Source organism: Sander vitreus, chromosome 21 (assembly GCF_031162955.1).
Source record: "Sander vitreus isolate 19-12246 chromosome 21, sanVit1, whole genome shotgun sequence".
Lineage (NCBI taxonomy): Eukaryota > Metazoa > Chordata > Actinopteri > Perciformes > Percidae > Sander > Sander vitreus.
In genome coordinates this window covers 16,431,160-16,646,159 of record NC_135875.1, presented here as the reverse complement: position 1 = coordinate 16,646,159, position 215,000 = coordinate 16,431,160, and the positions used below count along the sequence as shown (strand labels likewise).

The window sequence follows — 215,000 nt, the reverse complement described above, 5'->3', positions numbered from 1 at the left end:
AAATATAACAACTTCATGTGAAACATTACATGTTCCATTGACAGCATTTTTATTTATTTATATATATATAAAAAACTGAATTTAAATTTGATATGGAACTAATTCATTTAGAGTATTGCAACTTTTCTGGATTTTTTCCCTTTATTTAAAAGCAGTTTAAAACACGCGGTTGTGCGTTATGGCTTAAAAAAAAGAGACAATAAATAAAACCTAGAAATGTATTATTGGCGGGGTGGGCGAGCCACATTCGCCATGTTGAGATCCTTTGTGTGTGTGTGTGTGTGTGTGTGTGTGTGTGTGTGTGTGTGTGTGTGTGTGTGTGTGTGTGTGTGTGTGTGTGTGTGTATGTATGTATGTGTGTGTGTGTGTGTTTTTCAGAGATCCTATTACCCTGACCTTTTTATTTTTTACCCAAAATAAAAAATAAAATACATTCTAATGACATTTAGAGTTTTTAAATGTAAAAACATATTAATATAAATTAAATGACCCTGCCTTTAATGGCAAGAAATAAAACAGGGTCATACAAAAAGCCGTAGAGAATTTGACACCAGTGTCAGTGTGAGAACAGTTTCTTACACATTTTTTGCGTGATTTCATCCGATTTCCCCCCCCCCCCCCGCTGAAAGATTTAGATTTAGGGAATTCTCCTCGTGTTTCTTGTCGTCTGGTTCGATGTTGGATCTTCTTTTAAAGTCTACAGGCTTCAGAACAATGCCAGATTCTAGGCTGGCTGCAGGAGCAGGCCATACTTTACATAATTACATACGGAGGACTAGTCTGCTCACTTTGAAGAACACGCTTTTAGTTCTACACATCATCAGAGCACGCACAACAGCGGCTCATTAAAATGCGAACATATTATCCTTATTATTTTATTCGCACTTTTGCTAATTCACTTTGAACATTTTTGACAAATGGCAACATTGTGTTTTCTTCTGTCCGTTCATTTGTTTCCCCGTCAGACACACTCGATTACTTTTTGTTTTGTTGAATAATCTCTCAGAATGGAAAACAGCTGCAAAGCTAGTGTTTGTATTTAGTTGTGTTTGGCTCAACGTCAGTGACTTCACACTGTAACCTGCGCGCGCGCGCGTGTGTGGGTGTGTGTGTGTGTGTTTGTGGGTGTGGGTGTGTGTGTGTTTGTGTGTGTTTGTGTGTGGAGTTAATGTGTTAGTGAAGTTTATTCAAAGTGACTGCAGCAAGACGGGCAGCCTGTCTGTGGCAGCATGGTGAGCCGATAACAGCAATAATAATAATAATAATAATAATAATAATAATAATAATAACAATAATAACAATAATAACAATAAGAAGACGCAGACTCACGGACACGGGAATATTAACGTTAGAGCAGGCAGAGACTGAACGGGGATTTCTTTATTCATGTGTGTTTGAGAGGCTGCTTAAAGCTGCACTGAGCCTCAAGGTGCTTCAGCGTTTAACATGCAGGAATACACGAATAATAATATTATTAATAATAATAATAAGACGGTTCTAAATAAATTAAGAATGAATACAATTGACCATTTATTATATAGTTATTTTCAATACGTCAATTATTAGAATTAGAAATGTGTCATCAATGCATATGAATTAATACTCTTTTGATGATGATGATGATAATAATAATAATAATAATAAAAATCCTTTTGAAAAAATAAAACTGTGCCGGAATTGTTGGGTCTTTGTAAATTACAGCGTGTGGTCTAGACCTACTCTATCTGTAAAGTGTCTCGAGATAAGTCTCGTTATGATTTGATACTATAAATAACATTGAATTGAATTGAATAGATACTCCAAACAAGTAAAAACCAATCAACGAAAATAAATAAGTACATTTAAACATACATAAATCTGGGGATAAATAATTGTATTGTTTTATTTATTTACTTTTACTTTTTATTCACGCAGTGTTTATTTGTTTAGTGTTTGTGTGTGTGTGTGTGTGTGTGTGTGTGTGTGTGTGTGTGTGTGTGTGTGTGTTTTAAACTAGGCTACATATTAACTGAAATATGAACTTAATCCGTACAGAGATTTGACAGATGTGTGTGTGTATATATATATATATATATATATATATATAGTTGTATACTTTTTTTGTCCTTTCATATTTGTGTAGCAAACGTTTAAAATAAAATGTTCATAAAAACAGTCTGATACAGTTTGTATCCTAGTCTTTTGACCGCATGGAATACACACTGTGTTAAGAGTTTTTGATCATGTTTGTGTGTGTCTGTGTCACAATGATTATTTATTAAATTTAGTGAAACTCATTTTAGATTTTCAGTTGCAGCTCATTTGCCTATAAAACGATCCTTGTGCGTGCGTGTTTGTCCGTCGTGCATGTGTAATTGTTGTAGGTCTACCTGAATTATTTAAAAATGTACAAGACAAACGAGCTGTGTGTGTGTGTGTGTGTGTGTGTGTGTGTGTGTGTGTGTGTGTGTGTGTGTGAGTGATCTATGCAAACCTGCGTGTGTGATCTATGCAAACCTGAAGGAAGGCTGCTGATAACTTAAAACTGAATATCGCCTAAAGCGCAAATAGATTTCATTTAAAAAAAAAAAAACGCACTCAGACTATGTGATGGCATACAGCAGCAGCGGAGCATGCTGGGATATGGCCGTACTGAGCTGCGTGGCGCTCGTGATTTTAGTCGCCAGTCGAGGCCACAAACAGTCGCTTCAAACCGAGGAGTCGAATAGTTGATTTCGCGGCCGTACAGGTCCTCCTGCAGCACCGATGGGCGCCATGCACACAGTCCAAATCTCCGGAATTGCATCGCAGACGATTAAGAAGCAAATCAACAAAGTATTAGACCCATGAAGTCAGATCTGTTCAGCCCGTACAATGTGTCCGCGATCATTCAAACAGCGATCAGGTTGGCAATATTACAACCAAAAGTTCTGCTTAGATAACTCCCTCACAATACGTGAAGGTAAACCTGGTTTCTTATTCTATCTTATTATTTAATTTATTTGAACTCATCAGGCCGATTAAATAAGGAAACGGCACAAGTCGATACTTTTCTGCAGATATAACGAAGTTCCAGCCAGGTGTAGAATGAGGGTCTCTATTGTTTACCTACTTGTTTGTTTACTCATCACTATCATTTAAAACGGACCAGTAAATGTTTTTTTGTTTTTTTTTACATACAAATGTAACCACTTAGCTATTTAAAGAATACAATATGAGAATCTGCAGCCTGTTGTTGCTTCACTTTACATTAAAGATGCCTATTTTCGCTACCAGTTGATTGTTTGGAAAGACAGAGGCGGAGCTGAGAGGAGGAGGAGGAGGAGGAGGAGGAGGAGGGGGTCCCCCCTCTCCTCTCCACTCCTCACCCCCTCCACTCCACCTCCCCCTCTCAGCCCCCGCTGTAGTGGGATGGCCTGAGAGAGACTCCCCCACCCTATAGTGAGAAGGCACCCAGCTACGAAATACAATACAAACTCAATTAAATGCAGTCTCCGCTGCGATTTACCGCAATGAATGATAAATTGGTCGTCGTTCTCACACTGTAGGATCTCTGAAATTGCAATAATAGGCAGAATCGTTATGTAAAATATGCATAGGCCCACATTTACTAAATTTAGTCCAGGAGGGGCAACTGTCTGCCTGTGCCTTTTGTTAGGACATTCCTGCTCAAATAACCAGGTTTGTCTCTAAAAGCGTGTGTTTAAGGTCAAACTGCTACATGGGCTAAATTGGCACATTGTTACCCGTGAGAGAGGACGGGCCGCTGCAAAATAAAAAAATGTATACGACTTTCACATATTGAGAGAATGCAGAATAATTTTGTGGCTCTCTAGCGTGAAATTAGTACATGGCAAAAAGATGGTTTAGCAGTAAACAGTGTAAACAATAATTACAAACAGAGAGAGAGGAGGGAGCAAGGGAGCAAGGGAGGGTCTTTACCTGCAGTCTCTGGAGCAGGGAGAACAAAAGTACACATGTAAAATATTGTTTTAAACCTTTAAAACATCACACAACATCACAACACACAATCATTTATTTGCTTTAAACCAGAGAGTTATGTGGTGAGATTGCAAATAAATGAACGTTAAGGCATCAAACCAAGACCTTTTTTATCCCACTTTCATTCAAATGGTTGCATGATAACTTAAAGATTAGATTAAAAAAGACAGACTTTAAAACCTTTACTCAAATTTAAATTATATTAGGGTTGATCTTGTTTAACTGCTTCATGAGCCAGTTTGTTTCCAAACCTGGGGAGTGTTCATTAGTGGAGTAAAGCTAGACTCATTTTAAAGGCTTAAATGACAAGGACATGAGTGACTTTTGTCAAATTGTTTAGTAAAGCAAAAATACCTTTTTGTTATAAATAATAATAAATTTAAAAAACTACCGCCCCATTGTGGGTCAATATAAGCACAAATGCAATAATGGGTTAACTTTACCCAATCCCAATGATCCAGTTACCCAACAGTTATATAAAAATATAACCCTAACACTGCAGAACAACCCATTGCTACTGTTGTATCTGTACTATCTGTGCTATTGACCCTTACTGGCTCTATTTTCAACCCACTGATTTAAACAGACGTGACTAAATCTATTAGATTTATACAGAATACAGTACTTCTATTCATATTTGTCATTTGTTATGTGCGGAACAATTATGTACTTCAACAGAAATATTAATACAATTACTAGATTTTCTGTAAATCTAATAACAACACAGTCATTTAATCGATGGATTTCACTTTCACTCTACTCGCTCGTTTTGATCATCAGATAAAAGCTCATGTTACAATTCCACTGCTCATTTGCAGCCTAAATGTCCTTTAGAACAAAACCTTTCAGAGGGTTTCATATGAAAATGAAGACAAAAAAAAACAATTAATTTATCATGATAAAAAAAATATGAATAATGGTAGGTTATACACATGACTCGACACCACTGCTTATAAAGTTTCTACATTCGTTTAAAATGATAGATTTTCAACCACCTGGTGAGTGTGTAAATACGCTTAGAGTCTAAACCGCTGAAACTCTTTATGATTCACATTCACGGCAAATATCACAGTAAGGGTATCATACTGATGCCAGGTGTATGAGCTGGTAAGGAGAAGTGAAAACCGCAATGGTGATTTATTTTTGGTTTAAATAAACAGCATTTTTCTATCCATTCTTGAAAACTTGTAAACCGAAGGGTGAGCTCCCCCTCCCATCAGGCTCTATTTCCCTTTGAGACATTCAACGCATAGTTCAATTCTCTCCTTACTGAGGGCATAAAACAACAAGCCTATTCATTACTTTCATTTGTGAACGTATCTGCACATTCCTTTTTTTTCCTCCTTCTCTCTCTACACACTGAAATGTTCTCATACAAGCCTTTCCCAATTGCCCCACCGTGCTGAAACACACTAATTTAACAGAACAGAAAAATCAATGCAGTAGCCTATATTATGCTCCTTGGGCTTCTTTAAAAAGAAATTAACAAAAAACACCAGCATGTTGATGGGAACGTGTTGGAACTGGGTGCAGAATATTATCTGCAGAGCGAGGAATGACACTAACACTTTGCAGGAAGTGTGTAGAAAAGCCGTTTGGTTTTTATTATAAAAATGGAAAACCTCAGGAACAGATTCATAAACAAATCAAATACTACAATTTCAAACAGACGTGACTAATTAACGTAGAAGAGAGATTGCGAGCCAAGACAGCTAATATTTAGGTTTTGATGGGGATGTCTGTACGTATATGGCCAACAACGAGAGCTGTGTATCATGACAAAATATTGATTTTGCAGTGGCCTGAGAAAGACAGACAGAAACTCACTCACTCTTTCTCCCCCTTTCCCTCCTCTCTATCCTCTTTATTCCATTAATCTCTCGAAGCAGTGTAAGATACTGGAGGGTTAGTGTAACATCGTGCAGCTCTAATATATTCCAGCCCTCACTCTGCCTGTGGCATCCATATGTTTAATTCCACTACAAATGTTTTGACAGCAAATGAAACTCGTTTTTTTCTCCTTTTTTCCAACATTCTTGAAAAAATTGTTTTTTTCTTTCTTTTTTTGCAGTCACTCTCTCTGCATCTAGAGGGCTTCTCTCTTTCTCTCTCTCTCTCGAGTGTGTGTGTGTGTGTGTGTGTGTGTGTGTGTGTGTGTGTTTCAAATAGAAGCACATGCAGTGATGCTTTATTTAATTGGTTGTGGACCACCTGGAGTTTCAACATTTCCCCTGGCTGATTTCAGACTCCCTCAGGTCAACTATACATGTGATGTCTATAGCTCCTATAGAGGAGACAGGTGAAATATGTCATTTGCAATACTAAACTAGTATAATGTTGCATGGATTATTGCATGGATTTAGTTTCAAATGGTGTGTTGTTTATATGTGTTGTATAAAAAAAAAAACTATGCTTAAAATTTCTAATAAAGAGTTGAGAAAGGGAGATCTTTGAATTTGTGGCTTTTATTTGTGGGACACATAAGCCTTACGCCTCCACCTTAACACACACATAAACACGACCATACAGTGTACTCAAAGGCATCTATGCTCACAAAGCACACAATAAACACGAGTGCAGGACCTGCAGGTGTGTGCGACAAAGGACACCATCAACAAGACACTACACTCTCTGTATTAGTCACACACACACATGCACACACACACACACACACACACACACACACACACACGCATACCAGGATCTGTGTGTGTAGGGAGGGCAGATGTGTCAACCAGGAAGGAAGGAGGCTTATGAGGTCACCAGGAGGGAAAGAGGAGGAGAGGGGATAGTGGACTAGTGAGGGTGAGAGAAAGCAGTGTGTGTGTGTGTGTGTGTGTGTGTGTGTGTGTGTGTGTGTGTGTGTGTGTGTGTGTGTGTGTGTGTGAAGCAGGCCGGGGTGGCAGGGGATTTCTAACGTGTGCTTCCGGTGCAGGATAGCCCATTCATCATCCTCACATGGTGGGTTAACTTTGCCAGTGATAGAGAAAGGGGTGAGGAGCAGCACTACGGGGGAGAATTAATGTGTGTGTGTGTGTGTGTGTGTGTGTGTGTGTGTGTTGGAGGAGGAGGGGCACGTCAGTTGAGAATAAGACCGATGGCCAAACCAGATGTGAAGGTGTGCTGCATTTGCCCGTGTGTGTGTGTGTGTGTGTGTGTGTGTGTGTGTGTGTGTGTTTATGTGTCGGGGTGTGTCACAGGGTCAGATTTACTCCCCTTTCTCGGAGCTGACATACCTGTCACATGCCACCTTTCCCTCCCCTGTTGCTCCACCATCCTCACCTACTTAAAATCAGGCAAAAAACATACACACACAAACACACACACACACACACACACACACACACACACAACATTATAGCAGAAGATGAAGCTTCACTTTAAGTTAAAGGTGTCTTGTTTGAGTTGGCATCACACTACAATTGTGTGCACGTGGGTTCAGTATAAGGTCAGGTGACATAACAGATGATCCCGTCATGGTCTCAAACAAATAGCTGCTGCCATGACAACAACTAAATATGCAACAGGCCATCCTGAGAAAGAGAAGAGAAGGTGGAGGTTAAAGGGTTTGCTGGGAGGAAGAGGACAGATGAGGAGTCACATCCTCCGTCAGGGTAAGCTTCAACCACGGTATAGTGACTTCACACCTCCTCTCCGCCTTTCTGCAGCTTTTTGTCTGTAAAATCCTGAATTAGCTCAACTGGAACGCCCAGTGCTTTTCCAAGGCCCTCTGCTGACCTCTGACCAGCAGGATCAGCTGGTTTTGTCTTATGGGAAGCGACAACAAGGAGTTCTCAAAGGATGAGCCACAGCCTCCCCTACTGGCCACATACCAAACTACACTCGGATGACAAAAAAGGGGGAACTTGAGGTCTGATCCTGAATCATCTGATTCTGATTAACTGAACCAATTAAAGGATCCGTATGATTAAAAGTCAGCAGAGGAGGTGAGATTTAATGGAGTGTTTTTTTTTATTCTATAAGGGGAAATGGTGAAGGGTGAGAGAGGGGACATTGAGGCGAGGTCGTCGCGGTAACTGGGAATTGGGAACACCTGTGGGATTCTGGGATTCGTCATATCATAGACATGCATGGATAATACACTGATACAGTGTAAACGTGCACGCGGGGTCTCTTTCTCACTTTTTCCTGCACACACACACACACACACACACACACACACACGTAAAAGCATACACACTCTGACCTTGTTTTGGGTCGTACTGAGGGGGACTGAAATGAGTTTCAAATGTTCACATTATTTATTATTGGGTATCATCTCACTGTACAAATCCCTTACAGATGTTAGCCCCTGGTGTGTGTGTGTGTGTGTGTGTGTGTGTGTGTGTGTGTGTGTGTGCGCGTGTGTTGCTTGTTGTGTGGTGTGTGCACAGTTAGGACATGCTACGTAGAGAGAGCACATCAAAGTTTTTATAAGGAGGTTGTTAGTGATTGGGGAGGTATGGAGGTCATGTGTATGTTAAGTGATGGCTCATCCTTGTGTGTGTGTGTGTGTGTGTGTGTGTGTGTGTGTGTGTGTGTGTGTGTGTGTGTGTGTGTGTGTGTGTGTGTGTGTGTCTCAGTAGGAGGTGAGGCTCTGAGTGACTGGAGAAGAAATGAGGGATGATCTTTATGTGGCAGCTTATTTGTTTTTAAATGCAGGAGGCTCAGAGGCCCCCATAACTAAAAGGCACCAAGCACAGGGCAAGAGGGGGCGTCCGTCACCGTACTGTCAGCAGACACACAAGCTGCTCCGTCTCGTGATCATCAGCCCCTTGTGAGTTTCATTTGAGAGAAAACAGCTTCTCTCTCTTCTTTTGCAAAGAGAAAAGAAGCACGGTGCAGGAGCAGGATGATCAGTCACACAAGATGCTGTTTCATAAGGTAAAGAGTCTGAGGAGTCTGTGAGAAGTGAGAAACTACACAGCGATGATGTGATCTAAGATCACAAAAGTTAAAGAAACTTCAATATTACACAGATTACCACAGTAAAATGTTTGTCTGTTTTCTGTCAAAATCTCCTGATCAATAGAGTTTGTTCTGTGCACAGTAAGGGTTAAGAATAAGAATATACCAGGGTACCTACATTGTATGAGCTATCTCTATGAGCACTTTAAACATTTTTGCAAATAAAATTAAGAAGGAAGTAAACAGTAGCATCTAAATGTAATATAGTGTCCAGATGCATTGAGGCTGAGATAATGTAATTGCTGAGAATTTGGAAGTTCTTGTGACCATGCTAAAACTTACACATGATGGCTATTTTATAAACTAATTTCAGCAATAAAAAATAATTATAAAATATAACTTTTTATATATATATATATATATATATATATATATATATATATATATATATATATATATAAATAATTATTTAAATTCGACTACATTTGGCCATAAATAAATAAATATGTCTGAACTTCGTCACCTGGATTTTATTACATGTGCACATTCAAACTATTTTCAGATTTAATTTTCATAAAATAAAATTGAACCAAATAAAATAAATAAAAATAAAAAAAAGAATAAATATATATATATATATATATATATATATATATATATATATATATATATATATATATATATATATATATATATATATATAAACTAAATACATAGAAAACTATGCAGGCTTTGTTTTGGTGTCTGGTTGCATTGGGGGAATTTACTCTCATGGCTTTACTATTTAAAAGATCCTGGCTACAGTCCTGATAACATCACTACACAGTGAAAATCATGTGGTTCAAAATTTGAAGTTTCCAGGGCTGAGAAAAGTTTCTTTTTTCTTTGGCCATGCAATAAAACCCACAAAATCCTTTAGATTTTCTCAAAAGGCATAATCACAAATCCAGGCTGTTTTTCTTCAGTTGGTTACACAGTACATATGTCTCAAAGGACAGTGACATAAAACCTTAAACCTGGATGCAAAATAAATACCTAGAATTTTTACCAATTTAGAATTGAAAAAAAAAAAGTGTATTTTTTTTTCTAAGGATTAGTTGGCTGTAAGGAAATCAATGAGAAAGCTCCACATTTACAAATAAGAGTACATTTGATAATTCTAGGAAATAGTCAGATTTACAAACAGCAGAAGAAGCGAGTCCATAAAGACGGCCCGATTTTCCTGATGAGCTGCAGTTTGTTTGAGGTCTGGTAGCAATGAAACTCTCTGTAAAGGTCAGCGGTGAACTCAGAGGAGAGGAGGAGCGGCGCTGGTCGCCAGGCTCGCCTCAGGACAGAGGGTCAGCTCCGTCACAGCCTGGATAGGACTGCTGACCTTTCTGATGTCAGAGTAGGGCTCTGTGTGTGTGTGTGTGTGTGTGTGTGTGTGTGTGTGTGTGTGTGTGTGTGTGTGTGTGTGTGTGTGTGAGTGTAAGTGTGAGTGTGAGAGAGAGAGAGAGAGAGAGAGAGAGAGAGTGTGCCCTGGCCTGGGGGAGGATTGAAGACAGGTCATATATAAATGTGCCCACATGTTGAGAAGGGGATACATATCTCTGCCTCTGCATTTGGATTTGTGTTTTGTGGGTTGTTTGAAGTTGGATATCAAAGTAGTAAATAAAGAACGCATGCACATATAGAGGGGGAGGAGGGGACCTTGGTACTTTGTAAAACACCTCGGGTTTCTGTTTTTGGCCCACACACTAGAGAGTCCTTGGCAGAAGCTAAATGGACGAAAGTAAATAAAAGTGGCCATTATGTGTGGGCTCCAGTAAATAGCTGCTCTCTTGTCTCTCTGTGCTTCAAAAGGAGGGACGGAAGATGCGATCACGAGGAAAGCCCGTGTCTTTTCTTCTTCAGCCACTATAGAGGGGGTCTGGCTCTCCTCCTCTCTGCCTCCCCCCTTCTTCTTCTTCTTCTTCTTCTTCTTCTTCTTCACCCCCTTTTTCTCCTCTCTCTCCTCTTCAGCTTTCTCTCTCTGCTTCCTGTTTCTCTCTCCATGTTCACTTTCTGTCATTCCTCTACTCTTCGTCCTTCTCCTCTCGCTGCCTGGCTTTGCCCGCCCAGTGTTTCTCAAACATGCAGGAAGGGAGAGAGATCAATGGTGTCCTCGGAGAGGGAATTACACAGCTGAATTTCGATGAGAACAGAAGAAAAGGAGGAGGAAGGGGAGAACAAGTAGAGGCGGGGAAGGCATGTGAAAAGGGAGAGAGGGAAGAAGGATAATATATCCTTCAAGAAAAAGAAAAAAAAAGGAAATGGGAGGAATGTGGAAAAGTATGTAGAAGACTGGATGAGTGTGTGAGCCTCTCAAGACTTCTAATCTAAGTCATTTAAGGTGTGTGTTTGTTTATTATGTGTGTTGCTGGACCGAGATAACATCCATAACTGTGAGCATGCGGGCCGTAATTTGTGCTGACAAGTGAATGCCTGTGTCTGTGTCTTATTTGCTGGGATTGAAGAGATCTTTACTCTTTATAAGGAGGAATCTGCTGTGTTTGCATCAACACACACACACAAGGGTAAGAGGAATGAGAACCGGGGGGGAAAGAAAAACGGCAGCTGTACATTGAGATTTATATCATCAGTCAACTTTTTGTCTATCCTGGTGTGATGTTATGAGGTGAGATGTTAACATGTATTCAGAGTTGTGGACTTAAATGTGACCTTTGACCTTTGCTAAGAGTTTTTTTTCCTTCATCTTTTTGGCTGAACATCCCAAATAAAAAAAAAAACACACAACTAATTCCTCCTTTACCTCTAACGGTATACCCAGGTTTGTAAGTATCTGTATCTGTGAATGGGATTTTGTTTGTGTTGCTCACAGCTTTGAAAATATACATTGATTGAATCATGTTTAAAAGCAGTTTGTCTTTCAAGAAAAAATGTCCTGGTTATCCACAGACCTCACCTGTTTTTGGTAAAAAGTAGTTTATGTAGTTTTCTTTTTTTAACTATTTTGCTAAAAATGTGTAATTTTGTTTTATTTGAGCTCCATATGTGAAATTCCATTATCCTCCAATATATTGGGATATCAGCAGAAGGCCAAAGAAACAAACTAATGAAAAGACACAACAGCATGGCTAAATACCACTGTGATTTTTGTGTAGTGACCCTTTCAAAAAAGTTGCATCAAACTTAATGAAAAAAACAAACATGCGTGGCTTCTTGCATGGCACCGATAGATGAGAAAAATGAGACAAACTTCAGTTCAGTTTCTTTGTTAAAATCAACTTTGAACATCTCAGAAACCTCCATTTTTTCTTCCTCTGCTGACCCTACAGCATTCTGCAAGATTCACAAAAGAAGACTTATAAAAGACTGTGAGAAAAGTTTAGTTTCATTTACAGGAAACTCTTTTGCAGGATTTGGTAATGGTCAACAGAGTTGAAAGCAAATGTGGCAAACTGTCCGTCCCAGACCTCCGGACTCTTTCACCTAGCTACTTTAATGTCAAACCGCGTCTGTTTCTTGTCATGTCTCCTCTATGTAATCCTTTTGCGGTTGGGAAAATTCTGTGCACAGAGCCATTTAAGTGCATTTCAAGAAACAAAACTTAATAAAAGTCTTTCAGTCTGTATCATACAGGGCCATTTACTGGGTTTGTTGAGGGGCGTTCAGGCTGCTGTCTATTCTGTCTCTGTCTTTAATAAATCAGCAAAGCAATAAAATAAAAAATAAAAAAAAAATAAAAAAACAGGAATAATCTGAATATTACTTGGGTAAGGACCTGGCTGTTCATGTGGTAAGTGCCGCTCCTAAAATCCTAATGATGCTTCTGGCACCAGGGATCCATATAAAGCAGCGTTTCAAATGAAAGGCCTGTTTTCTGGCCGAGCAGCCGCAGACGGCCACAGAGAAAGGAGCAGTGGAGGAGCCTGAGGAGAACCTGGGATAACACCGTCCCTCCTGGCTCTGAACTCTGCACAGGGCTTGAACATTGTCAATTACTGGGAGATATACGGGCCCGGCCCGTTTCCACCACTTTACTGAGTCCCCTTCAGTTGCAGCCCGCTCCGACTGTAAATTATCACTCCCCTGTCCAAGGTTTGCAGCAGTTTGGAGTCACCAGTGAGACCCTGCTCTGTCTCGTTCCCAATCTGAAGGAATTCCCTCCCTCTGTGTGCCAAACCCCAAACCTTTGCAAAACGAAGCTGTGGAGCATGCAGCTGCACGCCCATGTGGACACGCTCACTCGCAAACATTGATTTAAACACACACAAATGCACACAAATGTTCGTATATGGGTATATAAAATCCCCTGGAGCTATGGATCATTGGGAACAGGTAGAGTTTAGCGCACGCACACACACACACATACACATACACATACACATACACATACACACACATACACACACATACACACACACACACACACACACACACACACACACACACACACACACACACACACACACACACACACACACACACACACACACACACACACACACACACACACACACACACACACACACAGGCTGTAGATCATTGAGGTGGGCAGGGACGTCAGCACTCCCATACACAGTGAGCCTTATTGCAGAGTTTAATAGAGGAAAGCCAGCATGAATCCCCACAGTCATTCTGTTCCAGTCAAACACACCATTCACTTTCCTCTGGCCCTGTGTGTGTGCGTGTGTTAATACACACATGCAAGTACATACTGTACATCATGTGCTTCAGTGTGCAATGTATGTGTGTGTGGGTAGATATGTATACAATATGCATTTATGAATGTGATTGAGTGTTTTCGTGCAAATGTAATGCACGATGTGTGTGTGTGTGTGTGTGTGTGTGTGTGTGTGTGTTTCTTTGTGTGTGTTTCTTTGTGTGTTAGTAAAAAAAAGACTATTTCCTAAACACAGACCCTAATTAGAAAATGATTCTTGTTTGCTTTCAAAAGAGGAAATAAACACATAAACAGTGTGATGAGAGGGTGATTAGCACGGCGTTACTCTCACCCTACAGTGCGTTATACTGTGAAAGATAAGTAATGAGATTTTTATTATTACTTTCAGTTATGTCAGATAATGGGAAACTTGACAATCTCAGTAATAATAGCAAATACAGCAAAAAAGGGAATCAACAATATCCATAATGCTTTGGGAGTGTGCATTTGCAAGCATTAATAAAGTAAAAGCACTAAAATATTTCCATGCTGCAGTAACATGTTTAGTTTGTGGTGGAAACTATCCGAGTTGTGATGTTTATACGCTTTGACCCAAAACCAGTTGATCTGAGCAAGGAACTAAATTCTTCCTGCATCTAAACACAGTGATTAATGTCGACATTAACACTTACATACACATTGCACATGCATGCATACAGAGCTGAGCGGTGCAGATGGCGCCTTGGCATCTCTCTCTCTCTCTCCCCACGTCATCTTAAAAAAAACAAAAACCCGCTCTGCTTCCAAATTGATTTCACAGAGAAAGAAACCCCCCCCTGGAGATTAACAAAGTAAATTCCACTTCTTCTCTCCAAAAGAAGCACCCACCATTTTTTTTGCTTAAACCTCAGATAAACAGAACGGACAGGATTTCCTTGAGACTATACGTCCTTTATCTGTGATTCTAGGTGCTATGTAATTGTGGATGGAGTCTAATGTGTGGTCCATTTGCTTCATTAATGGGGCAGACGCAAGCCGTTCAGCCAAGAAATCGCCTATTGTTTCCTTTACCTTTCCGTTTTTAATGTGTGGCATTAGTCCAGCAGTTGTTAGTGCTAGACCATAGTGCTTTGCTGATGGTCAAATGACAAAGTCATAATAGAATATAGTGGGACGGGCAGGACAAAGGTGAGCAATGTTCAGTTGGATGCAGCCAATTTCTGTGTGAGAGGCCTGCCTAAAAACCCTATTCATAGGCCGTCTAATGCTGGTACGTAATTAAATGTGATTACTGGAGCAGAGGGCTCCTCTCTCCCTCTCTGAGGGCCACACACAGGACTGGAGGCAACGTGCATGCGCTCATTAAGGAGGTGCTAACAGATGTACACAAGCAACGACCACAGGCATACCTAAAAATCTAAGCCATATCTCTCTCCCTGATACACAAACACAAGTACGAAATCATGCATCTCCAAAATGTCAACTTTTCAGGCGCAGAGAAAAGCAGGATTGGATTTGAAAGGGAATAAGCCCAAGGGTGGCTGGATTTTTTTTTAAGCGAAGAGTATGTAACCCTTCAACTGTTTAAACATGATTTGCAGATGCAAGGTTTTTACCTGACAGTTTGTAGCCCACCCAAACAAACACATACCAAGTAACGCAGCAGTAAATAAAAATCAGGCTAAACTATGACCTCCAGTCAGTGATAATCATAAAGCAAACAAGCAGAAACATAAACAAAAATCAATTATGGTTTCCATCCACATGCGCACACACACACACACACACACACACACACACACACACACCTTGTCTGGCCCTCTCTCCGGTCCAGTTTCCTGGGCAGACACGGTCCCCTGGTGCTCATGGGAAATAGTGAGCATGCCAGGCCCCACAAAGGCGTCCTTTCAGCCGCCCGCATGCTTGACCTGTGTGGGGTCAGCGCTCTGCTTTGTGGCCCGCAACCCCTGACTGACCCGGGGTCACGGTAAGGGCCCGAGGTCAAATCCAGATGCCTGCGTCTAATTTCGCCCCAACTGGGTTATCCGTCCAAATCTGGCCTAACATTTGCCCCCCCCCCCCCCACCCTAAAACCTACTACTACCTCCACACATGACTGAGTCTCATAGAAACACATAGGTACTCTGCAGCCTAATTGGACTACTGTGGAGTAATGCTCACACTAAAGCTCTCTCTTATATACCATCTTTCTTACAACTCTCTCTCTCTCTCACTCACACACTCACTAACACACACACATGATGGCCTGACCCCCTGTAACTGCACTAATACCCCATCCCATGGCCTTTGGTCCATCTTGAGGGATTAGGTGCAGAAAGACACACATACAAGCACATATATATATATATATACACACACACACACACACACACACACACACACACACACACACACACACACATTTACAAACGCAGCAGGCCTGGCTGAGGGTCTACCTTGAGGGATTAGGTGCAGAGAGACAGGACCCTCTAACCAATCGACCGGTCTGTCACATTGATTTTGAGGGGTCACTGGTGCACAATGGCCAGGGTTTTCCTGTCTTAACCTCTCTGATCACACACATATGCACACACACACACTCATACGTATGCACACGTAATGACAATACACGTTAATTATATAATTTACGTAAAAAGGCAGGGCTGGAAAAGTGGTGGGTTAAAATGCTGAATAAATGTGTAAAAAATAAAACCTATGAATTGGAATGCAAAGAATAGAAACTATACAATTGAGATTAAAAATGATTACATATTCAATTATAAAAGTGTGTTTTCAGAGTTAAAGATGAAGATATTGAAATAATGTACAAATGCTGCAGACAGGACTTTCTGCAATCTTGCCACAAAGGTGCGCACACGCGCGCGCGCACACACACACACACACACACACACACACACACACACACACACACACACACACACACACAATTCCCCCCTGCTTCTGAAAATCCTCTGTCCCCGGGGGCAAGCACAACCGGCTGGGGGAAAGCTCCCAGGTCAACCCCCCCCTTCCAACCTCTCTCTCCTGCTTCTCTTTCCTGGTCAGACAACACAATAGACATCTATCAGAGAGGGCACCGGGCCGGCGCTTGACTGAAATAAACCCAGCTACAACATTTCAGGTGTTTGGGCTGAGTATTTTGTCTGACGTCATCCACAATTTGCCTGTTCTGTTTTAGTCGTTTTTTTTTGTCCCCCCTCACACCTCGCATCCCTCTGTTGCCTGCTTCCCTTTCCTGAAGGGAATCTATGTGGCATCTGGAAAAACAGGATTCATGCATGTCTGTTGGTATTGTTATGATTACAGTGCTCGTCAGTGGTGGAAGAACTGGTCTGGATCCTTAGTTAAGTAAATAAAGCAACACAATAATGTTACTCAGTAAAAACCCTTCATTCAAAAATCCTACTTAAGCAAAGAAAAATGACCCATGTGAATAAAAGATTATTATATATGACATTATTAGATTTTCACTGATGCATTAAGGTGTCAATAACATTTGCTGTTGTAGCTGGTTGTGGTTTATATAGTTCATATAAAGTCTATTAGGTTCATATAAAGTTATATAAACTCATATAAATATATATGCTAAGTGCTTAGGAGTCACAAGACAAATCTAGGGGGTTATGAGATGATAATGATCCAGATAGATGTAGGACAAAAGAAAAAACATAAAAATGCTACATACATTTCTTTTTTTAGTCTCTAATCTTTGTTTTTTTTTGTGTGAAATATTTGGTAATTTTACCACTTTGGGCGTTGAGCAGTTGTATTTAAAGGAAACCATCTGAAAAGAGTAGAGGTGAAATCACTCTTTGGTAGGACTGACAGCTCACACACATCTGAAACGTGACAAAGGGCCCTAAGTAGACACTGTTGTTGTAAGAGGTCAAAAGCCAAATGCTTGAGAGCCACTAGTTTCATCTTTAACAATTACTTGTATTTTATAAGATTATCACATTCTTTTGAATGTAAAATCTTAGTCTGAAAAGTATAGGTCTAGCTATCATATGAATGTAGTGTAGTAAAAGTACTATAATAGTAGGCTATTTGCCTCTGAAATGTAGTGGAGTACAAATTAAGTAAGGCTTATGCAAAGTACACGGTAACAGAAAGTTCGTAAAAAAAATGATAAAACCATGAATACGCTGCTGAAGCTAGAAGGGCATTATTGTAAGAGGAAAGGAATGGAGGGATTTAACCATTCAAGTATGTTCATGAGCGTGATGTGACCACTAGTGGGCGCCCAAGTATTTCAATAGTAATGAAACCAGCAGGCTGTGTTCTCTTCTCTCGCCTCCTCGACTATAATCTCTACTTCCTGGATACGCCGTTCAGAAAAATAATCAGGTTGGCTTTTCTGTTATATCGTAAATCGAGTTTCCTTCAACCTGTTGCATTTACACACACGAAGACGCAATTTTTTTTAACGAGAAATGCCCATTTAATGTCAGGAAATTAATGATGATGACGTAATATGGGACCGCGACGCGGTAGTCGCAGAGAAAGGTGACTAACGTTAACTAACTAACGTAATGAAGCTAGGCTACTAACACTTAACGGTATGTTCTGACATGTTGGTGTTCATTTTAATACGTGTTTTTACATATATTTATGTTAGTGTGTATTTTACAAAACGACAAAAAGTTCAAGTGTCTCAAATGTTAAACTCCGCTGTTTCTGTGTTTTCTCCTAGAGCGCCACGTCATTGATCGGCGGAGGAGTCAGAAAAACACACCCGCAATTTAGTTCGAGTTCCCGCTTTGGACCAGATAATAGACAGTTGTACTTCACCGTTTGCCTTCACTTTGCTTGACATTTTCTTACCAAAGGAGGACCAGTCAATAGGCGGTTCAAAATGACGGCGTCTAACTGGGGTCTCATCATGAACGTGGTGAACAGCATCGTCGGAGTCAGTGTACTCACCATGCCCTTCTGCTTCAAACAGGTGGGACATAGACATAGACACACATACACATATATATATATATATATATATATATATATATATATATATATATATATATATATATATATATATATATATATATATATATATCAACAATACATCAACTAAATATCGCGGGGAAGAAGTATTTAGTTTATTTACTTAAGTAAAGGAAACAGTATAAGTCCTGTAAAAAGTAATACATGTATGTATGTATGTATTATCAAACAAGTAAAAGTACATATTATGTAAAATGACTAATGTCAGTGTTATATTTTGGGCATTATTATTGCTGCATTAACATGTAAGCAGTACCTTAATGTTGCAGTTTGTCAGGGTGGAGCTCATTTTAACTGCATTATTGGATAGTTTAATCTTTAATAATGCATCATATTTGATCAAATGGAAACATAGGAAACACGCAGGCAGCTATATATACCCTTTAAAACCTGATACATTATACTGTACAGCAGCATCGCTAGAACCTAAAAACAGCTCATGTCAAGTTGTCACACATCAAGTGCAAATTAACAAGCTTCAGTTTGCCGAAATAATGGTATTTGCAGTCAGTTGTAGTTTGGAGTGGTGTTGAATTTTTACAGCCTTTTAGTATAACAACATTCATTCAACAGCATCACATGACCCCCCTAAACCGCCACCCAATTGTGAAATCAAACTGAACATTGTAACCTTCAGCTTGATACTGATGAGAGTGTGCTTCATTTTGGCCTCTGTGTGTTTTGTTTTGTCATTGTACGAGGACATCCGCATGAAGGGACGTTTACAGTTTTTTTTCGACGACACTGGGCACAACTGAAGTCACATGTGCAAAACTCAAACTACAGTCTGCACTACCAACAGTCACCTGAACTAAACAGTTCACCTCTCCTGCAAAACTCATTACAAGCAACACAACTCTTAACACACGTCTCAAAACAGGCTCAGTGCAGCCAAGCACTATGAACAGTCCTCACTGAGCTAACACACACACTGTCACTCAGAACACACGGAGTAAAAACACTAGCGTCAAACACCAATACAGAAATTACAAACTTTCTCATCTTTACAGTTTGAACAATTTGAAGTGACTTCACACTACTCAATAGTTTCTTTAAAGAAAAGATGTGGATTTCATGTAATATACCAATTGTTATGTAAGGTAAACAAGAAGGAATGAAAATCAGCAGTTTTCTTCAATATAGTATTTTGTCTCTAGTAATTTATGGAATTATTGGAAAAAAAAAACTAAAAGTGCATAACAGTAACAAAGAATAGTGTGACTAATCCTGCCTCCTCCATGTGGCAAGTTTTCTTCATCTCACTGGGTTTCTGCATCATCTCTAAATACTAATGAATGTAGTGTTTCCATTGCTTTCACCTCCATTACTTTCTGAAAAACAGTAAGAACACAGTTTTACTATAGTAAAGATATAGTGTTTTTCACATTTTTGTTTTATAGCTGTGTATGTAACCTCAGACATCTTACCTAGACATGGTAACTTGGTATCTTTGCTCTTATACCTCTTTCTCTCAAACGGTACAGTGTATAATTGTTTCATTCTTCTTTGGTGTTTGTATATACAAAATAAGGCTTTCTGAGCTTTCTCTATATAAATACCGTATATGTTCACTGACTAGTCTAAAACAAGACACCTGCTTAGGCTTTCAGCTGAAATTGCAATCAGCAGTGTTTGATAGGCACCCGACTGAAATCTATTCTGTTTTGAATGTGTGGTTAACAGTTTTGACAGCAGTGTGTTAGCATTTGAACAAAGTGCTGTAAATCCACAGTGTTGTGCACGTTGTGGTTAAAGTGATGGGATAAGTGTGTAGAGTTTTGAAAACTGTGTTCAACCAATGGAAAAAACGAACTAGAGTTTGGTCCACATGAACTGCTGCTGTGCAGACTGTAGTTAGAGTTTTGCACATGTGGCTTCAGTTGTCGTTTAGCAATCGAAAAAAAACTGTAATGAATGACGGGGTTGCTTTTTATAGCCGAGCAACTTCCTCATCAGATCAATGGACGCTTGTTTGAACATAAACAGCATCTCAACTGCAGCAGGAGTCTTTTCACTCTCCCCGTTAAATCATTTAAACACCCTTTGTCTTACAGGTTTTGGCACAAATGCCAAACTTGGTTCAGCCCCTCTTTGTTTGCAAAAGCTTTGCTGAAGTACCTTTTGGCAAGATACTGTAGAGCAGCAGGGCCTTACCCTCCAATATCCCTGTGAAAAACAGGGTAAAGCCAGGAATTCATAGCGTATCATTGTAGTCACCAAAGGAAATTAGGATATATCATTGTCATCACAGTATGAACTCAGGAAACTATTTGCTTTGGAGCATTTCATCCTGCTTCCTACTTCACTGCGTCTCTGTTTATTAGTGTACACAGGTACTAAGCAAGTTCAACATTTGTGCAGTATTTGTAGGTCTTTCAGCACGGAAGGAACTAAACAAGATACGAGGTGGGGGTGGCACTTCTTTAAAATGCTTAATGTTCCCCTGCATAACATAATATTTTATTGGACCCTTGAACTCCCTTTCAATTATAAAAACAAATACACCTCTCAGACAAAAGGCAATCAAAAGTAGCCCTCTTAAACGTAGCATACAGTTGTTTTATCGCACACTCTCTGGAAGCTAGTTGTTGTGTTCCAGTCATAGATTGTATAAATGTGTGGATCAAATTAGTGTCATTGCTCAATATTTTATATTGTGGATATCCTGTACACGGATAAGCTATCCGTTCTTTTGTTATCTTGAAGTGTGTGTGTATAATTCTTCCATAGAACTTTGTTTTGAGTCTACTGAATATAAAACTGGACAATGTGTTTCTTCCTTGGACTGGTGTTGTAATGCATTTTAAGGACTAAATGTAATCAAGATAGTTTAGTACCAGTTTGAATCCTAGCCAGGGCATCAAGACTCAATCATGTAATTTTTGGACGTTGATGCTTGTATGATATGATAGACATGATGAAGCATTTAGTATTTCAGTAATATGCTGAGATGTGTGTATTTCCACTGACTGTGGAACGTCTGCGTCCCAGCTCCGGCGGTCCGCAGAGCTTCTATTTTTGCCGGACGCCGGAGAGCTCCGCAGCAATTCAGCACACGGCAGATAGTGCGGGACAGGATGTCGAGCACAGAAACAAAATAAAAATCTGGTTAATTTTCAAAGTAAAATGCACAACACCTTGAAAACACAGCACAGAGTTGTTTCCCCTCTACTCTCCTGGATGGAAACAAACTGTTGTTGGTTTTGTGGTTCTATTCTACGTGAATTTGCGAGATATTGTGGGTCCTCGTGACTACAGCTGTCAGTCATGGCCGCAGCCGTGCCACAACGAATCCGGACCTAGTGGGTATTGACGGACGGCGGAGCACGCAGCCGTTCCGCAGCGGAGCCGGTCCGCAGACGTTCCGCATCCAGTGGAAATCCACAGTAAGTGTCCCTCTGTCCTCTTACAGTGTGGGATAGTGCTGGGAACTCTCCTGCTGTTCTTCTGTTCGTGGATGACCCACAAGTCTTGCATGTTCCTGGTCAACACAGCGAGCAGCACCAAAAGAAGGACTTATGCAGGATTGGGTGAGTTTAAACCGTAATGAGTGACATTGTTGTATTTATCGCTGACAGTTCGCAGTAGCAACAATAGCCATCGTGACTGAAGTAGACAGATAAAAAGGTGTCAGCAACGGAAGCTACCAAACATCACTACCCACAATGTTTTTTTTCCCGACACTGCCATCTGTTTGTCCACATGTTGTTCGCACACTGACGTCACTCCCTTCTCTGCAGCCTTCCATGCTTACGGGAAACCAGGAAAAACAGTGGTGGAGATGAGGCGAGTCTTATTAGTAATTCACTACGCACATTATGCTGTATTCAAAGTGTATATTATGACTTGATTCCCCCCCCCCCCCATATAATTATCATAGACGTATACAAATAAAGTGTATTTATTTCCAAAACCATAGACGCTAATAATAATTCCGATTTCCCCCTGTCCCATCTCTCTCTTTCCCTGCAGTATGATCGGTTTGATGTTGGGGACCTGTATTGCCTTCTACGTCGTGATAGCTGATCTGGGCTCAAGTTTCTTCGCTCAGATGTTAGGTTTACAGGTTTGAGATCATTATTTGCTTTATAAATTCATCGCTCGATCTTTGAGCATGTGTTTCATATCCAGAGCTCCCCTCTGCGTTCCCCGTAACTTTACTCTTAAGCAACCAAACCAGCTAATCACTGTAGTAAATGTTGGAATAATGAGAGGTAAAAGGACAAACTAACAATTGGTAGAATCAAGTCTGTAAATAAGTTCTGAAGAAACAATGTTGTATTCTCATGTCCCACTCCCCTAAAGGTGACTGGCAGTTTCCGCGTGCTGCTGCTGATCGCCGTGTCTCTGTTCATCGTCCTTCCTCTGAGTCTGCAGAGGAACATGATGTCCTCCATCCAGTCCTTCTCTGCTATGGCGCTCATGTTCTACACCCTCTTCATGTTCACGGTGAGCCCAGCAACACACAGACACAATGCCATTACAGTGTCACTGTAATGGCATTGCTTATGGAGGACAGTAACAGCCTTTTGAATATTGCTTTTGTTTAGATTTTGTTGGTGGGTTTTTATGTTCCAGTGCCAGAGTTGATTTTGAAACCAACGTGCTCTTTATTGTAGTCTTCTTCCCCACAGACATAGTACATATAAATACTAAAGATGCATTTATAACTTGCAGCACAGTGTCACACCTTGCTGTCTGTTCTAACTTACCTGGTTTTCAGAATAATTTTCAGATGAATGTTTGTTTCGTTTGAATTTCGCTGTGTTCCATGTTAATTCCTCCTTTTTTGCTCCATTGTACAGAACTATGTCCTTCTTACCAACACAATATTGTCTTGCTCCTCTTTTTGAAAGAGCAAATTCACACTAAATCACATCCGGCAGAAAACAATTGCTGCACTGCTCTTTGCAGGCTGAAACAAAGGCTCTCCCCTGGGAAGGAGACACCACTTGGAAATGGCCACTAGAGACATTTTAAGCACTGTAAGTGCAAAGTAAATGGAGGTCACATAGTCAACTCCACTAAATCACAAACATTTGTTGCCAGATATAAATATGTTTTATGTTTATTTTGATATATTTCGGACTTATTTTTATTGGAAAGACTTTTATTTTCAGTACAACATTGCTATTTGTAAATACCTTTCTGCCCCATTCAATCAGCATTGAGTTAAAACCACTATGGCTGCTGTAATATTTCAAATGTTAATACTAACCTTTATGGTTATTTGGAAATAATTCCTTCAGCAAACTGGAAAAATGAGAATGTTCAAGGTTGAGGACTCACATACTGTAAGTCACATTGTTAGCCATGTAGCCTTAACTCAACCTTTTGATGGTGTTACACTTCTGGCTACACTCCAATCAGTGATGTCCTAGCAGGGGACTGTTTAAAACAGTTGTGTACCCCTTTACAACATGTGTTTCCTTTTTTCCGATTGTGCAGGTTGTTTTGTAGTAGCATTTCAGATTTGTTTGCAAGGTGAAAACAATACATCTACTGTACAGTGTAAACTAGGGCTGCAACTAACAATATCTTTTCATGATCAATTAACTTTAACTTAATCGATTATCTTGGATTTCTTTTAATTAATTGAACGAACTCTAGGCTGATTACTCTAAAGTCTATTAAATGTTAGAAAATGGGGGGGAAATGTTGATCACAATTTCCTAGATACCTCGGTGACGTCTTCAAATAGCTATTTTTTAAAGCTATTACACTGCTCCCAGTTAATGGACTAGTCGTTTCAGTACTAGTGAAAACTCAGCAGAGAATTGCACATGTTTTCATGTGAACAGTCCAGTCCAATCAGCCATCAGTACAGCATGAAGCACAGTTTGGGCCCCATTAACATATATTAAAATACTTGCTGTCAATGTTGCTGAATGAGGACGCACAGCACTGCACTCCTATGCCACTAAAGTAGCAACTGGTACAACTTCCCATTAGGACGTTCAGTGCTCCGCTGTTTGCATTTAACGCTAAGCAACACTGACCGCACAGCTCTGATGGAGTGTTGCGTCATAGGTTGGAGTGTGTTCAGAGGTGCAACATACTAAAAAGTTTGACTCCAGTGACGGTTCAGCAGAACTTTCCTGCCTGGTGTGACTCAGCTCATTTTACTTTTTAAATGCACACAAGCGTTTGTGTGTGGTTCTGTTTTCCTGACCCATGTCGCTGCTTCCACAGACACTGCTGTTTACAGTCTCCTTTGTGTGATGTGACGTGTAGTTCCGTAGCATGGCGATAACCTGGAGCTGTGGTGTGTGTGTGTCTGGCTTTAGATCCAGGCCCGGCCCAGTCCAGACCCCTAACCCTCTAACAGTGATGTATCTCCTTTCCTTCCCTCCTTTCATCCTACCCTTCGTTTCTCCTCTCTGCTCATTTGCACCCCTTTACTTCTTTTGTCCTCCTCTTTTCCCACGTGTTCTTCTGCTATCCCTCACTCTCCTCGACTACCTCCTCTCCTCCTCTGCACTGCCTTTGTTTGCTCCCCTCTCTCCCACCGCTGTTTCTGCTGCTGTTGCTGTAGATAGTGTTGTCGTCTCTGCGCTATGGCATAATCTCTGGCTCCTGGGTGGAGCGGGTTCACCTGTGGCGCTTCAAGGGCGTCATTCAGTGCCTGCCTATTATCGCCACAACCTTCTGCTGTCACCCGTAAGTAAACCACGGAAACCACCCCTGATATAACACCACCGTAAGGGCAGTCGTGTGGGGGGGGGATGATGGAAGCCAGATGTTTTCCCCTGCATCTTTAAACCCCCCTCCAACCTACCTGAGTCTTCCACCCACTCCTCTCAGTCATCCCCATTTTTCACCTTTAACTTGGGTTTGGTCTGAGCTATTTCAGCTCTGTGAGTGTGCCTATGTGCGTGTGTGTGTGTGTGTTTGTTTGGTGGCAGTAGTAGTAAGGCAGAGAAGTGTAACATACTGATGTGAAAGTTTCATCTTTGCTGCCCTTCCGCTACCGCCCCACACCCAGGATGAGCAGCCTGGGTGTGGATGTGGGAGGCTGAAGGGTTATGGAGGGTTCTGCTGTCCTTTGGGACTTCATCAGGTAATAAAATGAGCAAGACTAAAGAGACACATGCTGATCGAAAACCTGTGGGGCCATTTTTGTCTAGATTACCCTTTCATGAGCCTTTTATTTTGATCAAATTTATGATTTCACTTTCATTCATTATAGATCGCCTTCATTACTCCATTTTCTTCAGCTACGACAGGTTTTTTTGTTCAGTATGGGGTTTCTTGTCGTGTCTCTTTGTTGTGTCCCTTTCTTCGTTTTCTCTGGTTTTCTCTCCACATTGATTACTTTCATTATCTGTCTGTGAGCCGTCAGCATGGGTGCAGCCCCCCTCCTCTTCTTTGTGCTCTTCCGCCACTTGTCTTCATTTGGTTCGGGCCGTAACCCCCTGCCCCCCCTCCCCCTCCTTCCCCTCAGATGGTGCTGTCCTCGTTCAAACACGGGCTGCTCAGCGACTGGTGGCTAGGGCAGGTCAATGTGGTGCGCTGGGAGGGTGTGTTTCGCTGTCTCCCCATCTGTGGGATGGCCTTCGCCTGTCAGTCGTAAGTACTTTTGCCGCCCCTCCGCCCGCAAAGGACCATGTAATGACACTAACGTCAAACAAGACTCTAAACAAGCTTCAGAAATATGGAAAATCTGACGGAAGTCCTAAAATGTGGTGGCTAGATGGCTCAACCGTGTGCTTTTCCACTGTCTAACTCCTGCAGTGGCACAGTGAATTGAATCTTTCATTGCTGCATGTAGAAATTGAGCAAACATCATAATTACTGCATGTGCGCTTGCATCATTCCTTTAAGCCAGAGAGATGCACACATTTGTGGTGGAGATGAGGTGGTTGTTGAGGGATTTGTAGTTGCAGAGCAAGCCTACCCATTTTTGCTAATGTGCTTTTCACAGTGAGCTCGTCCAAATCTGCTCCACCATCAGGCCTGCCCTCTCTAGAGTTAACCTGAGGCTTTAGTTGATTCTGATTGTGATTCTAAAAAATACGAGTGAATTTTGGCGGAATTTGTTACGGAAAGCAACCATTTGTTGCAAAACAGTGTCATTGGGTTGTGTAGTGACTTTTAAATGTCACGACAACAAAAAGTTTGCCAGACAGTGAGAGGGTTTTCACGGCAATCTTCGCATTGCATTAAATTTCCCTGCAGTGACTGCAGAGATCAAACCACTACATTTCACGTCTTACACTTTAATCAGAGCTTCTCTGACTCACCGTATACATTAATTTCTCCATCTCTCCCCCCCCCCCCCATCTGCATGTTCTGTCACTGCCTCTCTTGTCCTGTCCACTACGCTTTAGCGCTTGCTCTGGGTTTGCAGTGAGTTGAGCGGGCGATGGGTAACGTCCGAAGGTCTAGTGGGACCTGGATGTACGAAGTCTTATCTGTAATTTGAATGCAGCGCTGGGGAAGGATGTAGAAAGTGTTATGGTGAGGTCACTAGGGGCCAGATGTTTGGGTGGTGCTGCTACATGGGTTTGTTTGTGTGAGAGAGAGAGAGTGAGGTAAGTGGCAGGAGTGGGTGACCGTCGCCTTGAGACTGGAACGAGACTTTAATTAATGTAATTGCACAAAGCCAACATAACATTATGGTACGGCGGGCGTGTTTATTAGCGAGCGAGGTGTGCGCACGTTAGAAGAAGAAGAAAGTGTGCACTTATGTGTGTTTATGCATGTGTGTTTTGTGCGTCGTTTCCCACTAGCAGCGCTGAGTGATATTTGGCAGGGTGATTTCTTGGCCTGTGGTCAGGCCGAGCGAGGCAGGCGCTCCGTTCGGCGGCAGGCAGCTAAAGCCAAACCACTAATCAACACATTGGACTGTCGCCATCTTACAGACACACACTGATGTATTCACAGGCTGATTAAACAGCTCTCAGCACATTGGATTTTTATTACATTCATGAAATGTGTTTACTTTCAGCTAAAACAATACTTAACATCACCATTATGACGGGATGGGAGCTGGCCCCGTTGTTTTTTGGCTGCGCATTTGAATAGCGAGGAGCCGTTAGCTCACAGTAAAGGGACATAAGAAAAATATGTGCGGCGAAAAATGTCCCTCTGTGATGTTACTGCCAGCATGCATTCAACTCCAAGTTAATGATATTATCTGCAGCACACACTCAAGCCCTCCCAACACACACACACACACACACACTTCCCCACATTGGCTTTGAAGACCTTCTCCCTCATATTTCCTACATTTAAGAGCAGCGTTAATGCAAAAATACATTAGCCTCTGAGTAAGGACTATTGAGTGACCATTAGGTGCTTTAGCTCCCCACTTACAATATGCCGTTTTCTTTAACCTTGGCTATGAGATTTACTGGTTTGCGGATTAAACAAGCGTCAAGAAAAAGCGCCACGGGACAGTGCTTGCTCATAAAACCGGAGTGTGTGAAAGAAAGGAAAAAGTTATGGGCTCTCTCTCTCTCTCTCTCTCTCTCTCTTTTTTCCTTTCATATATATATATATATATATATATATATATATATATATATATATATATAATATAAAGAGAGGAGGCGAGCACAAAGAATCTGCCAGAAAAGTTTATAATGCTCTAAAACCTGCCAGGCAATCTCTGTTATATATAAAGACTGTAAATTCACGGGTTAATGTCCCGACGGCTCCCTCCAAGCAGCCACGCTCTCTTATAGCACAGAACAGAGCATGACAGAGGGAGACAGATACCTGGGTTTACAGACAGACAGACAGACAGACTCAGGTGCAGCTTCAACCAGCCTTGACTACTGTCGCCCATTCTGTGTGTGTCACGCACACACACACACACACATGCACGCACTCGTACACTTCCTACATGCTTCACCCCCACTGCCATGACGTTACTTCCATCTACTGCAATTAAAACATTTGGAAACACAAATTATTAGTAAATTAATATTTGCATTAAATTCATAATATGTAAAAAAAATTCCACATGCTGAGAAACTTGTTGCATTCATGTGCATGTCAGATGTTCTTGCTTGTGCTTTACGTCCAGACTTACATGCGCCTTAATTCCGTCTGGCGGTATGGGTTTGTAAGAATCGACTAATCAATTGATAAATCAAGGGACAAATCATCACTTAATTATTCAGTCAATGTACTTGGTTAAACAATTGCTGGATGCTTGGGCAAAAAGGGTGCGCGGTCACGAAAGGGCTTGTATCATGTGGACGCGCCAACAGCGTTGTTGTCATTACTTAGAATTCCTCATGGGGGCGGCAGAAACTACGCACTATAGCTTTAAGCCACTATGATGTCTTATTATCTCAAAACAAAATATTTAAGCAAGCTGTAATTAGTTTTATTTGCTTGTTTTGACTTGTAAAGAGATTATTTTAGGTCAAGTTGGTAGTGAACTACATTCATTAACAAACAATGCAGATAATCTGCAAAGTTACATCTGGGAAACCAGAAATCTGTTAACACTCAAATGGACTAAACAAGCAATAAGCAATCACAAGAAAATGAGAAAAGACATGCATCATTTGGTTATTGAGTGGCACAAATGGGCCTCCATATGGCTGCTCATTAAAGAAATCTACAGAGCAGTTTCCACTATCAAATTATTGAAGTTGTAGATGTCTTGACTGTCATATGTTGCATGTTGTCAGCTGTTTGAGAATAAAAGAAAAGAAGCTGATTCATGTAACATTCACGGGTCTACTTTCCCCTGACTCTCACTGCCAGACTTAGGAGCGCCACATCCAATAGCTAAAAGTTGTGTATGTGATAATCCGGACAGCACATGAATGCACGAGAGCAGTACCAGTGTGGTCTTGTGTCACGCAGCATGCAGAGTTTGTTGTTGTCGGGCTGCTTGTCTCTCACAGACAGGTGCTGCCGACCTACGACAGCCTGGACGAGCCGTCCGTCAAACGCATGAGCACCATCTTCACCTCTTCCCTCAACGTAGTCACCATCTTCTACATCACTGTGAGTGGAAACGCACAAGCCACCGCCATTTACACTGGCTACATTTGCCACGGTCACTGCTGTTAACATGGAAACCTCCCTCTTTCTGCTTTCCTGTGTATTTGGTTCACTCCGCCTCTCTCTGAACCAGGTGGGTTTCTTTGGCTACGTCAGTTTCACTGATAACATCGCAGGCAACGTGCTGATGAACTTCCCGTCCAACCTTGTGACTGAGATGATTCGCGTGGGCTTTATGATGTCTGTGGCCGTCGGATTCCCCATGATGATCCTGCCCTGCCGCCAGGCGATCAACACCATGCTTTTTGAGCAGCAGGTTAACCTAAAAAGCTTTCACCATACCTACCTATGTGGCCTGAAGTTGATACTTGTGCGTTTGTGTGTGCGTCGATCTCTTTAAGAGAGTGTGTGTGTGTGTGTGTGTGTGTGTGTGGTACAGCGAGAGAGAGAGTGATGGTGATTTGCTTCAGAGCAAGGACTCTAGAAAGGCATAGTGGGAGACTGTGCTTTCTGACCACGGTCAGAAATCTGCAGCAGGAAAAGTTAACCCCCTCCTTGATTTCATGTAGTTTATGGAAAAGGAGAACCAGGAAATGAGTAGGGGGGAATGCAACACTACCACTAGCCACGGCAGAGAGACGTGCGTCGCTGCGACTTATAGTTAAATTTTTTTTTAAAGGGTGCACATCAGCCTACAACGTAGCGTAAAGCTGCAGACACACAGACCAGACGGCCGACCCTCGGCAGAAAAGGCAGTTGGACTGATCAGTGTCCCCAAGTTGGTCAAAAAAGTGCCACGGAACACACCGAAGAGACGAGACGTAATACGTCTCCATAGCAGCAGGCGGCGCTAATCTGTAATGTAATCTGTAATAAATGAAAACCGGCAGCTGATTGGACGAATGCGTCACGTGGGTCTGGTTTCTCCTACGTCAAAGACAGACTGTCATGGCGGCTTGTTCAGAATACGATCTCATATTGTACTAAAATAGTTCACCGAAACGTGTTTCTGAAAACATTTTAAGCAAGAAATAGGCCATGCAGTTGCTGAATCTGTCTTCAGGTCAGTTTAAAAGATTTTCGTCAGATTTTGAGAGACTCTAGTCACGCTCATTCCGCTCCCCGTTTCCTGGTTAGCATTCTACCAATCAGATTGGTCATTTGAGTCCGACTGCCGGCAGTGCCCGCCCTGCCGATTATACATGGCAAATTGGCAAAAATGAAGGCCGACAGCACGGAACACACCGAACAGACTCGAGTCACTGACCTCGCCAGACTGTCCAACGGCCGATTATCGGCTCTGTGTGTCTGGACCTTAAGGTCGGTATCTCCACGTACCTAAGTACGTAGCCACGGCGTCGATTTAACGCAGAAGCGTAAAACATCCCCCCTTCTGGTATGTGTTGGCTGGAGACTTTACTTTAAAGTAGATTAATCATAAGATAATACACAGTGTAACTTGCTGCCTTATTATTGTGGAAGTGGCACTCCCATGCTCTATGTAATGAGGTTTGACAATAAATAAAAACAGAAACATGTTGCTCCATGTTAACAGAGCCCACTGGAAACTAGGGCTGCACAATATGAGGAAAATGTCTAAGTGCGATTATTTGGACTGATATTGCGATATGATTCACGATATTGGAGGGAATGATCATTTGTGTATCATTATTCTCATTTTCATTGAAAAATATTAAAATTTTAAAATTGAAATGATTATAGTGTGATTTATGCGAGGATCTGTACCAAACAAAGATGTTTTATTTAGTCTGTAGGATAGGATGTGTAGGATACGACATCTCTGCAGCACCACATTACTTCATTAAGAACGGTTTGACACATATTTTGCCTTTAACAAATATTGCACCTCCCCTGCGATTTGGATATTGCACTAGTCCATTTTGGGATTTCGATTAAAAAATGCGATTAATTGTGCAGCCCTACTGGAAACACCTTCTGAGGAACTCAACTGTGACGTTAATTGAAATCGTATCTAGACATTACAGGCACATAAACACATCTGACTTGTAAAATTCCTGTGACACACAATTCTTTTTGTGGTTTAGAAAGCATATACAATATTGAATACAATATTGAAGATTTGTTTGTTGGCTCTGCCAGGGAAAGAGAAAGCCCTGTTTGTTTGTTTTTTTGGTGAAAACCAGACCAGTAGTACTGGCAATATGATGATGAGTGAATGGAAAAGAAAAAAAAAGGCAATATTGGTGTGTCCCCAACACTTGACTAATTGTAGCGGGAATGCTAACAAGCTACCCAAGGAACAAAAAATCAAATCGTACCCTCAAAAAAAGAAAATGTAATTGTACTAATTTGAGATTTGTGAGATTTTATTTATTTATTTTGTCTTTTTGTCTGTCCCTCTCATCTCACTCTCTGTTTTACATCTTACAGCAGAAGGATGGGACGTTTGCTGCTGGGGGATACATGCCTCCTCTGCGCTTCAAGATGATCACCCTCTGCATTGTGTTTGGCACCATGCTGGGAGGCATTCTCATCCCCAACGGTACATCCTGTGTGTATGTGAACAATCAGGCATGAATTGAATGGATTGAATGTGTGTGTGTGTGTGTGTGTGTGTCTGTGTGCGTGCGCGCGCATGTGTACAGATCGCTGACTGGAGGTCTTTAGGTGCATGTGTTCCTTTATGTGGGCGGAGTAGCCGGGGAGCTTTACGACAAGTGTGAATGTGACTTTACGAGTCAGTGACTGTCACACTCTAACACAGTCCTTAAATCAGGGCTCTAACTTTTATCTCCTTTTTAGACAGGCAGACAGGAAGATAGGGCTATTATTCTCTCAGACTCTCTCTCTCTCACTCACTCACTCTCACACACACACACACACACACACACACACACACACACACACACAATTACATGTACACACCAGTATTGTCTCTCTGTCCGGTTCTTTGAGTCTTTCCGTCCCACTCACAAACGGCTTCAAAATGGTGGGGATGTAAAGGTTAGAATGAGTTTGTTTTATTCATAATTTTATATGGTGGCTGTTTGTTAAACTTTTGATTGGAGACACACACACACACACACACACACACACACACACACACACACACACACACACAGAGCGGGTTTGGCTGGCTCTTTGTGTATCTAATCAGACTAATAGACTGAGGAGAAGGGAGGTAAGGACCCTGGGGAGAATGGACACTAAATCTGAGGCAGACAATATGGTGTCCGTCCTCTGGAAGAACGATGGGTTTCTAGGCCCGACGCCCAGCCGGCCCCAGTCTACAGAGACAGGGGTGGGGCCAGGGCTCGCTGCTGCCAGGAGCAGGGTGCCATGGATGGGAGCCTGGGGCTGGGCGGGTGCCGGTTATGAATGGCAGAGGCAGGTATGAATGGAGCTAGTGATAAATGGCGTAAATATGGGGAATTGCTTTTGGGAGATATGGAACAGTGAGCTCAGCAGGACGCAAACCCCTCAACCTTGGTAATTTTGGTGCCATGTTTGGCCCAGTGAGCTCTACAGCAGTGGGTCCCAACCTTTTCTGTCTAACATAGCTAATTATATAATTAATTTTTTATTTTATTTTGTATTAATAATTAATTTTTACGTTTAACCTAATTATTTCAACCATTTATCTTACAAGTACCCTTGGTTGGGAGTTACAGGAACACAAGATAATCCCTGTGTTTTTCTCTCTTTAGTGGAAACCATTCTGGGTCTGACTGGAGCCACTATGGGCAGCCTCATCTGCTTCATATGCCCTGCTCTCATCTACAGAAAGATCCAGAAGAATGGCTTCATTTCTCAGGTTACATAGTCAGAATTGGCACTTTCGTAATCAATTGCTCAGTGTAAATATGTTGTATTCACTGACCTGCATTGCTTCTCCTCTTTCTCTCTGTCCTGTAGCTGGTGCTTTGCGTGGGTCTGGGCATCCTACTGGTCAGCACCTTCACCACCCTCTCAATTTCATCTAGAAGCCCCGGCACCAAGGTCCAAGCTCCTCCTCCTCCAGCACCTGTCAAGCACAACCTGCCGCTACCGGACTTCCCCGAACTGCACGGTAAGATCGTGACATGGGCTTATGGCTGGCAATCACTTATCTGCTTGATGGACGATAGAAGGAAGTGGTTTACTAATGAGCCATGGAAACATTTACCTCAATGGGCCGGAGCCAGGGTTGTCTGCAGCGTCTGAGATCAGACAGCAGTGCTGCATGTAATTATTTCATGCAAAAGGCACCGGCGGCACGTGAGGCATGTTTATTTCTTGTTTTATTTTCAAAGTCGTGGACTACAGCGCCCTGAAACGGCAACGTAAAGAGAATGTGAACCAGTGGCAAAGGGCCAGCGAGACTAAAACAAAAGCACAAAGCCACAGCAAAAGAAAGGGGTTCTTTCATCTCTGTGAGAAGAAAAGATGGAGACAGACAGAGTGACAGACAGACAGGCTGGGTGAGGAGATAACCTCTTGATAATATCTGAGAGCAGCGCTGAGTGCTTGACATTGATGGAGCGAGAGTGATGCCCTTCAAACTCCAGTAATTTCTCTCCACCCATCTACCTCTGTTCTTTTCTCCTGCTGCCCCCTCCCCCCAAAATACATTGTCTACCCACCCCGTCTCCCCCCAGATCTCCTGTGGCAGCTATAAAATGCCTGCAAGCTCTGGCTGTATAAAGGAAGAGGGTGATATGGGTTTGGGGAGGGTAGAGGGGTGCAGACGAAACAAATGGAGATTAGACGGAGGGGAGCCTTTTTCGAGTTAATATTCTCAGTTTTAGGGTGAAAAAGGATGGCGCTTTTAGTTTCACTACTTCTCCTTACCCCATTGTTCCTCAGTGGCATCTTTTTCTAACCTGTTCACTGACACCAGCAAAGTATTTTTGCCTTTGTCTTTGGATTCTTTCCGTTACTCTGATTAACGGTTGATTTGAATTGTTTTTGACTCCAGGTGACACCCATGTGATCCAACCTTTACACCTGTTTATCACTTTCAATTTCTCTTCTCTTCTCTTCGTTGCTCAATTACTCTGCCCCACCAATTGTGTCCGTTTTGCCATTGTCAGTGTTTGCCGCCACCTAGTGGATCTACTCATCAGAAATAGTCGACTTGAAATCCATTACAGCTGAGAGCATCAGTACGCACAGTTCATGTGAGATATGCAGGGGTGTTAATTTATTTTAATGCCAGCAGTTAATGTGTGTAATAAACACAACTGTAAAATAAAGAGTACATGTCAGGGCCAGTGTTAAATAGTAATGCACCAGAATACAGTCATTTGACCTTTCTCAGACAAGAGAAAATAGTGGAATAAATTGGGTGTCAAATTTATTGCTTCTTAATTTAGTCACAGTAATGTGTCTGATAATTTTCAGACTGACTGTATATATTGGCTTTAAATGCAAATTAAAAAGCTCACCAGCAGCAGTACTAAACAGCTAAAAAATATGCAACTTTTTATGGTTGTATAAATCTAATTACTAAATGATTTACATTTGCCTTAACAGGGAACACAGTTTGGCTAAATGATCTTGGGAATATGTTGTATCTCCAGTAGCACTGGTCTGTGTTTTAATAGATTGTGTCTTGTGTGTCTGCATGCAGACAATCCACCAAACAAGAAGCCAGCGGAGATCGAGAAAGCGGAGCTTCCAGCTGTGCAGGTGGTGCAGCCTGTAGAGAGGGGCCCAGCTGAGCCCCCCCAGATTAAAGGACCAGTGGAACTACCTGACAGGAAGAAGGATGAAGAGGTGCAGTTGGACCGCCCTGATGCTGGTAAGGAAACTGAACCAAAGCTGGAATCTTGATCTGGAGTTTGAACTGCGTAGACTTAGTGTTGCCTGGTCTGTTTTGCCAGGTGTCGCGGTGCCAGAGGGCGAGGCCCATCGCCACGAACCCCCCATCCCCCATGACGAGGTCCAGGTGGACACAAGAAATGAAGAGCCAGGTTTAGGGCACGCTGTGCAGGTAGCGGACAAAAAAGACGACAAAGTTGAAGAGAAACCGAAGCCTGCCGAGGCTGTTGTGGGGAAAGAGGAAGTGGATTTGGGTGGTGGTGAAGTCCAGTCCAATGAAGTGGTGGAGAAGCCGGTTGCAAAGGCAGACAAAAAGCAGGACGTCCCCCCGCCAAAGGAAGTGGAGAAGCTCGAGCCTGTGAAAGATCCTCTTGCAGGGAATCAGGCTGCGGTGGCACAAGTCGATAAAGCGGGCAAAGCTCCAGATACTGCTGGGAAACGTGAGGGTTAGTCTCTGTTTTTGTATCACTGTAGTTTAAGGCAGCTGGGTTTGAAAAACAGTTCTCGGTAAACGCAACATTGACCCGGTGATATTTGGTGATCCTTCAGCTCCACTTCCTGAAGGAGAGCATCGTCCTGCTGCAGACGAGGCTCCAGGTATAGACAGCAAAGATACGGCAGACGAGAAGATGGACGGTGAGTGGAGTAGAAAACCTTCAGGGGTCCAGGGCCATAGACACGATAGGTCACTTACTTAGCAGCTGTTTAAAACAAGTCGCACTGCAAATGTATCATTTGGTAATGTATTATTTTTTTTTTATTCATACAATGGACTGGCTGTAATCTAAAATATAGCTGCATAAACATGTTTTTGTCCTGCTAACTTAAGGTTGGTACACATTTTGCACTAACATTCAACAATCATACAGAAAGAATTACATGTAGTAGAGGTGGGGGATACCAGTCTCTCCAACAACACCAGTAGCCTCCATTGACCAGAATGCAATGCAGCCACAGCTTTATGTGGCTAGTGTGTCATAGCCTGTGAAACACAGACCCAGCACATGACACATGAGAAAGAGAACACAGCAAATTCAACAATAAAAAAAAAAATCCCAAAATAACTTCATCACAGATTGAAAATCATTAATTAAGGTGTTTTTTTTCTTCTTGAATTAGCTACATTGTAACAAACTGTAAATCATGTGCTGCATGCTGTTAATGCCCCTGCCTCTCCTTTCCTTATTTCGCTTGTTTTATCTTATGTAATCTAGTCTCTGTGATCTGGTCTTGCTTATTGGGCCTATTTGTGACGGTTCAAATGGTTTAAAACACAGCAGAGATATTCAAATCCATTTCTTTCTCCTACTTCTTGACCTGGCTTGATACACCACCGACGCAGTCTTTTGTTGGCTTTTGTTAACTTTCTTGTTCTGTTTACTTTTGCCCTCTCTCTCTCTCCTTCTCTATCTTTACCCCCTTTTTGTCTTTCTCTCTCTGCCGGACTCCTATCACAGTGATAAAAAAGCTGGTTGCAGGTATGAATTCCCTCTTGCCTTTTTCTCTTTGTCTCGGTCTGTCGCTCAAATTTTCAGCTCAGTGGGCCAAGTTAATAGATATTTACATATACACACAGTACATATATGAATTAACATTTTATCATAATAACTGCCCGTGTAGAATCCACCCACTCACCTTTCCCCCTGACATAGTTTGTGTGTGTGTGTCTACAGCTGCCCATTCCAGTTGTTTAAGGCTACAATCTAGAGATGTGTGTTTGAATGGATCAATGAGATGGTACTTCCCTTCCCCTCTCATGTAGAGACTGGCCCTGCATCAGTCTAACTAAGCTCCTTAACTAATGCAATGTTCTGAGGAGCAGATTGTGACTTATTTTGAATTCCACGTTTCTGTCCTGTAGAGGGCCAGCTGGACCACGCCGTGCTACTGCAGGTGATCAAGGAGCAGCAAGAGCAACAGAAGAGACTTCTTGACCAGCAGGAAAAACTCTTGGCTGTCATAGAAGAGCAACACAAGGAAATCCACCAGAAACAACCAGCTGGTGGGTATACAGATAATGCTTTTGCAGGCATGACACTTGACAGAGATCACAGGTATCATAGGTGGTAGTGGTCAATTTAAGAAATAAATGTTACAAAAGTGTTTTTAACTTAAAGGGGCTGCTGATGGTGAGGCAGAGAAAGGCATCCAGGAGGGGGTGGAAGATGGAGCAGCAAAGCCCAAAGAGCCTGGCCTGGACTCAGACCTGAAGCAGCCCAAGGAGGAAGCTGGAGCCGGAGCTGCCGAGCCTCATCCCGCGGCCCAGAATCAAGTACAGGCTGGGGATAAGGGTGCCGAGGTCGTAGCTGTTCAGGCGCCTTACAAGGAGGATGGCCATGTTGCACTCGGAGGAGAATCCCATAAGCAGAGTGAGCTTGGGGCAAGGGGAGTGCCACTGGGAAAGAAAAGACCCGAGGACCGTCAGCCTGTACAGGCAGCTCAACTTAAAGATGAAGAAAGAAGCCTAGATAAGGAAAAAGAAAAAACTGAAAATCTTCAAAAAGAACAGATAGAGAAAGAAGTTCAGGCAAGACTGGAAAAAGAACGGCTTGAGAGGGAGAAAAAGGAAAAGATGGCCGAAGAGCAGGAGTTAGAAAAGGAGAGGATAGAGAAAGAAGTGCAGGCAAGATTGGAAAAAGAACGGCTGGAAAGAGAGATGAAGGAAAAGATGGCCAAGGAGCAGGAGTTAGAAAAGGAAAGGATAGAGAAAGAAGTGCAGGCAAGATTAGAAAAAGAACGGCTGGAAAGAGAGAGAAAAGAAATGCTGGCCAAAGAGCAGGAGTTGGAGAGAGTTGAGAAAGAAAAGATAGAGAAAGAAGTGCAGGCCAGGGTGGAAAAAGAACGACTAGAAAGGGAGAGAAGAGAGAAGCTGGCCAGAGAACAAGAGCTGGAGAAAGAGAGACAGGAGAAAGCTGCAGAAGAGAGACTGCATCAGGAGATGCAGAAAGCACACAATGAAATACTTGAGCGAGCAAAGAAAGAGAAACAGGCGGAGGAGGCTCGGGAGAGGCTGGCCCAGCTGGAGCGAGTCGTAGAAGAAAGAAAGGCTGCACAGGGGGCTGAGAGGGAAGACAGTGAAACTTTGAAGAAAGGAGGACGAGACCTCAAAGAGGAAGTTGCTGCTCAGGCGGACTCAAGAGATGGTGTGGAAGACGGAGCCGTCAAAGCCGGGGCTCAGCCCCAGGGCTCCCACGAGAAATTCAGGGACCAGGGAGAGATGGATCTAAGGCGGAGGCGCAGGGCACTGGGACCCGGAGAAGCTGGAGGGCCCCCGGAGGAGCCCGGGGTGCCCAGGGGGATGCCGAGACTGGAGCCCCTGCTGGAGCTGGGGGGCTCCGACCTGCACGCGGCCCTGGAGGAGCAGCTACTGGCTGGGGCAATGGTGCACACGCGGCAGATTAAACAGGCCTCAGAGGACGAGGGAACGAAATAAAGCATCAGACGCACACAGATTCTCACTCAATGATCGGGCAGCAAGTTCAACATATACTGTACAGCTGCAGGAAACTTCTAATACTGTGGACCGTGATATTGTTGCCTTACTTTCTTTCTCTCCTTCAGAAATGTTGTTGACAAAGAGGAACAGTTTCTCTTTCTTGATACTGTCTACTGTGGAAATAACAGTCTATTAAAGAGCAAAGTGCATGTACATATTAACTTATTTTTGTCTTTAGGGAGGACAATTTTGAAGAGGTCACTGTTGAAATGTATATAAGTCTATGCAAATACCATTCCATAGAGTGATTAGACAGGGAGGATGTATTAATGTTTGTATTTGAGTCACCCAAGTTCCTTTTTTATTCACCAGCTTTGTGGAGTTTGGCTCTCTGAAGGATCTGTTGTGCTCTCTCCTGTGCTGATTTTCTGTTAAAAGTTCAGTTTGTGTGTATCTGTTACTTTGAGATGTAAATATTGTAATATCTGTTATGGTTTAAGGTTTCTTTGAACCTACATGTACCGCGTATTGGATGTAATGTGGGTTCAGGTGCCTTAGAGTAAGACTTGTTTCACTATATTTTCAAATGAAAGAAACTGAATTCAACCTCATGCTGGAGCTACGAGGTATGTAGTGTAGCCTTAGGGTTTGATAAACTGGACAATGAAGCAGCTAGATCCAGATCATACGTTACCAGTCATTCCATCTTAAATATCTGTTCCTTGTTGATTTATCAGTGCCTTCCAATGTATATGCTGCTGTTTTATCAAAACAAATGTGGCAGTTTTTCCTCAATGTGTGTTCTTTTTGCTTCCACTCTTAATGCAAAGAGTACAGCAATCATGAGAAAATAACACTGACGACAGTGGAAGGAGTTTGTAGTGTTTCTTAGTAATCCAATCTTTCTCAAAATTTCTGTTGGACCTTTGCTTTGTACAAGAGGCTATTTTTCTATGTGCATTGTATTTCTGTACATTTTGCTAATAATGAATAAAAACATCTCTATTACATCCATGGCTGTTGGTCTGAGTTCAGACAATAGAGACAGATGATATGAATGTTTTATTCACCCGTATATATTTTATTCAGTCTGGCATGTTAAAGAATGTAGCAGTATTTCATGGTTTTGCTCAATTGCAACATGTAGTCTCAATTTCAACTGTAGAGTCTTAATTTTTCAACACATACATATTCAGTCCATTAACAGTGCCAAGTAGAGGAAATGTTGTCATCAAGATGAAACGATATGCTGCTGTCACAAAGTCGAACAACACTGAGAACTTCTTCCCTTTTCACCTTTTGAGGTCGGTCCACTGAATTGTCCGCTCTAACAAAGCCACAGTTGGCTTTTCATTTGGCTTTTCTCTTGGCCTGTAATAAAAAAAGAAAAACTTTTGAATTCCAACCATCTATAGCCACAGCATGAGACCAGCAGGATGATGATGGTCTTTGTCACTTACTGCATTTGTGAAGCAGGTCTTCAGTGCTTCAAATTCCTTGGCACACATGTCCTTCCTTAGCTCCTGTCTGCCTGTTGTGGTAGCAGCCACACACTTCCCATACGTCGCTGCCTAAATCACACGTTGACAAAGGAAAATAAATGTATCTTTGTCACTGTGTGTCCAGGATAGTGGGTGACTTAGTGATTTACAAGAACAATTCACATATAAAATAATTCTCTTCTGTTATGCTACTATCTGCTGAACTCTTGTTTGTTTCAGCACATCGTTAGCTATTCTCACTACATAGTTTCTTTGCCCTTCGACTTTAGTGAGGACATATTGTACATTATGTGTATACTGCATGTGTAACGTACTGTAAGTGCTCTTCATTATTGCTATTACTCTTTCATATTTTATTTTATTTTACAAATGCTTATCCTATGCAAATTGATTACTTCATATTTTTGTAGCATAGAGTGGTAACGTTAAAGGTGCTCTAAGTGATGTAACGCGTTTTTTAGGCTACAACATTTCCCGTCACATACAGCAAACATCTCCTCACGATCCGCTAGCCGCCTGTCCCCTGAACACACTGTAAAAAAAACGCGGTCTCTGAAGACAGCTCAGGCTCCACAAACGGCAACAAAAACAAACTGCGCCAACCTGCCCCACGAACCATAACAAACAGTGTTCCAGCCAATAACCGACAAGAAGGAGCTGGTTGAGCCATCACTGCAGCAGCGTTAGCACGTAGGCTACTTCCACAATGCTTATTCATGACTCAACCAACTCCTTCTTGTCTGTTGTTATTGGCTGGAACACTGTTATGGTTCGTTGTCCAGTAGAGTCCTGATCGGCCGAACATTTCTGTCCGAGCCCGGCCGCGTCCGACAGAGTTCGGTCGACGACAGGCATTAAGAAATTTGTGTCCGAGCCGACACAGTTAAAATCTAATTTTTTTCTCATAGCCTACTAATGACACATATAGGCTACGTTTTTGTGTGGAAAGCCCGCTTTTATTAAACAACTGTAGGAAGGCATTCGGAAATGTCAACAGATGAGCGCATCAGCGCACACGGGGCAACAAGCGCACGTTAATAAGCTGTTAAAATGTTCAATGTGCTAACCTTTCCTGCTTGCTTCGTTTCCGACCGTGGTCAGAAAACCAGGGGAGACTCGTTACCTCCAGGGCCGACGTCGGGATTAAAATCCCGTTTCTGGTGAGCAAATGAATGAATTTGGCTTTCAGTCTGGGGATTATTTTGGACACCGCACACACTGTGTACAAAACTTATTCCATCAACTCTGCTCCAGTTGCATACAACACGTCTGCTTCCTCTTTCTCTATCTCTCTTCTGCCCACTTACCCCCCCCCCCCCACACACACACACACACACACACACACACACACACACACACACACACACACACTGAGCTCTCTTAAAGGAGCCGCAGCACCATTTTACAACAAATGCCATATCGCGCTGATGTGACTGAGCCTGACCCGAACCCGACCATAATTTCTAAATATCTATCCGAACCCGGCCCGGCCCGTCGGGTACCGTCGGGACCCGTCAGGACCCGTCGGGCTCGGGTCGGGTATCCATGCCTTATTGTGCAGGTTGGCCCGGTTTGTTTTTGTTGGCGTTTGTGGAGCCTGGGCTGTCTACAGAGACTGCGTTTTTTTACAGTGTGTTCAGGGGACAGTCAGCTAGCGGATAGTGAGGAGATGTTTGCTGTATGTGACAAAAAATGCTGTAGCCTAAAAAACGTGTCTCATCACTTAGAGCACCTTTAAGTGCATTTCATTTTGCAGTCCTGTATTGAGTAACGAGAAACTGTGTTCTGTGGTAGCATTGGCAGCTAGCTTCACTTAATGTGAACTATGTCTACGTTCAACACGTTCACAGAATTGCAGAGCACAACTCCCCTTGCTAAGCCATGGCAACAGTGCTTACCTCTCCTGCGCACTGTGCAAAAAGTTCGGGGAAAAGTCTCATTCTCTCTCGACTGCGAGTCCAGGCATTTGACCCAGACATGGTTGCTGTTCGGGCGTTAACAGAGGTCCTTTTACGTTTTTAAGTTAACTGACGAGCAAGATAGAAGTGAACCGATGCTGATTCAGAAATGTACTAGCAAACGTTTAAAGCATTTCAATAAATAAAACTACACATAAAGCAGCAGATGAAGCATTTCTGTAATACCATGGACAGCGCCATATTGTTGACCCTGTCATCAAGGAAACGTCCGGCAGGATATTTGGTAATGCGATTGGCGTTTGTCACCGTCAATCAAAGTGTCAGCACTAGCTTTCCTGAAGTTGATTCGCTGTTTTTCGACCTTTAGGCGTAACCACCACGCCAATAGACTTTAGGATAGCTACCTGCGGTTTCATTATTGGCTAGCTGTCACCTCGAGCTCCGCCTTCCCCTCGTACCCCTCAGAGGAAGATGAGTAACCCGCAGCCTGGATTGCTAAATCATGGCAACATTTTTGGAACGATTAGCTTTTCTTCAGAAAGTAAGTGCTGTTTACGGTCATTAACGTTACTTAAAACCAGTAGCAGCTAAACGGAGCATGACGAGCATGACGTACGTTAACGTGTCCAATTGAAACTGTTAGCCAAGTGCCACCACTAGCTTGCTATTAGCCAGCTAACTTAGCTAACAGCAAGAAGAAACACATTTGGCAATTGCACTCGTCTCCATGTAATTTCTCAGTTGACATGTCAGCTTGTTTCGTTGAAGTTTTAAAGCAGCAAACAGGCTGTATGTACTGTTATAACTGCCTGTTTGGCCAATGCTGACCTGGAACTCAGATCCTGGTGTTATGCCAAGTTTGTGTGTGTTTGTGTGTGTGTGTGTGTGTGTGTGTGTGTGTGTGTTTTTCACCGTTAATCAAACTGTAAAGTACACCGGTTAGATTGCAATCACATGTTTTTGTTTGTGGACTGTGCAATGCTCGTGGGATACGTGTCAGCTTTGCACATGTATCACATTTGTTTTACCATCATCTTTTCCACCAACTGAAGGTCCCGACTCTGATGAAGGCTACAGCAGATGATGAAAACCCCTGTCCTGGCTACCTTTTCCAAGAGATTGGAAGTATCCTTTGTCAGCTTCTGTTGTGGCTCAGCCAGCAGCTGCAACCTCTGACAATAATATACGATATATATGTTTTATGTCAAATGGAAAATGACAGTTTAAGTCAGATGTTTGTTGTTATTAGAAAACCTAACAACAACTCTTCATTGAGAATATATGGATGTGAATCCATGGTTTAAATTTGAATCCAAAATCAGGACAGGATTTAAAGTTTATTGCATAGATTGTATAAAATAGGTTTATTGCCCTTAGTAGGAGTTGGTAATTAAAACAAAAAAGGGCACATCTTACATTTCCACACACAAATAGACACACCAGCAGGAAAGTTTTCTTCACAGTTATGCTGTTATCTTCTGGTATTCTAACCAGGGAAGAATCACTTTGACCAAATCAAACATATTGAGTCTATTACGCTATGGTATGAATATCCTTAACCATCATCACACTGTAGAAATCTCCCACGAGTCTTCAGGTTGCAGTCAGTGTTTGTTGGAGTACCTTCTAGAGAGGCTGCAGGTGGAGTCCTGTCATGTGAAACTTAAGGTGAGAACAGTGTTATTATTCAAGTTTCTGTCTGTAATATGAAACTGTGAAGTGGAGCCATAATGTATTAAGTTTCAAATGTAGGTTATTCTCCTCCCTTTCCTGTCTGTGAGTAACTCACTATTCATGCTGCTGGTGTTTCAGGTGCTGAAGATCTTTGTCCATCTTTGCGGTCATGGCTCAAACCATTTCCTAACAGAACTTCGTAGGAACTCCACCTTCCTCCAGCAAGCATCAGGTCAGACATTGGTCACTTGTGGTTTTAGCTCTGATTTGTCTTCAACACGTTCACGGAATTGCAGAGGACAACTCCCCTTGCTAAGCCATGGCAACAGTGCGCATCTCTCCTGCGCACTGTGTAAAAAGTTCAGGGAAAAGTCTCATTCTCTCTCGACTGCGAGTCCAGGCATTTGACCCAGACATGGTTGCTGTTCGGGCGTTAACAGAGGTCCTTTTACATTCTTAAAGTGCTCATATTATGATTTTTGGCTTTTTCCCTTTCCTTTATTGTGTTATATATCTTTTTGTGCATGTTATAGGTTTACAAAGTGAAAAAATCCACCCCAAAGGGACTTACCATCTTCCAGAGAAAACACTGTTCACAAACTGCTCCAAACAGCTCTATTGTAGTCCAGCATTTACTTCCGTGACGAACGTACGTCACTTTGTAACACACGTTGTAATGCTCGCCTAGCTGCTAGCGTGGCACTTCCTCAGGCCGGCTACACACTGGATGCGTCGCGTGAGCGTGTCGGCTGCGTGGCGTGTCCGTTTTTATTTCGGCTCCCATGTTAACAGGTTAGCGCTTACACACTGCCTGCGTGATACGCACGTCTCAGGCGCGGCTCGAGCCGCGTCGAAAATGCGTGCATGCTAGAAATAGAACCGCCGCCTATTTTTCACACGCAAGTGTGTTGGAAGCGTTTCCAGGCAAAATAGAATGGGAAAAGATGTTTATATGTCATTTTGACACTAATACATATTAATAAATTACATGTTGATGTTTGAAAGTAAATAGGTTTTTATATAAATGCAGATATAAACGTAATTATCAATTTTCTAATATTGCACCTGTCAATACAGAACGAAATATTCTGTAGCCTATTTTGCCGTCAATACTGCCGACGTTGTCTTTGCTGTAATCAAATCAGTATATATTTATGTATAACATGGTGTTTCATTTTATCAATGGGCAACATACATGTGTACAGACAAGGCTAGCAGCAGCAGCGTCGCGTCAGACACGTTTCCGGTGTGTAAAGACAGAAAAATCCACGCAGCCGCCATGCAGCTGACACGCAACAGAAACGCCACGCAGGCAGTGTGTAGCCGGCCTCATGCTCTGCAACTGACAAGCTAGCAGTACTTACTGCGCATGTGCAACTACCAACAAAGGACAACGAAGTGTGATGTCTCACTCTGTAGCTAAAACGAGAGCTCAACACACAGGGTGAAAAGAGGAGCTGCAGCAATGTGCAGTACAACAAAAAGATGGTGGTTTCTGAAAATTAAACCACATAAACCTATTCTGGTACAACCTCTAAATACAATTATGAATGAAAATGAGCATAATATGAGCACTTTAAGTCAACTGACGAGTAAGATAAAAGTGACCCAATGCTGATTCACTCTTTGTTAAATGTACTAGCAAACTTAAACGTAAAGCATTTAAATAAAAAATAAAAACATAAACCAGCAGATGAAGCATTTCTGTAAACCATGGACAGTGCCACAGTGTTGACCCTGTCATCAAGGAAACGTCCAACATCACCTGAACACTCACTCGCTGTCTGGTGTTTTGGCTTTTTAAGTTTACAGCGGCCCTCCTGATCCTATCCACGGCACAGCGTTGTACCAGAAAGTGAGAAATACAGCACAGGTAAGACGCAAGCTTTATTTTATCATCATGTCAGTCATATATCTGTGGCATCTAGGCAATTTGTACCTCTATTTGCAGGAAGTGGCCAGGTTGCTTTTCACAGATACAATTTCGGCCAAAGGTGGCATCTCCCCGCTCAACCTAGCCCCCCCAACAGTGGGTGAGTAATAACAAACACCTAATTTAATAATAAGGACCGTACATCCTACAATTATTTACTAAATATTTTTTTAGGTTTACTCTATTTTACAAAACCTGTAAATAGTGCATGACTTGGTCTGGCTAATCAAACTAACTAAACAGCTACAGTCCAAAGAACAGGGTTAATTAGGCAAATAAGATTTTTTTTGGGGGGCATTTTTAGGCCTTTATTTTCACAGGACAGATGAAGACATGAAAGGGAAGAGAGGGGGGGAATGACATGCAGCAAAGGGCCGCAGGTCGGAGTCGAACCGCTGCGTCGAGGAGTAAACCTCCTATATATGTGCGCCTGCTCTACCAACTGAGCCAACCTGGCCACCAGAACCCATTTTTTTTACTGTCATATGTAATAATACTGTCAATCATCTGAAATATTAGAGAGAGCAGAGTGTCTGTAAGCAGCTGGAATGATTTAAATCAGGTACATAAGGTTCTTTGTATTTTGTAAACTGAAAGCCTTGAGTACAATAGGTCTCCTGTGTCTTTCTGTCCAGGTATGGGCTCAGCAACTTCCCACAGGTCAGGAATGCAGGGCTTTGGATACAGTCCAGGGAAGCAGGGGGCAGGTGAGTGATAGACCACCACGCATACGCCGACACAAATCCAGTCAAACTTATCTTCTGTGTACATTTCTGGACCTTTTATGTCTGTACCTGGGCCTCCCAGCAGGCAGTGACTCACTCCTGGATAAGATCCAGAAAGCTGCAGAGGTAATGGCCAGTGCTGTCCTTCCCCCAACTGAACACCAGGGCATCCGTCTGCATGACAACCATTACCGAGCCGTAGTTGTGCCGTCCGCTCCCATAGAGGTGGCGGTGCCTGCGTGTGCCTATAACCTGCCTGCTCGAACACCAGAAGGTGAGACATTGTTGGTGTGATGGAAACCTGGGCTTCCTGTTTCTAAATAGTAGGCTTGAATCTCAAATATATTGCCGGTGTATGTATCATTGATCTGCTCACTATGTAGCAGTGTGGCAAGGCTTATTTGCGTATGATTTAAAAATGTTCATTTTGACACCTAACTACCGTGTGTCTTAACCACACAGCATTGACCCAGCGGTGCCCAGGGCAGGTAGGAGGCGGCTGGGAAGAGAGCGACAGCTGCAACAGCTCCTCTCACAACTCTTCTCAGGACACCACAACTAACAGCAGGGCCTCTGTGGGCAGCAAGTCAGCTGGTACCGGGAGTCATTCGGGGGCCAGTAGAGAGAGCAGTGGGGACCTATCGGAACGGTGAGTGTCTAAAATCACACTGTAGTCCCATTTGAGAGCTGGTGGATTAGTCTTTGAATGTCCAGTGTTAGCATAAGATAACACACATATTCTCACTTTCTCCACATCATTGTCATTTCTGCCTCACACACTGGCCTGGTATCCAGGGTGGAAGCTTTGCAGTTGGGGGACTGTGGCCAGGAGATGGCGCTAATCAGCAGGCTGACTGAAGGGTCCAGAGTTTTCCTGTCCAGAGAGGAGAGCCAGCACTTCATTAAAGAGTCAGTGTGTCTCAAATCAGACTGAGAATACTGCTTATTCTCCTTTTTTCAAATAAACTGTATTATTTGTCTATTTTCTTTCTAAATGGCCTGATTTCTTGTCTTCTGTCAGGTGCTCCATTCTCAACTGCGAGGTCGTGGTGGAGTTGCTCTCAAGCAAGCTTCAGGATCCCTCAAACACTGTTAAGATGGTAGCAATGGTTAAGAGTCACCAAAGATCTAGGTTTTCTTTATTATAGCGTGCAACCCTAATATACATATCTTGTTTGTCCTCCCAATCCTGCAGCGGGCACTATGTGCTGAGTCATGCCTCCTGACCTCTGACCTCCTCTCTCTGGAACAAATGTTTGGAGCTACACATCGAAGGCTCCGCCAGCTGAGCGACGGGGCTCCAGGACCTGTGGCCAACAAAGCCACTAAGGTAAGAGAGAGAAATAAAGAGAAAGCTACACACATGGTGAAGACTGATAGAACAGAACTAGATAATACTCAAAATGAGGGTGTATTTTTTATTTTTATTTGTATCACCTCTTACCAGATCCTGCGACAGTTTAAAGCTCTGATGGGTGGGTCTGTTCACGCTCCGAGGCAGGATACAGCCAACAGCAGCCATCAGGCAACAACTAATCAGCTTCCCACATCGGCATACTCAGACCCTTTACTACCAACCTACTCTGCTGACAACGCCAACCACAACCATTATCAGCCGGACATCCCACCAAATTGCCCATCTTCCCCCTGTGGTCTGGCCTTGGCCCAAAGAGACTCCTCAGGGGAGCTGATGAATGACGGCCATGAGGAGAAACGTTCTCCTAATCTGCGTGAGTTACTGCAAAACCAGGTGGAGCCAGTCAAGACTGCCGAGTTTAAATTTGTTGCTGAAGAATCCGAGCCTAACGCAGATGGGAGCTCTTCCCCTCCAGCTGAGCCCCAGGGTGAGCAGCCGTGTCCCGGCAGACTGTCCCTGTTTAGCGGCATGGAGCTGGTGACTAAGGGGAAGCCCCTGTGTAAAAGAGAGACGTCCCAGAAAGAGATGGACACGATGGGCTACAGCTTAAGGGAGAATCCAGCTGTGCATAACAGTATCGGCATCAGTGAAACCAGCGACGACGCTCCTTTAATTTGCAATTCAGTTGCATGTGATAGCAGCCAACCCGTATCTGCCTTCTCATTTCTCAACTTTTAAACACTGACTGACCAACATTTTACAGTTGGGACTGTCACAGTTAAACCAATGATGTCTTCATGTATATCCTTCTAAGAAATCTATTTAATTTTTTAAACCAAGTTCAGATCTCTAAGGTTATAACTATACAGTATATAAACAGCAGGTTCACAGTTAGGTTTGGATTTTTTGTTCTTATTTGTATGGTGCCTCTTTGGAAATTGTATTTAAGCAGCAGATTGGGCTAAGGGACAGAAATTTAGGACACGTAACCGTAGTCCTATTAGAGTTACTGCAATCCACAGTTGGCATGAGAAACCCCCTCAACTGTCACACGGGAGGACTATGAGGTAAACGATGTTGCTGTTTGTTTGCTGAGGTCTAATTTCTCAAACATATTTAACAAGAGTGGTTGACTTGCATTACAGATTATTGACAGTTGCTTTATCTCAGGATTCCTTTAAGCTAACCGAAACTGTTACGCCTCTGCAGAACCTCTGAGGGAGAATCCCTTGATTTGTAATTTGCACTACAATTGCTTTTGTTATGGACTCGTAAAACCTACAAATGAGAGTTGTCTTCCATATTTTTTGGTACTAAACTATTATGTCAGTGTAAATGTTATGAGTGTTAGTTTACAAATTATTTATTATGTTCACCCCTGTATTGATTAAAACATACCAGTGAGGATGGTTGTAGAGTGCATGTATATGATTAAAGACTAGTTTGGAGAACTGACGGAGGAATTCATTATTGACATGTTCTGTGTGCATAACCAATGTGCGGAACATCTGCCATCAGCAAAATGCTAAAAAATATCAACAACTTCATGAACGGTTGCTTGTGTAACCAAATAAAAGGCAGATTACTTTCATTATCTCAACAACGTTGTTTCAGTTACATACTGTACTGTGGCGTTGAGGACTGTGGAATGTGGTACACACACTACATGCCAAAATGGTAAGCCAACCTACCGATACATACAATGAACGCTACTGATGTATTTTGTATCAGTGAACACGAGCTATGCTGTAGCACATGCTGAACAATAAAACCTGCTGTATTTTTGTTACAGCACTAACTACTACATAAATGAGTCTTGTACTACTGTATTTAAATGGTATGAGTGACGTGCAGACATAACTTTCAGCAACAATTTATTTCAATGCCAAATGAATTGGAAAATGATGAATCACTTTCACCACTCTCATCACTTTATTTGCAACACAGTGTTTCTGGTCATATTGAACCATACAGAAACAAGTATGGCTGGCAGGCATATGACACATACACACACACACACACACGTGTAAAATGTTATAGAAATAAGCACATGGTTACAAACGTATTGAGAGAGCTTTTCCTTGAGGCTGTTTTTGTTGGACGCACTGTGCTGAGCATTACACTGCCTGAGCCGCAGACTCCAGTGCCTGCTCTCGCAGCTCTATAATTAGCCAGGGTCTAATCTGAGGTTGGATTTTGAGGCTCATGAAGAATCTCTGTTCCATTACCTTAAACCCACTGACCTGCCACGCCAAAACATTTTGGATTCATTCAGATAGTGAAAGTAACTGCAATACACTATAATTTAACGTTGTCACTTTGGTTGGAGAAAACAAAGAAGGCCTATAATGTTATTTTACTGAATTGTTTTAATAATGCTCCTTGGGAGTGAATCCATTAGCCTTCATGAACTTCCTTTGTGAATAGGATCACAACAACTCCCCCTTCACAGACACAAACATGCGGCTGACTTCCTCAGTCGACAGTAAACAGAATGAGGAGTTATTGAGTAAAGTGCTTAGCTTTATATCATTTTGCAAGCACTTTGGTTCATCACACCTTTCTTGTGATTAGCACCAATGAAAATGTCCACGCATCAACGCACGCATGTAAAGAGAGCGATACCTCTTTATAAAGTGCACAGGGTGCGTGCACACACACATACACACACAAACACACTTACACATCAACACTGCACAAAAAAACCACAGTGGTTGGGCCATGGAAAGGCGGATGTGCTTATGGTCTTAACAAATGGTACAAGGTGAGGTGGGGATGAGCCTTTGTGCCCAAAATCTGTAAACCTCCACACATCATCCCCTTCCCCCTGACCCGAGGGTGTCGCTTGAGGCTTTCAAGGAGGAGCCGCAGTGCCAGTAGTGTCAGCACTGATGGGCGAGGGACAAGAGGCCAGGAGAGGGGTCAGGTCACGGTCATGTTGAGCCTGGACGCCCTCTGGTCTGCAGACTACTGAAGTGCGCCTCCCTCAGGACTCTGTTGATGTAGTCGTAGGAGACACTGCTGCCGTCGCCATGGAAACCATGCTGCAAGGAGCTCCCAGAGTCTTCAGGCTTTGGGCTGAGGGAGTACTGGGTGGTGCAGTTGTTCTGGCTGTGTATGCATGGCCTGGCGCTGACCACTATTGCTCTCTCTGGACTACTGATCCCATTACTGCTGTCGCTGCAGGAAGACTGCAAAACCAGGACAGAGATCTGAATTGTAGTTTTGTGGATGGATGCAGAAGCATTGCATGTAGAGTCATAAGTATGTATACACATGATGCCAGGCTGCTTGCTCCATCTATACAGTAAATGTCAATGGGCTTTACGTTAGATAGAGCATAAATGACCTTGGCGGATTTATCCGTTCCCCAAAGAGGATTTCCATCACACTATCAAATGAAATCTGGGTACACCTACATCTGTGTGATGGTCTAAAGATTAATATAAAGATCAATTCAGTCTCACCTCTGAATCCAAATCTGACACAAGCAGGCTGGTACCCCCTCCTGATCTCTTGGCCTGAGGACTCAGCTGTTGGTCCTCCTCACTGTCACAGCTACGGTGACGTTTCCTGTACAAAACAGAAATGGAAGGAAGGAACAGAGTGTTGTGAGTGCAGAGGACAGTAGAGTAAACTTAAAAGTGAAGGAGACAGTGTGACAGAAACTATGTAGGCATGCGGAAAGAGATTGGGCGGAGAAAGGAAGAGTATAAGAAAGAGAGAACATGAAGAGGAACCAAAAATAGCAACACACACTCATATCAGGCAGTTACATGATCAGACATGTGGCGCTCCCATTATGAAAACACATTGATTAATATAGCTACATTCACTGGGGAACACACAGTGTGGATATTACATATATACTGCTTTATCAGCCTAAATTGTCTAGTTCTTGGCTTTTGATTACTGTAATACGTGATTTTGTTACAATGTTGCATTACATGTGATACAATTATTAAATGTAATATTGTGTGCAATGATGAGGCTGTAATAATGACGTCGAAGATGTGTAAAAATAGTTACTCCCGTTACCTGCTGTCAGTCAGCATTTCTGCAGTCTTGACGTATGTTTTTGGCCCAAAAAAAAAGGTTGACACTCCTTGTGAGCCCGGAATGCGTTATCTTATTTTAAAGCTTTGGCTTAGCTACTGCTCCACGACCATTTCGTAGAAACTCAGTATGGCAAGATCCCTCTTATCTCATCAGAAAGTCATGTGAGTGACCAATCTCCGGCTGAAGCACAGGTCGATGTAGGAAAGCACAAACCTCAGCTATGGGCTAGTTCGGACCTGTCACTGTTCCAAGTCCAGTCCGCCCTGCCTACGCCTCGGTTGTGGAACAAACTGCTGCTGGGCGTCCGAAAGCTAACCAGCTAACGTTAACTAAAGGTATTCTCGTTTACGCAGTGAAATCTCGAGTAACTACTCCAGTCATGAAAGCATAGGGAGCAAGCTAGCCTGCTAGCTGCTACAGTGCAATGTTGTATGAGCTAACTACTTTTAGCTAACTGAAAGTTCTTCCGCTTTCGTATTCCGTCAACTTGCCGTTAGTCGTGGTTAAGGTTAACCGTTACCTTGACAGCACTCCGACGCAAGAAACTAGCTAGATAAGTGCAGTTTAAATACATTCAATTTTAATGTTGTCTGAAGTAGGATAACCTATATTCCGAGGTCGTTAGCTAGCTAGGTGTGTAGCAGGCAGCGAGCTTTTCTTCTTTGGTCGTCAACGTTTCCCGAAGTGAAGAGCTCCACCCCTCTGTTTACCTGACGTCACTACAAAGCGGAAACGGCTTCCAGTGTCAATGGCGTCAACCTCAACCATGGATGTATTAAGAGAACCTTAACATGGTGAGCATATTGTGTCTTTTCCCCCCACTAATAAGTTAATTAAGGGGGGTTTTGATTTGTCGAGGACCGTCTTTTGTGTTGTTGAACGGGAGTACATGTAAGGGTTAATGCCACGCGAGGTGTCTATTAGGTAGCCTACGTAAGTTAACGTCGACGACGTGTGAATTGTTTAATGGGTCGTTTATTATTGTGGATTAATCGACAGTGTTTTCCAAAGTTCCATATTGACATGCACCTTAGCTACATAGGCCGACTGATAGGCCTATCTATGTGAGTCATGCTGATATATTTAATTTAATATTTTTTCCTCGTCTTTGCTAACCCGTCCCTCCCTGCCCTCTAACGTGATTTCTGTTTTAATTTAATTTAATTTAAAACAGAAATTTAATATAGTTTAATATGGCTTTTCAATTAACCGCTTTTGTTCACCTGTCTACTATATCTATATATATATATATATATATATATATATATATATATATATATATATATGTGTGTGTATATATATATATAGCTTACACAATAAGATGGCCATTTTTGCCAGTACTTTCTTTTTATTTTTTTAATTTTATATTAATTTATTGAGAGCATTTGCAGTTACAAACAACACGTACACATACACACAACTACAAAATAAATACATAAGCAATTCATATCCCAGGGAGTCTGTAAAGTCCATCAAGGCTAATCAACAAGCAGTCCAATTCATAGCATCCCATTTTTGCCAGTACAATACTGCATATTCTATGTCCATGACGTTCCACTTCCGGGATTGCTCCAGTGCCACCGGAAATTCCGCCGTATGTCACGCTTTTCGGCCAGTTGTCCGTTACCTTTTGCTTTCCTTGTGTTGTAATTTTAAACTCTGGTGGATTTCTGAGGACTATGGTTAACTGCTCCTCAGATCTCTGCAGGGTAAATCCAGACAGCTAGCTAGACTAGAGTTTAGCTAGACCCTCAGACCCTCCTCAGCAGTGCTATGGAGGAAGGTCTGGCAATGCGAGACTAAATACTGCATAACACACTTAAAATAAACGTGTGACCATAGCTTATGTCACTGAATGACCAAAAAATGACAAGACATGCAATAAACTACATTCAAACTACATTGTGGGCTATACAGATGGAAGAGGCATGCACAGTATGTTGCACAGCAGTTTTTTTGAACTCCCAAATGCAGCATGTTACATAGTTGGCTGTTCTTGTAGGTTCCTTTGGGGGAGGCGGGGGCCCAGACAGACCAGTATCTGGAGGGGCTCAGAGAATACTGCCAGGCCTTCTTCTATGGGCTTCCTGTCAAGTTTCTGCCAGCGGTTACTGTGGCTAAAACAAGATGTTCGTTCAGGGTTACAGCAATTCACACAACCTTTAGATCTTCACTGATAAGTTGGGGAGTCGCAAAGAAACTCCTGCACACTGCCTAACTTGCAAAGTCAAATTTAATGGCAATATTTCAATACTACAGTAGACCTTTATCAGGCAAATGGTATGATGGCACTTTTTTCTATACTACCCTAGGTTCATCCACAAAAAATGTAGCCTGCTATTTATGTGATTTGTTTGACTGCAGACCTGTAGACTCTTTGTAAAGGGACCTAATTAGTTAATTAAATGTCTGCAGACGTGAGAGATCAATTTGACTTTTGTTGTTAACACATAAAGTGATGAAGTGTTTACCCATTTCATTTTGTGAGTTTTTTTGTCATGTAGAAATGCAGGAGGATGAGAGGTAAATGCAGTGATCTCCAACCAGGCTGTGCATGATTTTGCTTTGTTATTGTTTTCTTGTGAAATGTGTGTGACCTGCTACGCTTCCTGTTGAATAGGAAACCAAAAGATGCTTTTTATATCATTGGAATCACAATGATTGACCTCTACCCCAATGACTCGTGGAACTTTGTCTTTGGAAAGGCTTCTCTTATTGAGGGTGAGATTTTACCACTAAGCCTTTACTAAGAAAATGTAACTTTCTGTGATTATTAAAGATAGAGGCTACCACACTTGATAATGCGCCAATGCATCTCAAAATACTGTGAATCTGCTGGCAAAATACCGTAATACATTGCTTCATAGTTGAGGAGTATTTTGTCAAAGTAAATCATAAACCATTCATTATTATCAATAGACTCTGATGATGTAATGGGGTTGAACTGCCACTAGATGGTGCTAAATATAAACGTATACAATCCAGGAGAGCTTTTACTACCTGTATCCTCACTGTTGTTTCTCAAACGTGCTTGCAGGAATGGGTGTTTTCAGCTTTCCCCCGGTATGATGACACCTTCCACAGCAGCAGCTATGCTGGGAGGTTGAAGAAAAGGCTTCAGCCAAAGCAGGGGGACTACTCTGTGTTTGACAGATATTACACTCGCCCCATCACCAGCACCCAGCTGTTGCTTTGATCCTGCAAGGTTTCTAAGAGACACGCTCCAGCACTCACTCAGTATTGGTACTATGAACCTTTGAGTAGTCTTTCCAACGGTCCTCCATACCTTTGCTTTTATCAATACTGCTGATAAAAACACTTAACACTGTTGGGGTTATTTTTTGTCCCCTAATGTTTACCATAATGTTACATATTTATATTTATTTTATTTTTTTCATTAGACAATGACCCATGAGATTGGCCATATGTTTGGAATAAAGCATTGCCAGTGGTTGAGCTGTGTCATGCAGGGCTCCAACCACCTGGAGGAGTCTGATCATAGGCCGCTGGATTTCTGTCCCATCTGCCTTCGCAAGCTACAGGTCGCTATCGGCTCCAACATAGCTGATAGATACAAGGTAAAAAAAAAAAAACACTTAATAGAAAACAGATTGTGATGATAAACCCAATTCCATTATTTTTAATTTCTTTTTACAGTAGACATACAGTACAGTGCTGCTCTGGTGTTAAAATGAGAACAGCATAATTACGTCCTGATTAAGACAGGACCATCATGACATTCATTCACAATGACAAGATGAATTTGAACCATAATTAAGTATATTTCAATTCCAGTATGTTTTTCTCATCTATTCTGTTTTGAACATTACCAGTACCTATTACTATGGCAACTTCATTACACTGAAGTAATTTGTTGCAACATTTACAAGGAAGCTTTTTTTTTCTGAATCATAATAGGTTAGTCAAATCTAAAGCCAATCATGTAAGAATCATCGGCACAAATTGGAAATACTTAAAGGTAGATTACACTTATTAGAAGGAGCTGCTCTTCAATATAACAAAGAGAGACTTAAAAATTTGGAGCAATTTTTGCGTTTTTCACCCATGAGTAAGGCTTAGTAAAAGATCTGATTACAGATTAATGCACAGACACGATCAGATATTGTACATTTATGTTCTTTTTTGTGCTCTGTGGTCAACAGACCTCACTGCACTGGATGGAGGGGGATCAGAGTCAAACACCCAGACCAGAGGAGGCCTCTGCCTGTCAGTATGTGCTCCACTTTCCAAAACCCACTGAAGCCTTTCAGACATCCAGACTGTGGCTCCACAGGTGTCTGGACATACTGGGGGGAAAAGATTAACTATAGTACCTGTCCATAAATCAGGATACGATCAGGAAAGAAACCAAACAGCTCTGACCTATTTAAGATACCATTTAAAAAGATGTGCTTAACATTTCTGCTGCTGTTTGATTACAAGACAAGGCAGAATGAAATGCTGAGTTCAGGTAAGTATGTTATAAATCTAAATTAAAGATGCAATATGTACATAAAATATTTTTATGTGAAAGTGTATAAAGAAAAATGTTGCCATAATTATGTGACAAATACAAAAGTAGTTGAATAAGTTGCTTTAAGGTTGGAGTTTATAGAAATAAAACCCTTAATCATGATTGAGTGGTTCAAATCACTATGTTGCTATATTGTGATTGAACACATTTTCATTACAAAAATAGATTTGAGTGTGGTATCTCATATCACATAACAGTGCAATAGTCAGCTTGGTGACAGTTTGATTAAAAAAGAAACACTTAATCACATCTCCTGAGCTTCATGTATTTTCTATAACACGTGTTACAGAATCTGTGCAAATTATTGTTCTTGCAGCTAAATTTGCATCACAGTTTTTCTGGTACATTCATTACGGTACATTGATTGGCAGCAGGTGATTAGTTCATCAAGTATCAGTGTTCTAATAAGTCCTGTTTCTGAAATATTTAAAACTGCGGCACCTCCATTAATGCTGCATCACTTGTGGTCCATTTTCAACACATCCATACTTTCCAGACATATGTCACACTATTTTCCATTAAGGCAAGACTACATCAAAAGCTTCACTCACTTAAAGCTAATTTCATAGTATACCCTTTGAGTCTAGAAAAATACATTAGGTATGTGAGGCACAATTGCTACATAAATACTGTGATGTAAAAGTTCTAAAGATTGGTCTCAGAGGCCAGATCTACAATGGCAGATCATAAACACTTTTGGTCTTTCTCTTTATTGCATTCATGTCACTTCGGCTTCTCTGTATTCCTCGTCAGCTGTAGTCTTCAGCATTTTACCCTCATATGGCTTAACACTTTTATTACCCTTATCCTATCTCATCAGCTCAAGCAAAACGTATAACCTCCTCCACATCTCGTGTGGCCTCCGCCTGGTCGTCTACTTCAGAGCAGTCCAGAGAACGGTCAGTTCTTTCGTCCGGTTTATGCACTGCAATCTGTTCCTCGGAGTCCCCTTCTCTTTCATGTATGCCTTCAGGGAGTTTATAGTTTTTAGTTCCTCTTCCTGCACAGTAATCCTTTCTTAGCAGGTTTTACCATACCCAAGAACAATGCACTAACTCCCATGCCGACTGCACAGGAGTAGAAGGCTGATCCATAGTTCTCAGTCACATCCACCAGCACACCTGGGGATAGAGGAGTGTCATGAGTATAATTCAGCATGTGGAAAAAGTTGTATAATGTCTTCTGAGGCTGAGAAAATGGACCCGATGGTGCCAATGTGATCAGGGTTATCTACAAAGCTGTAGTAAACAGAAACCATAGCCAGTATTTAGAATAAATGTATCGCCACAAGATAACCCTTACCTCCAAGTGGGGGTCCAGCCAGCCCAGCAAAGCTCTGTATGAACACATAGACACCAGCAGCTGAAGACATCCTCTCTATGCCCACCACATCATCCTCAGCCAGCATGGGGATGTGGGTGCATGCTAGGGTTCCCATGAAGAACCCATACAAAGCACAGCACACAGCCAGGCCGTAGAACTCCGTAACCAAAGTAAATCCAAACAGATCAGCAGTCATTGCAATTACACATGTCAGAAGCACCAGCAGCTTCTTCTTCCTGAACTGCTCCCGGTTCAGCATCCACCCAATGGAGAATCGGCCAAGGATTTCAGCCACAGCCATGGTGGAGAGCATGTAGGTGGCGCGGTCCCGCTCCACACCTCGACTCACACTCAGCTCAATGATGTAGAGTTGAGGGGCGAAGAAACCGAGCGTGGCAAACAGTCCGAACAGAGAATAGAGAATGAAGCTGCACTCTCTGAGGACAGAAAAGTCTAGAAGTTTTGAGTTCTTTGCAGATGGCTTTTCATCGCCTAATTTAATTTCCTCCTCATCTTTCATCGCTTGTTTCTCTGCATTTTCATTCTTTTTCTCCCTGGTTTCAATTTCTATAACCTCTGCTATACTGTTTTCCACAGATTTCCCTGCTTCTTTGTGCAGTAAAGTCTTCTCCTCTGGGCTGCTGTCGTCTGTGTCCTTTAGAGAATGGACACCAGAGTCTCCTGTGCTCACAGAGCCTCTGGTTAGCTCATTGTCCAGACTGTGGGAGGTATTTTGTGCATATGAGGTATTGTTTATTATAGAGTCTTCTGGATGTGTGCCCTCTACATTCTCAGGTGTACTGAGAGCTTCCAGTTTCTTTGGGGACGATCCGTCAGTCTTTGTCTCAGGGGTCGCTCTGGGTTTGATAATGATTGGTCGAAGCAGAGCACCACAGATGATGATGGTGCTTTGCAAAGCTCCTATCACTGCCATGGTATGTCGCCAGCCAATATGGTCCCTCAATGCAGAAAAGGCTGAATGACAAGAGGAGGTATTTGGTCAGTATTCATCATTTAAAGTGCTCATATTATGCTCATTTTCAGGTTCATAATTGTATTTAGAGGTTATATCAGAATAGGTTTACATGGTTTAATTTTCAGAAACACCATATTTTTGTTGTGCTGCATATTGCTGCAGCTCCTCTTTTCACCCTGTGTGTTGAACTCTCTGTTTTAGCTATAGAGTGAGACATCTCACTTCTGTTGCATCTTTGTTGGGAGTTGCACATGTGCAGTAGCTAGGTAAGCACTGCTAGCTAGTCAGTTGCAGAGTATGAAGGCGTGCCACGCTAGCAGCTAGGTGAGCATTATAACGTGTATTATAACGTGTGTTACAAAGTGACGCACGTTCGTCAGGGAAGTAAAGGCTAGACTACAATAGAGTAGTCTGGAGCAGTTTGTGAACAGTGTTTTCTGTTGGTAAGTCCCTTTGGGGTGGACTTTGTGCTTTTTCACTTTGTAAACCTATTACATGCACAAAAAAGATATATAACACAATAAAGGAAAGGCAAAAAGCATAATATGAGCACTTTAAACTACATATAGTAAGTATGGTGTGTATGTGGCATTGACTTGAAATAAACTCCAGTGCACATTTTCATGTTAAGGAAGAAACGTGTTTTTAATAGTTTTTGGAGAACTGCACTGGCCATATTTATTCGTAGGATCAGTTGATTGTTGGTTTTAGTCTTTTCTTGGTAAATGTTAACAATAATAAAACATATACTGTATAATATTAGACTTATTCTTTAGGATAGTCTCTGAATCTTCCAATGGAAATTGTTTTTTTACACATTTTATTTAGTACTCTTTCATAGAGTTTTTATGTCACTAAATTACAAGTCACCCTGTCTTAAAGAGTTGCAACCTCCATAGACAAATAAAAACACATTAATCACATGGTTTTCCTAAACCCTTTACAAATGCTTGTCTTCTCCAATGTGCGTAACACATCAGTGGAAGCTCATGCACTCACCTGGTGCTAGGGCAAACATGGACAGGGACTCTCCAATGGAAGCCACAGCTGTGACCAGAGATCGGCGGCGAGAAAAGTACTGGGAAAGGATGGTCACAGTGGGCAGGAAGGTCAGACAGTATCCCAGACCTGCACAGTTCAAAAGATGCACGTTTATAAACTGTATTTCACCTAGACAAGCTGCTGGGGAAAAAAGTTCAAAGAATAATAGCAGTATGTGATGTTCAAATAGGGAGACAAGGGAAGAAGAAAGCAAGTCAGTACCTGCAACTAATCCATAGGTGATGTACATTTGATTGATTGAGTTGGTAAAGCTGGTTGCAATGGTCCCAGCGGCAATAAGTAATCCTCCAATCATAACAACCAGTTGGAACCCAAAGCGGTTAGTCATCAAAGCGGATAGAGGACCTGAGGACCCATGGAGACCAACTTACAACTTTGTGGTCATTTCAATAGTCTGTACTTTGCTTTTGCAGGGTAGCACCCACATAACCTTATCAGCTGTACTCACCATTGAAGGTCATGACAAACACGCAGATGGAAACGATCCAGGAGACCCGACTGTTGGTCTCTCCAAACTCCTCCATTAGGTCCTGCAGAAAGATACCAAATATCTTGATGGTACCATAAGTGAAAACCTCCACCAAGAAGAAGGCCACAGCCACCACCCATCCCCAGCCTCCATCAGGGGCTTCTGGGTACACATTGGGCCCCAAGAAACGTGTACCCTTGACTCCACATAGTGCCATGACCTGTAGAGAGAAATGACAATTTCTAGTGACTGACATAGTGGGTCAGCAGCTGCAATAAATAGAATTCGAAAAATTGCTATAATTTGAAATAGAGTGAGACCTCTTCCTGCAGCTCCCCCTCTCCCATCTTTGTCGCACGGGCAATGCATGCGCAGAACAGCCAATAGGAACGAATAGAAGTCTAGTTTTCTCTCAGACTACTTGAATTACAATATGATGAAATATTATGATGGAAGTATTGCTCAGCGACGCCACAAATGAAGTACCTACCACAGCTTTTTTTTTTTTTTTTTAAAGAAACAAAGTAAGTAACATTAGCTGTGAATCTGTTAAGTCAATGCAGTGAGTGTGCATGTATTGCAGAGGTGACCAATAAAACGTAAACGCGCACTGCACGCGAGACTGCCAGTGTAGCTAAGTTTTAAACAAAGTAGTTTTGTTTACCCTGAAGAACCAACAAAAAAAACATATTTTACACAGACATACGGGGGTATTTATAACCTAATAGGCAACAGTTCTGCGGTAAAAGAACTCGAGTTTAACGTTAGCTAACAACAATAACAAACAACTATCAAAAGTAAACAGCTATGCGCGCCTCCGTCCTGTGTTTCAAATATTTACTTACTCTGCAGTATTTTAAGATGCTCCTCGGGAATTAGGTCAAACCTGCTCATAGTCTTCTGTTACAAAAAAATTAACTGATTTTGAAAGCAGTACAAACACTGCTGTAACCAAAGATGGTAATGAAAAGCCACCATTAGTTAAAGTTCAGCATCTCTTTGCAAGACATGGGTCTAATCAATGATTAATGCAAAATCATATAGTCAATAATCTACAACACTTTAAATGGCCTTTTGACCCTGATTCTAGGCAAAGCATTAGGGTGGGTTATGTTAAGTCATATGGGAGCAAAATGTTGCACAACTTTATTTGTCTCTTTCAGCCCTTTTGCTTGAAGAGTCTTTACGGTAAGCAGGGCAACACAAACTGTCTACTTCACTTTTACTTTTTCGGCACACCTGAATACCTAAACATAGCATTGTCGTCATGTTTTTTTGTTTTTAAAGAATGGACAAAAGAATGATATACAAGCAACTCAGTCCCGTATAGAAGTTGTTCTCAAGTTATAAAATCAAACCTTTTTGACAGCTTGACATAATATAAAATAAATCCTCATCCACTTCAATCAAGGCACAGATCATGGCACCTTTAATATCATGAAACCAGGTGACATAAAATGACATTTTCTTTAAACTAGTTTGCACTCTTTACCATGTGCAATACTGTTTGGGGCAATAAATCATCACTTCTAAACCTAAATACATGAAACATGTTTTATTCTGCTTAGTCTTTCTCATGTGTCTCAACCTACCTATGTATGGTATTATAAGTGAGTCATTAGTGTACCATCACATTTTGAACACACACACATACACACCAACATCGACCTTATAGTGTATATATTTGCTTAGTAGTTGGCAGCTGAAAGTTCTGAAAAAGTTAGTGGACCTTGAGTTTAGATTTTTATGTACTAACTATATATCTAAGGTCAAGAATGAACGCTTAACTGAAAACGTGTTAATGTAGACATATTTTTTTTTTAACAAACTCAATCCAGTTTGAATCCATGAACACTTTTTTTCTACCTTTGTAATAGGATTATTCCATTACTCACAACAGTTGACTTTCCTTTAAAAAACCTCAGAGTCAGTGGGTCAATTCACTTTCTGAAGTTACTCGTGTATAATCAAATGCGTCAACAAAGGAACAGTGGTCACAAGCTGAAACTATAACAACAGCTATGAATAATATGGACATTAGGGTTTACATAATATATAGTTCAAGGCGTGGATGAATACTGCTATGGCAAAAAGTATACAATTTGGATTTACTTAAAAGTTCTTGCTTTGTTTCTAATTGCTATACCTTTTTCACCTTCTTTTTTTGTGTGTATCCAAAAAACACACTTTTTAAAAGTAGTTCCACTAAGACCAAATATTTTCAAAATGATTATTAAATTCAATTATATAGGCTACATATCAATTTCCTGAAACTAAATGGCAGAAAAAAAAAACCTTATAACTCCCCTTATAGGCTACTGGTTTTGTTGTTTGGGTAGATGTTCAACGTTATTGCTTATCAGTGCCTGTCCTGTTACAGGATCCAACCACACAAATTATTATTAAATTATTAAACACACACACACAATCATGTTTTGCACACATAGTAAATCGTTGTTTTCAACAGGACAATTTATGATTATCTTTATTTTTTTATTTAAGAGTGGTGGGAGGGGGTGTTGATATTGCATAGCCATAGTCACAGATGGTCCGTAACGTGCATGCGGCTGACGCAATAAGTCCGGCTGCGGCTCATGTGACTTTAGTAGCCGCTAACAAACACTTTGAAAGTGCTTGTATATGTCGCCTTTTTTAGCTATATATTTAATTCAAGACGAGCTGAATCTATGTCGTTTCAATTTTTTTTTTGTTACCAAAGCAAATATATTATAGGCCTACATAATAAAATAACTTATTTAGTCGGTCTCACCTGTATGTTGCTTCAGACGGAAGTACGGTATTCCTTCGCTTGACCGGCTTTACTATCCCTGCTGTAATCAAAACCCGCTGCTGTCGCGCGCAGACTTCATTGAACTACAGCACTTTCCTACACACTTGCGTGCATGTGTCCACAAACATGCTCTGTCTGATACAAGCTCGCATTCATGAACACCCCGTCCCTGTTACAAGCAGGGAAGGGGTTAAAGAAATCTGGTTCGAGCCAGTTCTGCGTCTGCACATTACCCCAGCCCCCTTCAACTGTGCGGGGCAGAGTTGTTTAGGAAAGGTCTGAGTTCATGGCTGGTGTGTGAGAGAGTCGGCCACTGTCCAAATCAGAAATCAATTCAATTCAAAGGGTCGTATTGGCATGGGAAACAGACTCTTACATTGTCATGTCAAGTGTTAAATTGAAAGAAAAATGTACATACAATAAGTAAAGCAAAGTTCTACTAGAATAAAATGTAAACAGACTTCTGTAACATTGCAACATTGTAGCCAAAATATATACATACAATTACTGTAGGTCAAGTTTAACTAATATATAGGCATATAAGTAAAGATAACTTAAGATAAAAATAGAAAAGTTTGGACATCGTTGAAAATATATAAATACAAATAAGTGAGAACTGTAAACACTGTCTGCAACATGTTCGAGGGTCTGTATCGGGTGTACAGTGTGTCTATGTACAGAGATCTATCTGGTCAGTGCAGGACTACACAGATGATTGACGGTCTTCATGGTGGTTTGATTCCATTTGACGTCCTTGTCACAACAGCTCACAAATGTTGCTGCTGTTTGCACATTGCTAGATTGGCATTAATCGACTAGTTGTCAACTATTAAATTAATTGCTAACTATTTTGACTTCAATTAATCGGTTTGAGTAATTTTTTATTTAAAAATTCTTTGATTCCAGCTTGTTTAATGTGAATGTTTTTCTAGTTTCTTCACTTCTCTATGACAGTAAAATGAATATCTTTGAGTTGTGGACAGAACAATGCATTTTAAGAACGTCATCTTGGGCTTTGGTAAATACTGATCAACATTTTTCACAGTTTTCTGACATTTAATAGACTAATCGATTAATCGAGAACATAATCAAGAGAATAATCGATAATGAAAATAATTGGTAGTTGCACCTCCGCAGTGCTGTGGAGATAGGTCTGGCAATGTGAGACTAGTTGCAGCCCTACACATATGTGCTGTATTTCACCCAGCAGGTATGGATGTTTTTTTGTTATTAGTCATGTTTTCAAAGCCTTTTTGGGTGTTTGTAATGTGTGGGAAGTATATGTCTCTGATGTCTTGGTACAGTTGGCCGGTGGTTAAAAAGTGCAGCTCCGTTTCCACCTTGTGTTGTGTGCAGTGGGTGGTGCACAGTCTGTCCTCATTAAGAAGCCAGGTCTGCCTGTGGCGGCCTTTCTCAATAGCCTTTGCTCAGCCACTGTGAAATCACCAACTCCACCACTGTCTGACTGGTGAAATTACAGCAATCTCTGAGTGACCATCTCCTCTATAAACTCTCTGATTGCGCCTGTTAAATATAGACATTTTCTGCAGACACAGTTTTTGTTTCTCAACCATAAATGCTGATATTATCTCTATATTAAGACTTGAAGACATTTGGTAGATGCAAACTTTGGGCCAAATGTGAGTCCTCATCAGAGACATGTACCACCCATTGATTTTATCATCTGTGGCAAGCTATTTTAGTTAATAGAGTTGTTTTCAAGTATAGAGTTTGTATACTTAAATTCTACAGAAATATGTTTTGTGAGGACGATTTCACTGCAGGTCCAAAAATATACTCATCATTTTCTGTATGGTATAAACAGAACTAGCAGAAGGGAATAATGTAGTCGTTTAGCTAAAGAACAGTGTTTCATATCTCGTGAACTGATTTACTGATTTAGTGTTTCCAAACACCACTGCCTCACTGACTGTCATACATACATTTATCATGCAACTTTAATTTAATTAAGTTTACGTTTGCATTGTGTCCTGCATGTGTTGTATACAGTCACGTCCACGGGCTGGTACGCTATGCCGCTCATAGTTTAAATAACAGTGCATGCCAGCTAAGGTTTAAGTGAAACCTATGTAACCCTTTGCAGATTTTGACCCAATATGGCGGAGGGTTTCACCCTGTTTCTTCTGTCTGGGATGCTGACGTGTGGACTGCTGCTCCACGCGGTGTCACAGCATGGAGCCAATGTTGATAAGCCCAGTAAGAAGCCCAATTTCATCATCATACTGGCAGATGATATAGGCTGGGGTGACCTGGATGCTAACCAGCCTGAAGAGAAGGCAAACAACACACCTTACCTCAACCTGTTGGCCGAGCAAGGACAAAGGTGGATAATTTATGAGTGTATACCTCTTCTGTTATGTAACACTGAACTCCCTGTCATATCGTCAAAGTCTAAAGTTAATCCAATTACCTAACCTTTTTATATCATAGATAGTCTCTAGGGCTTGTACTGCACAGGAAAGGATATGTGTTATATATCCCTTGAGTATGAATGACTGGATATTTTCTGTACTCTTTCCCTCTGTGAAATTCAATTTCAATTGCCAACAAGTGTAAAGTGTCATTTCCCCTAAAAATGTCCTTACTTTTCCCAGATTGACAGACTTCCATTCTCCTGCCTCAACCTGCTCCCCATCCCGTGCTGCCATCCTGACCGGCCGTTATGGCCTGAGAAATGGGGTGACTCATAACTTTGCTGTAGGCTCTGTGGCCGGTCTGCCTCTGTCTGAAGTCACCTTGCCCCAGCTCCTACAGAAGGCGGGATATTACACCGCCATGATCGGGAAATGGCATCTCGGCCACAATGGACCATACGCTCCAACTAACAGAGGTAAGTGGGAGCTTGGCATTTATACCCCAAGACCCCTGGGGACCCAACTAAACACAGTAGGCACAGATCAGACCGGAAGTGGCGTGTGAATTCTGGTTAAACTAGTCACTCATATTTTCAGCCTGAAGCACTAAAGGAGCCTAAAGTTTGCTCTTGTAAAACACCCCACTTGGCCTAAATTGAAATTCAATAGTGATTGATTTTGGGTATGAAGATTTCTTTACCTACAGGAATGGACAAAACAAAATTTCAGAGCAATATTAACACAAATTTATAGCAATTAATCAGAATCTGAAATAGCTTTAATGGACAAGTAAGTGTGAACACATACAAGGCATTTGACTCCAGCTTTTTGTTGCTCTCAAAGTACACAGAAATAGACATACGGCTAAAAACAAGGACAACAAAGGTAAACGTAAACATTTTACTACTATGTTCAGATATAAGTTTGTATATGAAAAAGTAAATATACAGGTGCTGGTCATATAATTAGAATATCATGAAAAAGTTGATTTATGTCTGTAATTCCATTCAAAAAGTGAAATTTGTATATTATATTCATTCATCACACACAGAGTGATATATTTCAAATGTTCATTGCTTTTAATTGTGATGATTATAACTGACAACTAATGAAAATCCCAAATTCAGTATCTCTGAAAATTAGAATATTACTTAAGACCAATACAAAAAAGGATTTTTAGAAATGTTGGCCAACTGAAAAGTATGAACATGAAAAGTATGAGCATGTACAGCACTCAATACTTAGTTGGGGCTCCTTTTGCCTGAATTACTGCAGCGTGGCATGGAGTTGATCAGTCTGTGGCACTGCTCAGGTGTTATGAGAGCCCAGGTTGCTCTGATAGTGGCCTTCAGCTCTTCTGCATTGTTGGTCTGGCGCATCGCATCTTCCTCTTCACAATACCCCATAGATTTTCTATAGGGTTAAGGTCAGGCGAGTTTCCTGGCCAATTAAGAACAGGGATACCATGGTCCTTAAACCAGGTACTGGTAGCTTTGGCACTGTGTGCAGGTGCCAAGTCCTGTTGGAAAATGAAATCTGCATCTCCATAAAGTTGGTCAGCAGCAGGAAGCATGAAGTGCTCTAAAACTTCCTGGTAGATGGATGCGTTGACCTTGGACCTCAGAAAACACAGTGGACCAACACCAGCAGATGACATGGCACCCCAAACCATCACTGACTGTGGAAACTTTACACTGGACTTCAAGCAACGTGGATTCTGTGCCTCTCCTCTCTTCCTCCAGACTCTGGGACCTTGATTTCCAAAGGAAATGCAAAATGTACTTTCATCAGAGAACATAACTTTGGACCACTCAGCAGCAGTCCAGTCCTTTTTGTCTTTAGCCCAGGCGAGATGCTTCTGACGCTGTGTCTTGTTCAGGAGTGGCTTGACACAAGGAATGCGACAGCTGAAACCCATGTCTTGCATACGTCTGTGCGTGGTGGTTCTTGAAGCACTGACTCCAGCTGCAGTCCACTTTTTGTGACTCTCCCCCACATTTTTGATTGGGTTTTGTTTCACAATCCTCTCCATGGTGTGGTTATCCCTATTGCTTGTACACTTTTTTCTACCACATCTTTTCCTTCCCTTCGCCTCTCTATTAATGTGCTTGGACACAGAGCTCTGTGAACAGCCAGCTTTAGCAATGACCTTTTGTGTCTTGCCCTCCTTGTGCAAGGTGTCAATGGTCGTCTTTGGGACAGCTGTCAAGTCAGCAGTCTTCCCAATGATTGTGTAGCCTCCAGAACTAGACTGAGAGACCATTTAAAGGCCTTTGCAGGTGTTTTGAGATAATTATCTGATTAGAGTGTGGCACCAGGGGTCTTCAATATTGAACCTTGTCACAATATTCTAATTTTCTGAGATACTGAATTTGGGGTTTTCATTAGTTGTCAGTTCTAATCATCAAAAGTAAAAGAAATAAACACTTGAAATATATCAGTATGTGTGGAATGAATGTATACATTATACAAGTTTCACTTTTTGAATGGAACTACTGAAATAAATCAACTTTTTCATGATATTCTAATTATATGACCAGCACCTGTATATATATATATGTCTAGGCTATGTAGATACATACAGACATTTAAATTAACGAAACCATGTCATATGCATATAGAAACTAACCCTTGTATCATAAACGGACATAATCCTTGCCAAAGAAATCCATTCCTTTGTCAAATACATAGATGGGAAATTTGCCATGTTGTGAGTAAGCTAGCTCGCAAGTTAACTAATGGGGAAAGGTACTTTGAAGATTTGAGCCAACGTGTGGGCTGTGTGCAAACGTAGGGTTTAAAGTAAACTACTAATTTATAAAAGAAATGTTTTGCAATAGTAAATGACGAATGAGGAAGGTGGCACGCTACAGCCACAAACAAAAATAGGATAATTCATAGATTCATTCAAGAGTCAGACATAATAAAGAACAGAGAGTATAAGGTTACGATGAAGACAAAATTGTTAGGTTCCGGGAAGTTGAGGACCCAAAGGCAGAGAGAGAGAGCAGGCAGGCAGGCAGGCAGGAGAAAGTTGAAGACGAGGATTTATTGATAAAACACAAAAATAAACCAAGGAAGTCCTGAGCACAGCAGCAGGCAAAAACCAATACCAAAAATGAAGACAAAGAGAATGCAGAAAACCAAGGGTACAAAAAAACTGGAATAAACAAGAAGCACAGAAACTGACGGGAGCTGACACTGGGAGATACGACGGGAACGAGCAAACACAAAAACACACAATGATCTGACACAGGACAAGGGGAACACAAAGACTAAATACAGAGGGTAACAAGAGGCAGGTGACACAAGGGCTGGGAAACAGGTAGAGAACATCAGGCAGTCACAAGAGTGGGAAAACACAAGACATGAAGTAAAACCAGACAAGACAAGACAGAAAACCAGACTATCAAAATAAAACAGGAAACAGAACATAAAACAAGACAATACGACAGGACAAAACACCAAAACCATAACAAAAATATAAATCTTTTATTTTTTGGGGGGGGGGGGGCTTTTCCGCCTTAAATGTTTTGACAGGACAGCTGGGTGAGGGAACATATGCAGGAAATCATCACAGGTCAGATTTGAACTCTGGACCTCTGCGTCAAGGCGTAACCTCTCAGTACATGTGCGCCTGCTATACCCACTGAACCAACTCGGCCACGACAAAATATAAATCTACTCAAAGGTTATAGTCCAGCCTTTGAAGATGTGCAAAATAGCGTCAGTACTATCCGTAACAGAAGAGTTGCTGAGATGCAAATTCAGTGTAACATACACACATTTATTTAACAGTTGAAGGATTTCATTATAAAAGTGCAAAAATATTTAGATATGCCATGTAAAACATTGAGATATGAGCTAACACACACTGTTCCTGTTGCACTGTACTGTATCTCTCCAGTTCAGTGTTATTATAGACCATTCCAGCCACATCGAGTGTGTAAGCGAATCCCTCGGCCTCGCTGCAGGGAACACAGGACACAACTCCCTGCAGCTGTGTCTTGCGAGGCGACACACTTGCTCTTGACTATTCGCCTACAGCCGGCTCAACAACAGCCCCCTTTACCACTTACCCCTTAGCCACCCCTCCTCCATGTCACCTCAAACACCCTCGGCATGTGAATCACATTATATCTGTAAGCTTGTGCAACAGGTGATCCACACTTTAGCAACTTTAAGCTATCGGAGCACCCATCAACAAGATTTTCTCTAATATGTAATAACAATGTGTTTGTGTATTAGTTCACCAGTAATTACAGCTGCATTTATAAATATTTGCACCATGTTTATTGTCTCTTGGACAGGTTTTGACTACTATCTAGGTATTCCTTACAGTAATGACATGGGCTGTACTGACTTACCTGGATATGATTTGCCACAGTGCCCTGCCTGTGACTCATCTGGACCTCAAGTGATCAGGTGTGGCTCTGTGCTCCTACTTACAAATATGTCACTTTCGGTCCATAATGACAAGTCTTCAACTGACAAGTGTTCTATCAGACGTTCAAATGCATATGTGTTCCTACAAAGCACCACAGAAACTGTAGACATCTCTTAACTAATGTAAGAATGATTTTTGTAGACTGCATTGTTATCCGGGGACTTGCAAAACTTTGCTCATGACTTACAGAACACAAACAGCCTCTGCTACCCAACCTACTTAGCAAGCCCTAGAGCTGTACAGTACATACAGTACGGTAAATAGTGCTGACCAGGCCAAAGAAACTGTACAGCCTCATTCGCTCACAAATAAACACGCACATACCATTAATCATGTTGTTATGCTCCCATGGTCTAGATTGAAGAGGAGTGTACATGGAGGCTGTTATTCCAAAGTGGGCCTTCCTCTGATTGAAAACAGCAGTATTGTGGAGCAGCCGCTCGACCTGTGGACACTAACAGAGCAATACAAATCCACTGCAACCAGGATTATACGCAATGCAAGGTACAATACAGCTGCATGATAGTGCTTACGTAAATCATAAGGTTGCGCTGCTTCAGTTTCTTCATATGATATTAAAAAACAGCATGCTAGATGTAGCTGTTAATCATAATAACAGAACCTGAGTGTTTCTGTTTGAGTTCCCTGTAAATATTTGCTGTGAATGAATGAAAGGGAGTGTAAGATCAGCTTTTATCGAACCTTCTTATGCAGCCTGTGTGCTTGAGTCAAACAGGCCCTCCTTCCATAGAGAGTAAGCTTCTACTTTTGTTGTCAGTACATCTTTCACTGACTCAGCAGCCGGTGTCTGTCAAGTGTGTATTAGTGTGAAAGATGTGGAGATCGAGAAGATACTGAGGAAGTAAAATGTGTTTGTCAGTAGGGGAACGAAACAGCCACCCAAACACACTCCGGTACTTTTAAAAAAAAGGCCACTGCACTGTTGTATCCCGTGTCCCGTGAGAATTGGTAACCCCGATCATGATAGGACCAAAACAATTCCACTTTTATTTTTTTGGAGGCTATGATAACGTAAACCCTGCTGTTTGCAGCTGTCTGTGAAAGGCAACATGCCTTCGGGTGTAGTGCGGGGTCATGTGAACTAGTGCAGCAGTTATCAGTCACCCAACAATGTACAGGCTTTCATGAAGTTGGAAAGTTCACATTCCTATCAAGAAAAATTAAATGGCAACACAGACTTAAAGGAAACATGCTTCAGCGTGCACATTCACATCCTATCAGCACCCCGCAGAATAGTTTCCAGCATTATTTATTTTTTTATAGATTATTTTTTGGGCATTTCAGCCTTTAATTGATAGGACAGTTGTAGACAGGAAAGGAGGCAGAGAGAGGGGGAAGACATGCAGCAAAGGGCCGCAGGTCGGATTTCGAACCCTGGACCGCTGCAGTAAGGACTGAGCCTTGGTATATGGGGCTCACGCTCTACCAGGTCTGCTACCAGGGCGTCCCGTTTCCAGCATTATCAATTCAACAAAATATACTTGAGTTAAAAAATGAATAAGGAGTTAAACAGAATTGTAAATGTTATGTTATAGAGGAGACACACCAGCCCGATAATCGGCCGTCGGACTGTCTGGCGAGGTCGGTGACTCAAGTCTGTTCGGTGTGTCCCGTGCCGTCGTCAGTCCGAGGAGCCGTTGGCCGTCATTTTGGCCGACCCGACATGTTCAGTCTGGAGACGGGACAGTCAGGACTCACCCGGAAATGGGGAGCGGATCAAAATCTGACGAAAATCTTTTAAACTGACCTTTGTTGATCTGAAATGAAGACATATTCAGAAACTGCATGGCCTATTTCTCGCTTAAAATATTTTCAGAAACACGTTTCGTTGAACTATTTTAGTACAATATGAGATCGTATTCTGAACAAGCCGCCATGACAGTCTGGCTGTGAATTTCCGGAGAAAAAAGAACCACGTGATGCATTCGTCCAATCAGCTGCCAGTTTTCATTTTCTGGGAAATAATCAGACTGTTAATGGAAACAATAGCCTGCTGCTATGGAGACGTATTAGGTTTCGCGCACGCGCAGAGCGTACGCTCAAGTCGGCGTCGCCTCAGTGTGTTCTGAGGCACTTTTTGGACCTCAGGGACCCGACTGATCAGTCCGACTGCCTTTTCTGCCGACGGTCGGCCGTCTGGTTGGTGTGTCAGGGCCTTTAGAGTTGGCAGTATTGTATGCTAGCAAGCCACTGAACATGAGCTAATACGTGAGATATGGTTATTATTTGTGTCACCTTATTAATTGTCCCTGCAGGGAGCGAGGACAGCCCTATCTCCTCTACATAGCGTTGGCTCACATGCATGTTCCCTTGGCCCCTCCGCTCCCCCCAGAAGTCTCTGCCGCCGGCCGTCGCCCAGATGACAGCAAAGTGTACACTGCCAGTCTGCAAGAGATGGACAGCCTGGTGGGGGCGGTAAAGAGCGCCTCTGATGACACAGACAAAGACAATACTCTCATCTGGTTCACCGGTTTGTCAGCTGTATGAATTATGTCTGCTCTTCCACATTACCAGTGTGATTTAGAATGTTTTTTCTGTTACATGTTTGTGTTGGGAAGCAACAGATATGTAGCACTATGCCCAAGACAAATTTCCCCTTGGGGACAATAAAGTGTTTTTTTCTGTTCTTTTCTATTGTATTCTATTGTTATCTTTAAAAAAGCCTTGATCACAGTCTTATGTGTGTGTTTAGGTGACAACGGCCCTTGGGAACAGAAGTGCCAGTTTGCAGGAAGTGTAGGACCTTTCATGGGAAAGTGGCAGACCAGCAGAGGTATAAAAAATAAACTTACTGAGAAATTGGAAACAACTTCCATGCATGCTTTATGAGGGGAATTGATACTGTACAATTTATTGCTGTGAATTCTCATATTCCTAAAGTCACTTTTTGCCTGTGTGTTAGGTGGAGGCTCAGCTAAGCAGACCACCTGGGAGGGAGGGCACAGGGTGCCAACTGTGGCTTATTGGCCCGGGAGGATCCCTGCAAACACCAGCAGCTCATCCCTGCTCAGGTACTTCCATTTTGCCAATAAGCAGAGATATTTTAAATCCCTCAAATACTGGAGGATGAATCCGAATGGCTTTAGTGATTCTGTGGCTTTTCATCTAGCGCCCCCAACAGGTCAAATATTTAAAATGTTAACAGTCCTCTCCTCTTGCAGTGGTATGGACATCTTTCCAACCCTTCTGTCCCTGGCAGGGGTAACTCCCCCCTCAGACCGACGTTACGATGGCATTGATGCCACAAATATCCTCCTGCATGGTGAACAGACTGGTCATGAGGTACTCACTAGTAGTAGTCAATCTTACTTTGGTTATTGTCAGTGGAGGTGGTGCATTAGGGTCTTGTTGCCGACATTAATTCTTCTCTTTTTTTCTTGAAGTTTCTGTTCCACCCCAACAGTGGTGCTGCGGGGACGTTTGGTGACCTGCAGACAGTTCGAACAGGGAAACACAAAGCTTTCTACATCACAGGTACGGGGCATATACAGGCTATGTGTGTCCAAAACCAGTCACACTACATTACAGTCAGTGTTCATTGACGTATGTCCACCATGATGGATCGATGGTATGCACAACTATGTCAAGTCTAGTGGCCTGTCTGTATTCTCAGAGCATAACTCAAAGAGGCTGCATTTTAGCAGCTTCCTTCTCATAGTGCATCATGCGGCATTTAGGTACTGTCATTTGGCCGTTTTTTATAAACCATGCATAACCTCAGGCTCCGTCATTTAGTACACAAAGGATAACAACTCACCAAAAAGAAAATGTACACATCCTACTGGAATATTACATGTTTTGGTGTGTGGAGTGTTATATTTTGTCTAGAAAAATAAAGTGTAACCATTTTGTCTAGAAAAATAAAGTGTAACCATTTTAGTGTGTGATGACCTCCTTAAATTCAGTGTTAATACTGAGGCTATTGTGAAAAAGGGGCAACAGAGAAACTTTTTGTCAGATTCTCTGTTGTTTTTATCGATCTTTAATCGAAACCCTCATGACTTTTTCTTTTATTTGCTGGTTTCACAGTCTCACAGTGAAATTCAGAAACAGCCTGAACAGTATAGACAAAACCTTCTCTAAAATTATTGGTGGGAAACAGAGAGATTTGAATTCTCTTTGTAATCAACAAATCTTGCTTTTTGTCTTCTTCAGACCATGTTCTTCAGAGGGAATTTTCTCTGTTGCCATCAAGACGTCATTATATTTGACCTGCTAATTGCCACTCTCTCGTTTATTCCTTCTGCAATTCGACTATTAAACGGATAACTACGCTCTAGGGTGTAGGCCTATATGTAGGCTTGTGTGCTGTATGTAATTGCCCCTTGTAGGATTAATAAAAGGTGATGAATTGGGCAAGGCATTAAAGTGCAATAAGAAATACACATATGCTTTGTTTTGCAGGTGCAGCTGAGGCGTGTGGTGGTGCAACAGGAAGGCAGCAGCTCCACGACCCGCCGTTGGTATTTGATCTGGAGCGCGACGAGGCTGAGGAAACACCCCTGGAAGTGGAGACACCTGAATACCAGACAGTAGTGGAGAAGATCACCCGCAGGAGGGAGACATTGTTGTGGGACATTGCCACCGACAAGTCAGTGTCCACAGCAGACTACAGCACAGACGCATCAGCAGCGCCCTGCTGTGACCCCCGGCAGGCTGTTTGCCGCTGCCACACGCAGCGCTGAGGGGTGGCGAGATCACACACACATAAACACACACACACGATAGGCTGAAAGAGAGCACACAGATGTAAGCAAATGGATATGGAGACAAATACCTACTTTGGATGTGTTCAGCTGTTATGTGAATATGTTTTTTTGGGAGGTCCAATATCCAGATATAGCAGGAGACGTGCAAACAACTTTGACCAGTATTGGGAGGTCAATAATTTGGGGAAAACAACATCTATCAGACAGTAAAGACAAAGCTACAATTTATGAATTTGTTGCAGTTTAGTTTCTTAGTTAATGTTTGTTGATGTCCAAAACCTAGCTTTATTATTAGTATTATTGTGTTGGATATTTGATGAGATTTGATACAGGAACATTAGCAACAAAAATTCAGTTTTTTTTGTTGTTTTGTTATTAAAACTACAACACAGAAGTTGAATTACTTCTCAGCTTTAATGAGTCTCTGGTTGAACAGCTCAATGCAGCGTGTGGGTGTCCTAACAGCGCCACCTTTTGGCAAATGAAATGGTATTACCATGTTACTTATTACAACAGTCCTATATATAAATGTTATATATACATTATACACACACAGTAAAAATCCTCAATATAATCTATATATGTACGCATGGTAAGTGTATGCGTTGATGTGTAATACTTAAAACATTTTTGCAAAAAGAATATTTAATACATCAAAGTAGAAATGTTAATGTACTGAATTCAGCATCATGTAGTAAATAGGAAACATCTTCAAGATATCATTGAGATTGAAGGACTCTGTTGCGTACAGCTTCACCATCAAGCTTTTTCACAGTTAGCTGTCGACCGATCCTCCTACAGAGCATACTCCTCCACCTACATTATCAGGTTACATTTAGGCTCATCTATCGCTACCAGAATTAGTATGACAGTTGCATCTGCAAGTCATATAATACTTACTGCATGTAACATGATTTAAATAGTGTATCACACTTTAATCCTTTTTCCTTCTTGAGTAAATGACTGCTCCTCGTTACTGAGGTGTGACACATTTAATGCCCATTGATAAGCTCCCAGATTCCAGAGGCCTGATTGACAAAAGAAATGCCTATATGATAGATTTTCAGATGCTACTTGTAAGTGGCAGAAAACAAGATATGATCTGGAGAGAGTTGACTCATTTTATATTTTATTTATATTATTGTCTGATTGCACTTAGCTTGTTTAGAAGCTGCATTTGTGTGAACTGGCCCCTGGTTACTCTACATCAGCTGCAGTCTCCTCTACTACCTTATTCAGTCTGCTCACTAATACTAGACAGATCAATCACGTTCATCTGATTGCTACCATGATAATATTGCGCAACAATAATGTCACTGTTTTGTCAGGATGTCATTACTTTAAAAAAACACTGTCGTTAATGGTGGGACTCTTAGTCTGTCTTTGAAGCTTTCTAACATGTGAATGTGTTTTAATTATGAGTGAACCTTCCACTCTGTCTTTTTTTTTTTAATTCCTTACAAAAAAGTAAGGAACGTAGAACACAAACACCAGGAAGTAAAATTCTGGCATTTGACCCTAGGCCAGCAGGGGTACAGGGGTGCATGATATGGAAAGGTACGGGTGCCACAATGTCTCAACACAGGGATATTTATTGTCCACCTTTCCCTGCTTGTAACAGTCTGATTGTTATGCAGGGAATGCTTCATGAGAGGGGGTTTGGTCAGTTACTCTGGTTGCCAAATGGAGGGAACTCATTCTCGTCATCCAGACAGACAGGGCCCTCGGCGAACTCGTGCTCTGGGAAAACCTCACCCTTCTGGGCTCCACCATCCTCAGAGTAACCTGACGAGAGAAGGGAGGAGGCAAAGGCCATGAGCGGTTTAAGAGGTTTAACAAACCATTTCTGAGATAAAAGCTAATTTTAAAGGTCCAATATTATTGCTCATTTTCAGGTTCATACTTGTATTTTGGGTTTCTACTAGAACACGTTAACTTGCTTTAATGTTCAAAAAACACTTTATATTTCGTACCATCTGTCTGAATATGCCTGTATTCACCCTCTGTCTAAAACACACCTGTGTCTTTAAGACCCCCTCCTAAAAAAAGCCCAGTCTGCTCTGATTGGTCAGCATTTTCGGATCTTCCGCATCTGCGCTCCCGCCGTCTCTGCACTACCATAGCAGCCGGAGAATGACTGTAACTACACTGTAGCGGCACTTTCTAACTATATATAGTTGCGACATCACAACTAGAGTGCGGATCGGGCCGCATTTTTCTGTCCGAGCTCGGCCCGCGTCCGACAGGGCAGTAACCAAACCCGACCCAAGCACAACAGGCATTAAGGTATTTATGTCCGAGCCCAACCTGTTTAATTTAAAATGCCCAATGTGGTAACCTTCCCTGATTGCTTCGTTTCAGACCGTGGGGAAAACCAGGGGAGACTCGTTACCTCCAGGGCCGACGTTATAAAATGAATAACGTCGGGGTTAAAATCCCGTTTCTGGGAAATGAATGAACTTCAGTCTGGGGTTTATTTCGGACACCGCACACACTGTGTACAAAACTTTAACTTATTCCACCAACTCTGCTCCAGTCACATCTACACGTCTGCTTCCTCTTTCTCTATTTCTCTTCTGCCCACTTTCCACGCACACACACACACACGCACTGAGCTCTCTTAAAGGACCCGCGGCACCATTTTACAACAAATGCCTTATCGCGCTGATGTGACCGAGCCCGACCCGAACCCGAACATCATTTCTAAATATCTGTCCGAACCCGGCCCGGCCCGGCCCGTCAGGTACTGTCGGGTCCCATTGGGTCCAGTCGGGCTCCAGTCAGGTATCCATCCTCTAATCATAACTGTACGGAAGTCCTGACAGCTCGTTTAAAGGCACCATTTCTGAGTACAGTGCATTTCTCTGGATATAGTGTTTTAATATTTTTTCACAGTATTTATATAGCACCTCGACCTGCTTCATATTAACATATTTCTGACATTATTTGCATATGAGTTGCTTTAACTTTAAGCAAAACAGCAGCATATTTTAAACAGATTTGAGGAGTTGCATAACAACAGTGGAAGCCTTAGTTAAAACAAACCACTTAGTATAAGAGCTAGAATAATGTTCACTGTAGAGTTTAATGATAACTGTACGGTATTCGGTTAAGAATCTTGGAAAGGTTTTCCATCAGTTTATGATTAGCAATACTGTACCCATAAGAGTGGTGGAGGAGGGTGGGGTTGAAGGGAGAGCCACAGTGGCAGCATATGATTGGCTGGCTTGTTGTTGAGCAACATCCTCTGGCTTCTCCTCTTCCTTCTGTTCTACCTGCTCCTCGCTGGTGTCAAACAACCTGCCAGACAGAGCAGACAAAGATTTAACAATATCATTTACAGATAAAAGAAGTAGAAACCAATGCCACATTTTAAACCTGCAATCTGCAAGATTTTTTATGTAAAACAAAGTTATAGCATATTGTTAACATGCAGACATGTATGCATGGTGCAGCACACTTAGACATACACACCTGTGTTTTTGGACTAAGACGCACTCTCCTCCATCCTGTGGATCCACATTATAAATGTAGAGACACCCGTCTGAGGACGCCACCAGCAGGCGAGGGAGCTTCTGAATCCTGACATACAAAACGCACACAAGATGTGATACACATAAATACACACCTTGTGAAAAAACATCCCTCTCTCGTCTTGCTCTGCCTTACGTGGCCAGGGCGCAGATGTTCTTCAGGCCGAACATGTTGAGTCGCACTGTGGCGAAGGCTCTGTCCTGATGCATCATGTCGGACACCTGGGTGGGCAAGTAGGTGCTGGCTGCTGTGAACATTTTGCCCACATACGCTGACCATGTGGGAGACTCCTCATCTTGACTGGTCGGAAACAACATGAGTCATTCGTTTTAACATTAATAAATCATTACTGGAGACATTCTGATTTTTCTTTTGTAAAACTAGATTTTACATAGTAAGCCACTTGGTTGATTTTCATAGGGACAGTACTGGATTGCTTTACATCAGAAATACAGCAGAGGGTGCTGGTCATTCCATGCTATGTCCTTTTCTGAACCAGGCAAGGTTCATAGGAAGAAGACTTCTAATACAGAGAAATGAGCTTTGGAAAAAACATGCACAATTAATGTAAAGAGGAAAGCATCTTACCAAAGATTAAAACAAACAGCAAATAACAGGGTTTATTTTGATCTGAATAAAAGCAATACTTCATCAGTTTATCGGCACATTGGGTCTAAGATTGTTAGTCAAGTAAGTAATTAGCTGATCTACAGAAAACTAGAAATATTAAACAAGCAGAAACTAATTGTGTGTGTGCTTACCTTGGGCTGTGCTGCTCCAGTTTAAAGATATGGACTGTCTCAGTGTTGCTGGAGGCACACAGGAACTGGGCGTCCGCACTGAAGGACAACGAACTGATGCTAACATATCTGACACACACACACACACACACACACACACACAGAGAAAAGGAAAAAAAATGATGATTAAATGTACATTTTTATTTACAAGGATGCATTACTCAAACACATACACATGATAGAAATTTCAAAATTGTGTGTGTGTGTGTGTGTGTATGTGTGGGGCCACTACAGTGTCTTGTAGTCTAATGTTTCCACCAATCAGCTACTCACATTTCTGTAGTCTTAATCACTGATACTGGGTCATTGACACAGCGCATCCACAACCAACTACCAAACTACCATTGGCTACTGAGCAGCAGGAGATGTCTTACTCACCTTGACAGTAACTGTTGAGTAATGGGAGGGTCATTTAAACTGCTGACCTTCCTTTCACGAGCCCTTTGTTTAATCTCTGGCTTGCAACCACCATGAATCATCTTGTCCACAGATTGCTTGTTAATGCTTTCTGATTGAACAATAGAAAAAAGCGCTAACCTTTTCATCCCTCGGCGGAATTCAAACAGTCTCTGTCCTTCAGGAACGCTGAAGACTCTGATAACGGTGCCCTGCAGAGGAGAAAGAGGTTAGACAGGCTGGTGGACGATTAAAAACTGAAGGAGGGATGAACAAAAGGAATCCTCACTTTCTCTGAAGCGCTGGCCAGTTTGGTGCCAGAGGCATTGAAGGTGAGGGCCGCCAGGGGACTGTCGTGGGCTTGGATCAGCGTCAGAGTGCTCTAAAGGGGCAAATAGGTTTCTAATGACATTGGCACCAACACTTGTTACCGTGGGGATTTCAAGAGATGTGACAACAGCTGCAATTATTTTCCATTGTTCCGAGTTTAATGTGGCCTCACCAGGTTGTTGGCATCGTAGACAGTAATCTCTCCGATGGTTGCGCTGCCAGGATACGCCAGGTAAGAGTTACTGTGGTTGACGGAGAGAGCGCAAAGACCTACAAGGGAGTACAGAGGATGGTTTAGGCCTTCCTTCCTTTCTTCTTTTTCTCCCTTGTTTTTCTTTTACTGTCTTTATTCTTCAACACACCTATTAGACCAATATTTGTCAGTTGCTTTACAATGGCGCTTATCTGTCTGGGTCTATTATTTGTTTAGTATAGTCCAGAAAACTCCCAAATCCAGCAGGATATGCATATCAACACCATGCATGGTTTGAGTACTTTTTTATTTTGAGTATCTATTTTATATTACAAGACTATTGGTACTGTACACCGTGGAAAGTAGCTTGAAAGCAACCCCATGTGTGTTCTGAAAGAAGAAATAACACATTCATTATTCTATACAGCCTTACTTGGTATGACCAGTAGCTTCTGGTGGCTAATGTTAGCAAACTTGTTCTACAGCTGGCATTAATGAGTCAGTTTGCTTTATGACTCCTCTGTGCCTGTGCTACTTTTACACTATGTGTGATAGCATTTCTTGTAAATGTTTTGTGGCAATAGTTGCCTCTATTCAGCAAAAGTTACATATCACTTTAACAAGATTCAGTCATTAACAAGATTTTGGTCAAAGTCAATAGGAATCAATGTACAGATTTTTGATATGGTCTACATATAGATAGAGTGTACCCGTGGGGTTGATGGGTGTGTTGAGCAGGGTTTTGAGTAGTTTCATGTCTTTGATATTGTGGATGTAGACCGACTCCTCCAGGCACACCACCAGCCGCTGAGGTAACAGTGACAGACGGAGACAGATCACCATAATAGAATATATATGATTGCACAAAGCAGAAGCAACAACTTTAAAAGGTACAGATGATCTATTTCCTGTCTCACCTGTCTGTTGAGCCTGACGGAGAGGATGTTGTTGGAGTAGCTGTAGTTACAAATCTCTGTACCTTTCTTAAAGTGGTAGACGTTCATTCGCCGTGGCATGGACAGACTGACCACCACCACCAAGCTGCTGGAGAACAGTCGCTCCACTATGTACACGTCCGGACACTCTACTGGGAGAGGGACGAGAGAAAGATTTTGAATAATTTTACTCAGAGAAGCAATGCTAGCTCATATCACCAGTGCGGAGAAAGCAAATGCGATATCTTTTGTTGTCAATTCCTATACAATTAATTACAAATGAAACACTTTAATTTACTGCTATCATGCTGAGCTACCAACCTGTGCTTGTTAAACATAAAGGCAAGACACTACAGGTGAATAAGGTAAACATGTTAATAGTAATAGATATCACCTTGAAACTTCCCCAGTTGATTACTTACATATATACAAAGACAATAATTGTTTTTGTATTACAAGTTTTCTGAAATATTGTGTTTAATTATGCAAATGAGGCATTATCTAATTAAATATGTGCTAATTTGCATTCCAAAACAGAAATCTGAACATTGGTTAAAGCCAGGTTTAAAACTCTTGTTTTTGTTTATTTTGTTGAAGGTTTTTAAAGAGGGAACTTTGAATATCTCTTTTCATCACTCCATGAATCATGAAATACTGTCAGACATTAAAAAAAAGAACTCTACCTTCGTCATGTTTTAGGAATAAAATGTTATATGAGTCAGGTTATACATGATATATGAACAAACCCCTTTGTAAAAACCTTCAGAATGTAGATATAATTGAAACTGGAAGGTGCGGTGTATTGTATGTAGTGGAGTATAATAGTTCTGTCGTGTTCTGTATTTTTTTTTTATAATGTTACTGAAGTGGAGATTTCTGCTTCAGAGTAAAAGAAAATGACTTATATCCTATAAGCAAGTGTAGAATAATCTCAAAATTGACCAGTGCATGAAATATAAAATGTGTTGTTGCCCGTAGTGTCTTGCCTTAAGAGTCAGTCATCAGACAAACTTCCTTAAACTGACTCCAAACCTCTTTTGTTGTTGCTATTGAGGATAAGAAAATGAAACGTTCCTTTGTTTGCATATGCAGAAGACTTCTGACGTCTGCGGTAGTGTCACCTTAGGAGGGGATGCTGCTCCCTGCACAATGTACTTATTGTATATGCAGTACATTTGCTGCAGGGGAGCTGTTATGTGACATGACATTACATACTTCCTGTCATTTTAACTCTTTAACTTCTGCAGAGAGAAAAGTACAGTGTCGATCATACCTCCCTCGTGGATGCAGTCCAGTTTGTCCACAGCAGTGACTGAGAAGAGCTGGTAGCCGGTCTTGGTGCCCACTGACAGAGAACTACAATAAAACACAAACCATCTTACCAGCCACATCCACAATTGTTATAAGGTGAAAAACACCTTAACAACACTGTAATTACATGTTTCAATTCAAAAATACATTTTACACATTACAATTCCATATAAAATCTGATGTTTTGCTGTCACACAGATAGTACACACAATAACATTTGTTGTCAACATTTTCATACACAAAGTCTACTATTGTCAAAGTCAAATAATCCCAGAAAACCTTGTTTTATTTGTTTGGTATTACTAGCACTACACTAACAGATTATAGAACAAAGTGGTTTAAATGAATAGCTTGCTTTTGAAAAGAATAGGATTATCAATGCACACGCACATGTGCAATCTCTAGTGTAGGACTGCATAACATGTAATGGCTGCTATGACTGTTAGTTTCCATCAAGGAAATAGTGCAGGATCAGTATGATCATCATATATTCATATTAAACTGAGAGGACTTCTTTACATGACATGATTTCTACCAGACTATCTTATCTTGTTTAGACAACACAGCCGTAACGCAGCTTCCATTGAAATATGTTAATTTCCTCCAAGTAAGCTTGCCTTATCTTATCATGGCTGAAGTTGAAAAATAAAACATGATGACAAAGCGATAAGAAGGCCAGGTTGACGGTTAGGCCATCTTGTTAGTTTTACAACCAGAGCCACAGGCCACACAGAGACACACCGTTCAGCTGGACTTGTTTGTTATGGTTAGTAATCCCTAAACAGGGGACAGTGGACAGCTACAGCACAGGTGTGAGTGGTCAAAAGTATTGGGCGGTCACAGTAAATGACACAGGAACCTCTGATTGCAAAGTTACTTTAAAATAATATTGCTATAACACAAATTTCACATTTGCTCTCAGTTAAATGTTAATTGTTAGAATCTAACATGTTGTTTTAACTGGTGTTGTGAATCAAGGAGGCAGTAAGATGGAAACTTGCACGAGACGCTATAGAATAGGCCTATGTTGAATCAATTGTCAATAAAACAAAAGTTTGGTTACTAAGGGTCTAGTTTAATATGCAGCGGGCCTTGAAGATTAACACAGTGGCCTACTTCACTTTCAGCTGCTAAGGACTAATCTAGAAGTTTTAATGAGGCATACAGAAGCTTGCAGATTCCTTTTGGACGCACACACACAACTGCCTGATTGTTGGCGCTCTTATAGTGACAGAAAATAAACCAGAGTATGTACATGAGACAGTAAATAATTATGCAACAGTCAGGTGCATCAAGGAGATTGAGTTCATGCTGAGTGGGCCCAGCCCGCAGGTCGCTTACGTGGTGTCCTGGTTAAACGAGGCACAGATGAAGGCTCGGTCCACTCCGGGACCGTCCGGTGCGTCCTGGGACTCCTGGGACTCCATCGGAGCCGCCAAATACCCTCTCCTCTCTCTGGCCGAGGTCGGAGGCCTTGGGCTCGGGTCGATCCACGCCGGAACCCGCTTCCCCTCCTCTGCCCCCGTCTCCAAGCGCCACGCTCACACTCTTCAGGGAGAGCGGAATGTCCGGGCAGTTTGGCTCAGATGCAACACATCACGCAACGAGTAAACTATCCCGAATCTGAACAGGATGAAAGAGGAAGGGTAACACCTCCCTAGTGAGCCGTTGCACTTGAGCCAGTCGATCACTGTTGTTATTATGTTATTAACTTAACAATATTCACACAGCAAAACAAAAACAGCTGATGGGTGGATGCGTCACCCTAAGGTACATCACGATTGGCTGGCGGCAACCTGTCAAACCCTCCTTTCCGGCGTTTCCATTGGTCGAGCTGTTTAAGGCCTCAATTTGATTGAACAACACAGCTGCCAATCGACCAAGAGCCGCCTATTTCCAGGGGAAATGGTTGATTGGCCAATTATACTTTCAGTCTTTTTTACTAAGAATTGTTTTGATGATTTCATTGGATAAAAGACGTATCATTTTTACTGCCCGTCCATGCAGCGACACACGGCGAAACATCATCGACCCCTGGGAGAGATGTGCAACTGCTAAACAAAGCTATTTTTTTTGTCTTATTTGACCTTTTAGATTATGTTTATGTTTGTTTGAGCTTATATTTACGTAGATTTACTTATATTTACATTTTTTATTTAATGTAAAAAAACAAACAAATGTAGGTGTTGAATATTGAAACATTCCCTAAATTGTAATATAGCCTATTTATTAGGCTACAGACAATAAATATGCTTGGGACAACTTGTATGATATGGTCACTAGTGGAAGTACATTTACTGTGCTTAAGTTCATTTTGTGAGGTAGCCTACTGTATGTACTTACTCTAGTATTTCCATATTATGTACTTATACCTGTACACCCCTACATTTCATAGACATATTATACGTTTTACTCCATTACATTTATCTGACAGCTTTAGTTACTTTTTACTCTCCTAATGCAGATTTTACATACATAACATAAGATGCTTTATTATAGATTAAACTAGCCAGCAGTATATAAATCAATTAAAACATTTGCATTTCAACCAAAAGAATAAAATACTGCTTGCATATTAATACATCAGTAATAATATTATATATAATAATGTAATTCCGATAGGGGCTATATTTTTGCTTAATAAGTAGGCTTCTTTTACATTTAAATGTAAGTGTTTTGCAGATAATACCCTCTTAAGATCTGTCCCATAAAATACCCTCATGTTGAAAATCAAAAGAAATCCATGCACACTGCAGTGAGGTCTAAATAAAGACAACATTGAGAGATTCCTGGTATTTTCAGGCTAATTTTTAATCAGATATCAATCGATTTTCTTTCTTCTTTTTTTCAATTCTAAACTATTTCCTTGACGTCACGGTTTCCGTGCAGTCTCCTTTAAGGTTGCCAGGGGTTACGGGCTCACATGTCAGAACGAGGAGAATTGACGTCAGTGACGGCTGTTGATTGGTTCTCAGCCTTATCCGGTGGGGCAGCGGTCCAGGGCTCGGGAAAAAATCGAAGCGAGGAGGATCTGGTAACGGTACGCTTTAAGAAATATCATCCATCCCGAGTCGCTATCGAAGGGCTCGGCAGGAATTTACAGTTTCTTGTGAGTATTAGCGTTTTTTCAGTAAATGGACCATATGACCTCTGGATAGGTGAAATTTGTTTCCTCCGTCTATCGTTTGTTTATGATAGAACTCAAGATGGCGTCATTGGAAGAGAGCTTTGCCTTTGCACGGAGCTAACGTTAGCCAGCTAACGTTAGGCGTTAAACTAGACACACTCTCTAACATAACCTCGGCCAAAGATAGTTAGGCAAACGTATAGAACATTTATTATTCACATATTTTGTGTTTACTGGTTATTATAATTTAACGTAGGTAGCTGTTAAGCATTAGTCTGCTTGCTGTAAGTTACTTGGCTGCAGCCGTCAACCTCCTCATATGAAGCCTTCCTGACCTAGACGGTGTTACAGACAGGGCATTTTGCTTCACACCGTCTTAAAGGCGATAACATTTACTCAATTTGTAAACCATTAGATTCGTTATTATCATCCATCGCCCAGCATACCCCGTTGTCACTAGTTCAGCAAGGTCATTTGTGCATCGCAGTGTTTTCTCTAATTTAATTGACAGCCCGCTTCTTAGCAGACAGCAGAGGTGATGCTGCAGCTCAGTAACTAAATTAGAAAATTAACTTGTTAATTATATAACCTGCTTTTACTGTCTCAAACAATTCAAACTAAATACGATTTACTAATAGGCAGAATAGCCCTGTTGTTGGGTCTCTAGTCTAGCTTTTGAATTATCCCACCTGGTCCGAAAACCGTATCATTTGTTGCTTAGTTATTCCTGTGGTAGGTTTAGATTAAAGCAAGCCTGCCAAGTTTCCAACATGAGTGTAGTTAGTTACATAAAAGCTGTGCCAGCCTCATCTTTGATAACATGGCTAGTAATCTCCCCTGGGCCTAGTCAGATTAGAAATTATCCGAATCCTATTCTACTGATGCACATGTATGATACACTTGAAGGGACAGGATGGAATCGGTTGGTTTGTTCACTCATTTACTCCTCTGAAATGCACATGTTGGTTACATGAGGCCTTCCTGTTTTAGACTACACAGCTAGATCAAGATCAGCTATCTGAAGAAGCACTGTGGCTGATCACATGATGTTGGATCTGTCAGGCTATTTTGCTCAGCAGCAGTATCATGGCCTGAAATGTTGAAACCCCAAGCAAGTGCACTTGTTTTTATGGTTTGGTCTGTTTCACAGCAGGTTTTTTTTATCATTGGCCTTCATTTCATCATTTGTCTAAAATTAGGCCTTGTGTATAATATTGCCTCTATGATAGAATACTTTTTTTCAGGCTGGTAAAAAAGTGAGATTGTTTTGAGTAAATAAACCTAGGACAGTGTGCCTGTCCTAGTTTGTTGTTTGTGATCAGATATGTGTGGTCACATCATATGACCAGTTTTCACTCCTGACACTAAGAAGCACTCAGGCTCCTTAATGCCAAAACAACACCCAATCTCTCAGTGCCTTCTCACTCTGGTTCTATTTTTCTCACATTCTCACGTTTTCTCTTTGTCCAATTCTCATCATCACGACACACAGTCAGCCCTACTCTGGGTTGCTCTCTGGTAATCCAGTAAATTCACGTTGTACAATGATGATCTGTAACCATGCTCCTTTTTCCCGTTACTGTCCACTCTCTCCAGTACAAAGGTTAAAGGTCACAGAGCAGGGTTGTGGTTGTCGTCATGGCATCTGGAAGTACGAGCAGCGAGGAGGAGCGGAGCCTGAGGGAGTGTGAGCAGTACGTGCAGAAACACAACATTCAACAGCTGCTGAAGGACTGCATTGTCCAGCTGTGCACCTCCAGGCCGGAGAGGCCCATGGCCTTCCTCAGAGAGTACTTCGAGAGGCTGGAGAAGGTGTGTGTGTGTGTGTGTGTGTGTGTGTGTGTGTGGATGGAAAACAAAACCTTATTCAGTGAAAAATGAGCATTACAGTTTTCCCATACATAGGTTCTACTTGGGCGGCCCGACCAGGTAGATAAAATCCGAAATTACTTTTTTTTTTTTTTTCCCAAACAACGATGAATTTTGTAAGTCACACAGACTAGCGGCCTCCCTCTCCTCTCCTGAAGTTGCGCATGCGTGGCACAGGGCCAATGATTCACTGACCTATAACAAACAAAATAAACAAGAGTTAACTTTGGATAGCATTAGTCTAATATGATTTACCAGGAGTTAGGAGGAGACATGCAGTTTTGAGATTCATAATAACATGTAACTTTCTGTTTGGATTAGGGTTGGGCGGTAATACGGTATACCGCTGGGTCTAAAAATAGCAACGGTATCAATACCGTCATTAAAAAAAAATGCAATGCACTTATATAGGAGACAAGGATTAAATATTAAATTGTGGTGACCCACAAGTAAGACTGAAAGAGACATTCACCAAGGTACTGTACCTTTAAGGGAGAGGTGTTACGATATACGAGTTCCGTGTTAACGGCTGAATTATGTCAAATAACGACGGTGGTGAAAATGCTGTTGCTGTGGCGGCACCGGCCACTGCTGCCGGCGCGGCTAATGTCGGTGCTATCTACGCGGCCACCGTCAAGTTACCGGACTTTTGGCAGCACAACCCACGGCCGTGGTTTCAGCACATCGAGGCCCAGTTCCGGCTGAGAGGAATAACACAGGACGTTACAAAGTATTTCCACGTGGTATCGGCCTTAGATGCCTAAACAACAGCCAGGGCTGTGGCGCTGTTAGAGGCTCCTCCGGCTAACGGCAAGTATGACGCACTCAAAACATTCCTGTTGGAACTCTTTGAACTGTCGGAGCTGGAGAAAGCAGACCGCCTGCTGTCCCTGAAGGGCCTTGGCGACAGCAAGCCGTCCGAGTTAGTGGAGAGGATGCTGGCTGTGCTGGGCGCGGCGGGTCCCTCATTCCTCTTCGCCCACATTTTCCTGCGGCAGCTTCCAGCACCCGTGCGCACCGCACTGGCCTGCTCCCCCCTCTCTTCCTCCAGAGACTATCGGGCGCTGGCTGTGGAGGCAGACAGGATTTTCCTCGCCAACCGGCAGCAGTTTGTCCACGTGCTGCTGCCCCCCCAGCACACGTCTGCCCCGCTTGCACTCCACAAAATATAATTTATGTAATTATGTGTGGTTGTCATCACGTGACAGTGTGGAGGAGAAAGTAGTTTTTTGTACGTTGTTGTTATGTTATTATTGTTTAAGTATTAGTGTTTGGTATTCAGTTTCTGAACGGTGCACAAGCCAACAGTTTGGTGACGCCGTCTGAGCCTTACGTCATCATTTTTAATTAGTCACGGTAATACCGTATACCGCGGTAAAATAGGGAGGAGGTTTGACGGTATCAAAATTTAGATACCGCCCAACCCTAGTTTGGATCATAGTATGATTTTAAGGTTAGTGTTAATACATATAACATTTGGGCTCCAGGTATTCAGGTATTTCATCTGCTGAACCAACCAGATTTAATTGACAAATTCACAAAAGAAACACTCCACCTGTATCATCTTCTAGTCTAGTTTGTTTAATATGTAAATAGTTATTTCTCTCTAAAATATTTGTTAATGTTATGTAGTCAATGTTTTCTATAAATAGTTAATAAACCATTGTTTGACTAGTTTATTACTGAACCCAGCCATCACACGCCGTGCCATCACATCCTGCGCCACCCACCCCCACAAATAAATTCCCTATATATATACTCTTATAATACAGCAGGTGCTTACTGTCTTGTACGCCAGCTAATATTTGCAATTTATTTTTCTGTGATTGTTTTCAATAACTTAGCGAATCATGTTTTTAGTTAAAGCTTCTATAATCTTTTTACATTTTAATTTTTCAACCATCGTGTCCAAGAACAGCTGCCAGTTTGGCTAAGAAACACGTAACGATAGCAAAAATACTTCTGCTCCTTTTTATATGCGTAACATTTTAGCATTTTCTGTTTTCAGTTGTGTCTAGGCAAAGTTGCTTGATTCAAACAATTCATAAATTAAATTAAAACACACAACTGCACATTGGAATTCCACATTACCACTACCATGAATTGTTTGCAAAAGTGTTTCTGAAACTACTGCTTGTCTGCTATTTAAAGCTAGAACGATGCACTCCTAGCTAGCTAATCTTAATAATTAGATTTGTTTCAGATGTTCACTTGACAGTAACCTTTAAATCGTCCTGTAGCATATTATTAGATATACCAAAACATGGACCCGAGAAACTTGCCTGGAAATAGTTTTCCTGTATATATGGACACTGGATCATTTAAGGAGGGGCTTCAAACATTAGATTTAGTTGAGCTATTATTTAAACCTATATATTGGGTTTCTTCTATTGTAAGCTGTGTTTTATATGAGCCTGTGTATGTTACTTTGTGTGGCACTTTATTGCACAAAAAGTGCTTTTATAAACGACCCCTGACTTAACTGAGATGAACTGCAGCGGCTATAAACCTAGTTGGCTGACTCTATCTACCCCACCCACCCACCCCACCACCCCACCACCACCACCACCTCCCCCTCCCCTACCAGGAGGAGACCAAGCAGATTCAGAACCAGCAGAAGGCCAGCAGTTCCCGTTCAGACTCGCGCGATGAGGAGGTGTCTCCACCCATGAACCCTGTGGTAAAGGGCCGCCGGCGGAGAGGAGCCTTCAGCGCAGAGGTGTACACAGAGGAGGATGCAGCCTCATATGTCAGAAAGGTTAGCCATTCATGTGTGCAAGCAGCTGCGAGAGTGTGGCAACACTTAAATCCACGTCAACAATCTGATACGATCAGTGTTATGAAAAGTTGTGTGACATCGCTGTGTTGTTTTTCCTTAGGTCATTCCAAAAGACTACAAGACGATGGCAGCCTTGGCCAAAGCTATTGAAAAGAACGTTCTCTTCTCACACCTGGACGACAATGAGAGGAGGTACCTGTCTTAAACAGTGTTTTTTTTTATTTTTTATTTTATTTATTTTTATAAATAAAGTTTTTGATAACTGTGTTCCGCTGATCAACTCACAAATCTGCTCCTTTCCAGTGACATATTTGATGCAATGTTTCCAGTCACCTACATCGCCGGGGAAACGGTTATTCTGCAGGGTAGGATGACATCTTTTCAGTGATTAGTTGAACAAACCAAATCATAGCATGTCTTTGTGTGATTCTAACGCTATTGTTGTGCGCACCCAGGCGACGAAGGTGACAATTTCTATGTCATCGACCAAGGGGAGATGGATGTAAGTATCGGTTCCTCGTCGTAATGTACACAGAAAATGTTTCTTTTCTTTTGTCACCATTGCATTGTAATGCTTTTTTTGTTTCTACCCCGCTAATCTGCCAGGTGTATGTGAACAATGAATGGGTGACAAGCATCGGGGAGGGAGGCAGCTTTGGAGAGCTGGCCCTGATATATGGCACCCCGAGGGCGGCCACAGTCAGAGCCAAGACCAATGTCAAGCTGTGGGGCATCGACAGAGACAGCTACAGGAGAATACTTATGGTAAGGAGATGTGGGTCTGTAATGCAGAGAAAGACCACTGTTCGTAAAGCTTGTGAATGTGTGTCATTTAATGACATATAATGTACTGCCTTGTAGGTGTGGCCTCGCTCTTATTTTCAAACTTCTAGTCAAGTTCTTCAATCACGCTAACTAACTTAATATCTCTCTCTTCAGGGAAGCACTTTGAGAAAGAGGAAGATGTACGAGGAATTCCTCAGGAAAGTGTCCATTCTAGGTGGGTTCATTTTCCAAATCCTCCTCATCTTCCCAAAATTTAAAAATAGATGAAAGGAGGCATGTTACTTGTGTTTGGTGCTGAGATTAAAATAACCCGAAAGAGCATATAAAAATATCTCACCTGAAATCAAAACCAATAACGGGTTCAACCTTTCTAGTGAGTGGTGTTTTTTTTTTATTTATTTATTTATTTATTTTTTTTTTTATTATATAAACAGGGCTGTCTGTCATTTTAGCTGACTCCTTTTCTTCTGTGTTCTCAGAGTCTCTTGACAAATGGGAGCGCCTGACAGTCGCTGATGCCTTGGAGCCCGTCCAGTTTGAGGACGGACAAAAGATCGTTGTGCAGGGAGAGCCTGGAGATGAATTCTTCATCATCTTAGAGGTATACACTTCATCACTGACTTTCTCTCACATACGTACACATGCTTGCATATACATTTGTCACACTACCAGAATTCTACCTTTTGAATCACTTCTTTAATTGACTGTTGGCCTGGTTACATCAAACAGTGGATCCACTCAATGCTGTTTCATATTTTCAGCTCTTTAAACTATTACAACCTGGATTCTTTTTACCCGCACATACATGCCCTCTTGTGGTGACGTGAAACTCTTGCCTCACCCTAAACATGTATCTGATCTTTGATCTTTGAGATAAACAAGCTAAAATGTGACAAATACTGCTTCCAGCTTCTCAAATATGATTTTTGTTGCGCTTACATTTCTGTCAATCAGGATTAGGATGGAGAATTATGATGGGCAGTTGTTTTCTACTGATTTTGATGATGCTTTTTAAAATTACATATTCAAGAATATAGATTTATAGATAAATTAGTTGCATTCCCAGTTTGATCACAGTATTAAAAATTCATCAAACCAAATGTATTGTCGCTTAATGGTACCAAACTGATTCAGTTGTGACACAGCTTACAGCATTAGATTTTCCTAAATTACTTCTAATGTCTGTAGTTCTACTTTCGTTTAGATACCTGTTCAGTGTTCTTTTTATGTCTTCATTTGCTTTATCGATTGATTGAACCTAAAATGAATTGGTAGCGCTCTGTCATAATGGTAAAGACCACATGCTTCAGTCATGTGTAACCTGAAGAGATTAAGTTAATGAATGCAGGATGTATCATGTATTCCTGTAGCTCACCGTTAAGAAATGAAACGAGTTTATGTGATTAGTTGATGCTTAATGGACCAGTAATTGACTTTGAACTCGCATTCATTATAAAGTGTTACCAATTATTTCAAAACCCATTTGCTACCATTAGATGCATGCAGTCATTTAGCTCCTTTTAAACATGCAACCTTTATGGTGATGATATGGTTTCTTCTGATACAGGCGCTCGTGTAACTATAGTCAAGAGACGAACAAAATAAAGCTGCGTGTGTGTGTGTTTTTGTGTGTCTCAGGGTTCTGCAGCCGTGTTGCAGCGTCGCTCAGAGAACGAGGAGTTTGTGGAAGTGGGGCGGTTAGGACCCTCTGACTACTTTGGTAAGAACTAAAGCATCATCACAGGTTCAGGTTACTTTATTGGTACCCGTAGGTAAACTATGTTTACGGTCTAAGAGGCAGGACATCCTTACAACTTTGTAGACCACCACATAACATGCAACACACAACACATTAAAACCTATAAAACAGACAGCAGAACATGATAAAAAAACAGTACATGACCACATTGACTTGTACAGTTACATGCAGAAATTCTACAGCTAGTACATGACCAAGGTGCTTGTGCGTTATGTGTAAGTAAAGATGTGCAAAAAAGTTTGTTTAACAGAGTGACGCTGGGACAAAACGGTTTTTAAATCTTGTAGTTCTACAACCAGGGACTAGAGGGGAGATACTGGAATTCCCTATTCAAAGGGTGTAGGCTATCTTCTAAGATGGCCGTAGCTATCCACTGTAGTTGTTTAGCATACAGGGATGTGGGGTGCAGCTGGGACTCACCAGTCAGCTTACTTGACCATCTTACAATTTGATTTAGGTGATTCTTGTGCTTAACTGAAACACACCCAAACCATGACACTAAGGGACTGTTTGTTTTTTATTTAAGGGGCTACCGGAGGAGTTTTGGGATCTTTAGTCAAAAAAAGAAATGACCCTCCTTTTGCCAGCACTATAATTTTCTATGACCCTCCAAAATGATTGGGACAAGATGCATGACCCTCCCCAACAACTTATTGATGTTTTCTGTACTGGTTTGCGCTTGGTAAAGATGTACAGTTAGCCTTTGTTTTTTTACAACCATGACATACATGACTTAACCTCTGCTTTCTCATCTTACACATCACACTCCACTATTATGGTGGCCATTTCAGTAGATTTACTCACTAACATTGCTGTGGAAACACACATAAGCATGGAAACTAAATGCACACTTCCTGTATTATTGCATTACTTCAATTCAAGTTACTCCTCTAGTAAACTAGTATCCACATGAAATTAAACAATAAAACATTGAGACCATTCAACGAAGCACACTGGGTAATAACAACTTCTGTCAATGTGGACGGGCCTGGGCCCGAAGTTGTTATTACCCAGTGTGCTTCGACAGCTGGCCCGCCCAATCAGAAATTCAAAGTTAAGTGCGTTGGTGTGCAGAGCGCGGCAACTGTTATGGCCAACAACTGGAAACTTGATAAATTGTTTGTCTGTTATTTCATTACTAAATTCACTTCTGAGACTTTTTTTATGCGAGAAATCAACTATGTAGAGCTCACACATGGGCCGTTTTACGAAAATTGATGGCTAATTGCAAATTTGGTACGACTATTGGCCGGGGTCGCTGGCTTTCCGCCCGGCCTGTCCACCTTCACAGACCCCGCTGTGAGCTGGAGCTCTATCAGGAGACTCGCGGACAAGAGGCGTTTATTTCCCCGATCGTTTGTTTAAATAACTCGACACGCATATCCATTATAAGATTAACTGGAACCTGTGGTTTTTCGAAGTTATAAAGGTCCACAAGAGATTGCGGGTGCAAGCTCGCTGACCGGACTGTCACTCACACACGTGGCCACGGAGCAGGCAGAGGAGAGGGAGAGCAGCGTCTGACGGGGCAGAAAGATACCCGTCTGCCTTTGACAGTCTTGTAAATAAATTATAACAACATGTATATTACATGTCAGTCTTCCTCTATCATAGGCGCCGATTTATGTTTTCCTCTGTGGGTGCACGACCTTTTAAAAATAGTAGACTAGTCAAAAAATGTTTGCATTTCAGAACCTTAGGAAATGGACAGCGGCCAACACGAACACACACGTCTATTAACTCGATAGTAAAGCCGTAAAGTAGGCTATGTTTCAACTCAGGACAGCGCCACTTCTCACAAATACAGATAGGATTGGAGATGAAAAGTTTAACTGACACGTAACCGTGATCAGCGCTCACACGCTCCACTTAGCACCAACTGCAATGTTTAATTTTAAATGAACAAGCCACTTTGAAATTTTGCAGTTTTCAGGAATACGAAAGTTGGGTGACCCTCTTTCCCCCCCCACCCCCCAAGACTAAAAACCGTTGGGTGACCCTCCCCTCAACAAAGAATAAAAAGACATGACCCTCCCCTATTTTCCTCCGGTGGTCCATTCCATAAATACTGAACGGTCCCTAAGGAGAAAGATATGATGCAGGCTTATTTCATTATTTTCTATTGTTTTGTGGTGCTGTTGTAAGGTAAAATGATCTAGTGGTACTAAACACGTGACAAAAATGGCATTCTGTGTCTGTTATTAAAGGATTTATGTTGAGTTTTCTTTAGATTTTAATGTGTGTGTGTGTGTGTTTTCTAGGTGAGATTGCTCTGCTGATGAACCGTCCCCGCGCTGCCACCGTGGTCGCCCGCGGCCCCCTGAAGTGTGTCAAGCTGGACCGGCCTCGCTTCGAGCGCGTCTTGGGTCCCTGTTCAGACATTCTCAAACGTAACATCCAACAGTACAACAGCTTTGTCTCGCTGTCTGTCTGAAGGGGCGTCTCTCCCTACCCCCCCCCACCCCCCACCCCCACCCCGCCACCCTTTCCCTCTTTTCTCCTTTTTGACCCAGGGTCCACCAATGCAATTTGCTTTCTTTGTCACTTTCTTCTTCTTCTTCTTCTGTTTCGCTTTTCTCCCTTATTTTTGTTTTTGTTCACACACGGAGATCGTTTTGTTGTTACCACCCCCGTCACGCTGAGGTGTGACTTTCAGCCATTCACCAGCGCTCGTACCAGCTGCTGTACGCTACCTTGTAGGCACAGTTCCATCACACCTTACCTATGTTCTATATGTATTCGCTTGTTACGCTTTCGTTTTAGACTTAAACACAAAGCAGGATTGTTAGGAGATCTGAAAGACGTTAGGGTCTCAGACTGATGAGACAGGACAATCAAACTTTACGTGGCGCTTTTGGTGAATTTGTTACAGATTTATGTCGTAGCTTGAAGTAAAGAGAGGACTACTTCTTCCCTGTTAAAGAGTTTCCTTTTAGACGTCAGTAAGCCTGAGTAGATATACAGCGTAGAGCAGAAGCTAGAAACTGTAGAAGGCAGGAAGAATATGATCGCATCTACGTTTAAAAAAAACGTGTAGTTTCAGCTACACAATGGTTGTGCTCCATTTGTTGTTATTGGTTACCTTTTTCATTGGCAAGATGAGACAACGACGAGTCCGTTTTGTTAAGTTTGAGAGAGCTTGTAAAACTTAAGGTTTTTATGTTATTGTGCAGCTACCAGGCTGGTGCCAAATGTTGATTCTTGTCACACCGCAAAGATGCACAGCCGTGGAAACGCAGTGCGTGTTCTGTTCCCTGACTATTTGGAGCTCCGAACAGGAAGTAGTTATTACCCTTATCGTCCTCTTAATCGGTAGAACGACCATACAAGAACTGCCTTGACTACTCTGAGGAAAAAAATCTATTTAAAAAAAGGAAAAAAAAAAAAAAAGAGTATTAAGTGTATTTCAGTATTCAATTTTATTTAATTTAATTTTTTTTTTTAGTATATACCAAATAACTTGGTCACTCTTCTGCTATGGTTTGTAATCAAAATGTTATCATACATAGTATAGTTAAAACGATCATAGTTATATTATTATCATTGACTAAATGATAAATTTATGGTTTGGAGTGATGGTGATCTTAAACAAAAAAAAAAAAACAATATATGTTTAACTGTCTTTTGTAAACACTTATTTTTCCATAAATTCTATTTTAGGTGTCCAGTGCCACAAAATAAATAAATGCTTCTTCTTGTCAACGGACAAAAACAGTATGTAATCGTATCGTGTAAAACGTCATGGGTTAAAAGTTTTTTGTTTTTTTTAAATAGATCAAATGGGTAATTCCAGGTTTATTGAAGTGAAGTCTTGAAAAAAATAACAAAAACAAGCTGGTTTATGGATTTCAGGACATCTAAAGTATTTACGTATCGAAGCATCACAGGCGAGCTGACGGGCAGAGTGAGCAGATATTTATTTAAAACTAGTGTCATTGCTTATTGCCTGTTGAAAAGGTGGCTGTCTTTTCATCAGAGTAGCTTGTGATCTGTTCTCTATGCTTACTTGGCATGATGTTTTAGGCATCCCGTGATCCGGTATGAATGGAAGCGTGTATAAAAAAAAAAAAAAATAATAAATTAAAAAAAACAACCTGCAGCTGCGTGCAGAAGCAGGAACTTTGTCAAATTTTTGGTTTGTTACTCCCTAGCTTAACTGCTTCATGACTATTTAGATGGCATAACATGTTTAAGTCTCTGTTTTTTTTTGTTTGTTTTTTTTTTAATATTTTTTTTTTAAAGATCTTTACCAAAACACACAATGTTGACTTCTGGATTATAGGCTTAACTCTTAATTCCTGCCTCACTTGTCTGTTACCAGAAAGGACATAGAACCAGTCATATGTTTCTGTTTTGTCTCATTCACTCATGTTTGTACGTCCAAAAAAGATGTGATTTTGGTGCCGAGTGCTGCAGGGTAGTCAGGTTAGTGAGAAGAGTTTTTGTGTTAATGGACATGAGTACTATGTATTTTTCTTTACAGTTAAATTGATCATCTTCATCTGATCCGTATCCTGATCCCCAGGGAATGACACCCGTTAGGGGCGTGGGGTTGGACTCACCTTTTATCGAAATATTGTTTTCGTGTAAATAGCAGCGTCATCGGTTTTAGTCCAAAACAGTTTTTAGCCACACTGCAATTGTCCCGGTTTGCCTTAGCTTACCTAACCTGGGCTTACAGTAGTAGTCAGTCACTCCTGCTAGCCCGACCTTCAGTGAGTTTGTTAGGCCTGCAGCGCAGAGAGAGCTGCAGGCGATCAGAGGACCATTCTTTTTCTATTCTACCCTGTATTCAGTTTGACCTCCCTTTATGTGCAAAGATGTTTATCCTTTTGGTATAGATTGTTCCAGATGGCAGTTTAAGCAATAAAAAAGTAAAAATAATTCAGCTTTGTCTCAGGTTTCTTCCTTTTTAATGTTGCACCTTTGACTGTGTTACTGTACTTACCACGTAATGGTGGTTGCAGTTCAGGATGCGTCTCATAGGCGCATCCTGTTAAAGGGACCCAAATTACCCAATTTACCCAAAAATACACATTTTTCTAGCCTAGAAATCTAGACGCACCCTAGCGGCAGCAGATGTAATTTGCAGCCAGGGTCAGTCTAGCAACTCTCCGTTGGCTTGCGAGCTGGAAAAACCAACCTCTGGCCGGGCCAATCACATCGTGTATAGAGTCAGTGGGCGGGCTTATGGCTGCTGCTGGCGAACAGCGGCCTTTCGAATCGGCTTTGGCCGCCCGCAACTCTGGAAGACTTGGAGTTTAGCTTTTCTTTGAGAAAAGAACAGGCAAAAGTTCAATCTATCAACTAGCTTCGCTACCTTCTTCGTTGCTCTGCTTGGTTGTAGGGCTATCCTGTTGCGTGCAGAAGGAATTTGACAGACAACCATTTATCTCCCCCTTGGATTGAGCCCTGCCAATGGTGAGTTCCCAGACCCAACATCTTGATGTACGTCTGGCTTGTCAGGCTAACATTTTTCCTCACTCTAGATTGTTTTGGTGTGAGTGGGAGAGATGTCTGCCTTCTGACTTTATAATATATATAATATAACTAGATGGCACTCGGCTTGTGGTGCTCAAAGCGCACACACAGAACTGTTTATTTTTTTTTGCGCTTTGAGCACCACAAGCCGAGTGCCATCTAGTTTAATTATATTGTTAGAAGCCAATACCTCCAACACAAGGCAACTCCCACCAAAACAAGGGATAGCACTACAGATAAGAGGGAAAATATGTATTTCTCATTTTGGGGTGGACTGTCACTTTAAGTCATTCCCCCCTATTACTGTAACTGGGCTTTTGATAAAATTAGTTAAATGTATTTTAGAGACTATCCCACTAATATTAGTTATTAAAAGTGGCTCTGGAAACAGATGTAACATGACATCCATCCACCAGGGGGAGACATATCACTGCCCAATCCAGTAAAACCTTATAATTGGTATTCAATTCTTTACCAAAACCTATATAAAAAGTATATTTTAATTTCTACCCACATTTCAATGTTAACCTCCATTCCCCTTTTGTGAACTCATTATATTCAAACCTGCTTTGTTAATAATCACTCAGTTTTTCCTCCTAAGAGGACTTTTATGACTTTAGGCCATTTTTCCATGCTGTGATATTCTCAAATAATGTAGTATAAAAGGTTTTACACTTTAATTATTGACAATCTTACTTGGCTCTGGGGAAGCTACCAACATTTGCTGCTTTAAAATTGATGCTATTAGTGATTTGGAGTTCAGTCTGTTCTTTCGTTTCCTAATCGTTCGTTCATTTTCGACAGAGGTTTAAAATGTTTCTTCCTGCTGTTGCCGGGTTTTTAGTAAAGATAAACTGTGATATGAAGGTAGAGAGCACATTTCATGAGCTCGCTGCTTATAAGCCTCCCTGCCTGCTTTGTCACGCTGATGTCTGACATCATTTGGCATTATTCCCCAAATCTTAAGAGCTCCTAAAAAAAATAAAAATAGCTGTGGTTATTCATCTTACTTTACATCACACAGAGACCTGGAACGTTTCAAGAACAAATAGAATAACCAAGGCCAAAGCTGAAACATGTTCACAGAGGAAAACACATTCACATATATATAATATCAAGTTGGCTTACTTCAGAATTATTATTACGGTTGGATAAGATAACCCATATTTCTCTGTTGCTTTAGGTTAGCTATTACTCTGTCTCCGCCTGGTTTAATTGACGGCGACGTGGTAAAGCTGTTTCAACACTCTGATGAGACAGAAGGATTACGAGTCTGGAAAACAGGGTGGAGGAAACTAAATGGCTGTTTTAATAGGTAGCACTTTTCTCACACACATGAATCTACACACACACACACACACACACTTAAACATCTGTTCCTTGCAGGTGATCATTTCTCCTCAAAATAACTTCATTTTATAATTATAACATCACATGGACATACAAATCCTCCTTGCCATAATCACCATAATCACAATATTCCCCAGCATTAATTTGGTAAACAACTGATCCAGTGCACAGCTCTCTCTCTTATGAATATTAACTCCATTGCTGATGTTCATGTGTATGACCGTGAGAGAGCACCTATAGCTTCATGTAACTAACCCATCTTGATACTTTTACTGCTGTTTGATGTTTAAACTTGGTCTTTAACTGTTCCTTTAAAAGGTCTTCATTTAAATGTATCAATTTCAAATCTACCTCATGGTGTATGTGGACATGAAAAGTGAAATCCCTGTTATAAAATGCACCCTTGGTGGAATGTATGACACATTTTTTGCCCTCCACAATGAGATTCCTTTCTTTCTGACACACTCTGAAGATTTCACAGCGCCTTCCATTCATGGCTTGTTCCTGAAAACCATCTGAGCCTGGTTTGCTCACTGCACTTTATCTTTAAGTCTTCCGGGGTGCAAAGAGCAGCTACGAAGAGTATCGACAACCCCCTTTCGCCCTGCGCTACCTGACCCTTTTCATCTCTGTGGCGGTCTGAGGTCTCGCTGTGGATTTGACAAAGTCCTTGGTGATCACCTCGTCCTCGCCCAGCCTGCGGATGCAGCGATGGACCGCCCGCAGGACCTTCTGTAACCTGCGGTCCAGTGCTAAGAGGTGGGGCTCCGACAGGACGGGCTGTAAAGGGTCTCCCTCCAGGGACTCCCTCATCACATCGCTGAGCCTGAACTCCGGCCGGGCCAGGAGCTGGAGTCGCAACAGTGTGGAGCGCTTTATCCTGACGAAGGAGAGAAGAGGAATTCATTTTCTTTGCAAAACTTTGAGACACTAGACCTCCCTTATTTACTTTTGATGTGAACATTTTATAGATAAACTGCTCGTATTTATGAATTATAATTTGGAATCCACAAACCATCTGTTTCCACCAACAGTACACTTACATGCAGCACTGACAGAGTGGAGCCAGGATGGACATCTCATCCTGAGAGTGCTTCCCAAACCTGAGCACAAGATGTGATGAGGAAATGAAACCACAACGGGTAATTTCACACTCATGTAATGCTCTGGGACATTTTTGTCTCACCCTCTGGCATTGTCCAAATGAAGAAGGAACCCTTCGTCCCCAAATGTAGTAAAAATCTCGTAGTGGTGCCTGTCCATGTTGCCTGTAACATAGGGACAAACACTTTGTAGAAAGATTGTTTTCTGATGGTAAAAGCCGTAGTGCTTATGTGAAGAGAAGATGATGAAGTGGTCTAATATACTTGTAAGGAAGTCGAAGATGGACATGTCTATGATGTTGAGGAGCCTGTTGCCTGAGTTATAGGGATACAGCTGCTTTATGTTGTCACAGTAGAAGGGATTCACTTCCCACCTTTAAAAAAAAACAAAAAAAAAACAGACAGACATAAATGACACCAGTTTTGATCCACTAACTGTTTACTGCATTTGGATGTGATGTGACCAGACTATGGAACAAATTTGAGAAAACAGTTTCTAAAATTACCCCTCGGTTATTTAAGCGTTTGAGACATTATTATAATGATATAATAATGAAACCCGCTGAGCACGTTTATGGAACAAAACAGGAAGAGGCTGCCGTTTGTCTGGTGCAAACTGACTTCATAGGTTACGAAAATAGTGGATGGTGTAACAAAGAAAAGACAGGGTGAAATTAAACAAAGCACTCCATTCCACATCTTTTACCCCTAATTAGAAAAGCCTTTGACCATAGAGATAAACATCTGATATAATTCGGCATCAACAGGATTTACGAGAAATCTGGCCTTTTATTTTATTCTAAAAATACTAGAATTTACAATCTGACTGGAGGCCTCCAACTGTCTCAACCGCAGTAGTCAGTAAAAGACAGTAAATGTTACCTTTAACCAAATCATTTGGCGAAGATGTTTTCAACAACATCCTTCCTACACAGTGTATTTCATATCATAGGAGGTCAAATGCAATTGTTCCTCTTGAGTGTACGGAGGTTGAGGTCTTACTCTTCTCGTCCAGTGAAGGTGTAGGAGCGTATCCAGGGGTTGGGGATGGAGATGCGGGGAGCGATGCTGAGGCTGGGCAGGTAGGCCGACAGGGAGCCCTCCAGCAGGTCGGGGCCCCCGCACGCCGCGTATTCAGTTTTACACACGTACAGACACTTGGCAAAGAAACACGTGTTGTTCGCTGATGGGAAGCAGAGCGAAATGATGGAATACAAAAAAAACATTTTAATGTTCACATGCTGTTTGATCAGCTCTGCCTTTCCCTCCAACTGAAGAACCAGAACCACAATAACTCACAGATAGGCTTCAGTTTATACTGACACTGATACGATGTGTTTGCAAAGATTTAGCGACACACTGTAGATATTCTATATACTGTTGCTTTAAATCAGATATCGATATCGATATCTTGATACAGTTTCACCCGTCCCAGGAATATAAACAGCATTTATAATTGTTTGGCATAAAAATGTTAAATGAAACCAGGGAAAGAAAATTAAAAAGTGGCACAAAATATACTGGCTCTGTCTGAAGGTTAAAAATCTGCCTACCAGCACCTCTTAAAGCTATAGTGCGTAGTTTCTGTCGCCCCCATGAGGAATTCTTAGTAATGACAACAACACTGTCGGCGCAGCCACATGATACAAGCCTTCTGTGACCGCACACTGCCCCCCCCCCCCGCGAAATTACAAATCTGGCCACACCAAGACACGCCCTACGAAGCAGCTCGATTGGTTGGGGTCAGGCATTTGACCTTGAGTGGTTAAGGTCAGGGTAGCTGATTGGTCAGGGGATAGGACCTGAACAAATGGGGTTAAGTTACCTTGCGTAAGCATGGACGCCTGGCCAATAAATGCTATTGAAGGGCGGGTCTTGGCGGTGGCCATAGTGGGATTCGTAATACCCCCCCCCCCCCCCACCCCTCCCTCCATGCAGTTGCTAGTAGCCAAGGAGGACACGGAGGATTAAAAAAACTTGATGGACTCTTCAGAGGAGGTAATTATCTTCAGAGTTTCTGCACGGGAAAGTCACCAGACGCCACAATCTTCTGAACATAGCAATACTGAGAGATACAGAGAGAGTTGTGTGGAGCTGATAGTCTTAATTAGCTTTATAGCAACTCATTTGGCAACGCCTTGAATGTAACAAACGTTCATTAATTTCAAAAAGTTACGCACTAAAGCTTTAAGCTCACTTATTAAGATATATTTTGTGTGTTTAATCCATGCAAAAAACAAAATGTCAAAAAGGCCAGTTATATATTTCAATCCCCAGACCACAACTTGTCGGGTTTCCCTCGCTTCCAATCTTTATGCTAAGCTAAGCCAACTGCAAGCTAGCTGGCTGTACCTGTTACATGACTGTGCTATCTTTTCTTCTCATCTTACTCTTGGCAAAAATGTCAAACTAGTCCTCTAAAAGAGATCTGCTGGTTCTTTACCTGGTGAGGTGAAGAAGACAGCTCGTAGGTCTTCGTTGTGCGTGACTTGGAGGACTTCTCCTGTGATGTTCACCAGCCTGCCGGCCACAGGCGGGACCCTCCGGAAGTCCAGGATCCTAAAAAAAATAAGTTGATGAGATTCAATGATGTTTACGAGAAAACTCCAATAGAAACTGTTTCTTGTGTGAGGAAAAGTTTACAGTTCACGCAGTTCATGCTTATATCATTTTGGTGTAAATGTAATGAGAACCCTGTTAAGATGATGGTATCCTTATCACTGTCTCCTCCGGTACCGATACTAATTCCATGAATGATTCTTATCAATGAATGAACCCTTCAGACAGTCTTAATGCTGTTTAATTTAGCTGGCTGTGTTCATACACACTATCAAGAGCTTATAATACCTCCCCAGAGGGGTCATATTTCAGTCATGTCTCGCACAACACAAAGCTGAATGGCTGAATGTCTGAATGGCTTGCATTCTCAGATCGTCCATATTCCCCAACTGCTGACTGCTCGCGATGATGATAAGGGCTTGCCTGGCAGCCAACGCAGACACAACAGAGAGAGAGAGAGAGAGAGAGAGAGAGAGAGAGAGAGAGAGAGAGAGAGAGCACACTGCCACGGAATAAAAACACACCGGCATAAATAGGAGAGAGCAGAGAAATGATCTGTCGGTTTGTGTTTGATGACAGAAACAGTTCATGATTCTTACATTTGAAAGACTAATAGACACTTTAAATATGAGCAGATATACAGTTAAATAATAATTGTAGTGATAGTTGTTGACGTGGCACTCCTGTTTTCTGTCTTGTGTGGTGAAGCGATGACTTATCATTGTGTGGCTTCTTAATAATACTGTCTAGCTCAGATGACTGTGTGTCAGAGTGAATAACCTCACCTCAGCTAATGTGCAATTACACAAATATGTTTGTGTGTGTGTATGTATGGTCTGTGGTTTATACTGATCAGCTAGTTTGGAAATCCTGGGCAAACATGTGGCAATCTTTGCTTAGGGTGGATAGTTCATTTGTCGGCACCAGGAGATGTAGTTTTAATTTATACAACTACTTGTTAGAAACCATTTAGGATTTTTAAATTATTGCATTCTGTTTCTATTATGCTACTACAAGAATGTTTCCTCTGCTTCTTTAAGATGACAATCTAATTTCATCAGTGCTCCTCTAAGACAAAATAATGCTAGCGTCAGCATGCTAACATGCGCGCAATGACAACATGCTGATGCAAAGCAGGTATAGAGTTTACCATGTTCTAACATTTGCTTATTAGCCCTGAACACAAAAGTAAAGCTGAGGCTGATGGGAATATCAGTAGCTTTGCAGATATTTGGCCACGGAACAAATTAAACAAATTCTGACCTAATGATGGCGCTAGACCAAAAGTCAGTGGATCACCAAAGTCTGTAGGACTTGTCCTCTGGGAACCATAAATATCTGTACAAAATGTCATGGCAATCCATCCAATAACGGTTGAGATATTTCAGTCAACATTGACATCCCTACAGCCATGCTGCTAGGGTGACATCAAAATGTTGATGATAAATGATGACAAAGCAGTTATGTGTTTCTCAACTGGTCATAATTTAAAATATAGACATTTTACACTGCTGTTCACAGCACTGGAAGCCATTAATAACCTATTTTTACTTGCTTTACTTTACTTCCTGTTTTTAGTTTTACACTTGTGTCACGTATTGTGCATTTAAAATAAAAAGCCCAAAGAAAAAACATTTGTTGCACTTCAGAATGCACAAGAGCCATAACTGGGGCCAATAAAATGACAGATGTGCAACAAAAACTAAAATTACCCCCGAGCACCACTGTGGCATACATTCGTAGTGTAACAGAGATGGTAGTAAAACAGGAAAAACAATTAAGTGATAATGAGCATTATGGGTGGAGAAGAGGGTTTGCACCTGTCCAGATGAAAGGCAGCAATCTCTGCGTTGTGTCTCTGGAAATCAACAAAGTAGAAGAAGTCTTCTGGAGTCTCCTCGTCCCTCTGCTGCCTGACACACACACACACACACACACACACACACACACACATATTACTAATTAATGTTATTTCCTGTCATCCACTTTAGCTTCATCCGCCAGCCCAGCAGAGAATGACCATGAGCAACCTCAGCAACCCATGGTAACCTACAAACACAAACAATCAGCAGCTGATGAGTGTAAACACTTGTTATTCTCATCTCATTTGTTTTCTTTCTTTCCTTGACTCGGTGCATGCTTATCCTTCTGTCCAACCATCGTGTGTGTGTGTGTGTGTGTGTGTGTGTGTGTGTGTGTGTGTGTGTGTGTGTGTGTGTGTGTGTGTGTGTGTGTGTGTGTGTGTGTGTGTGTGTGTGTGTGTGTGTGTGTGTGTGTGTGTGTGTCAGTCAGTATCTGTGTGAGGACTTTTGACAGACAGTAGCTTTATGTTACAAGAGGAGACATCCGTTTGATGACATCCACCACAGCAATCACTGTTGATTGGCTGTTTTCTCCCCATCAGACTCTGGTCCTGCAGGTGACTTTCACACTGATTCTTGGATCCTTTCCCTTCTCTCCTCCTCCTGCTGCTGGCTTGATAAATACCTAATATTTAAGTTCTGTTGGCCCAGTGACTGCAATAACAGATGGTTCATCACACACACCCAGTCGAGACGTACCAAGTGATCAAGCTGTCAGTTAGTATGTAATCAACATGACACATACTAGATACAAGATAATTTAGCCTGACGTAAATTAACATTGGACATAATGTGAGATAATGCACTGTAATATAATGTATATATGTTACAAAGGGATTGCAGAACCACAGTGTTATACTATCTATTGGACATTGAAATAAAACCATTGATGGTGCTTGATATAGACAAGGGGGACTCAATCTAATGTGGATTCAGTCCTCACCTCATTGGTTTGAACATGGCTTTAGCGAAGTTTTGCATCTTCAGAGCCAGTTTCAGGTGATGTCCGCTGGGCTTCACAACTAGAGCAGAGACACCGAAAGAGAAAGAAATATTGCCTTTACATTATGCAGAAACCTGAATGTTAGCTTGACGAAAGTAAACACTGAGCATCAGGTAACTGAGTCAGTATTTGGTTTTAAGCTTAATGCCCCAGAGGCCTAGACTGGGTAAACCCAGCCCGATCTGCCGGCAATTTGATTTCGCCCTGCAGCTCAGGCTGGAAACCTGTACATTTTTCTATCCTGCTTCCGTTACAAATCTGCGGGGACCAATCACAAACTGGCTTATCCACCTGGCACGCTATTGGCAGGGTTTAACACGATGACAATAGAGAAGCGACGGCAAGCAGCTTTTTTTTTACATTCAACATGGCGGCCACCGAAGCGCAGAAACCGTTCTCTTAATACATCCATCGCAGCAACCCGTTGATGCCGCTGTCGCTTCCGTTTTAAAAGATTTCGCTCTGCAAAGTACATCACCCGGATCGTTGGTCTGATTGGTTGAAGGACTATCCAATTGCGTACAGAGTCATTTGAACTATGCCCGTTGATCACACCTCTTGTGCAGTAGAGGATACAGAGCAGACTCCTCAGACTAATGTTCAATCTTAAAATATTGAGCTTGGTCTGGTGATAGCCAGACTACCAGAGGCCAGTTCAAACTGGAATACGCTGTAGATCTGCCAGTTCCCTGTGATAAAGTAATTGGGGATTGGTCACACAGCTTGGGCTCTGCTCTCTCAGCGACTTGCGCTCGCTTCTCTCTGTCTGGCTGCATATTATATATCACAGCAGTAGGCCAGACTAACCACATACATGCCTTCCCCCTGCTGCGCTCTGTGAAACTATTAATAGTTTCATACAAGGTTTACAATCACTACTTTTTTCTGGAAACAAATCAAATAGGAACAAACTGGCGTAAACAGCCTTCCTGTTCCTGGCCAATGAAAACTGTCGCTCTTTGGTTACTAAAACAATGAGAAAGTCTTTTGAGGGTAAATTTAAATGGAGGGGACAAATTGTTTTGAAGCATTTCTTCTTGGCAGTAAATGCTGTTTGTGTGGTCAGCCACTTCACTGTGCTGGTGAGGCACAGACAGGACAAAAGGCAGTATATTATATATATACATATAAAATAAGCAAATGTGTAAGACTGAAAATGCTGAAAAATTACAGCTCTTTCGGCAATCCAAATTTACTTTAAAGGTCCCATACTGTAAAAAGTGGGATTTCCACGTACTTTTTGATTATAAAGCAGGTCGAGGTGCTATAAAAATGTAAAAGTATCAAAACGCTCAAACCACAAAGAAATGCACACAGCCCGCATTCAACCTTACGGTTGTGATGTCACAACTATACTATATAAAAGATAGAAAGTGGCACTACAGAGACAGGCACTAAAACGGAGCGTTTCAGACAGAGGGTGAATACAGGTAGGCTACAGTATGTTCAGATAGACAGAATGAGAAAAAAATTTGTTTTTTTTAAACTTAAGAGCATGTAAACCTAAAACCTAAAATACAAACATGAACCTGAAAATTTGTATAATATGGAACCTTTAATGTTCATATTTTAAATGAAAAAGCATACTACATCCTTCACACATGCATTTGTACCCAAACGGCTAGCTGCATCACTACTTCATCCAACATATATGTTCATTTTTTTGCTACAATAGCATCTATTTAAAGCTATTTAAGCTTTGCCGATAACTTTTTACATTAATTATCCATCCAAATGTTAGAGTGCTGCCTAGAGGTATGGTAGTAGGAGATGACAGCGTAGGTGGCGGCTGGTGTGTAGGTTGAAGCCTGGAAATATTGTCTTCCCTCAGAGCACGCAGACATCAGACATTTAATTAAGAGCTCTGCCTTTGAACACAAACCCACGCCTGCTTTGTTGCCCCAGAGCAAGTGTCTAACAGACAAGACATATCTGGATTTTGATGCTAAACGAAAAACAAAATCCTCGCTATCACAAAGGCAGCAGTGTGTTTGTCTCTGACGGTACCGACAAGCACAGAGAGCAAAAAATAGAGATGAAACAAAGGGGCTAGTCAGAAATCAAACACTGAAGCTGTTACACGCTCTACATAAAATATAAAGCTACATATGAGATAAAGTACATCAAACAGATATAGAAATCTCATTGACCATACCTTGGGTACAATCACATGCTCCTTTTAGGGCCTTCTCATCTTGAGTGTAATCTGTAAGAGATAAAGGTTTGTAAGCTCATCATTTTGCATTAAAAGCAGCATTTTAACATCAATAATTCAGAACCACAAGGATTTGGACACATCGCCAGATTATTAGAATCTCTAAGAGCCTCTATAATCCAGCACTAAATCAGAAAACAACTACTTTATGGCACAAAACAGTAAGTAAAACCAAATGGTGGCTACCAATTACATCAAGTAATTCAATTAATTTTTCACTGACATACAGATGTTTTAAATTCCATCTATCCGTCCATCCATCACCTGCGCTGACGACCGCCATGCTCTGCATGTCCTTGATGAGTCGTGGGATAGCAGGGTCATTGCGGGAGTACAGAGCATAGCGGTTTATTCCCAGGTGAAACTTCAGCCAGCTGGCGTCGGGGTCAAAGATCACTTCATGTTCAGTCACACTGATGTTGGACATAGCCGCTGCCTCGCTGTACAGTTTCATATGTCTGAGGAGTTAGAAGCCGAACAGAGGTTAACTGTAGAAAATTAATATATGTGATATTACAAGAGAGGGATATGTTTTCCTACATTTTCTTGCTGCAGACGGGTTGTGAATGTCATGTTACATAAACAACAACGAGGTAGCTGACTGAAAGAGACCAGGACTCTTGCTGTGCTGTTGCTAAACCTGGATTGCTTAGCTTTAAACAAATCCCCTGCTTGGGAATCACTTCTTACAACATTTTGTATGGCAGTGTTTTATTTTTGGTAAAAAAAATAAAAAAAACACAGATTTGGAGCAGTACTTGGTGGCAGGAATCCATGGCAAAGTGCATTCAACAGGTTTTCTTAGCAGCAGCTTTTACAAGAATGTGTTTGAAATGAAAGTGGATATGAGGAACTACATGGGGATGCAGACATTTACTGAATTGATTATACACACTCTGTTTTATAACTTGTTTTATTTGCCAATTTCTCTATGTAGCCCAATTTTGCATTCACATATAGAATTATATTAGTTGTCTTTTGGGCTCTCTATTGTTTTTAACAGCAGTTGTAACAACATTTTAAATTTCCACAGCCTCCTGTCCTCTCTGCTATACTTAAAGCCTGAGCAACAAGAAGTCAGAGACCAAAACAAGTCTGTGGTGAGAGAGCGGCACCACATCGCCAGAGCTGACCGCACTGAGTGGGACGGTCATCTCCCAACCCAAACAAACTCCATCACGGACTGCATAAAGTGCCGAGATAATAGAGAAAAGGACTATAAATACGAGTCACCCAGCGAGCTGAAGTGACAGATCAAGGTAATCAGGACAATGGGCAAGTGCAGACAGTGTAGAGTCATACACAAGATAGCAAAGTGGAAGTGGAGAATGTTTCAGTGCTAATTTCTTGCAACGTTTGCCAGTAAGAGCAAACACATACACAGGTTGAACAGGACATTTATTTATAGACTGTTATCTTTTTCAGCATTCAAAAATCCCTGTTTTTTTACTGTTCATTTGAGCAGTCAGAAAGCTCTCCTATGTGTGCTTGTTGCAATGTTGAGATGCTATTGCAAGATTTCGCAAGTCTTAAACAAGCCTTTGGGCTATCCATTATTTTTGTGCACATTCATAAAAGGCAGCAGAAAGTGGAGAGATCCATTGCTCATATTTCTCCTTATTTTCCACCATGAGAGCCCAAATCTGTATCCCTCAGAGGGAGTGCACTCAGAAAGCCTCACAAGCCAAAGACAGCTACGGCTCCCACAGATTAAGATGGGCTTTAGCAGTTTTAAATCCTTGTTTACCTTTAAAGAGAGCATTCCAGACGCAAACTCTCAGAATGACATGTTTGCGAGGGTTTTCTGCCACCAGCCCACTTGACATTGGATTCATGACGCACATAATGTCTACACATCCTGATGTCTGTCTGTGGGTGTACATTTGTTATCATGAGCAAATGCACGTGTGTTTATGTGCATGGATGTGTTTGTGCGCGTCTGCGGTGGGATTGGCCGTGATGTCAATGAACCTGCCCCGTGACCACAGTCAAGCCCCAACGCGCCCCTTCACAGTAAGATGTCAGCATGCTCCTCTTTCACAATTAAATTGAGCAACACAAGTAATGTTTAGATTGTTGTTAGCCATTGCAAAAGCATTTGCACTGTGGACAAAATTAGCAATGTCTAAATGGGATCTTTTTTTTTTAAATCTAGAAAAATGACACCAGAAACTGACCTTTCCCAGCGTGACACCTTCCTCCTGTAGTACTCCATCAGCTGCTCTGCCTGCAGCAGCCTCTCCTCCGGACCCAGCACCGGAGGCTGGATGTTGTACAGAGGGTGAGCAAACAGCCTTCCCAACTTTGAGCCCCCATCGGCGGGTTCAGGTGTGGTACCATCCAGTTGTCCAGAAGTCCAGTTGGAGAGCTGCGGGGTGGCGAGACCCCCGTGCCTGGGAAGGGTGAGGTTGTTGGGACCACATTGGCAAAAGTGTCCCGATCCTTCCCCCACGCTCCGCAGCTTTGGCAGGAGGATAAAGTAGAGGTCAGCGGAGAAGATGGCTGTGAGGGTCGCGGCTAAGACGAGACGGTCTCTCCTCATCATTGAAACAGAGAGGGGGAGATGTAGAAAGAGAAAGATAAAGAAAGTCCTGACTATGTGCTACTCCAGAGGGTACAAGGCATCACTTGTAGGCTGCCTCCAGTCTCCCACACAGTCAGCCAGGCAGAGGCGAGAGGTAAGCAGTCAGAGGTTGGTCCAAGTCTGTCTGTCTCTTTCTCTTCTCTATCTGTGTGTTTGCAGTCTGTTCCTTCCAGCCTCACTTCTTCTTCTTCTCCTCCTCCTCCTCCTCCTCCTCCTCCTCCTCCTCCTCCTCCTTCCTTGGCAGCGACTGAAGAAAGAGCCGAGCCGAGAGTGAGCATGTGTTTGCAACAGTCACTGACAGTTTGGCTGCTTCCAGGGACCTGCTGCTCTGAGGACAAGAGAGTTAGAGTGAGTATGTGTGTGTATGTGTGAGAGAGAGAGAGAGTAGAGATGGAGTATGTGTGTGTCTGTGTGTAAACTGTAGGTGTGTATGTGCAGGTGTGTACATAAACATCAAATGACACGTTAGTAGATTGAGAGTGAGTGAACCCTGTAGAAGACACACAAAAACACACTCTCTCTCACCCACACACATAAATACACTCTAAAGCAGAAGTCCTTGGGAGCAGGAAGGGGAGGAGACAGTGCACAGCTTCTTGTCACAGCTGATCTGAATGAAACCATGTCCAGCTGGCGTATCCACTCCGTTACAATGCATGTTTGTGTGTGTGTGTGTGTGTGTGTGTGTGTGTGTGTGTGTGTGACTTGCCTTGACATCCCAAGAAGGCGTGGAGATTCCCTTCCCTCTGTCATCTTCCAGTCTCTTCCTCATTAAGTAAAATCCACTTTCACTCCTCCTTTATCGCATCAAATCTTCTCTCCTCCTCCCATCCCTTTCTCATGTCATCCCTGCTTCAAACTTTTATCCTCTTTGCTCCTCTGCCATCTTTTTTTTTCTACATCTCTCCTCCCTTCTCCCTATTTTTCCTTCTCCTCTCTTTTGCCACAGACCTCCGGTCTGTTTCGCTCTAGGCAAAATTTCCAGCTGCACTTTTCTTCCTGTTGCAGTTTCCCACACATGAATCCCTCGCTTTTTCTCCCTATCACGTTGATCAACAGAGATGGGCAAGTTCAACAAAAGCAGTGCTGGAAGAAAAAAAAAATACGTTCAGTTCTTGCACAACTTCAAAATGAGGAAACACGAAGGGAAAAATAACACCTCTTCTTGTTCACAGGCCATCTTTTCTTTACTCTCTCCCTCTCTGATTCCTGTGAAAAACATACAGTGTATAAATTAGGATAGCTGCATGTTGCCCGTTACGGCTCTAAAAGCCCTAAAGCAGCTTTACACTGAGGCAATTAAGACGTCACAGGGCATTTCCCAGCCTGCATTTGGCTGTTGTTACTGTGGTATTTTGGAACATCTGTCGTGTGTGTGTGTGTGTGTGTGTGTGTGTGTGCAAAATTATGCATGTCTGGGAGTTGTTCTTCAGGGTGTTTTACCTTCTCTGAAGAGAGGTTGAGAGAAGTCTTTGCTGATGTTGTAAATTAGTGAAAGGAATCTTAGCCTGCCCTTAGCACCCCCTTATAGAAAATAAGCAAAAATAGGCCATTGAGTCTTGCGTCACCAATTTGTGCAATTCAGCAGACCTGTGATGACAAGTACAGGGTTGGGAGGCTCATATGTCTGTCTGTCTGGATGACCCAGTTTCAAATATCAGGACATTTCACTTCTGCTGATAAAAGAATTCCAAAAATAATGGTATTGTGAAGCTGCTGTTTCACAAATACATGGGGACATGCATAGCTAAACAATTTAAAGTGGTAGTTCACCAGTTTGGAAGATATTTGAGAAACAGGCCTAGGGGGAAACAGCTAGCCTGACTCTGTCAGAAGGTAACAAAATGTTATGTGCCAGACTCATTTTTGGATTAGGGTCTCCGCTGGTTGCCCGGCAACATGACCCCATGTCATTTTTACACTTCTGTTTTTGTAAGGATAAAAAAAAAATAAAAAAAAAATATATAATGTGTTAATTTGTTGGTTTTAGAGGTGCTCAGAAGCAGATTTTTTTACCTTTGGATTGACCCAGGCTAATCGTTTTTTTCCCGTTTCCAGTCTTTATGCTAAGGTAATAATTTAGGGGGGCTCAAGCCCCCCTAAATTTAATCTCAGCCCCCCTAAAAATTATAATAATAAAAAACAAAACAACAATGTTTAATTTTTTTATTAAATCATTTTTAGTGCTTCAAGTTAGAGTTTGCGAACTTGTCTGTTAGTGACAAAGGACAAACAATTACAGGTTCAAAGGGCTTGAAACAGGTTTAATATCCTGTGTTGCTGATGCTATGCACCTGTAACCCAGTCAAGGAAAGGAAACACTTTTGCAAGGCACTGTATCTGTGTCACATTCTCATTAGGGGCTGAGCCCCCCTAAAGGTCTGATCCTAGAATCGCCCCTGGGTAATGGCTAACCAACTGCTGGCTGTTCAATCTTCTCATCTAACTCTCAGTGTATAAGCAAATTTCCCAAAATGTCAGAATTATTGCTTTAAAGAAGAGATGATCAAGGGGGTAAGCGAGCATCAGTAAAGCGTACCTCCTATGGGGAAATTCTGAGGCTAACAAGCCATCACCTCCCGTTAGCATTCCATTGACTCCCATTCATTTTGGCGTCACTTTGACAGCGAATAACTTTACATCTGAAGCGTTTAAAGACTATTTGTCCGTTGTCACGTTATGGCCCCGTAGCAGCTGTTTTTGTAAAAAATAGGCTAACGATTGCATCATGACCACGCGACTTTCTGTCGAGAAATTACTGTATAGTCAGGAGAAGCTCGCAGGCAATCGGGGGGATGTGGAGGCATACAGTCAAGGGAGAAGCCCATAGAGAGTCCATGAAAGCATCGCGACAAAATATTTCAGCAACGTTTTGCTCCTGCTCCTACGCTCATGGACAGCTCCTACTCACGCTCTCCGTCTCTGCAAGACTCGGAATGATTCAGATTTCTCTTGGCGCAGCTACCAGAAGACTTACAAATTTCCGACAGGTTGCTCATGTCGCATCTACGTCGTCTAGCTTAGTTGGAGGCTGCGCAGTATCCACAGCCATGACTGGAAAAGTACTTCTAATTGACTTCACTGGTCTCCGTCGAAGTCTATGGCGTCGCTGTGCCCATTTATTTCCCTGTCTATGGAGATGATTAAGAGATGGACCAAACATCAGGACAGATGAGCAGAGTTTGGAATGTATGAAAAAAGAATAAGAAAAAAAGCTAAATGTAATGTGGTGCAGTGCATATCGCAGGCTGTTTTGAAAGGAAATACTGCCAGCACAGTATTCATATGACATATTGGTGTCTTCATCTTCGTTTATATCTGGCTGGACAGGTAGGGGAGCTCACTTTTCCTATAAGTATAGAGTATAACTCTGATATCACACCCAGGGGATTGTGGGTAAATCCTCAGTGGAGGCATCTCCTGGAAAAAGAATCTGAGTACAAAAATTGCATTTCAGACATTCTTCCTCCAGCAAAGATCTAAAGCAGTGCGATGAATTGATGGAAGTCTTTTTAACTTCCTGTCGGACCTCTCTCAAAATTGAGGCCACAAATGCATGCGGCAGCACAACACACTGTATAAAGGGACAAGGTCACAGTGAGGAGAAGTTAACAGAGAGAGGATAAGAAAGCTCAACAGGCCAAGAGAAAGATTTGGAGAAGTTAAGATAAAACAAGAAAAGGAGGTGGGAAAGACATGCACGCAAATACTTCAATGAAAGAAATCAGGTTTTTCCCATCAAATGTTTCTAAAATAGGAATCCTTTATTTCTTCTTGTATCCCTCTTTCATTATCCCTTCCCATCAATCTCATTTTTCTGGACAACTTTAGCCTGAGCATGGAGTGCCATTGCCACAGCCGGGATGAAAGGAAGTGGAACTGCACCCTCACATTCCTCCAGAATTGATCGAGCCTTTTATAGTTGCATGTGCTGACCAGTATTTTTATGCTGGCTGCTACTGGATGTCCACAAACCAAGACATAAACACTCCCACTATAGAGTTTTGACATAATACATTGAAATTAAAATCACACTGTTTGTAGGTAGAGCACACCAGCCAGTCAAAATGAATGTGGAATAAAGTTGATTAAGTCCCAATAACAGGATAATGGTATGCTAAAAAGGAAATACTAAAATGTAGCTTCGTAGTAGCACAAGTAGCGAAAAGTCATAAAGTCACACAGAAAAGTTGCTAACATTAGCTAACACTAGCCACAACAAGCTCCTGGTCATACCAGACCTAGTCTTGCTTTGCCAGACCCTCCTCCAAAGCGCGCTGGAGGAGAGTCGGGCTACTCCACATAGCATTCCGGGATGGGAGGAAAACGTGCTCTGGTTTATTGGCATTTCTTTAAACCAATCACAATCGTCTTGGGCGGTGCTAAGCACCGGAGAAAAGCCGCGGTGCTGCTGCAAAATAGGCTCGGAAGGAACTTGTTTTGGTGGAACGTGTACATTCAAAAGTTGTTTTAGTCGTGCAACAGAAAACTCAGATTGGACAGATAGTCTAGCTAGCTGTCTGGATTTACCCTGCAGAGATCTGAGAAAAGGTTAACTATAGTCCTCATAAATTGACCGGAGTTTAAAATGCCAACACAAAAGAAGCCCAAGGCAACGGATATCCGGCCTAAATGAGATAAATCCAGCGGATTTTCCAGCGGCAAAGGAGCAATCCTGGAAGCGGAACGTCAAGGATATAGACAATCAGCAGACCAAGTCACAGACTGTAGCAGTGAATCCCTTGAGTGTACTGAATTGAGCAAGAGTGTTTTTTTTTTTATTGTTTAAGGAGTTTAGCTTATCATTCGTAAGAAAAATTAATGTGTCACTTTCTCTTTCAAAAGTCACATACTAATGCTTTGAGTGGCAACTGTGTTCTTCCTGCGCAACAGATTAAATAGTTAAAGGAATAGTTCGACATTTTGGGAAATTTGGTTATTGGCTTTCTTGCCTAGAGTTTAATGAGAAGATCGACTCTCGTGTCTGTCTATTAATTTTGAAGCTAGACAGTTAGCTTAGCTTAGCATAATGACTGGAAATAGGGGGAAACAGCTAGCCTGGCTCCAAAGGTAACATCTACTAACCAGCACTTTGGGTGTCTTCGTTGTTTGTCTTGCACTTTCACAGTATGACAAGATATGACAAGACTTGCCAATAAATACAGTAGTCTGGCACATAACACCCTGTAAAACCACTTTTTTTCTTTTTCTTTTTTACATTTGTTTTTGTACAAATTAAACAAAAAAGACAATGTGTTAAAGAGTAAATTTAAGAGCTCCTAGTTGGAGACTTTTGTTAGCCTCCAACTAGAACCACAGTCTGGCCCCGGCCTTTTTCCCCTTTTCCGCGTTTTATGCTAAGCTAAACTCATTGACTGGCTGTATTTTTATATTTACCATACACAAATAAAAGTGATATCATGATGAGTGATATCAAATGATATATATCGATCCTCACATCCAAACTATTTATTTAAGTTTTACATTTTGGGCATTCTTTTTGAACAACAGAGAAGTACATTAAAAATAGATGAACTATTAGTTATTGCAGTCACTGTGCACCAACAGAACTTAAAGATCAGGTATTTGTCAAGCCAGCAGGAGGAGGAGAGAAGGGAAAGGATCCAGGAATCAGTGCGAAAGTCACCTGCAGGACCAGAGTCTGATGGGGAGAAAACAGCCAATCAACAGAGATTGCTGTGGTGGATGTCATCAAACGGATGTCTCCTCTCGTAACATAAAGCTACTGTCTGTCAAAAGTCCTCACACAGATACTGACACACACACACACACACACACACACACACACACACACACGCACACACACACACACACACACACACACACACACATATATATGATGGTTGGACACAGAGGTGTCAAAAGTATTCACATTCATTACTCAAGTAGAAGTATAGATACTAGGGTTTGAAAACTTCTGTAAAAGTTGAAGTATCAACTCAAGCTTTTTACTCAAGTAAAAGTGTAAAAGTACTGGTTTCAAAACTACTTAAAAGTATAAAAGTAATGTAAGGGGGAAAAATGCCATTAAGGACAAAATTTTAGCCCACCCCCACAGAGGCTTAAAGTGCACTACCCCACCTCCACAAAAAAAAGGAGCATCTTGTTCAATTGTATTTGTCTGTTCTGTATGTTCAAAAATATAAAACAATAAAAAGTTGATCTTAAAAAAAAGGAGCACAAGGTGACATTAAAGAACGGCTTGTGTATTGCTAAGGCCACAGGGTCAAAATTAAATGATTTATTAAAAATGTAATAATAACTTATTTCAGGCTGAGTCTGTGTTTTTCAGACAACGACAGCTACAGTCTGGTGTTACAATCCTCTCAGTGAAATACAGACACTTTTACACCGTTTAGCTGTCAGCATTTTACCCGTGTTTAATCCAGCTACTAGCTGGCGGTAGGCTAACGTTAGCTGCTGCCAACTGTAGCGTTAACTAGCGTCACGTGTGGCGATGTTTCAGTTCCCTCTATCGTCCGTTTTCGGAGCATCAGAGAGAAGTGCAGGCATGTAAGTTGCACCTAATAAGGCACCGAAATCAATTACGTACAAACCAATAGGGTGTCGGAATGATATATGTTTATACTTCTCATCCAACCACAATCAAATTCACTCTATCCGGATGGCGTGATTTATCTGGATAGGGGTTTTTTTGTGTGTTTTTTTGAACGATGACAAGCCGGAATGAAAACAAGCCGAACTGAAATAGGAGTAACGAGGCTATTTTTAAAATGTAAGGAGTAGAAAGTACAGATAATTGCGTGAAAATGTAAGGAGTAGAAATAAAAAGTCTGCTGTAAAATAATTACTCCAGTAAAGTATAGACACCCAAAATTTCTACTTAAGTAAGGTAACAAAGTATTTGTACTTCGTTACTTGACACCTCTGGTTGGACAGAAGGATAAGCATGCACCGAAAGAAAACAAGTGAGATGAGAATAACAAGTGTTCTCATCAGCTGCTGATTGTGTGTGTTTGTAGGTTACCATGGGTTGCTGAGGTTGCTCATGGTCATTCTCTGCTGGGCTGGCGGATGAAGCTAAAGTGGATGAAAGGAAACAACATTAATTAGTTGTGTGTGTGTGTGTGTGTGTGTGTGTGTGTGTGCGTGTGTGTGTGTGTGTATAACTGTGTCTGCCTGGGTGTGGTTGCTAAAAAAGCACAGCTAATCGCTTATTTTGGCAAGTTCTGAGTAACGGGTAGACAGTGAAAGGAAAGTGAAGGAAATGTCTTGCACGCACACACACTCACACAAACCTCGAGCATTTACGCACTTAATTTTTTTTGTGTTCAACAATCTGTCTTGCGTCTCTGGAGCAGAACATTGCCCAAATGTTCCCGAGCTGAGCTCCAGACTTCAGAGGAAGAGAATGTGAAGAATGCTCTGACTCTTCTCTTCATAACATGGTGAAATTGGACATGATTTAATCAGTATCAGGTTAAATTAGCTTGGAAGGCCATCCTGACCTGTACCTTTCTGCAGCAGCAGCAGCAGCAGGAGCTACACACACCCGTCCACATGTGTCGAGGGATTCTAAGGAAAGTAATAATTACTGGAAGGGACATTTCCCAGTGAACAGCCAAAATGTGACTGGAGATGGGCTGGGTCAGGGAGAGGCCATCTATGTGTGTGTGTGTGTGTGTGTGTGTGTGTGTGTGTGTGTGTGTGTGTGTGTGTGTGTGTGTGTGTGTGTGTGTGTGTGTGTGACAGAGTGTGTAGCACCTCAAAACACCTGTTTGCAATAAATGATTGCCTTCAGAACAGCATTCTTCCTCTGAAGTTTGACCCCTGTTGGTGGGGCTAGGTACTTGACTTTTGGCCTTGCTGAGCCCTGTTTCGTCACTTTCAGTTATCTCCCCCGTGTCTTCTGTCAGTTTCTTTTGCGTCTTCCTGTGGATGTCAGAACCAACAGATATTGCTCTATGCCGAAGGGAATTGACTCGGTAAACAAAAAGCTGTGTACTCTAGATTAAACAGGTTTCCCAATGTTGTTCATGTCACTGAACTAGACAGGATCAATGAGCGCTGCTGGGTGACATTTGGTCACAGAGTCTGATATCCATGTGTTGTTAGATTTCTGTGGTGGCCTGCACTTGAGTACTCTGTGTGCTCCTTCTCTCTCTCTCTCTCTCTTTCTGTGCGTGCGTGCATGTGTGTGTGTGTGTATTTTACTGCTTTCTTGGGTAAATTAAAACACATGGAATTTTACACTGATTAGCTGCTAAAAGCTATCTGAATGATTCAAGACTTTTGTGGCAAAAAGTGATTGCTTGGCAGCCTCTACGTTGAGGACAACATCTTGTGCAATTATGCATAACCTATGTGAAATTCTTTAAAGCAAATTTGGGATGTTTACACTTGCTAATGCATTATTAAAATGTGGTTGAATACAATATTTACTGCTTGGCTAGGAACTGGGCAATGCATAGCCAAAACACGAGTCTACAGCCATACAAGAGGCTCTGTGAGGCTGTACCTAGGCACAGTGCTAATGATAAATGCTAATGTCAGGATGCTAACATGCTGATGTTAAGTCGGTATAATGATTACCCTGCTCACTAGCGTGTTAGCATGCTAACAGTTGCTAATTTAACACTAAACACAAAGTACAGATGAGGCTGATGGGAATGCCATTAGTTTTGCAGGTATTTGGTCGTCATTGCCATCCTTAGAGCCACGGTGCAGGCATGGTGGAAAAATCGGAATTATACAACACTTATGCAAGAGCTACAGCAGAGACATTAAAATGTTGTCTAGCGCTCCGTGAATGGTCAACCAATCAGAAGCCACAGAGGTAGTGACAGACAAGACAGCGAGAAGAGTAGGGCAGAGAAGTTGATGCAAACAACATAAGTGACTTTTAGACCGCAAATTTTTTTCTCTCTCACTCTCACATATGTGCTGACTCTGTCTTTCACCTCCCTGCACTCTGCTTCCTCCTTTATGGTTCATGTTACCCAATATGTGACAGAAATACAGTCAAAGCACACTGCAAAGGCCTGGGCCAAGCCAGAGTTTATGCCCTCTAACCAAACTAGGACGAACTAGTTGCTATTCAAGACTCAAAGGTCTGTGGAAACAACAAAGGAGGAGTTTTTTTTTTGGAGGAAGCAGCAACTCAACTATGACGTATGCCTTTATATTAGATTTGGCACAAACCATTCACTATTGACATCATTGCTTGATAAAAAAAATCCCAAAAAGGCTGCCATGTTTACAGACGTCATCCTCAAAATTTGGACTGTATGATCCAATATGTTTCACAGGCAGCATGTGTACAGTCATTTTTAGCATTTATGTCCAAATCTGCCATTTTTTGTTTCACCACTAATGCAATTTTGTTTTATGTATTTAAATATAATTTGTTTAAGGATGCACTGGTGTTTCTGAGCTCCCTATCTGACTGTTTTTCCAATTATTTGACATATACTCATGGATGAGTCTCACCTCTGGTAAGTAGCTGGCTCAGTGATATTCCACATCACTTCCTGCCCGAAAGAACCCACATGATCTCCGTCCTTTGTCCACAGTCTAGCAGAGCCGTCGGCTGAGGCTGTGAGGACAAACAATCTGTCTGCAATCTCCAGGACTTCCACACTTACTAACGCTCTCTCATGAGCCTTCCAATACTGCAGCAGAGGAGGCCGCTCACAATCTGGCTGTGTGGAAAGAGAACAGGTATTTGTGGATATACTGTACAGTACACACTTCATCTTTTATTGATTTACATCAACTCTCACACACAAAGACATACACTCACCTCGTGCTGGACGTCCAGTGCATAGTGACAGATGTCCCAGATCTGAAGCCAGCCCGTTGTGTCTCCAGAGACCAGGATGGTGTTTTTAGGCTGATCTGAGCTCAGGCTCAGCACACGCTCACCTGGCTGCTCCAGAGCATAGAACTGGCCTGGAATAAGAAGTTAAACCTGAATTGCACCCATAAAGAAACCAAGTCAAATCTAGACGAATGTTCTTATTTACAATAGTCTCCTGTTGGTTTGGGTTCTTGACGGTCTACAGGGAGAAAGTTGCATGCAAGTAAATCTAAGTCGTCAATTTGTGTGCCACTTTCAAGAATAGTCTTGACTTAAATGACAAATGTACTTCTGAAACAAAATGTTCCCCTAAATGTTATGTTACACATCTCCCTATTATCCCATGCTCTCAAATTCCTCTCTGCTAGAAGAATCCACGGATACATATACAGACCTGTATATACACACACACACACACACACACACACACACACACACACACACACACACACACACACACACACACACACACACACACACACACACACACTGGCTCCCTCATACACCCATGCATGCTCGTACACATATGCAGCGGCCACAGTGCATGAATCCCACACCACTAAACACAGATGGGATCTGGAAAGAGACATAGTTGTGGGCTGCCAGGAATGGTACAGGCGGGAGGCCAAGTTGACAGTGCAGGCTCTCTGTCACTGCTCTGGCTGTTTGAAAATCCATCTTAAAACTGACAGCTGCTTGTCATTTGCTTGTACTGTAGAGTGTGGTGCCTCCACCTCTTTGATACTGCGAGAGTTTTATTCTAAATTCATGTATTTTTTTCTTTTGCATGCAGTTCTTCTGAATGATACTTTCTGCACCATCCTCCCTCTTTCTTCCCCACTCACTCACCATACGTGTGCGTCTGTCCAGTGATGCTCCAAAAGCAGAGAAAGCCAGCCTGAGATGAGACCAGGACACCTCTGTTTCTCAACTTTCTGTTGACAGCCCGATGTTGCAGGAACAAGAGGCTGTCCACAGGGGGCACCACTCTAGATGCACACAAGCAAACGGGAAAAACAAAAGGACAATAACAATGGATACCACCCACTAAGGACGCAGTACTCTTGACAAAAATTTGGTTTACCACCAGACAAGAGTTTGTGGGGTTGTGACATAGTTAATGGCGTAGGAAAGAAGAAAAAACAAAGTTCTGCTACAAACATTTGTTATTTTGCATTTTCTCTCATCTTTGCTTTTATTTTATTTTATTTTTTAAATCTTTTGCTTTTTCATATTGGATGATTTTACGTCTTGAATGTGACAAAGGGTCCCAACTAGACACTGCTTTTTGAAAAATAAGGAGTCGCAAACCAAAAAGTTTGGGAACCACTGGTTTAATCTTTAACAATGCATTGTATTTCACACGCTTATTATGTTTTTAATTCAGTACAATGTTTTCCTCTAAAGTTTAGAGGAATAAGGTAGAATAAAATGGAAATACTGAAAGAAAGTACAAGTACTTCAAACATGCACTTAAGTGCAGCACTTGTGTAAATGTAATCAGTTACTTTCAACCACTGCCTTGACTGGTGAATCTTTGCTATCCTTACATCACGGCTGTGTTTTCTCACCCTCTCTGTGTCGGTCTCTGTAGGTGAAGCACTGGTCCTTGCGTCTCCAGCCTCCAGATAACAACCTCTCCATCATGGCTCGCCGTGGCAACGACCCCCAGAGCAGAGCACTGACACACAGCCAAGATGTCTGACTTGTGAACGCCGCTGGACTTCCACGACAGGTCTGCTCTTACATACAAATCCTATATGCACGGTATATGATGATTAGTAAACAGCAAAGCTTTTTACTGATTATAAAAAAAAAAGAAATAAAGAAAAATGTGTGTGTGTTCGGATTGACCCATTTCGTGCTAACAGGAAAGGTTTTCCAGAAATCACAAAGCACCATGTTGCCTTCAGGCTCCACTTTGTGCATGAGCTTGTTGGCTGAAATTGTGCAACTCTTTGCTCATCACTTCCCACTGTGTGACAGTTTACAAACGGTCTGAAAGTACATGTAATTGTTTGTGTTGCCTTGCGAAAAGCAGCTCTATTTCCTTCTCTGGTTTACTGATTTTGTTTACACCTCCGGGCTACAGTGTTGAGTCAGTGTCGGCTCTTTAAAATGTGTGGAAGCTCAGCATGGTGGACTGCAGAAGAATACTGGTGCAGATGTCTTGCATGACCCAGATGTCTTTGAGCTCACCAGGTGATGTGTAGCATGTAATTTACGTCATTCACTGATATCATTTACTCCTAAAAAAAAAAAAAAAAAACTCCTAAAAAGTCCCTTGCCTAAAATGTTTTCTCAAAAAGCTGGCTCTGCTGACACAGGGGGCTTCACAACGAGAAACATTATGAGTGGAGGAGAAACAGGACTGAGAATTTGCTGGAGAAGCATGAATTCTGAATGTTACTACTGTAGTCGAGGGATGAATCCAACCGCAGTGCAGATGGTAGTTAAAGGTTGAGATGTAAAATGTAACACAAGAATTTGAGGTTTGAAAATATGCACGTTCAGACTTTAGTCTCACACTGCAGTTCATACTGGTGTTTATACTGGCACTGGCAATGCTTCATCTTTATTTGTTGTTGAGTGTGTGCAGGTGGATGCGGTAAATCTTTTTTTAAGCTCTGAAATGTTCTAGACATTTTGATTTTCCTAGCAATACAAATTCGTAAGAGGTCTGATTTAAAGATAACAGATTTAACTACTATTTATTGGATTTAATGAAATACATTGTGTGCTAGTATTGCAGGACGTATTTTCTAAAAGCTGAGCTAAATGACTTAAGCTCAAACTGTTGTCAGCATTTATTTAAAAAAAAAAAAAAAAACCTGCAGTGTTTTAAGTCTGTACCAGATTAGTCACTATGGTGACAGTTGTTTGTGTGGGACTCATCATCCAGCGCTCAACATCTGGGGAAGAACTTATGGATGAGCAGAAGCGCGAAGGCTAAGACATCTTGATGTGTACATCTTGATGCATTTAAGCTTTTTGGTGATTAGTGAATATGTGTGCTGCACTTCCCAGAATCTCCTGTCAATCTAAAGCTTTTGTAATGGATTTAATGCTGTGATTTTCCGTTTCAGTAGGTGGTGCTTCTGTTTGTTCGTTGAGTAATGATCTCTGTCGATGCTCGTGATAACTACACAGTTATTCTTCTATTTTTCCAAACAAACTTTTACTGGTAGAAACATGACACATCATTCCCTGTCCTGCAGAGCATTTTCTTCTGAAAAGACCCACCAGACATGCACAAAAAAATGTAAGAATGTCTGGCTTTTTTGTTTTAATTTGTGTTGTTTCCCATGTCTTAATTACACTGAATGTTCTCCACAGTACTTGAAGTTTGACATGTAAGGTATACTGTGGAGGTTATGACCACTAGTACCACTATGAAGCAATGCTTTTTAAAGTGGGTCCCCATAATACACAGCCTCGCTGATGGTTTCATGCTATTTCACTGAGTTGATTGTCCTGCATGGAATGCATGGAAGAAGAAGGCTGATAGCAAGCAAATATACTGTATATAAACAATGCAAAGTTTCACATATTTCAAAAAACGTGCTTTTTTCAGTGATGTTTTGGGAAATACATTAAATACATGTTTACTATCTGTTAAGGATGTACATAATGCATTCTGGTGTGAAACAGTGAATGCAAACATAACTTTACAGAGTACCTTTAATGTTCTGTCGCTTATCTTTCAATTAAGAATGAGGGGGGGAAGTAATACCTGGAATACTAGGTTACATTATTATATTATTGCATTAGTTATGAGCAGAAAGTTAAAGAGTAATTTAATACCCCCTGAAAATCTTGTTTTTGCTGCCCCTGCAGGGGTTGAATTATTCACTTTGTTGCAGTGAAACCCATATGACATCACTGTTAAGTGTAGTCACAGGTGCAACAGACTTGAAACTTTCAACACTGCGTCTCAGTCTAGTCTAAAGTTATTCTTTGTGAAACTGCGGTAGATTATCAATTCAAAGCACCTTTATCTTTACCTTGGCAGCTGCGATGTCGTACTGAGCGACCCGCTGGCTCCACCCCACAGCCAGCAGCTGGTTGTTATGGAGACAGGTCAACCCGGTGACCTCAGAGTTGGTGATGGGCTCCAGTTTGTGCAAGTTAAGGCCGTTTAGTAAGTTCCACACCTGCTCGGGGAGTGGTCTTCTCATTAACAAACTCTTAACTTTCTCAAATATGTCAAATAAATGTGTACATATGGCAGCCTACACCGATTGTATCAAATTCACAGTATTTTTGTACAAAATGAAAGTGAGAAGTGGTATTAAACCTTAATAGTGCCATTCCGAGCCCCAGTGATCAGTCTTCTGTGGGAGGAGTCTAGTGTCATGCAGGTGAGCTCATCTTCTCCATGAGCGTTTAAGATCTGAAGGTGCCTCTTCCCCGACTCCACGTCCCACAGAGACACAGATGAGTCGGCATGTCCCGTCGCCACCTGTCTCAGAGCGGAGTTATACAGAGCACAGGAGAGGGCAGGACCACTTTGAATGTTTGGTCCAGTTTCCTTTCCTTCATCTGTCAACCATCCGCCTCCTCCTCTTCTCGTTTCAGCCAGGTTGAGCAGTGCCAGGTAATCTTTGCATCCCACCACTAAATGAGACTGGGTGTGCTCAGGAAGAGGAGGGCTCAGCAACAGGAAGGGGAAGTTGCCGTGTTCTGGGATTCGACCTGGCTGCTGGCATGGGAACTGCAGGCAGATGGTTTTCAGACAGTGATGGCTGGAAATGTCCCAAACCCTCAGCTCCTGACAAAGGAACAATTCGTCAACTAGAAAATAAACAATCTCTGTTGTGATATGCCATGTTTCACAAAAAAAGTCTCAAATTGTATATGATAAACAGTATAAATGTACATAATGTTTTTTCAGGTCAGTGCTCTATTTTTTAATTTTTTAGCTTAATCTGTAATGACTCACAGCATCTCTGGAGTAGCTGAAGATCTGCCCAACAGGTTGGTAGATTGCAACATCCAACACAGTGGTGCAGTGACCCAGCAGCGTAGCTATGGGACGTGTGGTCACAAATCGAGTCCACAGTCTGACTGCTCGGTCACAACCTCCTGTGACCATCAACTGCAGAGAGGCATTGTAGTCAAAACATTTAGCCCCCTGAAATGAGACAAAAAGAGCAAAATGGTACACAGCATATGTTGCTTTGAAAAATAAAGCATGCTCACTTCTGATAATACAAATCAAGCCATCTGGTCTCATTATTTTGAACTGGGGTGTGGCTTCATTGTTAAAATGTCCAGACAGTTTATAGGAGTATAAAATTAGTGTGCTCGTTTAAAAAAAAAGAAAAAAAGCCATTGTGAATAACAGGAAGCATCACCACCCAGTTTAACGCTTTGTCTGACAGCATTACTTTTTCTCTCCACATAGTGGCACTGTCTGTCTCTACATGCAGGGCAGGAGTCATCTTAAGAAATAACTTAACTCATATCTCATACTGTATTTTTTCTTTTAGATAAATCTGGCTGGGGATAATTCACTGAATGAGTTATGTACTATTTTGCCACATGAGGACATTTATTGATTTATAAACAAGTTTAATGGAGTGAAAGTTGATTTTCAAACCTTGACCTACCCAGTTAGGTCAGAGTCACCCAGACCAGAGTACTGTGAGCTCCACCTGACCTCGATCCACATCAAAAGTCTAAAACGACAACTCGCTTGTTGCTCTTTTACGTTTTAGTTTCTCATACTATTGTTCATGGAGAAATACATGTCTAGAAACATACTTCTGATGCTCCTAAAATGCTTAAACCTGACTTTGTGAGCATGTGTGAAAAATTCAAAATTTGAACGTGTCATTATAAAAGTCTAACCCAAAGAATAAGGTATGATACACAGTTGTATGTACTACTGAGAATACACAACACATAATAACTTATTCAACATTAGATCAGGCAACACCACACTATGAAGTCAGTTACCTGCTTAAATGACCACACATAAGGCTCCTGCTTTAGTGTCACATTAATAAAAACCACAGAGCTTGTGTCACTTTCTGATGATGTCATGATGACATTGGCGCTGGGCTCAAACATCACTCTGTTGATTGGTTCCTGGTGGATGTTAGGGATGTGACGGTAGGACACCATGTTGCTGTGTTCACCGAGGTCCTGTTGTCAAGATGAGTAACAATACATGCTTATTTGTAAAATTGGAGTGTAATCAACAAGTGGTTGGCATTGCTGACTGCTACACTGTTTACTACTAGGGCCTGCATGATACATTTATCTCCAACAACCAGAGACTGAGCGAAGTACTTAAATAGACAAGGCCAAGCTTACTGGGAAAAAGATCCTCTGTGGGCCATTCTCTGCCTTGGATGGATTCTTGAAAAGTCCTTTAGATGGATTCAGGAACCACATGAGGTGGACTCCTCCTTTTTCATCCCCCAGTAGCAGCAGAGAAGGTCGCTCTGGACACTTGGAGGGAAAACCCACATATATTAAAATGATGGGTGTATTGCTTTCAGATTCATGTGATGAGATTATTGCTTTTAGAGTGAATTTGTCCAGCTGAAAAGAACATCTCAAAGGAATAATGGTCCTACCTGAACATCATGCCAGTAACAAAGTGCACTCGGGACACTACGGAACCCTTGGGGCAATGATGAGACAATGAGTTAACACTTGAAGATTTTGATATTTTTGATACAGTAACTGGTTTTTATAGTGACCAGCTCAGTTTAGTAACATTTAGTAGGTACATGTAAGCAATCAAGTATACCAAACAGGTGGACATCCTCAAATACGCTGCCCATGGCGACATTCACAAAGTGCAAGTCCCTGCAGTCAGTTGCTATGGCAACCTTGTGGACATTGCCCATGTAGACAGCATCAGTGGTCCAACCTCTAAATCTCCTCGTGTTGGCAACTTGCTCTGTTGGGTCTCCAGCAAGCTGGATTAAATAGGAATAAACATTTTTTTTAAAGTGTGAGTGTGAGTAGCTACTTTCATGTGGATGTAACAGTAGTACCATGATGTCACTCACCCCTAGAGTTTTAAGGATGTGTAGGCTGCTGTTCCAGACAGTGATCTGACCTCCCTTACTGACACTAATATAACGGAGCGGAGGAGGGTGGGAGACAGCAACCACACGCACTGTTGGCTCCCGCTGCAGAGGAATGAGTTAATAAATTAAAAGGTTATTAGAGGAATACAAGTATTACTAGAAAAAAATCTTAAACTGAGTGCAGAAAAATGCAGCTAGTAACTTGTGTCATCCCACACAGATGCTGCAGGCAACTTCTGGAGTAGATGTTTTGTCAATAAAAAAAACAAAAAACAAAAAAACTTTTGGAGCAGATGCTTCGTCTTCATTGTAGCATTATCACCTTTGTTCAGTATCATTTGTAAAAACTGCTGAATATGTGAAACGTATAAAATACCAATGTTTTTCATTTTGCCCAGGTAACCTGGGGACCATAAATAGATAAAACTATTCTCATTTTCGGCTGCAAAGGGGCAGAATACCTCCATTAGCTGATAGACACACAGCTTGCTAACATGTTTATGTTAGCAAACAATTGACACTGACTACTTAGCTACACCATTAATTGTTTCTGCCCACCTGACAACTGTAAATCCAGTATTCACTTCCTTTCTTTTTTAGGTTTGTTTTGGACTTCTGAGGGCAATGTCTGGCGTTTTGCTAAGTTAGCACAGATAGCAATTATGCTAGCTGGTGAAGAAACTCCATGACCTGACGCCATGGATGTAGTGCCTCACCCTCCTTCGGTTAATTTTGGCGGAAAAGTTGCAGTCGGTGTTCTCTTAATACATCCATGAGAAACTCCAATGTTAGTGCTAACATAACATTGGAGTTTCTTCACCAGCTAGCGTAATTGCTATCTGCCCCCTGGTGCTGGGAAGTTAGCTGAGCACTGTAGCTATTTGCTGAAAACTTCTGCCCGGTAAGTATGGTAAGAATGATAAGACTGACCAGTAATGATAAAGTTTGATACTGTTACTGTGGTTTGTCAGTGACCCTTTTTTACATTAAACGTAACGTTCGGTCATTGAATTCGATTGGGGTTGGTTGGGGTTAACGTTATGTTTATTGTAAGAATGTTTTGTTTTATGAGCCTGTATGTATTTGTCAGGTTATGAGCCAAGTACTAAAACTAACGTTACCCAATTTAGCTAATGTCATACAACTTTCCATCTGCAGTCCCTGAGCAGCTAGACACACGTCAATGTAATCTGTCTCTCGTAGACTGTTAATATAGTCTATGCTCTCTACTCAAAACTGCTTTGGGATCTGACCTTTAATTTTGGCACCCCCATTTGGCCTTTCGGTGCAATTGTTTAAACATTGGAAAATCCTACGAAGATGCAACCTTCCTTCTCCCTTTACCAGATATCAGTGGACCGGTGGATATCTACCTTGTTATGAGAGCAGTGTCTGATCTGTGGCTGGGAGTCCAGAGGAGCAGCTCTGGGAATGGAGGCGCGCTCTCTCTCAGTGTACTCCAGAAGCAGGTAGGAACACAGCTGCTTCCACTTCACCTGCCCGGAACAGCTGATATCTACCTGGATATGAAACAGTTAGAAGACTCTCAGTGGCCCTGCATCATCATTCCAAAACATGTTTGATGCCACAGTGAGTCTATGCTAATGGAATGTGCTGTATTATACTGGATAATGTATTGTACTGTGTATAGCCTATGTGCTTTTCTTTTTTATAAGACATATAGTATTTCTCCTTACCTCACTGAAGAACCTTTCAACCCATGTGTCCTCAACATCTGGACCAACCACAGACCTAAGAACTTCCCGAAACTCTTCCAACTTCATTCCACGCTCTTCATTTCCTCCTCTGTTCCTTCCACTCCTTCCTTTCGACATGTTTTCATGTATCTGTGCGCCATCTTTTGGACGGTTAAATGCATTTCTCAGGAGCTGCAGGTGCTCGGGGGTCAGTTTCTCTGCAGCACTTACTCCACAGGCTGAATCACTGCAGGAATGATCATTTAAAGGAAAATCTTAATTTGTGCAGGAATTGGACAGTTTTTCAACTGACTTCCTTCTTATGTGTGCAGGTGTACAGTTGGTTCAAAACATGCAGGGCATAAGAATTAGTAGAAATAAAGACGCTGCCCAGGAAAAAAGCCAAAGATCGATCAATCCGGAACCTTTTTTTTTGTCTAAGCTTCACTCATTTTAGTTTTTTTTAAGTGAATTTGACTGTTTATAAATTCCATCAAGTCACTGACATCTGGTCTGTGACTGGCTAACTGCAGAATGAATGCAGCACTCCCAAGTGGTAGCACTAGGACAACACACTGCTGATCCAAAAAAAAGTTTAAAATCACATTATGAAGTCTTATATTGTATGTTTCATCTGAAACATACAATGAGTAATAGGAATATATAACAATTGAACGGTGGGTTTTAATGTGTGTGCTTGGTAAATTTTGCAAATGGGGAATAAGTGGTGGGGGAATAAGTTATGTTTGGGGAACATCCAAGTGTTCTTCACCACCACCAGCTCCTGTGTGGCCCTGTTGCTCGGGGAGACTACAAGCTGGAACAATAAGTCGCATTGTGAGCTCTTTTCCAGGTCCATCTGTACATGCATGAGTGGTCCTTTACATCATACACATTTTTCGCCAATGCTAATGGAACCATAAAATAATTAAGTAATAAAAGTGTATAAGCTTGCTGAAAAAGGGAGTGTAAAAAGGCTGTTGTATCCGAAAGAGTTGGTGAAGCTGTGTAGGAAGGGTGGAAGAAATCCTTGTCAGTGTCTGAGTGGAGAAAATATGTGAATCTGATCCAGTGACAGGCATTCAACTTTAGAGAAGACTTTACATAACTTCTTGTAATGTTATGGAAGGATAAACGCGTGGGTAGATGGATGAAGGATAGACGATTGAAACCAGCATGACATTTTCATTCAGAGTGATTTTGTTTTTGACAGGAAGAGATTTGAGATGATAAAACGTTTGAGAATATATGAACTGGTGTCACATTAAGAATAAAAACAGCAGTATGATGACTATTATGGAGGAATATTATGAGGTACAGCCTACATATCACATGCAAAACTGACAAACAGGCTTTGGTATGCAGTAACAGGTCGTACTCAGTTAATTAAAAGTGATGAGGTATATTTAGCAATATCAGATAAATTAGAACAAGTTAAAGAAAACTCACCAAATCCTGCTGTGTGGTACTTCTGTCTCATAAAGCACCCACGGATTTTTGCTGTTTCTTAAGGTATTCATATTATTAACCCGAGCCTCACTGTTTGAACTCCTCTTTACATTCTGCCAAATACCAGATACTGCTCCAACTTTTCCAGTTCTAGTTTAAAATCCAGATCTAATCGACATTGGTCAGTGTTTCAGGTTCTTTAAGATCCATATCCCAGTGACAGACAAAGATGCAGCACCCACAAGCGCTGAGGCCAATCTGAGATCCTCACCATGCTCTGAGCCTAAACACCCAGGACCTTTGTTTCCATCTCTCCCTCTGTCTTTTTAAGGCAAACCTGATTTGCTCAAACAAAGCTTTTTGTCTCCAGACAGGGAAGGAATGTCCAGGTCCACGGATTAATAAGCCATCCTTCGCAAGTGTTTGACCCCTCCGAGAGGGGAAAGTCAACACATCACTGGTGAGAAGACCGTGGGGAGATGAGTGTTTTCAAAATAACTGCGAGTCTGCTGGGGGTAACAGAGCCACAAACCCTACAGCCCTCAGTGGATTAATCATTTATAGAAGCAAAGTTAGGCAGGACCCAGAAGAGTTAATATTGGTAACTTTTGCTTGACGACAATTAAACACGCAATACACAATAAGGACTATGAATTATTAATTAATATGAATTATATTTATACATCAGTACAGGTCCAGTGCAAATATACAAGTTAAAACGAGTAAAAGCAATAATCTATGATACTTTGTCATGTTGTTATAGCCTCACTGACTGTTATAACTAATACAGTTTAATTATTGCCAGGCAACCCGCAACCCTCCTGCTTACCACTTCAATGAGCATGAGCTATCCAGAGTGGCCTCCCACTATGTTTAATGAAGGTAGTCAAGTCCCATTGGAGTCTGGTCTGCTGGGCAATTCTTTGTACCTGGTCTAATATGAGACCTACGCACACCAGTAGCCTGCACTGTAACTGGCTCAAACGTCTATATCTATATCATCTATATAATGCATCTGATATATGATCCAATGACCAGAAATGGACAACAGAAAATAGTGGCACAGTATTACACTTTTTCTTCGCAGTATATTTGTGGCTATCTATAGCAAGAAAAGCACAAGTGGAACTAACATAAAAAAAATGGCTTCCTGTAGACCTTTTACAGCAGGCTCTGTCATAGCAATGATGTCATCAGTGGGTCTTTGAAGGTAACCACACACATCTCAGACTGGAAACTAACAGACAGACAATACAGAAGGTAGGTGAACAAAAGTGGATATGAAATGTATTTTGTACAAATTCACCGGGTCACGTTAACATTACTCCAAAAATACCAGTATTTAGCTGCTGTTTCCATGATGTTAGAAAGCTTTTCCAAAATGAAAAACACAAGATAATCACGAGTTTTGAATTGTATTTTACAGTGGAAATCAGGAGCACTAATGATATGAATCAGTCCTAAGACGGAAACATGCAATGGTAATATGAGCTCATATTCCAGGACACATTGCATAGATATGCTGTGGGTAGGTCTATTGTTTGCCTTTGGTTGAAATGTGTCACTGCACATGCAATGCTATTCAGGTATTTTGCCCCCCTTGAGTCGTTGTTGACACATGCCGTTACCCGGTACAGCCACTAGATGGAGCCACAGCCAACATGTTTGATCAGACATGCAGAGGAAAGTTTAACCCAAAGAGTGGCAGTAATTAATAAGCTATAAAGCTATATAGCAAACATCTGGCGACAATAAATTCACTAAACAAAAATTTCTGGATTTAATGAAGAAACACGGAACTCTTTGTGCCATCTCCACTCAGTTGTAGGCTACTCGCACGGTGGTGGCAGCAGCAGCTCTAGACCTTCCACTCAGAATAATTACATCCCCGTGGTCCGCCCTTATTTCCCCTCGCTCTCACAATCGGGACTGGAAATATACTTCCTCAGCCCTGCCCTGTCTGCTTCAGTGATGGGGCAGTATGCATGCCAAAGCACGACAATCCATTGTAGACATTTTTTCCTCAACAAATCAACTTCACTGATTTAGTCTTTTTTTTTTTACCTGTTTGTGGCCATGTTGCGTGTTGTTGTAGAATCGGCTAAAGGGCTGCCTAAAAAGAAAGTTGGACAGCCTGATCCAATTACCACTGTGATTTTTAAAGGTACGTCTCTTCTTTCTTTGTTTTTTTACTTAAACCGTTTAAATTGTATTCATTCCACAGGAGAAAAAGGGTTACTTGTAGCCTAACATTTGGTCTCAAAGAAGGGTCTAAAATGTGTCTTTTTGACTAGATGTTAAGTTCATAGTCGCTCAATTATGTTATACATTTATCTAGTATGACGTCACTATATGGTTTTAATTGTTTTGGCCCATGCAATAAATAAACTATTCAGTAGTGGTATTCTTTAGTGTTCTTCTACTTGTGCATTAACTGGACGTCCAATAGTCCATTTAGAAAAGTGTCAGTGTAGTTCTTCTAAATGCAAAATCATGTAAGGAAAGAAATAAAACGTAAGCATAATTTCTATTGCATCACTGAAAATGCTCCCAACATGTCACAGCATATGCCAATGCAGTTGGGTAGGGCCCATGCTTGGACATGTAGCGTGTACACATGAGCTCAGACAGAACAAAGGCTCTAATGGAGAGAAAAGACAAGTTAGAAATTGCAGGGAAATTAGTATTCAGCTACTGAATTAAAATGGTATCAGACACAAAATGTTATTGGCCACCATGATGAGTAAGTGATCCTGGTAGTCCGCCCCAGTTGCTCTCAGCTGTTTGTTTTTTGTACCTATGTCATCATCATCATCATCACCACCCAGCCAGATATGGCAGCTTCTCTCTTTTTTTCCCTTCTTCCTTGTAAAGGCAAAAACTGCAGCCCACTGATATCACTCTTTCCCATAAAGCATGCATAACTAATGCCAGTTTAGACACAGCATTAACTTAACTTTGCCAGCAAAACAAGTGGGTAAAATGATTATATGTGTATTAAGAGTCGAAATTTCAATAAATATTCTCAAAAAATTATTTCACTTTCAGAAGAGAAGAAGAAAACAAAATGGATTGACAATGAGCTGAATCCTGTGTGGAACGAGGTAAATCTCCATTACAAACACACACAAACACACACATGGGACATGCAGGTATCTCTGCCTCTCTCCTGTACTTTCATTTTGAATCAGTTAGTTTAAATCAGCTGCTAATGAAAGCAGAAATAATTGACAAATTAAAAGATAACCCCACTTCAAAGGCAGCAATACACATCACATGGTCATCATATGACTGTCAGGATGAATTGACCACGTCAAAAGATTACGAGCTCGGAGTTCGATGTGACTGCTGTGGGTCGTACTGGCTGAGTTGCAGAATCATTATTTACTCAGGTTACATCAATTAAAGGGCCTTCTTTTAGATAAAGATTTGCTTCTTCAGGACATAACAGCAGTTGGAGTATCATATCTGACGGGCTGTGTGTCCCTCATCTTGTCTTGCAGGTGCTTGAGTTCGATCTGAAGGGCACTGGGCTGGACTCTAGCTCCTACATAGACGTGATTGTGAAAGACTATGAAACTATTGGGAAAGATAAGTAAGTGGAAACAAACCCAGGATGAGGCTGAGCTCTGTGTTTGCTGTGGCATTTGTGCAACGATGAAAGAGAAGACGTGAGCCTCACCTTATTGAATCACTACACAAACTTCTTATTGTCTGAACGACGACTTTGTAGTCTGTCTAGTCCGACGGCAGGTTAGCTAACAGAAGCTTTTTTCTATTGTATGCATGTAAATTTTTTTGAGTATAGTTATTCAGAGACAACACAGGCAGTCTAACACGAGCTGTCTTTAAGGCCGTCTCAATCTGGAGTACCTTGGATGTGAAATAAGTATTTTTATATGCTAAAGTTCAACTACCTGCTGGTTAGGATACACATCATTATTAACACAGTAAAAAAAAATTATAAACACAAGGAAAGTAAGTTAGATATTATGATAGTAACCCTCTGTCTGAGTTATGTAGCTGGCTCTGTCTACCCCCTCACACCCTGCTTGCCATGCTGAGACTTGCTGGACTATGTGGGATGACTGAGCCTGATTGTGCAACAATGGATAGATGCATTGCTGTTTGTCTTCTCTCTCTCTCTCTCTCTCTCTCTCTCTCTCTCTCTCTCTCTCTCTCTCTCTCTCTCTCTCTCTCTCTTTCTCTGGGGCGGTTTGTGTGGTACTCTGTCACTGAGGACAGGGAAAATTTTAAAGGAAAATACTTTAATGTGGCATTTATTTGCCAAACTATATTGTAGTGTTGTAACTGCAGTGCATACAGTATGAATAAACTGCTTTGACACTGTGTAAGGAGAGGTGTTGTAATGCAAAATGCTTCTAAGTTGCTTTAAAACAGTTCAAGGTTGTCGCTTCCATATAAAGCCAGAATCACATATGGGACCAATCTAGACCAACCGCAAAAAATGTTTCTTCGACATTTCTAATTACTGGTATCAAAGTCTTGTCTATTGTTAGCAAACAAAGCACATGGAAGTATATCTGTCTTTGGGATTTATCTCTAACAGATCAAATGCAGTGTATATATATATATATATTTTTATATTTTTTTTTTTTCTCCTGTTCATAAGCTTTATATAGTAAAAGTTCCCCAAGTGCATAGGACTGTCATAAGGAGGAGGGGAGGAGCTTTTCAAGGGTGCCTCTCTAGCACACGAGTCCATGTTAAATTGAGTAAAGTTTTCCACTGAGCTCACCCGTCTGACACACTCCCTAAAGATCTACACAGTGGGAGCAGAAAAGGACTTCTCCCTTTCTTAAATAGTTTCCCAGCTGCTGCCATGGGTAATCCCTGTTGTCATGGCAAAGAAATGGGAAACAAAGAAGCAATCTGTGTCATTTTAACTAATTTGATTTCAGAAAGAAATCTGAAGATGGTTAGCACTGTGGCCTCACAACAAGAAGGTTCTGGGTTTGAATCCAGGTCGTTCCGGGCCTTTTCTTTATGTGGAGTTTGTATGTTCTCCCCATGTTTGCGTGGGTTTCCTCCGGGTGCTCCGGTTTCCCCCACCATCAAAAAACATGTACTAGGTTCTCCAGGCATTGCCCTTGATCAATGCACTGGCTCAGATCTGCAGTTGGTCCCCGGGCGCTGTAAATGGCTGCCCACTGCTCCCTTGAGGGATGGGTTAAATGCAGAGAATGGATTTTGCTATGTGTATGTGACAATAAAGTACCTTTACCTTGAAAACCCCTTCCCTTCCCCTCGCTGTGTACATAGCAGCACAGTCTTGATCTACCTATGGTGCATTTTATTGAAAAAATGTCCTTTCCTTACACCTATTTGTGAAATGACAAATGATTGAGGTTTGATTTCCATCTTTTTTTATTTAACTTAAATCCTTTTTTAAGAGAATATTTAAAGAAGTAAAGCCATTTTACAGACAGAGCATGTTCTGTTAAAGGATTTTAGACAGGTCAAAACAAGACTACAGCCATGCTAGCACCTCTGTAAGGGCTCTGTTTACAGCTGTGCTTTGAGCTAAATGTTAGTTCATGGTTAAAAATGGACTGTCATATCCTGCTTTGCACCTCCTATACATGCTTTTCTGATCCTCTTACCCTACTCATTTTCACATTAAGAATTATCTCGACGAAAACACTGTAAGGTTCTACAACCGCGCTGCAGACTTTTAGAAGTCATTGCATGTTTTTTGATAACGCTAACGTGACAAGGAAATGGCTTAAATTCTATTATTATTACCATTAAATATTAACTTGTTCTGCCCAGATACACTTGGAATAGTAAAATGTGGGGGTGGTAAAAACAATTAGGTAAAATTCTTCATAGGATATGGCTGGAATTTTTTTTTTTTACTTTAGAACCTTTTTTTTATTTTTTTTATTTCCATCTTATAGAACGCAGTGCGTCCTAATATTTACCTACTTTCACCTACCTTGTTTATGAAAAAATATTTCTGGATTTTATGGCCTTGCAGTGCTGAAAACTCGGTTTATTAATATATGACGCAACAGTAATAATTAGGTATCTGTAACTGCTGATTTTCACACGCTAGGCAAAGATCTGAGCTGTATCATCCCACTCATCCATGCTAACAGATATGTGAAAGCAAATAATTATGACTGAATGAATTATGAATTAACTTTTTGAACTGAAATCTAGCCAAGGACGCTTGTGTTGAAAGTCACTCCTTTCCCTTCACGGAAAGGTGATCATAGCTATTTGGTTTGGATAAATTAGAACTTCGTTATACCAGAAAAAGGCCAACAGTTTAAACTTGTTTATGTATGACTAAAAGTCTGGTGGCATGAAGCACTTCTGTCTGTTTTTCCACTGGCTGTTAAAGGCTGAAAAAAAGGGAAAACTGTACCTATACATCCAACCATAACTCCATGCACATCATCTTTTGTTTATGGGTGATTGCAATTGTTTGGACGTGGGGATGTTCCCATGTGACTCACCAGGGCTTTGCAACTGTCACAAAGTCTGTTTTGTTCATTAAATTCTGTTTTTACATGAAACAATGGGGGAACGTCTAAGCACGTCTTCCATATTCTGTTCACAATTCATACAGCACTGAGCGTCAATATTGTCCCATAACTTTTGGTAGAGGTTCAGGCTAGTGTGTGTAGTGTTTAATATCGTACAATCATACTGTATTGTAATCTCTTTCATATTTGAATGCTTTTATCAGAATGCAAAGAAGTTGCAAAATGAAAAATGTCTGAGAGGGACAGCCCTACGCCTGAATTGGGTCACCTAAGCTTTTTGAATAGTTTGGAGCATGAAGCTGTTGGCAGACGTGTCCAAGGAAAAACTCCTAGGAGAGTGGATGAGTTACATCCTACTTGATCCAAATCCTGTCCACATATTTGCTGAGAAGCAATTGGAAATTACACCTAACAATGTTGGTGCCTCAGTGAGATTCGGGGCTACATACCAGGTCACTAACTACCAGGAGAATCCCTGCCAGCCTCCTTCCTGATGTAGTGCTGCCAAAACAATTCTTTCTCCTCCCTACAAAACTCTCTCCAACTATTTCTGTAGTGACCTAAATCGTTGCTAACCTGTTATGCAGCTGTCTGAGTAATTGTATATAATTCATTGAATTATATATTCATCTTACTTTGCTCTAAGTCAGTGCAGTGCAACATAATATGATTTAGCATATTTATAGTTTACTTTTTAATAATGTATACCCTCATCTAAGTTATCATTTGCTTTGCTGCTCAGTATTAAGACAAGATTATACAAATCCTATGACCTAATGCTAGACAAGTGTTTTTAGCAAAGGGGGAAATATAATGTTGAATATTTGGGTCTAATCGCAAGCTTTAAGGCCAGCCTTGGATGTATCTGATTCTGAGCCTAGAGTGGTGTTATTGGATCTTGTGTCCGTAGTGAGTAACTGAGTTTCCATCTTGGGAAAATTCCTCCCGTCAGGAATGCTGCCAAAATAATATGACTCAGTCCACCCAAAGAATGATATAGTTTGTAATGAGGTACTGCATTCCTTTAGCTACATTGTGTTACTTTTGACACAATACAGTGAACATCATTTATCAGCCAAACATTAACTAGGTTTATTTTTTATTTATTATTAGGTATACCTAGCTCAAACTAATGCAGTCTAACACAGCAACTAATCATTCCTTCCTTCATGAAGGTTATAATGTTCTGTTTTGTTGAAAGGATGCAGGTTATGGTGCTGTACAGTATTGCATTTTACAAATAGGTGTTTTTGTTATTTAGCCTACTGATTTTAAATTGGGTGGACAAAATAATAGAAACACCTGTGTTTCAAATATCTGAGCTTCTTATGGTTCATTGGCAACATTTCAGATTTGTGAAATATTTTCTTTCTTCTCAGAGCAAATAGAATTGTGTTGCTTTCATAGATACTCATGAGTGTCTGAGCATAAACAAGCCGCACAGTGATCTGCGTAGCTTTTGGCTGAACATCAAGAAAGATTGCGATCAACCACAAGCTATAACTGAAAAAGGCTAGTGTACTTGTATAAGAGGAGTCCAATATTATTGTTAGTCCAATCTGTTTTTTTTTCATTTAGTTTGGTTCTTGAAATATCTAAGAAGGAGTTCTAGTTCATCTTTAATCTGTATCCTTTATTCACCGCCTTTTCTTGACAACTTTTTTGTTCATTTTCAACTTAATCATTAAAATGTTGATTATTTCATTTTGCAGGAAATGTTGTAATTAAAATTCCATAAGGGAAATGTTTCACTTAGAGGCGAATGACTCAGTGTGTACAGACGGATAATGTTTTTGTTACCAGGAAGTTCCTCTGATTTTCAGCCAACTTATTATGTTTTGTTATTTAACCAGTGGAAATTTGAACGGGTCCAAAATCCCCCTGGCTCTGTTGTTCAAAGCTGGTGCTCAAAGGACCTGCAAATTGAGGAACAGGTTCATTTCAGTTCTCTAAAGTCACACATGAATAAACACATCATGAATCACTGGCCGGTAGCTTCTGCACCGTGACTGTGAGGTGTGCTTGTTTGTCTGAGCAGGCAGGGTTTGTTAGCGCTGGGAGGTGACCTGTCACACTATATGCTCCTTTTGTAAATGTGACACCACTGAGCGCACATACGGCATTCAATTTTTGTCTATGGTCTTTAACATGATTACGGATATGTTGGCTGAACGGCAAGCCTAAGTTTTGCCTTATTAAATCAGGAAATTAGTGCAGTACAGTGGATTCAAATCTATTTCTGTATTTCATATTTCACTGCTGTGTTTTAGATTCATTGGGTCAACCAAAATCTCTCTGAAAGACCTCGTCTCAGGTCAAACCAGATCACTGCCATCCAGAAATATTCCTTTGGCCAATGAAAATGGACAGAATATAGGAGTAAGTATCTTTCTTTATGAATAAAAGAATTTGAGCAACAGGAAGACTTCCATATATTTTTTTAAAGAAATCAAATAATAGACCAGCCAATCTTTTCCTTCCAGGCTACAATCAACCTCGTGATTGGCTATGATCCTCCAGCCAATGCCGCACCAAACCTCAATGACCCTCTGGCAGGAGATGCCACAGTGGATGCTGGTATGTTTCTCTAATTCTTAGTGATACAGTGCAATGCAGTAAAGGTTTACTGGTAGCAATACATTTTATTAGACGCATGCCGTGTATTTGATCATCCTGTTTTTTTGCTCATTAGGGGGTGGTGGGGGTGGTGGTGAGGAGGGGGACGAGACTCTACCAGATGGGGGCCAAAGTGGCTCCGCAGGGGTCCCCTTGGGTCAGCCCGTTAACCTCCGCCAACGGTTCAACAGGGCACAGAATCGCCAGCGACTAGTTGATAAACCTCAGGACTTCCAGGTCAGTTTCATAGCATTTTTGCTAAAGAGTGATTATCAACAAAGACCAACAATATACTGCACGTTCCATTTTTAATACACGTATCAAGAACAGAACGACCTGCCAGCAATTAGAAAACAACCAGAAAAAACTGAAATACGTTTTGTTATTACTTTTTTTGTATTAACTACAAGAACATACTTAACAAACTAAAGACCTATTTTCCACCCAAAAATTAAATTGGTTAGAATCTGATGCTCTCATACTGTCATAAGTTATTCATGCACACTGACACTGTGAAACTATGTGTCTGGTAGATTCGTGTCCGGATCATCGAGGCCCGTCAGTTGTCTGGCAACAATATCAAACCAGTGGTGAAGGTTCATGTGTGCGGACAGACCCACAGGACCAGGATCAAGAGGGGAAACAACCCCTTCTTTGATGAGGTACTCTCACTTCTCTCTTACACATGAAGACAATAGACGACACCGATTTGAAATGGAGTGAAAATGTCCTTTTGATTCCATTGGACTCGCACTTAATATTAACAATTTTGCAAGGTTTAGGTTGGGCTGCAGGGTCCCCTTTAAATGTTTTCTATGTTTCTTTTTTGTATTTTTCGCAGATATTCTTCTACAATGTCCACATGCTACCATCGGATCTGTTTGATAAGCCCATCAGCTTCCGGGTCGGTACACATCAGTTTTGTATAAAGTACTTGAAAGCATCTTACCAGAAAATGACTTCTTAAAGTATCTGATATCTACTGTAGTTAAGTATCAAAAGTAATTTTCTGATATTAAATGTACTTAAGTATTAGAAGTAAAAGTTAAAGTTAAAAAAAACTTTGATTATGAACTTTATGACCAAAGGTGTGTAACGTTATCTTCATCACCACTGTGGTCGGGTGGTCATTGTCTGTTACCATGGCGGCAGAGCCTGCACCAGGTGCTTCCATATCCTATGGTATTTTTTTTTTTTTGCCGCTTGGCAACAAACAGGCATTAGGTCACCAACTGGAATGGAGCGTGCATTATCTTGGCAATTTAGGAGCAATGATTCGCCAAACCAGTTTTTTTCCAATGTAACAAATATCTTCTGATTTTATTTTGTAGTAACGAGTAACTAAGATGCTTAGGGGAAATGTAGTGGAGTAAAAGTATCAATTTTAATTAGGAAATGTAGTGGAGTAAAAGTAAAAGTTTCCGGTAATATAAACAACGAAGTACAGATACGTGAAAATTCTACTTAAGTACAGTAGTGAAGTATTTATACTTTGTTACATTACAAGACAGGTACACATAAGTTGATGTTGAGGTCCTATACTCTATCATTATATGTATACATATCTATATAAACTGTGAATTCTCCTCTCTGCAGGTGTATAATTCCTATTCACTGAGGGCTGACAGTATCATGGGAGAATTCAAGGTACCTGGTCTCATTTCATCCTCACATACTTGTAAAAAAAAAAATTGGTTGATGCCTTTTTTTAAATATGAGACTGGCTGAACTGGTTTTGTTCTCGCACACAGCTGGACGTTGGTTATGTGTATGATGAACCAGGTAAGCGCTTCACAAGCCTAAGGATGCTGTTGTTTGGCTAGTGGAAGTCAGAATGTGAGAGGGTTATTATAGTCTTATTTTGAGTTGGCTTGCATATATATATATATATATATCATGATTTTTTTTTTTATTAACAATACATCACATGAGTATGTGAATGGTGTTGCTCATAGTGATGAGATCATTATCACCCGACTATCTGGTGGAGTCAGGTTAGCTCCCTCTGGCTCTATGGAAAAAATCAGATGAAGCAAAGTTGGACAAAAACTAAAATATATGTTTTATCGACTAGCCTACATATACAAATAGCTTAGCAAAGTTGCTAGAGAACTAAAAAATACATGTTTTTTTTCACCATTTCTGGGTTTAACTTTATTCTTTTTAGTTTCTAACATTCATTTTTTTTAAACCTGGTTTTAATTTGACTTTATGATAATGTCTTTGAGAGGGAATAGTGTGCATAAGCTCAATGTGTGCACACAAGCACAAGGTATGGATCATTCTACCTGATGGTGCTGTTTGTGTTAATGTGTGTCCTTCATGTGGTGTATTTATGTGTGTGTGTGTGTGTGTGTGTGTGTGTGTGTGTGTGTGTGTGTGTGTGTGTGTGTGTGTGTGTGTGTGTGTGTCTCCCATTGCAGCCCACAGTGTCATGAGGAAGTGGCTCCTGCTGAATGAAGCCGATGACTCCAGCTCCGGGGCTAAAGGCTACCTCAAAGTCAGCCTCTTCGTAGTTGGGGCCGGAGATGAGCCTCCGGTACGACAGATGACTTTCACTGGCGCTGGTTGCTTCCTCTTTCCGCATATAAATATGGTGGCCATGACTCCCACTCTCTATCATAGACTCTTTTCTGTTCTTTCTATCTCACACACTGCAGGTGGAGAAGAGAGAGTTAAATGATGATCAGGATGACATAGAGAGCAATCTGCTGCTGCCAGCTGGCATGACTCTGCGATGGGCCACCCTGTCACTGAAGGTGTTCAGAGCTGAGGACATTCCCCAGAGTAAGACAAGCTGTAGCAATTATTTTATAATTGTAACAAATCAAATGGTCTTTGAAACCACACAGGACATAACAAATACTGGTTCATACACAAAAAAACTTAAGCTTGTGGAGACTTAATTACTGATAAATAGGGTATGGTTACATTTAATTTAAATTCCTTCCAATGTTTTATCATTTTAGTGGATGATGCATTCATCCAGAGCATGAAAGAAATTTTTGGAGGGGAAGAAAACAAGAAGAACCTGGTGGATCCCTTCTTGGAGGCTTGCTTCGCTGGCAAGAAGGTTCCTGATCATTTTGTCTCTTTTTAGCTGCAGTGGTGAATGTATGCATGTTGGACATAACAATCGTTGTGTAACAGAAGAAAGGCTGATGGTTTGTTTTTCTCTCCAGCTGTGCACTCAGATCATTGAGAAGAATGCAAACCCAGAGTGGAACCAAGTGCTGAACCTCCAAGTAAAGGTGAGAGGATGAAAAGCTGTGTTCTGGGGCGTCTGGTTAGCTCACCTGGTTGAGCGTGCGCCCCATGTAACGAGGATTAGTGGGTTGGGTTCCAACCTGCGGCTCTTTGCTGCATGTCATCCCTCTCTCTCTCCCACTTTCATTACTTAATCTGTCCTATAAATAAAGGCAATAAAAGCCAAAAAAAGACCTAGCATTAAAGAAATAGGCATCATGAATGAATTTCAGTCTTTTATAACCTGCTTCTTTTGTTTTCTGTAGTTCCCCTCTATGTGTGAGCGTGTCAAACTGACAGTGTTTGATTGGTAAGTTAAACAAGATTACAACTTATATTTAAGCGATGTAGCCTGCATCATTTTGTGTTCAAGAAAAGGCAGTGTTTTCATGCCCCATCACCAACCACATGAGAATAATTCAGCAGCCCATGACTATGTGCAGGCCCCTCCCTTCCCCTCCGTATGTGCTGGGATCCTGTTGGCACCGTCTCTCAGCCAATTTTCATGATTGTGCATTTCTGAGCAAACACTCAGCTAACTTGGGTCCAGGAAGGCTGAAGGGGAAATAAGTGCAAGAGGAAAGGTTAGGAAAACTGTGTGTGCCTCAGAAGGTGTTGAAAACCCTCTCGAATCCCAGAGCCAATTAATACATTTTTGAAAACATGTAGACATAAACAACAAGGAGACATTGTTTTTTAAATTAAATGTAGTTTCCTCATAGAGATAGTGAAAAAGCAGAACATTACAATAACCCCTACATTTTGAAATTTGCACGTTAACAGTTAATTACAAGTGCAGTGCTATGTGTGTGTGTGTGCAGTGTGAGTCTAAAGGTGTTGTGTGTGTGGTTACAGGGATCGTTTGACAAGAAATGATGCTATTGGCACCACATACCTGAACCTTGCCAAGATAGCCTCCTCTGGTGGAGAGATAGAAGGTATTCTAGTAGTACATAATGATTTATACATATACATGAATTATTACATCACTGCTGGAATTAAACTGCCTAATAGGTCTGGATCTTTTGTGAAAACCTGTGTGGAAAAATGTATCCATTGTTATGGTTATGTGCCTGTGTGTATTAACTTCTTATTGGTACTTGAATTGTCCTTTTTCTCCTGGAATAGAGGAACATGCGGGAAGTGGGGAAATACCGTCATATGAAGGTTCCACTGTGTCCTTTTTTGCTCTGTGTTGCATGAGATGTAATGCAATAAGCATGCTGTGCATGCTAATTTGCTGAATTAGTCTAAATCTTTGCTTGCACATTTGCCAAAACATCCGCCCTGTGCTCTGTTTTGACGTCAGTATTAGGATTTAAGTGTTTAACTGTTTAGTTATCGTAGTGCCTGCCACCTACTTTACCCAGCATTCACTGTTTCCATCTCAGTCTGCCCATCACCACCGCCTCAAATACCACACTTACTAACAATAAAGCTCTGCTTAGCTTAGCTCTCATCTAATCATAAAGAGGTTAAGTGTCTCTCCATGTCTCCACAGCTACCACAGGGCAGTCTGAAGTGGGTTTCTTGCCCGCCTTTGGGCCCTGCTATGTCAACCTGTACGGCAGCCCCAGAGAGTTCACCGGCCTGCCAGACCCCTATGAGGATCTCAATTATGGCAATGTAGTGAAGACTTGATTTGTTTTGTAGAATTTTATCTACAATTGTAATCTTTCTTTTCCCTTTTACCCCTGTACTACATCCCCTTTATTGTTTTTTTCAACAGTTAATATCAATGTCTTTGCAGGGAGAAGGAGTGGCGTACAGGGGCAGGATTCTGGTCGAGCTGTCCACTAAGCTAGAGCGAAAAGCAGACAAAACAGTAGACAGTATCCACAGCGACGACATCCTGGTGGTGCAGGTAATGTGACTATTTAAACCTGACAAAGGTGTGGTTCAGTTTGACAGCAGTGTGGTTTCACTTGTCCCTGAATATTTTCAACTTCTCTTTTCTTTTGCTGTTTTCTTGTTTACATTTAGAAGTACCAGAGGAGGAGGAAGTACAGTTTGTGTGCAGTCTTCTACAGTGCCTCCATGATACAGGAACCAGGAGAGCCAATACAGTTTGAGGTCAGCATTGGTAACTATGGCAACAAATTGGACACCACCTGCAAACCGCTGGCCTCCACCACTCAGTATAGCCGTGCTGTATTTGATGGTGAGTGAGGAAGCTACTATGTGATGTGATCTGTTCACGCACTAAAGACACAATTAAAACCTGCTTTCTTGTCAAGAGGATTTTTAAGTGGTGTGTATTTTCTCTAGGGAACCACTACTATTACCTGCCCTGGGTGAACACTAAGCCAGTGGTTGTGGTTCTCTCGTACTGGGAGGACATTAGCCACCGCCTAGACTCTGTCAACATCATCCTCTACATTACTCACCGCCTGGTAATAATGCAATACCCCTTGTAATCCACAAAACCTTTATGATTTATTGATATGTTTGCAGCCATTAAATTGTACTGTATTGTACTAATGTTTGGTACGTGTGTGTACATGTGTCAGTGTGAGAGTCAGTCATAGAGGTTTAAGATAAGAGTGTAATCCTCACCCCTATTTTGTTGTTGTTGCAGGAATCCAACCTGGAGGCATTTAAAACGGCCATCTTGGCTAAAGTCTCCGAAAATCAACTTGTAGAGGTGTGGCTAAAGTTGCTCAACCAGCTGATTGAAGACCTGGAAAGGTAAACGATCAAGATCATTTCTATTGTCATAAGAGTTTACTGGTTAATTATTTAGTATAAATCAGTTTGTGTGTTGTATCGACTGGAATTATTAATTTCTGCTCTCCTCCCAGTTTCCCAACACCTGAGCTCGAGAGCTGCGCCAACCTGACATCTCTGGACATCCAAATCAAGAAGCTAAGAGACAGCGCTTTGACCAGCATCAAGGACGGAGCCAGACGCATGAGAGAGGAGGCCAGAGAGATCCGTGACACTCTGCCTGACTTAGAGACCTGGGTGGACAAACTTAAACTGCTGGCGGAGGAAGTACGTAGTACAAAGACAGAAAGCATTTGAAATTCCACTTCAGACAAAGGAGGGGAACCTGCAGTAAAATATCGTTGCCAAGCATTATATTGTTTGTTTTGCCGATCCATAATTCTGCATTTGTGCATATGTCTTTTGTCCAGCCCCAGAACAGCATGCCCGATGTGATCATCTGGATGATACGGGGTGAGAAGCGGGTGGCCTACAGTCGCATTCCCGCTCACCAATTACTCTACTCCACATACAGCGAGCAGGCCTGCGGTCAGCACTGTGGCAAGATACAGACTGTCTTTTTAAAGGTACACATCTGCAGTCAAATAAAAAAGAGGAACATTTGATGTAGTAATCTATTTGATTTTGTCTGAAAAGCTTTTAATTTCTAAATTAATTTTAAAGGGGTAACAATAAGGTCCTTTGCTGTTAGACTAAAATGTACTGCACTATAATTATTCAGTTATTTGTTGTTGTTCCCCTCAGTACCCCATGGATAAGAACAAGGGCCTGAAGGTGCCGGTTCAGATTAGAGTCAACATGTGGCTGGGTCTGTCTGCACATGAGAAGAAATTCAACTCGTACTCTGAGGGAACCTTCAGCGTGTTTGCTGAGCTGGTATATCACTCCAAAATATAAATGGTCACAGCCCATTTCAGAGCCAGCAGTCAGCATCTGAAACCAAACATGTTCTTTTTTGCATTACAGTACGAAAACCAGGCCCAGGTGTTTGGGAAGTGGGGGACCACAGGACTAGTGGGGCGCCACAAATTTTCAGACGTAACAGGCAAACTGAAGCTGAAACAAGAGCATTTCCTGCCCCCGAGAGGATGGGAGTGGGAATCTGACTGGTTCATTGACCCAGAGAAAGCGTGAGTACACTTTTAGATAGCGATTTGACATATTTCCTCATTAAGAGGAAGACTTTGTGATTTGTTTTTTCATGATTCAGATTAGTTACATTTATGAGAAAAAAAGAACACAAGTTAGTTTTAAGTCTTTTGTCTTACCTATTTCCACTGAACACACACATTCTTTGGACTTAAGTAGAGGAAGTGGGCTACATCTGCTCCCTACTGTTTACATTCCTCTCATGCCTTAGACCATGATTTAATGACAAAGTACCAGACTGTACCAGTGAGCTGGACGTTATTTACACTTTTTTTTATCTACCTCTGTCAACGCAAGTCTCTTGAATTCAATCTTGACTCAAATGTACATGTGTAATTGTTTGGTTTTCAATGCCAATGTTATCAGTACATTTCTGTGAGCAACTACAGGACAGAGAAATGTTACTGGTTACGTAGAAGATTCAAGATTTTACTCACAAAATATCACAAAATATGATGCATTAATATTCATTAAACTATCCAGTAGGGCTGGGCAATATATTGATATTATATCAATATTGTGATATGAGACTAGATATCTTCTTAGATTTTAGCTATCGTTATATGGTAATTGTTGTCTTTTCCTGGTTTTAAAGGCTGCATTAAAATAAAGAGATGTAATTTTCTGCTAGCGGTGCAATCAGGAGTTGATCACCTGTGGTTGTTCTAAAGATTTGGCGTGTCGCCTATTTTTTTTCCACGTAGCCATCACACATCAAGGTAGTAGTAAGCAGTGTTGCCTGGGCGGTGGGGAAGCCGGGAACCTCGCTCAGCCGCTTATATACAGCGTGCAGAGCGGCCGGAGAAAAGGGTGCAACTGTCGGCAACAAAAACTAGCTGTATAACGTGCTGGGGAGACCGAGAGTCTGGGCGTTCATGTGTTTGTGTATGTTTCTTTTCATCATTTGCTTGTAGGGTAGTCTGTTGTGAAGCTCTGGAGTTAAACACCTGTTGATGCTGTTTCATCCTTTCTGTAGGAACCATTACATAGACTGTAAAAAAAAAAAAATAGGCTTATAAAGTAATGGTAAAGCATGGATTTAAATGGTGGGTGTTATTTTGTGAAGCCCTGCCCCCGCAGCTACACACAGCGACCACTTGTGTGTGTTTTTTTTCAAAGTTTTATTGGGCCGTCACTTAGTTTTATTCACAATTTATTAAAATTGAACTCTGTCCAAACTGGAACTGCCAGTTCATTGGGTAACCAGCAATACACCCATCAAGTGTAAAGTAGTATGGATGGTTTTCGAGATATTCAAATGACAAACAGACACACACACACACACACACACACACACACACACACACACACACACACACCTACACACCTACACACACACACACACACACACACACACACACACACACACACACACACACACACACACACACACACACACACACACAGATGGCCTCTCCCTGACCCAGCCCATCTCCAGTCACATTTTGGCTGTTCACTGGGAAATGTCCCTTCCAGTAATTATTACTTTCCTTAGAATCCCTCGACACATGTGGACGGGTGTGTGTAGCTCCTGCTGCTGCTGCTGCTGCAGAAAGGTACAGGTCAGGATGGCCTTCCAAGCTAATTTAACCTGATACTGATTAAATCATGTCCAATTTCACCATGTTATGAAGAGAAGAGTCAGAGCATTCTTCACATTCTCTTCCTCTGAAGTTTATTTAAATGTGTTTTCATGTTACACACAGATGGTACATATGTTTGACTTTGCGTTTCAGTCTCTTAATGGAGGCAGATGCTGGACACACTGAATTCATGGACGAGGTGTATCAAAATGAGACTCGCTTCCCTGGTGGGGAGTGGAAGGCTGCCTCTGAGCCCTTCACCGATGTGGTGAGAGCAACGCGCTGACATGCAAATAAATGTGCTGATGGCTTTAAATATCACACCAACACAGTTAATATTTCCCTTGTCTCTATGACACACACGACACAAAAAAAACATGCATGAATACCAGCCAGGCACTCTTTCTCTTACTGTAATTATTCATTGACTTTGGAGGCAGTTCCATTATTTCCACTCAGGTTTTCTTGCTTTTCCTTCTTTAACCTGTTCTAATATATAAGTAGGCCAAACGACGTGAAGAAAATAAACAAATGAAAAAAATGAACTTGTGTGTTGCCCAGAATGGAGAGAAGAGCCGTAACCCTGGAGAGTTTGATTGTCCTCCAGGTTGGATGTGGGAGGACAAGTGGACTGTGGATGACAACAGAGCCGTGGATGATCAAGGTGCAGACAGTGACCTCACAAGCTAAAATCCATAGAGTGCTTCAAGCTGATGTTTCTTATTTAGTTCTTTTTTTCCTCTCTGTCTTGGTTTGCCAGGGCTCTGACTCACTCGTAACTCCTTGCTAAGTCATAATAATAATAAATTAAACTCATATGGTGAAACTTAAACTATATGTTCTTGTATCCAAAACAAACAATAATGAAACCAGTGGCCTGTACTGCGAATCAAGATCAACATGTCCTGGATTTCTTTCAGTTACCCAGTTTCACTAACCCTAACAACCGCGGTCCCACATAAGCTGTGTCACGACGCTGGTTAACAACTAGTTCAATCAACCCAGGGTTTCCCAATCCAGCGGCGCGCACATTCACATAGAAGAGGCGGGGTTTGCGCACCACGACCAATCGCAAACATCTACTAGAGCCGCATATTTTATATAAGAAGAGCAAATTATAATTCTATATAAATATGAAGAACACAGACACGGTTTTGCAGGCAAAAAAAGTCGCTGCTTCCTAAAACAGAAGGAAAGCTGGCAAAAAAATAGCCGACGCTGTAAATGCGTAAATTACAAGGCTTATCAATATCACTTCCTCATCAGTAAGGCACTAGATCTGACCATAATTACACTTGTGCTTTCCATAAACTGCCGTTGCTTAAGCCTCTTATTTCAGTTGCAACCCTGGCATTGGAAGCGACCGTGAGAGCAAATCCAATATATAAAAACATAATTCAAATCGATGTGCGCATTGGCAACACACGGCTCAAGAAGCCGATAAATAGCCAAAATGTAATTCCCTCCCATTAAAATCTATATATTTCATAGTACCCATCAAATACCCATCAGGGAATGTCAACGGGGTTGTCTCTAAATGTATTAACTTTTATGAGCGCACCCCTCTCCCTCTCTCTCTCTCTCTCTCTCTCTCTCTCTCTCTCTCTCTCTCTCTCTCTCTCTCTCTCTCTTCTCTAATCTCCAACTTAACCTGCTCCTGACCAGGTTAGGTGTTCAGCATAAGTTACCACGGCAATTGAACCCGGTAACAAGTGATCCACCTTTGTGATACAGAAAACCCTGGGTTGAACCTGAAGTTACCTCGTTAACGCCAAATCTTTCTTCGTAGTAGGCTACAGGCCTCAAGTCAAATTGTTTGTGTAAATGTTTCTGTGTGTGCACTCCACAGGCTGGGAGTATGGAATCACTATTCCCCCAGAAGACAAGCCCCGGTCCTGGGTCTCTGCGGAGAAAGTGTACCACGTCCACCGCAGGAGACGGCTGGTTCGAGCGCGCAAGAGAGCCGCACTGCCTCCAGGAGCCGTTGTGGAGGTCAGCAAAGGCCAATAGGGCAGTGCTACTGTATATTATGTGGCATTGTTTAATATAGGAAGCTAATATTGCAAATTCTGATTATTTGATCAAGACTAATAGAGACTGATATCCAGGTGTATCTTTATTTCACAGTATATAGAGTTTCATTAATAGAAATCATGTTTGAGCTACTTGTTTATTAAAAAATGTTGCTCACAGAAGCGGGACCAAGGGGACCCTGAGGGCTGGGAATTCTCTTCTCTGATTGGCTGGAAGTTCCACAAGAAGGAGCGTTCATCGGATACCTTTCGTCGACGGCGCTGGAGGCGAAAAATGGCGCCAGAGAACCGGCTCGGAGCTTCCGCCATCTTCCAACTGGAGGGGGCGTTGGTGAGTAAAAGGAAAACAAATGTGTAATTCTGATTCAAACTGCTTATTTGGGTCAGGATGTGCTTTCATGAAGGTAGTTGTGACTGTGTATCTGTCGTCCACATATGAGTTGCAGAGAAGGGCTGGCATTAAAGCACGAACCAGTTCTGAGCTCACTGAGTCACCAAATGTTTAAACAAACATGAACAGGTAAAAGCTCTGAGATGTCTGCTTTGGTTTACTCTGCAGGGTGTTGATACTGAGGAGAAAGGCTCCAAGGACGATGCCACCAAGCTGTTTGGTGCCAACACGCCCACTGTGTCCTGCTCCTTTGACAGTGAGTGATGCATATAGTGACACATAATTAATGATCATGCTCAAATATATGCTGCTGAATGTGTTCTTTCTCCACAGGATCACATATGTATCATCTCCGTGTCTACGTCTATCAGGCACAGAACTTGGCATCTATGGACAAAGATAGTTTTTCTGGTAAGATTCTACTCTGTGGTCAAAAATATGATTAAATGTAGTTTCTAATATCACTATTAAGACTGCAAAAATAGCTGTTCATGATGGATGTGAAAAGATGACCATTAAACCACGCATGTTTGTTTTTTTCCTTTGCAGATCCCTATGCACACGTCTCCTTCCTGCATCTTAGTAAGACAACAGAGAGCCTGCAGGCAACACTGAACCCCACCTGGGACCAAACTCTGATCTTCAATGATGTGGAGATTTATGGAGACCCCCAGAGCATTGCTCAGCGCCCCCCTGATGTTGTTCTGGAGTTCTACGACAAAGACCAAGTGGTAGGTGGTAGCAGATATACATAGAGAAAGCATTTGTATAACTAAATATGTGTGATTTTATTACTTAATGATGTACCCTAAATCTAACTGTGGGTTGTTGCATATAATTGCTATAGGGAAAAACAAATACTTCACTTAGAAACTTAAATTCGCAGAAATAAATAATTATTTGAGTAATAATCTCTCAAGCAAGGTGCCTGGATAGCTCAGTTGGTATAGCGGGCCCATATATAGAGGTTTACTCCTCGACACAGCGGGCCCAGGTTCGACTCCGAGCTGCAGCCCTTTGCTGCATGTCATTCCCCCTCTCTCTCTCTCTCTCTCTCCCCTTTCATGTGAAAATATAACCGTGACATGTTATCTTCTGCCCAGGGGAAGGATGAGTTGCTGGGCCGCAGTGTTTGCGCACCACTGGTGAAGTTGAATCCAGGAATGGATCAGACACCCAAACTGCTGTGGCAGCCCATCATCCATAAAGGTCAAAAGGCGGGGGAGGCACTGGTGGCTGCAGAACTCATTCTTAAAGTTGAGGTTTGTCCTAAAAGCAGTGGAGAAATGGCTTCTTTACAGTAATTAAAACACTGCTATGTTCACTAGGCCTGTAGTTGTAATTTTAGAGTGTGTATTACTGTAAGTTACTGGGAAAAAGGTCAGCATTATCCATACTCTCCTGTCTCTGTCTTTGTAGTCGGGCGAGTCAAATCTTCCCCTGGTTCCCCCAAAGAGAGGAGAGAACCTCTACATGGTTCCTCAGGGAATCCGGCCTGTGGTGCAGCTCACTGCTGTGGAGGTAACACACAACCTTTAGACACTGTCCCTCTGAACTGATTTACATAATGTATCGAACATCACTTGTGTGTGTGTGTGTCTCTGTGTGTTCAGATTCTCGCATGGGGCCTGAGGAACATGAAGCCGTACCAGCTGGCTTCAGTGTCTTCCCCCAGCCTGGTGGTGGAGTGTGGGGGGCAGAGGGTGGAGTCAGCCATCATCAAGAACATGAAGAAAAATCCCAACTTCCCTAGCTCTGTTCTCTTCATTAAAGTGGTAATGGCAGGGTTGCACACGCTGGGCTGGGCTGGGCTGGGCTGGGCTGGGCTGTGTGTGTGTGTGTGTGTGTGTGTGTGTGTGTGTGTGTGTGTGTGTGTGTGTGTGTGTGTGTGTGTGTGTGTGTGTGTGTGTGTGTGTGTGTGTGTGTGTGGAAATAAAAGTGTCTGGGAGAAAAAAAGTTATGAGGAAAAGAAATATTTGCCAAAATCAATAGAAACATTATTATTAGAAACGTATGCACTAGAAACCTAAAAAACAACCTCAACATGAAATAACTTTAAAGTCTTAGAGCTTTTAAACAATACTGTAAATTCATAATATCAGTGTTTTCCCTAGATTTGTAGAAGACTTAGTATTTGTATTTGGAGGGAGGTTTAGGGGTCCGCTCTCAAGGAAATGCAATTTCACATAATTTTGGACCATTGTTATTACCATATCTGTGTCTAAAACTTTGGAAAAGCTAGATTAGAGTAGATATTAGGGTAGATAATAATAAATAAAAAAAAACACTCAAAAAGCTTAAAGACAACTAGCTAAAAAAGTCCACTGGGGACCAACTACAATCATTAGATATGAAAAAAGTAATTTAATTACATTCAATCGGCTTAGGTGGTGCAACATCTTGGGTGCTGCACTTAAAGGTGCAGTAAGTGATGCTGCGCAAAGATCGTCGATTTGAACTCAATTGCCAAACAAATACATTTTTCTATACCTTCTCTACGCCCTCCATCCAGCTCCTTCCAAAGGAGGAGATGTACACACCTCCCATTGTGCTGAAGGTGATTGACCACCGTCCGTTTGGCAGGAAGCCTGTGGTGGGTCAGTGCACCATCACTACTCTGGAGCAGTTCAGATGTGACCCTTACATCATCACCGCAGAGGGAGCCATGTCTTCCAAAAGTAAGAAGGCATACAAAAAATAATACAAAATGACTCAGAACATTCTGATACAATGACAGAGAGACATAAAGCCTTGGCCTAATGTTGTCCTCCCGCAGTGGCTCTGATGGCTTCTCCTTCCAAACATCTCTCTATTAACATGGAGGAGAAGACACCACTGCTAGAAACTCAGGTAAACTCTACCAACGTATTCCTCGTGTTGTTTCTAACTAGTTACTGTTTATTCGTCTTTCCTCTTGTCACTAAGAAGTGCAGAATTTGACTTCCCTAGTCAAATTTGACATACGTGATTGCTCTGGCTTACAGTTCATGTACAGCATGTCAGCTGCAGTCAACAAAATGGCTTCCCCTACTACCTCCTACTTTGTATGTATGATTACTTATTATAGCTTTCTAATCCACAAGGCTGTGCACCCATGACACTGGAAGTCTGAGATCACTTAATCCACAGCGCTAGGGCGAGCTCGACAAAGGCCTCATAATAATGCCATTAATCTACATGGGAAGTGTCACAATAACTGTGATTGTTCTTAATTTGTCACTAATTTAATGAGCACATTTAATTATTTTTCCACAGCAAGGGCGTTAACATGTAAATATTTATTTACAGGCCGCCAGGCAGTTAACTCACACGCTATCGAACTGCCATGACATGGCTGGAAGTACAGTTACCAATATTCTACTTAAAGCAAATGTTGGACATTTTGGATAATGTGCTCATTTCATTTCCAGCCAAGAGTAAAATAAGAAAAGTGATACCACTCATGTCTGCACGCTAAATATAAAGCTACAGTCAGCAGCCAGTTAGCTTAGCTTAGCATAAAGGCTGGAATTAATCCATAAAAAACCAAAGTGTAAAAAAAACATGTCAGGCTCAGTCACTTCCTGAAGTCTCTGTTGGTGAATTGATGAAAAGGCTTCAGGAAGTTACGTTGGCTGCGTTGAGCCAAGAAATATTCTAGCACATAACCCCCCTTGACTTGTTGTTTTTACACAAATTAAACACACGAGATGTAACGTGTTAATTAGTGAGCTTTAGGAAGATTTTGTTACCTTTGGACAAAGATGAGCTCGCCGTTTCCTCCTGTTTCCAGTCTTTATGATAAACTAAGCTAACCAGCTGCTGGCAGTGGCTTCACATTTAGCATACAGACATGCAAGGGGTATCATTCTTCACATCTAAGTCCTATCAAGAAAGCAAATAAGCTTATAACATTATTATTATTATTATTATTATTATTATTATTATTATTATTATATATACATAACTCAAAGCCAGGTCTTACACAGCCCTTTGTTAACGCCCTTGTTTTCAGATTTGCTGTCAATCGTGAAATTGCAAATCTCCTTATCAATCTTTCCTTCGCTTTTTCACTTTCTTGTCAATATTTGTAGCCTATTGTATATACTGTGTATATGGGTTTTTGTAAGTTACTGCTGTATGTCTATGCACTTGTAACTTCTGTTCTGTTTTGTGTCACATTGCATCGTCTTTCTCCAAAAGATTGAAGAGAAGGTAAACAAGTGAATATGACTCCAGATTCTTAAACCAAATGCAGAGAACCATATATGAAGATTCACATTGTGCAATTCAATCTTCAGGAAAAAGAGACAGTCGATTGGTGGAGCAAATTTTACGCTTCAACTGGAGACCAGCAAAAATGCGGCCCCTACCTCAAAAAAGGATACGATACCCTCAAAGTAAGTCTGCTTTTATTCTTCCCACAGGACCCACTTTATAGTGTTAATTCACATGTGTTGTATGTCATGGCTGTTGTAAATGACTTGAGTGTGACTGTGTATCATCAGGTGTTTGACTGCGAACTGGAGGATGTCCCAGAGTTCAAAGGGCTGACTGATTTCTGCAGCACCTTCAAACTGCTGCGGGGCAAGAATGAAAGTGGCGATGATGACCCCTCTGTGGTTGGAGAGTTGAAGGTAGTTTTTACAACACTAAACACTCGATCAGGATCGAGCAAAAGTGAAGCTGTAAGAGCTGAATCGCCTCAGCTCATGACCAAGCCCAGTAAGTAAAATCTGATTTGTGTGCGTGTTCTTGTACCTGCAGGGTTCATTTAAGGTGTACCCTCTGTCGGACGACCCAGGTGTTGTTCCCCCTCCCCGTCAGTTCAGAGAGCTGCCAGAGAGCGGACCTCAGGAGTGTCTGGTCAGGATTTATGTGGTCCGGGCCATAGACCTGCAGCCCAAAGACAATAATGGCAACGTAAGAATTAATCTGTATTTCCAAGAATAAAAGCAGCATATCTCGACACACGCAGCCCAATCAGCACTTTCTGCTTGAACTTGTGCTCCCTCTCCTGCTCAGTGTGATCCATACATAAAGATGTCACTGGGAAAGAACACGGTTGATGACAGAGACCATTACTTACCCAACACCACCAGCCCTCTGTTTGGAAGGTAAATGGACAAATTTAAGCAATGGAGAATATAATATACACTTTGTTTTGCTTAAAGGGTAAATCATTGCACTTTCTCAAACACACATTTTGTTTTGTTTAGGATGTTTGAGATGACGTGTTTCCTGCCCCAGGACAAGGACCTGAAAATCTCCGTTTACGACTATGATCTCCTGACCCGTGACGAGAAGGTCGGCGAGACCGTGATTGACCTGGAGAACCGCTTCCTGTCCCGATATAACTCCTACTGTGGCCTGCCACAAACCTACTGCATGTAAGGAAAAAGCTGGGCATGGGCAATCTTTGGGGGAACATTCAGGAAATATTCCTAAAATCCTGCAGTCGTGAATGATCTTTACTTTCATTTCTGTTTTGTGTTTCAGTTCTGGTATCAACAAGTGGCGGGACCAGCTGAAGCCTTCTGAGATCCTGAATAACTTGGCCCGTCTAAAAGGCCTGTCCAAGCCCAGGACAGAAGACAACGGCACATCACTCACCTTCAATGGCAAACAATACATGCTGGCTGAGTTTGGTAATGTCAATGGTTTCAAATATAATGGTGTAAATGAGTGTGAATCAGTGGTGGAAGAAGTATTCAGATCCTTTACTAAAATAAAAGTACTAATAGCCCACTGTAAAAAATACTCTGTCGCAAGTAAAAATGCTGCATTGAAAATGATACTTAAGTAAAAGTAAGCAAGTGTCATCAGGAAAATGTACTTGAAATTTTAGATACTCAATGCAGGAAAATTCTTGCATTTTTGAAACTGGAAACGATCCAAACTGTTTCACCTGGACTTGTAGGCCGTTATACTGTTGGGTAGTTTAATTTATAATAAAACATCGTATTTTATAAACTACATGTGTTTTATGTGCAAAAATCTTAATTTGTAAAGTAACAAATTTGTAATGCCAGAATAATGTATTGGAGTCAAAAGTACAATATTTCTCTCTGAAATGTAATGGAGTAAAAGTAGAAAGTGGCATGAAAACAAAAGACTCAAGTTAAGTACAAGTACCTCAACATTTGTACTCAAGTACAGTACTTGAGTAAATGTACTTAGTTACATTCCACCACTGGTGTGATTCACCCTACCGTTGGCACAAGGTATAGTAGCTTGCAGTTAATTTAAAATGATCAGTTCTCAGTGAAATGTGCCAAACTTTGGGTGAGTGTCCCTATGCAAGCCCAGTATTGATGTTAAAGTATGTTTTGACCTATGATTAGACCCGGCAGTGGCTATCAGGCTGTGCCATCATCAGAGGCGTCAGAAAGGGGGGGGGAAATGGGACTGAGTATTCAGGGCCCTGATATGAGGTGGGCCCGCGATGATACTAGAATAAATAACCGTGGATGCGAGGAGGAGCCCATAAAGAATGCCTATGTACAGGGTTCAGAATCGTGTGCTATGGCCATGCCCTGGCCGTTATTAATCTACTAAGCCCTCTTACAGGCAACACCATTCTCTAGCCGTGAGCTAACGTACCTTTAAGAGGCCTTTTGAATCCTACCCTCACCCAAGCAAAGAGCAGATACTCTAACCTTGCCAGACCCTCCTCCAAAGCGCGCTGAAGGAGGGTCTGGCTACTCCACATAGCATTCAGGGATGGGAGGGAACCGTGCTCTGGTTTAATGGCATTTCTTTAAACCAATCAGAATCGTCATGAGCGGCGCTACGCTCAGCACAGAGCCGCTGCAAAATAGTCACGTGAGAGAAAACTCAGATTGGACAGATAGTCTATCTAGTTGTCTCAATTTACCCTGCAGAGATCTGAGGAGCAGTTAACCACAGTCCTCATTAAGCCACCAAATTTAAAATTCCAACACAAAGAAATCAGAAGGAAACGGAAAATACATGCATCCGGCGGAATTTCCTGCGGCACCGGAGCAATCCCGGAAGTGTAACATCAAGGATATAGACTACTCTAACCCCAACATTGTATCTGCTCAGGCTATGCTATAATGGTTGGACCAACTGGCTGGATAGGCAGCTTCATCTGAAAGCCATGGCCCACTCAGTTGTTCAACCACCATCACTGTATATTGAGTTCCATAAAAAAATATTTTTTCCCTGCAAGCTAATATAATATAAGCAAGCAATGACGACGCTGACATGATGCAGTTAGCAGGTTTAATGTTTACCATCATGTGTTAACCATCCAGTTTAGCATGTTAGCATCATATATAACGTAAGCTTAATGAAGCGGTAACTTATTTCCACATCCAGAGAACAACAAGGAAATTCATGAGCACTTGGGTCCGGCCCTAGAACGCCTCTGCCTGCACGTGCTCAGAAAACAGGGACTTGTCCCCGAACATGTGGAGACCAGGACCCTTTACAGCAGCTTCCAGCCCAATATCTCTCAGGTAAGTTGTCACCGCTTAACACATATTGTATGATGCCCTGACACAGCTAGTTTGTAAAAAAAAATAAAAATAAATAAAACTATATATTGTGTTAATTTAGGGAAGGCTACAGATGTGGGTGGATATTTTCCCCAAAAGCATCGGCCTCCCTGGACCTCCCTTTGACATCACCCCACGCAAGCCTAAGAAGTAAGTGCTGTTCAGTGCTTCATCACTGGTCCCATCACACGCCACTGAGTTAACGCTCACTGTGCTTTTGAATGTTCAGGTATTTCCTGCGCGCTGTCATCTGGAACACCACAGACGTGACTTTAGATGAGACCAGCATCACAGGAGAACACATGAGTGACATCTATGTCAAAGGGTTTGGCTGATGAATGATTCAAATTCACTATCAATTCTGTATAGTAGGTTACCATAGAACCTGTTGGGACAGGACAAATGAATGCTCACACCTGTTGTTCTCTTTACCAGCTGGATGCCAGGCATGGAGGAGGACAAGCAGAAGACCGACGTCCACTACAGGTCTCTGGACGGAGATGGCAACTTTAACTGGAGGTTTGTCTTTGGATTTGAGTACCTGCCTGCTGAACAACTCTGCCTCGTGTCCAAGAAGGTGAGGCTTGTGTGAACTATATTGGCTTGAAATCAAATACGGACCACTATAATATTGTACAGATTGAAAATTGAGGCCATTTGCTAATTGACATTTTTTTTTTCCAACAGGAGCACTTTTGGAGTCTTGACAAAACAGAGTTTAGGATCCCCCCCAAGCTGATTGTTCAGATATGGGATAATGACAAATTCTCATTGGATGATTACCTCGGTAAGACACATTTAAAGTTAAACCAAAACTTGTTTCAAGTGTCTGATTTACCCGGAGACCACCATTACAAAACTTGATTGTGGAAGTTTTAACTCTGTGATCCCAGGCACACTGGAGCTGGATCTGCGTAACCTGGTTGGTCCTGCCAAGACCCCTGAGAAGTGCGCTCTGAAGATGATGGATGATCTGGAAATAGGAGCTCCACACAAGATGGAGCAGGCCAAGTCTCTGTTTGCTCAGCAGTCAGTCAGAGGCTGGTGGCCCTGTTCCATTGAACAGGATGGAAAGAAGGTCCTGGGCGTAAGTATGAATAGAAAGCACACCCAGAGATACGTGGCCTTGTTCTAAACATGTACTCTACGCTCCACATATCTGGAACAAGCTCCCACAAACCTGCAGGTCCGCCGCAACTCTCAGTTCTTTTAAATCAAGGCTGAGGACCTATCTTTTTGATGTTGCCTTTCTTTAAATAATTGTTCATTTCTTATACTGAAGTTGCATTGTTGAAACTGTATGACAATCTATATGAGCATATAAAAGGGACCGGCCCCTTCTGGGAACGGCAAGAATTACGGGTGGATTACATGTATAGAGCAACGGCTTATGAATTGTCCCATACTAGCAGCATAAAATCTCGTATATTATTTATTTTATGCTCTTTAATGTTTAATTTCTGATACTGTAACTTTTATTCTCGTATTTGATCTGTTTTTTAAAAGAATATCGTTTTTAACTGCTCTTTAATGTTTTATGTAAAGCACTTTGAATTGCCCTGTTGCTGAAATGTGCTTTACAAATCAAGCTGCCTTGCCTTGAGAAAATGAACAATAACAGGGTTGAATGGGAAGAAAGTTGAGCATGAGTTAGTTTGCAGTAGACTCTTAGGAATGTAGGTATGACATCAGGGACAGTGTTGACTTAAACCTGCTTCAGTTTTAGTACCAAATGCTGCATTTCATATTCATTACTGCTTAATAGATAATAAGCAGGTTCTAAGTTACCCGCAGAAGCCTGATGAATAGATTCTGCTCCATTTGAATATACAGCGTCCTCATTGTTGTTACGTTGTATCTTGCTCATTATGTCTGCTGGTTTTTGTTTGTTTACAGGGCAAAGTGGAGATGACACTGGAGATCATAGGTGAAGCAGATGCAGATGCGAAACCTGCAGGAAAAGGCAGGGACGACCCCAACATGAACCCACACCTGGACCCTCCCAAGTAAGAAGCCACATAACCTAGTTTACATTCTGCACATATTAATCTCTATAAGCATGTGCCATCCATTTTTAATTTCCAAACTGCTATTTAGAATATAGAAGTGTAGTTTTGCTGTTAACACAAACAAATACTGTTTTATTTTATTTTCCATAACCATTAGACGCCCAGACACGTCCTTCTTTTGGTTTACCAACCCATGTAAGACCATGAAGTTCATTGTGTGGAAAAGGTTCAGGTGCCTCTTCATCGGACTCATCATCCTCACCATAGTGGTGCTCTTCCTCGCCATCCTGTTGTACTCTTTACCGGTAAGGACAGACGAGGGGGATCCGAGAGCATCGGTCATATTATATTATGACATCATTTGGTCCAGCTGGTATAACCTAACGTGCATGCAGTGTTTCCAAATAGACACAAACGTATACTGTTATGGGGCAGCTGATGATGTAAAATTATAAAGCTTTATGTACTCAGTCCAGACTAGAGAGAAGCAGTGATTTGATCTCTCTTTGCCTTTTCCAGAACTACATCTCAATGAAGATAGTGAAACCACTACAATAACCCGACAATGGAGGAGCAGCGGAGCTGCAAAAGACAATAGTCTACAGGAAGATCATACTTACTGGAAACAACTACGGCCCAGCCATCTTTATTTTTTTAATTTTTTTACTGCCTATATAGTATTTTATAAAGGTCTAAATGGGTTTAGGGGTGCTTGCACAATTGCACTATATTATCATATTTTACCATGAATACTTTGTCTGCACCTATAAACTGTGAGCAATACATTTGTGATTTGTTTCCAAACCACTGCTTTTATCACACTGCCTGAGGGATGAGAAACTAGAACCCCCTGTACAGTCCACTTCAATCCAATACAACCGTCCTGTAATCAACCCTTATCATTGTTTGTTGGTAAATATAAATATTATACACTATAATATTACACTATAAAGTGTCACCAAGGACTGTTGTATTTGATTGCATTACAATGTACAAGGGTTTCTATTTTTGTGGTCACTCAAAGTAATCCTGCCAAACAACTTTACCAACAGTCATGTCAAGTGTGTTTGTCTTTTGTATATTACATGTTTCATTCATCTTTTAAATTAATTAAAAATTAAAACATTATTCAAGCGGTGTTGGTATCCATTATCAGTGGTTACTGGAAGAAAAAAAAATCTGGAGGTCTAACAGATGTTTGTAGGTTTTAAGGATTATTTTTTTTGGGGCTTTTCCGCCTTTAATTTGACAGGACAGCTAGGTGAGAAAGGGGAGAGAAATGCAAGAAATCGTCACAAGTCGGGTTCGAGCCCTGGACCTCTGCGTCGAGGCATAAACCTCTCAGTATATGTGCGCCTGCTCTACCCACTGCCACCTAACAGACGTTTTTAAATGAATGAAAAAAAATGTACACTAAAACATAGCATATGTTGTACAAAAGTCCAAATTACATACATTTTCACACAAATGATCAATTTCTTGGTATGTGTACAAAATATGAATAGCAGTCAGGTAAGCTATCCTTATTGGCTTCTAAATGTGCAGTTATTTAAAAAAAGAGAAAAAAAAAAAAGAGAATTTGTATTGAACCCTTGCTGTGTTTATTCTTCCTCTGAGGTGTGATGTTTGCAGTGCTGCTGCAGGAAAGCCTCCACCTCCCCTCTGCGTGCGAGGCTGTTGGCTTTGCCTTGGAAACGTCCATTTTTTCCTGCACCCTTCCCTTGGAGCATCTCTAACACCCTGGAGAGCACAGATAATTCATAAGTACCAACCTTTGTCTTTATGAAACCAGAGACTAAAGTAACATGAGTGGTGTCTCTTACCGCGGTCCCATGTCAGCCACTCGTCCACTGGGTCCAGCCAGTAGAAACAAACCCGGTCCTTTCTCCTCGCCAACAGTCAGGAAAACCAAAGTTTCCTAAGAGCAGACAAAACGAGGCTTAACAAAAACCAAATAAAACAAAATGTAACCGCTAATGCCAATATCTTACCTCAGTATTTATTTCATTGGCAATGATGTTCATGAACTCGTTGTCTCCCTCTTTTCTGTAGAACAAAAAAACCACACACTTCTATTAAAGCTTGAACTTGACCAGTTCCCCCTTGTGATGTCTAGGACATTGCTGTGGGTTTTTCAACATCAGGACAATGTATAATGCTGCACCTACAAACAAGCCCTTCAACTTGAAGAAGAACCTCTTACTTGTGCAAGCTGAAAAAGTTTCCTCTCTGGGGGTTGTTCTTGAAGTTCTGAGTGATGAGGACGGCCATGTCTCGAAGCAGGCTCAGGTTAGTCTGCCCGAGACATTTTAATGACAGTAAGCAGTTGACGTGCAATGTGTTATGTTGCAGCAAACATCTTTGATACAGAACTTGTCTAAATAGGAAGATTCTCATCTAAATGGTGCTGTGTTGTGAGTGTGCATCTAGAGAAGAAATCATTGATTACATGTTTGTCTTACTTTCTGTAGTAGCTTAACAGACTTCTGCAACTTGTCAACGGCGTCGACGTGGTCATCAGGCCCAGTTCTGTTGAACAACGATGACAGATTTTTTTTTTCTTCACTTCGGTTAACATTTAGGGACCCTCATTATGCTACCGTTGAAGTGTGGTGATATTTTGAGCCTTTTTAGTGGTATAATAAGCGATTTGTTTTTACTTTCCCCGTGCCCCGAATACTAGCGTTGTAAGCTAATCAGCGGTCCGCGCTAGCTTGTTTCAAGCTACAAACACATTCGATTAGCATGAAAACATGTCCCAGAGAACGACAGAGTGGGTACACATCTGTTATTAACCCCTAGGTTCGTTTTGCGCCGGAATTGTCCTTTAACTCACATCGGTGATGTTTTGAGGATTCAGACTTACTTCAGTAGAGCCACCAGTGATCGCTCTGTGCTGTAGCTTTTCTCAGCATACTTCAATACCCTGTTTCCTGCCAGGAAGATCAGGTTGGTTTTGTTTTTCTTTCCTTTCTCAGTTCCCAGTAGCTTTATTACCTACCATTCAGATAGAGAGAAATGTTACAAATGATATATGAATGTGTTAAGTAATGCACATAAGTCAGATGAGGCACATCTAAGTGCTTGTGTGTCCGCATGTGTGTGTGTGTAGTTGAACCTGTAATTGACTGAGGTTAGACACATGGGTTCCACAGCACATGTTGGCATCGATGCCCTCTATATCAACGATCCGAATTGGCCCTGCGTGGTCGTCTGGCAGCCCTCGACTCCTCACCTGACACACACACACACACACACACACACACAATCTGAAATCTCTTTTTAAATAGATTCAGTACATTGAACAGAAGATGTATACCTAAAGTTTGAATTGATCACACAGTAAGAGGACTGTATTTGAGCACCAGTTATCTCAGTGTATGCACCTTTTCCACAGCAGGATCATCTATAGAGAGAAGCTGAACAGTGACAGGGACATGGACTCTGATCTTCTCGTTTATGGCTTCCTCCAGGGCCTGAAGCTGGGCAGGCTTCACCGAGGGAGTGTCCAGTTCAATGGTGCTTCTCTGACGCCCCAGTTCCCTGGAAAAAACAACAACAACAACAACAACAACAATAATGACAGAATAGATGTTAAAGACAAGTTTTTTGTGGTTACAGGGAAAGGAATCTGTGCAAATGGTGATGTACCAGGATGTGGTCTTGTATCCAAACAGTGTATCTGCCAAAGCTGTGATCAAATGCTGACCTAAGAAACAGGAAGAAAACAATCGTAACTTAGAACAAGTGTGTAATAACAATGTATGATACAAGGGTCCCTGAGCTTATTCGTTTAGTGTTCATCACCTGAGTGTTGCTGCATGTGGTCAAACCTCCGCTCCCAGTCCACCTGCACCTGCACCTCCTGACCCACCTCCAGAGGTGAGCCCACAAAGTGGATGGCTTCAGGCCCCTGCCTGGTCACCCTCATCACTGGGACATCTCCAATCAGCCCATGGTCATCCGGCTGACAGAGGGAGGACACAAAAACACAAAACGTGCAAATTATGAGATGTTTTTTGGTGACTTAGTATTACTTCTGATACAATGTCCAATAGAGCAGCATGAAGTAGTATGATTTCAAAAACAAAAAAAAAGAAGAAGAAAAAAAGCAGCATACTTGGCCACCTCCCTCAGGAAACAAGATGGTGTCTTGGAGTTTAACATTGAATCCCTTGAGAGTTTCTTTCTTTCCATTGACTTCATGTTTGAGCTCAGCTGGGCAGCAGGACACTACAGAGGTAACAAACTGAAGGAAAAGCATGAGAAAAACGTCTGTCTTACAGGAGACTGGCATGCAGGTGTTGAAGTGCTGTGGGATTTCAGTGTTGTATAAAAACTAAAAGAGTACGGTCTATACCGTTTAAAGTATAAGGTCAAAATTACTCTTGAAATTTGAAAATCCTAAAGTTTGACAGTGGGTTTTGGTTGACAACACGAATGTGAATGGCTAGCTAGCTGCGTCGCGTAGGCGTGGCGTTTCTGTTGCGTATCAGTTGCGTGGTAGCTGCGTGGATTTTTATGTCGGCGCTGCTGCTGCTAGCCTTGTCTGTACACATGTATGTTTCCCATTGATTTACTGCACTCAAGCAGTAGTATACTTCATGTTAAAGTAATATATACATAAATATATACTGATTTGATTACAGCAAAGACAACGTCGGCTGTAACATTAAACAAACACCAAGTGTACAGTGCCCTAAAATAAAGTTGGAGTAGTTAGTTACAGTGGGTTAGGTAACGTTAAACTGACCATGCTAACCTTAATCACTTCAGCAGAGAATTAATGTAACGTAAACTTGATTTGAAAACGGATTCATACCTCTTTCATATAGCAGTCTCGCTGACACTGAAAAGCCATTCTGACAAAATCTACCTGTAACAGGATTTAATGTATCGCAAGCGTAGACTGTTACAGTCTATGATCGCAAACATTGACTTGTAAGTAAAACTGACTTGGGTACAGCTGTCAATTCAGTACGGCTAGCAGCATAGTCCAAACTTCTTTAAAGCGAGTTAGGCCGACTTGTCTTCTTCTTCTGGTTTGGCAGACAAGACGGTGCAAAAGCGTATTGCTGCCCCCTACTGTTTATTTTAAACACTGTTTTCTTAGATTCTATAATATAATACATTCATGCCTATAATAATCCAATACTGTGCAGATATTCCATCAGCTTCTTCATCCTAACTTTTTTTTTCCCCGAGTGGAATTTTGTTTTGCAGGAGCAAACAGACATGGCCATGTAAGTAGGCTACATAAATAATAAGATAATAATAAATGCATAGGCTACTAGAGCACGCATGTGGATTAATCCGCCGCTGAAAATAGTTCCCAACAAATAAACTATTTCCTCCTGTTTGTTTGATAAAGACTACATTGACCAGCTGATTTAGGAAATTACTAATACTTTTTTTTAAACATTCAACTAAATATTTTGTGTTTTGGCAAAAGAAAAAAAATATTCTTTGCAGGCTGTACAAGTCTCTGTTGGCAGCTTCTTTGCTTACTATCAATGTTGTTAACAGTTATTACACACAAGCTGTCAGCCTCATTACAGCTCTACTATTACTTGACCCATTTACGTTGACACTATCAATTCAAGTGTGCTTTGCAAACATAAACATTTTGGATAAATTTCAAAAGGCAACAACAGGGCCGACTGTGTCTGCACTGTGTGGCCATTTGGTAGTCTAGTGCAGTTCTTAGACATTGATGATAAAGGCGCTAATATTTACTATAATTTATATTAAAGTTACGATCTCCAAGATCTCCATTTCTTTCCCTTTGGCGTCATCCATGGCAATAAGCATAATTGCAGGTGTTTACATTCAGCAAGAAGAGATGTTTAAATGTACAATATGTAATTTTGATACATTTACATTTATTCAAATTGACAATGATATGTCAGCATACAGTGGACAATGATATGATAATAAATAATCTCATAGAAAATATCATATATATAAGAACAGTATTTTGGACAATAACATATAAAATCATCTGCAAATATTACAAGCTTCAGGCAACATATAGCATTGTCTTGAGTATCATATCAAGTTATAGTGACCTCCAACACAGAAGAGAGGGTACTGTGAGTCTCAGTCAGACTACAAGGAGAGAAAGAAGAAAGTGAACGTCAACATTTAAATGATCAAATGGAAAATAGGTCATATTACATTTTAAACATAACCCCCAAACTACTAGGACTCTCTGCACTTACATCACTAAGATCTCCCATATCTGGCGCTTGTCCTTTATTACTGGAAGCCATTTCTTGAATCATCTGAAAAAGAAAACCCAAGTCTTTACACACAAACACACACACTTAAATCCAAACCAGAGAAATTATGTGACTATTTCAAAGTACATGCACAGTTTCCTGCTCTTAAACATTGCATTTACTCACCTCCATGTATCTTTCATACTCTTCCTTACCATCATCTTCTTCATGCTCCCAGTCCCTCCAGTTATCAAAGTCTACAGTAATCCAGCTGGGCTGCAAAAAGAAGGAGACATTTTAAAATGTAATATGCCAAAGTAAAGTTGAGAGGGGATGTAGCAGCACCCTGCTTTATATTCATAGGCATATATTCAAATAGTATTGCCTACAGACAACTTAGTAGCACTTTTAGATGAATTGTCATGTAAACTTGCAAATATCAGGAGTCAAGCATGTCTCTTATTTAGTATGTGTTCATTATGAGGCAGCAACAGTGTGTCAAAAGCTTTTCAACCGAGGCGTCAGGACCTCACGTGGTTTAACTTGATTTGCATTTCTACAGAATCCATGCTTTTCCAATAGAATACAATTGACCAAAACACACACACACACACACACACACACACACACACACACACACACACACACACACACACACACACACCTACCTTAGCTAAATCCTTCTGGAGCTGAGGCCATGCATAATCAGGCTTCAACTTCCTTAGCAAGATATTAATGGTGCGGTCATAGACTCTTTCTCTGGAGTCCTAAAAAAGTGTTGAGAGGATAAAAACATATATATATATATATATATACATATATATATATATATATATATATATATATATATATATATTATATATATATATATATTATATATATATTTAACATCACACTGACTGTATATCTCAGCATAAACATTTTGGAATAAGTTATATTCCATTTGTTGTCATCATGACAAAAGTCGGATACTTACATTGATTTGAACTGTTTCATAGAAGTGCAACTCATTGTAGATCACATCATCTGAGTCGTTTTTGCAGCTGTTGTAATGACAGGGCAGGGTTGTCAAGGGAACAATTAAGTACAAAAAATAAACAATTTGCAACATTGTATTAAGTGTTACACAAGACAGAGATAGAGAGCAAGAAAGACAATTCACAAACAGAGAAACAAAATGACACCTTCATTTAAAACTCACCATAAAATCATTTTATCTGGCTGGATATCAACCTGGACATCTTTAGGTTTATGAACCATGAAGTTGATGGTAACATATTTCTTTCTGTCAAACCACAGAGCATGTGCTGGCTGGCTGTTAAGACAGAAACAGAAAAAAACTGTTATACTTATAAATCAAATATATGATCATTGTAAAACAGCATGTTGGTCATTATTAGTAGGCCTACTAAAAGAAAGACTGGCAGCACTTACCTTTCCTCGGGTCTGACAATTTTGGGCTTGTTCATTCTAATTGTTGCGCAGTAGTACAGAAACTACTTTCTTATTTCTTTGATATCCAGAAAGTTAAAAGCATGTGGCTTGTTCGTTGGGGCTATGTGCTCTAATGTAGTGGCCAGGCCCTGATGGCTATATATAGAGCAGCTGGTATCAGCAGCTGCTGGGAGACTATCATGCCACAGCCCCTTCCCCTGCCCTTAATAGTCTGTCAGTGGAACTCTCGGGAAAACAGATGCACTTTCTGGGTTCTCCAATACTTCAGCCACCCCCGACTGGGTGCTGAGAGGGTGAAGGTGGGGGGCAGGGAGACACAAAACAGAGAAGTACGGCTGGGGCATCTGAAAATGTAGAAACAGCATTTTGAACCAGTAAACCTCTGATGTTAATTCTACTGTACTCTAGTATTTGTGTTGTTTTTTTCAGATTTAGTGTAATTCTTTTTTTGTCTTTGTAAATACATTAAGTGATTAGAAAACTAACTCACCAATGTATTTAGGAGGTTGACCTACATTTTTATTACATTACATGTCATTTAGCTGACGCTTTTATCCAAAGCCAATATATCAGAGGTTGTACGCCTCTGGAGCAACTAGGAGTTAAGTGTCTTGCTCAGGGACACATTGGTTGATTTATCACTGTGGGGATCAAACCCATGTCTCCCACACCAAAGGCATGTGTTATATTCACTGCGCCATCACCACCACCACATTTAATTTCTTTATTTCCATCAAGGAAAGTAAGGGAACTAATGCATCAGTTTGGATTCATCAACATTTTTGTTGTAGCCTATATGTAAAAAAGGTTGGTGGGTAGGTTAAGAGTTGTACAACACTGGCAATTAAGACTGTGTGTCTTGACACCACTACACCCACCATTAATTAATTAAGGGCGACCTTAGTTTGACAAAAACAGCAACAACAAACCTTATAATCTAAGCATTTAAACTCCATCCACCGAGGAAGACTGTTAGATAAGGTTGAAAGCTTTACAAAAAGCTAGTTGTGGATCTTTATATTTGTGTCATATTTCATTGCATTAAATAGAAAAGCATAATGCAAATTTGAATGCAGTTAAAATGGCAGAATCTGTTATAAAGGTGTTGCTAAATTTATCAGAATCAGAATCAGAAAATGTTTTATTGCCACAAAAAGTACACTTATCTGGAATTCGAATTGGTGATAGGTGCATACATAAACAAACAAACATATTACACGTTAATATATAATAAACAATAAATACAGAAAAAAATATATACAAAGTAACTGTTGCATAAAAAAAAGGCAAAAAAAATAAAATAGTTACAGTGAAACTACCATGGATGTATTATAAGGAAACTACCCAATCCATAGTGCGACACAGAGGCGCCACCTGCTGGTGTGGCGGCTCACACTCATAGATTTGTCACCGGAAATGCAATTCTCTGTTCTGTCTGTGCGGGGAATGTGGCGCGAGAGACCCAGGCAACGCTGTGTACATATAAACTTCAGTCTTAAAAATCAATAAATAGTTTTCTTTCGTCTTTTTTAATCTAACGTTTGGGGAATTTTGCCATTTGTGACTTCAAACCCGCAAGAAATACCGCTCATTTAGCTGACAATGCCTCGTAGACGACAGGTAAGAACAAATGAAGCTACGTCGCACAAGAGGGTAACGTTAGCTAAGTTAGCTCCACTCTCCGGATGGGGAGAATGCTCCACCATATTCCATTCAATAATTCAACAGTTGCCAAAACATTGAATTTGTTATGCACACGTTCAGTCCATCAAACAGCATTTAAGCATTGATTCTACTCTATTAGTTGTCATATTTTGCTTTTGTCAACATGTTTAGTTAACGTTAAAGTAAGACAATTAACATTAACGTAACGTTACACCTTAGTGGGCGGTAACGAGCAGCTGAACCAAATCTAAAACTTTACCTTGGGTATTATTGAAAGAAAACTGTGCTTTGTGGGTAATATGTATGCCGAACTTACCATAAGACCACAATATTTCGTACTTTGTCAATAATATGTAAATATGCTTAGAAAGTAAAGCAACATTAAGCACTACATCTTAAGATACGAGGTTTGTTAATGCAGTTTGGTGCCACAGTATGTCTGAGAGAACGGGCTTAGCTAACATGAAGCTAACAATAATATTAGGTTGCTGAAGTGCTAACCAGACTAAATGCATCGTCTTGTAGCCACTACTATGGCTAGCAACTGTTACATTATTTGACTAGTTTAAAAAGTATCAAATGCTACGTTAACTGTTGTAGAATATAGTAGTTATCCGCAAACGTTAGTCATAGCTGTTAAGCCTGCTAACGTACAAGCCCAGCTAACAGCGAGCTATCAGCTGTCTGGCCTTTTCTCTCAAATAATCATTATAGAGTAGCTGGATAAAACAGCGGGCAAGCCCGTCTTGTTAAACAAGCATCCCGTTGTCCCAGTTTTTGGAATGCTGTTTTTCATCATTAAAAATGAACAGTTATTAGCAATCTATTCTCATCAATTGTGCTTTGTACGACAGACCTCTATAGACATGTCTAATTCACATCACTGACACTTGCCATGGCACATCAGCTTCTACATTTTGTACCATGATTATGGAATTTGTATAGGATGCCTCTCATTTGAGTTTTTCCCTGTTAGAGACATATGGTCGGGAGTGGCTCAGATGGAACTGAAGACTCGGACTCCTCCGCTGAAAGAGAACAGACCAATAGTTCAGAAAGTGATGGGAACATGCCCAAGAGACAGCGCCTCACCAGAGCCTCTACTCGCCTTAGCCAAAGCTCTCAGGGTAGGTCAACATCCTATAAATACAATATAACGTTTTTACAGTGTGCTTCATCTCAGCTGTTTAGTCAACGTGGTGGTTTGACTCCTTTTGCCTTAGATACTCCGGATTTGAAGCGAGCTGCGGACCATGATGAATCTCCACCATTGACGCCCACAGGAAATGCTCCCTCTTCTGAATCTGAGCTGGACATCTCCAGCCCCAATGCCTCCCATGATGAGAGCCAGGCTAAAGATCAAGCCAGCAGAGACTCCGATAAGGACCTCTCCCATCGACCCAAGCGCCGCCGCTGTCACGAGACCTACAACTTCAACATGAAATGCCCTACGCCGGGATGCAATTCACTCGGTAAAAACCCTGCCCTTGTGTAAATTGTGTACAAATGTTCATCAGTGGAATCCCTGATTTATTTCCATATACTGAATTTTGATATTTTATATATATATTTATTTAGGGACATTTTGTACTATCATAATGTAATTGTATTAATATTAATGTCCTCCTTTTCTCAAACTGCCCAGGTCACCTTACAGGAAAACATGAACGTCATTTTGCTGTATCAGGTTGCCCTCTTTACCACAATCTCTCTGCGGATGAGTGCAAGGTGAGTGTCTGGCTTGTCTTCTGTCAGTAGCTATGATGAAGATAGCCAACACTGTTTATCTCACTGTATTGATATTATATGATATTGTTTAGAGGTGCAAAGATTAATCGATTAGTTGTCAACTATTAAATTAATCGCCAACTATTTTGATAATCGATTAATTGGTTTGGGAAAAAAACGTAAGGAAGTACGATTTCTCTGATTCCAGCTTCTTAAATGGGAGTATTTTCTAGTTTTGTCTCTCCTCTGTGACAGTTAACTGAATATCTTTGAGTTGTGGACAGAACAAGACATTTGAGGACGTCATATTGGGCTTTGGGAAACACTGATTCACATTTTTCACCATGTTTCGACAATTTATAGATCAAACAACTAATCGATTAATCGAGAAAATAATCAACGGATTAATCGCCGATGAAAATAATCGTTAGTTGCAGCCCTAATAGTGTTAATTGTGTTTTTGTTAGCTTTGTTGTGCTTGGCTACTCAACACGCCTGTTCTTCACCTTCCATGATTTATTTTTCTCTTCATGATGTGTGTGATATATATATATATATATATAAAATAATTTTTTAGATAATGCCTTTTGGAGTGTCAACATTGAGTTACATAAATCAGTTTAATTAATGGGTATTTAATATCAGGGTCAGACACATAAGTCAAGAACTGTTTTGTTTTTTTAAATATTTAACCGTTAGAATATAGAAACAATTAGAAGAGCAGTATCGTGCAATAAGTTTGTAAGGCCTAGCAACACATGAGAAAACATTTGACAGTTTGAACTGCATCTTCGTTACAGGTGAAAGCCATCAGCCGTGAGAAACAAGAGGAGGAGGTGAAGGGGCAGGAAGAAAACAACTCGCGCCACGCAACTCGTCACCAGGTACTCTTTTTGCAATGGCTGGCATCACATTAATTATTTCTAACAGGTAGCATATTGATGTTATGTAGGCCCGCACAATTGATAGTCTGCAGGTGGTCTGCCGCATAGTCTAATTAACTGAAAATATGTGATCAAATTACAAATATGGTTGTTATAGCAGTGTTTCCCCTAGGATTTTTTTCCATGGGGGGGTGGTGACTCTTCCCCCAAAAAGTTGTTGAGCAACGTATGCGGACCGTTAGCGGAGCGTATGTGCCGCAGAATGTATGTTTTAACTGGCTACACCAGCTGCGCACACACAGCGTAGGATTGTGTGAGTCACAGGTGAGACTGAGAGCTTTTGCTTTGAGATTGTTGTTGTTTGCTCAGTTTTTTGGAGCCGGCACAGCGCTGTGAAAACGTCAATTTACTGTCAGCTGTTATCAGAGGACGTAGGTGAGGGAAACGAGAAATAAAAACAGAAACTCTCAAAATGAAACTGCCAATACGCTCATTCACAGTCATTAAGTCGTTTCCTGTATATCGATAGTTTAATTTAAAAGAAATAATGAGACTTTATGATCTATTTCTGTGTAAAGGGCCGCACACACCTCGCGTAAAAAATATAAATATAAGACTGTCCTATTTTTAAGCTTGTAGAGCACTGCTCTCGTGCCCGGTGTAGCCAGTTTCATTGGTTATAGTGAAAGCGTAGTGTTGGAACACCCACTCCGCATACGTTACGCGTGGAATGTAGCCAGCCCGTTAAGTTAAAATTAATTGAACTTTTAAGGCGAGGAACGAGAAGCGAATTGCCTGTATGTGTGAAAACAGCTTTATCTTATGCGTCCTGTGGAATATGTAGCATCATTATATAATTTTGTCATTCTTTCAGGGTGGGCAGGGGTCGTTTTTAAAACAATGGTAGGGGAAACACTGGTAGGTTTGATATTACCATGAAAGTTAATGTGTTTCTATCTGATTTTCAGACACCAACATCGAAACAGAGCAGATACAAAGAGCAGGTGTCTGAGATGAGGAAGGGCCGAAGCTCTGGCCTTCAGAAGGAGCAGAAAGAAAAGCACATGGTACATCGCTGGCAGTTGTTCACTTGCTGCTGTGCACTCAACCCCATGTGTCACTATTACAACTGCCACTCAGGTGGCATACTTGTATATTGGATGGTACATTGTCTCATCTGCGTTTCTCTGTCTGGTCCACAGGAGCATCGGCAGACACACAGCAACACCAGAGAGCCTCTGCTGGAGAACATCACCAGTGAATATGACCTGGAGCTCTTCAGAAAAGCCCAGGCCCGTGCATCTGAAGATCTGGTAATGCCTGTTTCATATCTCCATCAGTGTCACTCTTGCGTTAGTCTATATTCATGACCTTCCACTGCCGGGATTGCTCCGCTGATGCCGGAAATTCCGCCGTATGTCCTTCTTTTCATCCGGATGTCTGTTACCTTACCCTTTCTTTGTGTTGGAATTCTAACCTCTGGTGGATTTATGAGGACTATGGTTAACTGCTCCTCAGATCTCTGCAGGGTAAATCCAGACAGCTAGCTAGACTATATGTCCAATCTGAGTTTTCTGTTGCACGACTAAAACAACTTTTGAACGTACACGTTCCAATCAAACAAGTTCCTTCCTGAGGCTATTTTGAAGCGGGGCTCCTTGCAGCGCTTAGCACCGTCCAAGACGATTGCGATTGGTTTAAAGAAATGCCAATAAACCAGAGCACGTTTCTCTCCCATCCCGGAATGCTGTGTGGACTTGCCAGACCCTCCGCAGCGCTGTGGAGGAAGGTCTGGCAATGCGCGACTACTCTTGCGTTAATATTTTAGTATACTATAATTACCTTATCACACAGGTTGATGCTAAGACCAGCGGTAACACTATGTACTTCCCTCCTGCAGGAGAAGCTGCGTATCCAGGGTCAGATCACTGAGGGCAGTAACATGATAAAGACCATCCTGTTTGGCCGCTACGAGCTGGACACCTGGTACCACTCGCCCTATCCTGAGGAGTACGCACGCCTGGGGCGCCTCTACGTCTGCGAATTCTGCCTCAAGTACATGAAGAGCCAGACCATTCTCAGGCGACACATGGTGAGAGTCAATGACTGAAGTCTTCCAAGTCTCTGATGCGCCATTATTGTTACACCAAATAAAAAATGTTTTAAATAGTTTATTTGATTTTTTTTTTTTTGTTCTTCCTGCTTGAAAAAGTCTGATATCTGACCAACTCACTGATAGTTCATAAAAGCTAAGTTAAAAATGTCTGGAATGTTAAAATAGACTGGGTCCTCCATAACAGAAAATATGAATTTTAAGTTGATTAAAAAACAATTCTCTTCCCCGGACATTTGCATATGGAATTGTATTTATATTTCATATCATGCCTATCAACACTGCATTATGGCCTTCAAATACATGTATTTAACACATGTGTTTGTAGTCCCTGAGTTCTTAGGTAATTACATTGCTGTGTGTTTTTATTATGTGTCTTTTCAGGCTAAGTGTGTGTGGAAGCATCCTCCAGGAGATGAGGTGTACAGAAAGGGGGGTATATCTGTGTTTGAAGTAGATGGCAAAAAGAACAAGGTAGGGACACACTTTGCCTACCTTTACTCCCTCTGGTTTTGTCAGTATTTTGAGATTGGTTACACAGACATCTGTAAAGCAAGCATCACAGACAGTGACATGATCTTACTAATAAGTGGCATTTTCTCCCCAGATCTACTGCCAGAACCTGTGTTTACTCGCCAAGCTCTTCTTGGACCACAAAACGCTGTACTACGACGTGGAGCCGTTTCTCTTCTACGTCATGACTGAGGCCGACAACACCGGCTGCCATTTAGTGGGATACTTTTCCAAGGTAAAAGGAAAAACAAGTTTATATTTATGTTGTCTATATACAGCATATAAGAATGAAATATTGTATAAATTAAATTCTTGTATACAGAAGTAACAGGAATGCTTTTTTTCTTCTTTTTTTCTTTATCACTTCCAGGAGAAGAATTCCTTCCTCAACTACAATGTATCCTGTATCCTGACAATGCCACAGTACATGAGGCAGGGCTTTGGCAAGATGCTCATTGACTTCAGTATGTATATATTCACCGATTTCTCTCTCATTTTGTCAATTGTCTACTTTGCCAAATTGATTAAAATGAGTCTAGACTGTCCTAATCAGTAAGAGTACACAAAATGTGTTATTTCCATGCTAGAAAAAATGACCACGGTAAAGTATATGTGAACGCAAAAATAATAGTTGACTCTTGATTCAGTTCTTGCTTACTTAATGTCTAATATAAGCTTCAGTTGAGTACTATTTATCCCGGAACTGTTGCAATAGATTGCATTAGCTGAAGCACATTATGCAGTTTGTATGTAGATTCATGAGCCACTACATTATTTACCTCCAGATTTATTCATGATTAAATTATGTTTTAATTTGATGACATTTTGGTATTTTGGGAGGAAATCGATATTGTTTGAATAGACTGAAATATGGATTTTTAATGTAATGCATTTTTTTTTAATTTTTTTTTATTAAACTGCTCTTTCTGACTGCCCTGTGTGCTTTGTTTAGGCTACCTGCTGTCCAAAGTGGAGGAGAAGGTGGGCTCCCCCGAGAGGCCTCTGTCTGACCTGGGCCTCATCAGTTACCGTAGCTACTGGAAGGAAGTGTTACTCAGATACATGTACAATTTCCAGGGCAAGGAGATCTCCATCAAAGGTGAGTGAGAACACAGAATGCAAGCAGGCTGCCCACTTGCCTTCTTCTCCCACTTGTTCAGATACAATACAAAATGTGTTCATAACATGCAACGTTTGGCTCGGTTGAGAAAGGTTTATTAACACATGAAAAGATTGCTTTAACAGGAGGTACACATACATGCATACACAAATCATATTTACTGATGTAATATTTGTTGATGCACAGAGATCAGTCAGGAAACGGCTGTCAATCCGGTGGACATAGTGAGCACCCTGCAGTCTCTTCAGATGCTGAAGTATTGGAAGGGAAAGCACTTGGTGTTAAAGCGTCAGGTAAGATGTCGGACCTTTGGCCTGTGTAGTGTCTGTGGTTTTTTTGTTTGTTTTTTTCTTCCTGTTGAAGTTTATCTCTCTAAATGATATTATTTTGACAATGCTTAAGAGATCACGTTGACAGAATTCCCACATCTCACTGAAAAGTTCAATTTTAAATACTTGAACGTTTTCCTCCAGTCAAACAAATCATTTAAGGTTTAAAGTTTTGGTAAATGCTGGACCTGGAGATTTCAAGATGATGCTGTAATGATTATCGATTTTATTAATTTTTGTCCTCCTCCATATACCAGTCCTAGCGCGTGTGTGTGTGTGTGTTTTTTTACCTGTGTTGAAAAATGACAGTAACGCAGCTTCACTTAAATGTAATGACTGTATTTGACAGTCTGGTTTGTGACTTTGTTCTCCCTCTCCTAGGACCTGATTGATGAGTGGAGAGCGAAGGAGATCAAGCGAGGCAATAGCAACAAAACCATCGACCCGAGCTCACTAAAATGGACTCCTCCCAAAGGGACATGAGCACTAAGATCCTCAGGCTACTGAGTCAACTCGACCTCAGCCTCACCAGCCACAAGTAGCCTAGACCTTCCAACTGTCAATAAAGACCAGTGTTGATTCTTTCCTTCATGATTTTACCCCCATTTTTATTTCTGTCACTAAACTTTTTTTTACTTTTATATTTTACTTTCATTTAGATTTTAAGCACCATGCGTTCCAAGTCCAATGATTCTTGACTTAAACTTTGTCAAACAATTAATAATAGTAGAGAATCTCTTTGTCCTATTTGTTAAGAAAGTTGCCTACATGTACTAAGCTTTGAATGTTAAATGATTAACGGTCCAGTGTGGTGGAAAACATGAATGTTTTGCTTTCCTCATGCAAAAAAGAAGAAAAAAAAGAAAAAAAGAGTACATGCCTACATCTAGCTGCATTATTTTTTATTCCATTCAAGAAATGTGCGTTTTGAAGATGGTAGTTTTTGTTTGGGCTTAATACAATAATTGTTAGCATGAATTGAAACCGTAAGCAGAGTGTATTTTGAGGAGTATGATGTATGGTAACGTCTTCTTTGGTTGGTGTAAAATTGTATAGATCATAAAAATGTGTACTTTTTTTTTCTAGCTCCATCAATACAGGATTTGGAACCATTCCTCTGATGAACCTGCCAAATAATGGAATAATGGCAACAAAAAAAAGATATTTTGATTTGCTGAGAATATTTAAAAAAAAAAAAAAAGAATGCAGACAACAATGCCACTGTAAGAATGCACATAGAAATAAAACGACCTCAGGTTTTTTTACTGGTACAATCATACCTTGCTTGTGTGGTTTCTCCGAAACATCGATGGCAGTGGTTGTTGCAGATGGAAATATTCTGGTTAACGATTCTGTAATAAACAAAGTATTTTAACTTGACATTTTAATGGGACTGTCTTTGCCTTGTACTTTTAATCATGGCTGTTAAATGTGTATTAGCAATTACATATTTTTAATATCAATAAAGCTGCTTTGATATTTTGAAATGAGTTAGGTGTGTGTTGGTATTTGTGCTTACTGCCACTGGAAATGCTTCTCCCCATCAGACCCACAAACATCTCTCCCTTGTTTCCTAAAAATGTGAGATTTGATTATTTAAATTGAAACGTTTATTTATATATATATATATATATATATATATATGTATATATGTATCAGCAGTCTGATTGTGCCGGTCATGATTTTTCAAAGACATATTTGCAGTTAAGAGAGGATTGCTAGTTTTTAAACAACATTACACAGTGTGAAAGCTACTTACGTCTATTTACTTTAAAAGGGTTCCTTATACCTGTGAGGGACAAAAAGAAACAAAAGTTACCAATGTACTTAAAGTCATGTACCAGTATTTTCATATTCATTACTACAGACGTATAAAGTGTAATGAGCCCTAGAAAAGAATCCATTTTAAAAATGTGTTTTTTAATACAGAGATGAGGTGAGACGCCACCTGAGCGTTTCCCCATGAGTCCATAGAAGCGGAGGGCTTTAGATCTTTTCATCAGACTGGCCATCGGGGGGGTCAGACCTGCCTCCAGTGATTCATCCTGCCACAAAAATCCATAACAATTTGATATCTTATTATAGTAAAAATTAAGAAATGAATAAGAAAATGATTTGAATATATATATTTTTGGTTTATAAATATTCCCTACATTGTCATCAAATCACAGAGCATGTAAAATACGTCCTTGTTGTATTCTCTCTAATTTCTGATAAGAACATTAAATCAAGGATGCTCACCTGCCAGTCTTTAGATAACCCTCTCTCCTCTTCCACACTAGAAGACAGTGCCTGATAGGTTTGCACCAAAGCACAAAAAGTCACAACAACGAGCTGGATCTTCCAGGTATCCATTTCTTGGTCTGGGTAGGAAATACTTTGCTTCAGTATCTCTTTAATCAAAGATGTGGTTTCTTTAGCAGCAAAAGCTCAAAAGAAACTGAAAAACTATATTGCACAGATGTGATTCAGTGTTATTCTGTCTGCTCCAACTGTATCCAGGCTCCATTTATACCTCTACACCCTATGCTGCTAGAACCCTCCCCTCCAAACATAATTATGCATTGCATTTGGAATCTTCCAGATTTGCTATATGTAATAGAACAATAACGAGGTCTCTTTTCACCTCAAGTATTCAATATTTTGCAGCTGTTTCACATTAAATATCTGATTAATCAAAGATGATTTAAAAAAAAATGTATTTTAATTTTTTATTTAACCTTTATTTAACCAGGTAGGCCGTTGAGAACAGATTCTCATTTGTAACGGCGACCTGGCCAAGAATAAAGCATAAGCGTGCAAGACAACATACAGTTTTACATTCAATACAGTACAGAAATACAGAATACAATAGGCTACATAAAATACAGATTAAGTAGGCATTACAAAGTCGGCCAAAGTGAGGTATAAGTAAGTCGATGGATATTCAAAAGTGATATGGTAATAACACAATATAAATGAATAGACAGTCTATATAAATGCTGAAATGTAGTAAAGAGTCAGTATACAGTTAGTGCAAATTGTGGTCTAGATAGTGATGTAGATCAGTAAATGTGCAAAACAATGGCGGGAAGAATAACAGTTGAGCATGCCAGGGCAGATGGAATAGTTTGAATTGAACATATATTTCTTCAGTTGTTCTACAGTTGGAACTAAGATGTCATGTAAAGTTTTACAAACAGTGTTACATTCTAAGAAAAAACCACACATGTTCAATACAATTAAAGCTTTAATATTTACATTTGATATTTACATGAGCCTTTCATTTCCATTTTTATTAGACATCTGGATTACTATTGGTCTAAAAATATCCTTGTGATGTGCACATGCTTCTTTGATATCACCGAGGAGGAGGAGGAGGAGGAGGAGGAGGAGGAGGAGGAGGAGGGCAGGACAGGCAGGCGCGTCAGGTCTTTGCCCGATGCTTTGCAAATACAACCATCTGCTTTGAAGGGAGCGCTTTATTGGTTAGCCAATTGACTTGGCAGCTTGTTTCTGGATTTATTAAGCAGGAGGACAACACACATGTGACCTCTGACCTCAGATGAGTTTCAATTTATAAGGACTAAAATGCTGAAGGTTGTAAGTAACACTCATGGTCAAAAAGCAAGCAGATGAAAAAAAAAAAAAATTGCTCATTATTTATAAATGCCAGCAAATTGACAATTGAAATTTCAAGTGCAATGGAATATGTGTGAAATATGTTGCACATCCTAACCTGAAATATATGGACGTGTCAATATGCCTCACTTTTTCATCATGCGTTTTGTTAGCAGTGTCATTTATTTTCTATCTCCTGCTTACACGTTATTAAACCTTTTCATGATCTTTACTAACTTAGCCATTTAAATGTCCTATTGTAATGAAAGGTGAGCTCTTTTTTCAACACTCTGGCCATAGAAATTTCTGGAGAGGCAATTACTTGACAATCTGTGTGCTGTAAGGACACCCACTTGAAACGAAGCTGACACACACATCAAATGCTTTGATCCACGCGCAGGTGCTTCTTAAAGCAAGAAAAGCCCGGGACAATTAGGCCTGAAAGGCAATTACACCTGAACAGCCCCTTGTTTGCACATAGTCTACTCTAACCCACAGCTAATGTGGATGCTGAATCAAAAGAAAACAGAGGCACAACATTTGCATATGAAATGGTTGAGTCACAAAGAGCCCCCGTAATGACAGACCACTGTATTTCCATGAGACACAACAGGGTAGCAGTTCTGTACGTCATTTCAGGGTTTGCACTGCTCACTGCCGCTAACTCAGTGTTGTGTGTTGAGTCTGGTGTTAACCTCTGATACATTCCACCTTCAAATGCGTGACTTTTCTATGGGTTTTTAGTTTGTTTCTAAATCTCATAGAGCATTTTAAGTGACGCACAACAAGTATAATCATGGGCATGGGCCCTCTTTAGAGAGCTTTGATTCAGATGAGACAAAAAAAAATATGTCACCTTGATTTCTGTGGATCACCTTCTTACAGTTGCATCATGGCCAACCTGGTTTCTGTGACTAATCTGACAAAGTATAATCTCGTTTCATACGTCTTTGGAGCATGCATGTTTGAAGAGATCAACTGTGCTTCATTTTCACTGGGAGAGACTCGTCCATAGAGACGACATCATGCGTCACTACGTATTGTTATTGTTTTTTATTGAGGAAATCTCATATCCCCGGCTGCCATACGATTCTTAATTAAGACAATAACAGGCAATCCTCCGTCTGAGTATGGTTTTGAAATGTTGACTTAGACAACGTTAACATCATCAAGTCCGGTTTTAAAGGTGCACTGCACAGATTTTAGACACAAAGTTCAGTTTACTCATTATGAAGAGGACTGCTAAAAATGTTTTTAATTACTTCATGGGGACTTTTATGCCTTTATTGGATACCTGATAGTAGAGAGATAACAGGAAATGAGGGGAGATTTGGGGACTGACACGCTCAAAGGTCCCCAGGCGGACACAAACCAGGGATGTTGTGATTTATGGTTGACGACTAATACTGTAACCCCTGGGCCACCAGGGCTCCCCAAAAATGGACTGCTTTACAAACTTAGGGTGTGGAGTTTAAAAGTATTGGGCATTTAGGAGGTAGAGACGTATTAAAGAAATGTTCTCTTGAGTTGAAGTGTAGCTTGGCCTCTGCTGCTTAGATTTTGATCCTTTTTTTTAAGGGCTTTCCCCTTTATTAGACAGTGGATAGACAGGAAAGAGATGGGCAATGACACACAGCAAAGGGCAGCAGGTTAGATTCAAACCCGCGCCGCTGCAAAGGACTCAGCCTACATGGGGCGAACGCTCTTACTGGGTGAGCTAGAGGACGTCCCTGATTTTAATAACCTAGGCTACTCAATAGCTGGAGTATCCCTCTGATGCAAGTTTCAAATGGTGAATTCCGGATTTCCAGGGAAATCATCAGATTTATCTTATCTATCAATCAATAGAGTCCAAACATCTTTCATGGATTTACATACTTTTAATTCTCATTGGCTGGACGCTCTAATACAGCTGTGACTATTGTCTCTGTTATTGCCACTAAAACGTAAACGAAATTACAGTTACTCGCATTACTGTAACAATGTTTATGTTGTTGTTGTTGTTGTTTGTTTTTTTACTATTTTGAGTATTTTTTAATAATTGGTAATTATATATATATATATATATATCGCATCCGTTACAGAGTAAAAACAAAAGTCACATGAAAAATGATCAACTGTGTAAGAATGGAACAAAAAAAAGAAGATGAAATCAGCAGCTGCTCTGCAGATTCATAGAGCAGAAGCTGCGGGTGTGTCTGCAGCCGCAAGAGGGCAGCGCTGCAGACACTCGGCTGACGCTCCGGAAGAGATAACAAAGTTCAGCGTGTACGTCGCCAGTGACAGTTAAAGACGTTCGTGGCAAAGCCCGTCTCCCTTATTAGAAATTCTTTGTGCATGGCGTTCTCTTAATACATCCATGGTTCACTGGCGGCCTCTACTGGAGAGCGGTGCGGAGCAGCGGTCTCACCCTGGCCGGGGTTAGAACCCAGTGTCAATGAACAACAATGCAATCAAATTCAGGAGTAGCCTACGTCCATGGTGTATGGTTAGCATTACTGTACCTCGGCATAGTTTAATTAAAAAAAGTGTATACACTAATCACTGATTTAATGCAACACCCAGCTAGCACGCTAAGTGACCCAAATCAAACACACCCACATGTTGCATCGCCAACAGGTGCATTCTGGGCCTGTCTAAATGCTAAATGCTGAAATGTTCATGGTGGACCCAATACATCCATGGATGGACCCTCCAGTGTTGACTTCTGCTTCATGGAGGAACTTTTACCTTCGGTGAGGTCTGAGGCTTCCTGCTGTGTGTGTCTGCAGAGCCTCATTCAGCTCCAAATGTTTGAAAAAGAAGCACAAGTGGGACAGGCTGAATGGACTGGTTATACTGGGACGGATGTTATATTATGTCTTGAGAATAAACGAGCAGAAAGGAGGCCACTTCACTTTGACGACGTTCAGACAGGTGAGTACAACAAACTCACTAAGCTCAACAACCACCACCTTGTGTGTGTGTGTGTGTGTGTGTGTGTGTGTGTGTGTGTGTGTGTGTGTGTGTGTGTTTTATAAAAGCTAAGCACTATCTCCTTTGCTGCGTTTATAAGCTGTATAAGTGCTGTGGAGTTTATATTGTTTATACATGTCCATGTTGTTTGTCTTGGCGATGTTTTGTTCTGCTTTTGATTCTATAAGTAATAGGCTAATTTATGTGGCTTAGTATTGTTTGGACCCGCCGTGGTGTCCATAGCTCTTTTTTTTAATATGATTTATCTTTTCTGGTTAATTATACAGAGGAAGGCATTTTTTTAATTTGGTAATCAGTTGTATGCACAGGCTGCAAAGTGGCGTCTATAAATTGAATTGTTGCTGATGTTGTTCCACTTGTGTATACGTTGAAATGTAATGCATTTTATTTTGTAGCCTAAATATGTTTTTTTCATTTAACAGTAGTGTCATACAGTCATGTGAACAAATTAGGACACCCATGCTAAAGTTGACTAAGAAGAGGAATAAAAAAATCATCTTTAGGAAATTGTTCTTAATGCCTTAATTAAAGAAATGAGGAAAAATCCAATCTTTAAGGACACCAATTTTGTTTGTGAATGAATAATGTATCGTAAATAAATAAATGTTCTTCCTTAAAATAGAGGGGGCATAAGTGAGTACACCCCTATGTTAAATTCCCATAGAGGCCCACCACCCTCATCCTTTGCTGCTGCAACAGTGTCAATTTGTTGGATTTTGAATCTTGAATTAAGTAGTTTAACTTAAACATGTTTTAAGGCGCATTAAAATACTCAACTGATGTTATACCTTTTTATAGATAAAACTATAAATAACCTTAAGATGCTTCGGTCAATCAGAAAATGTCCCTTTGTAAAAGTCCTGAACTACCTTTCATCCGTGCATTTATTCTTCTTTGAGTTTTTTTTTGCTATCAGTTGATTGTAGGTTTATCTAACGTTGTCAAAGGTTTGTGACAAGATACATCTCATCCTGCAGGTGGCAGTGTTGTCTAACAGATAAAATCAAAGCACCAAAACCTGCAGTGCTACCAAAATGTTGCCCTCCGCCTCACTGGATATATGTTACGGGGACTTTGAAGTCCTCATGATGAATTTGTTGTCTTTATACTTGGCTGACATAAAAAAATAAAAAAGAAAAGAAAGAAAGAATGTGCAAGTACTGCCTTTGTCAGGGGCAATGTGACACATATTATGATTTCTCTTTGATTTTTATGGTCCATTTGTTCATTGGTTTGTCAGTTTTAAATTTGAAACATTCAAGTGTCAGCATTCAGTGTTTTAACCACCACAAAGAAATCTGGATATTTGTTGTTGCACACTGAACTGGTGACATTCTTACTGTGTTAAATGAATACAAGATAAAAAAAAAAAAAAACCTTGTTTGCTGTAAAAAGCTAGTTTTGCATAAATCAAGAATAAGTTGGGACTTTGTGTGATGACATCTACTCAGACCACGATGTAAATAATCATAAAACACTTTCAGTGTTAGAAAAAAACATTCAAAATTGGCATCCCAGCACTATCACGAAGAAGTGATTCTACTCTGCTAATTATTCTAGAACCACAGCACAATTTCTGAACAATCAAAGGTAAATCTATAAACAAAACAAATAATACATTTGTTTTTGTGATGTATCACAACCATGTATCTTCATTGTCATGTTTTCATGTTGAAGGATAAAACACCGGAATAGATCAGACATTGTATGACAAAGACTCCTTTCTTTCAATGGTAGGCGGTACAACCGAGTATACATGCAACTGTAAATTATAATAGGAGTTTTCACTGTTGCCTGAATGCATCCTAACTCTCTTGTTCCCCGAATTGTTTTTCCCGTTTGGTGCCCTGTGGCACTTTAGTGTGGTTTTTCCAGAGAAGCATACATTTTGGTTCTTCAAGGCTCTTTAAAAATGAAATATTACTGTCTGCCTTTGCATGCTCAGACTGGGGGCTTCAGGCTGGTACTGTGGGGATTCTGTCTCTATGTGTCTAACAGTGTGAGACAGGCTGGTGTCACGGAATTGGCGCACCAGTCATGAACCAAAAGCAGTATGGAAGTGTATTTTGCATGTTTGTGTGTTTGCATCTCGGCACCGAACACCACGCTATATCAGAAATGCTACATGGCACACAGGCTCCAGTGCAAACACGTTGTAAAGAGGGGATGCATCATTATTAGATGATAATGATGATGATAATAAAAATAATAATAATAATGGCATCTCCCCCATCACCTGTTACTGTTCTGGCAAGATTTTTTTCATTGCTTATCATGGTGTCATCATGACCTTTTTTTTGTTTTGATATTTGCATGTTGGTACCAAGTTGCATTACAGGTTATGTTAGCTTCTCATGCGATTTTCCTTGAGAGGCCTGTGTTAAAAGCGGCTGATTCTGACGTTATTCCAAATCTCTGTGAGGTGTTTCAGTGTTACCTGCCCACTGGGAGGAGATGCTCAGTAAAATACCATAATGTCCTCCGTGTTGGTGGACATTGTTCTGGCAAATTCTCAATAAGAATTTATTCATTGCTTGTCGTAGTGTCACCATGGCCTTTTTCTAGTTTGATATTTGCAGATTGGTATATATTTTTTAGAAACTTACTTAGCTGACCAATGATGTTTGATATTTGCATATTGGTACAAACTTGCATTACAGGTTATGTTCTCACGGTATCATCAGTTGCCACTGGGCGTTTATTAAGCAGTTACTTGAGAAATAATGACTTATTGTAGAAAACTTACTTCAAAGCATTCCCCTTTCAAATATGTTTATTGTGAAACATTTTCATTTCACAGTTTGCATGGCATTTACATGTTTCTTTAAGAATGATCACTTCAAAGCATTCCCTAGCTGAACTTTAGATTTTTATTACTTCTGCCAAACAGGTTTTGTTTCCATTTGGTTTGTCAGTCAGTCGGAATACTTAAAAACTACCGGCCTGATTTTCATGAAACTGGACGGCTGTAGCATGGGCCAAGGAAGAATCCATTACATTTTCGGAGTGGATCCGAATCAGGGGCAGACACAGAATTATCTTTTGCTTTTGTTAACATTGCGAGATAGGGCATAGGGGACTGCACTGGGATCCCGCAGGACAACACAAATGTCGTGGGAGCCGGCGGTTTTAACAGAGACGGTTTTGAAAATTTGCTGCGGGTGAGAGCCATGGATGTTGTCAGTAAGCGGGCGGTCAAAAGAATAAACGGTGGGTCCCAGGATTTAGCTAGCGCTCACTAGAAGGATGGAGTGGACAAATTAAGTTGAAAAGAAGATAACCGCAGGTCATGATCCACTCGCTGGCTGCACAGTCTCGCTCTGAGCTGGTGTCTGTATCAACAAAACTCTGTTAAAAAACAAGGAAGATAAGAATGCAGTGCTAATTATCAACCAAATGTATACTGATAAAGTTAGATTCGCCACCTTTTCTGAATCGGCATCTCCTGTAATTCGGCAAACACGTAATCCACCAAAGAGCACATGTTAACGTACTATTTTTTTTCCATCCAGGCATTCACCCCTCTTCTCTCCACACACAACCGTGTTTCTTATTATCGTGAAATGGACAGAAAGGAAAAGCAGTCCGGCGAGAGTAACATTCTCTTGCAACAAATTATTCTCTTGCAACAACTTCGGCACAACACGGTGCTTTCTACAGTTACGGTGGTGTCTGTTCCCCCTCATCCACTTGATGTGCTTGGCCATGCTCGATGGCACACTGAGCGGGCTCCAGTGTAAGCACACTGTAAACAGCGGTTGTCATCACTGTTAGATAATAAAGGCATCCCCCTCGCTCGCTTGCACACTCAGAAGTCGGCAGGTTGTGTGGATGTCTTATCGCAGTGGTCATGCTTTTTTGGAGCTTCCTCAAACGCAAAGATTTTCCTTGAGAGGCCTGTGTTAAAAGCAGCTGATTGAAGTTATTCCAAATCTCTGTGAGGTGTTTCAGTGTTACCTGCCCACTGTGAGGAGATGCTCAGTAAAATACAATAATGTCCTCCGTGTTGGTGGACATTGTTCTGGCAAATTCTCAATAACAATTTATTCATTGCTTGTCATAGTGGCATCATGACCTTTTTCTAGTTTGATATTTGCATGTTGATATATATTTTTTTAGAAACTTCAAAGTGTTGCATTAGCTGTCCTTTAGATATTTATTACCTTATTCATTTTTGACCAAATGGACTGATAAAGTTTGATTTACCCACTTTTCTGAATCTGTCCAAGCATCTCCTGTAATTCACATAATCCACCAAAGAGCACATGTTAAACCCTCCTGTTGTCCTCGGGCCAAATTTGACCCATTTTCAATAAAATAACAAGGATGGTTCCGTACAACGCTTTTCACAATTTAATTTGGGTATTTTATTCAATTTGATAGCATTTGAATAAAATAATTGATAGAAGAACGTTGAAAAAAGCTTCAAAAACGCAGGAAAAAAATCGCCGACAAATCCACATAAAGATCAGAAAAAGTGACAAAAACGTGGGGGGAAAAAATCGACAAAAACGTGTCGAAAGAACATCAAAATGTAAAAAAAAAAAGTTTCAATTTTGACCCAGAAAAACCGTTAAGTGATCAACGGGAAGACAACACATGGGTTAAGTACTATTTTTTTCTATTCAGGAATTCACCCTTCTCTCCACACATGTTTCTCATTAAAGTGAAATGGACAAAAAGGAAAAGCAGTCCGGCGAGAGAAACGTGTAACATTTAGCCTGTATTCAAATGAGATTACATTATTAATACTAAACTGGCTGTAACTAAACATCATTTGGCTTAAAGGAATAGTTTGGCATTTTGGGAATACCCCTTTTGTTCTCAGGCGGAGGTTTAAATAGAGCCAGGCTAGCTGTTTCCTCCTGTCTCCAGTCTTTGTGCTAAGCTAAATTACCCGGCTGCTGGTTGTAGCTTCATATTTTGCGTACAAACATGAGTGATATCAATCTTCTCATCTACATCTCGGCAACAAAGCAAATATATAAGTATCTCCCAAAATCTCCAACATTTTTCTTTCTAAGTTTTAATCCTTCATCATCAAAATGTTGGATCCGTCTGTCGCAGTATGATCGTTTGTTGTGTTTTCCCAGCCTCATTACAGTGCTCATCTGTTGGTTCTTAGGTCAGAGCCCACGGGTCCCCGGAGGCCCACTATTGGCCTTGTTAGTGATGTTCTTGTTTGCTGGGCTCTTGTGGCTTCTTCGACACTCTCAGCTTATGGCGAGGCCTCGTTCGGTCAGATGTGCTTACTTTGTCGGGGAGCCAATCGCCAATTCATTCCCTAAGCCTCAGAGGTTCAAAAGCCAAGTGCATAATTGCTCCTTAAATCAATCTGCAAATTCCGTGGTATCCGAGCTGCAAACAGTTGGCCTGGAATCGTTTATTCACGAGGAACGGCTGTCCATGGTATGTATTTACAGTCACAGAAAATACTACATTATGCTAGAGAAAATACCATTTGAATCAGAGAAGATATGTACAATCATGGGCTTGTGGTTTACATACAATTTACATTAAGCTTGGTCCAATTCATCCCATTTGTTCAACCTTTATGGGTATCATTGTGTTTTTGTGGTTCTGATGGTGGGACAGGCCACACAGCTAGAACTGTGTCCTAGCTCTGCATCTGAAACTCTTCACCCCCATAGTTTGAGAATGTTTTCCCTCAATCCCTCTCCATAAACTTCAGTCAGCTGCTGCTGTGTGTGAGACAGAGAGACATTAGAGGCAGACAGTGCGGTTGCAGCAGTTTCGCTTAAAAAAGATAGAGAGGACTCATCTCCACCTTAATAACAGCTCCTCTCTACACACACACACACACACACACACACACACACACACACACACACACACACACACACACACACACACACACACACACACACACACACACACACACTTTGATGCCAGGGGCTTTATGAGTCCTGTTTAATGCACACCTTCCTGCTCGCTGCTTCTCCCTGTTCCTCTCTTTTGAGTTTTCTGTCTATTTCATTCTTCCTCTTTCCCTCCCTCCCTCCCTCCCTCCTTGTGTCTCTCTCTCTCTCTCTCTCTCTCTCTCTTCACTCCTCCTCCTTCTCCTCTCCCTGCTGTATTTGCAGGCAGCTTTAGTGCCAGACACCCTGAGGCAGCGGTAGCGCCAGCGAGTCTTCCCACCTCTGTTTTTGTGGTGGGAGATGACATGTCGAAGCTTTGAAGGGCAGGGGAAGGGAGGGAGAGGGGGAGGGAACGGGAAGGGAGGGAGGGAGCACATCACTCGGCGCAGAGGAAAAGCAAGGGACCCAGAGAGAATGTCATGTGGCCGGCAGTCCGCCCAGATATTCTCTTTCTCTCTTTCTTTCTCGGGCTGTCTATGTGGGCAGGCAGGAATGGCGACAGGAAGCAACCCCCTCGCGCCATCCCCCTCCTCCTTCCTCCATTCATCCTCTCCTACCCTCCTTCAGCTCTTCACTCACTCACTCAGTCACTCACTCCTCATGTCTCCCCTGCTCCACCACCTCCTTTTTCCTCTTCCCCATCCCACCTTCCAGCCCTCCGTTCATGCTTTTTCTCTCCCCTCTCTGGGCCCAGATTCTGTGTCAGCCGCCCTCACCCACAGGCGTGCCCGTGCATCATAACTCACTCGGTGTTGAAGTGTGCTGAGGTGTGTTAAGGTGTAAACTATGAGTGAGTAACAGACAAAACATGTTTGACTTTAGATGCTCAGACATAACTCATCCTCTCATCTGAGAAAGGAAAGCAGCAGTACTTTTCCAAAAAAAATTGTTTTGTATGTATGTATGTATGTGTGTATATATATATATATACTCCATATTAGGGCTGAACAATATAGTTTTTTATCGTCATCACAATATCAACTAGCGCAATAACCATATTGCGAAACGCTGCGACTAATCCTGAAAAGAAACTTTTTGTTAGTTGTTAGAAAATATCAGTAGAAAACTGCACTTTAAAATGTAACTGTCATTCTTTTTTTAGTGCTGCCTTTTACATTAAATTCAATATTCAATTTGAAAAAAAATATATATATTATAATATAAATATAGAATATTGAAAGCAGCAGAACTGAGTAAACGTTAATATCTATTTATCGCAAGTAATATCGTTATCGCGATATTCAACGTTATCGCATATTGTCCTCATATCGTGCAGCCCTACTTCATATATGTTACATACAATTTTGAATGCAGGCCTGTGCCACTACAATAACTTGTAAATGCCTTTTACAAACACTCGAGAAAGAACATACAAATATATAATAAAATACCTGGAAATGTGGGCTGGTCTTGCAGGTATTAAACTGTTTATATTTCCACTGGAGGAATGCTGGGTTTGTGTACTAATTTGTGTATCAGAGCAGAGGGATTAGCACTGATGGAGACAGGATGGGGCCCACACAGAATTGATCAAACATCCTGTCAGATATGCTCTGTTGAATGTATGGGACATAGTCTTGCCTCTGTTTGGCTCACAGAGAGAAAACACAGTTTCTCCCAGTCAAGCAAATAAAATGATGAAAGGAGAATAGAAGCCTCCACTGGCGTATATAAAAAAAGTTTCCACTGGCTTTGATATGGGCCTCTGATGGTACTTCAACCATACCTGCTTGTTCTTATGTGGCTGCCTTCCCACCTGTGTACTTTCAAAGCAATCGCACATAAGTCACATATTGTAAAGCACCCTCTAAAACAGAGACAGGGACTTTTTAGGGGGGCATTTTTCAAAGTACAGACAGAAGATATATCGTGCGGTACCCAAAGCCACTTTTTATGTTATCCTGAATTAGTGTGTGGGTTGGTTCAGTCTTATTTGTCTACTTTCAGATCAAAAATTCAAGATCAGTCGCAGGCAAATTGCCTGAAAATGAAAACAAAAGAGTAAGTTGCCTCTTTTGGCTCAGGTGAACTCACTGAAAGCCGTGTCTGCCGTATGTGTGTTTGTGTGTGTGTGTGTGTTTGTGTCACCGACCGTATGACATAGTATTTGTGTCTGCATGTGTTTGCATGGGTTGTAGCACTGCAGGCCAGTTTGATATTTCAAGTCATTACCAGCGTCAGAAAGGGAAGAGATTACAGGGTACAGCAGCAATAACACACACTATTAGCAAGACGAGGTGTTATTATGCCTCTGGTGTCAGGTGAGATCAGGTCAGAGCAACTAGTCTGTGTCATGCTTACAATTGCTGGATCAGCATGCTTACACAGTAACAAGTGAATAATACAAACACGTTAACTAAGAGGCAATGGTTTAAATCTTTTCTGTGATTCTCTGCTTTGTATTTTGATAATCCGAACAAGTTCTTGATCTTAAAGTAAAATATTCTGTAAAGAAATACATTTGATAAAGAAATGAATTTGATATAACATGACATTTTCAAACATCTGGTTGTGTTACTTGTCATCACATTGCAACATATAATCCCAGTATTGTTTGGATAGAGTCACAAACTACTGTTACAGTGCAGTTTTTTTTTTCTTTCACTTTCAGATTTAAAATTTTTCCCAGAGAAGAACTCTTCCCTTTTTACAGTAAGTGTGTTAAAAGCATTAAGAAAACGCTCACAGCCGCAAATGTGGATGAGCACATAAATTTTGCCTGCCTCTTTTCCCCCCTCTTCCCGTCTTTCTTGTTGCGTCTAAATTTTCCATGCCTGGCCTCCCTACTGCTGAGAGTGCTGTTCCTCGAAGCCGCAGTGTATTTTGAAGCAAGGTCGGGAGAAAGCCAGAGGCTCCAAAACCAGGCACAAGACTCCCAATGTTCCACTGTTCGGCTTTCTCTTGGCACCGGCTCCTGACCAGAGAGGTCTAGCTAGCCACAGCCACTCTGTGTGTATGTGTGTGCTTGTGTGTGAACATATATAGCCCTCCCCCCTCCTAAACTTCTAAGCCTATATAGAAATAGCTTTGGTTGACTCATTTATGGGCTCTCCTACATAGAACAGTACCTAGGTGTGAGTCAGAGAGGCTCAAACACAGCTTCTTTTGGAAGAATGTTTGTTATAAACCCCAATCCTTAGCCCTCTCATATACTCACAGTCCCCCCAGTAGTACAGTCTACATGAAACTGAAGTGGAGGACTGCCCAGATGTACTGGAGTTTGACAAATCTGAACTCGCAAGCAATTCAGGGGAGCTCCTCTAAATTGGTTCCATACCTTGGCTGACAGCTGTGAGGTCATCCCCCATAGAAAAAGAGTCTAAGTTGGTGATTCTGACAATGCTCAAATTTCATACTTTTCCCTGCTGCTGTCATTACAGACCATCATATACAAAATGTCAAGTATTTACAGGAGGATAGTGTGTCTTCAGCCATAACCTGTTCTGAAAGATAGACCTACAGCATTTTGTTTTAAAAGTGAAAAAAGGGTGTTGGGGGATGGGTGGACCACACATCAAAACCTCACTCTCGATTAACACACATGGATCTGACATTAATCCTGAAGGTTTCTTTTAAGTATGTCAATGGAAAGCCATCCATCTGTCTTCGTCCTCAGACGGAATATCCACCCGGGGTCTGGAAGTCTAGGACGCAACACGCAAAACCACAGCGAATATAAATAAATGGCTGTATTTCTCTCCCAGCTTTTGTCTGGTCAGGACACTCCGTGGAGAGCCTGCCAAGTTGAGCATCTACATTTGGGTTTGGCTGTTCCCCTCTCCCGACAGCTCAGCCCAGGCCAAACCACAGGAAAAGGAAGCGAAAGGTCCTCTCTGAAGGGCCTATAAAATATTGTCTCGGGTAAAAATGGACGATGTGAATGGCAACATTCAGTCTCTCCACTACAAACAAACGCCCTTTGAAGGAGAAACATGGGGTAGTCGCTGTTGTTTTTGCTACCTTTGCTGCCCAAACCCTCGTGTATTACTGTTTCTCATACTAGTTCATTTGAGTTTCTAGTAAGTGCTTTGTGTTTTCTGGCAGAGATTTAGTGCATGATATGGTGTAATAACCTCTGAGAACGGCACTTCAACTGTTTATTGGCACTGACGCAGCATAGTTTTTGGTTTCAAATTACCTGGAAACACCATCTAATATAAAGGTTGTAAGTGCTATCACTGCATATACAGCATATTTCTTAAAATCTGCATGTCTTGTACACGGTAAACAAATGTGTTTGTATAACTTTCTCAACCAAAGACTCTAGTTACCTACTATTTAAACTACCACAGTTTAATTTGATACAGTGGGGAGAACAAGTATTTGATACACTGCCGATTTTGCAGGTTTTCCTACTTACGAAGCATGTAGAGGTCTGTAATACAATACAATGTAAACAAAAATCCAGAAAATCACATTGTATGATTTTTAAGTAATTAATTAGCATTTTATTGTATGAATAATAAAAGAAAATGAAAAAAAATGATCACTCTAATGTCTGTACGTTAAATATGAAGCTACCACTAACAGCTGGTGAGTGCACCTTAGCATAAAGACTGGAAATCAGGGTTTTTCCTGGCTCAGAATGGGCCTTTGGGTAGGGGACATATTAAGCGGGGGTGTGAGGATCCTCCCCCAGGAAATTCCGAGCGTCAAAGACTTAATTTCCTGCATTCTGATACATTTTTAGGCACCATTTTATGGTGAAAATGTCTTTATTTAAGTCAAGGAAAACACAATATTATGTTGGCAGGTAACAATTCAAAATCTAAAAATATAATGCTGTAAGGGGGCTTTCGCATCCGGGACAGTGGGCCCGGATCTGACTACACTTGACCCCAAATTCCAGTTTGTTTAATTAATATGAACATGGCTTTATGGTAACTTTTTTCGGAGCACATTTTGCTCCTAAATTAATACAATTTAGGAGTGACTTACATAAGGCAACAGCTATTAATGTTGTAGCTAATTTGTACAATAATACAATAGTGTTATGAATACAACATGTTATGAAGTGTAATGGTTCCTATTTTGAGATAGCCTACATTCTATTAATAAATTGTCAGTGATGTTGAATATACAGTAGTGTAATGGACCGCCTGCGCTGTCGGACTTGGCATGCATGTGAACCGCGGATTAATTGCAAAGTTTAACCATCATAGTGTGAAATACTGTTTAACAAAACTGCTGCTGTTACGTGAATGGGGCTCAGCAGAGTCTCTCTCTGCAGCGGGCCGCCACCGCCGCCTCTCAATGCTGATTAAGCGGTCGAAACTGTAGTTTTCATCCGTAGCCAGGGTGTGAACTACGGGGGAGACATGGGCTCCCCTGAAAACGTGATTTGTGAAATTTTGGGGGTCTCTAAAAATATTGACAATGTGTCATTATGACGTGCAATTTCAGTTTTGTGTAATGCATAAATATCATTCATTCGTGCATGACACTCCCTATTGCACGTTCTGTCAACCTGAACACACTGGAATTTTCCTGCACATGGTCTGGGAGTGTGAACAGGTGCATGAGTTCTGGAATAAAACATCAATATGTGATGTGATAGGATGTCGAATTCCTACTGACCCGATTGTGTTGTTGCTTAATGACAACTCTAAATTACACCTGCTTAAGAGACAGAAGAAAGTTTGGCTAGCCGGCTCAACTGCAACCAAGAAAATGATAGCTCAATGCTGCCAATAATAAACGTTGGAGGCCATTAAACAGTGCGCAAAGTCCTTGAAATCCATTCTGCAGTTAGCATCATATAGCCATGGCAAAAAGAAAACAAGGCAGTGTAATTAATTTTGGTTTTACTAAGAAATTGTGTAGCGATGACGTTAATAGCACGATCGATTCACTTGCTGCAAGCCCTGTTAGCACACCTCCCGCTGGGGTGAAATGCAAGAAGAAGCTGAAAAAAATAATGTCCTCTCTGGCTGAAGATAGAGGTGGTAACAGCTCGTCAGAGGCCGGTCACGAGCCTATCCCCTCATGCTCCTCTCTCCTGTTAAATTGGAACAGCCAGCAGTGGAGAGACTGGAAGAGCCGGTTTACATGGCTGTTTGTTAAGGATGGAAGCTTGGGGTGCATCGCTTAGGCCTAATTGAACGGAGGTATTATGGTATTCTTCGGTAGCCTGAGTAACTTTAACCGTTGTTCATGTGAAATCTCAAAGACTGATGCTTTGTTAATAAACTATTTGTGGGTGGCTAGTTGCTGTTTGACCTATCCATTTCTGTCGATAAAGTACTGTATAATAGGGTAAATCCTGTATAGTGCATACACTTGTAGCTGTTATGTATCTTTGTAAGTCGCAAGCGCACGTGATTTTCCTTTGGCGCTGGTTAAAACCTCTTTCGGGGGCGCCAAAGCCTAGCTCTGTCTGAAGGAAATAAAATCTGCCTACTAGCACCTCAAAAGCTCGCTAATTAACACATTATATCTTCTGCAGTTAATATGTACAAAAACCAAAGTGTAAAATCAACATGATGAATTGTTAAGTGGTGACTTTAGTGGTTTATTGGCTGCGAAGTGGTAACTTCCTGTACTGCAATACCCAGGAAGTTACTGTGAAGTTAAATTTGTTTTTTTTGGTACAAATTAAACAATTTTTTATTCGAAGATGCTGGTAGATGGATTTTGTTACAGAACCAGGCTAGCTGTTTACCCCTGTCACCATTCTTAATGCTAAGCTAAGCTAACTAAATGTTGGCTGTACCATCATATCTACACATGAGAGTGGGATTGATCTTCAACCTTAACTCTCAGCAAGTAAGCGAACAAATGTATTTCTCAAAATTTTAAACTAGTACTTTAATTGTATTGCAATGGTTGTGAACCGCACTAAGCAGCATTGGAAACCGTCGGCACAGTCAAAATCTCCTGCATAAAAAAAATCGTAATTCGATCCCTAAAATCATTTCCAGCACTGCAAGGTAAGGACCTCTTCCATTTCAGTGTTTTTCCATCTCTCGTCCGTGGAGTTTTACCCGCCCGACAAACACACATATAATACAAACCAGTGTCACAAATACTTAAAGTAAAACAGCAAAGCAAACTAGTCACCTCCTACACACACAGATATAAACCAAACACACAAACATGCACCACACACATCCTCCCACCCACTGTATCTCTCCTTGACAGTGTCTGTGACAGAATAATATAATATATAATGTTGGATGATCTGCATATATCTCCTAAGCATAAGAACACATTAGGAGTGTGTTTCAATGCACGCACACATACAGTACCTACACACTCACGTGTATGTTGGTGCATGAATGCATGACTAAATGCACTGGTGCATGCGGTACATGCACGCACAAGGTGTGTGTGTGTGTGTGTGTGTGTGTGTGTGAGGGCTCGGTGTGCCAACGCGATGTGTGGAAGGCCATCTGGTCACCCTTGCCATGCCGTGGTCCCTGTGAAGTGCTGTCAGCGTGGCCGTTGTGGTCTCCCGTGGCGACTGGAGGCTTGCTGCACAGCACTTCCAGCCCAGGCAGCCGACCTCAGAAAAGGAAATTTGGGTCGCTCAAATGGAGGGGTTGCTCCCGAGCTATTTACAGAGCCCTCTACCGGTCCAGCGCCACCCACGATATTCCATATGAGAACCAGTGTGCGTTTGTGTGAGTGTTGGGGATTGAAGCGGGGTGGGGGTAACTTTCTGTTTGTGTGTGTGTATGTAAAAGTGCTTTTAATGAGGAAATGCTGGCTTTACATTAATGTCTGCAGGCATTGTGCGGTGTATGCTGGCATACAATTGCATGTGTATTTAGTGCTTTATTAAAAAACATTATATCCTATTATTAGAAACTATCCACTATGATTATTATCCGCAGCCAATACAATAATTAACTTGAAAACAATAAACCTTAACATGCATTAACTCACTTGCCAGATGCCATAGATAAACGCATCTCACTCATACATTCATATTCTATCAATCACTGTCAGATAGGGCTGTCACGGTGAAGGATTTTTTCCCTGCGGAGATTTAGGGCGATATGCGGTTTTAGCGAATATTAATATAAACTACGTAGATTGATGCATGTAATGCGGGACCCAAATTTCACAAGCGGGAGTTCAGCCCGGAAACTTTTAGCTCTCCATCGTTAGCCACTGCTGGTGAGATTAGCACATATAGGGGATTGGCGTGCAAGTCAGTCACATACAATGGCAAGAGCATGTAATGCCGGGGGTTCCTGGTCAGCTACAAAGGCAACGGATAGAGAGTTGTGCTCCACTGTTGTCCGGTACGTGAATGGAAACGCATCCAACATGCTGAAGCACCTTCGACCGCATCGCCCAATGTGCAGATCACCGGGACGAAAAAAACCAACAAACCGGAGCCCAACTTCTCATCCCTGCTGCTCTCAAGCAGCTTTGAGATGGAGCATTTCAAACTTATGTTAAATACCCCCTTTATTTACCAGCTATCTTGGCTAGTAGGTTTATGAAATTCACCCACCACTGGCAGAATTCACCCAAATTCAGCTTAATTTCCAACGCAGCGGGAAAAATTACACTTTACTTTTGTTTACATTAACAATGTATTAAACATTTAATACCAATGCATTGAAGTGTAAAACAAAAACTTGAATATGGCTGTTATCACCACAGCCCTACTGCCAGATTTATGGATATTGTATCTAGAGTGCATTCCGGAGTGGAGATCCTTTTCTAACGTTCCCTGTATCAATCTGGGGCGTCATGGTTGCTGATCATGGAAATACGACGAGGAGAAGAGAAAAGCCTCGGATTAATGAGAAACCTGCCTGTAGGAAACTTTGATTCAAGTGAGATCATGGGCATTTCTCTCTTGATGCCCATCAATTGGGTTTAGTGGTTTTCTGGTTGAACCCTGCAGACGTGTGGAATAATGCTGAAACAGGGCTGCGGATCCATTCTCCAAGATGCTGAGGATCTGTTGTACAGCCGCAGTGTTTTAGTGATGAACTGCATCACACCTACTGAATATAAACATGACTTAATGTGTATATATAGAATTGGGAACACCGGTTGACTAGATAAATGTTGTTCGCCATATCACAAGCTGCGGTAGGGTACGTTTCATGTACAGGAGCTCAAATGAAAACCTCGTCAACATGCTCTTGATATACCTAAGAGAGGTCAGTCTGTTCTCATGAACCGTTTGTTCAAAAAGCTGTAATTCGTAAGCAGTACACGTTTCTTTTGCTGTATTCACTACATTGTCGGCTGCTGTATAAAAACACGGCTGGCCGCGTAGGGATGGAGGTCGGGGTAGATGGCGTTAACATACAGGACTTTCAAGCCAGAGAGAGGAGTTCGCTTCCCGGGGAAAACTAAAGTCTTTTACCCAGGAAATGCGTGTTTTAATCCAAATCATGACCTTTTTCCTAATCTTAACTAGTCGTTTTGGTGCCTAATCTTATCTTTCGTCGCGACAAAACACTCCTATTTTGTGGACTAAATTTAACCACAATGTCTGCCGAAACAACCGGCAGCTCGCGGTGCTTTGTACCCGGCTCAAAGTCACCTATTTTCGGGTAACTGAACCACAAACTACCGCTGATACAACGGAGGTCTGTAGCTGGCGTCACGAAGCCCATAGCAAGTCATGTGACCACCCGGCGTCACTTGACCAGCCGGCGGTCTCCTAATTTCGTAGGATATCTTACGTTTTGGTGGGCATACATTTTCGTTGATATCATACGGACCCGTTAATGAGAATGCGTTGGAGAGGTAAGCATGTGAACAATCTCTTAAACGCCTACAGGCCCACCGCCACCCAAGGGGAGACCTCCAGCATTTCTCAAAGTCTCCCTATGTTGTGAATATTAGGTTAAGGTTATTTTAGGCCAACCCGCTCCAGCAGCAAATTACAGTGCAAGAAAGGGGGTGAAAAACCAAGTGGGCTGTCCACCATATAATTTTCCTGTTTCTCTTTCAAAGGATGAGGTATTCCTCGAGGAAGCCCTGTTAAATTTACAAGCCATGACCCCACATCAGCGGGAAGGAGGCTCCTCTGACAGGGAAGAAGAAACATTGGATGGAGCTTTATGACTTTGTCTAGCACTTGATTGAGCTATGTCGCTGCTTTTCAGAATCTTGTGTGTCTGTGCGTTTCGAGCAGGTAATCGGAAGTTGTTTGCGATAAAGCATTCACCTTGGGCACTTCGGTCACCGTTAAGCGTGCACACCAAACTAGGCTGGTATAAGATTCCTGAATAAAACCCTCTGGCTGATCTAAAGAAACCTCACCCTGAATAAAGGTCTTTCCTGCCTGAACAAGAGATCAGCCGTTTTAGAAGAATGAAGATGATCACTGCTTTACTCCTCAAGTGTACCTCCAGACGTCTCAACCATAATTATGCCAGTCTGGGAGAATTACAGGTACCCTGGCATTACTTCTAATACACACTAAGATACACACACACACACACACACACACACACACACACACACACACACACACACACACACACACTTTATCAAAAGGTACCATACGCTTGTTTTGTCATGCTTCATGCTGCAAGTTTGTAAACTCTTTAGAAAACTATTCAGTTTTGAGACTTTGATCTTTGCCAAGAGTGCCTTACTGGCTATAATTATGTGATATTCATCCCATGCTAAATTGCAACCAGGGAACTCATGACACTTGAAATGAAAATGATTGAGAGTGTTGACACATAATGCTGTTAATACACATCATCGATACCTCCTCCTTCACAGTCTTCCAGAGCATCTTCATCTACAAGCTGCAGTACAAAGTTGTATTCATTGTCTTCCTCTGAGTTTCCAAGGGGCCCCTGCAGTGGTGTGCGGAGGGGGAGGGGATGTGCGCTGCAGTGCGGCTTGCTGGTTAATTATGGGTCGCGAGCTGCAGCTCGGCTGGCCTGGGCGGGTGTTGGAGCCAGTGGGTCTGGCACAGGGAGGTCTGGCCACAGACCCCGGCGGTGACGGCATGAAGTCTGGGACGAGTCAGAACACCAGCCCGGGGTTTGGAGCATTCCTCACATTCCCTCCTCCCATGGCTGCCTGCCCGTATGTGCGTGTGTGTGAGGCAGAGAGCAGGGAAAGGAAATGTGTGAAAGATGCAATGTGTGTGCATGTTCATAAGGACAATGTACACAGCATGTTTTACATCCGGGCTGTAAGGATAGTGCGTCCGAGCTCAAAGACAAGGCAGCATCAACCATCCTAACGAGTCATGATATCTGAGCTGAGAGTGCGAAGGACAGCTAAGTCCTTGATGATATTGCTTTCACTGAATAGACAAATTTCTTTGGCACACTTGTATAAGTAGCCCTTAAATGATTTTGACATGCATAACCAGTCCATTATCTTGTACACTTGTTTAAAGCAGAGCGAGGCTCAGTTTTATGTTTTTCCAATTAAGGAACAACTCCGTCTTGAAGGCAGGAGCTAGAAAAGTTGTGTAAAATAATCCATTTGTCAACCATTACCGAGTGTATAAAAAGTATTAAACACCTCTGAAACCTGAACTTTACTTAATGAACAAACAGAGAAGCACCCTTATGCCTTGAATCTCAGCTTCGTACAGTTTCGTTATCATGTTTTCAAGCTGAGTTAACATGAGACATTCTATTTGCAACCTAGCTGCTTAACCTTGTGAGGCTAAAAGACTAGTTACTTTGTTTGAATTGTATTACCGAAAACACCTCATCTTAAGGTTTTGTATTTTCTAACAATTTCTTCATCATTTAAAAGTTTCCCTGAAAAGAACTATACTACTTATAGGAAAAAATAGGGATGTCCCTGATTTAATATTAATTACTTAATCATTTTGAAAACTTTATTCTCCATGTATGTCAAATTGTAAGCTTACCTGTTGACCCATTTCTCATGTTTGCACACATGGTTCTTTTCAGGAAGCTTCTTTTTGCACTTACCTCTATGAAACCAAAACAGGTATTCTATTCATACAAGTCTGCGTTCCAGTTATTGAGACGATGTGTTACATCAGACCTAGACAGAGGCTACTCTTAGCAGGTGCCTTTAAGCATTTTTAAAGCATTTGTGTGTGTGTGTGTGTTCAGAGGAGACGAGACCTGCTGTAGACACAGACAGGTGAGTGGGCTGCAAAGACGACGAGGAAGTCTCTGCACACTGAAAACACAGATGAAAGCATTTTGCATGTCAACAGGCTTCCGTGTGTACATAGCTCAGGCAATTCTTCACAGATCTCTGTATCTCTCTACCGCCGAGTCAAAGGGTTTCTTAACCCAGCTATGTCAGCTCACCTGTGTGTTGTAATAAAGGGTGTCAAATGTGCTACAGTGTCAGGGTCAACATATTGACATGTAGTAACCTTTCTCATTCAACTGTGGAAGTTTCACAACCGTAAAGCAGAGGGCCTTATTTTTAGCTCTCCTGATGTTCAGCTATATATGCTTTAAAGGATGGAACCTCCTCACGTTTGTCTTCATATATCATACTCAAATCTCTGCAGCTTCACCCAAAGGTAAAGAGGTAGGCTGCTCAAAAATAGCTCCAAAGTGGGGGAGAGGGCCACCAAAAAAGCCCTATTTCTTTCTCCCCACACAACCTTTATTTTGACAAGGCTGGGAGAATAGGGTATTTATACATGGGGCTGTGTGCTGTGGTTTCTCCACAATTACAGAGTGGCAGTGCTTAGACTGGGAGGCGTGCTGGAGGTTTATGGAGGGGGACATAAGGGGACCAGCCCTCCTGAGCCTCTTACAATCTGACGTATAGACTTGAATACCACACATCCATACAGAAACATGACTAATATACCATACCTAAATACTTGTACAGTTAGGCACATAAAAACAAACAAACTGCACAGTCATCAGGAAAATTGTAAAAATGTATTCTATGCTTTTAAAGGTATGAACCAAACTTTTCCAGGCTGAGCCAAACCTCCGCAGCCCCAAACCTTTATATTGCAATGAGGCTCAATTTCAGTGTTTAGAAGGTGGTCAGTAATGTTTTGAGTGGTTCTAGCGTGGGCCGGAGCCTCTCTTTGTAGATCTACTGTATTATGGTTGCGATATAAACAAGGATTTTCTACCAAACGTCTTGCACAACCGCTGCGAGCCACGTAGTGGAGGACAGTGGGAGTTTGTGATTGTTTCGTGGATGCTGTGTTGAATCTGTCGTCGGCCTCTGCTGGGGTGAGAAGGGGGGGAGGGGGGTTTGAGGTTTCTGCCGGGGAGCCTGGAAGTCAGTCAGGGCGGTGGCTGAACCACCTTCCCTCCACAAGCCGACATCCACCCCACTCCCCAAGCGCACATGTGAACACACATTTCAACAGAAGCACATATAAAACGCACAGGCTTCATCTCCTCTTTTGTTCTCTCAAGCTTCTCAGTACAGTGGGCTGAGGAAGATGGCGTGCAAGGCAGGCAACGGGAAATAGAAGACGGCCTTGTTTACAAAAAAGAGCATGTGGTGCAGCAGCTACACGCACCAGAAAAACTTCTGCCACAAGACAGGAGAATTATTAAAACATCTCTTTGACAGTGTGCAAATCAGTAGTTCTCTTGATGAAGATATAGACTTTTATTTTCTTTCTTTTTTTCTCACTACTGAACTTTATGTTGTTTCAGACTTGCTTATGCCTGTCTATATGTCAAGTCCGGCTTTGAAATGTAATACATCTCCAGGGGTGTGAATGCTCTCAGCAACAGGCGATGAGCTTGTTGTGTCTCTGCGCTAGAATGACAGATACTCGCAAATGGAAAACAAACAGACGGAGCTGGTGCTGATAGATATGCTTACAATATTCTCAATGTACTGACATACATTTCGTAGTTTGGCACAGCGGGCACTGTATATGTCAGCTCCATGATGATAGCGCTTTCATCCTGTTTTTTTTTTTTTTTAAATGATGGCAACCTGATCATCTGAATTCCCTTGTTCTTGTTTCCAAGCTTGCTCTTGTTTCCTCCTACGCCTGGATTTAGTCACCATGGCGGCAAAACAAATACTTGCATCACATGTAGCATTTCAATCACAAAACCTGCATTTTCTACCCACATTAAAGGATATCATGGTTTGTAAGTGGAGACAACAGTGCATTAAGGTGCATAGAAGGCATTGTGGGTTTGTTTGCATTTGTGGTTGGTAGTCTTAGGGTGTATTGTGATGTACACAGTGTGGTTTCAAGCGTAACTGAGAATAAATGGGAGAATTTGGTGATGTCACAGGCACGGTGAAATGTTAAGATGCTGCTGGCTGAGCCTGTGAATGACTTACTGTAATATGAGCTGACTGTAACCATACCCACACGTCTAGCTAAATGTTTTCAACAAAATATGATTGTTGGATCAGTTTTCTCCCTTACAAGAACTTTGTGTCAATGTCATTGTCCAACCCGCCATTACAATAAATTATTCAAAGTACAATACAGATGAACATTATTTATGGCATTCCCACTTGCATTTTAAATATAGCATACCTATTATTATAATCACAAGCCTATTATATAAAATAACCTACTCCATTATATGTAAAAGTCCTGCATACAAAATTTTAAAAAGTAAATTAGCAACTAGGGATGCTTTAGTCCCGATATTGTTACCTGGGCTTTAGGTATTGTCTGATAACTGATCCGATACCAGTATTTAATTTATACGCTGTATTGTGGAAGTGACTGGGATCATTCTTTTATTTATTTATTTTGTAAGACAACATCAGGCTTAACTTAAATATTTCTTTACTAACTTTATAAAAACAAAAGGTAGTGGTCATTTATATGTTGTGGGTGGTTTAATCTAGACTTGGGCGATCTCTAACATTTTCAAATCATACAATCGTTACATTACATATTATGCATAAGCAGAGCGGCTTTCACTTTCATCAATGAAACTACACCGGCTCGGCTGTCCTGCCTCCTGCTTGGCTGATGTGGCTTCTGTGTTGATAGCGCTTTGCTTAAGTAGCTTGACACAGTTCATTTTTATTTTCTTCATTACAGCAGCTAATTATCCGCTTTACATTTAAAACTAACGTTACACTAGTTCGCTCAAGCACTCATAGCAATCTCCTTTTACGACTTTCTTGCTAATCCCACTGTTGTTGACACGCTATTAGCTCTGTTAGCTACTTTAGTTAAGCAGTTAGCAATTGCTTCTCTCACTCTTTGGCTCTCTGTTGATCTGTGCGTCAAATTTGGCTATTCCTCTGCCTCCTAATGTGATAATTGAACATATAATAACCAGAGTTTCCACTAGAACAAAATTGGTGCCGGTCATGTGACCTGTAAGGTTTCATTTTACCGGTCAAATATTTTCCATGTTTACTGCACTTAAAGGGCAACTATTAGATAGCATTTTCAGGATTATACTTGCATTTTGTGTTTGTACTAGAACATGTTTACATGCTTTAATGTTAAAAAAAAACACTTTATTCATCTCATACTGCCCATGGCTGCTGCACCTGTATTCACCCTCTGTATGAGATGCTCTGTAGGAGCTCTTGTCTCTTTAAGTCATCCTCCTGAAAAAGCCCAGTCTGCTCTGATTGGCCAGCATGTTTCCTTGACACTCCGGAGCCTCCACTCCGTATTTCACTAGTTGAAGCTGGAGCTACTACAACGGAGAAAATCGCAGATTAAGGCTTCTGAACCAAACACTACCCAATCGGACATGGTTCAGCAGTAATGTGACCCGAAATTGGTGAGAATTTAACATCGTTGGCAGCCCAGATGACATTGTTTACTGCCGTTAGCCATGTAGCTACTATAGTTAGCAGTGGACACTTAATAGAATATAGCAGCAATTTCTACAGTCAAAATAGCAAATAAAGGCTTTTAAACCAAATAGCTACTACTTAAACAGAAAATGTTTCAGGAGTAATGTGACCCGGATTTGGGGAGAATTAAATGACACTGGCAGCCAAGATGACATATTTTACTGCCGTTAGCATGTAGTTACATGCGATGCGACAATGTTAACACCGCACTGGCTTAAAAAAACCACTCCAGTCCTGCCTACTTGGAGCAGATGGCCAATCATAGCAGGCCGGCTTAGAGTTGCGTAAGATTTAGCCGAGAGTAGAAAAAACTGTTGAAACCGGAGCGTTCAGAATAGTTGGAAATCTGAACATTTTAGCTCCCAGGGATTTGTCTAAAATACGTTTACCTTTCATTATTTGAATTTAACATGAAAATACAACATTATAACATTGTAGATATGACAGAAAACACGGAAAAGCATAATATGTCCCCTTTAAAAACAATTAATAGGCAGGCTATATATAAAGAATAATATGAAGGGATGTAGATTTATACTATTTTTATTAAAATGTAGGCTACTTGCTTTAGGCAGAGAGGGCAAAAGAGTTAAATTAATGCACATAATTGTGCCGATCTGAATTAAAATAGGACTATTTTCCATTTACTGGCCCTGAGGAAATAAAACAATACAAACTACAGTACAAAGAAACTGGCTCATAAAATTAAGTGCCGACTTGAATCACAATAATTGTAAACAAGTGTCTTTCTGCAAATCGCAATGCACATAAGCCTCTGCCTTCCCCAAGCGACTTCGCTGCACTGTTTTGATGCGGTTCTGCAGGGAGACTCCTCTCTCTGCTGGCACACTTGAGACATGTTTTATGCAGGCTACCTTGGCCAGTTTGACCCACTCTGGATAGATTTTACCGTAATCCCAATAAGAACCTCGCAGGCTGAAAGTCAAGCTTCCGTAACCGCAGAGAGCTGTCATCATATGGCATCTCGATGTGTGTCTGTGGCATTAACGTTAATGAGAGGGGCTGTAGCTTCTTGGCTTCATTTACGTTAGACTGGCCGCTGCTTGAAGTTATGAAGTAATACACAATAGTTCCCTGTTTCGCCAGGGCTTGGGCTTTGACTTATCTACGGTAGTCTTCTGCATTCAATCAGAGCGAGAAATGTAGTTTTTTTCCTTTTATAGCAGTCTACATTCATTTCTAAATGAAAAAACATGATTATTAATTGTTTTAATAGAACAAAAGATATGAAAACCACTGTAGCCTATTTTAACACTTTTTCACAATTGTGCAGAGAGAATTATTTCCACCGGTCATTCTGACGAGACAGTTTGAATTTTTGGTCCTCATCATTTTTTTTCAGTCAATGAGCGGTAATTACCGGACAACGGAAATTCGGATAATAACACTAGTTGTTTAGTCATGTTAGGGCTGACCTAATGTAGCTCCTGTCCCCTGGAAGCAGCTGGGAGGCCGGGGAGGCTGGGTGACTGTCCGAAAGAAGCACAGCCCATCAAGTGTCAGATCCATGAAAAAAGAAACAAAACTGCTTTGTAATTAACGTTAAGGATTTAAAATTCACTCGTCACTCATGCTGATTAACGTGGCTTACCAGGCGGACTTACTGCTCCACCTGAAAATAAACAGCAAGGCACAGATTCTAGATACTGTAGTTCTGATAAAATCCCTTTAATATATGCATACGAAAAACCAATTAATCGTCAATCGGCACAAGCCTAGTTTAATCCATAGCAATGCATCATGTTTTATAAGGTAGTCGTATGTTTTGCATTTTCAGATCATAATCTGCAAAGTATCTATGGCAAATACATATACAATATTGTTTCTCTGAAATATCGCGGAGTAGAAGTATAAAGAGCAGTATAAAATGGATAAATGTCATAAAAGTACAATTACCTTGAAAATTGTGCTTTTCAGTACAGTACTTGAGTAAATGTAAAAGTAAAAGTCTTTTTTTACCGCTGATCGCTAACATTAAGTAGAAATATTTCACAACTATCATCTTCATCAGCAGCTACTGTGGCTCTACACTACCTCACAGGTTTGTCACCGGAGACGTATTTTATTTCCTGTGTTTCTTCCTCTTCTCTCGGCACTCAGTGGCAGATCAAATAGGAGCTGCTCCCGTCACCTGTCAGAGGAATGTGCAAGCACTCCCATCCATCAGCAGCTCGACTAGAACAGGCATAACTGTGGCACGCTGTAGGCCCCAAAAGGCCCCCAGGGCAGCAGCACGTTACTTGTTGGATCGGCTAGAGGTGTGTGTGTGTGTGTGTGTGTGTTTGGTGTGCGAGTATAGATCAACACGCTGGTTTGCACTCACGCATGTTTACGAAGCATCGACGCAGCCAGCAGTACCATCACATGACCCAACATGTCCTGCCGTGCTCAGCGGCCTATGTGATGTCTGCGGTTTAGACAGGGCGTTCCAGCATGTTCACCACCAACCTGGGAGAAAGAGGGGGATTTGGCATGTGTCAACAGGCATACCTGTAACCTGGGAGATGTGCCCCGCAGGCACCTAGTGATTTTCTCATGATTGTTATGGCCAGATGCAGACGACAGGGCTTGCAAAAGTAGACTCCTCAGCAGGACTGAGGTGGCTTAGCATGGCGTCAGACACACACACCACTACATTCCATTGGGATGCTCTTTATGCAAAGAGAGGGGTGTTACACCAAGTGTGTGTGTGTGCGCTTACATGCCTGTTTGTGTGAGTCTATCACAATTACTGTTTGTGTTTGTGGCCACTGAGGGCCAGTGTCATGGTAGCGCTCAGGGAACAGAACACAGGTCCAACCCTGAGAACCTGAGGAACCTGAGTAGACGTTAGGGGACTAAGGGCTTAGGCCTGGCCCGACACAAACACTTACCTACTGTGTCTGCTGTCTCCGTCACTGTGTACTGGAAAACAAGAGCTTTGGTGGAGACACTGGATCTGAGGGGTACCCCTGGGCTGCTACCCAGGCCTGAGCTTACAGAGTTACATATCTCGTGTTTGTTTTTGGTTTTGGTCATGTTGAAACGATACTGTATCACTCACAATATTCCTCTTGTGTTTTTTCCTCTCCCATGTCATCTTCCAGTCTATTTCTCTGAAGTGGTTCCCAACCCCAAGCAGCAACAAGGTGGCCCCTAAATGTGAGGAAAAGGTGTGTGAGAGGGGCATTAATCTCTCTCTGTCAGTTTGCAGACAAAAGAAGGGCCTTCTAATAAAAGCAAAGCCTCACGTGTGACTATACTGGGGGGTCTTTAAGTGACGACTGGCATTGCATGACAAGCAAAAGCAAATGATTGCCATCAACTGTCATGAGGCACAAGATGAAACTGTTACAACAGATGAAGAGAGTAACTCCTACTGTTGCATTTCTATTACCGCCACACGTAAAGACGTTTTCTGTTTGATCATAGTTGTCAATGATGCCTTTTGTGAACAAAGGCAACAACAGAGAAGCACTTGCACATTTTCTTTGTATATCATGGGATGCCTGTGCATGTGTGGGCATGTGTACATATTTGTATGTGTAGGTTTACACACTTAACGTACGTGTGTGTGTGTTATATCTGTTCAGTTAGCATATGGTAACTGCCCAGTTGCCTCATGGTAGCAGCCATTAGTCTGTAATTGGCCCACTTTCTCTTGTCATTAATTTACATTAGCATTTGCAGTTCTTGCATATTTGCTGCGCCAAAAGCCTAACTGAGGCAAACTGATATGATAATTAAGATAAGCTGGCTAGACCCTGAGGTGAGTCTACATGGTCGAGTTGTGTAATAGTAATAGCAGGGTTCCTCCACGACCAGGAGATAGTGAAGCAGGGGAATCTCTAATTGCCCCAATTATCAAGGGAAACCTGCATTCCAGCAGGTGGTAGATCGAGCACGGATCCTCTGAGTGTTATGACGATAACTGTGCATTTTGCGGCTCATTAGATGACGACACTACAAATGACTGGAGCTCAATTTAACCCTGTCTTGTGCATGAGTAAAATGTTTATTATCATTTTAAATAATTTATTTTGATAGAGGAGATTAGTGACAACCTTTTACAAACAAGGATGATCGTTAAATGTGAAATTGGGTGACAACTGAGTTGGGTGTGGCAATTTGTTGTTCTTTCAACACCACTGTAACCTGTGAATAGTGCTTTAGACCATGTTCCAATTGGGGACACATCAATTAAATATGTGCTGCCAGCATGTTACTGTACGGACTGGTTTTCACATTTTAAATGCAAAACAACTTGTGGTTTACGCTGTAGTCATAGGAATGTAGAGATGCCTAATTTGCATATTATTCTCTATCACACGCACATGAGCACACACACCCACACGGCATGTATCTCCAAGGCAAAGAGGTGCTGGAGCATGGGAAGTGTCAAGGCTAATGTCGTGGCTAAGCCTGGGCCATCTCATGTCAAGAGGTTTGGATTAGTCACACAGTAAGGTGTACTCCGTGCATTATTTATCAGCTGGCTCCCTTGTATACACAGATGTGTGCCCCTGGTGTAGCTGACATTAGAACAAAGCACATATTAATTAAGGAAATGGACTGACACCATACTTAATACTGCTTAATACCCTCCTATAGCCTATTGCATTAAATTCATCATAGTAAATTAGCAGTAGGTGATGCTGCAGTTGATTAGCAGTCAGTCAGTCAGAGTTTAAACCTGATATTAATCACTGTCCCTGTGGCAGGCATTAATGGAGGCAGTGGGGAGACACGCTCTCTTGTGTTGAAGAAGTTACAAAGTAGTGTTAGGCCAGAGGTCTTAGAGGAACTAATGGACAGAGGTGAAGGAAGGGGTTTCAGAGTCGTCGTGAATTATTAATTATGATCAGGTTTCCCGTGCTCTTGTATACATACAAATGCTCTGGCACATGGAGCGCAGTACCCTGGTTCTTCTTGCACAGTGGAAAGAAAACCAACACCTGTAATCCCTACAAGGTGTAGAACAGTGGAGGATCATGCTGCTGAGACCCGAGTTTTTGGAGGTTTGTTCCCACACGTGCAAACACACGTGTGGATGTGTGTAGTTCAGTGGAGTGGTTATCGCATAAGGCTGTTTCTTAAGCACCGATTTAAAAATAAATCAAATAAAAAGTATATATATACACACATCTATATATACACATCTATGTATTACTAGGTATACAGTATTTATTAAATTTGTGTTTTTATTGTTTATAGGATCACTATTAGCCTACAGGGGACAGAAATCTGGGCAGTTACAAAACAGGCACACAAATACAAATGCAAAGTTAGATATTTACCATTAGACCATATTTCCTAAATTCTATTTCACTTGCCATTTTGAACACCCTTTGTAATGTAGCTATAGTGAATGTGATTTTCTCTCTAATCTGACGAGGCTCTTTATATAGCAATGACTAAGTTTACATGCACAAAATATTATGCTTTTTGCCCTTATTCCAAAAAAGACAATATTCCAACTAAGCTGTTTAGATGGCTAATTAAAAAATTAATATTCCACATATTCCCGTTTACATGCACCATGCATACTCCAATGAATGGGACGATGTTTTCAAAGTTTTCCAACAGAATAAGCTGTTTAAATGACCGTATCAAATACGGAATTGGAATTGGAAGTGGAATATTAGTGTGCATGTAAACATAGTTGGCATAATAATGTTGACAATTGACCCTAGTCAGAATTGGCAGTAAAATGCTGGTGTTCTTGGCTGGTTTATTTAAAGTTATAATATGTAGACTGTCCTAAAAAAAATGAGTAGCCTAATACAAAAAACAATCCCTCTCAATCATCACATGACCCACTAGAAGTGTGTGGTGGTGTCTGTATCTTCAGAGACCCTGCCCTATGCCTGCATTTTCTTTTTTCTTCTTATTGTTGTGAGTGTGGGACGTTTATGGACGTTAGCAAGGCCTTTGGACCTGGTGTAACCCCCAGTCAACAACAGCATGCACGTTGTGCCTGTTCTCATTCCCAACCGCTGCTTTGTCCCTCAGCGTCTCGGTGAGGATGAATCTCTGAATTATCTCATGATCCAACAATGTGGCACCTTCCCGCAGAGGTGTGTGTGTGTTTATTTGTGCTTTAGACCATAACCGCCGTGAAACAACCAGTAAAGAGTGTTTTATTCCTCTGATTCACTGTGCTCCCTCTTTGCATTCACTCTCTCTCTCTCTCTCTCTCTCTCTCTCTCTCTCTCTCTCTCTCTGGCTGTTGAGACGGGAAGGAGGGGCTAACTTTGAATGCTGTGTATTTACAAACAGTTAGTGTTACTACATATAATGCCTGAGCAAAATTCATATACTTAAATCTGCAGTAATTGTATTTATTTTTTGCCCACTTGGGAGCACCACAAACAAGCTCTAAACACAACCTTTTAGGATTGATAAAAAAAAATTTGTTTAAAATGGCCTACTTACACATTGAGCAGATACGGAGCAACTTAGCTCAGTTTTGCACAACTCCTGAGATAAAACCGGCATGCTGTGGCCAGAATCAGTAAGAGTAAACCAAAACAATAACGTTACGAGCCGTAAAACAATACAAAAAAAACACTATAAAGCTCTGTGGGGAACTGCACAGTCAGGTGATAATTCTCTATTCTCTTTCACTGTCATTTGATCCATAGCATTATAGAAATCTTGATTATAGCCGCTTTAAGAAAATAGTTTCAGTTAATGTAATATGATATACTATACTGTCAAGTGCTTTATTTAATAATCCAAAACATAATTCACTTGTATGTGAATGTTAATGTGTTAATGTGTATTGGCATGTTAACATGCCACCCATGCCACCCAACATGACCCCATTCTCAGCTACAGTGGGAAAAGCTGCTGCTTCACTGTCGTCCACTTTGAATTATTCAACCACCTTTACTTACAGTATCTCCGATCTCCAGGAGGTGTGTAGGGCCCCCTCATCCTGTTTCCTCCCCATCACTAATTACATCTACATTTTGACGGCCCGCCCGTCTTCTCAGGAGAACCACTAATGAAGCGCTCTCTATTAGGATAATAGCAGAAGACGATGAGCTAAAAGACTTCGGAGACAGAAACACTTTGTTAATGCCTCACAAATGACTCTCAGCTCTAACCAGGTTTACTTGTGTGACCTAAGGTGAAGATTGTCACCTTAAGATGTTGCACCTTTATTCATTCATCTATTCATTGTGATTTAATAATTGACTACTTTGACGAAACAGTCATTTGCATTATCATCTTCATTATTATTGACGTTTGACACTTTCATTTTCACCTGGTATTAAAATCCGTCAGCTCTGACTTAAGTCAGTCAGTCACTGTCTGACCTAAGGTGAAGATTGCCTCTATTTCTTTTTGAAATGACAGCTTAAGTTGATGCATAGTTAATCAGTGCCATTGTGGTTTAATGATTGACTGCTTTAATGCGAACACAGTCCTTTGCATATTCATCTGAGGTTTGATGCTGGCTGTAACACAGTGACCCCATCCCTACCTGGTGTAGTTAAAACTGTCCTGAGGTATCCGACCACAAGTAGACAAGCTAGACAGCAAGTACAGGTGGGACCACATTCAGAGTCGGTCTAGGCCACATACTGTATGACCACATTCTTCAGTTCACGTGAATGTGTCCTGGGCCACATTAAGGGCCGCCTAATAAACTACAGAGCTACGTACTCATTCAAAGTATTTCTCATGACACAGAAACCACTGAGAGTGAATTGGGTGTTTTGGATGTTATTATCGTACTATCGGTGATGTGTCTGTTTTTGTTCCGATGCTGCCTGCTCTTATGATCTGTGCCCCGGGGATGCCTGAAAAAGGCAACCGCCAGTACACAATAACCTTATTTTTTGTTTCATAATATGTCCCAGAATTTACAAATATGTAGGATATCACTACAGACATTACTGTTCTTACTCCGCAACTTTTGCTGTTGCTATTTATGAGCCGGCGAGCGGTAAAAAGTGCGGCTGTAAAGCGGTGGGACGGTTTCACTTCGTATAAATTCTTCACAATAAATGTCCCCTGTTATTTTCTGTTATTATGAAGCAGCAAAATCAGGAAATGTTGGGTCTTCATCAGCAGTAACTTAACACGACTCCTATAATGTAAAATCCTATAAAAACTCAACCTTAAACCACAGATATTAACTTAGCAGTTACCCTCTTAATGAGCTAAAAACGTCTTTCTCTCCTGCACAGGTCTCTGGGGTGTTGGTAATCCTCATTTTTCGGTTAATAAAATGTACACATAGTGGCGTCACGCGGAGAAAAGTTAACATCCTTCTGCAAATGGACTGTAGGCAGCGCTTTATTTATTCATTGCACGTTTCTAATGTATGATTTATGTTGCGTATAGAGCGGGGAAGTGAGATCCAATCAAAAGTGGTCACTCAAGACGCATTTGGAGACACATTCTACTGCCAGGTGGGAACACACATACTGGATTTTAATACCAGGTGGAAATGGGGTCTTGGTCTTTCTCACATGAAACACACATACAAATTGTGCTGTGACACTTTCTGATGCCGGTGCCTGTGACAGTCTTCTTTGTATACAGATCACAGTTGGCACAGAGCCATAACCCTCCCTCTATGTACTGAGGAATGAATTTTAAAACTACAGTATCCAGGGAGAAGAGAGCGCTTTACCTCCACCGTCTATTCTACCTTGCTTTTGTCATCTAAAATAAAAGAATCTCCTGAAAACCAGGGAAGAAGATCAGAGTAGCTTCAATAGAGAGAACCATAAATCACATTTTGCAGACATTCAAAGTGTCCACTGCAGACTTTTCTGCCTATGTCAAGCACTTGTCTTTGTTAGCTCATGGTGTATGGAGGGAGGGGGGCGGGGGTCTTGTCATATTCGCTTCAGGGTGCAATGGAAAATCCCATGCCATCCTGTCCTATGCATTTCCTTGGCAGTGAGGTCATGTTGTCTACCTAACTGCAGGCCTCGGGACTGAAGCCTGGTGACTGACTGCCCGAGTGATGTTATTTCACTGGGTGGCAGTGTTGAGCCAGAAAGCTGAAGGAGGGAAGAGATGAGAGGAGCACTGAATTCTGGCTTTATGCACATACAGTACAGTATATCTGGATTAACATGTAAAACACACAACAACCAACAAACAAGTTATGAAAGCAAGGCTAAGGAGTGTGTTTAGTGCAGGTTTGTGTTATTTCCCGAGTCGGGGACCCCTACCATCACCACCGTCAGTTTCAGGTGTAAAGGCAGTCTCCCCACACACCCCAACCTTTTTCTGACTGAGTGACCCCACTGTTCCCTCGAGGCCCTAAGAGTGACTGAGAGCATTGTGTGTTGCTGCTGAATCCAAGGGACTTATCTGTCACCAGCTATAGTCCAAAGGACAAGGCCCTATCTCTTCTTTGTTACAGCAGTGACGGGGGGACATGGAGATACTTCCAAGGGAACCTTGTTTCAGTGATCAGATGATTAAGTGACCAGTTCTGGATTCACAAGTGTTGATGGCGGCTGTCAGCACTTGCTTGATGGGTGGCTGTCCCTCAAAAGGGCCCGTGGATTGATTGTAGGAATTAAAGACCCTTTATGCATGGCCATAATATTTTTGCATGATTTAAAAAAAAAAAAAAGTGTTCAATTTATTTGAGATGGACTGTCAGTTGCAATTTTGTGAGTGTGAATGTTAAGGGTATTAAATGTTCAAAAAGTATGTTCCACATGTCCACGTCTTCATCGGTCTCAAGTCCTGACCCTTTGCACACTTTTTGTAAACCTCTCTGTCTCAGTGGTTCTGGAGTGGAGACATGCCCAGCTCTCCTTAATGGCTCTTTGTTCAACCTGCAGGCTCACAGGTCAGGGGTCAACTGCACCTGAGGCCGATTCCCACAAACAATAGCTCTGTGTTTACTGGCACCAGGCCACCACTTCCCTGTCTCATGCCGGGGGGAACACACAGATACACAGGACAACATGACCGCAAGATAATATTAAAAGAACTGGCTATTTTAGTCTTTTCGTCCATATGCCTATGCATTTGTGTATTTGTTAATATCTTGACATAAAAAAGCTATTTATTCCTGTGTTTTACAAGAAGTATTTGAAGTAATTATAGTAGTTCAGTTCTCTGGGATATTAGGTTTACGAGATGAAGATCTCGAAGTACAAGGAAAAACTGATGCTCGAGGTTTTTCCATATTAGCAACTTGCTCACAGGATAGGTTATTTTTTAAATGAAAAATAAACGTCACTTTTTCTGATATATACAAAAAAGAAGCGGACTGTGTGGGCTCAACCAGGGTGGCAGTAAAGAAAGTGAAACCATGTCCAAAACCTCACCATAACCTCAACCACCCAAACCAAACTAATTTAACTCTAACATCAGAGATCTAAATCAAAACTGAGAAAGGT

General features: G+C 41.3%; 15 protein-coding genes and 1 pseudogene across 32 annotated transcripts; 7 read left to right on the top strand and 9 right to left on the bottom strand.

Moving 5' to 3' along the window:
• Positions 1 to 17,813: 17,813 nt before the first annotated feature.
• Positions 17,814 to 39,760, top strand: slc38a10 (solute carrier family 38 member 10). Of its 4 annotated transcripts, none has more exons than XM_078280081.1 (17): positions 17,814 to 17,905; positions 18,252 to 18,503; positions 21,975 to 22,092; positions 22,303 to 22,348; positions 22,535 to 22,628; positions 22,868 to 23,011; positions 25,098 to 25,222; positions 29,431 to 29,533; positions 29,664 to 29,846; positions 31,943 to 32,054; positions 33,220 to 33,326; positions 33,428 to 33,581; positions 35,124 to 35,294; positions 35,377 to 35,760; positions 35,864 to 35,950; positions 37,176 to 37,316; positions 37,432 to 39,760. In XM_078280081.1, the coding sequence occupies exons 2-17, from the start codon at positions 18,414 to 18,416 to the stop codon at positions 38,745 to 38,747; spliced, it is 3,375 nt and encodes a 1,124-aa protein (XP_078136207.1). In that variant the 5' UTR covers positions 17,814 to 17,905; positions 18,252 to 18,413; the 3' UTR covers positions 38,748 to 39,760. The 4 variants fall into 4 exon arrangements, with proteins under 4 accessions (XP_078136207.1, XP_078136206.1, XP_078136208.1 ...); XM_078280080.1 differs by having other exon boundaries at positions 17,869 to 18,064; XM_078280082.1 differs by lacking the exon at positions 25,098 to 25,222 and adding an exon at positions 26,007 to 26,131 and having other exon boundaries at positions 17,869 to 18,117.
• Positions 39,761 to 39,810: 50 nt separating this feature from the next.
• Positions 39,811 to 42,431, bottom strand: ndufaf8 (NADH:ubiquinone oxidoreductase complex assembly factor 8). Its single transcript, XM_078280083.1, has 3 exons — positions 42,151 to 42,431; positions 40,211 to 40,321; positions 39,811 to 40,121 (listed from the first exon to the last, which is right to left on the bottom strand). The coding sequence occupies exons 1-3, from the start codon at positions 42,229 to 42,231 to the stop codon at positions 40,101 to 40,103; spliced, it is 213 nt and encodes a 70-aa protein (XP_078136209.1). The 5' UTR covers positions 42,232 to 42,431; the 3' UTR covers positions 39,811 to 40,100.
• Positions 42,432 to 42,609: 178 nt separating this feature from the next.
• On the top strand, positions 42,610 to 49,315 carry tepsin (TEPSIN adaptor related protein complex 4 accessory protein). Of its 3 annotated transcripts, none has more exons than XM_078278604.1 (13): positions 42,610 to 42,712; positions 43,224 to 43,296; positions 43,748 to 43,839; positions 43,984 to 44,077; positions 45,651 to 45,718; positions 45,797 to 45,878; positions 46,414 to 46,485; positions 46,589 to 46,777; positions 46,966 to 47,152; positions 47,299 to 47,412; positions 47,525 to 47,603; positions 47,699 to 47,833; positions 47,951 to 49,315. In XM_078278604.1, the coding sequence occupies exons 1-13, from the start codon at positions 42,674 to 42,676 to the stop codon at positions 48,596 to 48,598; spliced, it is 1,872 nt and encodes a 623-aa protein (XP_078134730.1). In that variant the 5' UTR covers positions 42,610 to 42,673; the 3' UTR covers positions 48,599 to 49,315. The 3 variants fall into 3 exon arrangements, with proteins under 3 accessions (XP_078134730.1, XP_078134731.1, XP_078134729.1); XM_078278605.1 differs by having other exon boundaries at positions 46,586 to 46,777; positions 47,525 to 47,594; XM_078278603.1 differs by having other exon boundaries at positions 46,586 to 46,777.
• Positions 49,316 to 49,717: 402 nt separating this feature from the next.
• Positions 49,718 to 52,612, bottom strand: LOC144535863 (protein VCF1). The gene is made up of 3 exons (XM_078278607.1): positions 51,899 to 52,612; positions 51,328 to 51,433; positions 49,718 to 51,051 (listed from the first exon to the last, which is right to left on the bottom strand). Exons 1-3 carry the CDS (start codon positions 51,913 to 51,915, stop codon positions 50,794 to 50,796), a joined length of 381 nt encoding a protein of 126 aa, XP_078134733.1. The 5' UTR covers positions 51,916 to 52,612; the 3' UTR covers positions 49,718 to 50,793.
• A 1,347-nt stretch (positions 52,613 to 53,959) lies between these two features.
• amz2 (archaelysin family metallopeptidase 2) lies at positions 53,960 to 56,702 on the top strand. The gene is given in 6 exon segments (XM_078278606.1): positions 53,960 to 54,199; positions 54,540 to 54,640; positions 54,957 to 54,973; positions 54,975 to 55,124; positions 55,321 to 55,497; positions 56,083 to 56,702. Coding segments are annotated over 6 exon segments (651 nt in total). The 5' UTR covers positions 53,960 to 54,155; the 3' UTR covers positions 56,245 to 56,702.
• A 71-nt stretch (positions 56,703 to 56,773) lies between these two features.
• LOC144535861 (monocarboxylate transporter 7-like) lies at positions 56,774 to 63,258 on the bottom strand (annotated as a pseudogene). The gene is made up of 6 exons (XR_013503703.1): positions 63,054 to 63,258; positions 60,263 to 60,503; positions 60,016 to 60,159; positions 59,752 to 59,880; positions 57,756 to 58,751; positions 56,774 to 57,574 (listed from the first exon to the last, which is right to left on the bottom strand). The product of XR_013503703.1 is annotated as a monocarboxylate transporter 7-like (transcript).
• A 1,926-nt stretch (positions 63,259 to 65,184) lies between these two features.
• arsg (arylsulfatase G) lies at positions 65,185 to 74,953 on the top strand. Its single transcript, XM_078279396.1, has 10 exons — positions 65,185 to 65,418; positions 65,690 to 65,925; positions 69,760 to 69,874; positions 70,254 to 70,400; positions 72,173 to 72,387; positions 72,610 to 72,690; positions 72,820 to 72,928; positions 73,079 to 73,199; positions 73,301 to 73,391; positions 74,322 to 74,953. Exons 1-10 carry the CDS (start codon positions 65,192 to 65,194, stop codon positions 74,600 to 74,602), a joined length of 1,623 nt encoding a protein of 540 aa, XP_078135522.1. The 5' UTR covers positions 65,185 to 65,191; the 3' UTR covers positions 74,603 to 74,953.
• Positions 74,954 to 75,021: 68 nt separating this feature from the next.
• LOC144536320 (WD repeat domain phosphoinositide-interacting protein 1-like) lies at positions 75,022 to 83,903 on the bottom strand. 2 transcript variants are annotated; one of them, XM_078279395.1, is made up of 12 exons: positions 83,467 to 83,903; positions 82,088 to 82,170; positions 80,797 to 80,963; positions 80,590 to 80,686; positions 79,859 to 79,956; positions 79,646 to 79,738; positions 79,498 to 79,568; positions 78,922 to 79,029; positions 78,296 to 78,460; positions 78,101 to 78,208; positions 77,787 to 77,926; positions 75,022 to 76,411 (listed from the first exon to the last, which is right to left on the bottom strand). In XM_078279395.1, the coding sequence occupies exons 1-12, from the start codon at positions 83,550 to 83,552 to the stop codon at positions 76,290 to 76,292; spliced, it is 1,338 nt and encodes a 445-aa protein (XP_078135521.1). In that variant the 5' UTR covers positions 83,553 to 83,903; the 3' UTR covers positions 75,022 to 76,289. The 2 variants fall into 2 exon arrangements, with proteins under 2 accessions (XP_078135521.1, XP_078135520.1); XM_078279394.1 differs by having other exon boundaries at positions 80,797 to 80,966; positions 83,467 to 83,902.
• A 1,184-nt stretch (positions 83,904 to 85,087) lies between these two features.
• On the top strand, positions 85,088 to 97,329 carry prkar1ab (protein kinase, cAMP-dependent, regulatory, type I, alpha (tissue specific extinguisher 1) b). The gene is made up of 11 exons (XM_078278717.1): positions 85,088 to 85,234; positions 86,849 to 87,064; positions 89,709 to 89,879; positions 90,001 to 90,092; positions 90,204 to 90,265; positions 90,356 to 90,402; positions 90,507 to 90,665; positions 90,840 to 90,900; positions 91,166 to 91,287; positions 92,325 to 92,406; positions 94,707 to 97,329. Exons 2-11 carry the CDS (start codon positions 86,891 to 86,893, stop codon positions 94,877 to 94,879), a joined length of 1,143 nt encoding a protein of 380 aa, XP_078134843.1. The 5' UTR covers positions 85,088 to 85,234; positions 86,849 to 86,890; the 3' UTR covers positions 94,880 to 97,329.
• Positions 97,330 to 99,212: 1,883 nt separating this feature from the next.
• fam20a (FAM20A golgi associated secretory pathway pseudokinase) lies at positions 99,213 to 111,909 on the bottom strand. The gene is made up of 12 exons (XM_078279823.1): positions 111,312 to 111,909; positions 110,196 to 110,925; positions 108,283 to 108,476; positions 107,959 to 108,009; positions 105,744 to 105,822; positions 104,759 to 104,851; positions 102,823 to 102,938; positions 101,382 to 101,562; positions 100,644 to 100,753; positions 100,463 to 100,544; positions 100,320 to 100,379; positions 99,213 to 100,156 (listed from the first exon to the last, which is right to left on the bottom strand). Exons 2-12 carry the CDS (start codon positions 110,561 to 110,563, stop codon positions 99,886 to 99,888), a joined length of 1,605 nt encoding a protein of 534 aa, XP_078135949.1. The 5' UTR covers positions 110,564 to 110,925; positions 111,312 to 111,909; the 3' UTR covers positions 99,213 to 99,885.
• Positions 111,910 to 116,056: 4,147 nt separating this feature from the next.
• On the bottom strand, positions 116,057 to 129,433 carry LOC144536477 (cilia- and flagella-associated protein 337). 5 transcript variants are annotated; one of them, XM_078279641.1, is made up of 17 exons: positions 129,190 to 129,433; positions 128,866 to 129,012; positions 127,472 to 127,594; positions 127,207 to 127,378; positions 127,031 to 127,077; positions 126,765 to 126,902; positions 126,405 to 126,593; positions 125,386 to 125,577; positions 124,741 to 125,214; positions 124,436 to 124,597; positions 122,015 to 122,199; positions 121,293 to 121,432; positions 120,387 to 120,535; positions 120,074 to 120,285; positions 118,349 to 118,516; positions 117,612 to 117,664; positions 116,057 to 116,376 (listed from the first exon to the last, which is right to left on the bottom strand). In XM_078279641.1, the coding sequence occupies exons 1-16, from the start codon at positions 129,325 to 129,327 to the stop codon at positions 117,637 to 117,639; spliced, it is 2,664 nt and encodes an 887-aa protein (XP_078135767.1). In that variant the 5' UTR covers positions 129,328 to 129,433; the 3' UTR covers positions 116,057 to 116,376; positions 117,612 to 117,636. The 5 variants fall into 5 exon arrangements, with proteins under 5 accessions (XP_078135767.1, XP_078135764.1, XP_078135765.1 ...); XM_078279638.1 differs by having other exon boundaries at positions 118,359 to 118,516; XM_078279639.1 differs by having other exon boundaries at positions 118,359 to 118,516; positions 124,448 to 124,597.
• Positions 129,434 to 132,575: 3,142 nt separating this feature from the next.
• On the top strand, positions 132,576 to 161,537 carry LOC144536390 (myoferlin-like). 7 transcript variants are annotated; one of them, XM_078279495.1, is made up of 55 exons: positions 132,576 to 132,802; positions 133,687 to 133,742; positions 134,142 to 134,233; positions 139,424 to 139,532; positions 139,637 to 139,730; positions 139,846 to 140,006; positions 140,303 to 140,431; positions 140,611 to 140,673; positions 141,366 to 141,416; positions 141,521 to 141,551; positions 142,193 to 142,308; positions 142,430 to 142,556; positions 142,739 to 142,842; positions 142,952 to 143,020; positions 143,282 to 143,325; positions 143,871 to 143,953; positions 144,144 to 144,182; positions 144,517 to 144,641; positions 144,766 to 144,879; positions 144,999 to 145,176; positions 145,284 to 145,408; positions 145,594 to 145,703; positions 145,817 to 146,009; positions 146,153 to 146,308; positions 146,487 to 146,618; positions 146,709 to 146,872; positions 148,628 to 148,742; positions 149,036 to 149,138; positions 150,324 to 150,466; positions 150,668 to 150,838; positions 151,067 to 151,154; positions 151,232 to 151,309; positions 151,448 to 151,629; positions 152,002 to 152,154; positions 152,318 to 152,419; positions 152,512 to 152,673; positions 153,411 to 153,576; positions 153,675 to 153,748; positions 153,883 to 153,942; positions 155,081 to 155,092; positions 155,179 to 155,277; positions 155,386 to 155,514; positions 155,645 to 155,800; positions 155,903 to 155,994; positions 156,097 to 156,267; positions 156,377 to 156,525; positions 158,222 to 158,361; positions 158,462 to 158,550; positions 158,630 to 158,725; positions 158,836 to 158,977; positions 159,088 to 159,187; positions 159,294 to 159,487; positions 160,297 to 160,406; positions 160,567 to 160,714; positions 160,929 to 161,537. In XM_078279495.1, exons 1-55 carry the CDS (start codon positions 132,715 to 132,717, stop codon positions 160,965 to 160,967), a joined length of 6,216 nt encoding a protein of 2,071 aa, XP_078135621.1. In that variant the 5' UTR covers positions 132,576 to 132,714; the 3' UTR covers positions 160,968 to 161,537. The 7 variants fall into 7 exon arrangements, with proteins under 7 accessions (XP_078135621.1, XP_078135620.1, XP_078135622.1 ...); XM_078279494.1 differs by having other exon boundaries at positions 152,002 to 152,160; XM_078279496.1 differs by lacking the exon at positions 144,144 to 144,182 and having other exon boundaries at positions 152,002 to 152,160.
• Positions 161,538 to 161,606: 69 nt separating this feature from the next.
• On the bottom strand, positions 161,607 to 165,427 carry aarsd1 (alanyl-tRNA synthetase domain containing 1). The gene is made up of 12 exons (XM_078279501.1): positions 165,232 to 165,427; positions 164,530 to 164,658; positions 164,217 to 164,376; positions 164,061 to 164,118; positions 163,796 to 163,952; positions 163,528 to 163,644; positions 163,276 to 163,406; positions 162,872 to 162,938; positions 162,613 to 162,704; positions 162,401 to 162,455; positions 162,233 to 162,327; positions 161,607 to 162,149 (listed from the first exon to the last, which is right to left on the bottom strand). The coding sequence occupies exons 1-12, from the start codon at positions 165,268 to 165,270 to the stop codon at positions 162,011 to 162,013; spliced, it is 1,239 nt and encodes a 412-aa protein (XP_078135627.1). The 5' UTR covers positions 165,271 to 165,427; the 3' UTR covers positions 161,607 to 162,010.
• Positions 165,428 to 166,418: 991 nt separating this feature from the next.
• ptges3l (prostaglandin E synthase 3 like) lies at positions 166,419 to 168,099 on the bottom strand. The gene is made up of 7 exons (XM_078279503.1): positions 168,065 to 168,099; positions 167,832 to 167,945; positions 167,607 to 167,673; positions 167,299 to 167,397; positions 166,817 to 166,906; positions 166,631 to 166,693; positions 166,419 to 166,517 (listed from the first exon to the last, which is right to left on the bottom strand). Exons 1-7 carry the CDS (start codon positions 168,097 to 168,099, stop codon positions 166,509 to 166,511), a joined length of 477 nt encoding a protein of 158 aa, XP_078135629.1. The 3' UTR covers positions 166,419 to 166,508.
• Positions 168,100 to 169,522: 1,423 nt separating this feature from the next.
• On the top strand, positions 169,523 to 177,927 carry kat7b (K(lysine) acetyltransferase 7b). The gene is made up of 14 exons (XM_078279597.1): positions 169,523 to 169,705; positions 170,727 to 170,877; positions 170,974 to 171,222; positions 171,396 to 171,478; positions 172,279 to 172,362; positions 173,331 to 173,429; positions 173,565 to 173,675; positions 174,263 to 174,454; positions 174,860 to 174,949; positions 175,083 to 175,223; positions 175,359 to 175,452; positions 175,941 to 176,087; positions 176,295 to 176,401; positions 176,819 to 177,927. Exons 1-14 carry the CDS (start codon positions 169,688 to 169,690, stop codon positions 176,918 to 176,920), a joined length of 1,668 nt encoding a protein of 555 aa, XP_078135723.1. The 5' UTR covers positions 169,523 to 169,687; the 3' UTR covers positions 176,921 to 177,927.
• LOC144536452 (uncharacterized) lies at positions 177,013 to 178,792 on the bottom strand. Its single transcript, XM_078279599.1, has 5 exons — positions 178,679 to 178,792; positions 178,386 to 178,482; positions 178,197 to 178,226; positions 177,957 to 178,010; positions 177,013 to 177,789 (listed from the first exon to the last, which is right to left on the bottom strand). Exons 1-5 carry the CDS (start codon positions 178,790 to 178,792, stop codon positions 177,233 to 177,235), a joined length of 852 nt encoding a protein of 283 aa, XP_078135725.1. The 3' UTR covers positions 177,013 to 177,232.
• Positions 178,793 to 215,000: the final 36,208 nt, after the last annotated feature.

Bases quoted from the DNA above. Each gene is read 5' to 3' on its own strand.
- slc38a10 (XM_078280081.1), top strand. From the start codon at position 18,414: ATGACGGCGTCTAACTGGGGTCTCATCATGAACGTGGTGAACAGCATC. The intron at 22,629-22,867 runs GTTTGAGATCAT...ACTCCCCTAAAG, and splicing joins CTCAGATGTTAGGTTTACAG to GTGACTGGCAGTTTCCGCGT. The intron at 29,534-29,663 runs GTGAGTGGAAAC...TCTCTGAACCAG, and splicing joins TCACCATCTTCTACATCACT to GTGGGTTTCTTTGGCTACGT.
- ndufaf8 (XM_078280083.1), bottom strand. From the start codon at position 42,231: ATGTCTGGGTCAAATGCCTGGACTCGCAGTCGAGAGAGAATGAGACTT. The intron at 40,322-42,150 runs GTAAGCACTGTT...CGTGTGATTTAG, and splicing joins TTGCACAGTGCGCAGGAGAG to GCAGCGACGTATGGGAAGTG. The intron at 40,122-40,210 runs GTAAGTGACAAA...TTTTTATTACAG, and splicing joins AGACCTGCTTCACAAATGCA to GCCAAGAGAAAAGCCAAATG.
- tepsin (XM_078278603.1), top strand. From the start codon at position 42,674: ATGGCAACATTTTTGGAACGATTAGCTTTTCTTCAGAAA. The intron at 44,078-45,650 runs GTCAGACATTGG...TGGCTTTTTAAG, and splicing joins CTTCCTCCAGCAAGCATCAG to TTTACAGCGGCCCTCCTGAT. The intron at 47,413-47,524 runs GTCAGTGTGTCT...GTCTTCTGTCAG, and splicing joins AGCCAGCACTTCATTAAAGA to GTGCTCCATTCTCAACTGCG.
- LOC144535863 (XM_078278607.1), bottom strand. The intron at 51,052-51,327 runs GTGAGACTGAAT...CTGGTTTTGCAG, and splicing joins TGTCAGATTTGGATTCAGAG to TCTTCCTGCAGCGACAGCAG.
- arsg (XM_078279396.1), top strand. From the start codon at position 65,192: ATGGCGGAGGGTTTCACCCTGTTTCTTCTGTCTGGGATGCTGACGTGT. The intron at 65,926-69,759 runs GTAAGTGGGAGC...TCTCTTGGACAG, and splicing joins ATACGCTCCAACTAACAGAG to GTTTTGACTACTATCTAGGT. The intron at 73,200-73,300 runs GTACTCACTAGT...TTTTTCTTGAAG, and splicing joins GTGAACAGACTGGTCATGAG to TTTCTGTTCCACCCCAACAG.
- LOC144536320 (XM_078279394.1), bottom strand. From the start codon at position 83,552: ATGGAGTCCCAGGAGTCCCAGGACGCACCGGACGGTCCCGGAGTGGAC. The intron at 79,739-79,858 runs GTGAGGCCACAT...TTGCCCCTTTAG, and splicing joins TCTACGATGCCAACAACCTG to AGCACTCTGACGCTGATCCA. The intron at 77,927-78,100 runs GTGTGTATGTCT...TCTGTCTGGCAG, and splicing joins GTCTTAGTCCAAAAACACAG to GTTGTTTGACACCAGCGAGG.
- prkar1ab (XM_078278717.1), top strand. From the start codon at position 86,891: ATGGCATCTGGAAGTACGAGCAGCGAGGAGGAGCGGAGCCTGAGGGAG. The intron at 90,093-90,203 runs GTACCTGTCTTA...GCTCCTTTCCAG, and splicing joins CTGGACGACAATGAGAGGAG to TGACATATTTGATGCAATGT. The intron at 92,407-94,706 runs GTAAGAACTAAA...TGTGTTTTCTAG, and splicing joins AGGACCCTCTGACTACTTTG to GTGAGATTGCTCTGCTGATG.
- fam20a (XM_078279823.1), bottom strand. From the start codon at position 110,563: ATGATGAGGAGAGACCGTCTCGTCTTAGCCGCGACCCTCACAGCCATC. The intron at 100,380-100,462 runs GTGAGACAAAAA...TCTTGTGCTCAG, and splicing joins CATTTGGACAATGCCAGAGG to GTTTGGGAAGCACTCTCAGG. The intron at 100,157-100,319 runs GTAAGTGTACTG...CTCCTTCGTCAG, and splicing joins CCACTCTGTCAGTGCTGCAT to GATAAAGCGCTCCACACTGT.
- LOC144536477 (XM_078279638.1), bottom strand. From the start codon at position 129,327: ATGTCGAAAGGAAGGAGTGGAAGGAACAGAGGAGGAAATGAAGAGCGT. The intron at 127,379-127,471 runs GTGAGTGACATC...TATTTAATCCAG, and splicing joins ACATCCTTAAAACTCTAGGG to CTTGCTGGAGACCCAACAGA. The intron at 122,200-124,435 runs GTGCTTTGAATT...CCGTGCATATAG, and splicing joins CTGCCAAGGTAAAGATAAAG to GATTTGTATGTAAGAGCAGA.
- LOC144536390 (XM_078279494.1), top strand. From the start codon at position 132,715: ATGTTGCGTGTTGTTGTAGAATCGGCTAAAGGGCTGCCTAAAAAGAAA. The intron at 149,139-150,323 runs GTGCAGACAGTG...TGCACTCCACAG, and splicing joins CAGAGCCGTGGATGATCAAG to GCTGGGAGTATGGAATCACT. The intron at 152,161-152,317 runs GTTTGTCCTAAA...CTGTCTTTGTAG, and splicing joins AACTCATTCTTAAAGTTGAG to TCGGGCGAGTCAAATCTTCC.
- aarsd1 (XM_078279501.1), bottom strand. From the start codon at position 165,270: ATGGCTTTTCAGTGTCAGCGAGACTGCTATATGAAAGAG. The intron at 163,953-164,060 runs GTACATCACCAT...TGTTTTTTCCAG, and splicing joins GGATACAAGACCACATCCTG to GGAACTGGGGCGTCAGAGAA. The intron at 162,456-162,612 runs GTAAGAGGTTCT...TTTGTTCTACAG, and splicing joins AACTTTTTCAGCTTGCACAA to AAAAGAGGGAGACAACGAGT.
- ptges3l (XM_078279503.1), bottom strand. From the start codon at position 168,099: ATGAACAAGCCCAAAATTGTCAGACCCGAGGAAAG. The intron at 166,907-167,298 runs GTAGGTGTGTGT...TTCTTTTTGCAG, and splicing joins TCCAGAAGGATTTAGCTAAG to CCCAGCTGGATTACTGTAGA. The intron at 166,694-166,816 runs GTGAGTAAATGC...TTTCTTTTTCAG, and splicing joins AGTATGAAAGATACATGGAG to ATGATTCAAGAAATGGCTTC.
- kat7b (XM_078279597.1), top strand. The intron at 170,878-170,973 runs GTAGGTCAACAT...CTTTTGCCTTAG, and splicing joins CCTTAGCCAAAGCTCTCAGG to ATACTCCGGATTTGAAGCGA. The intron at 174,455-174,859 runs GTGAGAGTCAAT...GTGTCTTTTCAG, and splicing joins CCATTCTCAGGCGACACATG to GCTAAGTGTGTGTGGAAGCA.
- LOC144536452 (XM_078279599.1), bottom strand. From the start codon at position 178,792: ATGGATACCTGGAAGATCCAGCTCGTTGTTGTGACTTTTTGTGCTTTG. The intron at 178,227-178,385 runs GTGGCGTCTCAC...TGTCCCTCACAG, and splicing joins ACTCATGGGGAAACGCTCAG to GTATAAGGAACCCTTTTAAA. The intron at 178,011-178,196 runs GTAAGTAGCTTT...TCACATTTTTAG, and splicing joins CCCTTTTAAAGTAAATAGAC to GAAACAAGGGAGAGATGTTT.